Here is a 288358-nt window from a genome sequence, read left to right on the forward strand (position 1 = left end):
TCTGGTTAATGAAATGCCAAGGTGATTTGGATAAAGTGCAGGAAGGTCTCATGAAGTTGCATTAGTGGACGGAAAATTGACATATCCGCCTCAGAAAGAACAAAGATAAGAAAATGAGATGAGCCAATGTATTATGGAAGAAAATAATCCAAACCAAACTTGGCAGTGGTCATGGGGCTGTCCATTACAATGCAGAGATTATTGTAGACTTTTCTCTGACGACAGTTATGAATGTATGAAAGGTTGATAAAATTCTGACAATCATCAGGAAGAGAAGGGAAGCAAAGTGAAACTCAGAACCCTTTCTTAATGGAAAATCATGATGGAGATGTGCCTGATACTTATAGTACTGCTGATGATATTCAAGAACATAGTGAAAAAGAAAGTACTACAGGGCAAGACATTTGAAACAACCAAGAAGAATGGCAATGCTACCATGTGCACGTAGACTATAAAGATACAACCCCCAATGGAGAGTAGCAAAGTTTGAGGGAAAATTGAGTCCAAACCTTCAATGTCTCAAGGATCTTGCTGTGTAAGTATTCAATTTTGTAATTGATAGACTCAACACAAAATAGATTTATGAAATTCATTTCGTGGAAAAAGAGTACCTGATGAGTACTAAAAGATAATGAGAATTACTTTTTTTTCCAAAAAGTAATTAAACACTTGTGATATACATTTAAATTGTTATTTAAGAGGGGCTGGGATGATTTTGGATCTATTTCTAACATTTAAAACTGGGTATTAGTGAATATGGCCATATATATAACACATATGTAACACACACACATATATATGTGTCTGTGTGCATATATATTTATTCTTAGTAATTATTCTTTGGTGTCCATCAGAGGCAATAAAAAATAAAAAGCAGCTCCTCAGGGCCAATAGTTCCATGAGTTGAGCAGTTAAAAATGGAGAATTATAATTAGTGCATGAGTTTCTCAAACATCTGCCACATCATATTGTTTAGTTACTATTGAGACAAGGCAGTGAACATCTAACAGATTTAATCTTTATAAAACACGGAAACATTTCTCAACATTTTTCTTAAGTAAACCAATGAAATGTCATCTTGGAGGGTGGGGGATGGAGGAGATGAGCCAATATTAACAAAATCCCTACTGAAATCTGGAAATTTAGGAATTTCTTTATGATTTTTGTGTTCAAAATAACTGGACCACAGCCTTGGTTGTTTCTGTTCTGTTGCTTTTCAATAACTAATTAAGAGTCCCTTGGGGGAAAAAGCAATCAACTGTAGCGTGACTAGTACTTGATGTTATTCAAAAACAATTTTAGAATGGTGAATTTGACTACCACATATAGACACAAAATACTTCTAAGAAACTTACACTTTGCTGGCTACAACTATTTTCATTTGTCTACTGGATGACCAATAGTAAAAATGATCTAAGACAGGTCTTAGCAAACAATTTTTGAAAAGGTACAGATAATGAACATTTTTAGACTCTCTGGACCATCTTGTCTCTGTTACAACTACTTAACTTTGCCACTGTGACTCAACAGCAATCTTAGATGATATGTGAACAAATAGTTGAGGCTATTTGTTGTAATAAAACTTTATTTCCAAAAAAAAAAAAAAAAGGGCACCAGACCTGATGTGATTTGAAGGTCAGCTGACAGGTAAACTAAGGGGAAGCTGATATTAATGAAACATAAATTATAAAAACTTTCCAAAATAAAGACATTAAATTAAAATATGTATCTCACAGAATCCCCTTTAGCAACTTGTATATAAGGTTGGACTTTACTTTTAAATCCTTTTGTGTTCTTCCCCTGGGGTTTATGTTGAGAGACTATGGAATTTGCATTCAGAGGGCCTGGACTCCAGGTCTTGTACTTCCATTTACTACCTGGAGGACCTTGAACAGGGGGCTTAACTTGTCTAAGTCTTGGTTCTTTCTTCATAAAATATAACAATATTCATGCTTAGTTTGAGAATTTAATGAGATAATATTAATGAGAAGGATTTTGTAAAAATAACCTATAAATACTTAAATACAGTAATGAATATTTATTGCTATCATTGTCCTGGATTGTTGGTTAACGAGTGCCTTTTTCCATTCTGTGAATACCTTCCCAGGCTAATTAGCTTCTCCTGAGTTAACAATTAGAGTTTACAGGTGAAAAGAATAAAAAATTCAAAGTTAATGATAGTAAGTCTAATTCTATCACTTTCTCCAAATGAGAAATAGGTTAATCCACGGCAAATATGACCATAAAATCTTTTTACTAAAATTATTTTACCCATTAATCATAAGGTTTCAAGAAATACATTTTTACAAAGAAAAGAAAATCTAAAAATTTGTCAAAAGGAAAAATAAGAGAAGTTGTAGTAGCTGACATAAATGACAATAAGGATTTAAGAAGAAAAGATTGCTAGAGGGTGAGAAATCAGAGGAAATTAAGGAAGTAGAATGTATTAGCTAAGTCAAAGGGCAAAACCCAAACCAAGCCAACAATGGTGTTTATGGGAAGAATAAAATATTCAAAGTTAATGACAGTAGGTCTAGTTCAAGGTAAGCATCTAAGCCTGCAGGCAAGAACCAAACAAGAGGGCCTCCGCCTGTGGCACAGGCAGTTGAGCGCAGCACTGTGAAGCTGTCCGCAGCCTCTGAAGCACCAGTTTGATCCCCACTGGTGGGTGAGGGTCCCACATGGCAAAGCAGACCTCTCCTGTCTCACCCGCTGCTCCCCTCAGCAGTGTACTTTGTCACTCTGCCTGTTCTGTTCCCCACTCTGTCTCTAGTGAATCCTCTCACCCTCCCACACAACCCGTACCCTGGTTCTTGTATAAATAAATAAATCAATCTTAAAAAAAAAAAAGAACCAAACAGCTCTGGGTTTATCTGTCCCCATTACCAGTGTCACCGTTTTATTGTTCCTTTACCACTTTGTTTTGGTTATTGTGCTTGAGACCTTCTAGTTTTTTTCTGTATTTACTGAAAAGCATCCAAAGAAAAGGACCAGGACACATTTCACATAACAGCCTACAGTTGTATTGGTTCTGCATTTCTAATCACAGAAAGTTTCCTTGGGGGAAAAAAAAAAAAAAAAAAAAAAAACCATGCCCGTGTGCCCTGACTGCAAAATGAGTTAAGATAAATGAAGACTAAATAACAGACTTGTTAATCAGGATTTGGGGTAGACTTAAATTTTCACAGTCCATTTTCTCGCTCTCACTTTCTCGCTCTCTCAAGCCTGTATTCCTGCTTTATACATTCTCACAACACACATCTACACCCACGCACGCCTGTCATACTTTCTCTACCCAGATGGATAAAATGGACTGAAGTTGGGTGCACCAATGTGTCTTTTATAATCAGTATTCACTGTCTCAGAGTCAGACAAATGAGAAAAAAATAAAAAGCATACTTTTTTTTGAAAGCTTAAAGAAATGGCATTCTTCTTTTTCCTATTGTGACTCAAACTAACCTATCTAGGTACCACATTTATATAAAGTGGATATTCAGTTTCACCATCTGCCAAACAGAAGGTTAAAAGTATGACTGTTTAAGGGGAAACAAACAATTGAAGAGGGTTTTATTTTCATCTCAAAAAAGATTTGAAATATGTCATCTCATCCCTAAACAGAGTTATTTCAGTCACTGGATTATATGTAGACTTGGCTATACCAGCAAAAATATAAAAACACAGTGAAGAATTGTATCTTTGTTAATCTGGAGTTTTAGTGGATTTAGAAGTTTCAGTTTTTTGGGAAAAGAAGAATAATCAGATATCAGGAATAAGAAGAATGGAGTGGTTTATATGTGAGAGAGAGGTATTTATATTTTAAGGAGAAACACTTAGAAATTTCTATGAAACACTATCTAGAACCCTAAAGATAGAACATTCTTCTCAGAAAAAAAAAAATTAAGGTCAAAATATTAATGCTACTTTCACTCCCTCGATCCACCTCTGAACTTTAAGAATGGAGGAGGCTATGTCTAGGATACTTACTAAATATTTCAGGGGAAATACTTGTTCTGGTGATAGTACCCTCTCTTTGTTTATCTCTAGTAATTTAAGTAATATTCTATAATGAAAAGCAGAAATTAATAGGACTTTTCTTCAGGTTCCCAACCCCTCCATTTAGGAAAGATTTTTGTGTTCTATATTCTGTATTTTACTAGTAGAGAACTTCTTTCTTCTGATACCAAACTTACTTAGGCCCCTTCCAGTCAAAGGAAAGAATTCCTAGGATTATAATGTCAGCATATGTTCCTCCAAAAGGACTGAAATAGTCCGTCTAAATTATTTTATTTTTAAACCAATGGTAGAGAAAGTCAGGAGACATAAATGTTGTAGATACCCCCCCCAACTCCTCTCTCTCTACTTCATTTATGCTTACTACTACTAAAAAGAAGTAGAATGCACAGCAGGTATGTGCTCTGACATTTAAATTTTAAATCTTATTGTTATCTTATTATAATTTAAATCTTATTGTTATCACTGCAACTCAGTCTTAGGAAAGTAGTTTCTAAACAAAACAAGGCTATTATTTTTACCAGTAACAAGGCAAAAAGACGTGGAGGAATGACTTGAATTGGATTAAAATGGTTTATCTCTAGATTGCTTTTTAGACAGTTATAGATACCTGAAACAATCAAAAGCATTCATTTGCGCTTTGCAGAGCAGCTTGTCAAAGTCTGTTTGCCTAAGAACACCCTGTCTCTTCAGTCTTTTTCTAAAAAATGCATTATAGAAGTACTCCACTTTGGTAATATGTGATGAAAGTGACACTGATATGAAATGTAAATATATGCAGGGTGGTTTAAATCTACAGCATTTTATATGTAAAAATTCTTTAAAATATACATATGTGTACATTATACTTGAAATTCAATTGACAGCATCAAATAATAATTGTTCTATTTTTATTTTTAAAGTGTACATTGGAAGAGGATATACACTCAAAGATACACTTTTTTTTCACTTTCTACGAAAACACTGGCTATCTTAATTATTTTTAAACATTTGGCTATGAAGTTAAAATTGAAAAACAGGCTATTCATTAGGTAGAATCATATGAAATTGCAGGTATTCAAATGTTTTTAACCAACAAAAAGGATAATTTTACATGGTTCATACAAAAATGGGATTCCCTGGGCCTCCCTGGTGGCGCACAGGGAGGTGGTGCACAGCATTGTGAAGCTGTTTGCAGCCTCTGCCATATAAGTTTGAGCCCCAGCATGCCAGGGAGCTACCCACATGGCACAGCAGACCTCTTCTGTCTCACTGCTGCTCTCCTCAGCAGTGTATTTCAGTCAGTCAGCTTGTTCTTTTCCCCACTCTGTCTCTGGTGAATCCTCTCACCAACATGCCCCCCCAACACCTCTGGCCTGTACCCCAGTTCTTGTATGAATAAATAAATAAATCTTAAAAAAATGGGCTTCCATAAAGGAAAAACATCTTTCCAAAGAAGGAATACTTTTCAAAAACTCTTTCATTTTTAAAATATTTTGAATATTACCTTAAGTTTTTCAATTACTTGCAATTTACTAGATTAGCCATTGTTCATATAATTTCCCAATGCTATTTTCTAGAAATCAGGTGGAAAGATTACAATACACATGAATTTAAATTTCTTGTCTAGACACATTTTTAAAGTCCTGAGTATAGCCATTGGATTTAATGAGTTTTGTCACACTTATGCACCCACATATCCACCACCATATCAAAATGTAACACATTTACCTCACTTCACCTTATGCTCCTTTACAGGTAATGCCCCCACACCTCTAGGCCACCCTAGATCTGATTTCTTTGTATAGATGAATTTACTTTTTATAGAATTTATAAAAGCATAATTACATAGTATATACTTTTTGTTCCTGGTTTATGTCAACAAAATATAGAGACTCATCTACTTTGTTATATCAGTAGATCATTTATTTTTAAAAATTTTAAAGACTTGTTTTTATTTACTTATGCATACAAGAACTGGGGTGTAGGCCAGAGGTGTGTGTGGGGGAGAAGATTAACCAGAGACAGAATGAGGAGCAGAACAACAGGTGGATCTACTGAAATACACTGCTTAGGAGAGCAGTAGGCGAGACTGGAGAGGTCTGTTGTGCTATGTGGGTCAGATCCCTGGCTGGGGATGGAACTTAGGCCTCAGTGGCTATTGATAGCTTGATAGCATAGAGACTTTAACCTTTGTGCCACCCGGGAGTGGTGTTTATTTTTATTGCTATGCTGTAGTTTTCCGTCATATGAATACATCATAATTTTGTCTTTTCATTCACCTGTTGATGGACATGTGGGATGTTATCAGTTTTTGCCTATTATGAATTAGGATGCTGTGAATACTATACTATAGTATACTATACTATACTATACTATACTATACTATACTATACTATACTATACTATACTACTGTTATATACTATATAAAGACTCTATGCTTTCATTTCTCTTGGTGAGTACTGGGAGTGGAATTACTGAATCATATATTAACTATATGTTCAGCTTTACAATACCTTATCAAGATGATTTTCAAAATGGTCATACCTTAATTTTTGTGACACTAGGCTAGTCATCTCAAAGGTGGCTTGTGGCTTAATGAATGACAACTATGACAAGACAGGTGCGGCTTCCACCAGTATAGGCATCAAAAGCCAAAGTGGAACCCAGAGGCAGAGTGAATAGAAACACCCAGCACTGGACAGTGAGACCAATGATGGCATGCTTCACAGCATGCCTGGCCTGATAGTTGACATAGGAGTGCCACAGAACTCATATTATCTTTGTGGAGAGGAGAAAAGAGAAAAGCATGAAATGGTAGATTTTTTTTTTTTTTAAATTGAAGCACCTTTGGCAAAGATTTGATCCAATTAAGTGTCATGGAATGTCTGAGTCTCATGAAATGGTAGATTCTTAAATCAAAAGAGATTGCAGCATATCTGGAAGAGACTAAACCACCTTGAATTAGGAAGATTAAGTTTTATAATTAGAGCAAACTTGAGAAACAAGTGAAAATAATTTATAGAAAACCAGAAAAGGGTACATTTTAGCCAACTTGACTTTTATTACCTGAGAGTTTCATATTCCTCATATATAGAGAAGGTATATAAAAATATTATAGCAAAGTTAATGAAATTACCAGGTTTGATGAAAACTACTTGGTCACAATTACTTGTTCCTTGAGATTTCAGGTTCCTTATCCTTAGGATGCTTAGTGGCAAAACCAACCTCTCCTAGCTGTGATTTGATTCCTTCTCTGCAATATCAGGCTAGCCTTCCATTTCATGAATGTATAATATCATATTGTCTTACATTTAATAAATCTTCCTTTCCTGTGCCAAACACCCTAATATGACAGTATCAGACAATGGTGATAAGGAAGTGCTTGGTTTCCTCAGCCTTCAAGTCACATAAAACAAGACATATTAAACGTTTGACTAGTTGTTAACAACAGTTTGAAATTGTGAGTGTCACTGGGATATGAGTATTTTCTGCAGTTCATTATTTCAACAATTTAATGTGAGATATTGTACAGGGAAGGGGTAGGTGGAAGATACAGGTCTAGCTTCCATTTCCTGTTGCTTGTGATCACGTTTGTCACTCACCTGCTTGAACTGCTAAAACCCTTTAGGCGTCTGCTTGTAGATGCCTCCTGTTAAGTGGAAAAAAGTTTCCCTTGCTTCTTAGAAAATCATGATAAACATGTCAACACATTAGGGGATGTAGTAAACTTTTAAATATGTAAACAGAAAAAAGGGGCAGAGCAACATGGTGGCAAGGAGACACTGCGAGTAAGATCTCCCATTAAAAAAAGTTAATAGGGAGGAAAAGCGGCAGGTCCCAGTGAGAACTGGGACACGGAAGATAAACGGGTGACTCCAGCAAACTACCCGAAGAAGAAAGTGGCCATAAAAGAGGACTAGAAGGGAGGGAAGCGCAGAACCCTGCTCCCCTCCCCCGCCCACAGAGGCGGCACTCTCCGACCAGCAGAGAGGAGGAAAACAACAAACCAAAGCGGCCACCAAGAACAAACGACGCAGCAAGTGGGACTGTGAGTGGAAAGGAACTATTGCAGCCACCACACCCCGTGAACGGGAGCTGAGGCGAACCCTGCAGGATTTGCCGCGGCGGTGAGCGAACGGCTCCGGGCGCCATTAGAGAAGAACAAAGACCCCGGGAGACGCGCACACAGCCCAGGCTGCCTGTAAGCTTGCGCGCTTGAAAAGCAAGTGCAGACCAGGATCGTGGCTGCCCAGGTCCCCACGCCTGCGACCTAGGCTTGCGGGGAGACCACCTAGGCTTGCGGGGAGACGCGCGGAGGTCCTCACTGAGGTGAAGGTCCCTCCCTGAGTAAGCAGGAACCAGGCACCCAGGCACGGGAGCAGTGCAAAAGGCGCCATTCCCGCGCCACTGAACTGGGCTACAGCCCGCGTCCTGGAACTGAGGGCTTTGAACTGAGACCCGGGGCACGAAAATTCGGGGCGTGGGTTCTCCACGACGGTGGGGCACAAGGCAGACACAGCACCCCAAAGCTGTTGAGGTGTACCCTACCATTCCCGCTCTGTTCCCTGTCCCACGGGGTGGGGGGAGGCGAAAAACAGCGCCCCAAGGACAATAGGAGAGATCTCTGGCGCCACCTAGCGACCAGGAAAAAAAAAGTCACTAACACCCCATAGAACAGGAAATTTCTTAAGACTGCTTGAAAAGGGCAGAAGGCTTCTGGAGGACCCAGTGGCCAGCCAGGAAGTTAGCCCACGCCAGGCCCCTTCCGACCAGCAGTCTGAGCCCACAGAGGGAGCAGGCACCAACGTCCAGGGCAGACCGGGTGCGCAGAAGAGTGTGCCTGAAACCGGAGGCGCAGGGACTGCATCCCGCTTCGCCATTTGAGAATAGGGACATTTCTTCAGTAAAAACTGCCTAAAACCAGCAGAAAGCTCCCCCAGAAGACAGAGATGGCTCCTGGAAGAGCCAGAGGGGAGCGGAGAAGTTCACCCAAGATGCCAGTCAGTCCGAGCAACACAGTGTCCCAACGCATACGACAAATTAGAAAACAGACAGTAGGGAGTAGAAGAACCACACGAAACCTAACAACTCCTCAGGAAAGAAGCACACCACAAAAAGAAAACCACTCCCCAGATTGCAACGACAGCAACATGGAAGATCTTCTGAGCCTTCCAGAAAGAGAATTTAAAATTGCCATGATTAAAAAAGTGATAGATCAGAAGAAGGAAATTGAGTCCCTAAAGAGGGAAAACAATGGTCAGAAGAATGAAATTGAGTCCCTAAAGAGGGAAGTAAAAGAAATGCAGGAGATCAAAGAATTAATGGAGGAACTAAAGAACTCCGGGAAAAGCAAGGAAAGCAGAATAGATGAAATGGAAGAACGAATAAGTTCTCTTGAAGACACAGAAATAAAAAGAACCAAAACAGAAAAGGAAAGAGATGTACGAAGGAAAAAGAATGAAGAAAGACTTCGGGAACTATCTGACTCCATGAGGAAAGGAAATATAAGAGTTATAGGAATTCCAGAAGGAGAGGAGAGAGATGTAGGAACAGAGAAAATATTCCAGGAGATAATTGAAGAGAACTTCCCAAATGCGAAGAAGGAGCTGAAAATTAATATACAAGAAGCAAGAAGAACACCAAACTTCCACGACGAAAGGAAAAACACAGCAAGACACATAATAGTAAAGCTCCCAAGAATCCAGGACAAGGAAAAAATAATGAAGGTGACAAGAGGGAAGAAACAGATAACATTCAAAGGAAAACCAATCAGGCTGACATCAGACTTCTCTGAAGAAACACTACGGGCAAGGAGAGAGTGGAGGGACATAGTCAACAGACTCCAAGAAAACAGATGCCAACCAAGAATACTCTATCCCTCAAGGCTCTCTTTCCTCCATGAAGAAAGAATATGGACCTTCCCAGACAAAGAGAAACTCCGGAATTTCATTATGAATAAACCCCCACTCCAAAAAATACTACAAGGAATCCTAAAACCAGAACCTCAGAGGGACGAATAACAACGAAAGAAGAACAAAAAAAAAAAAGTTATTAAAAGAATAAATAAAATCAAAGGAAAGACAAACATAATGGCAAATACAGATGCTAACATATCAATATTAACTCTAAATGTAAATGGACTAAACTCTTCAATAAAAAGACACAGAGTTTCAGCCTGGATTAAGAAACAAAACCCAACCTTTTGCTGTCTCCAGGAAACACATTTAGCTACAAAAGATAAAAATAGGCTCAAAGTCAAAGGATGGAAAACAATCCTATAAGCAAATGGGCCAAAAAAGAAAGCAGGAACAGCTATACTTATATCAGATAAAAGAGACTTCAAACTCAAAAAAATAAAAAGAGACCCCAATGGTCACTACATTATGATTAAGGGGACAATATTTCAAGAAGAAATAACACTCATTAACATATACTCACCAAACGAAAGAGCACCAAAATATATCAGACAACTGTTGTCCTCTCTGAAAACAGACATCAGAGAAAACACATACGTAGTGGGAGACTTCAACACACCACTATCAACAATGGATAGATCAACAAGACAAAAAATAAGTAAAGAAACTAAAGCTCTAAATAAGGACCTAGAGCATTTGGGCTTAACAGACATCTATAGAACACTAAACCCAAAAAAAAATGGAGTACACCATTTTCTCAAGCGCACACGGATCATTCTCCAGGATCGATCACATACTGGGGCACAAGACAAACATCAACAGATACACCAAGATTGAAATCATACCAACCATCTTTTCTGACCACGAAGGCATCAAACTAGAAATAAATCATAAAAAGAAGGCAAGGAACTATCCTACCTCATGGAGATTAAAAGCCACACTACTGGAAGACCACTGGGCTAACGAGGAGATCAAAGAAGAAATTAAAAAATTCTTTGAATTGAATGACAAGGAGGACACCAATATCCTAAATGTATGGGATGCAGCAAAAACAGTAATAAGAGGAAAATATATAGCAATAGAAGCTCACATCAAAAAACAAGAAAGAACTCAAAGAAACAACCTAATCTCGAAGCTCAAAGATCTAGAAAAAGAACAACAAAAAAACCCCAAAACCAGTAGAAGAAAAGAAATAATAAAAACCAAAGCAGAAATAAATGAAATTGAAACTAAAAAAACAATCCAAAAGATCAATGAAACCAAGAGCTGTTTCTTTGAAAAAATAAATAAAATAGACAAACCCCTAGCCAGGCTCACAAAGGAAAAAAGGGAGAAAGCACAAATACACAGGATCATAAATGAAAGAGGAGAAATCACAACGGACACAGCAGAAATCAAAAGAATAATCAGTAACTACTATGAACAGTTATATGGAAACAAGTTCAACAATCTAGAGGAGATGGACAAATTCCTACAACTCTACAATCACCCAAAGCTAGATAAAGAAGAAATAGAACACCTAAACAGACCAATTACAAGCAGTGAAATTGAAATGGTAATCAAAAACCTCCCCAAAAACAAAAGCCCAGGACCTGATGGATTTCCAAATGAATTCTACCAAACATTCAGAGATGAATTAGTGCCTATCCTTCACAAACTCTTCCAAAAAATTGAGAAGGAAGGGACAATACCAAACACATTCTATGAAGCCAATATTACACTAATACCAAAACCGAATAAGGACAACACAAAAAAGGAAAACTATAGGCCAATCTCCCTAATGAACACTGATGCAAAAATCCTCAATAAAATTTTAGCTATCAGAATCCAACAATGTATCCATAAGATAATTCACCACGACCAAGTTGGATTCATTCCAGGGGCACAAGGATGGTTTAACATCCGAAAATCAATCAACGTTATCCAACACATCAACAAAAAGAAATATAAAAACCATATGATAATATCAATAGATGCTGAGAAAGCTTTCGACAAAGTGCAACACTCATTCATGATAAAAGCCCCTGAAATTCTTGGGATACAAGGAACATACCTCAACATCATAAAGACCATCTATGACAAGCCAACAGCCAGTATCATTCTCAATGGTGAAAAGCTGAAAGCAATTCCATTAAGATCTGGAACAAGACAAGGATGTCCGCTCTCACCACTGCTTTTCAATATAATACTGGAAGTCCTAGCCAGAGCAATAAGACAAGAGAAAGACATCCAAGGAATCCAAATAGGAAAAGAAGAAGTCAAACTATCACTATTTGCAGATGATATGATAATATACATAGAGAACCCCAAAATCTCCACAGAAAAACTAATTCAACTCATCAATCAGTTCAGTAAAGTGGCAGGATACAAAATCAACACGCAAAAGTCAGTAGCCTTCCTATACACAAACAATAAATCTGAAGAAGAAGAAATCAAAAAAAACCACCCCTTTTATTATCGAAACAAAAAAATCAAATATTTGGGAATAAATCTAACAAAAGAGGTAAAGGACTTATACAAAGAAAACTATAAAACACTGTTAAAAGAAATAGAAGAAGACACAAAGAAATGGAAAGACATCCCCTGCTCATGGATTGGAAGAATAAACATTATTAAAATGGCCATCCTACCAAAAGCAATATACAGATACAATGCTATTCCAATCAAAATCTCAATGGCATTCTTCAAAGAAATAGAACAATTATTCATGAAATTCATTTGGAATCACCAAAAACCCCGAATAGCCAAAAAAAAGAAGGAAATGGAGGCATCACACTCCCAGACTTCAAACTATACTGCAAAGCCATAATCATCAAAACTGCATGGTATTGGAACAAGAACAGATATACAGACCAATGGAATCGAACAGAAAATCCAGAAATAAACCCACAGATTTATGGTCAACTAATCTTTGACAAAGGAGCAAAGACTATGCATTGGAGCAAAGAAAGTTTGTTCAATAAATGGTGCTGGGAAAACTGGGTCGCTACATGCAAAAGAATGAAGCTTGACCACTACCTCACACCATACACAAAAATCAACTCAAAATGGATTAAAGAACTAGACATAAGACCTGAAACCATAAAATACATAGAAGGAAATATAGGCGAAACACTATGTGATTTGCACATCAAAGACATCTTTACAGACACATCACCCAAAGCAGTGATAGTGAAGACAAAGATAAACAGCTGGGACTACATCAAATTAAAGAGCTTCTGCACAGCAAAAGAGACAATAACAAAAACAAAGAGAAACCCCACCAACTGGGGGAACATTTTTGCACACAACACTAATGATAAAGGACTGATCACAAAAATCTGCAAAGAGCTGATGAGACTCAGCAACAACAAACAAAATAGTCCAGTCAAAAATGGGCAGAAGAGCTAAAAAGAAACTTCTCTGAAGAGGAAATGCAAATGGCCAACAGACATATGAAAAAATGTTCAACATCACTTGTAATCAGGGAAATGCAAATCAAAACTACCATGAGATACCATCTCACACCAGTGAGAATGGCACATATTAAAAAAACTAGCAACAGGGCCTCCCCGGTGGCGCAGCGGTTGAGCGCTGGGTTGCGAAACTGCGCGCGGCCTCTGCGGCGCCGGTTCGATCCCCGGCTGCTCCCCGGCCACCAGAGAAGGGTCCCACATGGCGTGCAGACCTCTCCTGCCGCCCGCTGCTCCCCTCAGCAGTGTACTTCGGTCCTTCTGCCTGCTCTGCTCCCCACTCTGGCTCTGGTGAATTCTCTCACCCTCCCGCGCTTCTGACTGTACCCAGTGCATGTATAAACAAAACAAACAAACAAACCAGCAAACAAATAAATAAAGCATGCCTCTATAAAAAAAAAAAAAAAACTAGCAACAACAAATGTTGGCGAGGTGTGGAGAAAAAAGAACTCTTCTGCACTGTTGGTGGGAGTGCAAACTGGTCCAACCACTATGGAGAGCTGTGTGGAGATTTCTGGACCTACTAAACATAGAGCTTCCATATGATCCAGCAATTCCACTCCTAGGTATTTACCCAAAGGACACAGAAACATCAATTCCAAAGAGCACCTGCACCCCTGTGTTTATAGCAGCACTGTTTACAATAGCTAAGCTTTGGAAACAGCCCAAATGCCCAAAAATAGATGACTGGATCAAGAAGATGTGGTACATATATACCATGGAATATTACTCAGCATTCAAAAAAGATAAACACATGCAATTTGCAGCAACATGGATGGCGCTGGAAGGGATCATGCTCAGCGAAATAAGCCAAAAAGAAAAAGAAAAATACCGGATGGTCTCACTCATAGCAGGAATCTAGAAAACTTAAATAAGGTACCAGGAAAATGAATATAAGAAAGTGAAAATCAAAATCAACAAAAAACTATGAACCAGAGACACTTTTTGGGGGGTGGGGGGCGGGAGGGGAAGGATTGGGGTCAGAATGGGGCGTTTGCAATTGTATGGGGGAATATAAAAATAAAATTTAATATTAAAAAAAATAAATAAATATGTAAATATCTGATGAGGTGATCTTTTTGATTGGAACTTTTATGTTGGTTCAATAGGTAGGACTAGTTTACTATTAGGTATCTGAGACAGTCATACACACATGCTGGGATCTGGGGGCAGCTCTTTCTGAAATGTATGGAAATGTGTTTAATGCATAGGTTCTGAGTCTCCTCCTGGAACCCCCTTCATATTTTAAAATGGGTGGTCCTGTCTTTCTTATAGTGTTGAGATAGTCTAAATTAGATACACTAAATCCAGTACAAAATGCACTTAGATTTTTTTTCTGGGTGTTTGCAGCACATTTGTACAAGTTGTTAAAAGACTTGTTTTGCTGAATTTTCATTAGCACTTTCTTAGTGAGATAGTAACATTTAATATCACTGACAAATATATAGTAAGAACTTTTCTAATTATTGGATTTGTAGATATTCAAGAGTTGGCAGAAATTCTAAAATCTGACAATTCAAGGAATCCAACAATTGCTATGATGACCCTAATATTCTTACTAATAATAACCACAGCAACACTTACTGAGCACATATTTTCCAGGCATTGTTCACACGGTGTTATATTATTAATCACAACAGCCCCTTGAGGTAAGTACTATTACCTTCACTTTAAGGATGGAGGAACTGAGACTCTGAGAAGTTAATTACTTTGCTCTATGTTACATAGGTACCAAGTGGTAAAACTACAATGTAGATGGAGTCAATCCGGCTCTAGATGCTGTATTCTTAATTACCATAATAATTATATTCCACTTTCTTCAGTCTTTATTTTTCAAAATTTTATTTTTATTACAACTTTAATCTCTAGAGCAGTTTTAGATTCAAAATGAAATTGAAGGGAATACAGAGATTTTCCACATGCCATGCCCCTACATGTGCACAGCCTCCCCTCCCCCAATTTTCAACATACCCCCTAGAGTGGTGTATTTGTTACAATCAATTAACCTTTGTTGACACATCATAATAACCTGAAGATCATAGTTTAATTTAGGTTTCACTCTTGGTGTTGTACCTTTTATGGATTTGGACACAAGGGTATTAACTATCCATAATGATATCATTCAGAGTACTTCCTTTACCTTACAAATTCTTGATACTACAGTTATTTATCCTTCCCACCTTCCCCAATTCCTGGCAACCACTGATTGTTTACTGTCGTTGTAGTTTTGCCTTTTCCTGAATACCACATAGTTGGAATCATATAGTATGTAATCTTTTTATTTATTTAATTTTTTTATAAATAGAAATTATTTTTTAAAAAGATTTACTTATTTATGCATACAAGAACTGGGGTACAGGCCACAAGTGGAGGGGTGATTGGATTTACCAGAGACAGAGGGGGGAACAGAACAGGCAGATCGACCAAAGTACACTGCTGAGGGAAGCAGCAGGTGAGTCAGGAGAGGTCTGCTGCACCATATAGATTAGCTCCCTGGAGGCCAGAGATTGAACCCTGTCGTGGATAGCTTGATCGTGCTGCAGCTCAACCCCTTGAGCCACCAGGGATGCCCTACATCAACTATAACTTTTTTATAGTTTTCTTAGTACATCAACTATAACTTTTTTGAAAAAACATATTTAGCCCTACATTTATAGCTAATCCATGTCTACTTTCAAATGACACTACACCACATTCACAGGTAGTGTGAGTACCTTATAATAACAAAATATTCCTAATTTCTCTCTCTTGTCCCTTGATTTTTATTTCATTTGTTTCATTGATTTATAAGCATAGACATATATGTAGTATATAAACATGAACTTACATACTTAAATCTATTGTTGGCAGTATTTTGAACAAATTGTGATCTGTTAGGAGGGTAGAGCAGAAAAGTCTGATATCAGAAATCATCTTCTAGACTAAGGCTTATCTATTAGAAGAACAGTAACTCTAGTACAAATTTCTGATTTCTTGAAGAAGTTTGGGTCATATGGAATGGCTTGTTTGTGGAATGATTGACTACTCAGGATCCCAATTACAATGACTTCAGAAATTAATTAATGTCAGCAACATTAATTCATTCTCCAAAGAAACATGCATTGTTGCACTAGTTTTAATAAGATAGAGAGGTAAACTGGAGAAGGTAAGACCAGGAACAAGAGGACCAAATGTGAGTTTAAAAATGTGAAGATGGAGATCTTTCTTTTTGTCAACATTATAAGCCACTTAAAGATAAATCATTTAACCCCAATTTTCTATTTTTTTACTGTCTTCCAAATTTGTGATTTATTCATAAAGAACCAACTTTTAACTTGGCTGAACCTCTTTATTGTATGTTTCTTTCCCAGTTCATTATTTTTTTTCTCTTTTTTTTTCTATCTTCTTTAGGCTATTTCTTTTCTTGATTTAAATGGATGCTTAGTTATATTTTATGTTTTTTTTTTCTTTCTATACTTTGAATTTTTCCTCTGACTCATGTTCAAATTCATTAATTCTATCTTCAGTTTACTAATCTGCTCATAAGCGCCTGCACTTAGTTGCTAACTTTGGTTATTACATTTTTCCTCTCTAAGATGTATTTTGTTAAAAATTAATTTTAGTTCTCTGTCAAAATTTTCTTTTATTTCTACAATATATCAAACATAGTTATTTTAAAGTTACTTTTGACATCCCTGAGACTCTTCAATTTTTCATGGTTTTATTGGATTTCATCCAGTTATTGTTTTCTCTTTTTCAGTCCTCTTTAATTTGGATTGCATGCCTGTCATTGCATATGCAAGATCAGAGATAATTTGAAGCTTAAAAGACAACTTCTTATTCCAGGGAGATTTTACATAGATATCTTGAATTTAGAAACATTCTCATATGACTTTATCAGAAACTCTAAGCCTTCTATCAGAGATTGGGATAATTTGAAACTAGACTATGAAAGATCTATTCTCCCTTCAGCCATTACTGACTTCCTTCCAGTATTCTGCAAAGAATGCCTTAATCTTCATCTCACCGCTGCAGCAAATTTCTTTTTTTTTTATAGATTTATTTATGTATGCATACAAGAATTGGGGTGTAGGCCAGAGGTATGGGGGGGAGGTGAAAGGATTCACCAGAGACAGAGTGGGGAGCAGAACAGGCAGATTGACTGAAATACACTGCTGAGGGGAGCAGTGGGCGAGTCAAGAGAGGTCTGCTGCACCATGTGGGTTGCTCTCTGGCCAGCGAACTCATGCTGCAGTGGTTGTGGAGAGCGTGATAGTGCTGCATGGTAATCCCTTGGGCCACTAGGCAGGCCCCCTGCAGCAAATTTCTAATGGCTATATTTTATCCAGAGCCTAACATTTCAGATTAGAGTGTTGCTACAAACAAGTCTCTCAAATACAACCCCTATGTCCTTCCAATTTTATCTTTCATTATTCCTCAAAATGCGCCCAATCTGTGAAAATAATTTATCTACCACAACAGGGATAGATGCTTCTGCTTACTCGATTCTGTGCCATCATCTTCCTGCCTGGAAAACATCACTTTGTCCTCTAAATCCTCATCCTTTTCACCTTCAAGGCCTACTCTCAATTTCATCTTGTTTTTGAAGTTACTTTTAACAATCAAACTCATAACATTGACTGCCTTCTATGGATTACTCTCCCAGCTTTTATTTAGCAAGTGTAGCAATTGGCTACAGTGTTAGCTAAGACAGCAGTTGATTTATTTTCTTCAACAAGTGTAGGTTTCCTTACAGAAGGTACTTTGGCTGTATCACCTCTTTATTTCTGCAGCATCAAAAATTATTATATATGGTAAGTTATGCATATATAAGTTGCTTAAACAACACAAATAGGTTCTAAATCTCCTGTCTTCTTAAAATCTAGTAGGGTGTTGATTGCTAGCCTAAGTCAATCTTTCTCAGATTTAAATAATGTGGGACATTTTTTGTATGTGTTCTTATGAGCCCTGAGAGATGAATTGATTTATTTTATTTCAATGATTCTTAACTAAAACCAAAGTGTTGGGAATAAGTTCTGTATGTTCATAATTATTATATTAAAAAGCAATTTTGCCCATCAAATATGAACAAAATTGGAAACCAATAGCTAATATAACAACACTGTCTCGCTAAGATTGAATCACTTTTTGGTACAGATTTCTGAAAATTAGATTTCTTAGAATTCAGAGTGCTTATACTACTATGCATTTGCAATGGCTCTTTCCCATCACTTCCCTCTCTTCAAATACCAGACACTTTATTTACATTTAAAACATCCTGTTTAGTTTTTCACAACATAGGATTTCTCTCCTCATAGTTTTCCCATCACCAAAGTGCCCACAGTTCTCCACCAAACTCCATTGCACTCTCCTCCCTCCCTGCACTGCTATTCTCCTCTCCCTGTCGCTCTCCCTCCCCTCCTGAGTGTGTCAGGTCTATGTTGCTTTCTTGGGTCAGTCTTACAGTTTGTTTTTGCACAGATACTTTGTATTTTATTTAAAGATTTTTTTTATTTATGCATACAAGAACTGGGGTACAGGCCAGAGGTGCAGGGTGTGGGAGGATACATCAGAGACAGAGTGGGGAACAGAACAGGCAGACTGACTGAAACACACTGCTGAAGGGAGTAGTGGGTGAGTCAGGAGAGGTCTGCTGCACCATGTGGGTTGTTCCCTGGCTGGCCAGGAATCGAACTCATGCTGCAGTGGCTGCAGATAGCTTCATAGACCAGAGGCTTAACCCCTTGCACTACCAGGGAGGCCCCTGCACAGATGCTTTCTAGAATATGCCATGATAGAGAATGACTTTCCCTGTCAAAAATATTAAGGATTCTATTTTATTTTTTTGTTAACCTAATATTTATTATTTGAATAGGATTTATGCAAAGTCAACTCTAAATATGAAGGAAAAATTGTGTGTTTTGAACATTTCTATCAGAGTGGTCATTAACATGATCCAAGATTTATTTGCTTACATTAATTACCTCAAATATATATGTTCTACAAATATATATGACTATATGTATTATTCAAATATAAATATATTCTGCATCTGTGAAAGCTCCCCTCCTACCTGGGACCATGTCATCAGACTTTGACAAGTGAAGTCTATTGATTCAACTTCAGAAACATGTCTCTATTACTTCAGAGAAAAAATGTCACAGTCTCAATCTTTTATGAAAGGTACAGTTGGTTGCATGCTCACAAAGCATTATGTTAGATTTAACATCTTGATAATTCCTAAATCATTGTTTTAATCTTCAGGTGGAAGTTAATTTAAAAATATGCTCGGGATTTCCCTATCTCAGTAAATAGTGTAAGAATTCTATCATAAAACTTGTAGTATCTCTATATCTCTCAGTGATTTCAGGTGCTTTTCAACTTCATTGAATCACTGAAAAATGAAGTAGCAATGCTTGAGACATTTGATTAATTCAGTTATAAGAAGATGATCTTGGGGCCTCCCTGGTGGTGCAAGGGTTAAGACGCAGCCTGTGAAGCTGTCTGAAGCCTCTGCAGCATGAGTTCTATTCCTGGCTGGCTAGGGAGCAATCCACATGGCGAAATAGACCTCTCCTGACTCACCCGCTGCTCCCCTCAGCAGTGTACTTTGGTCCATCTGCCTGTTCTGTTCCCCACTCTGTCTCTGGTGAATCCTCTCACCCACCCACACCTCTGGCCGGTACTCCATCTCTTGTATGCATAATAAATAAATCTTAAAAAAAAGAAGATAATCTTTATGAATTTCCAGAATTCCAGAAATTTTTCTAGTTGCAGTACCTCAAAGAATAAATAACACTTAGGTATCTTAATTAATTAATTAATTAATTATGATTATAAGAACTGGGGTACAGGCCAGAAGTGTGGGAGGTGAGAGGATTTGCCAGAGACAGAGCAGGGAACAAAACAGGCAGATAGACAGAAGTACACCGCTGAAGGAAGTAGCGGGTGAGCCAGGAGAGGTCTGCTGTGCCATGTGAGCACCTCCCTGGCTGAGGATGGAATTTGCGCTGCACAGGCTGAGGATAGCTTCACAGCACTCCGCTCAACCTCCTGTGCCACCAGGGACACCCACACTTAGGTATCTTGATTTTCTTTTGTTTTGGTGGAGCCGATGCCCCTTGGTTCTTTGTTTTCCATCCTCTCTGCTCACATGTAATTTTAGCTGCTGCTATGTTTCGTAGTTTGCCCATTAACTCAGACTCAACTCCCATTGATAGCATCTACTATTCAGTGTCTGTTTTCTTCAGGGCCATCTCTATAGTTAGGAGAACCTACTTATGCTTCTTGGAGGAATGGAGATATTAACCTACCAGTGTGGTTCTCAATCAAATAAGGCCCACAGATAATTGCTCCAGCCTCCTCCTTCTCAAATGGACAGTTCTGTGATGTGCTCTGCACATAGCTAAGAGATTGTGCAGGGGACAAACTCTTATCACCTGAGTAACCACTTTGATTATGAAACCTTAGATTGACTTTTTCTCTGTCCCTGATTATTTACATACTCTCCCTCATTCCTTTTTCCTGAAAGTACTTTGTGTATTAACTATCTCTATCTAGGTCATTCTCTAATGCTCTATCTAGGTCGCTAATGTTGGATAACTCCAATTAAGACAGTTTCATTATGAGTTTAATTATGAACTACAACTACATCCATTTACCAAACAAGCCCAACAGTGCTCCAGGCACTACTCAAGTTTCTGCTAGAGATTCAAGATGAAGAAACAGACATATATAATCTCTATTCATCAGGCATACATTGTAGTGCAAATCACAATCAAGTCTTCAAAGTTTTCCAAAGTGATTGAATATGGGTTTTATTTAATATTTTAATTATTTTATTTTTTTAAATTGAGGTAACACTGGTTTACAGAATTGTTTGTGTTTTGTAGGTATAGCACCTACCCTTTCAAATATTGTTACCACTTCACATCCACCACCAAGGTACCCTTAGTGCTCCTTCCAGTTCATTGCACACCCTCCCTACTTTCTTCTCTCCCAACCGTCTACCCTCTGGTAGCCTCAGTTTTACAGACAGAGTTCTAAGGTTTGTTATTGGTTTGGTTTTACCTGACCTCTGTTTTGTTTCTTTAAATTCCACATAAAAGTGACACCATCTGGCATTTTTCTTTCTCCTTATATATATATTTTTTTTAATAATAAATTTTATTTTTATATTCCCCATACAATTTCAACCCCACCATTCTGACCCCAATCCCTCTCCCCTCCCCCCACCCCTCAAAAAGTGTCTCTGGTTCATAATTTTTGTTGATTTTCACTTTCTTATATTTATTCAATTTCCTGGTCCCTTATTTAAGTTTTCTAGATTCCTGCTATGAGTGAGACCATCCGGTATTTTTCTTTTTTTTCTGGCTTATTTCGCTGAGCATGATCCCTTCCAGCGCCATCCATGTTGCTGCAAATTGCATGTGTTTATCTTTTTTAAATGCTGAGTAATATTCTATGGTGTATATGTACCACATCTTCTTGATCCAGTCATCTATTTTTGGGCATTTGGGTTGTTTCCAAAGCTTAGCTATTGTAAATAGTGCTGCTCTAAACATAGGGGTGCAGGTGCTCTTTGGAATTGATGTTTCTGTGTCCTTTGGGTAAATACCTAGGAGTGGAATTGCTGGATCATATGGAAGCTCTATGTTTAGTAGGTCCAGAAATCTCCACACAGCTCTCCATAGTGGTTGGACCAGTTTGCACTCCCACCAACAGTGCAGAAGAGTTCCTTTTTCTCCACACCCTCGCCAACATTTGTTGTTGCTAGTTTTTTTTAATATGTGCCATTCTCACTGGGGTAACATGGTATCTCATGGTAGTTTTGATTTGCATTTCCCTGATTACAAGTGATGTTGAACATTTTTTCATATGCCTGTTGGCCATTTACATTTCCTCTTCAGAGAAGTTTCTTTTTAGCTCTTCTGCCCATTTTTTGACTGGATTATTTTCTTTGTTTGTGTTGAGTCTCATCAGCTCTTTGCAGATTTTTGTGATCAGTCCTTTATCATTAGTGCTGGGTGCAAAAATGTTCTCCCAGTCGGTGGGGTTTCTCTTTGTTTTTGTTATTGTCTCTTTTGCTGTGCAGAAGCTCTTTAATTTGATGTAGTCCCAGCTGTTTATCTTTGCCTTCACTATCACTGCTTTGGGTGATGTGTCTGTAAAGATGTCTTTGATGTGCAAATCACATAGTGTTTCGCCTATATTTCCTTCTATGTATTTTATGGTTTCAGGTCTTATGTCTAGTTCTTTAATCCATTTTGAGTTGATTTTTGTGTATGGTGTGAGGTAGTGGTCAAGCTTCATTCTTTTGCATGTAGCGACCCAGTTTTCCCAGCACCATTTATTGAACAAACTTTCTTTGCTCCAATGCATAGTCTTTGCTCCTTTGTCAAAGATTAGTTGATCATAAATCTGTGGGTTTATTTCTGGATTTTCTATTAGAGTCCATTGGTCTGTATGTCTGTTCTTGTTCCAATACCATGCAGTTTTGATGATTATGGCTTTGTAGTATAGTTTGAAGTCTGGGAGTGTGATACCTCCATTCGTTTCTTTTTTTTTCAGGAGAGCTTTGGCTATTCGGGGTTTTTTGTGATTCCATATGAATTTCATCAATAATTGTTCTATTTCTTTGAAGAATGACATTGAAATTTTGATTGGAATAGCATTGAATCTGTAGATTGCTTTTGGTAGGATGGCCATTTTAATAATGTTTATTCTTTCAATCCATGAGCAGGGGATGTCTTTCCATTTCTTTGTGTCGTCTTCTATTTCTTTTAACAGTGTTTTATAGTTTTCTTTGTATAGGTCCTTTACCTCTTTTGTTAGATTTATTCCCAAATATTTGATTTTTTTTGTTTCGATAATAAAAGGGATGGTTTTTTTGATTTCTTCTTCTTTAGATTTATTTTTTGTGTATAGGAAGGCTACTGACTTTTGCGTGTTGATTTTGTATCCTGCCACTTTACTGAACTTATTGATGAGTTGAATTAATTTTTCTGTGGAGTTTTTGGGGTTCTCTATGTATATTATCATATCATCTGCAAATAGTGATAGTTTGACTTCTTCTTTTCCTATTTGGATTCCTTGTATGTCTTTTCCTATTTGGATTCCTTGTATGTCTTTCTTTTGTCTTATTGCTCTGGCTAGGACTTCCAGTATTATATTGAAAAGCAGTGGTGAGAGTGGACATCCTTGTCTTGTTCCAGATCTTAATGGGAATGCTTTCAGCTTTTCACCATTGAGAATAATACTGGCTGTTGGCTTGTCATATATGGCCTTTATGATGTTGACGTATGTTCCTTGTATCCCAAGAATTTCGAGGACTTTTATCATGAATGGGTGTTGCACTTTGTCAAAAGCTTTCTCAGCATCTATTAATATTATCATATGGTTTTTATATTTCTTTTTGTTCATGTGTTGGATAACGTTGATTGATTTTCGGATGTTGAACCATTCTTGTGTCCCTGGAATGAATCCTACTTGGTCGTGGTGAATTATCTTATGGATACATTGTTGGATTCTGATAGCTGAAATTTTATTGAGGATTTTTGGATCAGTGTTCATTAGGGAGATTGGCCTGTAGTTTTCCTTTTTTGTGTTGTCTTTGTTCGGTTTTGGTATTAGTGTAATGTTGGTTTTATAGAACGTGTTTGGTATTATCCCTTCCATTTTTTTTGGAAGAGTTTGTGAAGGATAGGCACTAATTCATTTCTGAACATTTGGTAGAATTCATTTGGAAATCCATCAGGTCCTGGGCTTTTGTTTTTGGGGAGGTTTTTGATTACCAGTTCAATTTAGCTGCCTGTAATTGATCTGCTTTGGTGTTCTATTTCTTTTTTATCTAGCTTTGGGTGATTGTAGAGTTGTAGGAATTTGTCCATCTCCTCTAGATTGTTGAACTTATTTCCATGTAACTGTTCATAGTAGTTACTGATTATTCTTTTGATTTCTGCTGTGTCCATTGTGATTTCTCCTCTTTCATTTATGATCCTGTTTATTTGTGCTTTCTCCTTTTTTTCCTTTATGAGCCTGGCTAGGGGTTTGTCTATTTTATTGATTTTTTTCGAAGAACCAGCTCTTGGTTTCATTGATCTTTTGGATTGCCTTTTTAATTTCGATTTCATTTATTTCTGCTTTGGTTTTTATTATTTCTTTTCTTCTACTGGTTTTGGGTTTTTTTTTGTTGTTCTTTTTCTAGATCTTTGAGCTTCAAGATTAGGTTGTTTCTTTGAGTTCTTTGTTGTTTCTTGATGTGAGCCTCTATTGCTATATATTTTCCTCTTATTACTGCTTTTGCTGCATCCCGTACATTTTTTAATTTCTTCTTTGATCTTCTCGTTAGTTCAGTGGTCTTCCAGTAGTGTGGGTTTCAATCTCCATGAGGTAGGAGAGTACCTTGCCTTCTTTTTATGTTTTATTTCTAGTTTGATGCCTTCATGGTCAGAAAAGATGGTTGGTATGATTTCAATCTTGGTGTATCTGTTGATGTTTGTCTTGGGTCCCAGTATGTGATTGATCCTGGAGAATGATCCATGTGTGCTTGAGAAAAATGTGTACTCAGATTTTTTTGGGTTTACTGTTCTGTAGATGTCTGTTAAGCCCAAGCTCTCTAGATCCTTATTTAGAGCTTTAGTGTCTTTACTTATTTTTTGTCTCGTTGATCTATCCATTGTTCGTAGTGGTGTGTTGAAGTCTCCCACTACCTGTGTGTTTTCTCTGATGTCTGTTTTCAAAGATTACAATTGTTGTCTGATATACTTTGGTGCGTCTTCATTTGGTGAATATATGTTAATGAGTGTTATTTCTTCTTGAAGTATTGTCCCCTTGATCATAATGTAGTGACCATTGGGGTCTCTTTTTATCTTTTTGAGTTTGAAATCTGTTTTATCTGATATAAGTATCGCTTTCCCTGATTTCTTTTTTGGTCCATTTGCTTGTAGGATTGTTTTCCATCCTTTAACTTTGAGACTATTTTTATCTTTTGTAGCTAAATATGTTTCCTGGAGACAGCAAAAGGTTGGGTTTTGTTTCTTAATCCAGCCTGCGACTCTGTGTCTTTTTATTGAAGAGTTTAGTCCATTTACATTTAGAGTTAATATTGATATGTTAGCATCTGTATTTGCCATTGTGTTTGTCTTTCCTTTGATTTTATTTATTTATTCTTTTAATAACTTTTTTTTGGCCTTCTTTTGTTGTTATTCATCCCTCTGAGGTTCTGGCTTTAGGACTCCTTGTAGTATTTTTTGGAGTGGGGGTTTAATCGTAATGAAATTCCAGAGTACCTGTTTGTCTGGGAAGGTCCTTATTCTTTCTTCATAGAGGAAGGAGAGTTTTGCAGGATAGAGTATTCTTGGTTGGCATCTGTTTTCTTGGAGTGTGTCGACTATGTCCCTCCACTCTCTCCTTGCCTGTAGTGTTTCTTAGGAGAAGTCTGATATCAGTCTGATTGGTTTTCCTTTGAATGTTATCTGTTTCTTCCCTCTTGTCAGCTTCATTATTTTTCCCCTGTCTTGGATTCTTGGGAGCTTTACTATTATGTGTCTTGCTGTATTTTTCCTTTCGTCATGGAAGTTTGGTGTTCTTCTTGCTTCTTGTGTATCAATTTTCAGCTCCTTCTTCATGTTTGGGAAGTTGTCTTCAATTATTTCCTTGAATATGTTCTCTGTTCGTACACCTCTCTCCTCTCCTTCTGGGATTCTTATAACTCTTATATTTCCTTTCCTCATGGAGTCAACTAGTTCCTGAAGTCTGTCTTTGGTCTTTTTCCTTCATACTTCTCTTTCCTTTTTTTGTTTTAATTCTTTTTATTTCTGTGTCTTCAAAAGTATTTATTCGTTCTTCCATTTCATCTATTCTGCTTTCATTGCTTTTCCCAGAGTTCTTTAGCGCCTCCTTTAATTCTTTGATCTCCTGCATTTCTTTTACTTCCCTCTTTAGTGACTCAATTTCATTCTTCTGATCGTTAATTATTTTTCCCTATCATTGTTTTCCTTTATGAGTTCTGTCATTTTTTTAATCACGGCAATTTTAAATTCTCTTTCTGGAAGGCTCAGAAGTTCTTCCAAGTTACTGTCGTTGTAATCTGGGGGGTGGTTTTCTTTTTGTGGTGTGCTTTTTTTCCTGAGGAGTAGTTGGGTTGCATGTGGTTTTTCTACTCCCTACTGCCTGTTTTCTAATTTACCATATTCCTTGGGACACTGTGTTGCTGGTACTGGCCGGCATCTTTGGCAAACTTCCCAGCTCAACTCTGGCTCCTCTGTCAGTTTCAAGCAGTCTTTTTTTTTTTAATAATAAATTTTATTTTTGTATTCCCCATACAATTGCAGCCCCCCCATTCTGACCCCAATCCCTCCCCTCCCACCCCTCACCTCCCAAAAAGTGTCTCTGGTTCATAGTTTTTTGTTGATTTTGATTTTCACTTTCTTATAGTTATTCATTTTCCTGGTCCCTTATTTAAGTTTTCTAGATTCCTGCTATGAGTGAGACCATCCGGTATTTTTCTTTTTCTTTTTGGCTTATTTCGCTGATCCCTTCCAGCTCCATCCATGTTGCTGCAAATTGCATGTGTTTATCTTTTTTGAATGCTGAGTAATATTCCTGGTATATATATGTACCACATCTTCTTGATCCAGTCATCTATTTTTGGGCATTTGGGCTGTTTCCAAAGCTTAGCTATTGTAAATAGTGCTGCTATAAACATAGGGGTGCAGGTGTTCTTTGGAATGGATGTTTCTGTGTCCTTTGGGTAAAGACCTAGGAGTGGAATTGCTGGATCATATGGAAGCTCTATGTTTAGTAGGTCCAGAAATCTCCACACAGCTCTCCATAGTGGTTGGACCAGTTTGCACTCCCACCAGCAGTGCAGAAGAGTTCCTTTTTCTCCACACCCTCGCCAACATTTGTTGTTGCTAGTTTTTTTAATATGTGCCATTCTCACTGGGGTAAGATGGTATCTATGGTAGTTTTGATTTGCATTTCCCTGATTACAAGTGATGTTGAACATTTTTTCATATGCCTGTAGGCCATTTACATTTCCTCTTCAGAGAAGTTTCTTTTTAGCTCTTCTGCCCATTTTTTGACTGGGTTATTTTCTTTGTTGTTGCTGAGTCTAATCAGCTCTTTGCAGATTTTTGTGATCAGTCCTTTATCATTAGTGTTGGGTGCAAAAATGTTCTCCCAGTTGGTCGGGTTTCTCTTTGTTTTTGTTATTGTCTCTTTTGCTGTGCAGAAGCTCTTTAATTTGATGTAGTCCCAGCTGTTTATCTTTGCCTTCACTATCACTGCTTTGGGTGATGTGTCTGTAAAGATGTCTTTGATGTGCAAATCACATAGTGTTTCGCCTATATTTCCTTCTATGTATTTTATGGTTTCAGGTCTTATGTCTAGTTCTTTAATCCATTTTGAGTTGATTTTTGTGTATGGTGTGAGGTAGTGGTCAAGCTTCATTCTTTTGCATGTAGCGACCCAGTTTTCCCAGCACCATTTATTGAACAAACTTTCAATCCATGAGCAGGGGATGTCTTTCCATTTCTTTGTATCTTCTTCTATTTCTTTTAACAGTGTTTTATAGTTTTCTTTGTATAGGTCCTTTACCTCTTTTGTTAGATTTATTCCCAATATTTGATTTTTTTTTGTTTCAATAATAAAAGGGATGTTTTTTTTTTTTTTGATTTCTTCTTCTTCAGATTTATTGTTTGTGTATAGGAAGGCTACTGACTTTTGCGTGTTGATTTTGTATCCTGCCACTTTACTGAACTGATTGATGAGTTGAATTAATTTTTCTGTGGAGTTTTTGGGGTTCTCCATGTATATTATTATATCATCTGCAAATAGTGATAGTTTGACTTCTTCTTTTCCTATTTGGATTCCTTGGATGTCTTTCTCTTGTCTTATTGCTCTGGCTAGGACTTCCAGTATTATATTGAAGAGCAGTGGTGAGAGTGGACATCCTTGTCTTGTTCCAGATCTTAATGGAATTGCTTTCAGCTTTTCACCATTGAGAATGATACTGGCTGTTGGCTTGTCATAGATGGCCTTTATGATGTTGAGGTATGTTCCTGTATCCCTAGAATTTCAAGGGCTTTTATCATGAATGCGTGTTGCACTTTGTTGAAAGCCCTCTCAGCATCTATTGATATTATCATATGGTTTTTATATTTCGTTTTGTTGATGTGTTGGATAACGTTGATTGATTTTCGGATGTTGAACCATCCTTGTGTCCCTGGAATGAATCCTACTTGGTCGTGGTGAATTATCTTATGGGTACATTGTTGGATTCTGATACCTAAAATTTTATTGAGGATTTTTGCATCAGTGTTCATTAGGGAGATTGGCCTATAGTTTTCCTTTTTTGTGTTGTCCTTGTTTGGTTTTGGTATTAGTGTAATGTTGGCTTCATAGAACGTGTTTGGTATTGTCCCTTCCTTCTCAATTTTTTGAAAGAGTTTGTGAAGGATAGGCACTAATTCATCTCTGAATGTTTGGTAGAATTCATTTGGAAATCCATCAGGTCCTGGGCTTTTGTTTTTGGGGAGGTTTTTGATTATCATTTCAATTTCGCTAATTGTAATTGGTCTGTTTAAGTGTTCTATTTCATCTTTATCTAGCTTTGGGTGATTGTAGAGTTGTAGGAATTTTTCTATCTCCTCTAGATTGTTGAACTTGTTTCCATACAACTGTTCATAGTAGTTACTGATTATTCTTTTGATTTCTGCTGTGTCTGTTGTGATTTCTCCTCTTTCATTTGTGATCCTGTTTATTTGTGCTTTCTCCCTTTTTTCCTTTGTGAGCCTGGCTAGGGGTTTGTCTATTTTATTTATTTTTTCAAAGAACCAACTCTTGGTTTCATTGATCTTTTGGATTGTTTTTTTTAGTTTCAATTTCATTTATTTCTGCTTTGGTTTTTATTATTTCTTTTCTTCTACTGGTTTTGGTTTTTTTTTTTTTGTTGTTCTTTTTCTAGATCTTTGAGCTTCGAGATTAGGTTGTTTCTTTGAGTTCTTTCTTGTTTCTTGATGTGAGCTTCTATTGCTATATATTTTCCTCTTATTACTGCTTTTTCTGCATCCCATACATTTAGGATATTGGTGTCCTCCTTGTCATTCAATTCAAAGAATTTTTTAATTTCTTCTTTGATCTCCTCATTAGTCCAGTGGTCTTTCCATAGTGTGGTTTTTAATCTCCATGAGGTAGGGAAGTTCCTTGCCTTCTTTTTATGGTTTATTTCTAGTTTGATGCCTTCATGGTCAGAAAAGATGGTTGATATGATTTCAATCTTGGTGTATCTGTTGATGTTTGTCTTGTGCCCCAGTATGTGATCGATCCTGGAGAATGATCCGTGTGCGCTTGAGAAAAATGTGTACTCCATTTTTTTCGGGTTTAGTGTTCTATAGATGTCTATTAAGCCCAAATGCTCTAGGTCCTTATTTAGAGCTTTAGTTTCTTTACTTATTTTTTGTCTTGTTGATCTATCCATTGTTGATAGTGGTGTGTTGAAGTCTCCCACTACGTATGTGTTTTCTCTGATGTCTGCTTTCAGAGAGGACAACAGTTGTCTGATATATTTTGGTGCTCCTTCGTTAGGTGAGTATATGTTAATGAGTGTTATTTCTTCTTGAAATATTGTCCCCTTGATCATAATGTAGTGACCATTGGGGTCTCTTTTTATTTTTTTGAGTTTGAAGTCTGTTTTATCTGATATAAGTATAGCTGTTCCTGCTTTCTTTTTTGGTCCATTTGCTTGTAGGATTGTTTTCCATCCTTTAACTTTGAGACTATTTTTATCTTTTGTAGCTAAATGTGTTTCCTGGAGACAGCCAAAGGTTGTGTTTTGTTTCTTAATCCAGGCTGCAACTCTGTGTCTTTTTATTGAAGAGTTTAGTCCATTTACATTTAGAGTTAATATTGATATGTTAGCATTTGTATTTGCCATTGTGTTTGTCTTTCCTTTGATTTTATTTATTCTTTTAATAACTTTTTTTTTTGGCCTTCTTTCATTGTTATTCATCCCTCTGAGGTTCTGGCTTTAGGATTCCTTGTAGTATTTTTTGGAGTGTGGGTTTAGTCGTAATGAAATTCCAGAGTTTCTCTTTGTCTGGGAAGGTCCTTATTCTTTCTTCATAGAGGAAGGAGAGCTTTGCGGGATAGAGTATTCTTGGTTGGCATCTGTTTTCTTGGAGTCTGTTGACTATGTCCCTCCACTCTCTCCTTGCCTGTAGTGTTTCTTCAGTGAAGTCTGATGTCAACCTGATTGGTTTTCCTTTGAATGTTATCTGTTTCTTCCCTCTTGTCAGCTTCATTATTTTTTCCTTGTCCTGGATTCTTGGGAGCTTTACTATTATGTGTCTTGCTGTGTTTTTCCTTTCGTCATGGAAGTTTGGTGTTCTTCTTGCTCCTTGCATATCAATTTTCAGCTCCTTCTTCGCGTTTGGGAAGTTCTCTTCAATTATCTCCTGGAATATTTTCTCTGTTCCTACATCTCTCTCCTCTCCTTCCGGAATTCCTATAACTCTTATATTTCATTTCCTCATGGAGTCACATAATTCCCGAAATCTTTCTTCATTCTTTTTCCTTCGTACTTCTCTTTCCTTTTCTGTTTTGGTTCTTTTTATTTCTGTGTCTTCAAGAGTACTTATTCGTTCTTCCATTTCATCTATTCTGCTTTCATTGCTTTTCCCAGAGTTCTTTAGTTCCTCCATTAATTCTATGATCTCCTGCATTTCTTTTGCTTCCCTCTTTAGGGACTCAATTTCCTTCTTCCTGTCATTGTTTTCCTTTATGAGTTCTGTCATTTTTTTAATCACGGCAATTTTAAATTCTCTTTCTGGAAGGCTCAGAATTTCTTCCAAGTTACTGTCGTTGCAATCTGGGGGGTAGTTTTCTTTTTGTGGTGTGCTTTTTTCCTGAGGAGTTGTTAGGTTGCGTGTGGTTCTTCTACTCCCTATTTTCTGTTTTCTAATTTGTCGTATGCATTGGGACACTGTGTTGCTCAGACTGGCCAGCATCTTGGGTGAACTTCTCCGCTCCCCTCTGGCTCCTCCAGGAGCCTTCTCTGGCTTCTGAGGGAGCTTTCTGCTGGTTTCAGGAAGTCTTTACTGAAGAAATGTCCCTGTTCTAAAATGGCAACTCGGGACTCAGTCCCTGAGCATCCGGTCTCAGGCACACTCTTCTGCACGCCCGGTCTGCCCCGGCCTGCCCCGGCCGTGGGTGCCTGTTCCCTCTGTGGGCTCAGACTGCTGGTCGGAAGGGGCCTGGCGTGGGCTAACTTCCCAGCTGGCCACTGGGTCCTCCAGAAGCCTTCTGCCCTTTTTAAGAAGTCTTTTCTTAAGAAATTTCCCTGTTCTATGGGGTGTTAGTGACTTTTTTTCCTGGTCACTAGGTGGCGCCAGAGATCTCTCCTATTGTCCTTGGGGGGCTGTTTTTCAACCCACCCACCCCCGTGGGCCAGGGAACAGAGCGAGAATGGTAGGGTAAACCTCAACGTCTTTGGGGTGCTGTGTCTGCCTTGTACCCTACCATTGTGGAGAAACCACACCCCAAATTTCGTGACCCGGGTCTCAGTTCCAAAGCCCTCATGTCCAGGACGCGGGCTGTAGCCCAGTTCAGTGGCGCGGGAATGGCGCCTTTTGCACCCCACTCCCGTGCCTGGGCACCTGGTTCCTGATTATCAGTGAGGGACTTTCACCTCAGTGAGGGCCCCAGCGCGTCTCCCTGCAAGCCTAGGTCGCAGGTGCGGGGACCTGGGCAGCCGCGACCCTGATCCACGTTTGCTTTTCAAGCGCGCCAAGCGCACCGCTTTTCCGCGCAAGCTTACCGCTGGCCCGGGGCTGTGTGCAGGTCTCCTCCAGAGTCTCTTTGTTCTCTAATGGCGCCGGGAGTCGTTCGCTCACCGCTGCGGCGAATCCTGCAGGGTTCTCCACAGCTCCCGTTCACGGGGTGTGGTGGCTGCAATAGTTCCTTTCCACTCACAGTCCCGCTTGCTGCGTAGTTTGTTCTTGTTGGTCGTTTTAGTTTGTTGTTTTCCTCCTCTCTGTTGGTTGGAGAGTGCCGACTCTGTGGGTGGGGGAGGGGAGCAGGGTTCTGCGCTTTCCTCCCTTCTAGTCCTCTTTTATGGCAACTTTCTTCTTCGGGTAGTTTGCTGGAGTCGTCCATTTATCTTCCCTGTCCCAGTTCTCACTGGGACCTGCCGCTTTTCCTCCCTATTAACTTTTTTTTAATGTGAGATCTAACTTGCAGTGTCTCCTCGCCGCCATGTTGCTCCGCCCTCCTCTCAAGCAGTCTTTACTGAAGAAAGTTCCCTGTTCTACAATGCCAATGCGGGGACGTGCTCCCCTGCACGCCCAGTCTGCCCTGGTGGTGGGTGCTGCTCCCCTCTGGGCTCAGACTGCAGGCCAGAAGGGGCCTGGCATGGGCTAGCCTCCCAGCTCACCTCTGGCTCCTCCGGGAGCCTTCTGCCAGATTCAAGCAGTCTCTACTGAAGAAAGGTCCCTGTTCCAAAATGGCGATGCGGGGGGACGTGCTGCCCTGCACGCCCTGTCTGCCCCGGCAGTGGGTGCCACTTCCCTCTGGGCTGGGACTGCAGGCCAGCTAAAACGTGTACATCTTTTAAGTCCAGATTTACAAATGTCCTTTCAGCAATGCCAGAGAAGTTCAAGTTCATATGGAAGTTTCCATGATTCTATTGACGCAATCCTATCTTGTTATTTAAAAAACAAATTATTACATTTATTTATTTTCTTAAATCCTATCTTGTTTTTCCCCTTCAATTATGCTACAAAAAAGATAAAGCACCTCATGTCCTCCCCTGGTGGCACAGGCAGTTGAGCGCAGCTCTGTAAGCTGTCTGCAACCTCTGCAGTGCCAGTTCAATCCCAGATGGCTGGCGAGGGTCCCACATGGCAAGGCACACCTTCCTGTCTCGCCTGCTGCTCCCCTCAGCAGTGTATTTCTTCAGTCTGCCTGCTCTGTTACCTGCTCTGTCTCCGGTGGATCCTCTCACCCTCCCGTGCATCTGGCCTGTACCCCAGTTCTTATATAAATAAGTAAATAAATCTTTAAAAAAAAATAAAGCACCTGAATTATCAAGCTATTTGTTAATTTTGACATATGATATAGGTTTTATCAGTTAGGTGTGGTTTATAGTTTATAGTACCTCACAAATGGTGCTGAGGTTTTTGCTGATAATCACACTTTAAAAGTAAATGCATGCAAAACAAAAAAACTACCCATTCAAGAATAATTATATAATGTTAGTCTCTGGGGTGGAAGCCCACACCACACTGATGTTAAGCAACATGACTCTATCACTATGTATATTTTATTTCTTTCCCTCTCCCCACTCAGTGCTTGGGAACACCAAATTCTAAAAGTAAAAAAAGCATCCACATGAGCCATTGTCCTCAGAATTACTAGCCAAACAATGAGTATTTTATAGACTTAACGTGACAATGAATTACTCCTCTAAAACAGGTTGTGTGTGTGGGGTTTAGCAAAACAAAATTAAGAGTCATTCTAGGGAAGGACATTGCCACAGCTTTGGCGTAATTAGGAATCATCATAATCAAATACAGGAAATTGGCACATCTGCTTTTCAGGCTGTTGATCCAACTGTGAGGCTGCCTGTGCGCACTGGCACAAGCGGTTCTGATGCAACTCGATGTGTTCTGCAAAGCTGTCTTTGCATAAATATTTACATAATTTTCTCCAAACACCACTATAAGCAGTTGTTTTTTATCACTTTTCTCCCTAGGGTTATTATTTCTTCCCATCCTTACTCCTGGTAAGGGAGTGATCTCTTGTTATTCTAAGGTTTTGTTTCCTAAAGAGAAGTTTAGAGGACAATCTTACAACATGAGGGTTTTATAAAATGATAGTGAAGTGGGAGAAGTTGCTTTCATTTGCTTAAATATACAAAAAGAAAAACTAGGTTCAAGTCAGTTGTAGAAATACAAGGCAGAGCCCAGACTGGAGAGAACTTGGAGAGTTGGAAATTGATAAAATACAGAAAGTCAAATTAAGTGAGGAGGAAAAACATGGCTTTAAAGAAGTGACCCCCCCCTCATTTCTTTTAGTCATTAAGGATAAAAAAATTTTCTACAGAAGAATTGATTGAAGAGTTCTTTCATTTTAATCACTTACCAATTTTGATAGTTTCTCTTTCCTTAAAATGATCTGACTTATCTCTCCCGTCTCTCCATTTTAATGTTCTATTTTACGTTTTTGAAACTGCACCTATTTTTAAATGACATATTTTATACTTTCAAAAACCCAATGATAAAAAGTACCATCTTTTTAATTTCCAACCATGTCTTGCTTACCAATGTGTGTAAGTGTCCTAATTTTAAAGTTAGTTTTATTAATCACATCTGAATTGTGACAGATAAAATATTTTATAATATTCTGAATATGTATAAGGAACAGGCCATATGAAGGGCATATTTCTTCGTTGGCTTTGATGCAGACTTTTGGTGATATAACCCACTGGGCATGGGATATGTACATTCAAAGGTGATATTGGATGCATTTTTGCATCAAAATAATTGGAAGGTTTAAATTGGAAATTTGTACTAATTTTTCCTTCTAAAAACCAATAAATGGAGGTAAATTTTCAGCTATTTTCAAGAGGAGAGAGAGGACGTTAAGTAGCAATAGGTATAAAATCTCCCTTAATCATGCCCCCACCTCTAATTTATATTAATATTACAAATTATGAACTATTAACAGTCATCATTGTGTTGTTAGTTATGTGTATATAATGCTAGATTGTGTGTATGACTTCTTTTATATTAATATATTGAATCATAAGACTATCTTCAAGTAATATTAGAAAGGCTTTTTCTTCTTTTCACGTGTCATCTTTAGAGCAATGTTTTTCTCATGCTTGTTTCCTCATGAGATCAGGAAACTCCTAGGACACCAAGAAACAGGAGGAAAGTAAAAGTTGAGGAAAGGCTGTTAGATGCTCTCTCCTACAGAGAAGGAAGGCATTTTGGCTCTCTTTGACTTTTTTTTCCTGATATCTGTCTCCCTGTCTCACACCTCAACTCCAGACTTGTTTTCCCTTAGTTTTCTGAATGAACTGATGTTTCCACGTTAATAAATGGAACTATCGGATGTCTTCATTTTGCTCACAAAAGACGGAAGTACTCTAAGTCATCCAAAGAGGCAGATAAGATTTAGGAATAAAATTCATGTGCCTCCCTGATGGCGCAGGGGTTAAAGACAGCATTATTAAGCTATCGCCAACCACTGCAGCACAAGTTCAATTCCTGGCTGGCCAGGGAGGTGACCCACGTGGCACAGAAGACCTCTCCTGCCTTCCCAGCTTCTCCCCTCAGCACTGTATCTCAGTAGATCTGGCTGTTCTGCTCCCCACTCTGTTTCTGGAGAATCCTCTCACATCCTCCCCTCCACCCGCACCTCTGGTCTATACCCAGTTCTTGTATGCATAAATAAATAAATCTTCCCACAGCCAGAGATGAGCTGAAGGCCCACACAAGCCAGGCCCTGCCTGGCAATGAGTTGGAGCCCAGAGGGGGATCCAGCGATTTGGAGCCCAGCGGGCCATCCAGCCACTATCAGAGCAGTCTGTGGGATCTCAAGACCAACCTCTGGAATTAAACAAATACAGAAGAAGGAGATTTTCTGTGACAGCAACCGTTAAAATTTTAGAACAGGGATCTTGGTGTCCAGAACCCACCTAGACTGCATGGAACTGGGAAAGGGCTGCACCCACAACCAGAGGTGAGCTGAAAAGCCCCCACAAGCCAGGCCCTGTCAGGTCTCCAGTTGGAGCCCAATGGGGCATCCAGCCACCACCGAGGCAGACTGCACAGGGAAGTGCCCTCCTGACTCGCCATTTTAGCACAGTGTTTTTGCGTCTGTAACACACCTAGACTGTGTGGAACTGGGAAAGGGCTGCCCCCACAGCCAGAGGTGAGCTGAATGCCCTCATAAGCCAGGCCCCGCCTGGCAGTGAGTTGGAACCCAGAGGGGGATCCAGTGATTTGGAGCCCAGCTGGCGATCCAGCCACTGCCAGGGCAGTCTGTGGGAGTTATTGCCACTGTATTTACGTATTTGAGAGAACATAATCACCTATCTTTTAAAAATATGGATCTGTGGCCTCCGCCGTGGTGCAGAGTGTTGAGCCCCCCGCGGTGAAGCTGTCTGCAGCCTCTGCAACACAGGTTCTATTCAAGGCCAGCCAGGGAGAAACCCACATGGTGGAACAGACCTCTCCTGCCTCCCCTGCTGGTCCCCTCAGCATTTTCTTTGGTCAGTCTGTCTTTTCTGCTGCCTGCTCTGTCTCTGGTGAAATCTCTCACCCTCCCGCGCCTCTGACCTTTACTCCAGTTCTTGTATAAATAAATAAAATCTTTAAAAAAAAATATAGATCTGTAATGATGGATCCTTAATTATTTAAAAGTTTATTTTATATTTTTCTTTTTCAAGAGCTCTCTCTGGGTTTACTAGTTCAGAAAAGGAATTTTCAAAATTTGTGCTACTTAGTTGAACTAAAACAATTTTCAAGCTGGAAAGATGTCACAAGTTTACTGAGTTCAGTCCTCAGAATGTTGGTTTAGGGCAGATGTTTTAAACATGTCTACTCAGTTCTCACAGCTAGTTGTTGAATTGTCACTAAATGTAGTTTGATTCCTGGCTTAGTGGTAGTTCAACTGTCTCAAGCTGTATTTTCTTTACATGAGGATAATCAAATGTAAATTTCCATAGTATTTTGTCTTTGAACCAGGAAAAGAAAATTATAAAAGGAAACAGACAGAAATGGACCTGAAGAGGTTTTTTTTTTTGTTTGCTTGTTTTGCTTTGTTTTTGTTCTCTGGTTAGTGGTTCCAGCATTGTGATAGTTATGAATCTGTTTATAAAGTTTAAAAATATATACCTAATCACTCCTGCTTTCTTTAGGATTTGTTTTTGTGTTAAATATTATCTGTGCTGGTATTTTAATTGAGATGCATAGTATTTTAATTTAGAACGACTAATATGAATCTGAATTTCTCTTCTTCCTAAGGACATTAAAATTTCTGGTATTATCTTTTAAGTTAGAGATTATTTTAAAATTCTTTTTAAAAAAAAAAGATTTATTTATTCATGCATACAAGAACCATGGTACAGGCCAGATATGCGGGGGAGTGAGAGGATTCACCAGAGACAGAATGGGGAACAGCTCAGGCAGACTGACAAAATACACTGCTGAGGGGAGCAGCGGGTGCGACAGGAGAGGTCTGCCACACCGTGTGGGACCCTTGCCCGCTGGCCAGTATCAAACCAGTTCTGCAGAGGTTCTTATTTAGTTAGCCAAAGATAATAGGGATTAAGAGTTCAGGTTCTGATAAAGTTCTTGGTTAATTCAGGGTTTAGCATTTGCAACTTAAATGACCTTAGGCAAATAATGTAACTGCTCTGTATAATCCTATTTATCTGTAAAACTGAGAGAAGGTCATGATGAGGATTTAGCGAAATATTTTGAATAAGACATTAAGCCTAAGTTTAGAACAGTGTTCACTGTCTGCCTCTTGTTACTATTTTTATGATTCATAAAAAATCAAAATCTCAGTGAAAATAATGTTTGAGAGTCTCCCAACATGCAACATACAGGAATACTTATCAAAGCAAATAAAAAAACAACAAAAACAGTTTCTACATTTGTGGAATGGACCAAACCCGTTTTGACACTGATGTCACTACTGTTGTTGCTGGAAATGAAATTTCGTTTATGGGTCTTGGCTGCCAGATGAATGAAGTGAAGAGCCAATTTTGTGTAAGTGGGCCCTGCATGATTCCTGGGAGTGTCCGGAATGCTAGGAAGGCTCAGTGTGTGTTACTGCTGCAAATCTCTCTTCCTGCCAGGAGTGACATTATCCGGATAGCTGGGCCCAGCCTGGTCATCTCACTCTACTGGCAGCAGGACAACTGTGAGACAGAAACAAACATGCTGAGCCAGGCGAAATAAATCCTCAGGGACTATGGACAGAGGGTGTAGAGAGCTTGTGGAAAGATAATAACAAAAAAAAAGTTTGGACAAGGATGTGATAAAATAAAAACTGGAATTGATCAGCCTTTGGAATTCCAGTTGGAAACGGTGGGATAATACTTTTGAGGTATTAATCAAGTTTTTCTTGGCATGTCCTGTTCCTACTGTCTTTTCTTCATAATTCACCACACACCCCTTCTCCCTTTGCAGACTGAAGCTGGTTGGCACATTTATGTGGACAGATGACACTGAGAACCAGGTTCTACCTGTCCTTCGTCTACTCCATTTACATAAACACTTTGATACTAATGCGTTACTGATTATAGATGTACCCTGAAGAAGAAAAGGGGATTCACAAAGATTGACTGAAATTGTTAAATTATTTCACAAACTTTCTACCCCAGTTAGAAATTTGATAGAGCTAATGAAATAATAGTAAATTCTTAAACATCCAAGTTCAAAGAGGAGATTCAAATGTGAAACATATATATCATTTTCTCTTGAATTTCCAGTTTTTTCCAAAGTAGACTTTAGCTAGAAAATCTTAAGAAAGATTCATGTTCTTAACACACTTGTAAAAAGACAGTATGAGGAAGGTTCTCATGAGGATTTCCTTGCTGTTCTCTATGAACATGAATCTGATATCAAAGAAATATAGCTGCGTTTGAAAACAATGACAATAAAACCTAAAATTTTCCTGCTGAGCTAAACTAAACCTTTAGCTGAGGGATAGATTTTTGTAGTCACTCATTCAACAAACATTTACTGAGCACCAATTATAGATTGGACAGCACCTTTGGCTGTGAAAATACACTTACATGAAACATATATGGTCCAAGGAGAGGGTTTGTTTACAAACTGAGATTCTTTGTGAAACAGTAGAGATGGGAGCACAGATTTTACAAGTAATTTTTACATCAGGTTATGTAATCATAGAGCTAAATGGAAATTTTGTAATCTCTAATTTCTTTTCTCAACCAACATTCCCATTCCCTAAATAGCTTTGAAGAAGCCCAGGATACTGAGAACATTGTAGGCAAGTGTGCTTTCATTGGTTGATCTGACTTGTTAATTCAAAGTGTAAGACCTCTCCTCTCAATTACTCACTTAACATTCTAGAATATTTTTGCAACAACAGATAAGTTTGGAATCTGACAAGCAGATGGATGAATAGTAACTGACTTAGCAGATTTAGGAAAGCTGAAACCTAAACCTACCCATAAGCTAATTAAAATTGCTGAACCCTGAAATTGTTTCCAAATTGAAACTACCAGGTGCTTCTGAAGGTGAGAATGCAAGGTGGGCCAGAAAGCAGGTGAATAAGTTGAATAAGTTGACAGTGTTATAAGGAGGAGTTTCCATTCTTCCTATTTCTACTTCTCCCCAGACAGACGCCTGAAGGCTAACTGATTGAATCAAACATGTTCTGCTTTTCCAGATACAAGACACAGATATAGAGGGGAGATGACATAATATAAAATGAAAAATGTGGAAGTCTACAATCTGAAAGAGACCCTTGAAACACCCTTGATGGGCTTCTTAATATACATGTAACTATTTTTATAGACACAAATTTATATTTCTCAAGTAGGAGACTATAAGACTCTACTGTGGGAAAACAGAACCCACAAAACAAGATCTAGAAATATTGTCCATAATATTCTCAGCTCAGCTGAGACTATGGAGGGAGGGAAATATCTGTTTGGGAAGTGGTGGTATGAAGGAGGCGAAGCCCATGTTTTATAGCCCATAGTTGTTAGTGGAAAATCAAGGCATTTCACAAAATTTATTTGCTATTGTATATTGTTAGAAATATAGGGGCCTCCCTGGTGGCCTCAGGGTTAAGTTTCAGTGCTATCACCACCAAGGCTTAAGCTCTATCCCTGGTGAGGGAGCTAACCTACATATGGTGCGGCAGACCTCCCATGTCTCACCAGCTGCTCCCCTTAGCAGTGTAATTCAGTAAATCCACCTGTTCTGCTCCCCACTCTGTCTCTGGTGAATCCTCTCACCCCCTGCAACTCTGGTTTACACCCCAGTTCTTCTTTGCAGGAAAAAAAAATAGCAATAATGCCAGAAGATACTACCAACGTATTTGACCACTTCCCCCTCCTATCAAGGATTAGAATGGGGTAAGAAAATAAGAAACATGCTACTTTATAAGGGCTAAAATATAAAAACAATAAGTAGAATGCCATGGAGTCAGACATAACTGGATTCAAATTTCAGCTTCTCTCCTGTGAACTCTATGACCTTGTCCACGTTGCTTATAGTTTTTTAAACTTCACTTTGCTGTTTGGAAAATGGAAAAATAGGATTGAGGACACAATAAATAATAGTTTTACCTTAGAGTTATTTTGAATATTCAATGCTGCATTGAAATAATATAGCACTTAATAAAGCTTAACTGATAACTATTATGACAATGAGTAAGGAGTGAATATTTGTATAAGCTTGTGTGCATACAGTTTATAAAATGGAAGGGGAAGTGAGCGGGGGAGACACTAAAGCCTTTAAAGGACAGTTATATTTGTCATTTATGTTTAAGTTAGAAGAATCAGATTAAAAGAAACTGTTAAGGGCCTCTCCGGTGGCGCAGCGGTTGAGCGCTGGGTTGTGAAGCTGCCCGAGGCCTCTGCGGCGCCGGTTCGATCCCCGGCTGCTCCCCGGCCTCCAGAGGAGGGTCCCACATGGCGCGCAGACCTCTCCTGCCGCCCGCTGCTCCCCTCAGCAGTGTACTTCGGTCCTTCTGCCTGCTCTGCTCCCTGCTCTGGCTCTGGTGAATTCTCTCACCCTCCCGCGCTTCTGACTGTACCCAGTGCATGTATAAAACAAACAAACAAACAAACAAATAAATAAATGAATAAAAAACATGCCTCTATTAAAAAAAAACTGTTAATACTAATAAGAAAGAAAAAGAAATATACATTCCTAAATAATTTTTTGTTCATCCACCTTAACTCCTTTGTGCGACAAAGTGGCATATATGTAAATGTAAATGATTCACTAGACAAGATACTAATTACAATTGTAAAATTGCATAGTTAGTATACTTAATAAAAATACTTTCATTTTATTTTCATAATTGCCCTGTCAACAAGTAAGCTATCACTTCCCACTTGGTTCTATTACAAATGGGGAAAACTGTTAAAAAGAAAGTTTAAATACTAGCATAGCTAGGGAAGAGAGAGAGATAATAATTTTGTTATAGAAACCTATTTTTATTTCTCAGCATGACAACTTGTTTATTTATTTTTAGTGAGAAGTACAACTGCCACTAACATACTGATATCACCTGGTTTGCACATTCCTTCTCCTGTCAAGAAAAATGTTTCCATGGAAATTCAAATTGGTTTGTAGAAATGCAATCAGAGCACGGTTTATGGGATGATCTTAGTGGCTGATGTCATCAAATTATGACATATGATGTTCCCCCAAACACTCAAAAGCTCTATTTGCCAAGTGACCAGAGTGTCCACATCAGTGGGCCAGAGCACCATCCTCCTGGGTGATGTGGAAACCACACTGAAAGAATTATGTTCTTTGATTTCATGTAGACCATCTGGTGACACGTATTCTTTGGCTATATTTCAGTACAGTTGGTTAGGTTAAATTCTTCTCTTATATCAAGTCACATTCCAGGCATGGCTTCTAAATGAGTATTTCATATTTTAAATGACAAAGGGAAAACTCAATTTCTGTAGGGATGAAAAATGAGTAATGTTTCCATATGGTTTTCTAATATTCTCATAAGTGCATTAAAAGAAAGCCAAGTAATTAACTAAAATAAACTTGAGTTCATTTTGATAAGAAAGAAGCTAAAGATGATTAATCTATTGGATTAAACAAATATGGTATTAGAAGCAGAGGTGCTAGTGTCAGAATATAGAAAGCACAGTCTGTGGTATTCTTTATATCATATGTACACTTAAGATACTATCAAACTTTTAATCGTTATCCTTATGTTAGAAGCTTTGTTTGTCTTAGCTAGTGAAATGTCACTTCAACAAAACCAAAAGAATTTTAAGAAATACCCACATGCTTAGGAAGCAGAAAATAGCAAAATGTGGGGAAAAAAGTAATCTTTGCAAGGAAAGGTCGGCAGAAACATATGGATCCCAAGTGAAATTAAAATAAGGTTTCTGTACAGACTAGATACTGTGGCAGATAACGGTGCCACAGGCCAGACAGAAGGTTCCCAAGGCCCCAGGCTGCTTTCTTACTTCTGTTCGGCTGAAGACTTTATCCAACATTATTTTGGTGATAACACTTGTTATACATCCTCTGGATCCTCAGATGCTAAATCATCCTGTAATAGACTTCATCCAGGAAACCTAAAGGCCAGCCATATTTCATCATTTCTTAAGTTGCAGTGATTATAAAACAGCCATCTGTACATGTCTGGAAGCATATTTTTATTTGGGTTATTATTTAATAATGTACAGACAATCCAATCTTCAATCCTCTCTACTGTGTCTATTTTTAAAGAGTCATAGGAAATCTTCAAATGGTTATGTTTTTAAAATTTATATTTTATTTACTTCAAATGTACATGATTTCTTCCATCCATATTAGATAGGAAGAAAATAATTTTATGCAATAGCAAACAGTATGTTCATTGAAAAATATTTGACTTTACAATTATGATTATTATATCTTTTAATTGAAGTAGCAATGCATTATAACATTATATGTTTCAGGTGTGCTTCACCGAGCACTACTAAAGGTCCAATTGACTATATTATTATAATTTTTTTTTATTAAGCAAGCTGCCTGTGTGCTTAAATTTGGAGGCCATACATAAACACGCTTATATATGCTAGAAAGCTTTCCTATTTATATATTGACTAGAAAGTCTTTTTGAAACTTTCCATTCAGTGCACATTCTTTTGCTCTTTTTTGATATGAATGCATTATCTATCAATTTTTGTTTAGTGTATGCTTTTAATCTATACCAGATTCAGGTGAGTGAATTAGATGCCCTAAAATTAGCTTGGAAACTCACCTTTAGCCCTCAGTCCTCTCCTTACCTACAGACCTTTGACTTCAGGGTCAAAAAACACCTCACCCTAAGCCACCTGCAAGGGTGAGCTGCTAGTTATAGCATAGAATACCTAGAATTCTATGCTATACCTGGTATTCTACTATTAGATATTTTTCCTTTGTGATTAAGGCAAACATGCATATATTTTTAGTTTACTTGGAGATGGGGTAGAAAGAAAATCAATACATTAAATGTTTATTAGTAATGCATGTATTAGTGTGATTTCCCCCCTATTTTCTGCCCTTTCTGAGGAAGGCTTAAAGAGTTCTCTTAGTCTAGAACAAGAATTGCAGGAATGGTACTTTAATGGGAGCAGGGGAAGAGTAGTTGAGAAGGAACAGGCCAGAAATGGGAGGTGGAATGGAAGCCAGTAGAGATTGGAGAAAACTTTGTAGCAGAAAGTTGTGCTAACCAGGTTGCCACCAGGAAACAGATGGAAAACCCTCAAATTGAATAATCTAATGGAGAGGTGATTCATAAAGGATGAGCAGGAATAGATCAGGCAAAAGTAGAATATAGGAACAGAGAGCTGTAAAGAGAAGGCTATGTGGTAGAAGCTATGTCCTTTGACAAGAAGAACTTGCATGCTGAGTACTAAGGCATAATGGCAAGAAAAGCACATGTGGGATCCATTAAAAGATTTGAGCTTAAATCTCTGCTTTGCAGCCAAATGACTGATGAATGGATTAAGATGTGGATATTTACATAATGGAATATTACTCAGCTGTAAAAAAAAAAGATGAAATCTTGCCATTTGTAACAACGTGGATGGAACTGGAAGTGGTTATGCTGAGTAAATAAATCAGGAGAAAGATAAATACAAGATGATTTCACTCATAGTGAAGTATAAAGAAACAAAAACAAAGAAGCAGAAAAAAATAGATCAAAACAAACCCTAAAAATTTGACTGCAGAAATGAAACTACCAGAGGGGTACGGGTGGTGGGTGGAGAGCAAAGCAGGGAGGGTTTCCATGTACTGTGGTAGAAAATTATGGATGACATGGTGTGGTAACATACACCAATGTTATCTAAACAAAAAGTAATACAAATTTTAAAAACATGAACAACTTTTTTAAAAAAGATTTATTTCTTTATACAAACACTGGGTACAGTCAGAAGCACGGGAGGGTGAGAGAATTCACCAGAGACAGAGTGGGGAACAGAACAGGTAGACTGACGAAATACACCACTGAGGGGAGCAGCAATCGTGACAGGAGAGGTCTGCCGAACCATGTGGGACCCTCAGGAGTTGGCAGGGATGGAACTGGCGCTGCAGAGGCTGTGTACAGCTTCACAGCGTTGAGCTCAACCGCCTGTGCCACCAGGGGAGGCCCAAAAATATGAAAAACTTATTCAATAATAAATACCTCAGGTATTAACAATCTCTTAAAAGGAAAAGACAGTATGATGTAATCTGTTGTATAGTGCCATTTCATTAAATAATTCCAATGCAATCTTTGTTTTGTTTGTTTTTTTTTAAAGATTTATTTATTTATGCATACAAGAGTTGGGGTATGAGAGGATTCACCAGAGACAGAGTGGGGGACAGAACAGGCAGACTGACTGAAATACACTGCTGAGGGGAGCAGCGGGTGAGATAGGAGAGGTATGCTTTGCCCTGTGGGTTGCTCCATGGCCAGCCAGGGATGGAACTGGTGCTGCAGAGGCTGCAGACTGCTTCATAGTGCAGTGCTTAACCCCTTGTGCCACCAGGCAGGCCACCCAATGCAGTCTTTAAATAAAATATTTGAATTTATAAAGTTTCTGCTCTACAATGTACCAGCTAAGTCTTGATTTTCTGTGCCTCAGTTTCATATAGAAAGTAATTGTGAGAGTCAAATGATATCACTTACACAGAAGTTCCAAACACAGAGCCCTATAGAGAAGAAAGGTTGAATGAAATGAATGTTTAATCTCATGCAAAAATTAAAGGTTCAAGAAAAAATATAAGGAAGATCTTCTTTTCCTGAAATTGGACTTAAGGTTGATGAATGGGAGATGATTAATTTACTGTATATGCTTGTGGTATTTTAGAGAAATATGGTATCAAGAAGTTGGTAAAGTTAGGAAGATGGAGAGGGAAGGGAAATACAAATAGAAAATATCCAAAACTTTTCCCAGAATCATTAAGATCAAGAATATTAAATACCTATTTTGCTAGTTGAGTTCTGAGGCAATAACGCAGACGCAATCACAGGGTCCATTCCCCACATACTGAGAATGGAGTACTTGTACCTTTCAGCCAAAAGGTACAAGTATTTTGTCATATTTCTTGGGAATATTTTATATACTAACATAGACATTTTTATTCTGCCCTGTTCACTTATAAAATCATAGCACGACTTCAAAAAAACACTATTTTTTGCCTTGTTTCCCTTTGGAACTAGCTTTCAGTCTCAATCCCAGCATATAGTAATGTATGAAGAATGTCAATGCATTTTATTGCCTACAAGATATTCTTGTAAGAAAAATTGCTAGATAAAAGGGACAATACACTTCTTAAGTCTGCATCAGGGAAAAGAGAAATTATTTGTTTGATCTCATGAGTTTTGTATTGTGTTATGATACCATTTAACATGAATGCAGTTTAAAATTCTATGTGAAGTCCCTCTGTTTTGACTGTCAATTCAGGGTAGAAAACCATTTTGTTAGAAGTGTCAAGGATATGATGAATGGTGAAGATATCAACTTTGCTGGCTTATTTTTTTTGACTGCCACATGATTCTTCTTGTACTATATCATGTATGAACAAAAAAGGCATTAATTCAAAGACTAGACATTCAATGAGTTTTAAACTAATCATCTCAAGGTGCAATGAATTTATCTGCAATACCCTTTACATATTGATGTCTGCTTACTTGGCTCCCTTGGTTTATATTCAGTATTTGTGCCACAGAAGGGAACTCATTAATGAATACCTTTAAAATGCAAATTTGCCAAGGTCAGCGATTCAAAAACAGAAACTTGTTGGTTGAACAGTGCAATACATTCTAGTTCTCTTTAATAGTAGGCAATCAATCAAAATGTTGACTATAATTGTTTAAAAATTAATTTATAAAAGCCATCTCTAACCTTTTCTTTATCTAATTGCACTTCATGTGAGAGAAAAATCTTTTAGAGAGGAAATGGGAATATGAACAATGCAGATATTGCTATCTCTGGAACTAAAGTATATACCAAAGAACATCACTGTTATGTAGAATTTTTGTAGTCAACCTTGATCATTCAGCGACTCTCTTTGTAAAACAAGGGCTCCACTTCTTGTAGAGAATGTCTTTTGAGGTTCCTTCCTAACATCCTGTCTCTAGGAAAACTCCTGTTACTAGGGTTGGAACCCTCTCTGCCACTTTTTGGTGACACGTTTGTGTCTCTGAACTTCAGCTGTCATCAAGGGTGGACACCTGATCCAGACTGGAGCACTACAACAAAATCTTGGGAATTTGAAATTGGGACCTGGACTTTCCAGGTTAGGTTCTAGTGCCATCTATTAATGCCATTACAGTCCTCTCCTTAGTTTCTATGAGACACTGTGGCTTATTAACGCTCTTTTTTATCTTTACCTAGTTCACATGATATTTAATAGTATAACCAAATTTAGTTCTTCTTTGGGGTGAAACCTATTGATTGAATTGAAGATTTTGGTTTAGAAATGGCGGGATTACTATTTATTGGGAAGATCTTCTGGAACCCTATTCCAACAATGAGATTTCCATGTACTGTTTCCTCTGGGCCTTCCCACCCACAGTCTTATGCAGAGCTACTAGGCCTCCAACTTTTTTCCAGACATAACTTACCTCCAGATTACATGTACTTCTGAGTCATGAAAGTTCTCTTTATGTGTTATGATTTTGCTGTTAAATAAATCTAAGTTTTGGTATTTTATTGAACATAAGATAAAAAAATACTGAATTTTATCTATTTTGAAAACAGTCTGAAATGCTCTCAGCTTATGTCTTTCCTCTAATTTGTCTTACCACAACACCCTGATTGCCCATCTAAAAGCTTAGCACTGTTCAATACCCTCTGATGTTTAAAATTTATTATTGTCTTCAGTTTGTTTACTTGAAAATATTCAGACACTAACAGGTTTTTTCTAATTAAGTTTATTCATTTATTTTCTCACATCATTGTTCATTTTTGGACAGTATTTGATTTCTCCCCTCCGGTGTAGTCTCTGTAGTTCTCCAACCACCCCAACACCTGTGATCCAACACCACTGTCCCTGGTACAGTTCCCTCTCCCTGGCCCTCCCCTGCAGTTTGCCTCAGATCTATGGTCAGCTTGCAAGTTTTATCTTTTGCCTGACACTTTGTTCAGTTTTTCTATATTCCACATATAAATGAAGTCATTTGATATTTATCCTTTTCCTTCTGACTTGTTTCACATAGCATAATCCCTTCCAGCTCCATCATTATTGCCACAAATGACATGAGTTTATCTTTTTTAAAAGGATTTATTTTTATTTATTTATGCATACAGGAACTAGGGAATAGGCCAGAGGTGCAGTGGTTGAGAGGATTCACCAGAGACAGAGTGAGGAGCAGAACAGGCGGATCTACTGGAATATACTGCTGAGGGGATCAGTGGGTGAAACAGGAGAAGTCTGCTGTGCTATGTGGGTCACCTCCCTGACCAGGGATCCAACTTATGTTGTAGTGGCTAGCGATAGCTTCATAGCACTGAGACTTTGACTCCTGTGCCACCAGGGAGGCCCTGAGTTTATCTTTTTTGATCACTAAGTAATATTCCATCATGTACACTAACAAGTTGGCACCCTTGTTCATTGAAGGTCAGATAGCTTGTATTTTAGACCTGAGGATCACATGGGTTTTCTGAGGATCATATGGGCTTCTGTGTCAATTACTTAATTCTGCTGTTGTAGCACAAAAGTAGCCACAGAAAATATGTAAGAAAACAAATATGACTGTGTTCAGCAAAAGCCTATTTACCAAAAAAAAAAAAATGCTGCATATTGGGACCTCACCCAACTCTCAACTTTACATTCTACTCTATCCTTTCACACATGCAGTGTTCTACTGACTAAAGTTTGTTTCCCTGCCGGTTAGGGACTCTGTACATCACTAGTCTATGCTTCTATTTCCTTGGATGGGGGAGACATGGGGAGCTCATTGTTCCTCAAGCTCATTTTCCACAAGAGGTGACTTTGTATCAACTTAAAGGTAAAATTTAGTCAGACTACTTTTGAAGAGTATACTGACAATATTCTTGAGAAAGAATTAACAAATGGCTAGAACATAATGTTAATACTACCATACAGGTATTATTATTATGAGATGGGTAAAAAAGGATTGCCCCTTTTATAGTACTTGCCTTTTAACTATGTGAATTCATGGTGTACTTTTTCACTAGTCAATAACATCCAATAGAATCTGGTTATGCCTCTCCTTTCTGTAGTTTTCTTCCCTTCATCTGTGCTAATCTTAAAAGCACTGGCCCATCTTTCAAGATACAGATTAAATAATCTGTCCTTTATCAACCCTGATTTCCCCAGCTAGGTGTAATTTCATTCTTTTTGGAGTTGCTGTTGCTCTTCATCACATCATTTAAAAAATATTATTATTATTATGGCAATGTTGGTTTATATTATAGTTTTCAGGATCCGCCCTTTTCAAGTGTTGTTACCATAGTGCACTCACCACCAAAGTACCCACAGTCCATTGTGCTCTTCCCCACTTGGTGCTTGCCCCTCCCCTTCTGCATCTCTAAGCTCTATAGTCAATTTTTCAGGGCTTGTTTTTCAATATGACTTTGAATTGTTTGTCTGGTTTCTCTGTATCCCACATATAAGTGATATCACCCAATATTTGTCTTTCTCCTTTTAATTTATTTCACCTAGCATAATTCTTTCCATCTCCATTCAAGTTGCTGCAAATGGCTTGTGTTTATCTTTTTTGATCACCAGTGGTATCCTGTTGTATATGTGTAACACATCTTCTTGATCTACTTGGCAGTGTGGGAGTAGTTTGGTTATTTGTAACTAGTGTTGCAATAAACTTGGGAGTGCAAGTTTCCCTTCAAATTATTCTATTTGTATTCTTTGGGTCAGTATCTAAGAGTGGAATTGCTGGATCATATGGTAGATTCATTTTTAATCTTTTGAGAAACCTCCATCCTACCTTCCATAGGGCTGGATCAGTTTACATTCCCACCAATAGAATCACATCATTTTCTTTTTTTTTTTTTTAGAATCACATCATTTTAATCCTCGTATTATAGTCATTTGCTTAAGTATCTTAGTTCTATAACTAGAATATCTAAGTAGAGTATCTCTGTTAGTAGACTATGTTCTGAAGGTCACCAATTAGTGCTATGCAGAGAGTGGGCATTAAATAGTTATTTGATTAATACATTAAAAAATTGTATAGGGCCTCCCATGGTGGCGCAGCTGTTGAGCGCTGGGTTTCAAGGCTGCCCGCAGCCTCTGCAGCGCCAGTTAGATCCCCGGCCACTGGCGAGGGTCCCACACACACAAAAAAAATTGTATAGAAGGATTTCTTCAAATTGAAGTGTGAACTCTGTAAGGTCAGGGTCAAAAGCTAACTCCTGGTTTACTGATTTTTAAAAGCTGCCCATAAGCCCTATGGGCCAGTATTCTTTAACTTACGTTCGTAACTGGTGCTTTTGCTAGCCAAACATGCTGCATATGAAACCCATTGGCCATTTGGGGATTGACAACTTTCCTACTGCTCCGTTCAAAGAATTTACCAAAAAAAAAAAAAAAAAAGGGATAGATAATCTATGTGCCATATGTGCTGTTAAAATAAAGTTGGATATGCAGTAATCAAGCAGTTTCCATGAGAAACACAAGACCTCCAAAATGTGAAAAAACTTTTTAATTGTAGTACGTATGGTAGGCACTCCAAATAGCAAAATTAGATTTCAAACTTTTTCTTATAAAAAAATGGTTTATACCAAAGCTTAAATATCTTGGCGCAGAAACACACTGTGGTTGTTAAAAATGTTACATAAACAAGCCTGAAATAAGCAAAAGGTTTTTTTCTTTAATAGTGCCTACAAAATCTTTAAATTAGTGCTTATCTTAAAAGATATATATATTGCTTTCTGTAAATTATAGAGACACATGTGGTTGTGAGTATGTATATATATGTGTGTGTGTGTCTGTATGTATATATTTATAAATCCAAGAACAGATTGTAGGCACAAGAACAAGAACAGTGAAACTTGAGTTCCTATAGTTGAATGGATTGGCTTAGAACATCCTCACTTATGTATTTTGCCTGCATATTATCCCCAGGATAATCAATCTTTTCCATTGTTTCTGTTAAAGAAGATAATGGGGGAAATTATGATTGAATATCATTAAATCTTAGTATACTCAGAATCAAAAGTTAGCTGGTCAAAAACTGGAAGTTTATTAAAAAGATAACATAGATATAAGTACATTTAAAACTTTAAATTGTTTTTTAAATTTCTAGTCTATTGTTTATATTTTTGAAGTTAACAATTCTCATTGATTTGTCATCTGTTTGGATAACCCTGTAAGTTGGTTGTGCAGTTTCACAAGTCAACATGTGCACATGGTTGGGTGCCCTCCACCAAAGCTCCAGTGTGAATAAACTATTTCATTGTCTCCCACATTCCCTCTTCTCTCCTTATCTCTCATAACTACCATATTTTTCAGAGTCTAATAATTAATTTTCCTGTGTTTTACCAGTTTGCTTTCTTTGGTTATTTATATTCTGCAAATGAGTGAAAACTTCAAGTAGTTGTCTTACCTTCTGACTTATTTCACTTGGCATAATAATCTCAAGATCCATACATTTTGTTCCAAAGGCACAATTTGATCTTTTAATTGCTGTATAGTATTCCCCAAGCTGTAAATTGCCATACAAATGTGTTCCTATTATTTGTTTCTGTTTCATAATTCCCATTACTGGTTCCTATTTCATAACATTACAACATATATTAAAATAAATTATACAATGATACTTTAAATTATTCTAGTTATTCTTCATTGTAACCTGTTGGAATAGGTATAAATATGTAATTTGTTTGTTTAAAGTAATTTGGGAGTGGCAGATTGAAAGACTACTTATGTCCATAGCAATTTTAATCATTCTTGACTGTTACTTGTTTTGTCTTCCTTCTGAGTTGTTTTTAGCCTATAGAAACATCTATAATTACTCCCACTCTTTGAGTTTTGTATTTTAAAAATCCTCCTTCTATGTCCAAAGGTAGCTAAAAAGATTTGTACTTTTTCTATATTTGTCTTTCAATATTCTCAAAGAAGAGTGGATTATTTTCTTCTTCTTCTTTTTATATCTAATTCCTCTTTTTCTCCAGGATGACTGATTTACCAAGAAGAGGAATAATGTAACTGTAAAGGATAATTTAAAAATCAAAATGTCGGGCCTCCCCGGTGGTGCAGTGGTTGAGCGCTGGGTTGCGAAGCAGCCAGGCCTCCGCGGCGCAGGTTCGATCTCCGGCTGCTCCGCGGCCACCAGAGGAGGGTCCCACATGGCGCGCAGACCCCTCCTGCTGCCCTCTGCTCCCCTCAGCAGTGTACTTCGGTCCTTCTGCCTGCTCTGCTCCCCGCTCTGGCTCTGGTGAATTCTCTCACCCTCCCGCGCTTCTGACAGTACCCAGTGCATGTATAAACAAAAAACAAACAAACAAATAAATAAATAAAACATGCCTCTATAAAAAAAAAAAAAATGTCTTATCTTTTTTCCATTTATAACCTTTTATGGTAATTAAAAGTACCGGCAAAATGACTAATTTAAGATTTATAAGCATTATATTGAATGTTATCACTTGTCAATATCTTTGAAAATAGAATCTACTTTAGTTACTTTATTTTATTTTTTTAATTAAAAAAATTATTTATTTATAAAAGCACTGGGTACAGTCAGAAGTGCGGGAGGGTGAGAGAATTCACCAGAGCCAGAGCAGGGAGCAGAACAGACAGAAGGACCGAGGTACACTGCTGAGGGTAGCTGCAGGAGGCAGGAGAGGTCTGTGTGCCATGTGGGACCCTCGCCCAGCGGCGGGGGATCGAACCAGCGCTGCAGAGGCTGCGGGCAGCTTCGCAACCCAGCTCTCAACCGCCACGCCACCAGGGAGGCACCAGGGAGGCCCCTACTCTAGTTACTTTAAATGAAAAGGACTTATTGAAGAATGTAGATATCTCATGGAGTTATTTGAATTGGCAAAGAAGGAGAGTGAAGGCTGAGCTTTCAGATCAACTCCCTCCTACATTCTGAGCACTGATTGCAAGCGTGCTGTCAGGGAGGAAGTTGACCAGGAATCCATGGCCTTCTGCACACTGCCTCTGTCATGACTTGCATCCAAGTCCATCTCTCTCCTTCTGTGACTTGATTCAGATTCAAAATGACATAAGTATATATGAGTGGATTCTAAATCACTAGGAAATCTACCTATATGGGAGTATAAGAAATTTTAATCTTTTTCTGACACACAGAAAGACAAGCTAAAGGGGGGATCAATGATGAATGTGTTCATCCATGATATCTAGCATTTTAAGCAACTTTCATTTTCTATTTCCTCGAGTCCCAACTTTTCCCAAGTTGGGATGCTGGTAGACAGCATCAACTTAAAAAAAGAGGTAAACCAAGGCAAGCTTGAATTACAAAATTTATGAGTTTACTCAGGAATAGCCAGGTATTACACTTTGGGACCCCTGAGCTATAATGGGCCACTGATGGACTGGCAGAGGCTGTATTCATGGTAAGGGGTGCAAAAAAGAGCAGAGTCCAGTTAGAGTCCAATTCAATAGCTTGAAAATGGGAAGAGACTCTCTCAGCAGATTCTTGGTCAGGGGATAATTTTGATAATTTTGATTTCCATAAATCAGGCATTTATGGAACAAATAAATAAATAAAACATGCATTTATGGAAAAATAAATAAAAATAAATAAATAAATCAGGCATTTATGGAAATCAGTTTCTCAGTCTTTAGATTTCCCTATCCTGAGGGTGTGTGAGTGAGAGTATCGATTTCATATCCTGCCATTCCACTTTAGATTTGAAATCTTGCACAGCTGCAAAGTGACTAGAATTTGAAATTGTCTTACAAATCAAGTTGTGTCAAGATGTATCAAGGAGCTACAAGAAGAATAATTACTTTCCTGTTTCTTTATTTGTAACTTCTTTCTGTGACAGTGAAAGATGTGACTCCCATGATCTATATTTACTAAATTTATCCATTTCCCTGTATGTTATAAACTGCTCGTCTCTCCCACACTGATTTCCTCATCCTGCAGGAATCTGACACTATCACCACCCTGCTTGCCCATTCAGACCCTGACACTGTATTTTACTAGCTCCCTGCCAGGGCACTTTTCTACAACCCATTTGATCTGGAATGTCCTCTGGAACAGTGTTTTAATACCTCATGCCTGTTCTGCAGCTCTCCTTACCCTACCCTTTGCCCTACCCATGCTGGCTCCCTTATGCAGAATTCCTATTCATACTACTGCAGCTGTAAACGCTGCACTGTGCTGCCCCACCCCCTCTCACCCAACTCCTGCTCGAAAACTGGGGTGATCTCCACCTCCATTAAGCCCTCCTCCACTCCATATAAAAGTAGACCTCACCTTAGGTTTATACTGGTCGGCACTTTCTTCTCTCTCTCTCTCTCTCTCCACATACACACACACACACATTAACTCACACACACTCACACACACACATGCACACATGCATGCACACAGTTATCCTCCTTACCTGACTCATTCTTTGATTCCCCATGTTGGAACATGACCTTCCAATGTGGACACCTCTTTTACCCTTTGTAGGGAAAGGAAAAATGTCAGGCTTTTCTGCCCTCCCGCCATCAGGACAGATGATGGATCCTTGCGGTCCTGAATGCATGCCTGATGGCGGGCCCCTGGAGTAGGGTGTGGGCATAGGTAGATGGGATTCACTTGGGCTAAGACTGGGCTTTTAAGGGCGGCGTCACGGGGACACCAGCAGAAGCCGAGAAGCAACAGAATGAACAGAAGAGCAGCAGAAAGAGAGAGAGAGAGAGTTCTGGGATGGGGGGAGGAAGAGAGAGAGAGAGAGAGAGAGAGAGAGAGAGAGAGAGAGAGAGAGAGAGATAAAGCTGAGTAGCCCAGATAGAGTGAAGACTTGCTGGGGGCTGGAGGCTGGCAGGCCTTGCCTTCTGTGTACCTGGTAAACCCCAATAAAAGCCTGCAAAAGCCACTGAGGATTCTGACTCCTCCTTTACCCGGTCTGCTGGATCATAGAAAACCTGAACCATGTCCATTCCTAACCTTACACCCTTCTTGGCTTCCAATACCCCATGTCAGACTGTTGCCTCCTCTACCAAGGAGATATTTCCTCACTCTCCTTGGTCTCTGGCACCCTGCTCTGGACAACTTCAGCTACTCAGTACCCTGATGCCATTTACCTGACTCCACCTAATGGTTTTTGACCTGAATTGTTCAATAAATAAATGGAAGGGAGAGCAAGAGGAGCTAGAATTTGACTTGGAGTATGGTGTAAGGGAAATGGGTACATAATGAGATAAGACCCAAAGATGTGTATGAGGGAAACAGCAATTATCATGATTTCTCTGGAATATGGAGAGCATGACAAAACTTAACTTGTTAGAGCTGAGGATATAGAGCTTTTTGTGATGTTATTGTGAAGGGCATTCAATTGTTAGGAAATGATACCTCATCAGCAGTTTTTAGGTCAATGAGTAAATAGGATTGGTTTTATACTTCAGAAAAGTAAATAACATCGGAGTGTGTAGGAGATATGGGAAGACAGAATTCTATTGGAATAATCCCACTGAGAACTGAGAAATGGATCTGGAACAGTTCTGTGACAGAGGACATGAGAGGAAGGGATGCAGGCACATGATTTTGTCTTCCAGGATCTCTATATGGGCCTGAGCTAGTTTGTAAAGGTCTGACATTGCATAAGAGATAAGACTTTCATCAGAGCAGTTCTTAGGAGTCTTGGCTTTTGGGTAATGTTCTGAATGCATCATATAGATATTTCTTTAGGTCAGAGGCACCCATTCCCTGCAGTCAGGAGTTTGTCTGCTGAGTGCTCACAGCTGACTTCCTCCTTACAATTGCCTAAGCGAAAAGAAAACTACCTTGTCCAAGGTTATGCTTCTCTAAAGGCCCAGCCTACATGAGGGAACACAAACCTTGGCTCCATTACCTTGCTTCACTCAGGGCAACCATGGAAGACCCTTTCAACTCCAGTGCTACAACCATAGGCAGCTGAGGCCTCTTTTGAGCCTCTCATGGCTCAACTCTCCCTCTCATTGTTCCTTTCCTAACCCCTTCCACATGGGTTTTGCTCCCGAGAGTGTGCCCCAGTATACCTTCTCTATGCAAATCTCAGAGCCTGAGTCTTTTTCTGGGAAACTAGATGTAAAATGCATCCAATTCCCAATGCAGATGGTGATCATCAGTCACTGTTATCAATTGACATCTTCTCTTGTCATACATAGGGATCTTAATTTAGAGGTGATTGTGTTTTCCAAAAGTATTTCTTTCACTCAGGAACTATTCAGACATTGGGGAAATTTAGTTGTTTAACTACAGCTAGATAACCTTGGTAAAAGTTTAAACAAGCTTTATTACCAAAAGTTGATTTCTTCCTGTGAATCACTGGACATACATATCATGAATCACTCCATATGTAATGTGACTGTGAATCACTCATGGTGTGGTTAAGGTTTTTCTCTGTGGGTGTCATACAAAGATATTTACTTGTAAATAATATAGATTATATGATTTCTCTGCATGTAATGAATATATTGATTTCATTTTGTTTTCCTCTGTTTATTATTGTGATGTATTTGTTCCTTCTACTTATTGTTCACAAGGATAGGAGGAGAGAAAAATAAATTAGAAATTGGATATCTCCTTCTTGAGAACAGGGAGTATAATATCTGTGCTTAGAAATTTGCTACATACATAATAGATCTCAATACATATTTGTTAAGTAAAAAATAAATACTTAAATAAAATTGAACATGTGCCCCTAGGAACTCTGCAGGTAGGAGAGGCCTAGTGAACATTCTTAATCACTGGGTATGCCAGTCTCAAGCCATTCTAACTGCATTTAACTGACTTTAAAATGTTTTTGGATTTATTACCATATTTTCTACAAAAAAATATACATTTTAACATTGAATGGGAAGTGTAATTTAAAACAAAGAATGATTTTAAAAGATAAGGGCTTGGATTAATGTGAAGTAAAATACTTCAGCAGAAATCCAGATAATTGATAGAATATTATAGAAATATTATAGATTTATTTATCTGAATGATTCAACCTGAACTCCCTCCTCTTTCTCTGCTTAAATATCTGCATTCCCTATTCCATTCTTCATATAAATATGAAGGTTAAGATGCATCCCAGCAAGTCTTGCTAATTTCTAGCTGATGCAATGTCAAATTTCTCTCACCTAACACTGGTGGGGAGATAGTGTTGCTTGCTATTGTTATTGTACCTCTTTCATGACTTGATGAGATTCCCATATCTGTCTTTGCTTTCATTTTCCTTTATTACTGCTTGGAAATAGGATGACCAACAGCTTCCATTGCAAGTGACCTCCTAGGGACTGCCTACTTCTAGCACCAAAAGTCCTGTGTCTCTGAGCCCCTCTCAGACCAGGGACAGTTGGTTGCTCTGGGAATTAATGACCTATATTGCCATAGATCTTAGATGGACAAGTACATGAAATGTAAAATGAAAAAAACTTCCAGAGCTGAGCCGATTGAATTACCCAAACAAACAAAAGACTAGAAACATGATTTTGTGTGTCAGTCACCTCTGCTGCTCTTATAATCAAGAAAGAATGAATAGGAAGACATGGCAAGAGCTGGGGAATTTTGAAATTTAAGTTTAAGGTAATTTTGCTTCAGTTTGGGCCTCAGACAAGGTGGATTCTTAGACCAGTTTGTGGAGTCCTAGCAAATGAGCAGTCAAGGAGTCAATAAATTAGGAGTAAAGAAAGCCAATATGTATGAGATTAAAATTATTTATTATAGAGTACATATTTACCACTGTATCTCATAGTTCTACATCTTATATCCTCTACTTACTTGAAACTAGTTGTCACTACATTTTGAGTGATTTTTTTCCCATAGATTTTATTCAGTCATATGTTTTACTTTAGCAATTTATTGCTACCCTTATTGCTAAAGGTATGTTGTATTTGATTCTGTCTTGATTAGAGCTGAAGTGAAAAATGGAGTTCAATTTTAACTAATAGCAAATAATAAAAACCTTGAAAAAAATCGTGTCAAACAAGTTTCTTGAAAATTTCAGCCTGTTTCAGTTCTGTGATGGAAAGTCAAGGATATCCATGGTTGGGCCTGAATGTGAAATGAGATGTGGCAGCATATAAGGGAGGCCTGATGGTGTCAGAAGAATCAGAATTTCAGAACCTCAAGAAGATATGAGACCAAGAGATTGTAGCGCTTATAATGCAGCCATCCCTCTCCTTGGACTTTCCTACAATCCCCCTCCTTGGATTTTCCTGCTTGAAAAGAATGGAAGGTTTGTGTTTCTAACAAGAATAAATACTATCTTCTATTCAATCAACCGTTACTTTAATTCTTTATCACAGTGCACAAAACAATCATATAATCTGGCTTTAGCTGAACTCTCTTACTTCATTTTATCCATAGAGCCTCAGTAACACTGTTTTTCTTTCTATTTCTTAAGTATGTTAAGCTAATGCCTGTGAAGAGTTGTAGCAAGGAAAGTTTTCCTCTCTAGGTCTTGGAATGATAGGCTTCTTTTTGTAATCACCGAGGCAGTCATTCTTTATCATATTAAACATTTTGAATTTCTGCAAATCTTCTGAAATTAACATGTAGTTACTTATTTTTCCTCCTCAATCAGACTTCAAGCTGCATGAAAATGAACTTGTCATCTTGCTATGTGCATTGTCCCAAAATAGTGTGCAACACTATTAGGAACTAGTAGGAACTCAATAAACCTCTTAAAGTCACTGGTCTCTATCCTCAAAGAGTTTACAAATCTGTTTGTATATGGAAGATTGCAAATAAAAAGTTTAATATGCATGCCAAATAATGGAAGAGATACTATAAAGTGATATGTAATGAAGTACTAGATGAACTTTTATCATAAAGCATCGTTTTACTTAAAATGAAAAGGAGATCACAACTCATATTACCCTTAATTACTGGTATGTGTAACAGTGAGGTTGTAAATCCTAAATGTTCATTTTGACAAGGATGAATCTGTTGGCGGGAGTAGAGAAGAGGAAAGGAGTGCAGAACAGGTATGTAGAGAATTTACATGCAGGCAAACTTCAGCTTCTGCACAGGGCAGCCTAGCTTGCCTCAAGATGAAATTCCTAACATCTGAAGCTCGGGGTGAATGACAGTGGGATGAAATATTTTGAGGTACAACTTTCCACTGCCAAAAAACGATCTGACCTTCACTTGCCTTTCTCCCATTTCTAGGCTTTCTAGATGAAAGGAGGAAGGTTTTTTTTATATTAATTTTTAAATTTTTTTTAGGTCATTGTTCATTTTTAACAATATTTAAGAAGAGGGGCCTCCCTGATGGCATAAAGGGTTAAGTACAGCACCGTGAAGCTATCTGCAGCCTCTGCAGCATGAGTTCCAACCTGGCGGGACAGGAAGCCACCCACATGGCGCAGCAGACCTCTCCTATCTCGCCCTCTGCTCCCCTCAGCAGTGTATTTCAGTCATTCTGCCCTGTTCTGTTCCCCACTCTGTCTCTGGTGAATCCTCTCACCCCCCACACCTCGGGCCTGTACCCCAGTTCTTGTATGCATAAATAAATAAACCTTAAAAAAAAAAGTAAAAAGGAGGAAGTTGCCTAAAGAAGGCAACTTTAAAGTTGGCAACTTCTTCTAGGCCAGACAGCTAGTAAAGTTGTGTGTGCTGCTCATAGTGAGGGTGGGGCGTAGTGCAGCCGCCAGCACCTCTTTGGAATTGCCCCTTCGGCCTCCCAACCACACAGAGGGCTAGTCTTGTACAACTGCTTAAACTGGTCAGGCCTGCGGGATAGATGGGTATGTTTATTTTGTAGAGCACATTTGTTTCTTTAAACTCCCTCTCTTTCAAAATCTGTCAAGGCCCTGGTCCACTTGTGCTCGCAGGAGCCCACAAGTGTGCGTGGTGGCTCAGCCACTATCAGGCCCCGCCCCGCGGCGCCCAGGGACTCTCAGAAAGCCCCGCCAGATCTCGCTCTTGGCTTAGGGTGGAGTGTTTTTCTTTTTTGAGCCTGCAGCCCCAGAGTCTGGTCAGCTTTCTTCGCCAAAGGGTGCAGCCCCGCTGCTCACGCCTGAACTGGGCACCAGGAAGAAAGTTTGGAGCGCCGGGGGCAGTTGGGCGGCCCAGGAAGGGGCCACAAGCGGGGGCTCCACGCCCTGTGGCGTCGCGGCGCCGCCGGTCTCAGTCCTCCGGGCGGAATGGGACTCTCGGGCCGGCTTTGGAGCTCGCGCTAGACGCTCAGTTGCAGGCCCGGGAGGAACTTGTCTGGCCAACTCTCGCCCCGGGCGCTCCGTGTTGCAGGACCTCTCCGGAATCCGGAGGGGGAAGACCGGGTCGCGCTTCCAAGGGGATTCGTCAAGAGTTCCGGCGGCAGCTCCGGCGGCAGCTGAGAGTCCCTTTGTCCTGCTAGGACCTCCCTTCCTCCGTCCCTCCCTCCCTGTCAGTTCTTGGGGCCAGCTGCCCCAGGCGCCGGCGCGCTGCTGCTTGCTGCTCCCACCCCAGGGTGCGTCCCTGGTGACACTGACCACCTAAGTGCACCCTCTGACTCGAGCCGAGGGGGCTGCGAGCAGGAGGGAGTCCCAGGCCCCTGGCCACAGGATGGTGGCGGGGCTGACCCTGGCCCGCAGTCCCGGGAGCTGGCTGGTCCCCGGGCTGTGGCTCCTGGCGCTGAGCGGCTCTGGAGGTCTGGTGAGCGCGGAGGAGCAGCCCTCCTGCAGAGGAGCCTTTGATCTCTACTTCGTCTTGGACAAGTGAGTGCAGAGGGAGGTCCAGGGTCTTCTGGTGGGGGAGGCAGTGGTTGAGCTGTGGCTGGAGAAGCTGAGGATGTGGGTTCACCCTGGGGAAGGGGGTTAGAAACCTGATGGTGGGTGTGATGGGTGTCCTGTTGCTATCTCCTTCTGCAGGGCAAATGCTTTCTGGTCTGTGGAGGTTGGGGGATGATGATTGGAAGGGTACCTAGCAGCGTGTTTCTCTGAGCGGGATGGGGTCCGTGCTTGCCAGTCTACGGACCCCTTGGGAAATCGCAGTGCTGCTGCTTATGGTAGTTTAGTTTCTTTGCATCCCTGAAACCCAGATACAACTCCTGGACACCTCTGCCCTCAGCCTCTTCAGGTTGGCAGAAGTTTGCCTGTTTTGAGCCTAATCACAGCACTTTCATTGTAGCCAGGAAAAACCTAGTGTTAACATACCCAGTGTAGTTTGCATTTCCTGTGAAACAAGGCTGTGTTTATTTTGAAGAGCCAGGGTCCCACTCCAAACAATTTGCAGACAGGTGGTCACCTAAGGTGGGCTCACTTTTTGATTTTGGTACCTAAGTTTCAGCTACTGATACCTGTTACTTTGCTTGAAGTTTACTCAGGGAAATGTTTTGTTTTACTAATAATTGAATTTGATTTCTCAGGTCTGGGAGCGTGGCAAATAACTGGATTGAAATTTATGATTTTGTCCAGAAACTTACAGAGAGATTTGTAAGGTAATTCTCCTGCTTTATTTTTCTACACAGGGGAGTTTGAGATGGAGGAATTAGAACTAATTATAAGGACTTCCTTTTTTTGGAAACCTTTCTAATGGGAAAACCTTTACTGAAATTTTGATTTTTAAGTGCCTCAAGTTCTGTAGTACACAAATACTGCTAGTAGGATAACCCTTGAGTGGAGAGGGCTTATTTCATCTGGCTCCCAGAAACTTGGCTCAGGCTCTGGGGAAGCATCTTCAAATATTATTCCAAATGTCTTTTCCTTTCTGTTTTTTCTTCTGTTCTGAATTTCAGTTATGCTTTCTCATAATTTATCACATTAAAATATTTATGCTAATAGTATCCATAACATAGTTTCCTTTCCACACAATTCTTAGCATTGTAGAGGTCCTCATTAAAAAAAAAATAAAAAGTGTTGGTAAACTTCAACTGAACATGTGTTAATAACCCACTACCAGAAAAGGCACTTGTTTGTGTGTTTAAAGAAACGACTTGTGTTTACACAATGTGTGGGTGTGTGGCTGGTTTAAAATTTAACTGTTCTATATATGAAATAAGGCTTACTAGCAAAGACTGGTTTCCTCTCCTATAAAAAGCATAACTGCTATGAAATCCAGCTTACTCTGTTATTTAGAGGTAACTAGGAATTAGTAGCCTTTCCTATGTAAAAATAACCGCAGGACACCAGACTTTTGAGCCTTTTTTTTTTCCTCCTTTTTTTTTTTTTTAAGAGAAAAATGCAATGAGCAAATGCAAGTTTATCAAGATAATGGAAAGGACACAAAAAGGAGCTGTATCATTAAATATTGCTTCTTTCAGTCTTGTTAGCCCAAATGTTTTCTGCAAAACAGGCTTGGATGATCAAAACATTTTGAAAGTCATGTTGCAAGTAACTTCAAACAATCTGTAGAGGCCTAGGCAATCCTTGCTTACAGTTATTGGCAGCAGTAAAACTTATCCCTATAAAAATGTATGCTTGTCCATGTTCAATCATCAGGCTCCTGCTTAAGAAGCCAAGTATGACACTGTCATTTCTGGACAGGGTCTGAGTTAAAACTGTCTAGGAAAGAAAAAAAACAACAAAGCCCTGTATCCTTAAATGTCAAAGGCTAAAGAGACTGATATAATCTATCAGTGTTCTGAGAATACTACATTGATTTTGATCAAAAGAAATGAATCATTTCAAGCCAGCATTTTCAGGAAGTGGGGCTCTTACTTCTTTCTTTTACCTTAACTTAACATCTGTAAGACAGTTCCCTGCCTGTAGTTTTGTTGCTCAGTGACTAATGGTGCATTTTAGGAAGTGAATAATGGGTGACTACTAAAGAGAAGAGCTTTTAAAATATGTATATGTCTTTGAGATCATTGTGATCTTCAGTTTATAGATCTTAGTTTCACATCTTCACTTTTAGATCTAGTAATAGTTTCACAGTGAGTGCCATAGAACCTAGGGCCACCCTGTGAGGTAAACACCTAATGCTTCAAGCATGTCGCTAACTGGCACAGTTGTTGTCAGTATGGAAATATGCTTGAGTGTGATGTTTGAGACTTGGAAAGTTGAACATGCCTAGCCAAATCGTAATTTGTTAGGTTCTGTTACACAATCCATGACACTCTTAAGGTATTCTTACCTCAGGATGACTTTGTATGGACACATATCATGGCTGTCATAATTAACGAAATTGACTATTCTCTAGCCCTAAATACTGCTCAGGATGTTGGAACACCAGAAAAGAAGTGTTCGCTACAAAAGCATTTTACAGTCACCTAGAATTTATCTTTCTAGTGAGTCTCTTCCTAAGTTTAAGGCCCTGTGGGTCATGGAGGAGTGCTTAAGGGCAGAGAAACACTGACTAAATCCAAAATGGCTCATGCAATAATGTAAACAGAGTTAGTGTACCTGCTTAGGGGTACTATTTAAAAGAAGCCTGAGAGACCAATTGGTTTCAGTGAGACCAATTTTAAATGAAACTCTGTTGCTATACATCTGTATTATATCAATATTTCTTCTAAAAATGTTTTAACTGCCTCTTTTCTTGTTTTGCAGCCCTCAAATGAGATTATCTTTCATTGTGTTTTCTTCTCAAGCAAACATTATTTTGCCATTAACTGGAGACAGGTTAGTGCATTATCATTTCACTGCAGGCTTTTAGTAGAGACTGATCTTAAAGGAATGATTGATATCTCAAGTGGTGAATCAGACCTCTCAGTGGAATCAAGCAAATGCACAGACAATTCAGGTCTGTTCCTAATAGAAGGCAAAGGAGGTTTGAGTAATACAAAAGAGCAGATAATCTGAAAATCAATGTCATTTATATAGACTGTGGAATGTGCAATGAAGCCCAGATCTCTGACAGAGTTGTTTATTTACTACTTTCCACCTATTCCCCTCTATTACCATAAGTAGTTCTACATCTCTGTTGTTTAGATGTAATTTATTAATCAACTAGGAGTTTGAAGAACATTAGGGAAGAAAGATATGGTTCTATTTGGATAATTTACTAGACTTAATAGACATCCTCGATCATCATCCAGTTTTTCTCTAAGATCCACTGATACTGAATATATTTACCTTCATAAAGGAACTTGCTTCCTTTCTGTCTGTATCTCTCTATCTATCTCTCTATCTCTCTCTCTATCTATCTATCTATCAATCAATGATCCATCCATCCATCCATCCATCCATCCATCCATCCATCCATCCATCATATCTATCTTTTAAAAGATGTAGCCTTTCCCAAGCCACAATTAAATACCACAGTATTTAATGTCATTTGAATCCCTTGTAACAAGTTCTAGTCACTAATTTATCTTAGAGAATGGCTGCTTCCTGGCATCTGTTTTGCTTAGTAGACCATGAGGTGCATAGAAGGGAGATTACTTTACTTCTTCATTTTTGTATCTATTACATCTAATACAAAGTATGCAAGATAGACCTTGTACAGTTCTTGTAGAATGAATGAATGGATTAGCATTATTTGAAATCAAATTTCTCCAACCTGTACTTTTACCAAGGGAATCTGGAACTCTTCATTTAGTTTAGGGGCTGAAATACTTTGTTTTGATCAATATGTGGATTTCTGAAAAGTTATGTGTGAATAAGTTTTTTTTATAAATTATTTTTCTTTCGAAAATATCAAGAAAGAATAATATTTAAAGGGGCTCAGGAGAGAACTTATTTATAACATACAGACTCTCCTTGGAATATATATATATTCATGAATATATGTATGTTCCTGTGTGTGTGTGTGTGTGTGTGTGTACGTGAATTTTAAAGTTATTTATCCTTTAAGTTTTACTTTTCTTGGAAAGGAAGCATTTATAGGTGGGGTCAGGTTTACGGCCTCAGTTTCGATAGCTACCTTTTATACTATCTTGTATGCATCTGGGTTAAATGAAGGACCAGAGCAGTAGTAATCCCCTATAACCCATTTGCAACAGACTTATGTCCACCGATGTAGTAGCCCTTGATTTTTTGAGAAGAAAATTTTTCCATATTCAGCTAAATTTCTAAAGAAACAGCTTTAGAACAAGCTATCCATTAAGAGAAAAAGAGAACAACGTTAATGTTTACGAGGTACATATACATAGAAAGGCATAACATCAGACATAGCAGACTCTCAGTAATTGTCACCTGTATACATTGTGCCAGATTCTGAGCACTTTGGAGATGAAGTGAAGTCACTGCTTGACCAGGTCATTGTTGCTTTGATATCCATGGGAAGAGTTTGGATTGTTAGCCTCAGTTAGAGATTTTACCCTTATCATCAGTTGAATCTAATGAAGAGAAATCAGAATGGGATAAAAAGGCTTGTATTTCAAAAAACAATCTAATTTTGTAGTTATGAGTCTCTGGATCACATTACTAACCAAGATCATGGATCAGTTACTCTGCCTCTTTGTGCCTCAGTTTTTTCCCATTAATATGATATGATGGTATTAATACCCACTGCCTAGGACTGTAAGAGTTGAAATTGAATGTGGAGACTCCAGAATAGAGTCTGTCACGTGAATTCAAGACATGAAAGCTGCTTTATCATCATCATCATCATCATCATCACCATCATCATTTGCAGCTAGATGACAGATATTAATGTAATGACCAGGGAAAAATAAGCTCATATAGAGAGGTTATTGTTCTGCTTGAAAGAATTTATAATATTCCAGAAAGAATTTTAATAACATGCAACTTAATTTATCTTTTTAAATACAAATTCACTTCTAACAAATTGCACTATTTGTGGCAAGTTCAATTTGTTTGAGGTGGCAGAAAATACTCTATGAAGGCCTGAGTTAGAGTTCCAATTTTGCCACTTACTAACTTAGAGACTACTCAGTGTGTCAGTACTTATGTCCATAAAATGCAGATAAAATCCGTCATGTTTTCTTAAGATAGTTGTGAAGATCAAAATAAGGCAGTGCATAGTACTTTGTAAATCACAGAGCAGTCTCTACTAAAGGATGTTATTTTCTTTTCCTATATTGTTCTTTTATTAATTTTATTTAATTAAATTGACAGCTTCTGTAATTTCTATGATCTTCTATATTTGGGCATACAGTAATTTTTTAATGCATTTCACAATTTGCATATTTAGATGCAAGATCACATAACAAGTGTTTCTAGAACTACTATGGATCTCTGTTTTAAAGCCAGCCTAGAAGTCAAATTTTACCCATAAGCCTTCTCTATATGATATGTCACACTCATGGATAGATCCAAGTGCTTGAGAAATGCAAGGATAAGTACAGCAGGTTGCAGAGTTTTGGTTCTGTTACTTATAATCCTTTATTCAGTACCTTGATAAATAGGAGAAGTACTTCTTTTGTGTTTCTCAGAGTGTTGCTAAATAATTTCAGTAGAGGTGAAGCAAGATTAGAAGGCACTAAGTCCTTCCAGTAAGATCCTGTCTCCTGTTTGGATTTCATCCTGGTGCCTGACACTATGTAAATGCATGAATAGAATGATCAATATGCTGAGAAATGATCAGGTATACATTGCATATACTCATCATTTAAAAACTATATTCTTTTAAACATTCCAGTTTGAAATGTCTTTGTTTTCTTTTGACCCCTCTGGAAAAATGATTATTATCCTCCATATATCTGCAAGTCTATCCATTCACTAATCAATCCCCAGTGTGTGCACATGTACATACACAGCTCAGGAATGTATTATAGGATCAGGTGAGAGGAAGGTGCAGAGTGTTGATTTAATGTGGAATTTGAATCAGGACTCATTTTAGAGTCTATTTTTAGTTATGCTGCATAGTTAGGAGAAGGAATTATGCTTTTTTGTTTATGTGGTTTTGCTTATGTGGTTTTGTTTATGCGGTTTTGTTTATGTGTTTTTTTTTTAAAGATTTATTTATATATGCATACAAGGCCAGAGTTGTGGGGGGTGAGAGGATTCACCAGAGACAGAGTGGGGAACAGAACAGGCAGACTGACTGAAATACACTGCTGAGGGGAGCAGTGGGATAGTCAGGAGAGGCCTATTGCATCATGTGGGTAGCTCCCTGGCTGAGGATAGAACTCATGCTGCAGTGGCTACAGATAGCTTCATAGGTTGCATCTTAACCCCTTGCACCACCAGGGAGGCCCCTTGTTCAATGTGGTATTAATGATGTAATAGTGATGTAGTTGAAAACGTTTAGTAAGCCATTATTATGTACCAGGCAGTATGCAAAATACTTTCCATTCATTACCTCATTTAATCCTCATATCAACTCCATGTAACAGATACTATTATCTCAGCTTTATCAATGAGGAAAGTGAAGCTAAGAAAGGTAATGTAGCTTGTCCAAGGACCTATGGTTAATAAGTGGTGAACAGTATATTAGCCAAAATTGTCTCATAAAGTATAAAGTAGATTGTGCCAGTCTCCTGCTTAAGATAGTCTAGTGACTTAGAATAGAAAAAGCCAGACCTTATTGCCTCACTCTGGCCTCTCCTGTAACCCTGTGAGCCACAGTCTAGCCCAGCTCACCTTCTTTCCATGTTCTGAACTTGTTTCTGCATTAGGAACTTTTCCCTTTCTCTGCTCCAGATCTTCCCTGGTTGCTCATTCTTGTCATTTAGGCCTATTCCCATATGTTCCCTCCTCTGAGAGACCTTGCCTGATACAGATCTGAAGGATCCCTTCCCTCCCTTCCCAATAATTTCTCACAATACTCTGGTTATCCCTTTTGAAATGGTTCTGTTGAATCCATTTATTTTTATCTCTATAACTCTAATATAAATTGCATGAGAGCAGATGGGTCTTCTTTGTCATGTTCATCCATATAGCCCAACACCAAGAATTGAGCCTGCCACACAGTAGATGCTCGATAAATATTTTCTGAATAAATGATTGAATTGGCCTGATTCTAGATCCCAAGTTATTAACTAGTATTGTATATTGCTTTTCTTTGTAATTATGCCATATGATAAATGATAAATTATATTGTTATATATTAGTTATAAGCATTTTCCAGCTCTCTTTTAAATATACTTGATACCAAATTGAAAGTTATATAATTGTCATGAACACAATGATCAAAATTACTTAGGAAAAAATATCCCGTAGGCAAACTTTTAGGATATTAAAAGAGATATCACTTGATTAAATTTACATAATACATACACTTTCTATTTCTTGATAGAATTCCTTCTAATTCCCTAAAATCTGAATTAAAATTTACTTGTGATATAATTGCCCTTTATATAGAGTTGGTAACACAAATTGGTGCATTCATTTTGCTGGGAAATTTGTCAGTAGTTATACAAATTTAGAAAGTTTCTATCATTAAATCTACTTTTTAGGGCTATGTGCTACTGAAAGATTAGCACTAGTATACAAAGATAAGTATGTGCAAAATTAGACACTGTAACATTGCTCATGATATTTAAAATTGTATTGAGTCTAAATTCTCAACTGATGATACTATAATTAAATTAGAATATATATAGGCTGGATACTATGCAGTAATTAAAGGAATGTAAAATCCATATATATTTACATAGCATTATATCTTATGAGATATATGAAAAGATATAATCTAAGATTGCTTGAGAAAAAGTAAGTTGCAGAACATTATATTAAGTATGATTTTATTTTTGTAAAATGAAAACAAAAACTCTTTGACTATTTTTCTGGTGTGTGTGTGTATGTGTTGGTGTGTGATCATAAATGAATGGAAAAATGAAATGGTCTTAGCAGTAAGATCCAAGGTAGAGAGTACCTTCATATTTTTAATTTTCATAAATTTAGGTCATTCATTTTGGTTTTTACCTTAATTATTATTTGTTTTAAAAAGTTAAGTAAATGCTTAAAAAAAGAGAAAATTTCTTCTGTGGCAATCTTGGAATCAGAATGGAATTCAGGGGTTAAACAGAAAAAGCAGTCAGGAATAGAACATATCCAACTATTACTTTGGAGTGTTCTGAAGACTCTGTTAAAATGAAAACACCAAGATTGGGTCTTAGGTCAAAGAGACAAAGGAGCTATATATATCCACCTCCCAATTCTCCTGTGGAGGAAAAGAGCTAATCACTTCTATCATATAGCAGTGTTGAGATCAAATGCTATAATGCACGAGAAGGCCTAGTTGATGACTGGGAGGGAGGAGCTTAAGAGTGAAATGGGATTTGGAAGCTATCATGTCCTCTGTCATCATCATTTTCATGGTGACGTGCCAGGATTCTAGCAGAAGTTTGTACAAGTCAAGTGACTTTGTTTGTGGTTACATAGTTAGGTAGTTAGAGCAGTTTTCTCACCCAGAGTGAACTCCACTGAATGAACTGTGCACCCCTGCACTGCCTCGGCCCCTCTCCAGTTTTCCCAATTAGTCAGAATTTGTCATAATCCAAAGACATAATTCATCCTCTATTTTTATTCTTTTGTTTTATAAGCCAGGGATGTGGTGAGAGGAAGTGACCATAGTTTTGTTTTTGTTTGTTTTTCTTTTAAAATTTTACTGGGCGATTAGCATTTCTGTTTAGCAAAATCTGTTTAGGCCACACACTGTGCGAATCCTGAGAGGTCTGGGTGTGGCAGCAGCTCAGTTTCTACTTAAGTGAAGTCCCACATCTGTTTTATGCGTATGTGCTGAAAAATTAAATACATTGCTACTCATTCCTGAGGGACACAGCTGACACATTTAAGTGTTAAAATGCAGAGGTAATTTATCCTGTCTCAGTTACGTTGTGAATGGGAAATGTAATAAAAATTTGTGAAATGCAGCTGATGTGGGCTTCAGGTGTGATCTGATTACCATACCTAAATGGAGACTAAAGTGGAGACCATTTTTTCATAAAACAGACAGTGAAGAGCACTTTGTAAGTGGATATTTTTGAATCAAGGACTGATGGATTGATGAGGACTCTGGACTATACAGACCTTAGCACATGTTGATCTTAGAATGACGATCTGAATAAACACTCAGCAAGTTTTTCTGTGAAGTACAATCAGTGATAGCTAAACCTGTCAGTTCAAGGAGAATAGAATGTATTAGAAGTATTTTCTTTAGAAAATAGTCTTGCACCTTTTTTAAACTTTCAAAAACTTGAGGAGCTAGGAGCTCAGCCGGGACTGTTTATCCTCATGCAATATGTAGTGTAGCAGTGTATGATAACACTACTAAGTAGGGCAGGAATATTTCAGTGAACAAGCATACTTCTCAAATTTTTTTTCTAGCTTTGTCAGTCTCATTAATATTGTGGTTTATTAAAGGAAGAAGACAATAAAAGTAGTAAATAAACCTCATTGAATACCTATATATCCATATATATATATATTGCTAATTGTTTTATATGCAAGAGCTGAGGTAAAGGACATGGCTAAATGAATTATAAATCATTAACAGTTTTGCATAGACCTGAATAACATTTTTGTACAGGCCTTTAAAAAGAAACGTTTATGTACATTATTACTAATTATGCAATGATTGTGTATTGCTGAATTTTATTTGCAGTTATTATTTATTTTAATGACTGATATTTCTGGCTAATAATCTACTGAGGATAAAGAACAGAGTTGACCTATGATATAATACCTATAACATTTATATTTGTGCAATTATATGAATTGGTATTTGGTAGCACAGGTATATAAAGCTTTTAGTTTGGGGGTAGGGTAGTTTGTTCGTCTGTGGTCTCCCATGAAGTACAGAATGCACATATATATACATACATACATACCTATGTATATATAGTAATATAGATGAAATGTATAATATATACATGTATAAATACATTGATTTAAACATAACTTAAGAAGTCTGGACTGGCTTATGATTTACTTTAACCACAGACTTACATATGAAACTGTACTAATTTCAGGCTTCAGTCTTAGTAAGGTATGGCATTTCCTTTTTTGTGATCTTGGGAGCCAGCTGTCATAAAAAAAAAATCTTTGGCTACCCTGATTCCATCATGCTATGGAGAAGGATGACACTATGCACAGTCTCAGCTGATTTCCTAGGCAGTAACCAGCATCAGCACCAACTTGCCAACCATGTGAGTGAGCTCATTTCAACAATTCTAGCCACTCCAGCTTCCCAGGTGACAGCATGTGAAGCATATGAACAGCCACTCGTTGCTCAGTATCATGAAAAGTAATAAATTGTGTTGCAGGCACTAATTTTGGGGTGAATTATTATCCAGCGCTAGATAGCCAAATAGAAATTGTGACTGAGTGAAAATTAAATCAATTAATGAGAATGATAATAAAGACTGAAAGGGTAGGGACCTAGTAGTTACGGGAGGCTAAAGCACAGATGACCCTTGTATGTAGTGATGGAAAGTTAACATGGGAAATAGAAATGTACACATTCTACTGGTGGATAGAGCTAAAGAGATTCTCAGGAAGAATATTGAAGTTGTCATATGACTTTTTTTTTAAAGATTTATTTATTTATTTATTTGTTTGTTTGTTTGTTTATTTATTTATTTATTCAAGCACTGGGTAAAGTCAGAAGAGCAGGAGGGTGAGAGAATTCACCAGAGCCAGAGCGGGGAGCAGAGCAGGCAGAAGGACCGAAGTACACTGCTGAGGGGAGCAGTGGGCGGCAGGAGAGGTCTGCGCACCTCATATGACTTCTTTTGGCTACTTTGATGATATATAAGGGGAGTAAAATGAGTTAAAGAAGGAACTTTTCAGTTTTCAATCAGAATTTAGAGGAAATGTAAAGAGCCAGGATCTGGTGGATTTGAAAATGAAATTCTTTCTCATCCCCGGTCTCCCTTGGCAAAATACTCCCCCAATTTAAGAAATAATATTTGGTCAATCATCAAACCATGATTGTGCCTATAAAAATGTGGCATCAGATGAAAAATCAAATTAAGGATGTAGTTGAGAAACCTACATTATGACTTAAGAAGTATTTAAGATGATGTCTAAAAAAATGCGCTCATCTAAACAAAAATTCTTATAATAATCTTAAAATGTGCATCATAAACATACTCAGGTAAGCGATAGTGCTTCTAAGAGTCTTTTGAGTGTGTTTCTCATTTGACTTGTAGCCTAAAGTAGAGAGGGCCTCTTTTGAAGAAAATTTGATATATATATGGCTCTTGTCTAATAGAGTAGGGAATAATTTAATTAATAGGAATATTACAAAAATTTTGAAGGACTTATATTATATCAACTTGGATTAAAGATACAGAGATACTTCAAAAATGAAAGAAGTGAGTTGGACCCGCAACTTCCTATGGCAGAAATAAATTACAAAGATAGGCTATTTTTTATTATTATTTTTTAAGATTTATTTATTATGTATACAAGAACTGGGGTATAGGCTAGAGGTGTGGGGGGTGAGAGGATTCACCAGAGACAGAGTGAGGAACAGAGCAGGCACATCTACCGAAGCACACTGCTGAGGGGAGCAACAGTCCAGGGTCCAGTCGGGAGAGGTCTGCTGTGCCATGTGCATTGCTCCCTGGCCTGTGGGGATCTGGATTGAATAAGTGCTTTGGAGGCTGCAGACAGCTTCACTGGCTGTGTCTTAACCCTTGCACTGCCAGGGAGGCCCTACGCTATTTTTTTATGAAAAAGGAAAAATAACTCAGAAAGTGGAGTTAAAGTTCAGAGGGTGGATTGAAAAACCACAAAGATAGCATTCTGAGAAAGTGGAATTGAACTTTATCAAAGCACTGGAAACATAGGCAGCACTATGCTATCAGTTTCATTTTTTGTTATTTAGTAATACATGAAAAGCATCTCAAACTTAGTGACTAGTAACACTACATTTTTTGTTATCACAATTCAACTGGAAGGTTTCTCTGCACATTGATGTTATTTGGTCTGCAGGCACAAGGGCTGATTGTTGATTCCAGAATTCAGCCAAGGCTGTTCTGCAGAGTAACTTGGTTTTCCACCATGTAACCTTTGCATTTGGCATAAACTTTTCATAGCATGTAGCATGTAGCTTTGGGTTCTAAGAGGGAGTATTCCAAGAACAAGTATTAAAATAAGATGACAGAAGCAAAATCTTCAGTTCTCTTCAGGTGTGGACTGAGATGTCCCAGAACATCACTTTTGCCAGTCAATGACAGGGCTAGGCTAGCTTCAAGGGGAGAAGAGATAAATTTTATCTTTTCGTGTAATATAGGCACAAAGGACTCGGAAGGAATTGATAGAGGTCATATTTGGAGATCATTTACCATAGTTTATATGGAAGTTAATAATAAAATTATAAGATGAATCTTTTTTAAATAAACATACCAACTTAGAGAAAAAATACAAGCTTTGTATGTAACCAATAATTTTTTTTATGTTTTTATTTTACATCCCTGTTTGTTTATTTCACAATATAGGATTTCTCCCCTCATGTGTGGTTACCATAGTTTTTCTATCACCAAAGCACCCATAAGACCTCTACTATAGTCCATTGGGCTCTCTCCCCTCCTGTTTTCTACTCATCCCCTCACCCTTTTCTCCCCCTTCCTTCCTGACTGAATCAGATCTGTGGTCATCTTTCAGGGATTGGTCTTAAAGTTTGTCTTTGTCTGATCCTTTGTTTGGTTTCTCCATATTTCACATATAAGTGAAACCATCTGGTTTTTATCTTTCTCCTTCTGGGTCACTTCACTTAGAATAAGAGCTTCTGCTTCCATTCATGTTTTCACAAATGGCATGGTTTTCTTTTTTGATTGCTGAATAGTATTCCATTGTGTGTCTATACATATCACATCTTCTTGATCTACTCATCAGTTCTGGGGCATTTAGGTTGCAAAACAATAAATTAGATTATTAATTTTGGCATGAGTATTTATATTCTAATATAAACAATAGCCTCAGCAAATTTTGAATAAATGTCCCTTACGTTTGCTATTTATTATTAATTTCTCCTCATTCTTTTGTATAAATTAAAAGTATTAACAACATTAATACATTCTTCTTGACTTTAATCATTTTAACATTGCAACTATTTCCATTTTGAGTTAGGTTTGACTAGATTGGCACATTTAGCTTTACATACACGATCTGTTTAATGAATAGCATTGTTAAAATCACTTTTGAATTAGCAATATGAACAAATACTGTGCTGCAGTGTGAGGATAGAACTTTTATTTATTAGAGATGACTATAGATTTCCTTAAATATTTTTAAATAAATGTGCTATAAAAGAAGCATATTTTGATATTATTGGTATTCAATTATTCAAGAGCAATACTAAACACTCATGCATATGATTTGTAGTTCATCTAACTTAAAGTTCTAAATTCTATGTTTTTTATGAATGACTGGTAAAATGACAATTTTCAAATGATGTTTACAAACTGTAACTGGTAAGACTGATCTTTCATACTTACCTTCTCTACTATGGGTAAAAAGACAGAAGTAGAATAAACACTTCATATTGATTGCTAACCACTTGTATGGCCTTCTATATACCTTTTTTAAATGTAATACTCCCTTTAACTTTCATAACAACTGTACTACATAAGTATTATCATCCTCAATTTTCAGATGGGAGAAGTGGAGGACCAAGAATCTACATAACTTTACTTAAAGTCCCAAAACTACTAAGTGTTAAAGATGGGAAGTGAGGCCAAGGCCTCATGCTTGACCTGTATGTTGTATTTATTGTTTGATGCAGACTGGTATAATGAAAGAATTTGGGTTAACTGATAAATGATCTTGCTTGGTCCCCTGAGACATGTGATGAAAGAATAGTAACTAATATCTATGGAAAATTCTCTTTGTACAGGAACTTTATATGTATTAGCTCATTTAATTTTCACACCAGCCTTATGGAGCTCGTATTAATATTACCTTTATTTCTACATAAAACAACTGATGGATGCAGATTTACTACAATTCCTGGGTGTTTCCACCTCATTGTGTAGTTTTCCATATAATTTCTTTCCAGGACCTTCTTCTCACATGGACTTCAATATGACTCTGTCCTCTCTTCTGTTTACTTTTCTTCCTCCTTACTGGTCTCTATATCAACATCTTTCAATCTTTAGTCTGCTGAATGAGCTCTCCTGAGCCAAGAATAAAGTAAACTGGATGAACAAAATATTAACAGAGAAGAACTAATACCAATAATCATAGCTAGAACATACTCAGTACTGTGTGCCACTAATTTTCACAATGACCCCTTAGGTTAGATAATTTGATCCCCATTTTAATGTTGAGGAAACAAGATGGTGCTTGGAATTAATACATGTTCTTTCAGGCTATAAACCATCCCATTTATAAACTGTATTTTACCATTTAAAATATTACACTATGGTCCTCCCTGGTGGCGCAAGGGGTTAAGGCCCAACTTATGAAGCTATCCACAGCCTCTGCAGCATGAGTTCGATCTCCAGTCAGGGAGGTACCCACATAGCACAGCAGACCTCTCCCAACTTGCCCACTGCTCCCCTCAGCAGTGTATTTCAGTCAGTCTGCCTGTTCTGTTCCCCACTCTGTCTCTGGTGAATCCTCTCACCCTCCACACCTCTGGCCTGTACCCCAGTTCTTGTATACATAAATAAATAAATCTTAAAAAAAAAATTGCACTAGTCTGTCTAAAACTACCAGAAAAAAAAGGACTGAGGCCTTGGCTTCACCTGACAAAATAGGTAAGGAAAAGCATATTTTAATAACATGGAAAGGTTTTAAAATTAGATTTGGTCAGAGTTTCTTAATTATGACTATATTTTAGAACATTCTGAGGATTTCCCAAAAAATACACTGACCCATCACAAACCAATTAAAATGTTTTCAATTAGAGCCCAAAAGAGACTTTTAAAAATGAATGCAGTATACAACCACGGTGGAGAATTACTCTGCATCTGTAGAGATGTGAGTGCAAATCACCATTGGCTGTGTGTGAGTCATTCTGTTGGCATCATCTAGAATGACAGTGTATAAATGCTCAAAAAATGTATGTGAATTGATTGAATAAAATCTGGAAAGAGTTTTAACATCTTGAAAGTTCAAATGATATGGCATGAGAAAGTTCAAGTTCTATAGAAATATATTGTATTATTGTTACATCTTTAGTCACTAGTAGAAGGTATTTAGAATAAAGCTTTATCTTATTTGTGTTACTTGGGCAAGTAAGAATTCTTTGTCAACCATTTCATTATGCAACTATTATAAAAAGTACCTTTATATTAGCTCTGATATTATACACACTTTCCACAATCAAATATTCTTTGCATGGAGAAAAAATGCAGAGTGCACAGTGCATGGCTTTTGTAGTTACTATATCCCCATCCCTTGCTGTTCCTTCTTTCTTTTTAAAGATTTATTTATTTATGCATACAAGAACTGGGGTACAGGCCAGAGGTGCGGGGGAGGGGGCAGTGAGAGGATTCACCAGAGACAGAGTGGGGAGCAGAACAAGCAGATGGACTGAAGACACTGGTGAGGGGAGGTAAGAGAGGTCTGTCACGCCATGTGGGTATCTCCCTGGCTGGCCAACCCGAATCTAACCTATGCTACAGAGGCTACCTACGCTACAGAGTCTACTGACCGGGAGGCCTTGCTATTCCTTCTTGGCAATTCCTTTCCCTCCTCAGCAAGGGTGGAGGGGGAGGGGGGGATTGTAACAGATGCTAAAGAACTGACAGTGTTAATTTTATAGATAAAAAATGAGACATTGTATTTTTGCCTCCTCCCTTCCTCTTTTATTTAATCAATAAGTAAAGAAGAAAGTGATTAGAGTTTGGTTCCTTGATTCTCAATTAAAAAAAGCTAAGAGCTTAATATCCCATTTTATTTACTTAAATTTTGCCTCTTTCTAAGAAGTATTTGCAACTACATGGAAATATTAACATTGTAGAAAATTAGTAGTTAAGGTCTTGGGGGGAGGGATTTGTTGGCCAGAGGAACTTAGCGTAAATTTGTAAATGAGTAAGATATTTACTGGGAAGTTTCCCCACAGTCAGGGGAAGAAACAGTTTATTTAGTTGTAGTTGGCAGAAAGGAGGAAGTGTATACAGGCCTCGCTGGTTGCCCAAGGGGTTAAACCTCAGCACTATGAAGCAGTCTGCAGCCACTGCAGCATGAGTTTGATCCCCTTTAGGGACCTACCCACATGGCACAGCAGACCTCTCCTGTCTCACTGCTGCTCCCCTCAGCAGTGTATTTCAATCTGTCTGTTCTGCTCCTCACTCTGTCTCTGGTGAATCCACTCACCACCCCCTACCTTTGGCCTGTACCCCCGTTCTTGTATGCATAAATAAATAAATATTTTTTTTAAAAAAGGAGGAAGTGTATAGGGCTTACTCCGGAATGGCAAAAAAAGTTTTGCCTTGAGACTGTTATAAGGGACAGTATCTGTGAAGATAAGCAGTATCCTTGACTACAGCTTCACAACAAATACTGAGGGACTTTCAGTAAGTTTCACTATTGCTATGCCTGCAGTTGAAGACATATTGTTAAAGTCAGACTCAGTGAAGCTATTCTTCAAAGATGATGTTGGATTGAAACTGTTCTTTATAATATATCTATTTTTTTACTGTTTGTTTTTATCATTTCCTCTCTTGCTTTTCTTTAGAGTTCTTTTTTTTTTTAAATTGGTTGTGATGTATTCTTTATTTCTTTCTTTCTTTATTTATTTATACAAGCACTGGGTAAAGTCAGAAGTGTGGGAGGGTGAGAGAATTCACCAGAGCCAGAGCGGGGAGCAGAGCAGGCAGAAGGACCGAAGTACACTGCTGAGGGGAGCAGCGTGCGGCAGGAGAGGTCTGCGTGCCATGTGGGACCCTCCTCCGGTGGCTGGGGAGCTGCCGGGGATCGAACCAGCGCTGCAGAGGCTTCAGGCAGCTTCACAGCCCAGCGCTCAACCGCTGCGCCACCAGGGGAGGCCCTAGAGTTCTCTTTTTAAGTCACAATCTAGACCACATGAATTCTGTTTTAATTTGCTACCTCATTTTGTTTCCCAGCAATTATTTAGTAATAGAGAAATTTAGGGGCCTCCCCTTGTGGTGCAGCGGTTGAGCGCTGGGCTTTGATGCTGCCGGCAGCCTCTGCAGTGCCGGTTTGATCACCAGCCACCCACGAGGGTCCCACAGGCACGCAAACCTGTCCTGCTGCACCCGCTGCTCCCCTCAGTAGTGTATTTCATCAGTCTGCCTGTTCTGTTCCCCGCTCTGGCTCTGGTGAATTCTCTCACCCTCCTGCACTTCTGACTGTACCCATTGCTTATATAAATAAATAAATAAATCTTAAAGAAAAAAAAAAAATTAGAGAAATTTAGGACACGTTTTTCGTTTCTTGGGCTCCTTCAAAGACCTGAGATCTATATTCCCATATTTTAGGTTTCATTTTTTCTTAAATGACGTTCAGGAGGCTGACAGGCTGTGTTTACAGTGGAAGAAGACAAGATCAGGAATCACATGCTTTGTTGCTACTGGCTGTGGGCATGGGGCACTTTTCCTCCTATGATTATGCAGCTGCAAAGGCATTGGAATTCTGGGCAGACAGAACATTATGGAGTCAGGTTTGGATATGGCTTGAAACTTAAAAAATGCTGTGCATCTTTTAGTGAATAAGCTAGCAGAGATCTACCTTTCCAAAAGTTACCAAATTCCTCATTTGAAAAATTTTTTGAACTTAGGTTTTTCTGCCAGTTTTGTCTGGTTCTGGAGGTAATGGGGAGCTGAATCTGACCTGAATGGTGAAGGCTGTTTTTACCATGCAAATCTGTCACGTAAACTGAAATTTCAGTTGTCTCTTTCATTTCCCTCTTGGCAGCAGACATTAATGCTTGAGGACACTCTGCCACTCATTTCTGGGAAGCACCAAATATTTGGGTTTTATCTGCATTCAGGGGGAATCAGTTTCAAGTTGTTTCTATAGATACTTAGCATAAATATTTAGATAAAACAAGCTTTTAAATTATGTAATTCACTCAATCATCTGTGGAATTATGAGTTTTTTTTTCTATGATAGATTTGAAAAATTTATTGAATACTTACTTTGCAAAGATGTTCTAAGTTATAAGTGCAGCCTAGGAAGTTACATTAAAATCAATGAACTGTCAAGCTGACCATAGATCTAAGACCAACAACAGGAGAGGGGAAGAGAGTGGAGTCAAAGGACCGTAGTGATGGTTCACAGGTATTATGGTGTGGGAGATCTATGGGGACTACACCTGAGGGGAGTAACCAATTACTGTACAGAAAAATGAACAACAATGTAAGAAAAAAATGGATGTGGTGATAGTCAGCTATAAACTTTCAGTCTATTTGAGAAGTAAAATATTAAATTGAATTAAATTATTTTAAAATAGAATTTTGTAAGAGGAAAAATAGTTCATTGTAGTGCAAGTTGAATATGGGTATAATATTTGGAGCTTTTTAGAAAAAAAGTATGTCATGAATTTAGGGAAAGGCTCAGCATAGGTAGATTTTAAACTCATTATGAAAAGAGATAACATCTATATGTGTGTGTGTGTGTATACATACATACACATGTTTTGTTTATCATCCCAGTAAGTTACTTGATGTTCAGATAATATGTTTTTTATAATCTCTTTTCATCTATTGTCCTCATTAGTGTGAGTGCTTTTCATGTTTTGCTTGAAGCTTTATACTTCCATTTACCATTTCAAGTCTTAAGTTGAAAGACACTTTCTTTGCTTCCTTTTAAAAATTAAAATTCTGAAAATAATGTATTAGAAAGATTTCTATTGATCTTTTAAATTTAAAAGAAACTTTGCATTTATTGTGGATTGTTTTACATTATTATAGTTCACTCATTATATTCTGTGGTTTCTTTAGTTTAAATATTCTGTGGGTCTTTGGCTCTGTATTTAAAATATCCGAAAAAAATCTTTTCTTACTTATACACACAAAATAGCTTAGTGTTGTCATACTTCATTTAAACATACTTCAGTGGGACAACTAGTTGTGATAAAAAAATGTTATTCTATGGTTTTTTATCTTTTTTCATTCATATTACCTATCCCAAGAATCTAGTATCAGACATTTCTCCTTTCCTTCATCCTGCCATCTAGCCAGTCTTTGTTATTGAAATATTTATTAAGTCTCTATAATATTCAAGAGAATGAACTAGTGTCTGGATGGGTGAGAAGATGAGATGCTACATAAGTGACTGGGACATGAGACTTGTGACTCAGGGGCAAAGTCCCAAATGTTAGTTTCCACAAGTATTGGTTAAATAATATGTTTTAGGAATCTTCAGGTAACAAAGAAAACTTTCAATTTGTAGGGAACTTGAGTGAGTGCTTCAAAAATACCTTTTCACTTAAGCTGACCTACTCAATTCTTGTTTCTTTTTGACTGAAGGAAAATGTCTTTATTACTTATGATGAGATATCTCTTCTCAGATCAAAATATCTAAAATATACCTAGATTTTTCAAGGCAGTTCTCTTTGATAGTGCTTTGATTATTTTTTTTAAAGATTTATTTATTTATACAAACAAGAACTGGGGTACAGGCCAGAGTTTGGGGGGATGAGAGGATTCACCAGAGACAGAGTGGGGAGCAGAACAGGCAGATCAACTGAAATACACTGCTGAGGGGAGCAGCGGGCAAGTCAGGAGAGGTCTGCTGTGTCATGTGGGTTACCTGCCTGGCTGGGGATAGAACTAGTGCTGTAGAGGGTGCGGTGAGCTTCATAGGTTGTGTCTTAACCCCTTATGCCACCAGGGAGGCCCCAGTGCTCTGATATTTTGTAGTTAAAATTCAGATGCTCTTTGGAGAAAGGAGAAAAGTATGACCAACAAACTGCCCTCAAAACTCATGTTCTTTTCTTTCCTTTTTACTGAAGAAAACTTAGTATCAATTACTGCTGTGTTTTTGAGAAGTGCTTAGTGTGATCTTTGCTTATTTTTCTTTCATTTAATATTATAATACCTATTTTCAGATACAATATTGGCATAGGCTTGGAGAATTTAAAAAATGTGAAGCCTTCAGGAGAGACATACATCCATGAAGGACTAAAGCTCGTAAGTTCCTTCATGTATTTGGGAGAGAATGTTTTCTTATTGTGTATTGGAATAAATTATTTTTCTAGGAAAATCCAGTCCACTTATGTATTTATCTTAAAGTTTTTTTTTTTTTAATTTTAAGTTCTGGGGATAAGAATGATAGAAAACATTGTGTACCCCGTGGTGATAAGAAACATTTGGATAGCATTTTGCCTTTTAAGGAATTTTCCACTTTCTCCGTGGTTACATTCAGATTGTTCAATCAAAGCTAAAATGTTTATCATTTCAACCAAAAACAATACTCTGTAACATGAACATATGCATATTTCTAATAAAATAAGCACATAACAATGTTTTATAAGCCTATCTCTAATATTTTGATTTTGTTAGACTTACAAGTTCAGCTTGCTGGGACATGTTGTTTAAAAGTTAAGATTAAATTGTGGGTTGGATAATTATTCTTCGTTTTCAGGCAAATGAACAAATTCAGAAATCAGGAGCTTTTAAAACCTCCAGTATCATAATTGCTCTGACAGATGGTAAGCTGGATGGTCTGGTGCCACAATATGCAGAAAAAGAGGTGAGTATTGAACTGAAACTGTTCTTTACACCCCACTGTACTTTGTTGTATGGGTAGCTTGATATTTGAATAATTAACCTTTTTCTTTCTTTTTGCACATTTCCTCTATCTTCCCTCTTTCAAGGCAAAGATATCCAGGTCACTTGGAGCTAGAGTATATTGTGTTGGTGTCCTTGATTTTGAACAAGCTCAGGTGAGTACATCAACCCTTCAAACTTTAATTATGTCACATAATTATCTTAAGGATAGCTCATCAAGTTATTTCACTGATGACTTACTATGACACATTTAATTACTTATTAAGGATTTTAAACGAAAATCCCATATGTCTTGCTTGAGTCTTGTGTTAGTAATATTTGTTTTTGTTAGGTTTCATGACTGAAAACAAAACCCTAAATTTCTTGACCATTTATTAAGGAAGAATCACTTTCAATTCTTTCCAGGCCATATTATCCTATAGTATAATTTTTCAGAAGAGCATAACTAAGACAAAATGAATGAAGTGTATGAAGTGCTGTGTATCTCACCCACCTCTTTATTATATTTTCCTCCTTTTTCTAAAGCTCGAAAGAATTGCTGATTCCAGGGAACAAGTTTTTCCTGTTACAGGCGGATTTCAAGCTCTAAAAGGAATAATTAATTCTGTGAGTATTTCTTTGGGGCAGTAGGAAAACATCATAATTTTAGATATATTTTGTACTTTAAGAAGTAATCTTGATACCCAGTTTAGTAGGTCATTATCTTGAAGAACACAGTGTAATCCTAAAGATCTGTATTTTTTGCAAATGAGATTTGGTATTAATTCTGATAAATTGAACACTGTGAGCCTGGGTTTGTGATTTCAAATTGAAGATTTTCATTAACTTTCTTAGCCACGCTTCCACTTTCAAGCATGGACTTCCTTACTGGCTTGCTATCTTGAATGTTTTATAGGCTTTATAAGCAAAGTGTAAAATAAAAATTTGGATTGGCATTTGTGATTCCTCCCTCTTCCAAATATGGTATTTCTTAGCTATCACTGTGTTGGGTATTTGACTGTTCTTGTTTTTTCCATTATAATGATTAATAGTTTCATTGACGCTCACAGTTTTTCTGTTTGGAATTCAGTTGAGATTCGTTAGAATCTGGGCTAGCCTAAACAGGGGGTGGGGAAATGGAGTGATGAAGTGCAAAGGAAAACTCTTGGGCTTTCACAGCTGAGGTTTATGTTTCATTTTACTGCTTTTTGCTAGAAGCAGTAGGAACAGTTGCTATTAAGTATTTATGATATTTTGGTAAACACCATCTTAAAATGAAAGTGAATAATATATATATATGTGTGTGTATTCTCCCTCTCTCTCTCTCTCACACACACACACACACACACACACACACACACACACACGTATTTCCCCTAAACCAATGCTTTCTCTTAATCAGGTATTTATTGGAAAGGAAAGAAATCTCATTTTCTTCTGACATTTGGTATTTAAAATTTCTCTTTAAAGATCATGTTTTTCAGAAACACAGAATGAGAGTTACTGAATTTGTTTTTAGTAGCATATAGGCTTGTTTCCTAATTAATGGAGCTTTTCAAAGAAAGTATACAATTTGGTTCTATCACCGCATATCAGTACTTCTAGTGGAAAGGCCAAATGTAAGTACAGAATGTAACAGATTCAATTATATCAGGAATTTACATATATTATCATGTCTAGTTTTTAGAAAAATCGTAATGTAAAAAATAGTAAATTTTTAATCTTTTTCTAAAGATTTATTTATTTATGCATACAAGAGCTGGGGTACAGGCCAGATGTGTGTGTGTGGGGCGGGGAGGGGGTAGTGAGAGGATTCACCAGAGACAGAGCGGGGGAACAGAACAGGCAGATCTACCCAAGTACACTGTTGAGGGGAGCAGCAGGCGAGTCAGGAGAGGTCTGCTGCACCATGTGGGTTGCTCCCTGGCCGGGAGCAGAGTCTGCGGAAAATTTATAGGCTGCGTCTTATAACCTCTTGTGCCACCAGGGAGGCTCCCCAAATTTTTTACAACTAGATTCAACATGTGCTGCAAATATGATTTTAGTCTTAAAATATAGGAAAATGGATGGACAATGAAAATGGAGGGTAACTTGACACTTTGTAAACAAATCAGTATTAATGTATTTTAAATAGAATGTTATTGTTTAAGAATGTTCAGCTATTCTTATAATTATATTGGTAAGGAGAAAAGACTTCTCTGGGTTATTCCTTTTGATTTTTTTTTTCTCTATAGTAACAGGTTTATTTAAACATTTTCCAGGTGACTAATTGGTTTTTGGAAATTCTCTTTTTGTGGGATACAAATAAGTACAGATTTCCCTTTCAAAAAATGAGTAGTTGACTACCAGAGCTGATAAAGTTGTTTTGTTTAAAAGAACATTTCATTGTTAAATTTTATTTTTCTATTTAGGTTAGGTAGACCTCAGAATGCAATTTCTAACTACAGTCTTTTTTGCCTGAAACTCTTAATTGACTTGAGTAAGTTATGTTGATACATTTAGCATGAATTGTAAAGATTTGTGTTATTTTAATTACACTTTGCCAACAAAGTCTCTCTTGAGTTTTATCTGGAGGGTTTGATGGATAGAGCTTTCATCTCCATATAGTTAAACTTCAGCTATTTTGTCTCAAAAGAGGAGTAAATTAGCCCCAGGGAAACCAGCCTCTGGGGAAACCCTGGCAACAAAAAGGCAGAGTAGGCAGGTAGATAAACAGTCACTACAATCAGAGTTGATCTCAGTAATGGTTGAGATTTTTAATCAATGTGAATATAACTTGGGAATTTCATTTATTTTATAGAAGTTTAAGGTAATTCAATCACTTTATCTTTCTTCAAGGCAGATTGCACCATTCCTGATAATTCACAAAAGCTCTCACTCTGTCTCAAATTTGAATTGCACTTTAAAATTAAAAAGTACCATATTAAAAAAATATTTAGTATTTAAAATAAATATAGTATAGTATATCTATTCCAAGCTGATTTACTAAGCTAATAGATAAAATTATACTATGGATTTTTTTTATATAAAACTTAGCAAATGGAAGAAATCAGAAAATTTAAATCTTTCAGATATATGGTACTATGAAAGCAAAATATTTATAAAATGATAGGTAATTGTTTTTTCCTGATAAAAGTTATTTAAATATACCTGGTCTTATAGATTTTCAGTGTATTTATTTCTTGGCAGTTAATCTTTAATTGAGAAAAATTTATAACAAATTGTGAGGATTTGGAGGAGGGAAATTTTATTGATTTAGTCTGTGTGGTAAAGAGGATAATTTTTGTTAAAATGCCAGTATGGCTAGAGTAAAAGTAGATTGTCAGAATAAGTTCTGTTCATTGAAGTCATAGGAGCCTGTTTGTGGTAGGGTTTGAACTGGGCTCTGACAATTGGAAAGATTTAATTAAAAACAGGAACACAAAACTTTAGAAACAGGCTAAACTGGCCTGACTGACTAATGTATTTTAGGGAGTACAGTTGACTTGAATTATGAAGTGGTATGGGGAGTAAATACTGACAGGTAATTAGGATCCAGATTATAGAGACCTTCAAATGCGTGTGTGGAGATTGGCGATTATTTTATAAACAAACAGAGATCATTGGAGATTAATTTAAAGCATGAGATTAATAAAATGGAAGTGAGCCTTTAAGAATATTCTTGGTTGGGGCCTCCCCGGTGGCGAAGCGGTTGAGCGCTGGGTTGCGAAGCTGCCCGCGGCCTCTGCGGCGCCGGTTCAATCCCCGGCTGCTCCCCGGCCACCGGAGGAGGGTCCCACATGGCGCGCAGACCTCTCCTGCCGCCCGCTGCTCCCCTCAGCAGTGTCCTTCGGTCCTTCTGCCTGCTCTGCTCCCCGCTCTGGCTCTGGTGAATTCTCTCACCCTCCCGCGCTTCTGACTGTACCCAGTGCATGTATAAACAAAAACAAAACAAACAAACCAGCAAACAAATAAATAAAGCATGCCTCTATAAAAAAAAAAAAAAAGAAAAGAATATTCTTGGTAATATATATGATGATTTAGAAGATGGAGAGGTGTGTTATACATCTCTTGCAATAGTCCTTATGAACAGTGACAAAAGGCAACTGAATGTAGTGTAGACAACATGAAATTGGGAATCGAAAGACCTGTGTCTGGATTCCAACTCTGCCACTGCCTAGCCATGAGACCTTGTGTACATACTACAATGCAATATCTCTGAGTTTAAAACATCTCCTTAGTCAAATGTAGATAATGATAACCTATTTCATTGGGTTTTATGAATGAGATGGCATAATAAAGAATTATTAAAAAAAAACATTTCATGGGAATTTAGAAATGGAAGGAAGCTAGGCCCATATAGAACAAGGTTATTGACCCTTTGTAGAACCAGCAATTGAAATGATCAATGACATTAGTCTAACTGGACATGCCACTGACAGTGTGAGAGGCTCAGAATAACAAGTATTAGTAGATAGTGTTTAAAGTCAATTATTTGGCTGTGCCTTAGTTCCAAATTAGTCAGTGGGGTGGGACCCAGCCAATAATTAAGAAGTTCAACAAGAATTGGGATTCAGTATCCCATCAACAAATAATGGAGAGTAACAGAACACTGCATCCAGAAAATGGATACAATTCTCACCGGGGGAACTTGTAGTACTAATTAGTGGAGTGGAATCCTCATTGTCAAAGGGGGGACAGCATCCCTGATTGACCATAGTTTCTTAGGATTTATTTCAGGTTGTGGGATTCTAGGTCTGTCACAATAGAACTAAGTCAAGTGTAACACTGCTCTGGTTACAAGCATATCAGGACAGACTAAGGTTGAACCTCTACGTATAAAATTCTTTTCTAATTGTTGAATGAACTCTGATGCTCTGACAAATATTAGGTAGCAAATATTAGTTGTAAACATTAATATGATGGCAATGGGACTGGAAATAAAAAGCCAACTTTGGAAAACATTAACAAATTAATAGATCCTAAGAGATGGGATTAAAGGATAGCAAGGAGAGTAGAATGTAACTGGGTATCCCTCCCTCACCCCTGAACTAATAGGAATAATTAGAAGCCTGAGAGGTGAGAGTAAAAGCTGTTGTTACTGAAGGTGCTCCAGCATTAGCTGGAGGAGGTACAGAAGGTACAGAGGAGTTGATTGGGCCCAGGAAGAAACCCCCTTTAGGGACGTCCCTTGGGGAACAAGAACACTGCAAAATTGAGTTACCGTCCCCCCTTTTGTTTTTTCCTCTTTTCATTGCCCGCAGACACTGGGATAGAACACTTCAGTTTTTCACTTTATATTATTTTTAAGATCATAGGTGTTAATTATTTTTGGTTTCTAGTCAGGACTTTTCTTCAAGAATGTAGTTTTATTTGAAGTAGTATTAGGTCAGACTCTCATGTGAGTGCACGAGGGTTTTAGTTTAGTGTTTCATTATGCAAAACATGAAAAATAAAACCACAGTTGGTGAATAACAGGGAAAGAATAAAGCTCAGAATGCTTGGTGGAAAACCCCCCTCTGTCCTTTTTTTCTAAAAATAAGACCATGGGATGTTTACTCTTTGGGATTATTTCCATAGTTTTTCCTTTTCAGACAGAGTGCTTCAGAAAACACTAAGCAGAAGAGATGAAACAATTGTGAAGCTGGTTTAATAAATAACCCTGTTCCAGAAGCATTAAGAACACCACATTTTGGGTGATGGCAGCTAGTGCCAGAGTTTCTAAGTACCTAAATAGAAAGGGAGTGATCACCCATATAGGTGGGAAATTTAAATAAACAAAGATGTGTTTATAAAGTTGAAAAATAGGATATATATTTCAAAAAGTAACTTTCATAGTGTTGAAACTATAAGCTTCATTTGACCTTTGGAACCAAAATGTTTTTCTCAGTAATGTCTATTGTTTTAGAAAATATCTAAGAAAAGTGTCTAAATTATGTTTAATGGAATGAAAAGACATTACAAAGTCATTTTCTCTGTTGACAAATCATTTCATAGCAAAGAATATGTAATAAACATTCTAATAAGACCTTAGACTAAGTGATTTTTTTTTAACATCTGCTTTGAATATCAACTTAAGTTGTAGAAATTTCTATTTATAAAATCATGGTTTGATTAAAAAAAAACTGAAACTGAGATAACTATAAAGATACATTCATTGGGGGAAAAAAACAACTGGTAGAACTTACTCAAAATTGGAACTCCTTTTAACAGGATTAGTTATAATGTGAGGTTTACTATAAGTCAGATTAAGCTGAGTTTCTGTTTATACATGGATCTTGAGTATTGAATATAGATGAGGTAGCTCATGATAACATCTTTCATATTAATGGTAGGAACATTTGGATCATATTTCCCCCTCCTTTTTTGCCTAGTGGCTAATACAATGTTGGGTAAGTAGTAGTTAATTCATACTTATCAATGAATGAGTCAATAAATAACATCCATGCAAATTCTTCAAAATAGCTTTGTAATATAGCTGATGTAGTTGAGCATTAAAACAATCAACTACTTTTTTGTTAACCAGAAAATATTTTGAATTGACTTCTAATTGCGTATAACTTTGATTTCATTCACTTATTTATATTCCACTGTTAGAACTTTTGGTTACAAGTGAGAAGAATAGTTTCATACTGGCTTTAAAAAAGAGAAAACTATTGGCTTATTTAACTGAGTAGTTCAGAAGGGAAATTCCCACTGGTGCTGCTGGATCCAAGGAATCAATCCATGTTCTAGGGGTCTCCTATCTTAGTACATTTTCCAGATGGTTCTGTCTGCCTCATTGTCTCCTTGTTCAGAACAGTGTCAGATGAAGGTAATTGTCAAAGGTTTCTGGCTTACCTAGTCCTCAGTTAGCAAGCCTACTCTAAAGAGAGTTATTGTTTCTGGGCATCCATATATTTGGTACCAGTTGAGGACTCCGATCGACTCAGTTGGGTCAAGTACTCATTCCTGTATCAGTGACATTGTCAGCATTATCTGGACAAGCCTGAGTAAAATGCCTACTTCCAGACAAAGGATTGAGAGCAAGGTGGAGAGGAAGATGACATCATGATCGACAGCTTCACTAGTACCACATGAAGTGGAGAACAATTTCTCCAATAGAGAGAGAAGACTGTTCATAGATGTGTGAGGATGAATAAGTGTAGGGAAGAAGGGTAGGAAAAGGAATTGATAGCTACTATATTCAACTATATTTAACATATTTTTGACTTTTTTTTTTTTGAAGACCCATTTATTCAGTGTCATGATCAGACTATTACATTTAGCAATCAACAGCATGGGTGCAAAAAAAAAAAAAACACATTAAAACCCTTTGTTGGAATGCTTTACACTTTCCACAGAACAGAAACTAAAATAAACTGCTATACAACTAGTCACAAATACAGCCCTCATTTTTTTTTTGGGTCATACACATGAGTATTGTCTGAAACCTCTTTTTGTAGCAGTGAGACCCTGCTACCACTGTGCTTGACTGATTTCACAAATTTGTTATAACCTGTGTCTCCCCATCTCTTCTCTGGCTCTCCTTTTCTGATAAGCTGTGTTTCTTGCCAGTTAATCAAAGCCTTCTGCCACTGCCATATATACTGCTGCTGCTGGAGTCACCAGCCTCCTTGGTTTTGTGACTTGCTGAAGTGTTGGCCTTTTCTGTCACAGCAGCCAGAGCATCTGCCTCCAAAGTTTCCTCCTTTCATTTATGGTTCCAAAAACTGAAGATTGGTTGTGTAGTTGCCAAAACTTCTACCACCTCCAAATAATGTTTATTAGCACAACATTATTCTTCCTTTTTCTTTATTTGATTGGAATTGTAGTTTAAGGAACTCAATCCATGTTGAATAAATAATTATAGTGTTGGGATATTGCTTTCATCATTACCAAATCCACTGTAGCCATCCCCACTGCCACCATATCCACCACCACTCTGGCTGCCACCAAAGCCACCTTGACCACTGAAGTGTCCTCCATGACTAAAGTTGTCGTTTCACCAAACCATTTCCACAAGTACCACCAAAGTTTTGAGAACCTCTTTGGCTGGATGAAGCACTGGCCATCTCTTGCTCAGAGAGAGCTTTCCTTCTTTCAGTTGTGCTCATTCACCACATGATCTCTTAGGCGATGTTCTTCAGTGTCTTCTTTAATGCCACCAGCAAAAATCTTTTATAAAGTTAAGTGAGCACCAGGTCTTTGAGAATCTTCTCTTGACACAGCCCTCTTTGGCTCCGCAATTCTTCAATCTACCTTGTGTGGCCTTGTATTCATGGCTGCATCCACATCTTCCACTGTGGCGTAAATGGCAACCCCAAAGCCTCTGGATCACTTGGTGTTTGGATCTGTCATTACCACACAGTCTATGATCTGTCATGATCATTTGGATCTCTCATTATCACACAGCCCATTGCACAAATGGGCATGTCATTGGTTATTTCAAAGCTTAATACTTCAATGTAGAACATCTGCAACTGTTCTGGCTCCTTGGGAGACTCTGACTTAGACATGATGGCAGTGGAAGGGGAGACTTTTCCAATGCTTACTCGGGGAGTCCACAGGCAGAACATTTGACATACATTCTCGTAACAGACTTTATTCCTTCCAAATTACAATTGACTCAAAAATATAAAGAGAAAAATTGCTTAAAATTGTTCATTTTATTTACTGAAATTCTGTAACCTTGTGCTCACATTCGCTGTCCAATGCTGCTATATTTTATTTGCACAACATTATTCTTTCCTTTTTCTTTATTTGATTGGAATTGTAGTTTAAGGAACTCAATCCATGTTGAATAAATAATTATAGAGTTGGGATATTTTGTGTGAAAACTAAACTGGTGGCATTGGATTATGTAGACAAAATTAAGTGTGAAATATTTATTGCTGAATGTTAATCTGTTGCACTACAAAAGATGACTTATTTTTTTGCATTTAAATTTTTAATTTTAAGTGTCCTTTTATTAGTAATTTATTACAGAAAAATGTAAATATCTTTATTTTTTTCTTTTTAAAAATTTATTTATTTTTAATTGAGGTAATATTGTGATACTCCCATCAGGTATTACCACTATAGTGTACCCATAACCAACTCACACATATTTCACCACCAGAGACCATTGTGCTTCCTTTCCTCTTTGTTCTTACCCCTTCCCCACCGGTACTTCAGTTCTGTAGTCAGCTATCAAGGATTAGTTTTTCAGCTTGTCTTCATTTAACTATTAATTTATTTACTTTATATTCCACATATTAGTAACACCATCTGATATTTATCTTTCTCCTTCTGACTTATTTCACTTAGCATTATCCCTTCCAGCTGCATCCATGTTGCCACAAATGGCATGAGTTTATCTTATTTTGATTGTAAGTACTATTCCATTGTGTATATATATACTATATCATCTTGATACCTTCATTTTTTTGGAGCACTTAGTTGTTTCCATAGTTTAACTTTAGTAAAAAGTGCTGCAGTAAACATGGGAGTCCAAGTTTCCAATAGGAGATGACTTTTAGCGATTCCTTTGCTTTTGAAAACAAATTCAGTCAAGTAGAAAGAAATTAAAAAGAAGGATAAAATGGTTAAGATTTATGAGTGAATGTATCATTGGTGTAAATTATAATGGGTAAATGCATAATTTCACAGTAATACCTCATTTTTCCTCAAGTAGAGTAATTTCAAATTTATTCAGAAGCATTTATTGAATATATATTGTGTTCAAGACACTTTTCTGAATATTGGGTTATAAGAAAGGGTATGAAACTCCTGACTTTTCTGAACCCACCTTTTTTAAATTTTTTTTACAGCATTATTCATTTTTAAACAATATTGCTTCTCCCCACCCCCTCAGGTGTAGTCCCCATAGAGTTTCCTTCACCAACGGACCCGTGCACCATCACCTCAGTCCCCTGTGCTCCTCCCTCCCTCCCTCCCTCTGATGTCTCTCCCTCCTCATCCCCTGCAGGATGTATCTGATTTATAATTGTCTGTTTTTGTTTTGTTGTGTTTTATGTTATTATTTTTTAACACTGATGTCTTATTTGGTTCCCCTATATTGCTGCTATAAATGAAACCATCTGATATTTTTCTTTTTCCTTCTGACATTTCACTGAGCATAATCCCTTCTAGCTCTATCCACGTTGCTGTGAATGTGAGCCCACTTTTTTTTTTAGGTGTGTGTGTTGGACTATAAAATTAATAGTCTAATACAATAAAATATTTTTCTGTTTTTGTTACATAGGGAAATATTTGTCTGTAACTGTAGATTTTTAAAAAATCAAGTTGAACAAATAAACACTTAGAATGCTTGGCAGATCCATTTCATGTTTCAGTGAATAAAACAAGAGAGTGGACAAATAGGACTAATATAAAATAATATGTGCATCAGAGTGGAAAGCATGCTGGGATTCAATATTTTAAAATTCCGAAACAAATAGGACATTATCATGATCCTGCAATTTCAATGCACTTCTTTTTTTTTTAAAGATCTATTTATTTGTTTGTTTGTTTGTTTATTTATTTATACAAGCATTGGGTACAGTCAGAAGCGCAGGAGGGTGAGAGAATTCACCAGAGCCAGAGCGGGGAGCAGAGCAGGCAGAAGGACCGAAGTACACTGCTGAGGGGAGCAGCGGGCGGCAGGAGAGGTCTGTGCGCCATGTGGGACCCTCCTCTGGTGGCCGGGGAGCAACTGGGGATTGAACCGGCGCTGCAGAGGCTGCGGGCAGCTTCACAACCCAGCACTCAACCGCTGCGCCACCGGGGAGGCCCTCAATGCACTTCTTATGGAAAATCTATTCATCCTTTCAGAAAGCATTTTTGTTTATTCTGAATGTGAGCTGACTGAAAGAAAAGAAAAAGAATGAAAGGCAGATAAACTTTTGTTTCAAATCACAATCTCCTTTTGGCATATTTCTGGGTTGTAGTGAGAAAAGACGGCTTGTTAATATGATTTGTCAGGAGCTCTGCAATTGTGAGATGTGGAGGAACTTAAATGTCATTTGGTAGTTTTGTTTCACCATTTGTAATATGGATATATCTTCACCGATAGTATGTTCAGTACTGTGCATCTATTATGTTTGGAGCTGAGGGGAGTAAAAAGCAGTAATTATAACATATTCTTCCCTAGACTTCTAGACTTCTTAGAGTAAAAATTTTTTTAGAAAATTTGTCACTGTGTTTACACTACTTGCTTACTTGCAAAATAATAGAAAAATCCATATTTAGAAATGGGTCAGTGCAGTGCACACTCTATTGAGTAACTGATATTTTGAAGCTCCAAGCACTTTTTAAAAATGAACTCAGCTAAAACACGTGATTACAATTACACTTGTTTTTCACTGAAGTATTACCTCTTACAGAGAAATATATTTCACAGAGAGGTTTGGCAGCTACAATGGGAAGAATCACTTATTTGAATTTTGAACTATAAAAAGGAAACAAGAAAAGATTATTAAAGGATCTTGTCCATAGTTTTGGCAGCTTATTTTATGCACATGTATAGCTAATTACTAAAGCTTCAGTTTGTTGGGACCTTTAGAATGAATGTTGTCTAGTTATTTTGTTCATTATGAAGTTTATTTATTTATTTTTTAAAGATTTGTTTATTTTATACAAGAACTGGGGTACAGGTCAGAAGCGCGGGAGGGTGAGAAAATTCACCAGAGACAGAGTGGGGAGCAGAACAGGCAGATGGACCAAAGACATTGCCGAGGAGAGCAGGGGGCGAGGCATGGGAGATCTGCTGCACCATGTGGGGTTCTCCCTGGCTGGCCGGGAATCGAACTGGTGCTGCAGAGGCTGCAGACAGCTTCGCAGCATGGCGCTCAACCGCTGCACCACTGGGGAGGCCTGTCCTTATGAAGTTTAAACTTGGAATTGTTCATATTTGGAATGAACTCCTGTTGTTCTTAAAGCTGCTCATTAAAACAGGAAAAAAGGATTTTTTTTAGATGTTATCTTACTGATATTTTGTGATATGTTGTATGTCAAAGAAATTAGTTGTTTCTATCTGTTAAGGATAAACCTATGGAATCTGTAAGTTATTTGTAGTATTCTGTTGTAGAGATGTTATACACCCAAAACCAGTAGGAGAAAGTTGTTGGTAGGGTGAATATTTTGAATTTCTAATGGAATTTTAAAGGTATTGGTGATATTTGAATAGCATATGGAATTTAAATGTAAGGAAATAATTTATTTTGGGGAAAATCATTATTTAAATTGACTTTAGAAATTTAGATCACAAAGGAAACTGTTTAATAGGATTTAATATCCTTTTTCTCTTTTCACATATTCTATCAGGTATAAGCCTCCCTCTTTTAAGATGATGCATACCTTAAACTTGTATTTTTTTTTAAAGATTTATTTATTTATACAAGAACTGGGGTACAGGCCAGATGTGCAGGAGGGTGAGAGGATCCACCAGAGACAGAGCGGGGAACAGAACAGGCAGACTGACTGAAATACACTGCTGAGGGGAGCAGCAGGAGAGACAGGAGAGGTCTGCTGCGCCATGTGGGTTGCTCCGTGGCCAGTGGGGATGGAACTAGCACTGCAGAGGCTGCAGACAGCTTCATAGTGCTGCACTCAACCGCCTGCGCCACCTGGGAGGCCCAATCTTGATTTTCTTTTCACGTTATTTTATTGTTTCTTTTGCTTTTCTTAAAAAAAAAATTAGCATCTGTTCAATGACCCATAGGTGTCATTAGTTACCAAAAACTTGAACTATCCAAGCAAGTTTTCCTTTCACTGTGAATAACAGAAGTCATGTGTGGTTTGATTAATTCAAGTAACCCCTCATTCAATTCTGTACTTTTTCAAAATCTGCTTAACTGCTTATTTTCATATATTTGTCTTTTTTTTTAAAAGATATATTTATTTATTTATACAAGCACTGAGTACAGTCAGAAGCATGGGAGGGTGAGAGAATTCACCAGAGCCAGAGGGGGGAACAGAACAGGCAGACTGACGAAATACACTGCTGAGGAGAGCAGCGGGCGCATCAGGAGAGGTCTGTGCGCCATGTGGGACCCTCACCGGTGGCCGGGGATTGAACCGGTGTTGCAGAGGCTGCGTGCAGCTTTGCAGCCCAGTGCTCAACTGCTGCGCCACTGAGAAGCCCCCCTTTTATTTGTCTTAAAGTTAAAATGCTCATGCTTCTTATTAGAAAGTTTGACATTTGCTTTTCAACTAATTTCATAAACATTAATTGATCTACTACTATTATAATATATTGTGCTAGATGTTTAATTATTAGGTTGGTTTTGAATTTGTTGTATTATAGGGAGGTCCTGTATTATTATCATTCATTAATACGCCCCTCTAGCATGAGCTCTATTCTATTTTCCAAATCGAGTATTCTTCCCATTATCATTTAGAAATTGGGAAAAAAAATGAAGTATTAAACCTGTCTTGACAAAGCAGTTGTAGGAAGTGATGATTTTCTTTAAACTGGATTCTCAATATTTAAATAAGGTCTAGATATTTCTCCCAAATACAGCATAAACTTCATACAATCATATGTAAGGCCTATGTTAATATTTTAACTTCATTTCTCTAAATTAATTCCTTGCTAAATTTTATGTTGGGTGTATCTCAACTAAATTCCCTTTATCTAAATGACAGAAGAAAATGGTCATAACTGTATTTATTGTATGCCTTTTCCATGCCTTAACACCACTTACGTGTCCTATATTTGTTATTATAGCACGTGTCCATTATGTAAATGTTTCAAGAACTTATAAGATCTCAAATTATGGTTTCATGTATGTCTTAAAATCTCTAAGAAAGAAGAAATGAAGTCAGGGTTCTCACAAAACTGATACCTTTCATTGCTTTCTGCTTATTTCTGCTACAGATGTTTCCTTGATAATACTGTCGCCTGGCTAATACTTAGTAATTACGAAGATTTGATTGTAACCCTACAGATAAACAAATAAGACATTACTGTGTAAACCAATGGGATTCTTGTGACACTTGTATTTCTGACAAAGCAGTATTTTTCATACCCCCATGGACCTTTCCAGTTCTGGCTCCAGAGTGCATGTCTGCCAGTTATTATCTCAAATGCAGATTTGACTTGAAATCCTACAACCTGATCACATGCCACAGGATGCAGACTCAATCCAATTAATTAGGAACTCACCTGGAGTACACAGGGTGGAAATGTCTGCATGATATTTCATTCAAGTCTGGTTTTGGAGAAGGGACAGCACAGTGGGGTCTGTTTTCATCTCCAGCCAAACATCTGTAACCTCAGAGAAGAGCAAACAGTGTGGTCATAACTGATAAGATCTTTTGCTAACCAACAACTAACCCAGAGAGTTGCATAAACAACTTTGTATCATTCTACCTTCCTTCCCTGTTAGAGAAATTCAGTGAAATTAGTGTTGGTGGTGTTTGTCAAGCTATTCAGAGTGTTCAGATTATATGAATAATACAAACAATGCACGGATCTTTCACAGCCAGTTAGAAGCAACAGAAAATAATTATAATTTGGAAGAGTAAGTATTGCTCTACCTGTAGTTTTATCCCAAACAATTCAAAAGATAGGAACTACTTGCATTTTGACTTTCTTAATGTATATATGTTTATGGCAGACTTTTTGCCATGCGGTTTAAAAGTGACATTCAATGCAAATTATTTCATTTGAATTTTTTTTTTATTGAAGTAACTTTGATTTATAAAGTGAAGGAGCCTCCCTTAGGACCCTTCCTCTTTTTATTTGGTAGCTTCCATCTACTAAAATACGGTTGATCTCTTCACCTATTTCACCCACCCCCCAACTTCCTTCCCGTCAGGGAACTACCAAACTGATTTCTGTATCTAGAGTATGCTTTTGTTTCATTTTGCTTGTTCATTTGCTTTATTTCTTTATCTTCACATAAGAGTGATATCATATGGTAAAGACTAATACATTTTATTTATTTATTTTTTAAAGATTTTATTTATTATGCTCACAAGAGCTGGGGTGTAGGCCAGAGGCATGTGTGTGTGTGGGGAGGGGTGAGAGGATTCATTAGAGACTGGGTGGGAAACAGAACAGGCAGACTGACTGAAATGCACTGCTGAAGGGAGCAGCAGGGAGACAGGAGAGGTCTGCTGTGCCATGCGTCAGTTCCCTGGCCCAGATGGACTCATGCTGCAGTGGCTGAGGATAGCTTCATAGTGCTGACACTTAATCCTTTGCACCACCAGAGAGGCCCAACAAATAACATTTTAAATAGAACAGAGTATCCATAATAGGAAAAGACAGTGAGTGTTATTATAGAAAGTAAATACATAAAACCATCTTTAGACATTTGATTCACTTTGAGACAACAAGGAATTATAAAGATGGTTTCTATTTCAGATAGATTCAGTTTTTATACTCTTTCATGATTTTTCCTTGATGTCTGAAATATTTTTAAGTAGTGCCAATAGAAATGAAGCTCAGAACAACTAATAAGTAGACTGTAAATGTAAAGATATAGTCAGTCTTTTTGCTAGGCTCTGTTTTAAAATAAATTCTTTCAGAAGTGCTGGCAGACAACATAAATTTAGGGGCTTTGTGTCTTTCTTGGCCTGTCCTCATGGCTCACTGTACTCACTTTTATCTTAGTTCACCTAAGCTAAAGCTATAACGACCCATTTTTGTTAGTTGAAATATTTGGCTCCCTGTTCCTTTGGCAAAACTTCTATGTTTTTCCTTTCAGACTCTTATTATTTGAATTATGTCAACATATTTAAAGATGTTAGTGACTTAAGGCACTGTGCCTCCAAGAGGTCACATTGACCTTTGGCAATGGACCTCAGTTCTTAACTGAACTGTGATACTCAGTTCAGTGAGGAGGGAGTGTTGATTATACAAAACAAAATAGCAGGCAAAGGGGAAGTGTTTGGGAACTGGACAGTTTTTGGGTGCGTGTGGAATCTTTTTGGTTATTTCTGAATTTAAATAGACTTCACCTGTATCTCTCAGATAAGAAATCTTATTAGCTTTGTTTCCTAGTCACTAAAGCCTAAATCATTACATGAAAAGTGAACTCACTGGAAAATGATTTAAAAAAACTGCTACTGATACCTCCTTACAAAAGTGCATATTCAGCACCAAAAATCCGATGATTTGTCACAGTGGATGATAGGGTCTGAGAATTTTTATTTTCAGTAATATTCATGAAAGCACAGAAAGCTTTACCATTTCTTGCTGTTGTCCCCTTTCTTCCTGTTCTAGTGATGAGCAGGAGATACTAGAAACCACTGTACATCATCTGTCTTCAACTTCCGTCAAGAAGGAATGTCTTTCAAAGATCATCTGGAATTTGTCTAACTTTGATTATGTAGTGCAGAGTAGTTCTGAAAATAAAGATGGAATTGTTGTGTCCATTAGGAGCAGCTTATTTCGTCATTGTTGTTTTTCACTTGTAGCCTTGTGCCTTGTATGATGTTTTCTGTTTCTCAGAACAAGCTAAGAAGAACTGTTCTGTTCCTGGGCTCTGGGAATGCTGGAACACAGAGACTGCGTTTATAGAATAATATTAGACTCTTACAAGGGGCCTGTGTTCTGCAAGTGTAATTTTTGATGCATGCAAGGAGTTTTAGCATCCACGAGAATTGAGGCTGAGAAATGCAATAGAAATGCCACAGTCAAATAAAGAAGTGTTTATTCATTGATATATTGAGCCTCTTAGTAAAAAACCTTAAATTAGCATAATTAAACAAGAGGTCTGATTTGCTATCTTGTTTTTGCCTAATAGAGAAAGTCAACATTGATTTTATGGCTATCAGGACCTTTCAATTATCTTTTCATATCTTAGATTACCAGACTTTGAGGATTATACCCACTTTATGTGTTGTCATCTGCATTAATTCTAATCAAATAAATGTTCCTAGAGAATACAATCTTAGAATATTTATTGAAAGATAACAGAGAAATTTCCTTGGACCATAATAGCTGTATATGTTATAGTTAGCAGATTTTCTCTGCCGTCCCCCTACTGAAGTTAAAGGGAGGATATCAAGATTTTTAATAATGCTGTAATTCAATTTACATGTTAAAAATTTTAGTTCTTTATCTTGCTCTTCTTTTTTCCTTTTTAGATACTAGCTCAGTCATGCACTGAAATCCTGGAATTGCGGCCCTCAAGTGTCTGTGTAGGGGGTAAGTGGTTAGAATTTAAAAATACCATGTAAGAAATTGCAGGTTTTTTCCTGGTTAAAATATATGATTTGAAGATTTGAAGAACTCATGTTGGAAAGAGAATAGCAAAATTAACTTTTTTGGCATCATTTTCTGTAAGAATTTTTAAATAATTCCTTGAAATATTTCTATTTTAAATTCAAATTTTTAAGATTGGAGTGTTATTTTAAATAATGAACATATTGTGTGACAGGCTTTTAGAATCGTCTGTATATTTAGTTCATGTTTGAAACCTCTCCTATAACAAGTAAAATAAAATATGAAAAATTTTTTCATCTTATTATATTCACCGTCATGTGTCTGTGGACACTGAACTCTGTGCTTTGATGACCTGGCTATCTACTAGCTAATCCACTATCTGCTAGCTCAGTGCTCATAAGGAAATCACTTAAGAGTGAATGACAGGAAGGAAGCAGGTGGCTTCCTCAGCTGGGCTAAGAACATTTCAGGTTTTACCAGTTGCCAGATATCCTTACCCAATGAGAGTGTGATTCTCTTTGATATATTTTATTCCTTTTTTAATTAATATTTTATTTTATATATTTCTTACATCATTTTTCATTTTTGCACAATATGCGTTTTCATTTTGGCTATATTCCCATACAATTGCACCCCCACCTTATTTTGACCCTAGTCCTTCCAATATATTTTATTTCTTCTTCAAGTTTGATCTGGAGTTCATTTTAACCTGAATTTACTTAGAAAAGGAAAAACATTGAATCTGGTGGGGAGGGAAATTGCTGTGTAATTTACCACAGAGCCTTCCAATTGCTGAATTAAACTCTGCATCTTTTAGATTCTCTAATGTTTATTGAGATGTTTAAGAGGAATATCCTGGAGGATTATCTTTTCTAAAATTATATTAATAACTATCTAAGCATATCAAGAAAAATAAAAGAATATTAAAATGGTAACTATTATTTATTAAAATCCTTTTATGTGCTGGGTACATGCATTTATAATTTAACTGTTTCTTATAACTACAGTGGTCGACACTTTTATAATCCCTATCTTGCAGGCTGGGAAATTGAGGCAAAGAAATGTTTGGGACTTGCTATTAACAATTCTTCTTTTTAGAACATTTTCTGTTTAACTCTAAAGCCCATGCTTGTTTTTTTCCCTGAGTTACACTTTAAATTTTACCAGGACTTTATTTTTACTGTAAGTAAAATTCCTTTCATAACGCTTTTAATTGCAATCACATAGCAGTAGTTTGTTCCATAGTTGATGACTACTGTGTGTTGGATTGTGTTAGAGAGGGGATGTTTGAGAGTATTAGGAATTAATCACTGTTAGTTAATATACCATCTTGCAGCTTAGCAACAAACATTTAGTTGTCAATCAAGATATTTGCTATGCTAACATTTTTTCTATTATATCATTGGTGACTGATCCTACTATACGGATAGAATACAGTGAGTTTAATCAACTTCTTTTAGTGACTGACTATAGATTATTAGTGGTCACAATAATTGAGACTTGTGATAGGTAATAAGATTGTCTGCAACAGAGAATGAAACTAGGATTTATGATTTGAAGAGCTGTTAAAGAAGAACACTGAATGGAGTGGCATAGATTAAAGAAAATATAACACATGACTGTGCTAGAACAAAAGACCATGAAAAATTAATTCTCTTAACATTTCTATATCTCAATTCCTATAAGTAGAGAAACACAAAGAGGTTTCTTTCCTGCCCATATTTTTCTGAGACTAAAATTTGGGAAAGTTTTTATGATATTTCTCTGGGAATGACTTATGTTTCAACTCTAATATCTTGGCCACTATTAGAAAAAAGATTACCCCAAATTCTGAGTTTAGGATTGAGGCTATCAGAGGAGAGGGGGAAAGGTGAAGATTGGGGTGAGGAGGTGGCCCAATAGACTAGGAGGACTGTGAGTACTTGGCGGTGGGTGTGGTGTGCTAACATATACCTGAAGAGCTGTGATCCTATGCTGCTGAATCATACACAATTTTATAACCAAAGCTACCTCAATAAATATAAATAAATAGAAAAAGAAAATAATAATCCCTATGTGATTTTGATTGATAGTTTCATTGGGTTTCTTAGTGGGCTAAGAGAGCAAGTAGAGTTGAAAATGGTGCTTTGTCTTTATTATTAGTTGGCTTAATAGTATGAAAATAATTAATTCTGTGTACCTTGTTACTTTTAAGTTATGTCTTAATTTGTTTTTTTCTGTAAATCTGTGATTAAAATTTTTAATGTTTACTTTTCCTTTTGCTTCCAGAGGAATTTCATATTGTTTTAAATGGAAGAGGCTTTGTCTTGGGGAGTCGGAGTGGCAGCGTCCTCTGTACTTACACTGTTAATGAAACATACACAAAGAGTAAGTCCCCCCCAGTCTCGATATTGCTTTATATCTGCATCACATATCAGCATCAAATGCTATCCCAAAGGTAACCAACTCTGCTATATATTTTTTATACAAAATGATTTTTATTTTTTGCCCTTGTGATGGATTCCTTCTAATTATTTCTAAATTTTGTTTATTACAAATTTTAATCTTATTAAAGCTTTATTTTTAATTTATAAGTTTTAGCTTAAAATTGAATCATACCTTAAGGTTGTGATCCTATACCTCTAAATCACACACAATGATGTAAACCAATGCTCTTTCTCTATATATGTATATATATATATAATTTATCCTTAAAAATCTAAATGTTTGCACAATTAAAGGGAAAATAATTTTACAAGTATCTACAAAAGTTATGTCAACTTAGTGTATGTCAAAAGAATCATAAATTAAAGGATGGTATAGACAATGATATTTATAGTCTCTACTTCTATTCATATAGTAAAAATACATTTCTATTTTCTATTCCTTCTTTCTTCAGATGAATATCTTTTTGGTTTTTAATGCTAATATATGTAATGTTCCAAACTTCAACTCTGTCATATCCTTTCATTCTATAAATGAAATTGTGTGAGTTATATAAAATCCTTTATTAACTCAATGGTATTTTACTTTCTAGGTGTACAGCCAGTCAGTGTGGAGCTTAATTCTATGCTTTGTCCGGCGCCTGCCCTTAATAAAGCAGGAGAGTAAGTACTTCATTAAAAATATTTCTCAAACATTTTAGCTACAAATTAAAATGGTAGCAGATACACAGTAGTTGTTTTATTGTACTTTTTCTTGATCAGTAGATTGAACATGAACATGAACATAGTAAGTCCTATGTTAATCACTCTGGTTCATACTTTATGCTCTTAGTAAGTTGAAAATATTAAAGTCTGTTTTATTTAATTTTTTAAATATTGATTAAAAAACTATATTTATCTGGATGGCTTTGAGGTACATTGCTAGAAACTTTAATCAGAGCCAAAGTCACTGTTTTGACTCTACAGTATAGATTTAGTGCAGAGACACACACACATGCGTGCACACGTGCCTTCCAAAGTGAGATTTAGACTGAGTAATTACTATAGAATTTACATATTAAAATTAAAGAACAAAAGGAACGTGGTTCACTAATGAACACCTTAGAAATTTTTTTTGGTAAGATTTATTTATTTATTTATACAAGAACCAGGGTACAGGCCAGATGGGCAGGAGGGTGAGAAGATTCACCAGAGATAGAGCAGGGAGCAAAACAGGCAGATTGACGAAATACACTGCGGAGGGGAGAGCGGGCAAGTCAGGAGAGGTCTGGCGTGCCATGTGGGACCCTTGCCATCCGGCCAGGATCCAACTGGCGCTGTAGAGGCTGCGGACAGCTTCACAGTGTGGCGCTCAACCACCTGTGCCACCAGGGGAGGCCCTAATGAACACCTTAGACTTGGAAATATTTGTGCTTTAATTTGTCTTCTTACCTCTTAAGGCCAGTATTCTTATTTTGATGTGGCCGTAAACCATTTCAATAGCTGGTTAAAAGGAGGGATATTTAATTTAGAAGAGCTTTTATTTGAATTGTCTATACACAAATAATTTCAATACTCACTTATTATTTTCATTTGTGATTTCTTCAATACTCTCTATTATGAAGGAAATGATTGCTAACAGCTCAAATGTTCCCTTGCTCAACAGTGGTGGATGTAATATATTTAATATAATAAATAGGATATGGTTTTCTAAGCCCACTTTATACTGACCTTGCACTCAGAACATTGAAAAACAAAATATACAAGGTTCCAGTCCAAAACTGGATTAGTGTTCAGAGAGCGAAGATTTTATTTTTCTCCAGGAAGCCCAAGGGAATAATTTTAATAGTTTGAAGTTGAGGTGAGCAGTTTAACTTTTGTGCAAGATTAAATATTCAGGATACCTATGGGACATCACTTGTAGTCATCAAAGTAAATTGGAGGGGTATCAGCTTTCAATTTCAAATTGCTTGAAAGGAGCTGCATAATGAACCTTGCTTATAAAAGCAAGACTCTCAGAATCTTTTCTTTTTACAGTATTCATTCTGTGTGTCATGTAATAAGCTAGTGTTATTGGCAACATGCTTGTGGCTAAGACCGATCTTGGAATTTGAGACAGGTCTATTTTGCATGGAGCCATTTTAACCCAAGTGTACAGTGTGACTCAATAGCTTTCTGAATAATCATATCTTATATTAGCCCTGAGAAGTCTGTTAACTAAAAGTTTCATCCTGTTTTTCAAATCTCTAACTCCATACTGATTTTCTTATTGTGCTCCCCAGCACGATCCCTGAGCTGGTTTCTCTGGGCAGTCATTGGCAGCAACATTTTTTTTTTTTGTTTTCTAAGTAAATAGCCTTTTTGAGGCATTGATTTGTCTTTCATACAGTCCACCAACAAATCTTCTCAACTTTAATTTCAAAACATATTCAGAATCCAGTGTGTCTTTTACCATCCCAACGATGCCTACCATACTAGACCAAGTTACTGCCATCTCTTGCTTGGTTTATTAACCTCTCAGCTAGTCTGTCTGTTCCTGTCCTCAGCAGAAATGATCATGATAAATCAGACTGGTTTATGTCAGCCCTTCACTTAAAATCCTTTATGACGAGGTCCCCATTCTACCTCAGTAAATGTCTTATCATTGCTTTGTTCTGGTAGGTTTTACAGAATTTAGTTCCTCACTGTGTCTCAGATTTCATCTTATTTTTGCCCCTTATGTTATGGTCACACCACCCTTTTTTGCTTTTCCTAAACCACAGCAACTTACTCCCATGTAAACACTTTTATATTTGCTGTTCCTTCTGCTTGAAATGCTCGTCCCTTCATGGCTCATTGTCTCACCATTAAGTCTCGTTCAAGTGACACCTTCTTGGTAAGTCTCTTCTGGGCACCCTATTTACTCATGCAGTCTTTCTCCTTCCTTGAGTTTTGTACTCTCTATTTCCTTTTCATGTGTTTTTCCCCCCAAAGCATTTATTGCTTGTCATTTTGTCTCTTTCTCTTACATGGAATTTCTTTTGTCTTCTTTCTTGCTATAGCTCTCAAACCTGACACAATGTCTGGCATATAGTAGGTACACTAAATGTTAATGAAAGAATGAATACTTTTTTATAGTATATAGTATCAAAAGTGATTTTTGATTTCTGGGGTGTAGGTAGGAGACAAATGATCAGAATCCTATTATGGGGTACTTGTCAATTAAGAGAGCTGACAACTGCCTTCCTTTTATTCCTTTTGTAAAGATAGCTGTTTACTGAGGTAATGGTGATTTATATCACATTATATTTAGGGGTGTAGGTTTATATCTAGTGAATAGTTACGTCATTTCACTACTCTCCATACCAAAGCCCCAGTGTCCTCCTTTGGACTTTTAGTGACCAGTTAAGGAACACAGCTTACTTTCCATTTCAAAGAAGTTATAAAGTGCATTATGCCTTTTTTACTCCAGACACTGAATTTGTTTTCTTTGGATTTTGCTTTTGGGCATAGTCTCATTTTGAAGAGACTACCACAGAGATTGCTGATATCTTTAAATTATTTATAGATGTGCTAAATGCTCGAGAGATGTGATTTTTAAAAATCATATAGAGCATAATAATTATGAGAGATAAGTAGTCATCATTTGTTTGGTTTTTGATGTTAACATTTCACCTATAATGACAAATTTCTGAGGAATTGTGACCTCCATGCCTTTGAAACACATAGTATTGTAAATCAATGTTAACTAAATAAAAATTAAATTAAAAATTCATCTATAAGCAAACTGGGGATGTTTGGGAAACTATCTGTCTAAAATAATTACTTTTGCCTTCCTTTATATTTTGTATCGAGTACATGATCCACTGAGGCAAAACTTGTGAAGATTTTATTGGCTAATGTATTGGGTATTTGGGGGCATCATTATTTGTTCTCCTATGTATGCTGCAAGTAATTTGGAGCTTTCCTTTGCTCTGAATTTTCTTCAGATACTTTTGTAGGTGATGAGTTCTCTTATGAGACTAGATTAAAATCAACACAATTGAAACAGTTTAGCCTTGTAAGGTGACTGATGCTTAATATGTTTGCCTAATTAGCTTTTGGCTAAAGATTGAAACCCATTAAGTAGCTAGTTAGTCTATGTTTCAAATAAACACATCTGGCCAACAATGAAGGAAGATTTTATTCCTGCGTGAGGGTGACAGATGTGATAGTTCCCCCGTTCTCTCACTTAAATAATTAACAACACACTGGTGAAGTAACCCTAGACAGACAGCTTCAAAGCCAGATGCGTAGTCTCAGAGCTGGAGCAGTGGACATGTGCCTCAACTCATTAGCCTGCTCCATCGGTTCCTTTCTCATCTTTGTATTATTTCCAGAATTATGTTTTGTTTGAGGATTATTTTCTAAAATACTTAAGACTTATGAAGAAGGTTAAAATGAAATTGTTTATTTCTAGATAGAGATTAAAAATGTTGCGGGGTAGCTGGGACAGAGATTTGCATTCAGAAATGGATGTCATGATATAAAAGAAGTTAAAGCTACCTGAGCAAATCATACCCAGGGATACAATTGTTTAGCATTGTTGAAATGGGTTTTTGAAGTACTCTCTTTGACAGAGATATCTGTTTATTAAATTTCCCTATGTGATATGGAATTTTAGACTAAGATAAACAAATTCCTAATATTGAAAGAGAAAGAACAAAAAGGTGTGGTAATGAGCTTGTTTTCTATTGCTTTTATTGGACACAATTTAATTTTAAAATGCCATGTGATTCAACCAAATGTCTTACCAAGAAAAAAAATCTGTAGATTGTTTGGGAGTTTATTTCTGCCGGTGGTTCTTTGTAGCAAAATGTCTTCTTTAAGCTTTCATAGGACGAACTCTAAAGTTCTTTGAATCCTTCATGTTTTGGGGCTATCGCCTGGTGTTCAATGTGCAAATGTCACAGTGCTTGCAGTGTGGGCTTATTCTCTGACCCTTGTTTAGTGAGACAGCAACAATAGCACAGCTGCTCTGCACTAGTTGAGATCTCAAACCTGTAATTTGGCAAGAAGAACAGGACAAATTGGGTAAATATACATAAACACATTGTGAAGAAAGAAAAACAGAACAGAATGAACCAGAGTCTTATCCTACAGCTTGTTTGATAGAGATGATTTAAGGAGGCATATGGTATAGTTAAATGTGCTTTCAAAAACATTGGCCAGAATCTTCTGGCAAATATGAAATAAATATCTAAATCAGATGAAGCTGATAGTATTAGTTCTCTTAAAAGGCAGTGTGGGAACACACTTGACAGAGTGTTTTGAGTAAGAAGTGGTGGGATATCAGCGTATGTGGAAAATTTGAAGCATCTGATACTGAGGGCTTAGCAAGATAAGTGGTGTGACCGACTTGAAGTGAGAGCCTTACTTGAAAATAGAAAATTTTTATTTTCCTTGATGTTATTTTTTTTAATATCACCCATTTTGCCTGAATAAAACTGATTATTTCTCTTTCTGGGTTGGGCAAATTCTGCCTTTAATATGACTTCTCAAATAAACACTTCCTTTCAAAAATATGCCTGTGTATGTATGTGTGAGCATCTGCACACACCTAATTCCAGTAAAACAACCAAAACTTCATTCTTTCTTCTGTTTCTTGTAATTTCTTGTCAGAAATGAAACAACTTATTTTTATTTAACATGTATGCTAGGACATTAGTATATCTTTATTTTGAATATATACATTAGAATTTTGGTGATTTAGGACAGAAAACCTCTTCTTTTTCTCTACCTACCCCACACTTCTCAAATGGTGGAACATTTATCTGTTCTTTTACATGGCATGTTGTTTTCTGATTGTATTAATAAATGTAACTGATTCACCTATTCTGTATTGCATCTCCATGCTAAGTGTTACATTCATTTCTGGAAATTGGTTTTAGGGAACAACAGTTAGTTTGAACATCCAGGGTGGCCAACAGGATGTTGCCAAGTATGTGAATGTTAAATAGTATACAATTTAAAGTACTGAGAAATATATGATTCAGCTATTGTTACAGGGCAGGGAGGATACCCCAGAACCCCCAAACCTGCCCACTCTAAATAGGTTCTGCCATCTGCCTCATCAAGACAAACATATAAGACCTTTAATGAAAAGGAGCTTTAATACAATTAGTAAGCAATAAAGAAAAAACAAAGAATATAGTTTCTAAATCAAGCACTCAAAGTTACCCATCCCCTTGTGGGTAAAAGTCTACCCAAACGGGATTGGTCCAGGGCACGGCCCAAAAGCCTGGCATGAGTCTAAAGCACCTTCTGTCAGGGACCCGTAGAAGAAGGTCAAAAACAGCCAGACAAGTCTGGGAGGAAAAGAGCAAAATCAAAATCAAGATAAAAGCTGCCATTGTTAACCGCTCCAAGGGTTTCTCACCCACATCTGTTTCAACCAGTCTAGGACCAATAAGCAAGTGCACCTTCTTCACATGTCTCTCTGCTCCTTTGCCTCCTCCAGGTCTCCTTCTTACTTCCTTCCTTCCTTCCCCAGTCTCCTCTCTAGCTTCTCCTCCTCTCTGCTCAGCTCTACCCTCCTTTAGGTGGGGCAGGGAACCTGGAACTTCCCCTTTTCCTGGGGGCCACCCTGTTACACTATGACATCTTAGCTCTCTTCAAACGTTAGGTCTCTCATGTGAAAGACAGGACAAATTCTTTATTGCTCAGAGGACAGGAGAAAGAAAGAATGGGAGATAAAAGGACACACATTTAAAATTAATATAAAGACCTTTCTAACTTTGGAATTATTTAGTGAGTGGTAGTGGAAAATCAGTTGTATGATGGGGTGGCTTGTATTTCTTACATATATATTTAAACCCTCTTATGTATTGACTCCTAAAGTTTTTACAATTACTAAGGCATTTGAAAGCATTAAAAGAAATGAAAGGTATTGAAAGTTAAGCTGTTATTTCCAAGTGTCTTTCTAGAATTTTATGAAAGTACGAAAACCAGTTAAAAAGGGGTATTTGCAGTGCAACACTGAAAACATTCACAATACAACATTAGGTGTAATATCCAGTATATTTTATGGGTTTTTTTTCTTTCTTAGACCTAGCAATCATCCTAAAAGCAATGATTATTTAAATTGTACATATATATTGAGAGATATCAACAAGAAATAACTGTATTCAAAAATCCTCTAAACATTCTGAAGAGAATATCCTTATATCAAACATTATTTTATATAAATTCATAATTAGAAGTGGAATCTTTATAAACTAAATGATTCACAAATATGAAACTATTTTCAACTCCTTATTTTTCAACTTTTTGTTATTAATAAAGCTAACTTGTGAAAACCTCTACAGAGTATTACATAGTAGCACTTCATTTTAAAATATCTTGTCTCCATAATTTTAATAATGGAGTTTTAATAAAAACTACTTTTTGAGTAGTTGCCAGTTTAATTTTCAGTATGTGCAATTAGTGGTAAATTATTTATTATTTCCAGAAAATGTCTTTCACAATTTTATTTCGTTTTTCATCTTTTTAAATGGGTCATAAAATAACAAGCTTATATTAGAAATGTAAAACATCAGTAGGAAATTAATATTTTGCAAATAGGTTCTGTGGATTGAAATGTCAACTGTATTTCTTGGAGTATGGCATTTCTTATATAAGAGTATTTCTAGCAAGTGACACTAAGCTACTCTTTTCTGAAATTGTTATATACCTTTAAACAATAAAAGGACCATAACTGTTATGAACTATTGAATTTTATTTACTTAATTAGATGTCACAATGCTATTTTATTTTTCATGTGGAATGAATTTAACTATCACTATTGAAAACCAATTGACATTGAAATGTGCTTCAAGGAATCATTTTGTTATGCTAAGATATTTAGGTATCTTCTATCCTTTCACTCTGAAATAAATATTCTAAGGATGAAATAAATAGTGGATTAAGACATTTGTAAGTAATTTTAAAATATGTAGAAGCAATTTGTAGAACAGGAAATTCAAAGAAGTACCATTTCCGTCTTTGTCTTCCCTAAGTACCCTGCATTATCTGCTTTATTCTCAGTGCTGTATCAAAAGGTTCTTCCTTGTTTTCCTTGACTTCATATATTCACCTCCTTTATTTATTCTCAGATGTCACCTCAGATGCCTCATCTTATAGTCAGATGAAAGGTTCATTTTTGTTTGATCCTTTGTTTTGTTTTTATAATCCACATGACTGAAATAATCTGATATTTGTCTCTCTACTTCTGACTTATTTCACTTAGCATAATCCCAGTTCCATTCTTCATTCATGTTGTCACAAATGACAGGACTTTGTTTTTATTTTTTCTTTTAAATATTTGCATAATGTTCTGTTGTATATATGTAGCAGGCCTTTCTAATCTACTCATCTGTCTTTGGCCACTTAGGTTTTTTCCGTAACTTGGTATAGTAAAGAGTGCTGCAGCAAACACCGGAGTGTGTATGTGTGTGTAAATATATATATCCCCTCAAATTAGTGTTTTTGCATTCTCCAGATTGATAGTATGAGTGGAGTTGCTAGACCTATTTGATTTATCAATTTTTAATATTTTGAGAAATCTCCATACTATTTTCCATAGGATTGTACCAGTCTTCATTCCCACCAATAGTATCTGAGGGTTCCTTTCCTCCACATCCTCACCAACACTTGTTGATTATGTTTTGTTGTTGTTATTGTTGCTTATTTGCTTGATATGGACAATGCTCACAGGTGGTATCTTGTGATTTTGATTTGCATTTCCCTGAATTTTCATTTGTCTGTTGGCCCACTAGCTATATGTCTTCTTTGGAGAGTATCTGTTTAGTTCTTCCATCCATTTTTGTTTTGATTGGGTTATTTATTTTCTTTCTTTTTTTTTTTAAAGATTTATTTATTTATGCATACAAGAACTGGGGTATAGGCCAGAGTTGCCAGGGGTGAGAAGATTCACCAGAGACAGAGTGGGGAGCAGAACAGTCACACTGAGTGAAATACACTGCTGAGGGGCGCAGCAGGACAGTCAGGAGAGGTCTGCTGTGCCATGCGGGCTGCTTCTTGGACGGCCGGGGATGGAACTAGTGCTGCAGTGGCTTTGGGTAGCTTCCGTAGGTTGGTCTCAACCCCTTATACCATCAGGGAGGCCCCCTGATTATTTATTTTCTTTTGGTTGAGTTCTTTTGGTTGAGTTCTTTGTAGATCCTGGCTGTTAGTCCTTTGTCACATGCATGATGTGAAATATATCTTCTCCCATTCAGTAGGGATTTTTTGATTCCTTTCTGATCTTTTTTCCTAACTAACTCTTGCTCATTCTCTTGGATTCATCTTAGAGATGACTTTCCCCAGGAAATCTTTGTTACTTCTCCGTGGCAAGGTGGAGTCATTTGTGTCTCCACAGGTCTGCTAGTACATACTGCTGGTATACACTCTAATTGTTTGTTTATGTGGCATCCTTTCAGGTACATTGCAATGCTGTGTTTTATTTCTTATTATGGCACTCTTACCATGCACAATCTAACATGAACTATTGTAGGCAACTTCTAAGTATTTGTTTAATTAAGTAGTAATGGATACATTAAGAGACTGATTGAATAAGCTTATTGGCAATCATTAGTCACCCAATTTTGATTTGTTTGTAGGGTTCAGGTTGAAACATATAATTTAACACAGCTATTAGGTTTACTCAAAGGAGTATTTTGTTACAGGAAGGAAATAACATTGAAAAATTTCTTTGCAAGAACTTGCATTATGTTTTTTACACATTTTTTGAACAATTTTTAGTTCTTTATATTTTTTGTATGATTCTAGTGTAATAGAATCATATAAAGTTAAGAGTTAGATGATTATTTCATTGCTGCTATACAGTCTTCTATAATATATTATTTGTGTTGTTTATTTCAATGTGTATCTAAAAGGTTTATAACAATGTACTTTGATATTCTGTATAATTTGCTAGACAGGTGTTATAATTTACATACTACCTGCTATGTTCTAGTCACTGTTTTACATTTTATGTACATTATACTATCAAATTCTTAGATAATATGTATTTACATAACTCTTTGATAGGTGATGTCCCCATTTTACAAATTGAGGAATGCTAGATGGAGATTGTAGCGATTAAGATTTCAATCCACGAGTTCTTATACCCCAACATGTAGGTCAGATCTGTACCCTTTGAAATTTTATTTCATTTGTGGGAAAACTAATCATGAATCCTCCCCACACTTAGGTATGGAGTAAATAAAAACACCATAGCTTTTTAAAATTTGTGTTCATAATTAACTCTCTGTAACTGAGAGTATGGGTGTTACTAACACTAACACACTAACCAGAATTAGCAGTTTCATAGAAATAGGCATAAGTAATCCATAGATACTTATACAAACAACGTATGCCAGAAGATATTAATTACATATATATATTGGAGTCTTGGGGCAAGAAAAAGTGAAGACATTGGGTTTATTTAGAGGATGGGGTGGCTTTTTCAATCCTTCTGCCGCAGAGGAGTAGCGTAGCTTTGGCAAAGGTATCAGCTACAGGATGGTGCCAATAGCTTACCAATAATTAAAAAATGTTTTTCTAAAATAATGACAAAATTTAAAAACAAAAGTAACTTTTTAGAGTGTGTTTTTCATGTTTGCAACATATCTGAAAATAATTTCCCAGCAAATACATACACACACACACACATATTTATATAATCTTGTTATGTAGTAAATGCCATCCTAGTTAACCATGAGAAATATTTGAATATAGTAAAAACTGGAGGAGAGATACTAAGTTCTTGCCAATGAGAGAAACTTAAATATAAGAACCTAAAATATTGATCCAGATTAAAGTAGAATGGGGTAGAAATAAAAACACTTCGAATAGTCAGAGAAGTCCAACATTTGGGCAAGCTACTTTGTAAGCTTCAGATTCCTCTTGGAAAACAAAGACAGGGCCTCCCCCAGTGGCGCAGCAGTTGAGTGCTGGGTTGCGAAGCTGCTCGCAGCCTCTGCAGCACCGGTTCGATCCCCAGCCACCAGGTGAGGGTCTCACATGGTGTGCAGACCTCTCCTGCTGCCCTGTGCTCCCCTCAGCAGTGTACTTCGTCAGTCGGCCTGCTCTGCTCTCTGCTCAGACTGGTGAATTCTTTCACCCTCCCCGTTTACAAAGACAATGTTGCTATTTATGTCAATGGCTGCTTCTCTGGGAGAATTGAATAAGAAGGTGCTTGTAATGTGTCTGACCCATAGTAAGGAACTGAAAATGCAATTATTTTAGTACTGTTGTTGATGGAAATGGTTTGGTTATTCCGCTGCTACACTCAGCAAGGTGAAGATTATATTGTTTCAATTGGGTCCATATTATCAGGTAGCTCTGGAGGCTAGTTCCTTCTTTTTGGTACATTTATTTTGGTTGACTACGTGATCTCATAAGCCTACATTTCTACTACAGAAAAAGTGAACTTCAGTGTCAAAGTATATCTTCTATTTTTATTCTTTTTTGGGTAACTAACTAAAACTGGCTAAGGACACTACCCAAATAGTTTACTGGTCACTGTCTGAATTCTTCCCCACGTGCACAATTGCAAGACTACTCAGGCTCCGGGAACAACAACAATGGAATTTATTTAACAAACCAGGGAAAAACAAAGAGATACTGAGGCCAAAAATGGCCTTTACCACACCAGTGTTTTTCAATCCTAAAACAAAAGCAGTTAGGATGGTGTCTTCCCACCACTGTGGATGTGGAGCTCCTCTCCTAAATAGGCTATGTGTCCAACCTGGAGCGCGTGGAAACCAGGCCAGGTTCCACCTCAGGAAGACAACAGGAGATGCCCCTGGAGCTCCTGGGATGCCCCAGTGCAGCACCAGACAAGCCACACTCAAGATAGCAGCTGCAGTGGCTGAACAACCTCACAAATGGCCACACTCATGCAGCTCAGTGAGGTGCCCAGCCAGACTGTAACAGCAGCAAAACCAGAAACAGTTTCACTTTCTCAGGTACTTGCAAAGCTCTGTACTTTTCCTCTCTGAGGTTGGCTGCAGGTGGCCTCTCCACATTCAGAGGCCCACAAAAGCCTTCTGGAAGATCTGCGCAGTGGGGGCCAAAATCTACTGACCCCAAATGCTGAAGATCTGAAAAAGGCTGAATCCCAAAGTCTGAATAAATCTGTGCCGCCTTCTGCAGTCCCTTATATTACTTAGGGGTAACTCCACCCCCAAAATTCAATACTTTTTAGCATTTTCCCTGGGTCTTTCTAATCTCACCAGCAACCCCCTCCAGGGGCCACCACCTGTAACAGTCTTTTGGCTTCAGCTACCAGTTACAAGATTATAAACAACTTCAGTCCATATCTACTAATCCCTTAAAAGTTGAATTAAAACGATAACAACCTCATATGTTATTATGAATCAAATATTCTTCCCTCAAACTAAAACCATGCCTCCCATGTCATGTACTTTCTGGTACAAGCTTTCAAATAAAGGAAAGTAGAACTAGAAAAGATTATTTTGGATTCAACTTTGCTTAGTCTTCAAAAACCAACAACAACAACAACAACAAAAAGGTACTCAGTTCTTCAGAGTAAGCAATTAAGGTTAAGTTGTTTTCTTTCTTAAATAAGCCACCAGATATTCTGTGCTGAATTAGTTCAGAAGTTCAGTTGACATAAACACCCCAATTTCTCATTTTTTCCTAGATTTAGCTAGTCCTTTAAAAGGAAAATGTTATGAAGGGACAATATTATAGGAAATACTTTTTTTTTTTTTAATAAAATTACTCCTGAATGTGGAAGAAGAGTTGAGTTAGAAGTTTGCTAATAATATTTTTCCTGGTGGCTCTATTCCTGTATGAATTCAAACTAAATATCACATTGAAAAAAATAAACATTTTAAGAACTTTTATTTCATCAAACCTCTGAGGTCTGATGGAAAGAGTTCAAAATTAGTTAGAATCCTAACTTTACCACTTTGGGCAAGGTAATTAGGCTTTCTGAGCCTTAAGTACCCCATCTGTAAAATTGTGAAACTACTGTAAGGGCTATTGCAAGAATTAAATGAGATAATGTCCATAAAATGCCTAGGATAGCATCTGGCATATATCAGGGACTGCATAACACATCTCATCCTTCTTCTCTGGCATCATTATTGAAATTTTACTAGCTGTTTGAGATTACTTGTTTTATCCTAATTCTATAACTAGTAGTATTTGGCACTCAATTCATGATATAGAGAAGATATCTAAATATAACAAAGTTCTTCTAATTCAGAGTACTTCAGGCAAGTTTCTGTTTTTGAAATTTAGAATATTTATGTGAATTGAAACATGGACTGTACAGAAGACAGGTTAATAAAATATTGCTATTTTTGCTCTAATGAATGGATAGTTTTGATTTATTGGCACACTCATATGATAATGTAATTTGTAAACTATTTTAGAAAAGAACATTTTACTCAATACTTTAAAATCTCTTTGTCCATTTTTTTCCCTTTGATATGCTTTTTTTAAAAAAGTTACTCCTGGCTGACCTAAATATAATAAATAATAAATTTCTAGAATCTGAATTAATGAGTAATAGTTATTGTTTTATAATTTAAAATCATATTTTCACATTGAGAACTGTATTTTAAGTATGATATTTCTTAGCCATGGGTAAAAAATATTCTACATTTGTTAGGATATTTTAATGTTCTGGGACCATGTGCAACAAATGCCTACAAATAAACTGAATGATTTTTTTCCCCCCTCAATTTATCTCTGTCTTTCATTGTTACTTTCTCTATATTTTATTCCTGAATGGTTTGTTACTGCCAATTTATATTCTTAAACAATGTTCTTGTGATGATAGTAATGTCTGGAGACAGAAAAAATTAAATGAGATCTAGATTTCCCCCCTTTATATGTTTATGAACCTGAAACAATCTCAACAAGTCCCTGGATTAAGGAATTTTATATTGTTTTGATTTATGATAATGCTTCTATTAGTAATTTCAGAATTTGCCTACTGGCTTACTTAGTAAGGACAGAAACTAAAAAATGAAAACCCTGGGATAACTGAAAACTATCAGTTTTCAAGTCGATTTCTGGCTGTTTTTGAATGTTATGAGGAAGTAAAGTTCTCTTACAATCCTTTAGTTTTTAATTTATTTAATTATTGTTTCTTCATTGTCTTTTAGAACTCTCGATGTTTCAGTGAGCTTTAATGGAGGAAAATCTGTACTTTCCAGCTCATTAATAGTCACAGCTACGGAATGTGTAAGTAAAAAGTTTGTGTGGAATTATCTTTAAAAATTAACATTGTCCAGGGCCTCCCTGGTGGCGCAGTGCTGTGAAGCTGTCCGCAGTCTCTGCGGTGCCAGTTTGATCCCCACTGGCTGCAGAGATACCCACATGGTGTGGCAGACCTCTCCTGTCTTGCCCGCTTCTCCCTACAGCAGTGTATTTCATTCAGTCTGCCTGCTCTGTTTCCCGCTCTGTCTCTGGCGAATCTTCTCACCCTCCCATACATCTGGCCTGTACCCCGGTTCTTGTGTAAATAAATAATTCTTTAAAAAAAATAACACCTTAATTCTTTAAAAAAAGTTAACATTGTCCAGAAATTATATATGGACCTTCAGTATTGTTGCATGCTAGAATAAAGAAGGTACAGACAATTATGCTGGAGACTGTTACAAAAAAAATTTCATCTAAAATTTATTTTAGATTGTTTTGTTCTTTTCTTCAGTCTCCTTTAAAAGGGATTTTAAGAGAGCATACTATTTTATTGGCTATTTATAAAATTCAAGTCATGTTTACATCAACATAAGGCAAGAGAATGATTTCCAAGTGATGTATTCTTTCTTAAAACATAAAATATGTAGATGAATGTTTTCTTATTATGTGTGTTGGATTATGGATCCCAAACATTTATGTTTTTGAAATTATTATTAATCTTAGTGGATGATTCATTTTGTCCATGTTGGTGTGAGTAAGGGATGGGATATTGATATTTAGATTAAAAGTATATTTTAATTCAGATGGATGATCTGCATTACTTAAGATGCAGTATTTGAAAGTGTAAACACTGATGATGAGTGTTTTCCTTATAGTTAATATTTTGAATTTATGGAAAGTTTTGGTAATAAAGATTTTTTCCACAAAGACACGAAGCACTAAAAGGGACTGACTGTATGACTGTTATTTTCATGAGTATAATTTCTTTGTAAATATATATATATATATATATATATAAATCAAAGGAAAAAAAAATTCTTGTCCTTCAAAAGAACAAAATCCCAGTTTACCATTTCCTCACATTTCATGGCTTCATGGTTTTATATTTTGATCCATTAATTTGAGTTATTCCTTCCTCCCCAAAAGAAAAACACCCCATATTGTCTGAATAGTGACAGTTGTGTTTCTCATTCTTGATTATTTGCATTGCAGGAAAATCAAGCATCCATGTGGATGTTTGGGTCATTCTTGAATTCCCTAGATAACTCTTTATCAATACTGGCTTCTATTTTGAAAATAGCTAGGTGTTCCCCAACCCCCTTTTTGTCTCTAACACGTTGCAATTTGTAAGTTTTGTGGATGTTGCAATCTGTAGTTTTCTTGGCTTCAGGATGTGGTCATGATTACAAACATTTGTGGTATATAGTTTCTTGGTGTTAAACTCACAGAAATTGCATTCTTCTATTCTTCTTTCTTTTCTGCACTTCCAACCCCTCTTTTTTCACTTTTTCTACACAAGCAAGAACTCGAGTCTTTGCCTGAGTTTAAATAACTCATTTGGAATTTACAGGTTGCATATTAGAAGATGTGATCCTAGGTCTTGCTAGTTCTCAGAAAAGCATAATGTGCCTCGAGGAGTTTTAATAAAGTGATCTCAGAAAAAGGGGTATTAGTTGTCTCTGAGGTACAAAGAGAATGAAAGCACAGTTGTAATATTAGATAAGGGAACAAAGTAATTGTCATTGAGAAAGGTATATTTGAACAAATATTTGAGGAAAGGTGGCCCTGAAGGCCTCCCCCAGGAAAGTGTGCTACACGCAGGGACAGCAGCTAGAACAAGGCCTAAGTTGGGACTGTGTTAAAGAAAAGCAAGGCAAGGCCTCCCCTGGTGGCGCAGCAGTTGAGCGCTGGGCTGTGAAGCTGCCGCAGCCTCTGCAGTGCCGGTTCAATCCCCGGCTGCCACCAGCAAGGGTCCCACATGCTGCAGACCTCTCCTGCCACCTGCTGCTCCCCTCAGCAGTGTACTTCGTCGGTCTGCCTGTTCTGCTCTCCGCTCTGGCTCTGGTGAATTCTCTCACCCTCCCGTGCTTCTGACTGTACCCAGTGCTTTTATAAATAAATAAATAAATCTTAAAAAAAAAAAAAAAAAAAGAACAGCAAGGCAGCCAGTGTGCTGGAGTGGAAATAGCAGGGAGGGGAAAAAAGTGGGAGGCAACTCGGGGTGAGTAAAACAGAGTGGCGGGAGGCAGATAAATCAGTTAGGGTTTTGTAAATGATTGTGTGACTGGAGCTTTTCTTCTGAGCGAAATGAAAGGTGACAGGACATGCCTTAATATTTTAAAAGGACCATTCTGGCTGCTGTGTAAAAATAAACTTTGTAGGTAGGGCCGAAGTGGAAAGATGGAGATGAATTCTGTGGGTGTTTCAGTAATTTAGGAGAGGGTTGGGTAGCTCCGCCAGGGAGATAGCAATGGAGATGTTGAGATGTGTTGGATTTGACTATATTGCAAAGGTGCAGCCTCTGGAATACCTGGACAGGTTAAAAGTGGATATAAGAAGAAAACATTAAGGTTCCAGCCTTTTTACCTGAGCAACTAGAAAGATGAGTTGGCATGAGGTAGAGAAGTTTTTGAAGATAAGATGTTGTGTTTGAGAAATTTTGAGCAAAAGGTGTTTGTTGACCATCACAGTGGCAGTGGCAGAAAGGCAGTTGAATGTACAAGTCTGGAGTTCTAGAGAGAGTTCTGGATGGGAGGTACACATCTGAGAAGTGTTGTGTGGAGTGAAGTTGTTGACTAAATGCCTTATGATTTGTACTGAAAAAGTGGCTTTCTGGAGGTAGAGTAAGCAGTGAAAGAGTATGAGAAAGAGGTTTGGTATTTATGGAAACTGGGTTTCCATAAATATTTATAAACAGGAGGGACAAACACTTTATAGAGATCTATAGCAAACAGGTACTGAGAGTAGGTACACTCACTCAAAGTGAAAATATTGAAGGGAAAGCTTAGAAATTGAGTAATTTAAACCTGATTACCAATAGTCAAAAAGAAGAGATGAGTTTAGGTTGCATCCTGCAGGTGGGTTTGTGGCTCCTCAATTTCAGTGCAGAGAAGTCAGTGCAGAAATAAAAGAAAGGGAGGAGAACAAAATGGATTACATTTTTCATAATGCTGGATTGATCTAACTTGAAAGAAATACTTAATTCTGAAATTGTACTTTTTGACATTTTAATTTTAAATACCCTTTGATTGAAGGAAGGATAACTATGAATTTGTCAGATCTGTTTCTTCCTTCCTTTCCTGCTTCTCCCTCCCTCCCCTGCTACTCTCTCCTTCTGTCGTCCTCCTTCCGTCCTTCTATCCCTCTTTCCTTCCTTCCTGTTTTCTCCCTTTTCCTCCTTCCAAAGAAAAATACCTTGGGAAATATTAAACAGGAAAGGAAGACCATATTCAAGATGAATACAATAGGGGAGGTAAGCGGAACTCTGCTGAGACACAGGGCTAGACAGTTTTAAAGATCTGAGGTGGAGGCAGTACAGACCATCTGCATCTGCTAATTGACTCTATCTGAAGGAAAAGTAAATGTTCTCCTCGTCTCCTGGTAGGAGTTAGTGTTGAAATTCAGAGCAAGGGACTCTTGGAAATTAGACTCCAAATTGCCACAGGGACTGGCAATTGGCAGCATTTTCTTTAATGATTATAATCAAAGGGATGATGCTCAGGTCAAGAAAGATAGTCTACTTTGGAATCTATAAAACTGAAAAAACACATTAAATGAGAGTTCTATACATTTCAAAGAAGAAGAGAATTATTTTGCAATTATAAGCTTTCTCAAGTAGATTCTCTAAAAAAAAGTTGCTCAGGGACCAGGCATGTATAGTCAGGAAGAAACCTGTTTCATGTTTAATCCAGCTGAGGGAAATTGTAAGGCTGTCTTGGTCAATAGAAAAAGTGAAGTGATTAAGAGAGGGAACAGTTCAAGAAGTGGGAAAACGAGGACACTTATATAAAGAAGCCAAAGGTCGATGAAATATTTGTAAAGAAAAGGTCAGAGGAGTCTTAGTGTCCTTGATGCCTCTGCCCAGGTTGATGATTGGTAGTCTTCTGTGTGAATTTGAAAATTCCACTAATTATTACAGGATAATAAATACTATAATTCACTTTATCATTGTGGTAATAATCATAGGATAATTCTTTTTGCTCATTAACTTTAACCATTGTTTTTGTATTTGAACTCAATTACCTTTGGTATGTGGCAGTAATATTTCCATCTTGTAGATAGGAACACTGAGACTGGAGCTGGCAAGATATACCTGTTGATGTGTGCATTAAATTTTTATTCAAAATAGAAGAGGATAGTGAACAATATTTTGATACACGCCAGGCACTGTATTTTTGTGATACTCAGTCTTGCAGACATATTCAGATAAGGTGATCAGGTCAGATGCAGTTAGTAATATTACTCATTCCAGGACGATGCTTTTGAATTTCATGTGCGTTTGAAATCTAACGAAAATAGAAAACCTGGGCCTCCCTGGTGGTGCAGGCGGTTGAACGCCCAAATATGAAGCTGTCCGCAGCCTCTGCAGCATGGGTTTGATCCCGGCCAGCCGGTGAGAATCCCACATGGCGAAGCAGACCTCTCCTGCCTTGCCCGCTGCTCCCCTCTGTGTATTTCGTCAGTCTGCCTGTTCTGTTCCCCACACTGTCTCTGGAGAATCCTCTCACCCTCCCATGCATCTGGTCTGTACCCCAGTTCTTGTATAAAAAATAAATTTAAAAAAATCTTAAAAAAAAAGAAAATAGAAAACCTATAGTTTAGCAAGTGTTTAAATTGTGTGACAATCCCACAAAGAAGTTTTCTATGTGCACCATGAAGACTCAGTCCTGTGAAGACACTTTTGTCAGAGAGCTCTCATTTCCTGTTTACTCTGTACCTTTCTCAGCTGCCTTGAGAGGTTAATGGCAGGGCATGTAATTTCTCATTGATCTCCTCCCAATGTACTGGGAGGAGGCAGGTGCTCCAAAATGATTTGTTAAATGAATGAAAGTATCTGTATATCTGGCTTAAAAGTGGGGAAACTAAGTTTAAATTTAAGAGATTTAGGATTAAAATCTGGGGAGGGTCTGTATTTAGCCAGGCCTTTATCTTTTTTCAGATGATATCTGCTTTAAAAGATAAAGTGAGGGCCTCCCTGGTGGTGCAGGGGTTAAAGTTCAGCACTATCAAGCGATAGCCAGCCATTGCAGCATGAGTTCAATCCCCAGCCAGGGAGCTAACCCACATGGCATAGCAGACTTCTGTCTCACCTGCTGCTCCCCTCAGCAGTGTATTTCAGTCAATCTGCATGTTCTGTTCCTCACTATGTCTCTGGTGAATCTGTTACAGGGCAGGGAGAGGGGCAGCCCAGACCCCGCAAACCTGCCTACTCTAAATGGGTTCTGCCATGTGCCGCATCAACACAAAACATATGAGACTTTAATGGGAAGGAAATATAATACTATTAGTAAACAATACAGGAAAGGCAAAGAATATAGTTTCTAAATCAAGCACCTAAAGTTACTCTTCCCCTCATGGGTAAAACTCCATCCAAATGGGATTGGCCCAGAGCAAGGCCCCAAAGCCTGTCACAAGTCTAAAGCATCTTCCAGTGGGGACCCACAGAAAAGTATCAGAAACCAGACATGTCTGGAAGGAAAAGAGCAAAATCAAAATCAAGACAAAACCCGCCATTGTCACCTCCCCACAGGTCTCTCACCCACATCTGTGTCACCCAGTCCACGACCAAAAGGCAACTGCAGCTTCTTCACGTGTCTCTCAGTTCCATGTGCCTCCTCCAGGTTTCCTTTTCTGGCTCTCCATCCTGCTTCCTTTCTTCCTCCCTCTCCTCTGCAGCTTCTTCTCTCCCTCCCTGCTCAGCTCCACCCTCCCTTGGGTGGAGCAGGAAACCTGGAACCTCCCCCTTTCCTGGGGACCACCCTGTTACAAATCCTCTCTTACTCCTGGCACCTCTGGCCTACACCCCAGTTCTTATATGCATAAACAAATAACATAAATCTTTAAAAAATAAAGTGAAAGATGCCTCCCCCTCCCCTTGGAACCACTTATTTTTTTTTCTGATTCTTTTGGAATAATAATGCCATAAACATATTTTCTGAGCTTGTGTTAAGTGCTGGGCACTGTGCTAATTATATATGTGTGCAAAGTACTTTGTAACTTCTGCTCACAATTTAAAAGAAAGCTATTCCTGATACCCTCATTTTAAAAAAAATACATATTTAAAAAGATTTATTTATTTATGCATACAAGAACTGGAGTATAAGCCAGAGGTGAGAGGGGTGAGAAGATTCACTAGAGAGAGTGGGGAGCAGAACAGGCCGATCTACTGAAATACACTGCTGAGGGGAGCAGCAGCCAGGCAGGAGAGGTCTATTGCCCCTTGTGGTTCTCTCCCTGGCCGCAGGGGATGGAACTCATGCTGCAGTGGCTGCAGATAGCGTGATAGAGCTGTCTTTAACCTCTGCACCACCAGGGACGCCCTGTTACCCTCACTTTATAGATGAGAAAACTGAGGAGCTAAGACCCACTTCCAGTCTTTCATGCACATTTGTGCAATGTGCATAAATAGACTTGTCGTGGCAGGATGGGCACAAAGCAGGTTTTCTAAGAGTCGAGCAGACTAGGTAAAGAAGAGTCCTGGAGCCCTAGGTGGCTTTCTCAGGTTTTTATTGAGCTTTTACATGTAGTGCAGCAATCAAGTACACAGCAGGCAGGGGTGCCAGGGGCCCAGGAGGACAATAGGCCTCCAAGTCCGTGGCAAGTCTTCACTCTGGGCTTCTCTGGCCTTCTTTCTCCCCTTCTCTCTCCTGCCTCTTCTGCTTCTGTCTCCTGCCTCTGCTTCTCTTGGGGAGTATCTCAATACTACTCCCACCGCCCACAGAAGTAAACAACATAACTTATAACAACTGCAGGTGCCCCTTGCGCAGTGCAATCCTAATGGCAGGAGTGCAGAAAAGCCTGAAAATCATTTACCTACAGGACTCTGTCCTCAGGAGATTGCATGGCTGGATGAGCAGATTTGGAGCGATTTCTGTACCCACTGCCTTCCAGATTAAGGCTCTTTGAGCCTGAATGCTCTGGAGGGTAAACTACTTGCCCTAGAACAAATGCTAGAATTAGATTTTAACTCAGCCTGTCTTCCTCTTAATCTGAATATTTGCACAATCTGCCATTTCAACAGATCTTAATTTGATTTACGTAACATAAGGTTTGGCAAATATTTTCTGTAAGATGTCAGATAGTAAGTGTTTGGGGTTTTTTGGAGGGCTATCTGATTTCTGTTGCAAGTATTTAATTCTGCCATTGTAGCACAAAAGCAACTACATGTATGTACACAAATGGCCATTGTTGTTTTCAACAAAACTATGTACCCTGAAACTTGAATTTATGTAACATATTCTTTTGATTTTTTTCAGCTATATAATAGTGTTGTAGGAGTTTCTTACTAAATAGATGAGCTGCATTTGGTCTTTGGCCATAGTTTTTTAATTCCTGTCATGAAATATTACAAAAGAATTAGTAAATGAAATAAGCATTTATTTCACTACTATCTCTTTCTTCTCCTAGCTTTAAATTCACAGAAACAAAATTATGAAGACCTATTTCTCTTTTCTTGTGTCTGCTTTTTTTCTAATGTGTTTGCTGTGGTTATTTTCTAGATAGATTACAACATGTTACCTCGCAGTTTTGAAATTTTTGAATGACTCCTATTTCCCATATTGTTTTGCAAAATCTCATTGTGACTTTGATTTATTTTTATTTGTTTTTATTTTATTTTATGTTTTTAAAGATTTATTTATTAATGCATACAAGAGCTAGGTTACAGGCCAGAAGTATGTGGGGGGGGAGAGATGAGTCACCAGAGACAAGTAGGGAACAAAACAGGTAGATTGACTGAACCGCACTGCTGAGGGGAGCAGTGGGCGAGACAGGAGAGGTCTGCTGCACCAATGTGGGTAACTCCTTGGCTGGGGATTGAATTTGTGCTGCAGTGGCTGTGGAAAACTTCATAGGTTGCGTCTTAATCCCTTGCACCACCAGGGAGTCTCAAAGCCAAGTTTTTGATTTTATCTTATAACTTGTTTTTGATGAAGAAAAGGAAATTAGATGCAGCGAAGTTCCAAATTTAGTGCTCAGGATGAATAGAAAATATTTTCTCTCTACCCTAATATTCAAGGTCTGGTATGTCCCCAAAACCTTAAAAGAGTTTTGCCCTAAGTGCCTTCACCAATGTCTGGTAGTAAGTCTCCATGTGGACTCCTCAGTCACATTTTACATCCTAGTCTTCATGAATATTTGAAAATACTTGCTCAGAACTGTAATTAGAAAAAAGTGATCCAGCAAATGACCAATTAAAGGTCATCCGACAAATAGACTTTAATTCAACAAATGGCCACTTCTTAGCAGGCACATGAAAAAATGTTCATAATCACTTATTATTAGAAAAATGAAAATCAAGACTACAATGAGATACCATCTCACACCTTGGAGAATGGCCCATATTAAAAAGACCAAAAACAAGTGGCTAAAAGGAAAGCCTCCTACACAGCTGGGGGAATGCAGACCAGACCAGCCCTTAAGGAAAGCAGTGTGGAAGGGTCTCAACACATTAAATATGGATCTGCCATTCAACCCAGTAATTCCACTCCTAAGCATCTAGCCCCCAAATTCTAAAACACTAATTCAAAAGGAAACCTGCACTCCCATGTTTATTGTAGCTCTTTTTACTATAGCTAAACTATGGAAACAACCTAAATGTCCCAGAACAGATGAGAGGATCAAGAAGATGTGGTATATATACACAATGAAATACTACTCAGTAATCAAAAAAGATAAACTCATGCCATTTGTTGGAGTATGGATGGAGCTGGAAGGGATAAAGATGAGTGAAATAAGTCAGAAGGAAAAGCTAAATAAAGGATGATGTCATTAATATGTGGAATATAAAGTTACTAAATTAATAGCTAAATAAAGACAGTCTGAAAAACTAACCCTTGATAACTGACTATAGAACTGAAGGTGGTGGAGAGGTTGGAGAGAGGGGAAAGAAAAAAGAGGGAAGGAAGCACAGTGGTCTATAATGGTGGGAAATCGGTGAGTTGGTTGTGGGTACACTATGGTAGTAATACCTGAGGGGTACCCCAATATTACTTCAGTTAAAAATAAATAAGCAAATAAAATGCTGCCCTCTCTGTAAGAAAGAGAATCACTGATTTTCAGAATTTTGTGTTTTGTATCTTTTCTTCAGCTTCTTCAGGTGCTGCCAAGTCCCCTAAACTCAGTGCTTCAGCCAAAGTTGTCTTTTCTTTTTTTCAGGCTTTTTTTTTTTTTTTTTTTTTTGAGAAGGCTTAAATGTCTTCCTCTTCTTTCTTAGTCTTTTTTAGACTTCCTCAAAGAGGTTGACTCAGAACCCTTGGACCCTAGATCAGCTCCCACTTTGACAGCTTTCTGTTGAATTTCCTTCCATCTTTCTCACACTTTAATGATGTGTTCAAAGCCTGTCTCTCCACCTAACCTGTGGATTCCACGAAGACTTGTACAACATCATGACTTTGGCACCTTTTTAACTGCCTGGTATTTGAAGAGAGCGTTGCCTAATGGAAGTGAGAAGGTTTTACTCTCTGCCTTTGATAAAGATCTGTGCGTAATCTTACTTCATTTCAGCTGACTCTTAAGTCTGTAGTTTGCAGTGTGGTATCTTACACTTCTATGTGTTTGATATGTGCTTAATTTGTTTATACTGTTAGTGAACAATGAAATCATTTCCCTTTGATGGCTGAAGTCCTTTGTTCTCTGACAATGGCTGAGGCAAATAAAAACAAAGGAAGTGGAAAGCCAGAATTTGCTATGCAGTAACTGAGCTAATGTCTGGCATGTGGTATGTTGGGCTATGTCTCACACATTGATGACAAATTCGAGTTTCATTGCATTATTTTCTTTCTCTACCCTGTTTCTCTTATGCTTACCTTAGATTTGATAAAGATTAGATCTGTAGTTATTAAGAAAGTATATGTTTTTGTGTAGGTGTTATTAGAGAGCAATCTTTGGAGTCAGTTGAGATAATAGTGTCACAATAAGTGTATATTTGCACCTGGATGTGCACAGTGCTTTGTCAGTGTTCCAAACAGAGAATTTTTTTGGAAGGTAAATCAAGATTTTTAACGACTTATCAAGGTTAGCCCATCTACTTTATATTCTGTTAGCACAATTTTCTGAATTTCCCACTCATGGCACATTCTCCAAAAGGAAAAAACCAACTATGCATTTAGCAGCTTCACATCTTCAGGTAGCATGTCCTTATTTCTGAACACAGGGTTTGAATTCTAAGAAAAGGGAAAGCCAAGTGTTCATAGAACCCTTTTGGAAGTGGTATAGCACAGCCAGATGGTGAATCATTTCCATGAATGCTGTGGCTCAATCTTCTGGGAAACGGAGAAGGTCCAATGGGGAATTCTGTTGTGCTCATCCTCCCCCACCATAAATTGGGGATATGTTAATTAACACATTACATAATGCATTTAAACATTAGACAGCATTTCTCCCACAAGAGTCACATTTTTCTATGTATTTCTATGCTATTCTTTTCCTGTTATGTCCCTATTTACCTAGCTATTAGAGCTTAATGTACTCAAGTCTTTAGAGAGTTGCTTGATTTGATCATGAATGCTTAGAATTCTGTGTAGAAAGATGCACTTTGAGTAATTTTCTAAGTAGGAAGGGCGTGTTCTGATATACTTCCAGAACTTTGTATCTGTAAGACACTGATGTAGGTGTTTAGGATATATCAGTGACTAAGTGTTGAGCTTACATTTTCATTCTCTACATCAAGACTTTGTTAGATGACTGCATTTTTAAAAATTTCTTATGTTTTAAATTAATTCTTTTGGGTAAATGTCTTGTAACATGGCAACTTCTAGTGTCATAGGGATGTTCTAATAGTGAATAGTAGAGTTCTATGAAGGTTTTGTGTGTGTGTGTGTGTGTGTGTGCACAAAGTTTCTGTTGCCATTGTAATTACTGAGGGATAAATAAAATGAAATGGTCAAAGATTCTAAGTGATACTTTGGTGATGGTTAGTTTTGGTTAATTTGTAAACTGACATCAACAACATCAATAGCTTGTATGGTTATTCCCTCTTACGTCCAGATGAAAAATTAGAAATCAACGAATAGCTTTAATTGTTCATGTATGGTTAATGCTTGATCTTCTAAAAATTAATATTTTGTTTTATACTGCTCTGAGAATTATTTTAAAAGTTATAGTTTAAATGGAGTTACTAAATCAAAGACTGATTGTAATCAATATCTTTGAAAATGGATTTGTTTTGGAATAATTGCAAAGTCACTACATGGTAATCTTTTTCCATTCTGATAATAACAGATGCTAAGGGAAATGGCACACACTTAAAATTTTTTCTGATTAGCTAAACCAAATATATTTTGCTAACACTTCCTTGCTGATATTTATTTTTAATATTTTTTTTATTGAAGTAATGTTAGTTTGTAACATTTTATAGGTCTCCAGTATGTTTGTAACATTTTATAGTGCTGTAAATATCAATATCTTTACATACCACACAATGTCCACCACCAAAAGTCTCATGGGCCTCCTCCATACAATTGATGCCATTTATCTGATTACCACCCCTTCTCCCTTCTGGCAGTCATTATTTTGTTCTTGCTGTCTAAAAGTTTGTTGTTGTTTTACTTAACCATTTGTTTGTTTTTTTCTATGTACCACATGTGAGTGAACTCATATGGTGCTATTTTCCCTCCATCTGACTTATTCCACTCAGCATAATGCCATCGAGGTCCATCTATGTTGTTGCAAATTTTCCAATATTACAAAAAAACCACTTCTACTTCTTTTTTCAATTATTTACAAAAACTGTTTACAAAAAGATTATTGTCTCTTATTGTGCATAGATCATTATGTATTATATGTCATATTCCATTACAAAATGTTCTGTTTAATTGCTGTTGTCATTGTTGCTTAGTATTGGAAAGACTCTTAACTTTGATCTATCCTAATATTTCCCAAAGTTGATTCTTGGAATCCTAGTTCTATAGAATATTGAAAATATAATGAGGGGGAAAAAAGAAAAGATATTGATTACAGTCAGCCTTCCAGTTTTAATAAATCTATTTAAAATATACCTCAAAATAATTTTCAGAGCAGCATAAACCATAAGATATATTGGACTTGTTTTTTATTGCAAAACCATTTAGAGCTTCAGGAATGTTAATGTGTACAGTGATTTTCTGAGACAGATAGAATAATAATGCCTTTTCCATAGAGTTTCAAGCTTTGGGAACTTTTATTATTTTGAGGATTAGAAAACAGAGGTCCAGAGAAATCAAACAACCTGTTGAAAATTAAACTTGTAGACTGACTCATTTAATAAAATGCTATCTAAGATTGATACTGGTACCTTCCGCTCTTCTCTTTCTATCAGTTTTTGTAATAAATATGGCTCTCTTTCTGACATCTGAGATTTTATGTATTTGTTTTGAATGAGAGAAAATGTATCTTTACAAAGTTGCCCTATACAGTCCCAAGTTTTCATCCAGAGAGTGTGTTGATTTATTTAGTTGTTTTCTTCCCTGAATTCTTTCCTTTAAAACACACACACACACACACACACACACACATTAGGAATCCCAGAAGGTAGAGTGTGGGAGAAGCTCCTCTCTCTTGGAAACTTTATCTTCAAGCTACAATTCAGGAAACACTTCTTTTGTGCTTGTGGCTTTTGGAGTCTTATTTCTTTGGTGTTCATTCTCTTGGTAAATAGTTTTAAAAGGTCAAACATGGAGCATATGTTGGTAAGTAGGTTGGATATTGACCCTGCCTTCCTAGAGTTCGCAATAAATAGTGGCAGAAAAGAGAAATTAAAATAAACATAAACAAGTTTATCAGAAATAAGCAAGGGAACAAACAAATTGTGATAAGTGCTAGATATTAATGTGTAGAAAACAATTTATTGTATAGCAAAGGTGGGGCATTCTAATGTCCAAGCTAGGCTTTTAAGAAGTGACTTAAACTGAACCCCATAGTTTGACAAAATGGCTTCTAGAAGGGGTATGGGAGCAAAGCTAGAACAGATAACAGGACTGGTTGAGTTCTTCATTTAATAAGAGAAAAAACACCAGTGTGGTTCTTGTAAGGATAGTGCTTGAACTGTAAAAAGAGATCTGCTGGTAAGGAAGACATGAGATTACATCCTTGCATTAAGATGATATATTTATCATGATTACTTTGGCTATTCAGGATCTTCTGAGTTTCTGTATGAATTTCAGTCATGCTTGTTCTATTTTCCTGAAGAATACCATGATAGGGATTGTGTTGCATCTGTATATCACTTTGGATAAGATGGCTACTTTAACAATCTTAATTCTCCCAGTCTATGAGCAGGGAATATCTTTCCCTTTTTAGTGTGTTCTGTTTCTTTTAATAATGTCTTATAGTTTTTATTGTATAGGTCCTTCACTTCCTGTTAACTTTACTCTTTGTTAAGTTTAATTCTATTTGATGCAGTTATAAATGGGATTGTTTTCTTGATTTCGTCCTGTTCTAGCTCATTTTTGCATATAGAAATAAAGCTGATTTTTGTATATTGATTTTGTAACCTGCTACTTCCGAATTGATTTATTGTTTCACATAGTTTTTACTGGAGTTTTAGGGTTTTCTATGTATATTATCATGTTTTCTACAAACAATAAAAGAGACAAATATCATATGGCACCACTTTATGTGGAATATAGAGAAACAAAACAAAGGGTCAGATAAAACTAAACCAATAACAAACACTAGAAATCTGACTCAGGAATTAAGGTCTCAAAATGGTAGTAAGAGGAGGAACAGCAAAGTGGGGAGGGGGCATATTGGATGACGGTGGAGAATGTTGGGTACTTCCTTGATGGGTGTGGCATGGTAACATACATCTAGAGAGATGTCAGCCTATACCTTTGAATCATAAGTAGTTTATAAAACAGTGTTAGTTCAATAAAGAAGCCATTATTGTTCGTTTAATCATTTGTTTGGTGATTTTTTATATTCATCTTGTCTTAATATTTTAATATATAAAGTAATGTTCCATCATCAAAAAGTCCGGAAAAATTCTGCATAAATTCTGCTTAGAGGTAATCATGTTTGTAACTAAAATAATCCTTTCCCAGAGATTTAAAAAATAAGGACTATCTCTCTATCATCTACCTCTCTCTCTCACTCTATCTATCTGATTCCCTATAGATTTCCCCTATTTTCTTTAAGACCTAATTTCAAGCAGACTGTGACACTTTGGAAGATTTTATATTCATTATCACCTGTTTTTACATATGTGAAATTGAATATAAAATAATTTATAGAGCTTAGAGAAATGTAATAGAAATCTTGTTTGACATTATCATGCCTTTTGTTTTATTTTTCCTTTATCTCCTTAGAAAACAAGCATTTAGGATTTGTTGTTTAGCTTTGCTGACCATCTTACTTTTCTCTTCTCTTTAGTCAAATGGGACTGGAGCACTCATCGCTATTTTGGTGCTGTTGCTGCTGTTGGGCATTGGTTTGATGTGGTGGTTCTGGCCCCTTTTCTGCAAAGTGGTGAGTAAGAAGGACTGGCAACTCTACTCTTTTTTTTTTTTTTTAAAGATTTATTTATTTACACAAGAACCGGGGTACAGGTCAGATGCGGGGGAGGGTGAGAGGATTCACCAGAGACAGAGTGGGGAACAGAACAGGTAGACTGATGAAATACTCTGCTGAGGGGAGCAGCAGATGAGACAGAGAGGTCTTCTGCACCATGTGGGATCCTCGCTGGCCGGCTGTTATCAAACCCGTGCTGCAGAGGCTGCAGACAGCTTTACAGTGCTGCGCTCAACTGCCTGCACCACCACCAGGAAGGCCCTCTTTTTTTTTTTTTTTTTTTTTTTTTAATCAGTGAGCTGTAAATTGAGACCTGAAGTGTAAATCAGCGCCCTGTTGTTCAATAACAGCAAAGTTTCAATTAGCAAATTAAATTTTAAATTAGCAAATTAAATTTAAAAATTTTAAATTTTATAAAACTGCATCTAAATAATACCTCAAAGTCAGTTTTGGGGGAAGAAGGGGAAGGAAATTAGGAAATGTAGCAGGGAAAAAGGTTTTCTACTCTTGCACAATATACTTTGAAGTAAATTGATGTTTTCTGCTGAATTCATTGGGAGTTGATAATTTGTCAAGATTTTTTTTTTTTCTGTCAGTGTTCACTAAGTCTTTCATTATCTCTTTGAAATTTGCTCTATTTCTGGACCTTTTCTGCCTCTAGATAAAACAGTTTAGAAATAAGTCATGCACAAATATTAGGGTATCCACCCATTGAGTGGTCAATTTTGAGTTTATGACAGGTCGTTTCAGTTTGTATCATTTTTCCTGTTTCAGTAAAACCTCTGAAAGAGTATGGATGTGTATTATTTTTCTGTTGCAACTAATCACATTGCTATGTGTTTACTGCCTTAAAACAACATAATTTTGTTATCTATCAGTTATTGTACTCACAGGTCCAACATGAATCTCACCAGGCTAAATTGAGGTAACAAGTACCTGCAGGGATGCATTCCTCTCCCATTGCTCTAGAGGAGAATCTTTTCCCTTCTCTTTTCCAGTTTCTAAAGGCCTTCTATCTTACTTGTCTTGTGTACTATTTCCACCATCTTTAAGGTTGACAACATTACATCTCTCTGATCACTTTTCCAGAGCCACATGTCCCTCTGATTCTGTACCCATCTGGGAAAAAATCTCCATTGCTATTGTGTGGGACTTCCTGGGTCATCCAGAATAATCTCCCAATTCAAGGTCCTTAATTGTAATCACATCTGCAAGTCCCTTCTGCGATGTAAAGTAACATATCCACAGTTCCAGGAAAATAGGTGTAGATAGCTTTGTGGGGCCATTATTTTGCCTATCATAGGATGATGTGTGGAGGAACATAGTTAGGCACATTTTCAAGCAATCCAATTTGGATTGTCCAGGTTTCACAGGATAGTTTATCCTGAAGAAGCAAAAAGCACTCCTTCAAAGTATACCAGCTACTTATTCTGATAGTCTTTCTTTTGTTATCTTCAGTTTATATAGATCACAGTGGTATCTTGCACCATATTACTTGACTGCCTCTCCTTATCCCCACCCCCCACCTTTGCTAACTGATTCAGCTTCCTTATAACTTCAGGCAGTGCTTTGTATTATTCCTGCACTTATTTTTTTTTAAGATTTATTTATGTATGCATCCAAGAACTGGGGTATAAGCCAGAGGTGCAGGGGGATGAGAGGATTCATCAGAAAGAGTGGGAACAGAACAGGTAGATCTACTGAAATACACTGTGGAGGGGAGCAGTGGACAAAGTAGGAGAGGTCTGCTGTGCCATGTGGGTTACTCCCTGACTGGTCAGGGGAATTGAACTAGTGTTGCAGTGACTGGTGATAGCTTGATAGTGCTGTCTTTAACCCCTGCACCACCAGGGAGGCCCAATTCCTGCACTAATTAATTGTTCTTAAGTCTACTTTCACGAGGCAACTTTGTAGTCCTTTATCTTAGAGCAGTTGACCATTGGAGAAGCCAAAGAATTAACTCTGTCAACAGTACAGACAAAAAACATACCATCTCTTTGATGAACTAATCAGTTTCCTGCCGTGGTAATTTATGCTCAGTTTCCTGTTTTAATCTTGATAATTCTAGATATGTATGTTTTAAAGTAGCTAGCATTCTTGAGTCTCAAATTAAAAAGTAAAAGGTGCTCCCCACCCCAGTGTGATTTGTGCACCTTGGTTTTTAATCTAAACCTAGCAATGATGCATATCTTCCCTTAGTTATTTTGCAATTAGATTTATTATTGACCAGAAGGCTCAAAAGTGTCAAAATGCATCATTTTTTAAAAGACGCATGTGAGAACTGAAATGGACTTCTTGGGAGTTTGCTACATGTGCTCAAATATTGGTCTTGCCCCTGCTTTTTAGGTGTTATAAAGATAATTCAGTCATCAGCTGGTGAGCATAGATCCAGTCTGACCCTGGAACTCTGCAGACTGTGCATCACACATTATATTGCTTTCTGTAAGGTAGAGAGGGACACTTTGAGGTGTGTTTTCAATATGTCAGGAGGGTTTCTATGCTTAGACACATCATGAAAACTTTACTAGTGTGCTGCATCTGGTACTTAACTTAATAGGGAGAGTTACATTTATTTTACATTTAGGACTACAGATTAAAGAGTGGCTAGTCCTGAGTATGAACTTTTATGTATGTATGTATGTGTGTGTAGACACACACACACACACACACACACACACACATGCACCTAGGTATAAATGAATCATAGCAAGTGTTTCCTGAAGTAGGTTTATAAGGAGGGAGAGGGTAGAAGCAAATTTCTGCATTTAGTCCTTGGAAATCTAATAATATGTAATGGAATTGTGCTATGAAGTGACAGTATGTAAATGACTGTAGTGTAATATGGAAACTCACTTTATTTTTTTAATTTATTTACTTTTGATTAATTTATTTTTTTATATCATTGTAGTCCCCATAGTTTTCCCACCACCCTATTCCCCCATGAACCATCACCATATTCATCCCTCCCCAATTTGCCCCCCCACCCCCACTCCCTTATTTGCTTTATGTCTCAGTTCTATAGTCAGCTTGCTGGGGAAACTCACATTTTAATAAGCAAACAGAAATGCGAACAAAGTGTAAGTGGAGGGTCAGGAGTTCCCAAAAAGCAATGTGTGTAAAAAACAGTAAAAACATATAAGAGGAGGGATTTTCCAGAGTCAAAGTACTGTTTCAGAGAAGCCTGACTGAGCTTCTGATTCCAAATGCAGTTTTTAATAATGATAAATAAAATGCTGCACTTGATGAGAGACATTTCTGACAAGCTTTGGGAAGTGCTCGGCTGAGAATTCCAGTACCCCAAAAGGGAGCCGTGAAACATGGCTTGGGAGTTAGGCATGTACCCCAGTAGAAGGGCCTCCACTGTCTTTTAGGAAGCTTGAACTCCTCTCAGGAATGATGAGGAGCCACTGGACAGGTTTGATCAATAAAATCTCTTAAAAGAACCTTTGCTTACTCTACAGCAGTGCTGAGATCTAGTCCTGGTGGCGAGTAAGTCTAGAACCCAGTTCACTGATTTTCATCAACAGTTGAGTTGGGAAGCCAACGACAGAGCACTCTGGATATGAGCAGAGCAAAGAATCCCCAACAATGTGCAGAGTGTGCATATAATATGATAGCTAATTGAGGTAGAGAAAACTGAAGAATTAGTGTGACAAGAAGGGGCAAGGGAAACCAAAATCTTGTGGAAAAACAAAGTTGTGAGCATATTAGAGGGTGTTGTACAGTTGCAGGGTATTTATTTTGTTTTATTCCTTTTTGCAAAATATATTTGTGCTGGGATTAGAATATGGTTAGTTAATTCTTAGCAGGATTAAATTATTAGGAATCAATTTCACTTTATCACTACCAATAATATTTTATAATGACTAATGAAATGCATTTGATTTCAGCTTAGTGTTATACGAATTTCCTGTTTTTGAGCATGTTTTAAGTGCTAGTGGCACGTATTTACATCTGATCTTTTATCTGAAACATGAACTAAGTGGCTAAAATGTATGTTCTCAGGTACATTTGGATTATGGCATGTGCTCAGGAACTCTTGTCAAGACAGAAAACCTAGGGGGAAAATAACCCCTGAACAGAAGCCACAGTATCTGTTGCACATTATTCATTCAATCATTTCATATTTTATGAAATGACTTATTATTCAGATATTAAAATTTCACAGATATTTAATCAATGACCAGAGATGATAGTGTACTTATATCTCAGGCAGTGATTCTTAGTTGTTTTTTCCTATTCCAAATGTCAAATAGAGGCTCAGGTCAGTGGCCTTCAGATTTCCAATGGTGACAATTCTCTATGAGGGGAAGGGGTAGGTGAGACAGCTCCAGGGATCAATGTAGTTTGGAAACCCCCTGCCCTGTGGTAGGATGAGCAGTGGTCTCTAAAAATATCCAGGTCTTAATTCCTAGAAACTGAATATTATATCATGTGGCAAAAGGAGCTTTGCAGATGTGACTAAGTCAAGGATTCTGAGATAGAAAAACTGTCCAAACTGACTTTGGTCAGCTCTAAATGCAATCACAAGTGTCCAATAAGAGGGAAACAGAGGTAGGTTAGGCAACAGAAGGAGAAAGGCATGATCATGGAAGCAGAGATTGGAGTAATGTGACCACTAACCAGGGAATGCTGATAATCACAAGACACTGGAAGAAACCAGGAACAGATATAACCCTGGAGCCTGCAGAAGAACCAGGTCTGACAACACCCGATTTTAGCCTTATAAGAGTCAGTTTGGATTCTTAGCCTCCAGATCTATAATAAAATTAATTTCTGTTGTTTTAAGCCAATAAGCTTGTGGTAATTTGTTATAGCTGCATTAAGAAACCAATATATTCCCAAAATGATTCTGAAATTCCCCAGGATTGAGAATCATGGCATAGGGCTATTAATTTTGGGAACTCTTATGTAATGTATTCAGATCAGCTCATTATAAACATTGTTTGTTTTTTTTTAAAAAATATTTATTTATTTATGCATATAGGAGCTGGGGTACAGGCCAGAGGTGTGGGGGTGAGAGGATTCACCAGAGAGAGCCAGGAACAGAACAGGCAGATTGACTGAAATACACTGTTGAGGGGAGCAGCGGGTGAGACAGGAGAGGTCTGCTGCGCCATGTGGGTAACTCCCTGGCCGGGGATCAAACTTGTTCTGCAGTGGCTGCGGATTGCTACATAGGTTGTGTCTTAACCCTTGTGCCACGAGGGAGGCCCCTACAAACATTGTTTGTGGAGACCAAAAGGCTTTAAGATGAAAGACAAGGAAATATCCTTCAAAATGTTAACAATGAGTTCTTGCAAATGTTCCAAGGCTTTAAAATAAGAATTATCATACTGCCTTTTTTTGGGTATTTATAAAGTTTATATATATGATGCTTTATATACTGAATTTACTTACTGTTTCAGAGTGACAAAGAATTTTTGTAAGAAACAGACTTCTAATTTTCAGAAGTATCCAGAATGTAGATATATGTGTGTGTTGATATGTATTAGAACCAGTTGGCAACAGGGATCCATGAACAGCTTTCACAAGATGCTTGTTATTCACAAGAAAAGGGCAATACAATCTCGTTCATATTTAGATATTGAACCATTGAATCTCATGAAAATTAGAGATTGACCTTTAGCTCTATGGGGAAAGGCAAAGAACTAAAACATTTAACTAAATAATGTGCTTGTGAAACTCCCACATATACCTTATTAGCTGTACTAATTTGATAGTAGGAATAAGACACAAAACAAAGGCATAAATATCCCCTCTGGAATATTTTATATTAAAATCTTACCCCAAATTCTTAAAAACTTACCTTGGTAAGTTAGAAAATGTTACATTTTTTGTGATACTTAGATGAAATTACAATAAAAAATTATTCATGTGTTTATTTGTTAAACATTTTTCTCACTGTATGGTTAACACTTTCATGAACACAAGTATCATGTATTTTACTCATCATTGTAAACCACACATGTTGCACAGTGAACACTAATCTTAAACTATTTCAATTTTTAAAAATGAGATACTTGATTTTTTAATTTTTTATAATTTTATTTATATATTTTTTACATAGTTCTTCATTTTTTTTTTACAATGTTTGCTTTCTCATCTCAGTTATAGTCCCCATGATATTCCCACCACCAATTCACCTGTGTATCATTACCATAGTCCATTGTGCTCTTCCCGCCCATTTTGATCCTACTCCTTTCTCCCCTCTCCCCTGAGGAATGTCTCTAGTTTTTAGTTGCTTTTTGATTTTTATTTTCACTTTATTATAATAACCTTTTTTCCCCTGATCCTTTATTTGGATCCGCTACATTCCTCTTATAAGGGAAACTATCCAGTATTTTTCTTTTTCTTTCTGGCTTATTTCACTGAGCATGATCTTTTCTAGCTCCATCCATTTTGCTGCGAATGGCATGAGTTTATCTTTTTTGAATGCTCAGTAATATTCCATGGTATATATGTACCACATCTTCTTGATCCAGTCATCTATTTTGGGGCATTTGGGTTGTTTCCATAGCTTCTTATTGTAAATATTACTACAATAAGCATAGGTGTGCAGGTGAGAGTTGATATTTCGTTTCTTGGAAGTAAACTTTTATATGTATTTTGTTGATAGTTGCGATCAAAATTCTGTCAACTATGGGGAAGTATTGTGAATGAGGGGATTTGTGGTCAATTTGAATTTTTGTATGATTTTCATTGACTTTAAAATCTGTCCTCATAGAGTATACATAATAGGAAATGCACCCTTTGTGCATCTATAAATAGGTACTAGATACCTTTATGTAAAAATTTTTAATTATAATAAACCTCTGAAGTAGAATCAATTTCACTTTTGTCTAGTGCCCTGTGGGGATTTCTAATGTGAGGATTGTAAATTTTGATGACAAAAATCTTTATTTTCTTCTAAATTCAGTTATTTCAAACTGAAATTTATCATTTATTTTATGATGGAGGCCACTGTCCATTAAGTATTAGTAGTTATGAAGGTTTTTGCCACAAATAGTAATCCCACAGATACCTGATATCATATTTATAGTAGTTCAGGCATTTTTTAAAATATCATTTAAATGTGTCACTACTTCAAATCATGATAGTTACCAGATGTACTATTATATCTTCTGAATTAATGGATTTGTAAAGAACCACACATATTTTTATAGCATAGATTTGGGTTTGTGATTTTTTTTTTTGTTTTTTACAGATTTGATAGTTATATTTCAATATAATTGAGTTCTTTTAATTCTTCTGTATTTTAATTTGGCTTAATTATGCTAGGAAGGGGTCCATAGACTCACTAGATTCCAAATCAGGCCATAAAATAAGAAAAGGTTAAGGAAAAACTTGACCTTCAATAGAGTATCTGACCACCCAAGATACTTTTAATATGAGATTATTTTAAAATTTTACTTTTTCAGTTCACTTTAATAAGTATTTTCAAGGATGAAAGGGAAAGATACCATTTAAAATGTTGCAAAATAGTGCCCTCTGTGTGCTGAACTTTCCATAAAAATAAATAAATATATCTCTATATATATTTTAAAAGATTTATTTATTTTTATAGAAGAGCTGGGGTTGAGGCCAGAGGCACAGGAGGGTGTGAGGATTCACCAGAGATGGAGCTGGATGCAGAACAGGGAGATGACCAAAATACATTGCTGAGGGGAGCAGCGGGCAAGACAGGAGAGGTCTGCCTGACCATGTGGGAATCTCCCTGGCCGGCAGGAATCGAACCCATGCTGCAGAGGCTGAGGACAGCCTCATAGCGCTTGCGCTCAACGGCTGCACCACCGGGGAGGCCCTAAGATTATATTTTTGAAAAATCTTAATTAGCAATAAGCACAATCAAAGAGTCCTCATATAAAGTTGAAATTCTTAGGTATTAACATTAGTGAATTATAGAGTGTGTTGAGTTTGCCTACTGTCCCATTAGGGGAAAGTTCTCATTTTTGTGCGAAGTTATTTCTCACCATCTGTTGAAGAGGTGCTGTCAAGCTCCCCAAGTAGCCTCACTCCATCCTTTTCATGAACAAAGATGTCAGTAACATTCTTCCTTTCTCCTGAACTTAAAAAAAAAAAAAAAAAAGCTAAGAGAGTGGTGACACAAGCTTATCATGTATTGAATCAGAAGTGAAATATCAGAAAATATGGATGTTTTCATCATTGTTTAGCTTAGATGATATGTTGAGTTTACAGCAGATTTGTTTTACTATCAGGATGGCAGAAATGACAGTCCTATCTTTGCATCATTTGGAATAACCAGACACTCTGCAGAATTACAGATGTAAGGCTAATGAGGTGGCAAACAAAGGCTTTCTGGAGTGTTGTCAATTAGAGTGTGTTATACAGCTGCAAATAAATATCAGAATATGCTGGAAATGATAAATGTTCACTTTGCTCTAGTGTCCTTGGCCAAAGTTCTCCATCCTCAAGGGAAAATTGCAAGCTCATTTTTCCTTAGTGTGTTTAAGACATTACATAAAGAGCTAATAAATCTTAATTTTAAAAACTATTTCAAAAGTTATCTTTTTAAAGCCCAATTTGCTTATAAGTAAGTTCAGTATTCATGATGAAAATATATCTGATTGGAAGTCTATAGAAGAATTTTCTTAGCTTGCAACAGCTGTGCTGCTCTTTCTAAATAGTAATAATGCTTCTACATTGCACTTCACTTTTATTGTTGAGGAGGGCTCTTGGTACCTTTATTGAGTTACTTTGAGAGCAGCCTGATTTTTTCTGGAATGCACAATGAAACAGAAGTAATTTAAATTTTAATATGCCTTCCTTGTACCATTAATTAAAATGATTTATGTTTGGTTGCCTCCTTGAAATAGAGTGTGATGCTAGTACTTATTGCTTCCATGGTGATGTTTTTCAACAGAGCATCATTTACAAAACAGGGTACCAAATTCTTCCTGGTCTTCATTTATTTGCTTCAAAAGCAGAACCTTTATTTAACTCTTGGCAGAATGCTCTCTCACATTGCTCTTCCCAGGCCCCATTAGGCATTTTAAATTATATTTATCGTCCAGATTTTCCACCAGTTATCTATTTGTTCAAAGTCTGAATCTTTGGACCTGGATGTATATGTCAAAAAGGAAAGGCAAGGGAGGAGGAGATAATGCAGGCCATTATCTGGATGTTGAAAGCATTTAACTTTGTGGGATTCAGAAAATGACTTCCAAAATATTATTGTAAAGAACTTTGTGTTTATGCACATCAGAGGAAAGGCACACTTGCTCTCTGATATTATCTAAAAGAAAGGGATAATGAAAGGAAGAGCCACGTCTATTTTAAACAATTTTTTGTAAACACTAGCAATGATTTTTCTATTGTCTGGGACGCTTAAGTACTAGATGCCGTTACTGATAAACTGGGCATTTGTTTTTGTCACTCCAAGAAAGAGTTCTGAAATACTACTTCATCTACTGTCGTTGTACAGTATCTTTTCTTCTTTTTTTTTTAATCCCAAGCAGTTCACTGTTGACAGTTCTTTTCACTCTTTGCTGAATATCGGAACATATGATTGCATCAAGCTGGCTGCAGGCTCCGGTGCTGACATTTTCTAGCGCAAAGAATGCCCACATCACTCGAACATTTGAAAAGTGTTAATGAGCAGATCAAAAGGACTGTTGCCTGAAGCAGCTAACTTTTTTTTTTTTTAAAGAAATCGGCTCTCCTCCAAACTGAAATCTTCATTCTAGCAGCTAAGTAGATGAGATGTAATCCTCCCTGATGATGATAATAACAAACGAGAAAAAAAAAAAGTTGGAGGAGAATCAAACTCTGCATATGGTTCATAAAGTGGTGAAAGTGTTTTCCAGAATCTTCAACACAGAGCTGAAGGATGCTAAGTGGAAAAAATTCTGGCAACTAGGCAATATTATGCCTTTTAAAATCTGCAAATTCTCATAAAATATGGTGCATATGAATACATCCTTTTCTGAAATGAATGTGTTCTTGCACTATTAATACAATTATGGGATTCTCATGACTGTTATTTATAAAGTATTTGGACTAACAGTAAGGTTCTTCTGCACTAGTTTTACTGAAATAAAGAGATATCATTTGGACACAGATTTTTGCTATGTTTGGCTTTTAGGCCAAATGCCGTCAGATTATTTTTACCCTCTTTTGTACTTAAGAGGCTATGTGGTAGAGTGGAAAAAGGGAGCATTTCCATATGTCACAGAAGACCCATTTTATTTCCTGTTCCGGTGTTTCTAGGACAGTGATGTTAGTTATTATGAATCAATGTTATGTTGCCATAAAATGGGGGTGATAACTTCAGTCTTTCACAGTTACCATAAGGTTTAGTACCTTTCTCTCTCCCTCCCTCTCTCTTTCTCTCTCTCTCTCCTTCTCCTAATCCATCCATCCATCCATCCATCCATCCATCCATCCATCCATCCATCCATCTATCCATCCATCCATCCATCATAACAAGTAATGTAACAACTACTCAACAAATCCTTGGTCTTTTCTTCTGCACCTTTCCATTGGCAATCCAAACCTTGATTTAAGGGACATTGTTAAAGAAGTTCAACTCATAGATTGGAAGTAGATGAAGCTTGGACGTGGGTTTTAATCCTAATTCTAATTTTTCACTTTATTATCCTTAGCAAGTTGTTGAAGATACAGCCTCCCTCTCTGTATAGCTAAAATGAAGCATAGTGACTGCTCAGGAATATTTAGAGTGTGTGGCATATGTCAGCACCAATAAAAGGTGGTTATTGTGAATAGTAATTACGGCACAGACAGGAACCTTAGCTCTGGTTCAGTTTCTAAAGGTGCAGTTATTTTTGAGGTGTTGATTGTGTCTTTTAATTTATGCAATCAGTATTTGAGTTAGTGGGCTTTTTTCCCCACTATTAATAGTACAGAAAAATATTTGCCAGAATTTCAAAATCAATTTAAATTTATAATAAGTCATACATAAGATTAATTACACATTATTGGAAAAACAAACCCTAATGTTCTTTTCTGGAATAAGGTGAATATAAATGCATCTAGACATATGGCCTACTTAATTATGGAAAGGCACAGAAGCAAAAGAAGGAAATATTGTGATGTATTTTTTTAACATTCTATTATAATTTTCACATTGGAAAGCACTACAATTAATTCTAGATGAAGAACTTAGGGTGGTCTTCCATTTCCCCTTCTGCTGTTGCGTTCATTAGGTCTTTGAATTTATTGGTTGAAAGAGAAATTTAATTTTCTTTGGAACTAACAATATTTTAGTGTCATGGAAATCTATCTCTGTTTATCATATATATATATATATATATGGCATTCAAACAGGATATGTGTGTGTGTATATATCTCCACTCAATATTTCCCCTCAATATTTTCCTTATAAATATAGAGGTTGGCCTTAGTGAACATTCTCATCTAGTCCCCGAATCTTCCTTTTCCTGAATTTTAATCATATTTTTAGTACCTCCTGTTTTCAGAGCTTTACTAGGCACTGGCAGTATTTATAAAGCTTTACTAGGCACTGGCAGTATTTATAAAGGAGGAGAAATGATTTTTGTCCTTAAGAAATCTATACTCTTAAGGGGTAATTGAAAAATTCCAAAATAAATTTATAAATCTAAGTAATGAAGCATGAATAGTTCAGCTGCAACAACATACACTTTTAGAACTAGAAAGCTTCCAGATTGAGCAATAGAAATTTCGTGGACTAGTCTTTGAAGTTGGATGGAACTTGATATGGAAATGACACTTATTAGGGGGAAGCAAAGAGATCTTTGTTGGCCTAGAATGGAAATAGGTGTTTGCAGCTAGAATGTTAGAACAGAGTTACACCATGCTGAGGCATATAAAGTGTGAGAACAGAAGAGCTGGTTCATGTAGATACTTGGAAAAGGAGTTTTGGTTTTCCAGGTTGTGGCTGATGATATTAAAAAAAAGGGTCTCCAACAAAGATAAAGCATGCAAAATGCCACTCATTATTCTGTTACGAGTTTGTCTGTTCTGGTCATAGGAGGATTTTAAAGTGAACCACAATTTGTCCATATCCAAGTTAAAACCAGATGCAATGCAAATGTGACATCAGAGAGGGGAGGTGCATGCTTCGTAATTCTTATGAGGATGTAATATAGAATGGAGTTGGGCATATGACTTATGTCCTCAGAAATGTATGTAACAGTGCAAAATATACAGGTAATAAGCAGAGTGAACTTGAAATCCTCACAAGGAAATGAAAATGAGTAAAGATACATTATTGTCTCACAGAAATAATCATATAAAATTTCATAAAAGAATGTGTTGTGTAATGATTCCCAAGAAAGAATCTTGACTAAAAAGTTGGTTTATCTCGAGGAAAGGGTAGGGAAAGAGTTATGTTAGTCATGTCATTCAGAGGAGGTTAACTTTTGTATTGTCAATTTTTGAAAAAGTCAATGAGTCATACATAGCAAGAAGAGTTTGCTGGTAAATTCCTTCTCTATTTGAGGGGACATACCCTAATCTAATAGAAAATGTTTGCATTTTGACATTATAAGAACCACTTAGTGCAACTTTATGCAAGTGTTTGACAATTTCTGTTCTTGATGAATGAAGATAATAATTATCCATATATCTATGTGTAGATAATAGATATATAATGCAGATAAAGTGAATGAATGTGTGCAAAGGGGATTTGTGAATTGTGAGGTGCTGTTATGCTAACAATCAACTTACAATCTAGTATTTTTTAACAATAATTTACTGTCCTCTTAGTTCTGTGACTAGACTGGCTCAGCTAGAAGATTTGTACTCCGAGGTTTCCTCATGTAATTGCAGCACCTGGCTGCTGGCTGGAGTTATCTGAAAGTTCAACAGATCTCAATATCCAGGAGCAAATCTTTTCTCACCTGTCTGGAACCTTTGCTGGGAAGGTTGACACATCTGGGAGATGGCCAGGCACCCTTTCTGTAAGGTTATCCTGGGTTTTTTCAGGTTTCTTTTTTTTTTTTTGCTATTTTTTTAAATATTTTATTTTATTTTATATAATTCTTACATCATTTTTCATTTTTGCACAATGTATGCATTTTCATTTTGGTTATATTCCCCATACAGTTCCCACCCCCCATATTTTGGCCCTAATCCCTCCTCTCCACCCCTACCCCCCGGAGTGTGTCTCTGGTTTATAGTTACTTATTGATTTTGATTTTTTCTTTACTATAATTTGTCTTTTTCCTGGTCCCTTATTTAGGTTTTCTAAATTCCTGCTATGAGTGAGACCGTCCAGTATTTTTCCTTTCTGGCTTATTTTTCTGAGCATGATCCCTTCCAGCTCTATCCATGTTGCAGCAAATGGCATGAGTTTATCTTTTTTGATTGCTGAGTAATATTCCATTGTGTATATGTACCACATCTTCTTGATCCAGTCATCTATTTTTGGGCATTTGGGTTGTTTCCAAAGCTTAGCTATTGTAAATAGTGCTGCTATAAACATTGGGGTGCAGGTGCCCTTTGGAATTAATGTTTCTGTGTCCTTTGGGTAAATACCTAGGAGTGGTATTACTGGATCATATGGAAGCTCTATCTTTAGTAGCTTAAGGAATCTCCACACAGCTTTCCATAGTAGTTGGGCCAGTTTGCACTCCCACCAGCAGTGCAGGAGAGTTCCTTTTTCTCCACAACCTCGCCAACATTTGTTAATAGTTTTTTTAATATGTGCCATTCTCACTGGTGTAAGGTAGTATCTCATTGTAGTTTTGATTTGCATTTCCCCAATTACAATTGACAGTGAACATTTTTTCATATGCCTGTTGGCCATTTGCATTTCCTCTTTGGAGAAGTTTCTTTTTAGCTCCTCTGCCCATTTTTTGACTGGATTATTTTCTTTGTTTTTGTTGAGTCTCCTCAGCTCTTTGTAGATTTTTGTGATCAGTCCTTTATCATTAGTGTTGTGTGCAAAAATTTTCTCCCGGTCAGTGGGGTTTCTCTTTGTTTTGGTTATTGTCTCTTTTGCTGTACAAAAGCTCCTTAATTTGATGTTTCTTCAGTTGTTAATGGTCTCAGGGTAGCCCACTGACAGGACAGCAGACTTCTCCCACCCAGTGAGTGTTTCTAAGAGCATTAGGGAGGAAGAAGCCTCTTTTTGACTTGGCAGCTGAGGCAGTCACATGGTGCCATTTCCATCTCTGGCTAGTTAGTCAGAAGCTAGTTATAGGCAAGCACGTATTCAAAGGGGGGGGGGCTTATGTATGTCTCTATCTTATGCAACTGGAATTTACATTTGATTTTGGCTTTTTTTTTGGACAGGTTATCAAGGATCCTCCTCCACCTCCACCCCCTGCACCAAAAGAGGTAAATGAGTATCTAATAAGTGATGTGGTTATTTTTCCTATATGTAGAGATTATTTCCAAATTTAATCAGCTACTTGTATTATATCATATATTATATAATGTGATATATGATAAATTTTTTCAATTATAATACTTATGTATTGATTTTTGAATTTGAAAAAGAGCAGATTTTTTTTTAATTGTATGATTTTTTTTCATGTGGCAGAGGAATGGGACCTTTACACCTTGATAAACATATATAGGCCATCAGGATCTTTGCACACAGTGATTTAATTGGCCATTTATATCAATTGTTCTGATGTCACTATTTTATTTTTTGAAAGTTGGAAGACATAAGCTGACAATTGAAACATAAATTGTTGAATTTGAAAGGATCATTACTTCTATATGATTCTCCTTGTTAGTCAAAATTGTGTTAGGGACAAAAAATATAGAATGTACCGGTATTGTGTATTTTTGAAGCGTCTCAACTGCATGGGTTTTTAGTACAAATTTTTCAGTGTTCAAACTTATACATGCATTGGTGCTTTAAATGAATATTGAAATGATATCATAATTTTAATTTTTTATCTTTTAAAATATGAAGTGCTGAATAAGTTTGGAATACAATGATATAGAGAGTTATGGAGAAGTATCTGGTAGCTTAGTGAAAGAAAGGAGATCACTAAAATTGTAAAAGGGAAGGAGTCCTCCTATTCTGTAGAATTCCACTTGAAATGTATGTTCGTAAGCTTAAAAATGTTCACATACTCTGCGTATAATTATCATGACATTTCTTCTATATCAACTGCATTCTTCAGAAAAATGTTTAAATGAGTGCAAGCTAAGACTAAGCAACATTTTGAAATTTTAATTATACTCATGAAAAAATTATATCTACCTAGGAGGAAGAAGAACCTTTGCCTAACAAGAAATGGCCAACTGTGGATGCTTCCTATTATGGTGGTCGCGGAGTTGGAGGAATTAAAAGAATGGAGGTTGGTAAAGAAAAAATAGAAGCTGCTAATGTGCAATATTTATTTCTGAAACTATAAAACCATGGAAACTCTACTTTTCACAATTCAATATCATTCTTTTCACTTAGCACTGGGTCTTTTCTGGATAACTCACTTTTCTATGGGATCATCCAGCTGCTTCAGAAAAGTTCAAGAATTGATTTAATTAGTCAGAGAATTGCATTGGTAAGATGCCTGAATTCAAAGGAACAAAACAAAGTTAGATTTTCTCACTATTTTTGGAAAAAATTACTGCAGAGAACATCAATTTTAAAGAAGCCAGTCACTTAAAGTTGCCACAATGCTTGTCTTTAAAAGATCAATGTACTATTTGAGGAGAAAAATGTTAAGCTATTCAAAGGTATGGAAATGACTTTATCACAAATGTGAGGCTTCTTTTTTGTAACTCTCGTTACCACTTTGTGAATGATCATAATTAATAGCAAATATCATTTATAGAATGTATTGAATTTTTAAACTGGCACACAGTGTATATTAAAATTGATCTTCATTTTATCTTAAAATTCAAATGAGGATTTATTTATAACCACAGAAATGTTTTTCAAAGTGATGGATTGATTAATAATAACTAATCATTGTCAGCATGAAAGCCTTATCAGTAGTATAAACAAGCTCTCCCCAAAAGGCATTGTAGGAATTTTCTCATTGAGCTTTTGAACCCATATCCTGGCATTTCCTCTTTGTTAAGTTATCATTTAATTTTACTTCTTGATAAGAAGGAGTTTTGATGTGTTTTGCAATCATTGCACAGTCTCCTACTGTCATGTCTGCTTTGTCCCATTACTGCCAGCAAAAATCAATAAGCTAATTAACAACCTCACAACTGTTGAGATTTTCTCTTTTTATACATTTCAATAAAAATTCAGACTCCCAAGGAGAGTTTCCTTTCTTACAGTAAATTTCAGTGTTCTTCAAAGGAAGGCCAGACCTACTTAACATGATTATCCTTAGCAAAATGATGATTCAAGTCATCTTATACTGATTCTCACTATGTTGACCACATTAAATGTTAAAATTATTCACATTTTCTCTAAGAACTTCCCACTTGGCTCATGAAATATCCTCAGAGATAGGTATCTCTTTGCCAATAAACCATGGAAAAGGCAGGTGCTAAAGACTATTAAGTTTGCCTTTTCGAGAAGGTAATTCATATGCCTTTGCATGTGGGTTATGGTGATCACACAGTACACAGGAACACAGCCAGGATAACTCTTTTTGTTTGACACAGAAGGAAGTTTCATTCAGTTTGCCTTTGCTGTGTCATTCAAGGCTTGAATGTGTGGATTAGATGTTCCTATGAATGAAAAAAAATAACATTTGTAAATAAAATTGTTATATATGAATATCTAAACATGATCTGCTATAATTTAAGTTTTGTTTGTTTAGCCTCCTTCCAATATGTTTGCATAAAAATGCATGTAAGGGAAAAAGCCATTTGACAAGATTTACAAAATGCTAGTAGTGTTCTCTTAATGGAGGGATTTTCAATGCTGTGCATTTATCTGTTTCCCCCCCCCCCAATTTATTTGCCAATGAGCATATACTACTTATATTTAGAATAATAAATCTAATTCCATTTTGAAATCCATATATGTAACATATCACATGCCATCAGTAAGATAAGAATATGCTAGTATGTGAGCCTTAAATGAATAAATAATATTTTCACAGAAAGCACTAGGAATCATGCCAGGTTTTTGTTAGTTCAATATTCCAGCATCAGAAGAGGAAGATCTCTTTCTAAAGCAAAGAAAAACATATGTATGAACTCCTGGATCTTGAGTTAAAAGAAACATTAGTGGTTCATTCTCAGGAAAATCAAGGACTCGTGTGTATTCTTAAGTAACTCACATTTCAAGTTCAAAAGTTATTGACTCAATATGTTAAATTACATTGCCAATTAAAGAAATTTTATGAAAAACACTCACCAACTTTTAAAAAATTGGGGTTCATTTTAGCCTTGGATAATTTTGGGATGGGAATGAGAAAATAAAAAGAGAAATTTAGTGTGGGTGTTACAAAAGAGAAACACAATACATAAAAATATACAATAAAAGTTAGACTGGGAATTAAGCATTGTTAAATTTTCCCAAACATGAATTTATTTAAACTTGGAGAAGAAAAATAGGAAACAAAATCTGTTTTAAAACCATGCCTATTCAAACCTGGAAAGTACTTCCCTCAAAAAAATACCTTCAACTGGGGAAAGGAAAAGGAATATAGAAAAGATGAGCTCATTTGAATTACAGAGCAATTTTCATAACTAATGTTATTGTTAGCCAGCACAGCGATTGTACCTGGAATTATCTTCTTACTCCCCCTTTAAGTTAAATATTTAAGCACTATGGTAATGGCAATTTCACAAAACTGGAACTGAGTTGATGTTAATAACAGCTGTTAGCACAACTGATCCACAATACCTAATGATTTCAAATGGGTGTTTCTGCCAATTCAGTGTAAAACTGTTTTTTGTTTCTTTTCTTAACTCTGAAATTGCTCCTTGATGATACAACCTCCTAGTCATCCAAATACACTTCGGAAATTATGGATTTCCTCATTTATCATGAAATCCAAGTAGAGTTGGAAGAATGTAGCTCTTAAGCTTGTGCAGATTTTTATTTTTTACGGTAAAAAATCCAGGTGTGTTACTTCTGTGAAGCTTTCTTTTAGTAATGTATTCTTGTTACCCTTTCACCCTTTTTGAATATCTCAGTGAGGTCAACCTGAAGTATGAATATGCATATATGTATGTTTAATTGTTTTTAAGAGGGGTAGGAAAACTATATGGTATCTCCTAGTTTTAAGCCTTTTTTTCCTGGACTGTAGAAGAGTTTATTTTCTCATTCATATTAATTAATTTAATTTTTTTTCTGACATTATTCTACTCCTCATAGTTCTCCTACCACTAAGCACCGGTGAACCATCACCATATTCCTTTGTGTTTGTCCCTCCCCTGTTTTCCTACTTTTAAACTTTGAGATTAAGTGACAGTTTTTGTTATGTAGTTTGTGGTGATGGTGATGATGATGAAACAACTACTTCATGAACTAACATTAATGGATTTATTGAATGAATTTCCTTTAGAACCAGCAACAATATTTGGGGTCCCCAAAATGTTACATTGGGTCAGCATCCTGTTTCAACTAGTTCTGAGTCTTTTATCTGGGAATGGTGCCAGTGATAATTAGAGGAAGGATATGCTTACTAATACTGCTAAGGCATCAACTGGGAAGGCTAGGTAGAAAGTTTTATATGCATATGTATATATATATATATACACATACATATAGCTGTATACATATATATATAAATCATAGGGTCAAGTTTTTAAAATTTATATATATATTTTATATCATTGTTCATTTTTGTACAATGTATGCTTGTATGATTTCTCCTTTCGGATGTAGTCCCTGTAAAATTCCCACCACAAATTCACCCCGTGCAGCATCACCACAGTCCCTTGTGCTCTCCTCTCCCCTGTTTTGATGCCTCTACATCTCCCTTCCTTGCAGAAGTCTCTGATTTATAGTTGCCTGCTAATTTTGTTTTTATTTATTTATTATTATTGCTACTTTTTTCTGATCCCTTATTTGGTTCCCTTACATTTTTCCTATTAGTGAAACCATTCTATATTTTTCTTTTTCCTTCTGGCTTCTTTCTTTCTTTTTTTAAAAAAGATTTATTTGTTTGTTTGTTTGTTTGTTTATACAAGCACTGGGTACAGTCAGAAGTATGGGAGGGTGAGAGAATTCACCAGAGCCAGAGCACGCCATGTGGGACCCTTGCCATTGGCCGGAGATCAAACTAGCGCTGCAGAGGCTGCGGGCAGCTTTGCAGCCCAGCGTTCAACCGCCGCGCCCCCAGGGGAGGCCCACCTTCTGGCTTATTTCACTGAACATAATACCTTCCAGCTCCATCCATGTTGCTGTGAATGGCATGAGTTTATCTTTTTTGATTGCTGAATAGTATTCCATTATATATATATACCACATCTTCTTGATCCAGTCATCTATTTTGGGGCATTTGGGTTGTTTCCATATCTTACGTATTTCAAATAGTGCTGCAGTAAACATAGGGTGCAGGTATCCTTTTGAATTACTGTTTTTGTATCTCTTGGGTAGATTCTTAGGAGTGGAATTGCTGGGTCATATGGTATCTCCATTTTCAGTAGTTTGAGGAACCTCCAGACAGCTTTTCATAGTGGTTAGCATGCACCAGTTTGCATTCCCACCAGCAGTGTAGGAGAGGTCCTTTTTTTATAGGGTCAAGTTTTATATAAATACACACACACACATCCCTTCAATTCTGATACACACATACACACACATACACACAGAGAGAGACAAATATATCTTCAATTTTAACTTCTGAATGTTCTACATTTTATCTATTGATTTTTTCTATTCTGAATTCTATGAGTTTTGACATTCATTTGTTTACTGTGAGGGGGCTGAGTCTTTTGTTTTTCTTCATTCAGATTTTCCCTTTAACTGAGACTTTAGGACTGCAAGAATGCTTTTAGAGTTTTCAGTTCAATTTAGCTGCATCTGAAGATTATATAATTTTAGTTTACCTAGGTGATGGCACTGTGATTTGAAAGAGAAGGTCATTTCTCTGGAATGAAAGCCAGCTCTCTAACTCTAAAGGTTTAATGGTTTTTGAAACAATTTTAATAACCCCATAAAAAACATTCTAATACCACTGATCACATTGAAAGGCACAGATACATTTTAATTACTCAACAGGGTCCACTTGAAATTGAAAACCTATTCTAAAATAGTAGAAAAAAAGGTAAAAACATCTAAGTAAGCCTTAACAAAAAGCTGTGACTAGTTCTTCTTTCTATGAACACTAATCATCTGCTCTCTTATATACTAACTTAGGGCATTAAAATGCTTTAAAGTGTTTTTATTTTTTTTTCTTTCATAAAAGGCATTTAACTTTGGTGAGTCATAGTATGCTCTGGTTGGACCTTCATATTTCTTTCTAGAGATTCTCTTATTTTTCTTGTCCTTGGTAATGTCCTTGATTTTTCTACAACTTTTCTACTGCTTCCTAGTTGGACACAGCCTTTCTTCAGGGGCCACATCCTACTCACATGCCCACACATTATAATTTGGCTTAGATTTGGATATTAGTTCTTGTTTATTGAAAAGTAAACAATCATTTGACATTATGATTTTCAATGTCCATGGTTTCCCAGGAGGGAATTCCCTAAAGTTTGTAGAATTCCCTCTTGATGCTGAATTTTTCTCTTCAAAGCAGACTGTTCAGATTTGCCTTCCTCAACGAAAAATTGATAAGTCAAATAACCATACTCAAATGAGAATAGGAACTAAAGATTGAAAGCTTCTTTACAAAGTCAAGCTTTACAAAAGTATTTTTTTTTTTACTTCCAAAGGGTAAATATTTACATCATGCTTTTTGCCTTAGTCAAACTTAATGAAAAGATTGGAATGAAGATTTAACTCTTTGTGTAAAATACATCTGTAAAATTCAAATTCAAGCCTACTTATTAACCTATTCCAGACTGCCTATCTTTAAATCCCCATCCTGCTACTTACTGTGTGGTTTTTGCTTGCCATGTATTGTCTCTGTGCCTCAATCATCTGAAAGGAAAAATATCTCTCATTTTGTTTTTGTATAGGTTTTGAAATGATAGTAATCATTTAGTAAATAATTATATTCTCTCTCTCCTAGAAGCATCAGTGTCTAGAGGTATGTAGTCATATAGAAGGTTAACATCTTAGAGAGTAGAATGACATACTGTTATGCATTTCATGTGTAAACCAAAAATTAATCCCATTTGAAATGAGAACTAGTTGCTTCCAATTTCATTGGGATCTTAGTATTTAAAATATAAGTAAGGGTGAGAAATCTATTAACACTCAGAAAAGAAGCACTTGGTAATCCCTGCTCATCCTACTTTTATTCTGCAATGGTGAACTAAAAGATCATTGTCTAATAATTAGTGATGAGGAACATTTTCTCATATGTCAGCAGACCATATGCATGTGTTCTTTGGAGAAATGCCTGTTAGTTCTTCTACCTATTTTTTGATTGGGTTCTTTTCTTTTTATTGAGTTGTATAAGTTCATTGTACATCTTTGATATCAATTTCTTATCAGATATCTGGTGTGCATATATTTTCTTCCATTCAGTAGAGTTACTCTTTGTTTTGGTTAGTGTCTCTTTTGCTGCACATAAGCTTTTCAGTTTAATACAGGCAAATCAAAACCACCAGGAGATACCTCCTCACACCTGTGAGAATGGCCCATATCAAAAAACCAGAAACAAGTGCTGGTGAGGGTGTGGAGAAAAAGGAACTTTATTACACTGTTGGTGGGAATGTAAACTTGTCCAGCCCCTATGGAAAGAAGTGTAGTGATTCCTCCAATGACCAAAAATGGATCTACCATACCACTCATACACATCTGTCCAAAGAGCACAAAAATACTAATTCAGAAGGAAACCTACAGTCCTATGTTTATAGCAGCACTGTTTACAGTAGCCAAGATTTAGGAACAGATGCCCCAGAGCAGATGAGTGGATCAAGAAGATGTGGTATACATGCACAATGGAATACTGCTCAGCAACCAAAAAAGACAAGCTCATGCCATTTGCAGCAACTTGGATAGAACTAGAAGGGATTATTCTAAGTGAAGTGAGCCAGAAAGAGAAAGATAAATACTGATATTTTCACTTATATGTGGAAATTAGAGAAGCCAAGGAATCAGACAGAGACAAACTTTAAGACTGACCCTTGAAAGCTGACCATAGATCCAAGACATTCAGGAGGGTAGGGGTTGTCGGAGGGATATGAGGAGAATAGAAAACAGGGACCACAATAGACTATGATGGAGGACTGTGGGTGCTTTGGTGGTGAGAAAACTGTGGTGACCACAAGTGAGGGGGAAAAAATCCTGTATTGTGAAAAAATAAACAATGATTTTTTTTTTTTTTAAAAGGACCATTGTCTAAATGTCTAAATGACAGCTTGTTCATCTAGGACACTATTCAACAGTATTTCCACTTTGTTTTAAAGGTTCGTTGGGGTGATAAAGGATCTACTGAGGAAGGTGCAAGACTGGAGAAAGCGAAAAATGCTGTTGTAACAATTCCTGAAGAAGAAGAGGTACCTGTCAGGCCTAAACCACCTCGACCCAGACCCATACAGCCTCCTCAGACGAAGTGGTACACACCAATTAAGGTAATTGTCCAAATTGTGTGATTTGACTGAAACTTCCTAGAGAAACTGTGACTTTTTTAGTATACTCTCCCCCCAACTATCTAAGGAGGAACAAGATACATCATAGCTGACATTCATTTTATTCTAACAAATGGATACTTTCTTGGCAACAATAGCCTCATTTTTATGATTTGTGTATTTGTTTAATTTATGAAAGAAATGAGAGTAGAGTAAGACTTTAACTTCTTCAGTTTAACTCACTTATTCAGCAAATAGAGTGTGGGCTACGTTACCCCAGAAACTGACCAGTCTCCTTTCTCTGCAGGGTCGTCTTGATGCACTCTGGGCTTTGTTGCGGCGACAGTACGACCGGGTTTCCTTGATGAGGCCTCAGGAAGGAGATGAGGTTTGTATGTGGGGATGTGTTGGGAAAGAGCTGACTATTTGGATCAGCATAATAAGGGTGGTGAAATAATGAAGGAAAATTTAAGGGGCTCACTATACTTGAGGTGTATTATTATTGTCTCATGAAAATTTCTTATTACTCAGGGTGATTCATAAATTATTAGCTATTATTAATACATCTTCAAGTTGTGACTTGACACAAGTCCCTTTTTAAATAATGCATAAAAATTTTTTTGTATACATACTTAAATAAGGACAATTGCTTGCTTCATCCTTGGACTTGGGGACATCATGTTCTGAGAATTTCCACAGTGGTGAGGACAGACTGGGTATTAGAAGTAAAATCTTTCTAGCATTTAGTAACAATGAGATGTGGGAACATGTTTCAGAACCTCCATTTCTTTAGGTGTAAATTACCATTGTCTTGCCTCTAACAGCTTTTCTCATTTGACTATATGAAAGTATCTTGAAAGTTATAAAGCATTGTTGAACTTTGCAATGGTGAGATAAACATACACAAACACATAGGTATGTATAAAAATATGTACATAAACATATATATTGTATAGGTTTTCACTACCAAGGAAGCCTATTTTGAGACAGTTTTATATTTGGAAATTTGAATAGTACTTTAAACCCTAATACTATAGTTTTATGATTTCTTTAATATATTTTCACTATTTCTTATTGTATTAATATAAAAAATGGTTTAAAACCTTTTCATATGTAACAATGGGCAGGTTTGCTTCAGAGACACATACTGTTGTTAATAACAAAATTGTTTCATTGTATGTCAGTGGCATCATCGTTCTGTTTTGACAAGCATGTGAACTACATTCACTTCTGGTTCAGAGGACATTAGGTGTGTTTAGAGTTGACACTTATTTTTATAAAAGGATGAAGTAGTTGATGAAATCAATGTTTATTTTAAAGTGCCAAGCTAAGTTATAATTAATGTTATATGATTCGAAGTTTGTTTTTCAAACATAACAACTTTTACATTCTAGGATTTTACTCCTATGAGATAGATATAATTTTAAAAACATCTGAGTTTCATTAACCACTTAGGAAATCCACCTTGAGAAAATATTCCCAGTAGATCATTTACCCTTTGGTAAGACCATAAGTAGAGAGAACAAGGTGGTTCATGAAACAACCTCTTATCACCAAACCTCTAGAAAGTTCTTGTATTTAATGAAACTTGTACCTCTTTAAATTCATGATCTGGAATTCTGTTTCTGGAACAATACATAACAGATGTACTTGAATTTTACTTTACATGTTTTAAAAGTTTTTCATGTATCATCTTAGTTTTTCTTTCCTCCCAGTTAGGCATTATGTCACTTGTTTAATCATTATCACCCTTTAAAGTGCTGTACCAGTATAATGCTAGGGCTAATGATTCATTAGCCAGCCAAATCAGACAGTGGTCCCATTACTGTTGCCAATATTGTAAATATTCTTTTAACTCTCATGATTAAAAATTAGCTTTTAGACTTGCATTTCCTGCTGCTGAGCTGAAAACACAGATTAGGAAACAGGCAAAATTTTTTATAATTTTATTTTCAGGTGTATAGATAATCATTTTGCTTTTTCCAAGTGTGATCAGAGTCATTTTGATATCTAGCAAGACAAATAAATATATAATTTACTTTTCAAGGCAAAAAAAAAATTAGCTTTTAATCTTTAATCACTCCTACTAATTTTGATTTAATTTGATAATTTTTGTATTATAAATATACAAAAGTTATTTATCAGGTAATACTAAGTAGTGGTTACAGATTATCCCTTAAGATGTCTAAAATTTGTTTGGGCACCAAGATACACAAAAATACTATTTATTCCAGATGTCATCTGGGCCATTCTATAGGTAGGTATTGGGTACTCTTGACTATATAGAGGAAGAGAGATGAATTCTTTCTGTAGGAATTTGGGAATATTCCTTCAAAATTTATAGGCCTTTTATATTAGAAAATGGCGAGGATTTTATCAGGTACAATTAGTTTGAATGAGTATTTCCAGTGATGAAGCATCATGAACAAAGTGAGGTAGCCAAGAGTAGTGATTTGTGAATTGTTGGGTGGTCTACAGTTTGAGGGTTAAAACCAGTATGATAGGTTGGGAGTAGAAGAAATCTTTGAGTTTGGATAAACTTATATATATATATATATATATATATATATATTTAATGATGTATTATACTCATTCATTCATTTATTCAACAAATATCTATCTAGTATCTAATGTGTACCAAATACTGTGTTAGATACCAAATGAATTTAACATTCTCCCTAAATTGTACTACTAGAATATTCCACATGCTGTCATGTCAGGTTAATCATTATTTATTTTTCCATGACTGAAAAGTAATGCTTCCATTATTTTGCCCAAGATTTCCTTTGTATTTTAGTGATTTGGTTACACTTTTGTCTAACAGGGTCCCAAAGCCTTTTATTCTAATTCTTGAAGTTAAATTGTTCCAAAATTCAAAATTTTCAGATTTTAAGAATCTGATATAGTTTATATATCATCTATTACATAAAATAGTACTTCATAATCTCATAATTGAGGCATTCTGCTGCAGAAACATTAAAATTACTACAAGTGGATAAATGTAGATGACATACTAGAACACATCAGGTCAGTCTTTGCTTCTACATAAGTTTTGGTGAAATATTTAGTACAAAGCTTTCAGTTTTCAAATATTTTTTATTTCAAAGATATAGATAAAATACAACAGATCTTGATATTGTGTGATTCACTGAAACTCCAGTTTATCCATTCTACCCCTATCGATGCTATTTGTGATTTCTTTGTTTTTGCTCAAATGCAGGCCTTTAGGTTTATTAAATATCAATTGTTGGCTCAATTAATTGATATGCTTTTCCATCAAATATTCAGTATGGTTCTATGTATGCCCGATTAAGTCCGATTTAGTCTTTCTCTATCATGTCTATTCTTGATAGCTTTACTTTTTTAACATTTTGTCACCAGCAATTTTTTGCCTGTTATTTAATGCCACTGTAAAGACCTCATTGTGGCAATCCATGAGAGCCTTTCCCCAGGACTGGCATTCCACAGTTAACTAACAATAGTGTGGTAAAGCTAGGAACCCATCCAAGTATACAATGTCAGTTTATCAGCTCAATAAATTTAATAAGTTTTGTTAAATTATTTCCAGAATTTAAGGTATGAGCATATATACTGCACCATCCAAACAAACCAGTGATGCAAAAGTATTTGATTATGGAAATCAGAGAGGTGTGGTTTGCTCTTCTATTTCTGTTTCTTACTCGTGATCCTTTATAATATTTATTATTTTTTTAAACTGGTGTTTGATGTTAAGTCAATAGTTATCAACATATAGCCCTTTTCCTTTAGATAACTTGAAAAATCTTTGCCCTTCCTTTTTTTAAATTTTTTTTTAAAAAAATTTTATTTATACAAGCACCGGGGTACAGGCCAGAGAGAGGCACAGGAGGGTGAGAGAATTCACTGGAGACAGAGCAGGAAGCAGAGCAGGCAGAAGGACCAAAATACACTGCTGAGAGGAGCAGCAGGCAAGACAGGAGAGGTCTGCCATGCCATGTACGAATCTCCCTGACTGGCCGGGAATCGAACTGGCATTGTACAGCTTCACAGCGCTGCACTCAACCTGTTGTGCCACCGGGAAGGCCTTGTTCTTTTTTTTTTTATTTTCCATCTTTCCCATTTTCACAGTTTCACAGACTATTAAGAATACTTGAGTTTCTGTCAACTCCTCATCAACCTGGTCTCTGTACTGAAAGAATTTCAATATAAGTTTCCTACATCACACACACATACATAATTATAACTGGTATTTTTCCCAACATTAAATTACAGACTCACAGGGCCTCCCTGGTGGCGCAGGGGGTTAAGACACAACCATTGAAGCTATCCACAGTCTCTGCAGTACGAGTTTGATCCCCCGGCTGGCCAGGGAGCTATCCACATGGCGCAGTAGACCTCTCCTGTCTCACCCATTGCTCCCCTCAGCAGTGTATTTCAGTCAGTCTGTTTGTTCTTTTCCACATTCTGTTTTATCCTCTCACCCCCCCTACCCCCACATCTCTGGCCTGTACCCCAGCTCTTGTATGCATAAATAAATAAATCTTGAAAAAAAATTATAGACATACACAGCAAGAATCATTCCAGCATTTTAGCAGAATTAGTGTTCTGTGTATTATTAGGACAACTGCAGAGTCCCTATGTTTTTTAAATGTAAACAAATGTTTACATTATGTTTTAGGAAATCATCATACTTCCTAAAGTATGCTACATGGTCTCTATAGTGTTTTCCTTCCATATCCCCTCCCCTTTTCTCTCCTTTCCTTTTTCCCCTTTCTCTTTTTCTTTCCTTCTATCCACCCTATTTTCCTCTTTATTTATTCTCAAACACACTTAGCCCCCCACTATGCTTTCACTTTTAGGTTTGCAACTTTCTTATACCAGTTTATATATTCTAATAATACCACAATACTACGCAACCTTTCTTTTTTGCTTCTTTTGCGTGAATGAAGCCTTTAAATTGTTCTATTTTACCCTCCTGAGCACAATAAATATTGTTATTGACAAGGTTAACCATGTGACTCTGTGATACTTGTGCCAAAAAAGAATCTGTACCAATCCTGGGATACTTAATCATAGCGAATATTTTGTTGGGTTTTATTTAGAAGTCTTTACAATAACTGATATAAACTATGCCCTATTATTTTAAAAAGTAATATTTAATTATTTATCTAAGTAAAACCACAATTGCATGTTGCAGTAGCATAATTAGTATTGAGATCCTAATATCCCATAAATTTTATTTCTATTTTATATAAAAAAGAACACAATATTTCTTAGAATCCAATACCTTTTGCTTTAGAGTATCTTTTATTTGAGAAACTTAAAATAATTTACCAAGTAAGAAAATGAGGTCCCAGAGGCAAAAAGAGAATCAGGGATTTAGAACCTATTTGGCAGACCTAATTTTAATGTAGGATATTAAAATTGAATCATTTGATTTAAAAATGCTTTATATATGGGTAGAAGACCATGGCTCACTGTTACCATCTACTTATTGTCAATCATTAAGTCCTCAAAAATTAAACTGCTTTAACTATTATTTTCACCAATTTAGTTTATATGGGTATGGTTTGTTTCATAAGATTATATAGAGAAGAATTTAGATGTAGGAGACTTCAGTGTCCTCTGCTTCTCTAGCTATTCTTTTAGTTAAGTTTTCGAGATAAGCCAGGGAATAATCACTGAATGAGAAAAGCAGCCTTGGAGTTCTTTTGATAGATTTAGGTAACCACACTCATTTGTGATTGGGCTCCATAGCTAGGAATCCTGTCTACCAACTTACCCCTTGGAACCAGTCAGTGCTTGGTTAAACCAAGTTAAGCATAGAACTCAGACTACTCATGAAAGATTTATTATATGTGTGTATTCTTTTATATCACAAATTACCTTTTCCATTAAATATTAGGAAATTTATAAATGGTATTATATCAGCATAGATTAGATGCACTGATTCCTGCTAAAAAAGATCTCTGCATGTCAAATGTTTCATTAGAATATATATTATTAGCCATTCTAGGCCAGTTCTTTTTAAATGCAACTTTGTCATCAGTATATAAATTGGTGAATATATTTTGCAAATAATTTTATTATTTTCCGGTGCTGAGCAAGGCTTGTATGTGTTTACTATTGATTATACTCTTTATGAAGTATTTGTATAATGGTATGGAGCGTGTGTGTTTGTGTGTGTGTATGTGTGAGAAACAGTTTGTATATTGTCCAAATTAGGAAAAATTTTCTAGTTTTTGGAAATGGATGTTGTTGGATTTCCATTGTCAAGAAATAAACAGGAATGTGTTCTCGTCTCAGATTTTTAAAGGAAGCAACAATCACTTTCTTTCCTTAAAAGCAACAACAATAAAACCAAAAAGGCAGAACAAACTTTATACTGCTTGAAAAGAAAAATACAATTGCTTTTAGGTTATGGCTGTTGGTTCCAAAACAGCAGAACCTCTGTCTACTCAATGACATGTTTCTACCTTGAAAACAATCTTGCCATTTATTTATAAGTTGTTTACTGCAGCTTCTGCCATTTGAGGGTTAGTTAAGAAACAAATCAGCGTACTGAGAACTTAACCCGGAGTCACGCACATTTACTCTGCGAGTCCCGTCACGCTGAATTTCAAGCCAAATGTTCTCCTTTTATGGCCCAGAGGCCTCACCGGGCTCATTTGCAGCAGAATTCACTGCTGAATTGAAGTCCTTGATCAAGTAACTGAAGTTCTGGAATAAAGTATCAAAGCGACGCCAGCAATCGCTCTGTCCCTCAATCCCGCCACCTTTCCTTGCCGCCAGCTCCCGCCGAGGTGGCGGGGTCGGCGGGCTGCGCGAGGACCAGACGCGGGCTTTGATTGCGGCTGCAACTCCTTGGAGTCATGAATGTTTCAGCGCACCGCGCGCGAGGTGAGGGCCCCGCGTCCAGGTGTAAGCTAGCAGGTTGTCGCCGACATCTGCTGGCAGCAGCGGCAGCAGCCTCCCCAGCCCGCAGCGAGGGGCCGGATTGTCAGCGGAGGTAGTTGAGAGCGGCAGAACCGTTTTGGTCTCACACTCGCTGCCTGGAGGCCTGAAACACCAAAGGTAGGAGAGGGGGTGGACACAGCTGCGCTCCCAAACTTGCCTTAGGCACAAATAAAGAGATCTAATGCTGTTTGACTCCGTTGCGGTGGGGAGACGAGGACAGAAAGCCACTTCAGAGACAACTTAGCCTGCAACATCTGCCGCCAAGTTTCCAGGGAGTGACGGGGGACAGCAGGTACAGATCGAAGTCTCCACATAAACAACCGCTATTAAGCCGTGGACTCTTTTGAAGGATCTCCATCAAACATGCTGGAGTCCGCAGCAGGAGTTTGTTTGGTTTTCAAAGCAGTGTTTTGTTTTTTTGCAATAACAAGGTAATTTATAAATGATGCATTACCATGCGTCCTCCCTTTTTATTTGAAAAGAGAGCTAGAGAGGCAGAAAGGCAAAGAAAAAAGAAAGCGCAGCACTACTTTTGGAGTTGTTCCACAAACCAATTAAATCTCTGAGGAGCTTCTTGGCTGTAATAGAGGTTATGTTAACCTTCAGACCGCAGCACCTCCATCGCCAGGCAGCAGACATCCATTTATATGCTGTGATTGGAGAATCCTCCTTAAGAGTAACACCCCCGAAGTAACTCCACTACTCGTTTGTTTTTAAACTTACACCCTAAGATTTCTTGTAATGGAATGAGATTTTTTTTCAGATTTAACTTTTTCGTAAAACAAAACTTAGAAAATTGCATTGACTTTAATATTCTTTCTAGTTATAAAGGCTTCATACCTACAAATGAATATTAAAAATTTAAAGTCAAAAGTGAGCATTATTTGTTAAAGAAAGCATTTTCTTTTTTGAGGGGGATTCCCCTTCTATCTCCTAGATTCAGTCAGGAAAAAAAAAATTGAGAATTTGTATACTGCACCGGGAATAATGCAAAAACTCCTAATTGTGCACACACAATAGATGACATAAAACATTAGCTAAAAAAAAAAAAATACTGCATGTCGGATAAGTCATGGCATATTTTTTCTGTTTCCTGTGCAAAAGTGTGTTAGGACTTTTCCTATAACCCAGTATTAGCTTGACAAGTAAAACTCCAGTGTATGGTAAGATAATAAAGATGTTGTGGAATGTAAACTGTTAACACTAATAAAATTCAGGCCTCCTGAGGAAATACTTGGTTCAGGGGTGTCCTTTGGAATAGGAGTAATCAAGGAGCACTGGTCTAAGGACAGAAATCAGTATATGGCAAAAATTTGATGAGTTGGTTGTGAAATAAGCAACATAAAGCATAGTAAGTTTCCAATTTAGCTAAGTTTTTATGTTGAGACAACTTTTGTTAATTGTGCAGATACAATTTTCATTTTTTGCAATGACTGATGGTACCTGCTTTTTTTAAAAGTCAATTCAGACAAGACATAATGTCAGTCCTCTGATTTAAAAACAAAACATCTACAAAAAGAAAAATATGAGAACATAGCACAGGTTCATTTAAACTACACCAGACAGCCTGATAACCTCAGTAGCAAGAGATTCAGGCTACATATCTGTTTGCATCTCTAGTTCTAGATATTTTGTGTTCCCTTCTGTCCATCGTTCTTCTGAATTCTCTTGCTCAGGATAAATTGGCCTGGTACTCTTTACTTGCAGCTTTTTCAATGATCCCAGGCCTTCCAAGGATCACTCTGAAGTCTGTCCTGCTTACAAATCACCCAGGGCTTAGCACGGTTAAACCACTTCATTTTCAGATGGAGTAAACATCTTGAGAGCAGAGATTTTCTGCCACACTCTCTTTAGTTCCCCATCACATTTGCAAAATGTAAACCACTTGTGGGTGTTTCTGAGCAGATTGAAAGCTTCACTCAAATGATTTGATATTTCAAATGTGTTTAATGCTTGGAAATAGGCTGCTAATGATTGCATTCTTAAATTTAGCTTTTAGGTTCCACCTAAATATTTTGAGTTATATAGCTGAACTTTTGTAATAATTCTTACGGATTGTAAGAAAACCCTTTATTTTAGCTTAATCGAGGCAGTTCTATTGTACACAAAGTGCCTGTGCTGCTTATATCTGTCCTTTTCTTACATTTAAATGAAAGTATTGAGAAAAGATCAAAATGTTTTAAAACTATAAAAATGTAATTGCTTACCTTTTATTTCTGTAAGATCTGAAATTTTTTATGTCCCTTTTGGCCAATTATGATGTGACAGCCCTAGAAAGACAACTACTAGACTTTACCTTTGTGTTATTACTAATATCTTTCATTCTTATTCTCTGTTGTCTCTATAATGAGCATCCTTAAAATGCTCAAGTGTTCTGTTTAATTTAGTAGAAGTACTTCACTTTGGTTTATACACAACCAAAGATAATTTTTTTTTACTAGGGTAGCCCACATTATGAACATGTCATTCCCTTTGATTGATTTATGACTGTGTATGTATGTATGTGTGTGATATGTTTAATGTAAATGTTTTTGTGTATTCCTACAGATCACATTTTCTCAATGTGTATGTCATCAACTAATGCCTATTTCAGTGGAAAATAACATGATTATGTAATAGAGTGATTTTTAATACTGTTTCTTAGCTTAAGAAAAACCATCTCTTACGTATATAAACTGGCAAAAGTATTGGCCCAATATGGTTTCCTAAAGCAAAATATAAGGCTATGTGATATTTAATGATTTAAATTACAAAAATAGATTTTTTTCTTTCTTTGAAAGTAGAAACAGAACTTGGACGTTTAATTGGCTTTTAATCTTTCTGATCCAGACATAATTTTATATTTTTTAGTATCATTAATATTTTCTGTATTAACTCATAAGCTTAGCTAGATATTTCCAGTTTAAAATTGATCAGTATCTTTTTGACAATACATGAAAATTATATTATTGTAAATACTCTTTTCTCAAATTAATGCACTTTTTGTAGAAATAAACATTTTATTCCTCATCAGTGGACTTTGGCACACTAAAAATTTTTTAAAAAAATATCAAGAGTTAAAGCTTATTTGTCTAGTGCACAGCACATTCTTTTCTTATGCCGAAATATGGCTTTGACAGTGAGCATCCTCGCTTTAATTAAATCATCCAATTAGGAGCAAATATGTCGGAGATACAATTTTCAATTTTTTTCTATTTTTGCGTACTTTATAGTCTTTACATAATTTTAATCCCGGAGGTCTAAATTTATATTTGTTTAAACAAATCATTTTACAGTTTTTAAAAATTTGTAAAAATCTGTGTTATTCCACATATGTTAAATATTCAGTTTTCAATTAGAGCTCAAGGGACCTAGACCACAGGGGGAAAAAAGTACAGCTTTTATAGACAGTTCAGTATGTTAACAAAGTGCATTGTGATGGTGCCTTAATGTCTGCCAGACCTCTCTTAGAAGTTTAAGGAAAACTTCATAATTTAGTTAAGGAAATTAGCTTGACTAGGAAGCTTTCATTGCTTCCTTTTTTAAAAAATTGAGTTTATATTAACACAGATATATCTGATATATATTTAAATATATAAATTAATACAAACATATATCTGCATATATTTATATTATACAGATATATACTCTTAAGTAAAAACAGATGTTTTTTCCTACTAAATGTTGTCTTTTTCATTTTTATTTCTAAATAAATCACTAGGTTTTTTTATAGTACACACCTCTGATCACCTGTAAATCCATTTCAAAATTGCATCACAAAATCTTTATTTATATTCTCTATTAATTCTGAATCAAATAGCAACCTCTCACATTTGAGAAATTTGAAACTCATATAATTTTGAAGTATAAAATATAAATGATTTACTATGTAGACTTTGCAAGAAATTATGTTTAAGAATACTAGCAGACATTTCATTACCAATTTTGTTTTTCTCAACTTAGATCAATAATTAGCATTTTATAAGTGTTACAGGGACTTTCTTGATTATTTTCTTTTTATGCTTTTTAAAAAAGTTAATAAGGTTGCAATTGTTTGTAATAAACTGTCTATATTTTAAAATCATTTTATTCATTGATATACACCAGAGAGCACTTTTTACTTTGAAAATGTGGAAAAGTAGAGCTTCTGATTCTAAACTTTAGATTCCCATAATGCTTCTTAGCAAACAGGTCAGTGTACTGAAATTAATGCCTATCGTACATGTAAAAATATATATGTATTTTTCATATATATATATATTCATAATCGTGTCCTAAAAATAAAGTACTAAACACATTTTTGTTTGAATCAAAATGAGAGATTTCTTACTTTTAATCAAATATTGTTTCCTGTTTACACTATATTTTTTATTAGAACCATTTCCTGATACTAATGATTTCTTAACAAAGACTTTACTATGATTTTGATATTACATTTTATTCAAATAACTTTATGGCCTGCCTCAATGAGAACTGCTAACAGTCAAATAAATATCCAGGATTATATGGATTTGCAATTACATATACATGTACATCATATTATCTAGCTTATCACCTCATGTCATACCTTAGGTGCCTAGGGAGTTGCAAATCAATAAAAATTCAAGCAGCATATTTATGTGCATAACCTATAGATAAAAATTCTAGAGTAAATAGAGATTACTCTCTGATTATTTTCTCTAAATTTTTATCTCTCTTCTTTCTCATGTTTCCTAACATTGATTGATTCTCAGGGTTTAACCCTTAATTTGTTTTTTTGTTTGTATGTTTTCACATCTCACTTTTCTGTAGAGAGCATATCAACTTTCATAACTTTGCTATCATCACTAGACACATTATTTTTTATCATTTTTAAAATTTTATATATTTTTACATCATTTTTCATTTTTGCACAATGTATGCATTTTCATCTTGGTTACAGTCCCCATATAATTCCCGCCCCCCTTTGTGTTTTGATCCTAGACACATTATTTTTAGACAATTCTCTCCTTCCTCCTAAATTCTGTTTGCATGTCTCTGAAAACATTTTTCTTCTTGGATGTCTTGTTGTCAATACAAAATTGTATTTAACTAGACTTACACCATATTCTCTATTTATTACTTTTAAACTTTAGTTATACAACTTTTCTCTCAATTTTTCTCTCTACCATTCACCGGTGTATGTAAGTTGAGGCCCAGAAGACCTCATCATTCACATAGCTGTGTGAGTAGGGTCAAGACTTTAACTAGATTTCTAGTCCTGGGTATGATGTCCTGTGCTAACAAATCACTTTATTTCTTTCCACTGTGCACATGCTGTTGATTCAAGGAACAGAATTATGTATATTAATGGCCCATCTTAGTTTGATTATAATTGATTGAAAATAAAAGAGCTATTGAATATGAATAGATGTATTAGACTCTAGAAATTCTTAAAAGATACATCATTTTCCCTTTGTACAAATCAAGTATTTGTTATCATGACCTATGAATTTACCTTTGTTACTTTTCCCTGGGACTAAACACCTGAGAAAATTGAGACATCAGAACAGTTTTGAAGTTTGGCAAATTTGAATCATTTCTTTAAAAGATTTGACTGAGGTTATGCTGATATATAAAAATGTTATTTATATGAAAGTCAGATTCATTATTTTGGATGATGATTAATTTTTAACTTATAATTAAATCTATTAAACATTTTCTAAGTAGAAAAGCATGACACAATCATTTTTCCTTCAGTTGGCTTCTGACTAGATGAAGGCTCATAATTTTTATTAATTCCCTTTATCAGGAAATGTTTATTAGTTTGTGGCTTTCAGTTGTTTTCTTCTCATTTTGTTCTGAAACAGATTTCCTCTTTGTTAATTCATATGTGATCCAAGGAGAGTTTTCAGTGATTGGAATTCTTGTGAGATTTGTATTTGTCTCAGCAAGATCATACTTTATAATATCAGTATTGTCTAATCATCTATTGTGCAGGCTGGTGTGTAGCTTCTGCAAGCTCTGAATATCTCATTAGCCCAGTTTACAGAAACATTAGTTCTTCTGTCCACAGAGAGAAGAGAGCTAAGGATGAAAATTATTTCCTACTCTTCGGAAGAGGTGGGATGGCTTTATCTGTCCTCTGTATTCAGATTTATAACTAGTCTTATGCTGCTATCTAGATTAGTTCCCTTTTCATTAACTACTCAAAGCAGGGCAGCTGTCTGAGCTGTTGGTGTAAATTTGCTAATGTCTATTTTGTTAATCTCAGATACAAAAGACAGCAGATAACAGGATCAAAGTTTTAGGACCTCAGTTTTTCACATCCTGAAATAATCGTGAAAGAGTGGGTCATTGAAGAGATGGGAGGAAGTTTTACATTGGGGGTAGAGGGATGACTGCTTTTAATTTTAATTAATTGCCAAGAGTTTTAAATCTGAGTTATTAATGCTGAAGTTAAGCTCTCAGTACGGTTCATCCTCTAGCATCACATGTTCTTTTATGCAATGAGGTCTAGGAGGAAAAAGTGTGTGTGTGTGTGTGTGTGTGTGTGTGTGTGTATGTGGTCTCTCTCTGTGTGTGTATCTTACATAAATATTTTCATTTACATCTTTCAAATATTCCCTGGGTTAATATTTAGGCCTTCACCTTTTGACAGTTACTGTAGGGCGGTTAGGAATTATAGATAAGTAACAATAAATCCAGATAAAATCCCCAGGCATAGCAACAGCAGTAAATCTGAATAATGTTACTTTCATGCTTACCAGCATGCAAAATACTTCGCTGAAGAGGAAATGTCAGATTATGGGGTGAAATAGAAGAAGGGAGGAACAAGAGCTAGAATTGTGGAAAGTAGGGGAGGAAAAGGGAATGAATAATGGAAGAGAATCATCTCTCTGAAAAACTTGTAGGTAATAGGAGAATGCAGTATTTACTATTTACTGAAATAATCAACTGCAAATTATATATTTGTAAGGTTGCATATTGAACCATTGTGGCAGGGATCATTTGGAAGTAAACAGATTGCACCTTGAAATGACTGAGCAGTCTTCTCTTTTTTCCCCTCCTATGGCTTTACCACTCATGTTTGTCTAGTTAATCTCCCTTCACTTTTAAATCTATGATTATTCTGTGACATTTTTCCATGTGAAATTGCAACCAACTCCATTAATTATGATTATTTCAGTGATGGAAAAATGACTTGAATTGTTCAAGTGGGAAATGTTTAAAAACCAGCTAAGGGTGAAAACTTCAAACTTCAGAAATATGATTTCAGGAGTATAGCTCATGTGCTCCATGCATCTGGACAAAATAAAAAGTTCTGTAATGAAAATACAACACATTAAATTATATTAGATTTTACATGTATTATTATTTCTGATGACTGAACTGAATTTCAATAGCAAGTTATAGTCAGTGATAAGAGTATATATTATTGTCCACAAATTTAAAATTGGAAATTTGGCTTTGAGTTACATGTTTCTTCTTCACAGCAATGTTTTCTTCCTCTTATGTTTAGCTTTAAATGTGACTAGGAAAAACATGAGTGTTTTAAAATTTTATTTGTCCACCTATTGTTTTGCACATAGCCATGAATTATAGGAGAGAAAACACAAAAAAACAGCAGTTATTAAGAGTTTAAGTTTTCGGCGCGTAGAACCTCTCCTACCGCCCGCTGCTCCCCTCAGCAGTGTACTTCGGTCCTTCTGCCTGCTCTGCTCCCCGCTCTGGCTCTGGTGAATTCTCTCACCCTCCTGCGCTTCTGACTGTACCCAGTGCTTGTATAAATAAATAAATCTTTAAAAATAAATAAATAAAATAAAATTTATATGAAACTTAAAAAAAAAGTTTAAGTTTTAATTTATAGGCAGTAGAAACCAGTAAAATGTTACAGCTTAACAGTAACATGATCAAATGAAATTAGAATTGGACTTTGGAAGGTTTTCCAATGAACTGTTGCAAGAGTGGAGATAATATGTGCTTTTCTGTATTGTTTAGTCTTGTATCAATGTTTTTATTTTTTGGATAAAGTTTTCATCATGAGTAACAAATAGGATTACATCAAAATATGATGCAGCAGGTCTTATGGGTTGTCAAGTGCTCTAGTGGTTTTTTCCTCCAAAGTAGAGATAATATTTTTTAGAACATCAATTTAGGTTCCTAAGTTAAAAAAAGTTAGAGATTCATGCCTTCAGATACTTTTCTTGCATTTCAGGAATCTTCTTCCTTGCTTCTTCCATTATTAGGAATGCCTGAATAGCTAAGTGAATCTTGGGCTTGCAATACAGATACTCATGATACATGGGTTTGTTCCTATGTTCATGCATGTATATGTGGGGGTGTTTATGTGTCTAATGGGGGTGACTGGCCATTGTGCTTGTTGAGGGCACTCATAATTTCAGACAAGAGGAAACCCTTTTCATAAGAAAGATTTAGAACTGAAATTTAGATAAAATCACTAAGCATCTATTAAGTCTTAGGGAGGTTCAGTTAGGTATGATCAACTCTTAACAGTGCTAAGAGTTAGTTTTCATATTATTACCATTTTTTTAACTGAAGAACATGTAACTCAGATATTTAGTGAATTTTCCAAGCTTACATTGTGAAAAATAGTATAGCCTAGATTCAAACACAGGTTTTGTGATTTCCAATTCAATGACTGCTCCACTATAACATGCCATCATTTTGTAGTGCAACACTTAATTTTCTCCTGGTTCACTCAATACCTGACTGAATTGGAATAATTATACAGCCGGGGAACTAATTGCAAAATCTGTTTTGAATCTGCTTCTTCTGTTGAGGAAATTATCAATTTTGTATCAGAAAAATGCTGAATTACTCTTAATCACAAATTATCAATTTTTTACACTTGATCTTAGCCAAAAGGCTGAGAAGTGATAAAAATTATCAATTTTTATGGGTAAATTATTTCAAGTTTTATTCAGAACACATGCATATATAAGTATATGTGAATATATATCAGACATTTCATGAGACTATCAATAATCAATACATAGAAACATTTTATAAATTACTGTTAGAATTAAAAACAGGCAGAAATTTCATACAATGTTCTGAAACAGGTTTGAATAGCCATATCAAATAGCCATATCAAATATCAGTATTGTAATTTTAGATCCATAATGGATCTTTTGCTACTTTTATACTTTAATAAGTTGACCATAACAAACGAAAAAAGGTACAGATTTAAAAAGACAGTATATTTAAGTTTTACGCTAATTTTCTTTTTATGACTTGTGTTGTTCTCGCTGCTTTTCTTTTTTCAAAAAAGGAAGATAATAATGTATGATATTGGATTATCTCCACTGTAATTTTCATATGTTGTAATTTGCTGCCTTGTCCCACAACTGCAAAATAATTTAAACAAAGTTTCTTTTATTTAATGTTATCATAAGCCATGCAGTACTAATGTGTGTGTGTGTGTGTGTGTGTAAATATAACTATTCCCATTGGGTCACTCTGAAATTGATTTTCCAACTGAAGCTAATAATAGTTGCCAAATGTTAAATGAAAATCAATCAATTTGATTTAAAACATCTAAATACACTACTTTTATTAAGTGATCTTTTCTCCAACAGCTGCTGGATGACAAATAACACTTGTGGTGACCTCTAACCTTTGAATGCTCTTAATATAAACCTTTTTTTTTAAAGATTTATTTATTTATGCATACAAGAGCTGGGGTATAGGCCAGAGGTATGGGTGAGAGGATTCAACAGACAGAGTGGGAAACAGAACAGGCAGATTGAGTAAAATACACTGCTGAGGGGAGCAGCGGGCGAGACAGGAGAGGACTGCTGCGCCGTGTAGATAGCTCCCTGGCTGGGGATTGAACTCATGCTGCAGTGGCTGGGGATAGCTTCATAAGTTGCATCTTAACCCCTTGCACCACCAGGGAGGCTCTCTTAACACAAACCTTTAAAGACAGTGGGTGATCATCATTTTATTTGTATATTAGTATTATCTTACTTTTGATCAGTTAGATAAAAAGTTGTTTTAGATATTATTTATAATTAGAAAAATCTTGAATTACAATCAGTCAATTCTTTGCTCTTTAGTATTTCAAATGTGTACCAGGAATATTTCACTAATCATACAGTGTGGATAGAAACAGATATGTGCTATTGGGAAATACAGAAATATAACAACCTCTAGCTTCATTTTTAAGACAAGAAAAACCCAAAAATCAGGAAAAACCCCAGAGAACACATATCTTAGGTAATTCTAGTGGATTCTGAAAATATCAGGATCCAAACTTAGAACCAGCCTAGATAGTCAAAACTTGAAGAATTTACTTAAGATATTGTTTAAGAATATGGATCTATGAAGTCAGTTGCCACTATTATTAATATCATCAACAGCAAAATACCAGCATAATCTACAGAGCAGCAACTATGTTCCCAATGTGGTGCAAGTGATCTTATATATGTTACTCTACGTCTCAAAATAAATCACTGCAAAGTACGTTTATCCCCATTTTATGGATAGAGAAACTGAGGCTCAAAAGGTTCACATTTGTTGCAGGGTCACACAGGTAGGTGGTAAGTGATAGTAACTCTTTTTGATCGTTAAATAAATTATTGAAAAATTTTGTTTAACTTTAATATTGTTCAAAATTAATTTTAACAATTATCAAAATTACCCCGCACTTTAGAATTCATTGTTTTAGTTGTGATTTATAAGCTTGTGCATCACAGAGAAAGTGTTAACAATGAAACTAATTTGAAAAGGCCAATGTAGAAATGAGAATTACAAATGAACTATTTAATATAGGATAGTTAACATAGCAATCACTAGTTACATTTAAATATAAAAGAGCTAAAACATGTATTTAAGTGTTTTAATCAGCCATATTATTGAAGCTATTCAGCTCAGAAAATTGTGAGTTTAGTTATAGCCACCTACAGATACTATGCAGGAGCCAAAGCTTAGGAAGAGTTATAAAACACATTTTTCCCTTTAAAAAAGGAGTGAAATATAAATGGTAGAAAATAAGTAACAGTTTTTTTTTTTAATATTAAGCTTTTGAAATTGATCTCCCCTCTACCCCCTATTTTCTTTCTTTATTGAATGCTTTGTATATGTCATGCAGGTCTTAAAGTTGTATTGTTCAATAATTACGTTTAAAAACCCAGGAATAAGGTCCTTGCACAGTACTCCAAACCAGAAACAGAAAGGAATGGAGGAGGTGGTCTGTGGATGTATTTATCCAGGATCACCAAACTGATTATCTTTCTAACCTATAAAATCAAACTAAAAAGTAAAGTTCCAGTGAAGGCTAAGATTAACCAAATTATTTTTTCCAAATGTGCTTCTTATCAGTATTCATATTAAATCTAGAAAAGCCACAATTTTTAGTTTAGTGTACTCTTGGCACAATCATAATTTATTGTTTATAATCCCTCTTAAAATCTAACTTATAGAATATTTCATCATCATTTTAGACATCAGTTAAATTTATATTGAATTTACTGTTTATTTCCCCAATCATTCTCTTTTGCTTCAGCTTTCATTTTGATCTATGGTGCAACTGATTCTACTTGTCAAGCTGGAAATAGTGCACCCAAAATTATTAAAAAAAAAAAAAAGTCATACTGAATGGTTTTTAAAGTGTGTCCTCAGATATTTTAGTGAAAACTGAGACAAACAGGCTGGCATCCATTACTTTTAAGACAAATCCCCAAGGATTTGTAAGGAGTGGCGCTGAAGATTGAACATTTGAAGGCCTGTTTCTTCCTCAGTGTGCCATGAGCACAATGGCCATCACGGAGGAGCACCTTGCCCTTGTGGACTTTCTTTTCACAAAGGTGACCTGTTCCCTTATGATAAAGCCATATTTGAGCCTGTTACTTTGATGAGGCATCTTGAAAGACTTTTGTGTAATGGCTTCGTGACATTATCACATTATAGTTGTTGTTTTGTTATAACACAGGGAGAGGGGCAGCCCAATCTGTTATAACACAGGGAGAGGGGCAGCCCAAACCCTGCAAACCTGCCTATTCTAAATGGGTTCTGCCATCCGCCGCATCAACACAAAACATATGAGACTTAAATGGGAAGGAACTTTAATACAATTAGGAAACAATACAGGAAAGGCAAAGAGTCCAGTTTCTAAATGAAGCTCCCAAAGTTAACCGTCCCCTCGGGGGTAAAAGTCCATCCAAATGGGATTGGCCCAGAGCAAGGCCCCAAGGCCTGCCACAAGTCTAAAGCATCTTTCAGTGGGAACCCACAGAAAAGGGTCAAAAACAACCAGACAAGCCCGAAAGAAAAAGAGCAAAATCAACATCAAAATAAAAACTGCCATTGTCACCTCCCCATGGGTCTCACCCACATCTGTGTCACCCAGTCCACGACCAAAAAACAAGCGCAGTTTCTTTACTTGTCTCTCGGCTCCATGTGCCTCCTCCAGGTCTCCTTCTGGCTCCATCCTGCTTCCTTCCTCAGTCTCTTCTGCAGCTTCTCCTCTTCCTGCTCAGCTCCACCCTCCCTTGGGTGGGGCAGGGAACCTCCCCCTTTCCTGGGGACCACCCTGTTACAGTTTTGCTGAAAAAAAATTTTTTTTAAACCAAATCATAGGAAATATAGTCTTCCTTATTCCTAGGGTATCATTATGTATACTTCCTCTCATATAAAAATACTAGTATTCATACTATAAAGGAGCTTTATATAACTGAAGGCAGAAGAACAATTTTTAAAGATTTATTTTTATTTATTTATGCATAAAAGAACTGGGGTCTAGGCCAGAGGTGTGGGTGGACTAGAGGATTCACCAGAGACAAGAGTGGGGAGCACGACAGGCGGATCTACTGAAATACACTGCTGAGGGGAACAGGGGGCTAGATGGGAGAGATGTGCATGGTTAGTTGCCTGGTCGGGATCAAACTCAGTGGCAATAGAGTGATAGTGCTTAGACTTAACCCCTGTGCCACCAGAGAGGTCCCTAAACTATGTTTGTTTGTTTGTTTTAAAGATTTGTTTATCTATTTATACAAGAACCGGGGTACAGGATAGATGGACGGGAGGGTGAGAGGATTCACCAGAGACAGAACGGAAAAAAGAACAGGCAGACTGATGAAATACACTGCTGAGGGGAGCAGTGGGCGAGACAGGAGAGGTCTGCCGCGCCATGTGGGGCCCTTGCCAGCCGGCCGGGATCGAAACGACGCTGCAGAGGCTGCGGACAGCTTCACAGTGCGGCGCTCAACTGCCTGCGCCACCCGAGGAGGCCCACCCCTACACTATGTTTTAAGGCTTGGTTTTAATATTTATAGTAAGCACTTTTCCTAATCACCTATAAACATTTACTGCTTTGCTTCTGAAATCTTTTTAGGATTAAGGAACAGAGAAAATACTGGAATAATTCATGGTGTATAGAGTCACTTGTAATCCCCTGTAATATAATATCCATAGGATTACAGGTGAATTTCTATTCAATTTTTTAAGTTATATATACCAAATTTTTTCTTTTTCGTATGTTTGAAAACATCAACATTTATACACATTTCTGACCATTATTTTTTCTAAATTTTTGTTAAAACATTTTTTAGTAAAATTAGACACAGGCAAATGAACTGTAACCATGTCAATAGACTCATCTTAATTTAGAGAAATCAAATTTAAAAAATTTATATAATTTATATTATATATTATATAGTATATATATTATATTATATTATAATTGTATTTCTATAAATGCTGACTAGAAAGTTCCTACCTGCTAGGAATTTATAATTTAGTTGGGGCAATGGATAAAATAAAACTTCAAAAATTATCACTCAAAACAAGCAAGCAAAATTGACATATAAAAACAAAAACAGGGGCCTCCCTTGGTGGCACAGGCGGTTGAGTGCAGCTCTGTGAAGCTGTCGGAAGCCTCTGCAGTACAAGTTCAATCCTGGCCGGCTGGCGAGGGTCCCACATGGCGCAGCAGACCTCTCCTGTCTCGCTCACTGCTCCCCTCAGCAGTGTATTTCATCAGTCTGCCTGTTCTGTTTCCCGCTCTGTCTCTGTTGAATCCTCTCACCCTCCCTCGGAATCTGTCCTGTACCCTGGTTCTTGTATAAATAAATAAATAAATCTTTAAAACAAAAACAAACAAAAAAGATAAAGTCAGTTGACTATATAAATTCCAATTCCTTATCCAGTTTTCTACCATTGTATAGCCTTGAAATCTGATAGTGCTGCTATTGATAAATACTACATTTTGAAGAATTAAAATAATATTTTTGCTTTAGTTTCTTAGTAATACATACATGAATGTATTACTGATTATCTGTAATTTGTATTATAAGATTATGTATACATTTATAGATCTCCACAATTACAATTCTGTATTAAACATTGATAGTTTAACAAAATAAACCATATTTAGGATATGAGAGAAATTAAAATAAAATTAACTATTTCTTTCCTGAGCACTTCTGTTTTTAAGCAGTCTTTGAGACCCTCAAATATTTACTACACAGGGCCTCCCTGGTGGTGTAGGCAGTTGAGCGCAGCGCTGTGAAGCTGTCTGTAGCCTCTGCAGTACAGGTTCAATCCCTGCTGGCTGGGGAGATACCCACCTGGTGTGGCAGATCTCTCCTGCCTCGCCCGCTGCTCCCCTCAGCAGTGTACTTTGCTCAGTCTGCCTATTCTGTTTTCCGTTCGGTCTCTGGTGAATCCTCTCACCCTCCTGCACATCTGGCCTATACACCAGTCTTGTATGTATAAATAAATAATTCTTTAAAAAAATATTTAGTACATAGCCTCAGTAAGCTCATAATCCACTCAAAGAATCAAGAATACACAACTAGAAAATAAAAAAATGAAATAATATATTACCTGGGCCCCCCCTGGTGGCGCAGCAGTTGAGCTCTGGGCTGGAGGCTGCCTGCATCCTCTGCAGTGCCGGTTCATCCCTGGCCGCTGGCGAGGGTCCCACATGGTGTGACAGACCTCTCCTGTCTTGCCTGCTTCTCCCCTCAGCAGTGTGTTTTGTCAGTCTGCCTGTTCTGTTCCCTGCTCTGGCTCTGGTGAGTTCTCTCACCCTCCCGCTCTTATGACTGTACCTGGTGCTTGTATAAATAAAATATATAAATCTTAAAAAATAAAAAGAAACAATATATTACCTCAATTAAGAAAAACACCAATTCAAGGCAATAACAAAAGAGATGTTACAAACATGTTGTCTAATTAGTTTTCAAGTGAATGGTCTAGATATTAATGTTATTTGAGTTATTAGGGAAAAACGCTTCAGACTACAAGGTGACAATTTGTAAAGAAAAATTTGAGTTAACCTTGATGGATTTGTGCAAACAGAGAAGGTATGAAAGTTCACATTCATTCCCAAACAGTAGTTCAACTGTTTTCTTTGGCAACTTCCAAGCTATATGTAGGAAAATAATAGGGAACAAATTTAAGTTATAACCAATTCTGTAGGGTCTAGTATATTAGACTAACACATAGCAGTAACTATTAATTGCAGTGTTTATCAAGCTTTTTAAACTTTTGCCCCACGAGACCAAAAAAAAAAATTACTGAATTTAGTTTCCTAGTTCTATATTTCATGATTTTTTTTCTAAGTATTAGTAATGGGCAGTATGCTCTTGGATAGCCTGAATGAAAGAGCAGAAGTCTGGAGTAACACAGGCTCTACCCTGTGAACACTCCAATGAGGGCAAAGGCAGATGGATTCCATCAGAATGGAAGACAGAAGTTGAGAGGGGACTCCTGACAAGCCTTGATTACTGGGTGGAGCTATATGTGTATCAGGGAGGATACAGAAAGATGGTAGCCACTGAGGACAGTACCTAGGAATGGAGCTTAACAAACAAAAAATAGGAAATGTTCATTAGAAAGTTAGAAATATTGAATTTGTCAGAAAAATCAGACCTGAATACGGAAGCTATAGCTACTCCTTCGATAATTGAAAATGTGAAAGTGTTTAAGAGACTGAGGATGTTGTTCTGCTTTAATATTGGAGGTATCCTCTCTTGTGGTCAAAATCACCATATGTTTTGATTTTTTTTTAAAATTGAAAATAGCATCCTGACCTCTCCTTGGAATAATGTTTTTATTTTACAATTCTTCACAATTTCGATTGCATGAAATATGCAAAAATGGAAGTAATTGAATAATCCATAATGGATGGCAGGAAGAGAGAAGGAGTGAAGAAGGGAAAAGAAAGAAAAAAATAGTATATTTGGTTTATAAAATCTGAAGCTGTCATCCTGGGACAGCTATTTTTAGCAGCTTAATTCTTTCAGGAGATGTAGATTTATAATGACCGGAGATGTGGCTTTTTTCCTTCTAAGCCCATTGGAGTTTCCTAAATCAGCAAGGGTAATCTGAGAAATCAGAATCTATAAGGTCCTGTTAATCATTGTATCTGAAAGAGCAATGTTAAAGAATTAAAGGGAATAATGCTAATAGCAACTATCAAAGTCTTAAATAGACTGGAGAAAGAGTATGAATGAAGACTGATAAAGTAATTTTTGGCTATATTTTACAACTGTTTCTAAGATTGATGATTCAGCAAAGAGTCTTAGAATGACTCTTTAGTTAAAAAGAATGTGAAAAGATACTGAATAAAATGACTAGTGAGTAGGAATTTTTTATAAAATGGAAGTTTTCTAGTAGTTATGTAGACTTAATTGGCACCAGGAGTAATTGCAGAGGTTACTGATATGATAGTTGTTCCAATCCTTTCTTAATTATGAAATTTTGAATATAGTCATCAGTTGTGTTCCTTCTTTTTAAAAGATTGGACCATAGTTTAAAAATTATAGTATTTTTAAATTGATGTATTTTCAGCAAAATTTTGTTAGAATGGTCAATCACAGAAAGCAATTTTAGTCTAGATTTGACCACCTTGTTTTGTGGCTTAGAAGGTAAATAAAGCTCATCCTATACCTTTTATGTGCCAACTATAATACATTCAATTTTTTTATGTAATCCTCATGAAAAGTAGGTTTTCCATTATGCATCTAGGGGCCTAACAAAGGTCAAACAGCTTGTGAATGGTGAAGTTTAAACACAGAGTTTGATGACATCAACACTGGAGTAGTGACTTGTTAAGATAGAATCTACCAAGAGGTGGATTCTTGGGATTAAGGACACTTTGATATTATGCACATGCTGGCATATATATACATGTGTGTATACACACACACACACACATATATATACACATATTTATATATATATATAAAATTATTATTATTATTACCGACATTTTAAAATCTTGCTATACTGGGCTGCATTTTCTTGGAAGACCTCCATAGAGATAAGGATTATGGTAGTGTGGTCACCCACCTGGGACAGTGACAGCTGCTGCAGCTGAATCCAGCCCTTGTCATCATTAATGACCTGCATTTGACACTTTATCCCAGCCATCCTTGTTTAGTGTACAATGTATTGCATTAGAATAATTACTACCTGTCATCCTCTATTTAACAGACAGCTCTTAGTCATCCCAGACATGTAGGTGTCAGGTGATAATGTATCAAACCCATGTTGGCTCCTGAGCTCTTATTCAGTTTGTGGGTACCTGTGCCCTCTGTCTTTTTTCTTGAGATATTTAAATACATTTTATACTTAAGTTAAGGTGTTCTGTCATTCAGATTGAAAGAATTTATCTCCTTAGTTTTTAAATAATAACCAGACATTTATTAAAGGATAACATTTGTGTGCTTTATGTAAAGTGCAACTAGTAGATTTAGAGTTTTTATTTATCCTGCTAAAATTACTGAAGAGCTAAAGTGGAAATAGGAGAGAAGAATAATAGTGCTGATTCAAGGAAAGGATGAGGACCAAGTTCAAAAGTTATGAATCATGTCAAGACAGTACTATAATGCCTATATTAAAAACTATTTGAATTTAAAAGTTATTTCATTTTCGAGGATAATTTTATTGTCCTTTATTTTTTTCTTCCTTTCTTCCTTTTATTTTGCATTGTGTTTGGGGGAACACAGGGGATTCACTAAATTACTGAAGTGGAAGGGACCTCCTTCATAATTTTAAGTCATCATAATATTCTAATTGCACATTTATTGAGTGGGTTTTAAAATTCATTTGTTCCAGATATTGAAGAGTCTAATTTTTTTTTAACTTGCATTATCTTTGATTTGCTCAAGACTCCACTCATAGGCATCTGTTATGGTTTATTTTACTTAGGATAGTTAATCTAAAATGTGCTTCTGAATTTTTGTGTATCTCAATTTGACAATTTAAGTAAACAGAATAAGACATGCCTGAAATTTAGAATAACACATGCCTTGTATTCATTATGGGATTTACCCTACCTTTTTTGTAAGAAGTCCAAGTTTAAATACCAGTCTTTTAATTTATCAGTGGATTGGCCTTCAACAAGTTATATAACCTCTCTGAACCTATTTTAACAAGTTTTCAACTGAAATTTAGTCTTTAAAAATACTTGTTTATTTATATTTTACATCATTGGTCATTTTTGTACAATGTATGTTTTCTACTCTCAGGTGTAGTCCCCATAGAATTCCCAGCACCAATTCACTCATGTACCATTGCCATAGTCCCATAGACACTTTTTCTCAGTTCTCCCCAGGATGCTACACTCCTGGCATAAGACTCAGGTGAGAGGACATATTATCATATACAAGAAGTGTCTTTGTCAATCAGTCTTAATGCATTCTTGAAAACCTGGTTAAGAAAGACTAATGAAGATTTAAAAAAAAAAAATCACTTTATATATTTTTGCCAGCATTTTCTCAGTAGAGAAAAAGCTTTGGTTTTGTAAGTTAGAGGTGAATGCAGTCAACTAGTAATATAATTTTTTAACAAAAAGAATAGAAAAGATGGAAATCTATCTTTAGATGTGATTATTCAAATCTGTATTTGTGACATTAAGTTTCTGTATATGTTGTGTTTGAAAATCAACCTTTATTTTCAAAAAGCGACCTTTATTAATATTTACTGGCAAGATACTTCACCATAGATAATAATTATTGTGCATGCCTATACGTTTTTACAATAAGTTGTTTCATCACTCAAAAGTGACCTTGTTAGGTGAGGGGGACGGCCTCTTGAGAACAAGTGGAGTGATGCGTATCTGTAGAAGACACTAAAGATTTATTGTCTGTGGCAAAGGAAACACAGAGCTCTGCTTGTGCAATAAGTGTTTTTGACATCACCCACAGTAAAGGGTGATTGGAAGCTGTAGGTTAGAAAATATTCTGCTGGAGCAAAATAATAAACATTTTTATGTTGTTTGTATTATGAACTTGTCTTACTCTTTAGTCTTTGTAACACTTAAAACATAAATGACAGTCATGCTAAACCAAATCCTATTATAATAGGACCTTTCTACCCAAATTATCAGATTTACCAATTAGAGACAATGTGCAAACATAGATTTGGTATTAGGAGATAGCAATGCAGAGGAGTATTTTTTTCTTCTAATTTTTTAATGCTGCTGATAAAAATGTTGTACTTGTTCATATAAGCTAGTTTATAAATGACACAAAAGTGAATGATCTACTTACCTGAAATTTGAAGGAAGAAGAAACAGTTCTTCTACCACACACATTAGGGTAGCTGTTCTGAATGGTCTTAAAACAGTCCCATTAGGCTGAGAAATAGGGATTGTGATTCAATTATGGTAGCTGAGTTCCTATTTGGTTTTGGACAGAAGAAGCACATCTTATGCACAGAAGAGAGCATAGCAATTTGGAATATTGTCTACCCGAGTATCCAGATCTTTACTTTAGTGTGAAAAGCAATAAAACACTGTCATTTTTTTAAGTAGTATCTAGAGTCTAAGATTGTAGGACTAGAACTTTATCTTATAATATGTAAACTCTTCGTATATATCTTTAGGTAGCATTAACCATCCTAAAGAAAAGAAATGCTATCAATTAAAAAACAAAGCATCGCTGCTCTCCTTTTCTTTTTTTGGTAAGTTGGGAAGCTTATGAGAACTTAAGAAAATGGATGGTCCGACAGAAACAGACAAGAGCATCTCACATTCAGTGATTGGTGTGGGAACCCATAGGCTAGGTGCTCTGCGACAATTCAGGGCAACTGGAAGACCCTGTCTGGCTTCAGAGCTCCCATGGCATTGGTTGAGGCCTCTGTTCATCTGCAATGCAATGCGAATTCTTGCTTTGCCCAACCCTGCCACCTTCACAGAAATGAGTTGTTTCTGAAAGCACTCAGTTAATTTCTGTATATATTCACCTGAGAGTTTGTTTGCAAGGTCACATGGCCTAACTTAGTAACTGTCTTATCATTCTTGGGTTCCATTTCTAACTACTCTTACTAACTCTGTATTCATGAGCATTTTTTTTTAAGATTTATTTTTGTTTATGCATACAAGAGCTGGGGCACAGGCCAGATGTGTGGGGTGGGGCTGGTGGGTTGGTGGTGAGAGGATTCACCAGAGACAGAGTGGGGAACAGAACAGGCAGATTGACTGAAATACACTGCTGAGGGGAGCAGCAAGTGAGTCAGGAGAGGTCTCTTGTGCCATGTGAGCTATTCCCTGGCCAGCCGGGGATCAAACTCATGCTGCAGAGCCTGTGGACTGCTTCATAGTGCAGTCCTCAACCCCTTGCACCACCAGGGAGGCCCCTCATGAGCTTTTTTGTAGTCTTTCTCCTTCTCTCCTTCCTTCCCTGCCACCTTTCCTCTCTCTCTCTCATTTCATATTTAAGATGGAAATTGTTATAAAATAGTACTTACCACTGAGTTGTTTCAAAATTAAGTGAGCTAATGAAGCACATAGCCCTGTGATTGAAATTCAGAAAGTTCGTAATAATATTGACTACCATTATTTTTACCATGTTTATTTATATACTTCCAAAACTGGTAATCTCCCTTACTCAGTTTCTTACTGCTTTATATATTCCATATTGGAATATGTAAATACTGAATACTGTCAGCTTTTTTATTTTTAAAATATTTATTTATTTATGCATGCAAGAACTGGGGTACAGGCCACAGGTGCGGGGGTGGGGGTGGTAAGAGGATTCACCAGCGGCAGAGTGGGGAACAGAACAGGCAGACTAACTGAAATACACTGCTGAGGGGAGCAGCAGGTGAGACAGAAGAGGTCTGCCATGCTATGTGGGTCACCCCCTGGCGGGGGATTGAACTAGTGCTGCAGTGGCTGCCCATAGGTCCATAGTGCTGCGACTTAACCCCTTGTGCCACCGAGAAGGCCCCTCAGCTTCTTCATTTTTATTTTTTAAATTTTAGGTGGCTGTGTATTTGGCAAAGCTGGGGTGTGTATACTTAACGTATAGGTACAGATATATTAAAGGAGGGCCTAATCGTGATGATCCAAATACATTTAACATATTGGTGATTTCTGGGGCTTCTCAACCATTCTCATTATATCAGAAGTGGGATAGTTAAATCTGGGGAAGTTCAAGTGAATTCCACAATATGAGTCCAAATAGCTATGATGCAAAGACATCTAATGAAAACTGGTTGTTTTGTTTTCAACTTGATTTTAAATCTCACATCAGTACCTAGTGGGTTTAATAAAGCAAAAAGAATAATATTGTTTTATGTTTATTGCTTTGTGTTTATTTTATGTCATATAAATATCCAGCTTCATTTCTGTAATATTTTATTAATACATGTGAAATATTTAGAACATTGGATGTCATAGAAATAAACACTCAATAAATGTTAACAAGTATGTTAGCAACTAAAACATATATATGGTCAGGTAAAACCAAAATAAAGGGTCAGGTAAAACCAAACCAATAACAAACCCTAGAAATCTGAGGAAGGTATTGAGTCAGCCAACCAGGGAAGAGAGCCAGGTGGGTAGGGGCAAAATGAACTGTAGTAGAGGACTATGGGTATCTTGGTGGTGGGTATGGAGTGCTTAACATACATCTGAAGGGTGTGATCCAATACTTCTAAATCATGTACAGTGTTGTAAAACAATGTTGCCTCAATAAAAAGTAAATTCAAAAAGGAATGTACATATAAAATCAGTGCATTTCTTCCACTAAAATGATGAAAGATACATGATGATTGACATAAAAGCCAGATACTGAAATTGTAATGAAAATTTTGAGGAATAAAGTTATTCTATATTTAGCTAAACTACTGTGATATAAAGAAACTTTGGAACATGTTCCTAAAAAAGAAATTTGCATGTAGAACCTTTGTACATGGTACTTAGCTTGCCAAATTGCCCTGTGGTTGACAAAAAATCTCCACATCTTTGCATTTCATTCTTACCTTCAGTGCTCTATGCAAGAGAAGTGACAAGGTGGCAGGAAAATCTCATCTCATTATGTCAGTAACGCTAATGTGGAGGGGACTATCTTCAACAGCTACATGAAACTGAGGCTACATTTATGAGTTAAATAACTCAAGTATTGTTTTAAAAAATAAGAATTATGTATTTCAAAAGCATTTAGGCTTGATTTTTGGAAGCTTAAGACTAGAAAATTGTGGTGTCATTAGCCAATTACATAACAACTCTATCATTTAAATTGAATTTCTTTATCTTTCTGTTGGCAGAAGTTACTCTGCTAAAATCTCCAACTCCAGGGAGATAACACAGGCTGGAAGGAGAAGAATCAAAGGGCAGAGAGTCTGCCAGCAGTGGTGGACATGCTTAATGTATTTAAAAGATTAATAAGCTATTGAAATTAAAATTGCCAACACAAAGCATGTTACACCAAACTCACAAATGTATGTGTAACAACCATATGGGCTATAGCTTAGGCCAATGGCTTGCTTTTATATTGTGACAGGCGTAGAGCAGGCCTTTTTTTTTTTTCGCTGTCATGACTGAAAAAAAAGCTTTTTATTTGTCACACAAATTAAAAATACACTCTTAAGTATAAGAACTCATGTTCATATTTTCCCCCCCAAGCACTGCAGAACATCAATTTTTTGGTGTGGTGCCAGAATAGGATACTGTAAAAATCTGAATGGCTTTCTCCTACTGAAGCAGTTTAAAATGGTCTTGTAATTTAGTAGCTTTTAATGACTGTAACAGTAATAATTATTTCTACATATAATGCAATATATTAACCACCATGGATAACAAAGTAGCAATACTTAAGATAATGAAGTACTTTTTCAGCATTATTTAAAATTTCCTGTAGGACTGAGTTGATTATAGGGAGCTTGGCTTAAAAATGCAGAAGCATTTTGGGTACATTTGATGGGCTTTACATTTCAGAGTTCTTTTCTCTTTCCTGCTTTTCCGTTACCCTTCTGCAGTTCACAAAGATATCCTCTAGAGCAAAATATTTTGTAATTTGTATGAGTTGCACTACCAATGATGTTAGGCTCTGCAAAGCCTCTGGCAGGTTTTAATTAGCTTATTTCAGACTCAGAAATGAATGAACTCTGCCTTCTAACTGCAAGAAAACTTCCCATTTTGTTTAGTGTTCTTTCCTCCTGACCATTTTTGTCTAAATGAGAAATAGTAATCTTTATAATCAACCTCATGAAAGCTTTTGCAAGGATTGAAACAACAAATTTGTTAAATGAGGAATGTATGAGTAAAAACTAGAGTGGAGTAGGTACCAGATGTCAAAAATATTATTTCTTACTTTTACTAAAAGCAGTAAATTATTCAGTAGTATTAAGGGTTTTCCAAAATACTAACACAGTGTTATATACATGGTAGATGCTCAAAATAATACTTGGTTTAATAGATATTTAATAGTTGAAGGTATACTTTGTTAGTGACACAGCATTTTATTTCTTTTTAATTATTTTTATTTTAAATATTCATTTTATTTATTTATGCATGTAAGAATTGGGGTGCATGCTAGATGTGGGGGTAGTGAGAGGATTCACCAGAGAACAGAATGGGGAGCAGAACAGGAGGACTGACTGAAATATGCTGCTAAGGGGAGCAGCAGGGGAGATAGGAGAGGTCTCCTGCTCCATGTGAGTTAGCTCCCTGGCCAGGGATCGAACTAGTGATAGATACAGTGGCTGCGGAGAGCTTCATAGTGCTGAGATTTAACCCCTTGAGCCACCAGAGAGACCCCACATCATTTTATTTCTAGCTTATATAACAAAATTGAAACCTGCTGTTTGAGAATGGCATAATCTAGGCAGCAGATATAAGTTGACAAATAGAGTTGGGAAAAAAGTGGCCCAGGTAAGTGGCAGAAAAAGTCACCTGTAAAGAGGCAGTTTTCTATGGATATGGTACAGTGAGAAATTCAAACAAGACGTCCAAATGTAGATGAACAGAAACCAGCACATAGCCTAAAGTTTTATGAAGATTAGAACAGTTTTCCAGGGAATTTCTTCTTCTGTTATTTTAGATGGTTACTTGCTTTCAAGGAACTTAATTGAGCTAAATCTAGATCTTTTGAGGTTTTCTATTATGGGTAATTGCCTCATTAAGAAACTGTAATGGGTACCTTGTTTTCTTAATGCTACTGTTGAGACTATAGTGATTGATTCCTTTTCTTTATAACTGAATTAGAAGCTTAATTAAGTTCATGGGTGTTTTTAAACTGTTTAAAATAGAGCTACTTCATTATTAATTTCTTAAGAGTGAAGCAAAAAGGGATATCAATACATTTTTCTTCTTTGATTAAAATGAGAAATGCTTTTAAATGGTTGAGTTAATGCACAGTCAAATTATTCATTACTTTGACTTTGTGTCTCAAATTGCACATTAGATAGAAAAAATATGAAAATACAAGTGTAGTTCTTACCCTTGTGTACTATTAGATAGGCATGGTTTTAAGTTCAAAGGTCATTATAGCCATAGAGCAATAAATAACTAGAGTTAAAGTGAATTATTTTAAATGTTGTACAATAATTTTTAAATTAATTGCTTTCTAATTATTTCATGTGATAGTTTTTTGCTTCTTCACTCTCTTTTAGGTTTAATAAAGCTTTTTTATTTCTTTTGCATCATTCTCCAATCTCTAAGGCCAACTTGTGTAGTGAAATATCTCACTATTTCCTTCCATCAGCAATTAAACCTGAACTTTTATGAGGAAATAAATTATCTTAAAATGAAAAGAAACTTTGATAGAATTGGAAAAATGTGAGAACATTTGACTGCTCATTTAGATTTTGGATGTGAGCTTAGAGGGAAAATATCTTGTATGGGAAGTCCTTAAGCAGAGTCCTAAAGTAGTGCTACCAATTATGGTGTGGATTTAGGAAAGAGAATCCTAATAGTTTTGAAAGAGATTAATCAAATTTTGATGACAGGAGATCTGAAAATAGCATAGTTGACTAGCATTGTTTCATTTTAAAATGCACCAGAATAGAGATTGATTAAAAACCCAGCAAAAAATAATGCACTGAATACTAAATAATTATGACACTTGTAGTACATGTTTAAGAGTGATGATTGAAATAACTGAACCACTTTTGAAAAATAGCATTGTAATAATATTGGAAATGAAGTATTGTTAATCCCTACATTTAGAACTATGATTAATATCTTAGTATTAGAGATATGTGATCTGTAATCAGGCTGAATATAAGTCAAATCCTAATTAATTCCATATTCATACAGCTCTAGAATAGGATCACAGTTGGTCCTTTTTTTCTTTTTTCTTTTTATAGTTGAAGAAGATAGATTGAACTGGTAGTTAAGTCATCTCCTGAAAGTCAGTTATCTCAAGTGTCATTCTCTAATATAGCTATACAACAGGTAGACTACAATAGAAATGGGCTATCTAGTAGTGGCAAAATAGCAAATATTCCATCCAAAAACAGGTAGCCAATTTATACACAAATGGGCACCACTTACTCATCCCTAATTCACCTTAGATTTCTTGCTCCTTTGATTGAATTGTAAATGTGTCTTAAAATTTCTTCACATTAAAAAATCTGTAGCCCAAAGAGATGGCTTTCTTTCCACCTCATTCCACATAGCTTAGGCACCTAAGCATAAATATCAATGCCCTTTAGTTTTTACTTTGCTTCCTCACATTATTGTGCCCCCCACAAGTTCTATGCACCTTTTTTTTTTCCCTGTCTGTTTGGCCTCTGAGCGTCTGTCTTTATGTTCAATATTTCTTCCAAAACAGTCTGCCCGCCAATTTTTTGTACTCCCTTTACACATTTGTGGTTCATGATATATTAGCACAAGTTATGTAAAATTTCAGGAAAGTTGTTTCTTGCTGAACAAATTGGTTTGACATAAAAGTGGAAACCAAGGGTTAATGAGGGGAGGAGTTATTAAAATTCAGTCCACTTAGTGCTGGTTAAGCAGGACCAAATTTGAGGAAAGGTGCTTGTTCTAATTGGCAAAGGTGTGGTGTATTTTTTTATATAAAAAGCAACATATAATCCCTTCCAACTCCATGCATGTTACTGCAAATGGCACAAGTTCATCCTTTTTGGTCACGGAGTAGTGTTCCATTGTGCTAAGAAAAATGGGTCAGAGGAAAAACGTCCAATAGTTGATAGTGTCAAATATATGTGGAATATAGATAAAGTAGACACAAAGGGTCAGGTAAACACAGCCAAACCCAAAAAGTAGCAGACTTTACAACTGAGACATTCAGAAGAGAAGGGGTGAGAATAAAGTGGGGAAGAAGCATGATGAACTGTGTTGGTGGACTATGATTGCTTTGGTTGTGGGAGCAGTATAGTAACAGCACCAGAAAGGAGGATCCTGTACTTCCGAAATACAAACATCAGTATAAACCAAGGGTACCTGAATATAAATTTATAAATAAATAAAAAGGAACATACAATTTTTAAACTTTCTTCATTAGTAGAGGGCATGCACTTTAACTTTTTTTGTTTGTTTTTAAAAGATCCATTTATTTATGCACACAGAGTGAGGGTACAGGCCAGAGATGCAGAGGGTGCGAGGACTCACCAGAGACAGAGTAGGGAAGAGAACAGGCAGACTAACTGAAATACACTGCTGAGGGGAGGAGTGGGCGAGCCAAGAGATGTCTGCTGCGCCATGTGGGTTTCTCCCTGGCCAGCCAGGGATCGAACTCATGCCGCAGAGGCTGTGGACAGCTTCAGAGTGTGGTGCTTAACCCCTTGCGCCACCAGGGAAGCCCTGCACTTTAACTTTAGAAGCATGTTCCAAGCTTGTCTATTGCAAACAATGGCCAGCACTTTTCAGTTTTTTCTAAATAGGCAGATGCACAGAAGATCTCTTTCCACCACCAGTGTGTATCCTTTGTGGAACAGGTGCTGAAAGTTATTTCTTTGGTTTGAAGCATGATGAATGGAAGTTTTTAGTTTTTATTCTGGTAGCTACTTTGAAGTTTTATTTTAAACATTGCTATTCTTCAAACTATATATCAGTTCATCTATTTAGACAGAAATAATAGTAAGAATACCTGGCACATGTTAGTGTTTATCATGCACCAGGCATTGAGCTTCATGAGCAAGCACACAAGTCTCCTTGTAACAATATGAGCAGTGCTGTTGTTTTACAGATTTTATAAATTAGAAAAGTACAGTGAAAAAAGATAAAATGCTGCAAATCAAATGACTCCCAAATGGCAGATTTAGTTTCCAAAGATCAAGAGCCCACATTCCTGACTGTTGCTTTCATCTTATTCAAAAGCATTGCAAATACTTACTGACATTCTTGATGGACACTCTACTCTTTTACCAAACACATTTTTTAATGGGTCACACTTTATATGTGAGGAAAAAAAAACCCAAAATTATAGAAACTATTTAGTTTCTTCCAGTAATTTGATTCATTGGTAAGATCACAACTGAGAAAAAATAGCTTCAATTTTTTTTTCTTTTTGTGGAAGAGTTGAGGTAAAAGAGGTCACTTATATAGTAACAACATATAATGAACAATTTGGCAAGTTTTCTTTTGATTTCTCATTGCAAAACAAATATGGACTTGTTAAGGAAAAATTGCAAGAGTTTCAGAACAAAGGAAAAAAAGAGTTTATTCTCACATCACACAAACCAAAATTATTAAAGAAAGTATTACGTCCAAATTTTTTTTTTTTTTTTTTTTTTTTTTTTTTAAAAACTCCTTTATATAGAGGCATGCTTTATTTATTTGTTTGCTGGTTTGTTTGTTTGTTTTGTTTATACATGCACTGGGTACAGTCAGAAGCGCGGGAGGGTGAGAGAATTCACCAGAGCCAGAGCGGGGAGCAGAGCAGGCAGAAGGACCGAAGTACACTGCTGAGGGGAGCAGCGGGCGGCAGGAGAGGTCTGCACGCCATGTGGGACCCTCCTCTGGTGGCCGGGGAGCAGCCGGGGATCGAACCGGCGCCGCAGAGGCCGCGCGCAGTTTCGCAACCCAGCGCTCAACCGCTGCGCCACCGGGGAGGCCCCAACGTCCAAATTTTTTCTGAATCTGTTTTTAAATGTTGTTGGAATTATACTATACAAATACTAATTTCTATCATTCTTTAAAATTACAGCATTATTGTTTTTTGATGTTATTGTATAGCTTTTGTAACAGCCACATAACATTTTACCAAGCCCTTTTTTTTTTTTGAAAGTCTATTCAATCTAGGAATCTACTGGATATTTTATAATTTTCAAAGATGGGCAGAGTACCCTTATAACTAATGCAAGACTAATTACTTTTATTGCACACTTGGTATTTTTTTTTTTTTTGAAAATTTATGTTTAAGTTTTTTTTTAAGATTTATTTATTTATTTATACAAGCACTAGGTACAGTCAGAAGTGCGGGAAGGTGAGGGAATTCACCAGAGCCAGAGCGGGGAACAGAACAGGCAGACAGTGTCTGCCAGACGGAGGACACTGCTGAGGGGAGCAGCGGGCGTGACAGGGGAGGCCTGGGTGCCATGTGGGACCCTCGCCGCAGCCTGGGATCGAACTGGGGATCTAGCCGGCACTGCAGAGGCTGCGGACAGCTTTGCAGCCCAGCGCTCAACTAACTGCTGCTCCACCGGGGAGACCCAACACACATTTCGTATTTTTGAAGGGAAAATAAGTAATTAAATAAATAGAATTAAGAAAGAATATATTTTTCCAAAGAAAATGCATCTTCCTTTATGTCATTAAGAGTTGTGTGAAACCATTTAAATAATTATACAAGTAAATTATTTCTGCACCACTGTTGTCACCCTCCTGGAATGCCTTTCTCTAATTGTCCTTCTCTCTCTAGACTGAATCATATATTAACTTTCTTAAACCTTTTCTCTTTTTGGTACCTTGCTTCATGAAACAAATTTAACTATGGGGTAGGAAACAGTAGGATTTTCTAACAAAGTTAATTTCATCAATTCTTCCTTGCATTTAAAATGTAGCTAAATATTAATATTAACGTTTTTATAATTGAACTATATGATGGCTATTTTGTGAAAATATATCCAAATTTAGAGTGTGGTGATATGATTTGGTTTAAAAAAAAGCTAGGAAAAAATAATCCTCCAAGTAACATCATGTCAACAGTTTGCAATAAAACTGAATGTATATCAGCATACCATTGATTACCCTGGAAGCATATCTCAAGTATGAGTGCTTTAATTCATTCCTTCATTTTTCTTTAACGTTAATTCAATCAGCAGTTCATTACTAGGCACCAAGAGACATCAGTGAATAAGACAGATCCAGTCTCTCTTTTGGTGGAATTTACCTTTAGGCTCAGGAGGCAGATAGCAAATATTACAAGTGATATGGAGAGAATAACTTAAGGAGACACATGTTAGTATATCAATAGGCAAATAATGATAATTTCAGGTAATGGGCAATAAAGAAAACAAAATGAAGTAAGGAAATAGTGAATGGATGGAAAAGAGTCTAGAGATACTCAGATACATGTGAATATGTGAATGCCTCCAGAGAGCTGCACAAATTGGATTATCCTCATTTGGTTTTATTTCTAAGGGTATATCATTTATCTAAATACCATCTAAATTAATACATTGTGGTGAATTAAACAAATTAAATATGCTCATTTGCTCGAGAATTTCTATTGTTGATCTGGGAACAAATAGTAAGCTCTCGCAGTTGCAGCTCTAACCTTGCCAATCACAGACTTCCTGTAAGTGCACTGCAGTTATTTGGAACCTTTTCTCGGTTGGCGTTGGCATGCTTTTGCTAGATTACATTTATGCATTAGTACCATCTGTGCCTGCTGTACCTTCTGTGAGTTAGCCCTGGCCAAATGACTGGCATTTATCTAGAAGTGAAGAGAGAGAGAGAGAGAGAGAAAGAGAGAGAGAGAGAGAGAGAGAGAGAGGGGTGAGGAGTGGGGAAGGGGGGAGGAGAGAAAGGAAGGGAGATCCATCCTAGATCCTAAAGCATTTATTTTATTCTGTTGACACAAGTGAAATTTAAGAAAAGAGACACATCTTTGATCAGTAAACATAAAATATTTACTACTAGTATCTCTACAAAAAAAAAAAACAACCCTCTTCATTTGCTTTATATGTGTGTGTGTAGCTATTTACTTTTTTTTTAGATTTTTTAAAAACTTATTTTTAAAAACTTATTTATTCATACAAGTACAAGAACTGGGTTACAAGGCCAAATGTGCAGGGATTCACCAGAGACAGAGTGGGGAGCAGAACAGGCAGACTGAATGAAATACACTGCTGAGGGGAGCAGCGGGTGAGTCAGGAGAGGTCTGCAGCAGCATGTGGGTAGCTCTCTGGCCCCTGGCTGGGGAAGGAACTTGTGCTGCAGTGGCTGCAGCTAGCTTCACAGGTTGTGTCCTAACTCCTTCTCCACAAAGAAGGCCCTGTAGCTATTTACTTTTAACCTGTGATATGCAAAAGAAGTAAAAATCAGGCATTTAAACAAGTAAATATAACTAAATATATCTGTAGAAATTTTAAATTGAGAAAAATCGTGTACAACCTGAATATTTGTATACCTTTTTTGTAGTGGTAGATATACATAATGTGAGTCTGGTTTCATTGATTAGATTTGGTAGATTGCTTGAATTGTACTGAATTTTGGTAAATGTGTTAAAATGTAAGCAAACATTTACAATCACACTTGGGAAAAAAATGACTTGATATTCAACATATAATCAGGGCACTTAATTTATTCTGTTGGTTCTTTGTGAGATTATATTATTTTAAATTATATGGTATTGCAAATATGCCAGCATCTTTCATACCTGTACATTCCTAGCTATTGTAAATAATGTTGCAATAAACACTGTAGAACATACTTTTTTTTTTTTTTTCAGTTGATGGTTTCATGTTCTTCAGATAGATGTTCAAAAGTGGAATTACTAGGTCATATGGTATTACCAGTTTTAGTTTAAGGTAACTCCAGATTGCTTTCCAAAATGTCTACACTGGTTTACATTCCCACCAGCAATATAATGGCATTTCACATCCTCTCCAGCACTTGTTGTTGGGATATTTTTGATATATAGTTTTCTCCTGGGTGTGAGGTGATTTCTCATTGTGGATTTGACCTGCATCTCCCTCATTCAAAGTGACAATGAATATTTTTTAGTGTATCTGTTTGCCTTCTGGAATTCCTCTTTGGTGTGTTTGTTCTGTCTTCTGCCCAATTATCAATTGGGTTGTTTGTTTCTTTATTACTAAATTGAGTAAGATTTTTTATACCTTGGATATTAACTACTTGTTTTGTTATGTGTAAATATCTTATCCCATTCAGTGGGATGTCTTTTTAATTTTTTTGTATTTTCTTCCTCTGTGTCAAAGTTTTTTTTTTAATTTATGGTAATCCCAATTGCTTATTTTTGCTCTTATTTCCCTTACCATAGGGTTGAGGCTCCAAAAACATCTTTATCACTAATGTCATGAAAATTATCTCCAATGTTTTCTTCTACATATTTTATTGTTGCAGGTCTTATATCTAAGTCTTTAATCCATTTTTAATTTACTTTTGTGCATAAAGCTTGAGAGTGATCCAACTTCATTCTTGTAGATGTGGCTGTCCAGTTTTCCCAGCACCGTTTGTTAAAGAGAGTCTCATTCCCCATTGTATAGTTGTGGCTCCTTTATCATGAATTAAGTATTGATATATATGTGGATTCAACTCTGTTCCATTTACCCATGTGTCTGTTTAATTACTGTTTCTCATGCAAACTTTTACATATAAATTATAATTTTCCTTCCGAACCTCAGAGTCAGATCTCTTTATGTGCTTCAATATGGCATCTGTCTTTCTCCTCTTTCTACCGACTTCTCTATATGGGAAGTCGACAAGTGGTTTGTAGTATGGTGAGGGTGAAACTGAAGCTTGTGAATCAAGTTAGACACATATCCTACTTCACTAATTACTGATTTATAGGCAGAATTGTGATTGTGATGTTTTGGTGAGTTAAAGATGCTGGTTTGCTAAATTCTCTCAAAAAATGTATGCAATAACTTATGAATCTCATATAGATTATTAAGTCTTAAAGAAATTGGGTTCAAACTCCAACTCAAAAACATTAGTTGATTTATTGAAAGTTTTCCAAAGCCATCATTTTGATCAATTTTAGGTATAAAGTTTTCACAAAGTGAAGAACATAGAACACTGCAGTCATTATTCAAGAACCTACTGATTGGTAGTACTTTCTAAGATCACTTTTTTATGCATTCCCGTTTTTGCCATAAAAGTGAAAGCAACAACAAAAAATGCTTCAAAAGTTCTTCTTGTCTAAAGAGCAGCTAAATTATGTTGTATTTTGTTTTGTCAGACTTTGGTTGCAAAAACTTACTTGCTCAGAGATATCACCTCTTTTAATGCATAGATGGAAGTTACTACACTGATAGTATCCACTGGTTATTGATTATTAATTTATTCACTAGCTGCTTATAAAGGTACAATTCTTAATATTACATAATAAGAAATAACCCCAAGTTACATAAAAAAAAAGATTCTCTTGATATAATCCTTTTAATATCTGAAATGGATTTTGTACAACCTGACCAATGAGCTACCAACTTTGGAAATTTTAAGTCCTAAAGGTCAGGACTCTCTCTACAGAGAGACTAGGTTTCTTCTACAGTTCTGAGTCTCAATAATCTGCATGATTTGATATTACTATAAAGTAACTTTTGAACCAGTATTTGTGCCTGGAATTCAGATTTGCTGCTTCTTATTTCCATATGCTCTGTTTTAAACATATGTTAAGTTGTATATTTAAAGCTAGAAGTACAAAAAACCCACATAAAAATATGTTTTCTTCATTATCAAAGGCTTCAATGCCATCATCATTTAGGAAAAAAAAGAAACATTGAATATAATTTAAGTCTGTAAAACAGACTTTTAATGGCACCAAATAGAATGAACATCTGGCTTTCTTTTTACAAGGTGCATTGGTGGTGTCAGAAGAAATTGAATAAAAATGCTGATACAGTTGAGGTTTGAGGTTTACCAATACAAGAATATTTTATTCATTCATTCTTCTCTAAGTTCCAGAGGTAGGTGTTGACTTTGATGAAAAAGCACAATGATGTATATTTAGAATGACCAGTCTTTCAAAAACATGCTGCCACATTTCATTGTGATCTCTTGTAGCCTTTCTGTGGTTTGCTAGGATGCTCAGAGAGCTACAGCTCAGCACAGCTCTATCAGGGCTTTGTGTTGGGGCATGACTACGTGCACCTTTGTTTTGTTTCAGTCAGTTATTTTCAGATGGCAATGTTATAAAATTGAATTTTCATAATCACGTTATTTATTTATTTATTTATTTTTAAAATAAATTTTATTTTTATATTCCCCATACAATTGCAACCCCCTTGTTTTGACCCCAATCCCTCCCCTCCCCGCCCCCCACCCCACATAGAGTGTCTCTGGTTCATAGTTGTTTGTTGATTTTGATTTTCACTTATAGTTATTCATTTTCCTGGTCCCTTATTTAAGTTTTCTAGATTCCTGCTATGAGTGAGACCATCCGGTACTTTTCTTTTTCTTTCTGGCTTATTTCGCTGAGCATGATCCTTTCCAGTGCCATCCATGTTGCTGCAAATTGCATGTGTTTTATCTTTTTTGAATGCTGAGTAATATTCCAAGGTGTATATGTACCATATCTTCTTGATCCAGTCATCTATTTTTGGGCATTTGGGTTGTTTCCAAAGCTTAGCTATTGTAAATAGTGCTGCTCTAAACATAGGGGTGCAGGTGCTCTTTGGAATTGATGTTTCTGTGTCCTTTGGGTAAATACCTAGGAGTGGAATTGCTGGATCCTATGGAAGCTCTATGCTTAGTAGGTCCAGAAATCTCCACACAGCTCTCCATAGTGGTTGGACCAGTTTGCACTTCCACCAACAGTGCAGGACAGTTCCTTTTTCTCCACATCCTCACCAACATTTGTTGTTACTAGTTTTTTTAATATGTGCCATTCTCACTGGTGTAAGATGGTATCTCATGGTAGTTTTGATTTGCATTTCCCTGATTACAAGTGATATTGAGCATTTTTTCATATGCCTGTTGGCCATTTGCATTTCCTCTTCAGAGAAGTTTCTTTTTAGCTCATCTGCCCATTTTTTGACTGGATTATTTTCTTTGTTGTTGTTGAGTCTCATCAGCTCTTTGCAGATTTTTGTGATCAGTCCTTTATCATTAGTGTTGTGTGCAAAAATGTTCTCCCAGTAGGTGGGGTTACTCTTTGTTTTTGTTATTGTCTCTTTTGCTGTGCAGAAGCTCTTTAATTTGATGTAGTTCTAGCTGTTTATCTTTGCCTTCACTATCACTGCTTTGGGTGATGTGTCCGTAAAGATGTCTTTGATGTGCAAATCACGTAGTGTTTCACCTATATTTCCTTCTATGTATTTTATGGTTTCAGGTCTTATGTCTAGTTCTTTAATCCATTTTGAGTTGGTTTTTGTGTATGGTGTGAGGTAGTGGTCAAGCTTCATTCTTTTGCATGTAGCTACCCAGTTTTCCTAGCACCATTTATTGAACAAACTTTCTTTGCTCCAATGCATAGTCTTTGCTCCTTTGTCAAAGATTAGTTGACCATAAATATGTGGGTTTATTTCTGGATTTTCTATTCGATTCCATTGTTCTGTGTGTCTGTTCTTGTTCCAATACCATGCAGTTTTGATTCGAAATAGAACACCTAAACAGACCAATTACAATTAGCGAAATTGAAATGGTAATCAAAAACCTCCCCAAAAACAAAAGCCCAGGACCTGATGGATTTACAAATGAATTCTACCAAACATTCAGAGACGAATTAGTGCCTATCCTTCACAAACTCTTCCAAAAAATTGAGAAGGAAGGGACAATACCAAACACGTTCTATGAAGCCAACATTACACTAATACCAAAACCGAACAAGGACAACACAAAAAAAGAAAACTACAGGCCAATCTCCCTAATGAACACTGATGCAAAAATCCTCAATAAAATTTTAGCTATCAGAATCCAACAATGTATCCATAAGATAATTCACCACGACCAAGTTGGATTCATTCCAGGGGCACAAGGATGGTTTAACATCCGAAAATCAATCAACGTTATCCAACACATCAACAAAAAGAAATATAAAAACCATATGATAATATCAATAGATGCTGAGAAAGCTTTCGACAAAGTGCAACACCCATTCATGATAAAAGCCCTTGAAATTCTTGGGATACAAGGAACATACCTCAACATCATAAAGGCCATCTATGACAAGCCAACAGCCAGTATCATTCTCAATGGTGAAAAGCTGAAAGCAATTCCATTAAGATCTGGAACAAGACAAGGATGTCCACTCTCACCATTGCTTTTCAATATAATACTGGAAGTCCTAGCCAGGGCAATAAGACAAGAGAAAGACATCCAAGGAATCCAAATAGGAAAAGAAGAAGTCAAACTATCACTATTTGCAGACGATATGATATTATACATAGAGAACCCCAAAAACTCCACAGAAAAGCTAATTCAACTCATCAATCAGTTCAGTAAAGTGGCAGGATACAAAATCAACACGCAAAAGTCAGTAGCCTTCCTATACACAAACAATAAATCTGAAGAAGAAGAAATCAAAAAGACCATCCCTTTTGTTATTGAAACAAAAAAAATCAAATATTTGGGAATAAATCTAACAAAAGAGGTAAAGGACCTATACAAAGAAAACTATAAAACACTGTTAAAAGAAATAGAAGAAGATACAAAGAAATGGAGAGACATCCCCTGCTCATGGATTGGAAGAATAAACATTATTAAAATGGCCATCCTTCCAAAAGCAATATACAGATTCAATGCTATTCCAATCAAAATTTCAATGTCATTCTTCAAAGAAATAGAACAATTATTGATGAAATTCATATGGAATCACAAAAAACCCCGAATAGCCAAAGCTCTCCTGAAAAAAAAAGAAGGGAATGGAGGCATCAGACTCCCAGACTTCAAACTATACTACAAAGCCATAATCATCAACACTGCATGGTATTGGAACAAGAACAGACATACAGACCAATGGAATCGAATAGAAAATCCAGAAATAAACCCACAGATTTATGGTCAACTAATCTTTGACAAAGGAGCAAAGACTATGCATTGGAGCAAAGAAAGTTTGTTCAATAAATGGTGCTGGGAAAACTGGGTCGCTACATGCAAAAGAATGAAGCTTGACCACCACCTCACACCATACACAAAAATCAACTCAAAATGGATTAAAGAACTAGACATAAGACCTGAAACCATAAAATATATAGAAGGAAATATAGGCGAAACACTACGTGATTTGCACATCAAAGACATCTTTACAGACACATCACCCAAAGCAGTGATAGTGAAGGCAAAGATAAACAGCTGGGACTATATCAAATTAAAGAGCTTTTGCACAGCAAAAGAGACAATAACAAAAACAAAGAGAAACCCCACCAACTGGGAGAACATTTTTGCACCCAACACTAATGATAAAGGACTGATCACAAAAATCTGCAAAGAGCTGATGAGACTCAACAACAACAAAGAAAATAATCCAGTCAAAAAATGGGCAGAAGAGCTAAAAAGAAACTTCTCTGAAGAGGAAATGCAAATGGCCAACAGGCATATGAAAAAATGTTCAACATCACTTGTCATCAGGGAAATGCAAATCAAAACTACCATGAGATACCATCTTACACCAGTGAGAATGGCACATATTAAAAAAACTAGCAACAACAAATGTTGGCGAGGGTGTGGAGAAAAAGGAACTCTTCTGCACTGTTGGTGGGAGTGCAAACTGGTCCAACCACTGTGGAAAGCTGTGTGGAGATTTCTGGACCTACTAAACATAGAGCTTCCATATGACCCAGCAATTCCACTCCTAGGTATTTACCCAAAGGACACAGAAACATCAATTCCAAAGAACACCTGCACCCCTATGTTTATAGCAGCACTGTTTACAATAGCTAAGCTTTGGAAACCACCCAAATGCCCAAAAATAGATGACTGGATCAAGAAGATGTGGTACATATATACCATGGAATATTACTCAGCATTCAAAAAAGATAAACACATGCAATTTGCTGCAACATGGATGGCGCTGGAAGGGATCATGCTCAGCGAAATAAGCCAAAAAGAAAAAGAAAAATACCGGATGGTCTCACTCATAGCAGGAATCTAGAAAACTTAAATAAGGGACCAGGAAAATGAATAACTATAAGAAAGTGAAAATCAAAATCAACAAAAAACTATGAACCAGAGACACTTTTAGGGGGGCGGGGGCGGGAGGGGAGGGATTGGGGTCAGAATGGGGGGCTGCAATTGTATGGGGAATATAACAATAAAATTTATTAAAAAAAAAAAAAACTCAGTACAATAACACACAAAAAAAAAAAGTATAGCAGAGACTAAATTTAAAGAAAGTAAGCTTTTGTGGACACCAGACTTTTTTTTACTATTATGAAAGGCCCTTTCTTGTCTTTTTCTTTCATGTTGCTGGCCCTGAGGAATGTTCTGCGCTCCTGTTTTGCCCTAGGAGTAATAAATTTTCTAGTAATCTTTCACCAGAGGAAGAAAACTCAAACCATGCCTTGCAGATTAAGAACTTTTTGTTAATTTTAAATAAGATTTAGTAATTAGAATTGATTTATCAAGTTATGTTTCATTCATTTTGAGAAAGTTTTCATCTTTTTAACAACCCAAATCTTTATTGTTGAGAGTCCAGTATCAACTAAATCTTCAACTTTCACATTTGTTCACAAATGCCATAAACTTTAAAAAAAAGACGTATTTGGGGAAATCTGCAAGAATTGTGCTATATTGCTTTCCATTTAACGGTGTTAAAATGAATAAATATAGAATAATTCCTCCTTGATAGTTTACTGGGTTTTTGGAATTTTACTGAAACATATAGAGATAGTCAGTGGGTGTGGTATACTACTTTTGTGAAGAAACATCGTGTTTCTTAAATATTGATTTCCTAGCAGGGAATAGCAAAGGTATAAAGAAAAATAAATGACCTGGAAATCAATTAATTAATGGGGTATTAATTTAATGTTTTACTGCTTCATATGAATAGATGTAGTTAGGTTGCTATTAATGTCCTCTTCCTGCTTGTCAAAACATGTGTAGTATTTAGATTTAAGAATCATAGTGGAACTAGGAACTTTTATCTCTATTTTCTCTTCCTGTTGATGGTTTCAAGCACGAAACGCATCTCACTTCCTACCATCTGTTCTCTATTTAAAATTGACATCAAGTTCAGTTCCTCTCTGATGCCTACTTGTTCCCAGCTTAGAACACTTTTATCCACCAACTCAGCTATTTCCCAATTAGCCTACAATTGGGCCAACACATAAGAAATAAGACCTCTAGGACTACTTGAATATGGTACGTGTAACCAAATAAACTTTGGTTTATTCGTTATTTGGCTTAAGGAAGACTTTTTATCCAAGGAATGATTGCTGCTATTGCTTAGTTGCAAGTCAGTTAATAAACACTAAAATGCAGTTATGTAGTTTTGTATTTGTATGCTTAGGTAAATAAACCCTTGTATTTTATTTTATTACTTGCTAACAATTATGTTGTTAGATAAGACTATTTCAATGTTCAAATGAAAATTGATATTGATATCAATTATATGTCTCAGAGCTATAGCTGCATAGATAAAATTTAATTTCAAACCCAATAGTTATTAAGTCAGCAAATAATTTTAAACACTTCAAACTGCTGGGTGAATACTGTCTTAGACATTTGCAAAATGGTAATAAAAGAAAACAACATGAAGCTTACAGTCTAAGAAAGAGGATGCACTTTAACCAAATACTTAGATTTGTCTGTTAAGAAAGTTAGTAATAGAAGGGTTGTTATAATGCTGAATACATTTTGATGTATTCATTCTAATTAATTATTATTTATTATTAATATATTATTAATTATTCTAGCACACATTCTAATACATTAGAATTATATTTTCTTCTGCTTAAAAAAGATTTATTTTAGTTGTTCATCCAAGAACTAGGATATAGGCCAGAGGTTGGGGGGGGTTGAGAGGATTAACCAGAGAGAGTAGGGAGCAGAACAGGCAGATTTACTGAAATACACCACTGAGGGGAGCAGCAAGTGAGACAGGAGAGGTTTGCTGTGCCATGTGGGTTATCTCCCTGGCCAGGGATTGAACTCGCGCTACAGACGCTTCATTGTGCTGAGCTTTAGCCCCTAGCACCACCAGGGAGGCCCAGAATTTATATTTTCTGTAGCAGGATAAATTATTAGGCAAATTGCATTATTTTTGCTTTAGAAAACCATTTTATTTTTTAAATTTTCTGTGTGGTACATATACACCATGGAATATTACTCAGCATTCAAAAAAGATAAACAAATGCAATTTGTAGCAACATGGATGGCACTGGAAGGGATCATGCTCAGTGAAATAAGCCAGAAAGAAAAAGAAAAATATCGGATGGTCTCACTCATAGCAGGAATCTAGAAAACTTAAATAAGGGACCAGGAAAAAGAATAATTTAAGAAAGAAAATATCAAAATCAACAAACAACTATGAACCAGAGACATTCTATGGGGGGTGGGGGGCGGGGAGGGGAGGGATTTGGGTCAAAATAAGGGGGTTATAATCATATGGGGAATATAAAAATAAAATTTAAATTAAAAAAATAACATTTTTTTAGATTAAGATAATAACTATGGTTTGCAATACTGTATATGATTTAAGGGTGTGGGTCCCAGCTGTTCAGATGTGTGTTGCCATGGCGACCACTAAGGCACCCCTAGTGCTGCAGCACAGTCCCCTGGGTCTCCTTTTCAGATTGTGTCCCACTTTTCTCCTCCTGCTTAGTGGTCTCAGTTCTGCAGTCAGACTTCTAAGGTATGTTTTAGTTTAGTTTTGTCTGTTCTTTGTTTTGTTTCTTTAAATTCCACAGGATTGGAATCATGTGGTGTTTGTCTTTCTCCTGCTGACTTATTTCACTTATAACCCACTCCAGTTCCATCCAAGTTGAAATGATCTCTTTATATTCACATCTATTTACTGGACATAGATCTGTTTTTCTCCATCTATCCATCCATCCATCCTTCAGTCCTTCCATCCATTCATTCATCCATTTTGCACTAACACTAGACCCAAAATTTGACTTGTAGTTAGACCTGTACTGTACTTTGCAGTTCTGTGATTTATGTAGAGTGAATTACATATGTAAAATCAAATGGAGATTAAATAACCAAATCCAGGCACTTTTTGGTTTTTGACTGTGAAATGTATATCTTTCACATATATGAGATCCTTGCACCAGGAAACAATCTGTCCTTGGTATACAGAGGTAATTTTATACAGATGAATAAATAGTATTTTAAACACTGTCATGATAATTTTTGTTTGGTTATGTAAATATATCTATATGTTTGTGCATATGTATAGATGTTTAAACCTTGAAAGTTTATTCTTTCCATTTTGAGGAGGTTAATTGTATCTCTAGAAATGGTTTAATATTTCTACAGTTATTTTAAGATGCAGTCATTAGCTGATATGCATTTAGACTAGGAATACCTGTATTGATTATGTAACAAAATTAATACATGTTTATTTTCATTTCAAAGTATGGGCAAGGAATTCCCATTAAAAGCTGTTGTATATCCATTGACCAGTGAAGTAATATCTGGGTCACAGTGAAGTGGCCTGGGTCACAGTGGCATTCTGTCTTTGCAGTGTAAATCCCTGTGAAGATACACTACAGGAATATTCAGAGTTGTTTCTGTACATAAAAGCTGGGGCAGTTTTCATGCTGTTATCTGCCTAAATTTAGTATATATGATTTAAGATGCTGCTTGAAGCTTTGTTCCCCATGGTATAAATTTAGAAATAAATGTAGTCATTAGATTGCTGCTCTAGCAGTTTAGAATGTAGAAGTATAAAGTGTAAGTATAATGTTCTAATCCACATTACTTATGTGTTATAGGTAAGTATGTATCATTTCATATCTAATTAGATCTAAATCTAATTAACATATAAATATTAATCTGTAATAAATATTCAAAATTGAATCCTAACTTTTAGGATTTAAATGTCCTTTTATTAGATTTTATTTTAGAATAAGAATGTCTGTTTATTAGTTTAGACAATTGTTTAAATTTTTATACAAATATTTAAAGAAAATGACTTAAGCATAAATTTCTTCTCTAGAAGTTGAATACACACATATGTCTTCTATTAGGATGGAATATCTGGAATGAAATCACTGAACACTTGCTGTGTTGAAAGAAAATAACATCACAATAACTAATTTTCCAAGAAAGCTTTAGGCAGATTTCAATAAAACACTATTATTTAGGGCCTCCCCGGTGGTGCAGCTGTTGAGCACTGGGTTGCGAAGCTGCCCAAAGCCTCTGCAGCGCTGGTTCCATCCCCAGCTGCTCCCCAGCCACCTGAGGAGGGTCCCACATGGCGCGCAGACCTCTCCTGCCCCCCGCTGCTCCCCTCAGCAGTGTACTTCGGTCCTTCTGCCTGCTCCGCTCCCTGCTCTGGCTCTGGTGAATTCTCTCACCTTCCCGCGCTTCTGACTGTACCCAGTGCTTGTATAAATAAATAAATCTTAAAAAAAAAAAACCCTATTATTTATAATAAAAAAAACAATTCCTAATTGCTTTTCAAAGTGAAGTTTTAAAAACTGAACATTTCTTAAGTATTTTAATTGACAATATAAAGTATCAATTTTAAAACTTAAGAAATTGTCAACACTTGTTTATCTTTGAAAGACCATATTAGATATTTGCTCTTAGTCTCAAGTTAGCTGTGAATTTAGTTGTCTGCCAAAGAACCCAAAGAAATGTAGATACTTTTAAGTAGAAACAGCTAATGAAAATCTGTGTTTATCAAGTAGAAGCTGACTTTATCAACATATTTTTAGTCATTAGTATTTTGACTGGCACAATATACACTGTTTTAGGGTCCCTAAAGTGAGGGTTTAATTCTTAGAAATTTAGTTGGGGATAAGTTGTTGTGTCCCTAGGATCATATATATTAGGAAATATCTTTCAATAAATATTTTTAGTGCTGATTATGTATTAGTATTCAGGATTTTTCTTTAAATGTGCCTAAAACAGATGATAAATGAATTATCTCAATGTCTAATTTTCTAAGAAAAATTAATGAATTGCATCTAAAATTTTTCTCTCTGTGGTATTAATTATTGAGGTTAAAAGTTTATGTCTAGAATCACTCTAGTGAAAATTAGTATGTTTATGTAAATTAATTTATTCTTACCTGATTAGACATTAGTAATATAATGTGCCCTTAATTTGAATTTTCTGATATTTTCTAGAATAGATTATTCAAATATAGATGACTACTCAGCCATTGACATATGTTTGAGTTCTTAATTCTGATATTGTCTGTTGAGTATGCACTTTTGTGTGTGTGTTTGTGTGTGTGTGTGTGTGTGTGTGTGTGGTGGATGTTGGTACATGTGATTCTTAAGAAATTTGCAAAGTAAGTTACCATCTTCCCTCAGTCTGCTCTAAAGTCATGAGAGGGCCTCCCCGGTGGCGCAGCGGTTGAGCGCTGGGTTGCGAAGCTGCCTGCGGCCTCTGCTGCGCCAGTTTGATCCCCGGCTGCTCCCCGGCCACTGGAGGAGGGTCCCACATGGCGCGCAGAACTCTCCTGCCTCCCGCTGCTCCCCTCAGCAGTGTACTTCGGTCCTTCTGCCTGCTCTGCTCCCCGCTTTGGCTCTGGTGAATCCTCTCACCCTCCCGTGCTTCTGACTGTACCCAGTGCATGTATAAATGAAACAAACAAACAAATAAATAAATAAAAACATGCCTCTATAAAAAAAAAAATAAAAAAAAAATAAAGTCATGAGAAAGGAGCCAGATGTTAACATTGTATAAGTGGCAACTTAACTTTTTGAAAAGAGGATTTATCACAATTATCACTACAAGACTTTGTATGATAGAGTCTCTTTGCTCTCTTACCTTATCTTCTGCTTTTTCCATAGTGTAACCTATTCCTGCCACACTATCGGTATTATTTCCTACAAATTCCCCAAAGATTTCTCTGCACCGCCTTTGTATTGATGGCTTATCTACCATAGTCTTCCCCAGATAGTCTCATTTCATTGATTTCCTTTGAATCTCTGCCCAAGTGCTACCTGAAAACGTTTTTATACAATTGCATTTCTTCCAACACTGTTCCCCAACACACACTCATATATACTGGTATTCTACACCCCTTACCCTGAATAAGGTTCACCTTTTTTCTTTTGGCAAGCATTATTTGTCCGTGGTGCTGTGCACTTTTTAATGCAGTGCAGCAGTTGTTATATTAGTGATGCTAAGATAAGAGAAAGTAGGTGCTATAAGCTTATTTTGTCATTCTGATTATATTTTGTCATTCTGATTATATTTTTTACATTATTCAAAAACATTATTCCATTTTTTCCTGTCTAATTTTCCATTTTGTTCTTATTTATAGTTTACATATTTCTACTGAAATTCACCATATTTTCATACATGCTATCTACCATTCATACTAACACTTTTAATATTTGTGTCAATTACTTTAAAGTCCGTGTCTACTAACTATGGACTTGTGTTTTCTTTTGATTATGAGTCATATTTTCTTGCTTCTCTATGTATACCATAGTTTATGCTTTAATGCTGAACTTTATGCATTAAGAGATAAGACTAACCTAGATAATATTTTTCTCTAGAAGAGTACATACCACTTCTTCTGTTATGTTGCTAATCTGTAGTTCAGCTGGGCCCCTGTTTGTTTTAGTTGTTCTTTATTACCTACTGACTTCAACAGTTTTGAAAGTGGGATCAGAGATTTTCTTTAGATGTGCTTTCTATCTCTTTCTGCTTTACAGCCCACCTGTGACCATCTTATGTTTTAGGCAGGTTTCTTGTTCTCCACCTACCATCTGCCACCACCACTTTCTGTACCTTGAGAAACAGGTTTCCATATAAATCTACCATCTACAAATTTAAGGACCATGGCTTCTGAGAAGACATGATGAGTCTTCAAGGGATTTTTTCCTCTGTTCTGTTCCCAGGTTTCAACAGGTTGCTGTTGTATGGTTCAGGAAAGCCCTGTGTCTCATACAACTATTTTTCTCATTCCTTTTGCAATGCCCAAAATCTTCAGTGGGCTGCTGCTGTTTTCTTTTTTTTTTTTTAATAGAGGCATGTTTTATTTATTTATTTGTTTGTTTGTTTGTTTTGTTTATACATGCACTGGGTACAGTCAGAAGCGCGGGAGGGTGAGAGAATTCACCAGAGCCAAAGCGGGGAGCAGAGCAGGCAGAAGGACCGAAGTACACTGCTGAGGGGAGCAGCGGGGGGCAGGAGAGGTCTGAGCGCCATGTGGGATTCTCCTCCGGTGGCCGGGGAGCAGCCGGGGATCGAACTGGCGCCGCAGAGGCTGCGGGCAGCTTCGCAACCCAGCGCTCAACCACTGGCTGCTGCTGTTTTCTTAGGGAAGTCCCTTCATGCATTTCGAGGAGAAAAAAATTTCTCTACCCTCCTGCTTTTCTCCCAGCCTTCCATTGACTAATCCTTTGCTCTCAAGGAAAACCTCACGTAATGTGGATAGTCTCACTCATATTTTCCACCATGTCCTAGTTTTAGACAGGGTTCTACTTTACACTTGGTGAAGGTTATTTTAGTTTGTAGTGATTTCTTTTTATTTCGTGACTTTTTGGGAAAGTGGTAAGTATCTACATGGTTGCATTTGATGTTATATAATAAAAATACTGATCAAAAATATCTCATTTATATCCTTAGCCACTCTACTATGCACACTCCTTCTACCTATCTGTAACTAATTCTATTTTAAAGTTTATTTTATTTTCTTAAAAATAAAAGTATACATTGATCCCAGTATATTTTTCTTCTTTGTAACATGAAATATAGTGTGCATTCTTTATGCACTTTGATGTTTTCTCTTAAATAAATCCGGATCATCATTCCACAATGGTGTATATAGAGTCTCCTTTCTTTCTGATGTTGCATTTTATTTATCATGTTCCATCATCTATCTTTATAATTTAATCATCTTGTCCATAATGATGGATCTGACTTGTTTCCAGTATTTAATACCAATAATCCTACAATGTGCATTTGCAAAATTTATTTTCTATAGCTTTGAGTTTCATATTTAAATGGTCAATTTTTTTCTATTGGTTGAAGACCTAAGATTTAATCAGCACTCTAATTGAGGTTAAAAAGATGAAAATAATTCTTATACTACCTATGTTGTGCCCAATGACAAAATACCAATTAAAAAGTCATCCAATATTCTGTTCTGGTTGCTCTGATTTTATGTATTTATCTCTTCTGGGCATATACTTCCAGTTTAACTTATCATGAGACCCAAGAAAAGATATTGGTAGTAATGATTTCTGAAGTAATGATTTCTTTCTTATAAGTACCAAGGTGTTTATTTCATATCTTACTTGAATGAAACATTTCATTAACTGCCAACTATATGAAATCTCAAGAAAAACTGAGTTATGGATGTTTGCAAAAATAAATATTAACTAAAGAGTCACTAGAATTTTGCAGATACCTTAACAGAATAGAGAGAAAAAAATTGAAGGTAAATTTGTCAGACAAACTCAGAACTTTCCTTATGATATGCACTGACTATCTATGCACTGAAATTCCATATGGTATGTGGTCTCCACTTTAAAATTGGACATTTATAAGTTGGGCTTCCACTAGAAAAGAATGTATGAAATGTTTATTTCAGATCAAAATCTTGCAGTTTTATTTTGAGTAGAGGGTATCATAGAGTCTCATATATCCCTAGATCTACATAGATAGACATATAGAGAGAACAATATTTATTTCAATTTCTAGCTAGATCTCTATGCATATATACATATCTCTTCTCTTTACCTGCCTCTATCTTCTTGTGTGTGTGTGTGTAGTATGTATCTTCTCTTCTGTCGTTCTTCCAGAGAACTATTGTGTCTGAAGTCAGCATTCTTTCCTGATAATTCATGTTTTTAGGACCTCTCGAATTGTCTTTTGTCTATTTCTATGTGTACCTGTGCTTTGTGTACAATTTAAAATTTGAATCACGGTTTGCTGTTGCACAAAGCATGAAGGTTTGTAAACTCTTTTTAGAAGTGGAGATATAAATAAATCAGCTATCTGTGTTTGAAAAGTCTAAACTAAAGTACAGTTGTATGCTTCAGCTTGTCAATGGATATTTATGAGGTGAGCATAATGCACTAACAGTTATAGCAGTGAAATATATCCTGTGCAGATAGCTAGTAAAGGAGCTCACAAATGTTAATGCCAGCAGAATTTTAATGCTCAAGAGATGGGAATCATGGCACTTGGCTCTGGTTAATGTTGCTCTCACCGGTCATAGTGAAAACGAATGGGTAAAATCAGTTTTCAGATATTGTAACCGAGTCAGGGGTCTAGATACTTAACCAGCAGAAACTACCATTGTGTTATTTTCATCTCTTGGCTTAGTTAACTGAAGAGAATTAATATGGTACCAGACATTTTAATTTTGGTTGTCAGCTTATTATGGGCCCTAAGCAAAGGTATTGCCAACAATAATTTCAAGAAAAATGCTGGTGAACTTCTTACTCAATAGATACGTGTTATTGCCTAAAAATCATTTAAGTAAAGTTAAAGTTGATAGATTCTCATTGTGAATTGAGCCTTTATTATGCCAATATTTTATTGTTGATTATCTTTTGTACATTCTGTTTTTTCTAATACTGAGGGAGAGTGAAATAGTAAAGCTTTCACTCAGAATTCTGCTCTGAGAGATGAATTGGGCTGTTAATACATTTATAATTTATTTAGAATGATACTGTGTTTTTTTTTCACCTAGCAAAGAAATTTTCAGTATTTAGACCTCTTGAATTTATACTCTTAGAAAAACTTTTTTAGATTATATGAAAAAAGTATAGTTTCAAAATGCTTGTATGTACAGTCCTCATGTTACTCTTAATCAAACAATGTGTTTTGTTCCTTTTCAATATTACCATATATTGGATATTTAAGACAAACTTATTGTTCACATTTAGAGTTAAATAATAGGTTTGAAAATGTGAAATTAGAAATCAGATATTATAAGAAACAGAAAAATCTCAGTAGGGTGTTTATCCTGAACCTACACTAGAAAGTAGTACTCTAGCTTCTGGCCTATGGAGGAACTTGGATGTGATTTGTGTAGAAGTAGTGCCAACAAAGGACAAGGGAGGGATTCTTTACCACTAATTGGAAACTTTGTTTTCAGATAATTCGTACATTATTTACAATTATATATGAAACAATTTGACTCCAACCTTCTTTGAACTGCTAAGGAATTGGAATGGAAAGTCTCTTTAGAAATATGCAATGCAAATATATAGTCGCTGTGTGGAGAGAACACATGGTGGTATGCAGTTATGAGGAGTAGTCAACAATAGTAAATAAGATGGTTACTAAATCTCTTGCAAAGCCTTTTGTAAAATAGAATCACAAGAGGAGGGTATCTCTTCTCTACCTCACCAATTCCTTATCTTCAAATTCTTACCACCTCTTAAATGCATTTCTCACATGAACATTTTTGAAGCATCAGTTTTATAACAGTTTTAGAAGCATCGGATTGTGTCAAGGAGTACTTTAACTTCAATTCATTATAGAAAGAAACATATAGTGCATCTCTGATACCTTACTGCTAGGATAGTAATGCTGTATTTTAAATACAAATACTATTTCTATCTTCCATACTGTTTTTTCACACAAAATTTCCATACCATTTTGTGGGTGAACTTTATTCAGTCTTTACAGAATGAGCCATCATGCTTTGACCCAAGAGCAAAAGATCTTATGACTTCATGTTTCATCTTAACATTGAACTCTCCCTGGGTATTCACTTACTAGATCATGGTAGACAATAAGATGTTCTGATGCTTTTTAATAATTGTTTTAGTATTTAAATATGGATTTGTTTCTTTTCTAGGGCCGGTGCATAAACTTCTCCCGAGTTCCATCTCAGTAAAGGAAACCAAGAAGATCAAGAAAGTGTCAAGATTGTCCATCTTCACACTGCTGATTTCCAACCCAACAGAAAAACAAGTGTATTTCAGAAGTTTTGGGAAGAGCAGCTTTATTCCTTCCAGTCAGGAAATGTTTTCTCTGCCTTCTGCTTTGCTTACACCAAACATTTTCAAACACTTGTTCTGCCATCTACATGGGTGTTTATGAAACCCAGTGGTAACTCATGATTCATGACACTGAAAAGAAAGAGGGTTAATCTACATGCTATAGTTTATACAGAAAGTTAGTTTGAATGTGTAGAAAAGACAAAAGCATGAAGATGGAGAGCATGGAGATGACATAAAAATGGAGCCCACAAAACAACTAGCTGTGGTTGATTGTTCACGGAGAAAGGAGTGTTTACCATGGAAACATGGCACTCGTGTTTTCACATGGCAAGATTGCTAGCCACAGGCTGAGTATGAGATTTCCCACCAGGCTAAGCAGATAAAGGAATCCATTGCCTTATAACTTTGTCAAATCGCAAAATCTTCCACAGTGTACCTTATGGGAAGCTTCTGACTGGAAAATCTTGTCATTAAAACACTGAAAAGTGCACCCACATGTCAAAATGTAGACATGATGCCTCAAGGTATTGGTAGCAAGCACAATTTTGCCCTTTAGTTTTTGAAGACACCTTTCTTTCATTATGCACTCGGGAAAAGAAGAAAATTAATAGAGCGTTATTCCACTGGAAGATAGCCTCTAACTTGAGTGGAGCTAAAGGGACTCATGATTTGAGAACTTATCCCTGTGATTGGTAGATTTACCCTTCTTTCTATGTTTATGGTTTAGTAGTGCATAAAGCATTGATACCTGTAAACATACCTAGGAGTTTGTTTGGCTTTTAATTTAAAGGAAGCAGTAACCACAAAGCTTCCGCTCAGGGTTTTTTCTTGCTCCAAGTCTCCAAGGGCTCTTCAGCGTCACAAGCCAGCAACTCTCTTTGCATGAAAATTTCAAAGTTTAATTAATATAATTAAAGGCAACAGCAAGCAGCAGCCTGTGAAGATTTTGCTCATCTTTTTTATGCCTTTTGACATTGAATGACCTATTGCTGTATGCGCATTACTTGGATTTTGAGGGGCACTCTACCTTGGTTAAGATTTGGTAGAGAAAAAAATACTTCTGTCATCAATTTATAAATTAAATTTTCAGTAGGCTTGGCCACCTCAAAACATCAAAATTGTATGTATTATCATTTTTTAGAAAAACCACCATGTCACGTCGACGATGCCAAATTATGTTAGCGTGAGCAGAAACACTGTGGGGGAGGAAGAAGGCAGCAGCTGAAGAAAAAGGCTCAAATGATCTAGTCACTTTCGATACTGTACTTCAGATGCGAAATGGATATTCGTCTCGAAACCTGACAAAGCACGAGTGCTTTGATGTGAACTGGTATAGACAATGACCAGTGGCTGGGTCAGTGGAATGTCTCTCTGCGAGCACAAAAGCTTATCAAATGACACTAAAAATAAGTTCAACAACCATCACATTGGAAGGGAGAAGGCGAACATTTCATGTTTGGCGGGCATATGAGTGCACAAGATGGAAAGAGCGATTTGGAGCATCCCAGTATAATTACCCCCATTGTGCTCTTAATGGAAATTTCAAAGAACAGGAGTGATTCTGTTGGTTGGTATCCAGATTTGTGGCACTGCTCCAAGAAGGTTTACTCATAAACAAGTACACACACACACACACACACACACATACACACTCCTCTAGCTCAGATCTTTTGCCGAAGTTTATTTATGTCACTGGCTGGCTGGATCCAAAGTCATGTGTCTGTATATTCATAAATAAAATTTTACCTGTGTCTATGCTACCATTTTCTTTATTACCACATAAACTCAAGACTTGTTTGGTTGAATGTATAATTGTCCTGGCTAGTTATAGCATTAGAATTATATTTAGTTCCACAAATCAGTTATGTTCACAAATGATGCTATTGGCAGTAATGATCCAAGTGTGTGCACGTGTGATGTGAAAGCCTGGTATACACCTAGTGTGCTTTGTATACCCACCTTTGCATCTAGGGTAGGTCCTATTGCTATTTTCTTAAATTGATAATTCATTTCTGATCAGTGCATATTGATAAATGGTATTTGAAAACTTACCTTGAATTTGCTAGTATCACATGGCATTTGTATGGCACTTATATTTTTGTCTTATGAGCAGTGTAAGTAGACCTTTGCCTTTATATACCAAAATAACTTTCTTTGGATTATAATGGAAATGGTATCCTATTCTTAGACCACTATCAAGAGCTCTCAATGAAGAGGGTGAAGAAGTGATCTATATATAGCCTAAAACCTGTCATCCATACAGTTCAAAGACAGATGGAATTTCATTGCACTTAAAGATATGAACCAGATCTGTTTTATGATTTTATTCAATTTTGTTAACTAGCAAATGAGAAGAATTTGTCTTAATGAATATTGTTTTCTCACAAAAGGATTAAATTAAAAAACTCTACACCATTCAGTCAGAAAGAGAGAAGGTTAGAATAAAGACACTTCTGTAAATGTAATGCCATTTTATTTTTTAAGGGAAATAGTTCTTGTTTCATTTTCTGGACATGCCAGTCAAGATCTACTTTCTGTGTATAATAAGTCTATTGCAACACATAATCCATTTGTGTTGCATAAGGTTGCAAAAACAATTAAGTGGGAAATGACTCCTAACTTATGTGTCTACTCTGCTTAGAAAGAAAGTTTTGAAGGCATCTATATATATTTCATAACAATGTCTGTTCTTTATGGATTTGATCCATAAATATTTATCTATCTGAAAACTTTGATACTTGGAATGTTTTCCTTAAAGCATTTGGTGCTCCAAGAAAAAACATTTGGTGCTAAGAGTTGCAGCACTGATGCCTTCCCCAAGTTAATTCTATTTTAAAAATTTATATTTCTTTCCCAATGAGATGCAGAGTAAAATTTGAGACCCTCCATTAACAAGGGAGCAGCATCTGTCATCTATGGATAATTACTATTTTGACAAAAATATATAAGGTTTAAATCTCCTATATTTCCAATTATAGGGAAAGAAGTGGCTTGTTTATATTTCCTTTAAATTTTATTCTACCCCATTTAAAATCATAAATTATCCAGTATTTGTTTTTCTAATAAATCCTACTGTATATAAAATCCGGGTGTCTATGTGAACTTAACTTTATAATCTAACACCATTAACTATTGTCTACTGCTCAGAGGCAATTTATTAGATTATTTTTTTTAAATTAAAACAATCTACATTGTGACCAACAAGATGTCTAAATTGTTTTTTGATTTATAAGTTTATATATATATTATCTTTTTAATTTTAAGAGGGGGAATATAATTTGATCACACAAATATAGAGTGTTATAACTTTCTCCATTGCAAAGCCTTTGGTTAACTTTTACTAGAATTTGTACAGCAGTACATAATTATAGAAGTTTATTTGTGCTTTATTGCACAAATAAAGAAAATCTGTGTGTGTAGGTGTATGCAGGGGAGAAATAGAAACATTCCGATTTTAATGTGAAAGGAAATATATAATGTAGAATCAGAAGAATTCTGGTACATCTGTTGTATGTGTAAGAAAGAAAACTGCAGGTGAAGCTAGAGAGGGTTGTCTATTTGCAGGTAATGAGGGAAGTGCAGCTGTAGATTCTCTTAGAGTTAGATAAATTTTTTGCTTATGAATTTCTATGGCCTATTTCTGAGAATACTTTAATTTTGGTTTATTTCTATACTTACTAGGATCTAATTCAGTCAATTTGATAAAAGAAAGAAAAAAGTTTGAGCTCATAATGTAGCAGCCCTATGCTGTTTTTTAAAATGTGCTTTATTTTTGTGCTTGTCTGCCAAAAGAAAATGCTGATAAGAGAGTACACAGTATAATATGCAAATTTATCTTAAAATGTGCTTGTTCAGAATGCTTTGCAAGAACTATATTAAGGTAAAGTAGATGGGGTGTGTGTATGTGAGAGAGAGGAGACAGAGACAGAGAGAAAGAGAGAGAGACACACACAGAGAAACTCTGTGCAAAGGACTACAAATTTACTTGATTTCAGAACCAGTTGATTGAGTACCTGGCCCATAGACACAGCCACAACCAGTTTGCCAACACTGAACAGATCACTTTCTCAATCACACACTGGAGATATCTATTGTTCCTGCCATCTCAGGCAACATTTCTGTAATGTAATCATATTGGATGTTTTTGACTTTATGTATTTCATAATTCTAATGACTGGCTTTATTTGTAGAAGATGGTAATATTAGTTCTGTAAACTGCCACCTAATTACAAAGAAAAAAAAATCAAACCATAGCACCTGATTTGATAGTCAACATAGAGTTTCTCAGTAATTTCTTATAATTAGAATTTATCGAACAGGCAAGTGACAATAAAGTTTATATCTGATGAAACTTCTCGAAAGATGAGTAAAATATTGGGAAAGATACCCATGTATTTCACTCTGACTTTACAATCTTACCAAGTATCTCAAAGGTCTATAAAAGATGTACAGAAATTGTTATGGAATTTATGCAACCAGTCTTAATGGTTGAGGTACTTTGCATACTGTGGAAAGTTAAATAATTAAATTCCTTCTTTCTTAGTCATAATTGGGGGGAAAATCTTAATTGACAACAACTATACCTGTTTCCCATAGCAACTATTCAGTGGGAAACATTTTATTGAATAATTTGAACACAGCCTAGTCAGTATATGTAGTATGTTAGAATGCTAGGCCTTTACAAATTATTTTATTATAGAAGAAAACTAAAAATAAGAATTCAAAAAAGTACCCTTAACATTACCTACTAATTACTGTAAAGTTATTTGTCTCATAGATGAATTATATTTGTGCAAGTGTAAATGTCAATGGGTAATCCAAAGTGAATTAAAAAGTTTTCTAAATGAACATTTAAGATTTCACTTTCATTAGAAACACTGAGTTAATCTACTGGAATGTAGACTATCATTGCCTTTTATGAATTAAAAGGTAATATGATTTTTAAGCAATTTAGATGCAAGACAAAGTAACTGAGATGATAGAAAAAGAAATTGTTACAGCATTGCTAAATTAGAAGCAAATCTAAGCCTCTCAGCATGCTTTTGTATTCTACCATCTGATTTGTATAAGTAATTGGGAAAAGAAAAACTCACAATATAAAATTAAGATTGACTAGTTCTACCAGATGACACCTGTAAATAGAATTTTTACTAGTTAAAATTCTGATGTGAAATGAGACTATTATCACACTGAAGTTTTCCTTTGAGTTCTTTTTTTAACATCCTCTAATTCTAAAAGTCTCTGTTAATTAAACAGAGCAATGACAGACCTTCATCTTCTTTAAATACTTTGTGTGAGGTTGTCACATGGGAAGAAAGATTATATTTAAACAATATGTTCAAGTGTAAAAAATTTTCAACAAATTCTTAATGTTTTAAAAAGTGGAAATTTTTAAGACTTTTATAATTCATATTTTGGGATTTTTCAAACATATCAAAGAATATATTATAACCTGGAATATTTAATATACTTCATCTCATTTCAAGATATATTGGTAATATTAGAATATCACACAACACTAAAAACAAAAAAATATAATTGCATTAACCATTGTTCAGAATATTACTGACACTACCTAGAAAGACCTGAAATGATATTTTAATATTAATGATTTTAAAAGTTCTAATTAAAAATTATGGAGAGAGTGATTTCAAAATTATAATCTATTGAGATAGCAGAGTATCTAGTGAGATAACACTAGAATATTCGAATTATTCCTTTAAGATTATGGGTAAAAATTAGACCTCCCTGATGGTGCAAGAGGTTAAGACACAGCACTATAAAGCTATTTGCAGCCACTGCAACACGAGTTCAATTCCCAGCCAGGGAGGTGACCCACATGGCACAGCAGACCTCTTCTGTCTTGCCCACTGCTCCCCTCAGCATTATATTTCATTCAATCTCCTGTTCTGTTCCCCACTCCATCTCTGGTAAATCCTCTAATCTTCCACACCTCTGGCCTGCATCCCAGTTTTCATATGCATAAAGAAATAAATCTTCAAAAAAAAAATCATGGGTAAAAATGGAAGGTACAACTTTGCTTTAAAACTATCTCCCTCAACTTTTAAAAAGTCAATAAATCTCAATCCAAGGTTATTACTGTATATGCTTATAATTTCTATCACTGAAAAAATACTATAGTATCAATTAACATGAGAAGAGAGTAGTTATTATTGTTCTATTACTACTATAACGTAGTACTACAATAGATGACTTGAAACAACACAAATTTATTGTTTTACAGGTCTGGAGATTAAAAGACAAAAATTAATTTCATTGAGCTAAAAAGTTATAGTTTAAGCAGGGTTATTTCCTTCTGGAAGCTCGAGAAGATCTTCTAGTGGCTGCCTGCATTCCTTGGCTTCTGGGCCCTTCTTCCATCTTCCAAGTGCATCACCACAACCTTAGCTTTAGTCACCTCATCATCTTTTATCTTTCTGATCTCTTTCTTCCTTCTTAGAAAGACCACTGTGATTATACCTGAGCCACCTGGATAATCCCAGCTAACCTCATCTCAAAACCCTTAACATAAGCACATCTCTGGGCCTCCCCGGTGGCACGCCGGGTTGAGCACAGAGCTGTGAAGCTGTCCGCAGCCTCTGCAGCACTAGTTGGATTCCCGGCCAGCCAGGGAGCAACCCACATGGTGCAGCAGCAATGCTTTCGGTCTGTCTGCCTGTTCTGTTCCCTACTCTGTCTCTGGTGAATCCTCTCACCCTCCCGCGCCTCTGGCCTGTACTCCAGTTCTTGTATAAACAAATCTTAAAAAAAAAAATATATAAGCACATCTAAAATCCCTTTTGCCATATAAGGTAACAATCATAGATTCTAGAGATTAGGACATGAACATCTTGAGGTGGGGGAAGCAACCATACAGTTTATAATAATTTTCCTTTCATTAACTATTGTCCTTATATTTGATAACATATAAAAGGTGCACCATATAGAAATACACAAGTTTCTCCATTAGATTCTTCCCTGTCCAAACAATTTAGATCTTGTCATCACACAAGTGATTTTGTTTTTGGAGGAATTCCATTTGTCCCTACTCTACAGTTTCATATTTTATTTGAGATTTTTGTCAGAAAAGGAAAACTGCCAGGGGACAAATTCTTGGAAGATTTTTACCAGATGATAAGCCTTGCACAATGCTGAGAAACATATGGGCAGTTGCCTCTGGAGCATTTACCTGGCCCATCTGTATCAGCCCAGAAGTTAACTTAAATACTTCTGCTGTCACACTGAAGATATATTTAGAAGGAATTGAAACATCATTAGGGATAAAGGACAAATAAGTTGATGTACTAATGCTTATATCAGCAAAAATCATATAAAGAATCTTTATAAACATTTCTTATATTGTCGTCTTGACTATTGTGTGCTAAATCATGTAGGATCCATGCCAGACACACTGTATTTACACCTTATTGATTTCAGTCTTATTTCTCATACATGAGGTTATATATTTATAGTCTAAGTCATACTGCCTGAATCCATATACAATGTGGCTCCAGAACATATATTCCACAACAGAAAATGCAACAAACAATCATTGAATGACCACTGCAGGCGAGGCCATGTGTGGATCTCAGTGATTGACGTATTAATCACTGAATGAGTTGAGGCTGCATTCTAGTGGAGAAAATTATACCTTAAGTAAATAGATAAGTGCCGTGTTTGCATATAACAAGGGAATTTTACCAGGTCTTGGATTTCAGAGAAGAAATGGAAGAAGCAAAGGCTTTGAAGGATAAATCACACAGGGAAAAGGGAAGAAGACTATTACAGGCATTGGAAAGGGATTCCCCAGGAATAACTGAAGATCTAGAGATTTGAAAGGTCTAGAAATATGAACGAAATATCTAGAGACAGGAAGATCTAGAGAATGAAAGGTCAGGAAGAGTGGGAAACAGATGGGACAGGATGGTTTAGGAAGGGACCAGAATGTAGAGCCATGTTTACTACTTTTGATTGTATCTTTAGGATGAAAAGAAGTTGTTCAACAAATGTTTGGAGGGCTAAAGGTGGAAAGTAATATTATTAGATTTAAATTCTGAAGCATAGATAAGAGAAAAAATCACAAGGGAAGGAATATAACACAGATTACTCAACATCTTTCCTTAAACATCATATCTTTATCCTTTGTATTTTGGAGGTTGTCATAATCAAATTCCTTTTGAATAATGAGAACATTGTTTTCTACTACCTAATTTAAGATCTAACCCCCTTCAGTTGTAAATAGGTGTTAAATGTTTACAGTTACTTGTCATTCTTGCTTCATGCTGTTAAAGATTTGAAAGGAGTACTAGTTTGAATAATTTGGTCAGATACAACCCTTCCCTTATCTCACATAAGCTAGAGGTGACCACTAGTGCCAGTAAACCAGTTTTACAGTATCAGCATATTCTGCCCCGAATAACTGAGAAATGTACCTCAATTAAATGCCATTCAGTTAGATTTAACAGATGTCACCTCTGTTAAATTATTCTTGACTTTAGGGGCTTCTATTGCAACTGAGAGGAAAAGTACCATTTTGATGTTATTTTTCTAATTTATTAAAATGATAATATTCTGGACGCTGGGCAAATGGTAATGATGAAGGACAAAGTCTTCGCTTTCTTGGGTTTCACCTTCAAGCGAATAAACAATGAGACTTCCAGAAACTCTCATAAGGTATCAAATATAATATATAATATGTGCAATATACAAAGTGAAGAAAATAAAGCAAGATGAGATTTAAAAATAACACTGAGTAGAGAAGGTTTATAGTTGAAGTGGTTGGGCTAGGTCTCTCTGAAAGGATAAGAATTCCAGGGAGAGGGAAGAGCACATCCCAAGGTCCTGAGAAACAAAAGAGAACATCAAGTTAAATGAAGGGTAGAGGGGATGGAGGAGGAGGAAGGAAGCAGAGGGGGAATAGGAGCCAGAGCACACAGGCTTGAAGACCACCTAAGGAGGTAAGATTATCCCCTGTGATGGGAAGCCAGCTTTGGGAGGATTTAAGCAGGAGAATGACATATTCTTATCCTTGAGGGTGGGGGACAGGGGTAAAGGGGGGATGGAAATGATTCTAGTTTCTGAGTTTTAAGGAGGGTTTAGGTGGCAAACCTGAAATAAGGAGAGACACATGAAGTACTGAAATAGCCTCTGTTCTTTAACATTCTGTGTAAATGGAAATTGTGTTTATATTTTTCAAGGAATAGTGATTACCACAGAGGAAGTTTATTTTAATTTGATTGTAAGATTATTAAAAAGAAATATAAGGAAATTAAAAATATCCTGTAATTTTATTGCTTTTGTACTTGGGAAACTGGAAAAGTAAACTGCCTTCCCTCTTCCCCTCTATAGCGAACAAAAGACCATGACTCCTTTTGTCAAAGAACTTGACTTACAAGTCATATATTCACATCAGCTGAGCTCCCCATGTGAAGGGAATCTCAAATCTGAGGTCTGTAATAGTGGCTGTAAACCACTGAAGTTCTCTGCATGAAACAAAACTTGCAGGGATTTTGTTCTTATTGAAATGGCAGTGAAAAAAATGGAGGGGAGAAAAGGGAGAGATGAGGACTAAGCAACATCCTAGAAGGTTAAGATGTAAATTGAGAGAATGACAGAGGAAGGTTTTGTGTTTTTAAGAATGGACGTGCCAATGGAGAATATCCTATTCTAAACTGCAGGTGTGCCTGCAATGTAAGTCCTTCTATCTCAGAGTTTCAATTGTCTGCTGAATAAGTTTTGTATGTCACTTCACAAATTTGAGTGAGGGCCTCCCTGGTGGTGCAGGCAGTTGAGGCCCGCACTGTGAAGCTGTCTGCAGCCTCCGCAGCACGGGTTCGATCGCAGCCAGCCGGCGAGAATCCCACATGGCGAAACAGACCTCTCCTGTCGTGCCCACTGCTCCCCTCAGCAGTGTATTTCATCAGTCTGCCTGTTCTGTTTCCCACTCTGTCTCTGGTGAATCCTCTCACCCTCCTGTGCATCTGGCCGTACCCCGGTTCTTGTATAAAAATAAATAAAATCGTTAAAAAAAAACAACAGAAAAAACAAAAAACAAATATGAGTGAATTCAGGAAAAGCAGTCAAGTGATGATAAAATGATCCTTAAAATTCATATTGAAAAAGCATTTTGGAAATATGCAGAAATATTGATTATTGGTCAATCCAAAACTGATAAAAGGACTTCAAAGAATATGGCAATAGTTGATGGCTCCTAAATTGTAAATTGTTTCCAGCTGTTAATTATTTGTCCTGGCATGAAAAAAATATTTTGAAAGAGTGGTTAGTGATTTTATTTTATTTTATTATTATTTTTTTAAGATTTATTTATTTATTTATTTATACAAGCACTGGGTACAGTCAGAAGCGTGGGAGGGTGAGAGAAACCACCAGAGCCAGAGCGGGGAGCAGAGCAGGCAGAAGGACTGAAGTACACTGCTGAGTGGAGCAGCGGGCGGCAGGAGAGGTCTGCGTGCCATGTGGGACCCTCCTCGGGCAGCCGGGGATGGAACCAGCGCTGCAGAGACTGCGGGCAGCTTCGCAACCCAGCGCTCAACCGCTGTGCCACCAGGGAGGCCTGATAGTGATTTTAAAGTCAATGAAATTAATATCTACTTCCAGTAGTGTTCAAACAGAAATATAGAGCAAGACATCACTAGAACTGATAAACTAAAATGATAAAAATTAAAGGAATCAGATTTTTCAGCTATATTTCCCCTAAAAGAGAGTATTATGTGTTAGTGGACCTTGAGTTGTTAGGGAAAAATTAATAAATTCTGTACAGTAGGAACAGTGCTCATATCCCTCATATTTTTGTCAGTTTATTCTTTAACTTATTTTAATTATGTTATTTTTATTGAGGTAATGTTGATATACAATAGGGTTTTTTGTTACTTTACACACACTCATTTCTAGGAAAAAAATACTATGTCTGATTCTCAATATGAACTTCCATGTGCTCCACAATCCTAAAGATAGTCTTGACTATTCCTGTGAAGCAATTTGATATCTGAAAATAATGATTCTTAAGCATGCTTAAAGAGAACTGAATCAGTCACCTGATAACATCAATAACTTACATTTATTTAACATTTTATATTTTTCCCAAATACTTCCACATATTTTATTCATTGTTTTTATTTAATAAATATGTACTGGCTGTATAGTATGTTTTAAAATGCTAATTTGTTCCAAACCTAAACAAATCTAGTGTGAAATTGTGTTATAAGGGTGAAAGGTAGATGAGGTGCCTCCTGATACTCATAAAATAGTCTTACAGCATGAATCCTGAGTGGCCCATTTGAAAACAAACCCTGATCACATAAAATGAGATTTAATGCTAAATGAGGCCTGTTTTATATGGGCAACCCTAGATAAATTTCTATACAGCTGAAAGTATCTCATTTTGCCACCATGTACATTTCTGTGCACATTAACAGCCTTCCTGGGGAAGCAAAATACTTTTAAACCATTCTATTTGTTGCAAAACATTACTTTGGTCTAACTCACAGATAAAACTTGAGTCACATAAAAATTTAATACCCTCTGAGGATAAACAAAACAAAACAAAACAAAACAAAACAAAATACCATAAAAATTATGAGTTTAAGAAGGTTAACATGATTCCTAAGAAAAAGGGATGTTGCTGCAGGAAATTGTTTTTAGGGCCAGCTGAAGGACATTATGATAGAGATCATTGCTTTAACATAATTTCAGAGGCAGTTACTGTTGAACAAGAAAGGAAAGAAAACCCAAGACAGTGAAAGGATAATTAATTCAGAGTCTTAACTTCAATTTCCAAAGATCATATGGTGAAGTGACCCTTCCAATGGAAAATTGAACTCGGTTTATATTTTGCTGCTTTACCTTGTGTTAATTATTACAGGTGTTCATTCTATTTTGCATCAGTCTTTTCCCTCTATTTCACCAGCTGACCTACACAAAGAGGGTAAGGAACACTTAGGGTGAAACTAGGCACCACAAACTTTCAGCCATTCACAGCATCCTGATTTTCTGACTGCCTCTAGAGAATGGTGGTCTTCACAGACCTCCCCACATGTTCAGAACAAGTCTTCCCCAAGACTTGCTCCTTTGGTGTGTACATTATTTCGAGTTAAGGTTGGTTGCAGTCCTCACACTCACAAAAAAAGAAACATTCACCATTCATAGAAACCTATCTGTCTGGTGGGGCAATCATCTAACTACAAAGCATTTGGTCTTCATCATAGGAGTCAGGTCTTTATCCTATTCCTTCTCTTTCCCTGAAGCCCCAGGTTCTTATCTCATTGCAAAACTCATATTTCCCCATTTGCTTTAAAATCTATATCCAAGTAGATTCTCCATGTGTATGTAATTAACTTTTTTTTTCTTTTATCCTATCAATCTATCTGATGTTAATTTGATTGCTTTACTAGACTTGGTAGAATCGAGAGAGGTAGACAAATTTTTCTCACCTCCCATACAGTAGGAAGGACATGTCTGAGCTGGAGTCTTGGAGAAAGAGCAGATTAGTTGTGCTAGTAGCCAGAAGTGTAAAACCACCAAATGAATGCAACCATGCCTAGGGTCAGGGAGTTGGTTCCATTGCCAGGAGAATGGAACCAAAATCTGACCAAGAAGCTCAGAAGCCTTGCAGCAATTGTAGAAGATATCAGAAGCAATGATAAGAACACCCAAAGAGATCCATTGACTAACTTGGTTAACAAATATCAGTGGATGCCAACCTTGTACTAGTTTCTGCACTAGACAATAGAATACTGCATTGAGAAAGACAAGCTAGTCTCAGCAATCTTATAGCTAATGGGGGGCAATTACTGAACCAGAAGATACAAGGTTACGTGGGGAAGGAAATACAATTTTCCTTCCCCCCGTCTATGTTCTTGACTAAAACACACCCTATAATAAAAGATGGATTAATTGGAAGAAAAACAAACAAAATTTAACATGTATATCTCTAGCACACATGGGAACGACATAAGAAAACTGAGTAATTCCCCCAAACGACTCAGCCTACCTCCTTAAACACTCCATTCAGCTAAAGACAAAAGATGTTTGGTGGAATGGAGGATCCAAGATGCACTGGAAATGAGAGTGAACTGTTAGTTTTCTCCATTGATAGGAATTTCCAAAATTTGTCATGCTTCACTTCCTGGCGCAGAGAGGGAGACCCTTTTACAATGGCACTCTCCTTTATAAATCTCTTTTACAAAAAAGTATCTTAGTTTTCAGAGCTTTTCCTATGTTTGAGATTCTTAAAAATATCCAACTCAAAATAATATCATATAGAAAGAGGCATATTTTGGGATGGTGTATTTTGCTTTCCTTCGGTTATGAGTTCCATAAAGCAGAATTACAAAGTGTTCTAAGACATGTAATGCGAAGGAGCTAACTTAGTCTCAGCCACTAGAGAAGGCAATAAAATATTTGCTGAGACTGGGAAGATGAGTATTTTCTTCCTTAGTTCCTTCCTGCCTCTTTCTGTCCTATTCACTTAGGAATATCAGTATAATATACAATCACAGAGTGGCTGAGACACATTCTAGGCTCTCAATAAATCTTTGCTCATGAGTTAAAATTATTATCCATGTTTCTAGCTCCTCCAAGACTGAGTGGTCTCATCCCTGCTATGTCTTCCCTATCACAACTCAAAGTTCCTGGACATACATCAAAAAAGGAAATCTCTGAAATACAGATATGAGAAACAACATGCAGGTGAGTCCCCTGTGTTTCCTTATTGCTTTATCCCTGGAGAGTGTTTCTGAGAAATCAAGTCATCTACCAGATGTACCCAAATGCCAAAGATATACCACTTGAGGTATGGAGAAAAATAAAGGACTTTAATGTGGAGCCAGATACAGTAGGAAGTAAGAGCTTCAATTCAGATCTACCCCCTAACAATATGGGGGACTGTAGGCTTATCTCACATTTGGGATGTGGGGCTTTGGAGAACAAAAGTATGAATTCTATTGCCTGGGGAATGGTCTGGATGCATAGGAATGTGGATTTGGTAGGAGATCATTGGGCAAATTGGACACAGGACAGAGGACTGCAGAGTTGACTGAAGGTCTTTGGTAGGAATGGACTCTTATCCACATATGAAGTGATATGCATACACCTCTGATGTGTGGACACTTCGTGGATGACTTCAGTCTTCAGGAGAATACTACATCATGGAAAGAGAACAAATCTCTAGAACACAATCACAAAAATATGGAAGATCTTTTCTTCCCCATCATATATAGAGCTCAAAATTGTTATGATTATAACATTCAAAGAAATGGAGGAAAACACAGAGACTCATCAAAGATATACAAGCAAACTCAGAAAAATAAACGAATGTCCTGAAAAATAAAATTAATGAAGATCAAAATTTAAGCTTTAAATAAGAAATTAACATGGTAAGGTCAGGATGTCTATTTCAGGAATCAGATACTAACAAAGGCTTTATCTCCTAGAATAAGTGTTTATCAGGTATCAATACTTACGAAAGAATGGAAATCATCTAATGATTTTTGGTGAGATACTGGATGAAACTATAGTGGACCATTCATATAAGGAAGGTAAATGTATCTATATGCATATATTCCATGGTATAACTCTGAGTGGAAAGAAAAGTATCACGTCAAAGGATCTCTCATGAAATTTATGCAAATTTTTAAAGAAACAAACCATAAATTTTAGGTTATGGATAAATATAGAGAGAGTAAAAATTCAAAAACATCTATGCAAATGATACAGAACAAGTTGGTTCCTTTGGTAGATGTGAAATGGGAAGGTATGGGAGGTTCTGCAAGGCAGATATATTACACATCATGCTTGACACATAATAAACACTATAGGTGTTAGCTAATAAAATAACAAAACATGTTCACATATGTTTGTTCTCACTGGTGTATATACAGGTGTCTGATAGATTATTTTCTGTATGTTTGAAAGCATTTGTACTTAATGATTAAAGAGAAGGAAACAAACACCATCAGGGACCCTCTCCTAACTATACAAGGCCAATACACAACTTCCAATATGATATATGACTTTGACTTTGACTTTCTGAGGACCAAAGCTTTATGAATTGGTGGCCAAATAGATAGTCAAACCAGTGACATACTATTTGACCATATACATACTCACACACTCATAAACACACACACACACAAGATCTTTCTGGTGAAACATAAACACCAATAACCTCATTAAAGTCTAAAGCTGAGTACTTTCATCTTTTCTCTTTATGTGATGAATTCTTCAAGGGCAAGGACTGTGTCCCTTTATGCTCTGCCAGTCGTCCCTGGCATATTGTGAGCACTCAATAAATAATAATTAATTCAGTCCCTTCATAAATAATTATGCATTAACTCAAATAATAATTAATTGTAACAAAATGACTGAAAGGAATAGCAAAATTCGACAAAAAAGTTATAAATGAGTTATAGTTGTTTGAACCTAAGAAAAATCAGTTTTTGTGGAAGATATACTTAGAACTTGAGTTGTTTGAACTTGATATACAATTTATACCTTCAATTTTAGGACACTTGTTCTTTTAGTTAATATTATCCTTTATGTCTTAGTTATATTCACACACATTTATATAAGCCTATGTTATGCACATGTGTGCATATATATATGTGTGTATATCCATATCCCTCTATATAAATATATATGTATTTGTATATGCAGCAATGCATTTTTTCCATCTCAGTCTATATATCATTGCTCCTTGGCACGCCTATGAGGCATTGCATTTACTTTCTTATGTGTAGATATGTGGGAAGAAATTCCTCTACCTGTAACATAATTAACACTAGTGGCTTATTTGTGCCACAGATCTTTTATGGGCCATGTCCTCAACTGTCATAAGCGTTAGTTAATAATATTAATATAGGATCACGATCTAATCTCATAGATTAATTTGTAAAGAGGCATTAGAAGCTCACTTTCTTATTTTAATAAGAATCATTGATACTTTCCTCTGAAAAAGTGACTGACTATGTAAATGCAAGACATACCTGTGTTAGACAATTAAACAGGGATCCTTTTGGTGTTACCCAAATTATGATGTATTTATATATAATTGCTTCTCAATTCAAATGGGAATAAAAAATAAATTCACCCAGTCAATTGTTTTCAGATAACTAGCCTTTCCACCGAATACTTGAAGCAATGAATATAATGACTTTGTATTATTTTTACTTTTAGGTTATATACAGGCATAGTCTTATTAAGATTTATTGTTTTTCACTTTAACATGTATTTTTATTTTTTGTTGTTGTTATACATTTTTGTGAATATTTTGACAGTGTAGGATTTCTTCCCTCAAGTATGGTTCTTATAAAAATTTAAACCAACTTTCAGAAATTCATTTAGTAAACAGAGCAGAATATTAAAACTCATACAACAGGTTGTAAAGCATGCTACATGTAAAGATTACATTGTCCATAATCTACTGAATTTCCAGTTTGTTTTTCTCTTGGATCTCTTATATAAGACTCTTATTCATTTACTCTTCTGTTTTCCATAGGAAAATTGAAATTAAAAGCTGTTCATCTCATTCAGGATCTAGCACAAGCCTCTCAGTAAAATGAAGGAAGGTGTGCCCCTTCTAATTTAGTTCCTTAGAGCAAAGATAAAGAGTTAACATTACATTTCAAGAACCTCGTAATACAGGCTATGTTTTCTTTTTTTCTGATAAGCGCAACTTTGCTAAAGTGTGAAGTCTTTTCAAAGAGAGAATAAGGTAAGAAATAGATATCAAAAAAGTAATGAGGCCTTTAGATGACAATGGGGTAATAATAGGCCCTTGATGCTATGTTTATGAGTTATTTTGCTATTGTAGTCTAATGGCCTGAAAGGTCTTTTAAAACATCATCCAGGAAGACACACACACACACACACACACAGAGTTATATGGAGACAATAGTGTAGGTGCTTATTCCCATTTCACTTTATTTTTTAATTTATTTTTTACATCGTTAATTTTTGGACAGTATTTTTATTTTTTTAATTTTTATATAATTTACATATATATATATTACATCATTGTTCATTTTTGTACAATGTATGCTTTCTCCTCTCAGGTGAGTCCCCAAACAATTCCCACCACCAATTCACCCGTGCATCATCACCATAGTCCCTTGTGCTCTTCCCTCCCCCGTTTTGATCCTTCTCTCTCCCCCTTCTCTGCAGCATGTCTCTGGTTTATAGTTGTCTGCTAATTTTTTATTTATTGTTATTATTTTTTCCTGATCCCTTATTTGCTTCCCCTATATCCCTCCTGTAAGTGAAATCATCTGTTTTAAACTTCAAAGTCAGATATCTTTCTCTCTTATGTTGAATTGCTACATTATGTACTTTGAAAACGTTGTCGTTTTTATATGCAAAATATCTTCCCACTGTAGGAGCATTGAAAAGGATTTCCTTACTTGAAGCGTAAAAACACAAAAATGCCTTAACTCAACCAAAGAAATTGATGAGTTCTCTCCTATAATAATGAAATCAGCTCTGCCCCTTTAAGACTCACCTTTGCTCCTAATGCCTGAGCCACCACTGAAGATTAAAGACAGGATTCAAGGAGGGCTATTTCTCATACTTTACCTGCTCATTAAATACCGAGATAGTTTTTTACTCAATTACGTATCTGCCACTGAAAATGGTGAGCAAAGACAACATCAAGGCCATGTTTTCATTTCAATCATTGTTCCTTAGTGATTCAGAAGGTTGTGAGCTCTCCTACAGCAATTTATATTGACCCAGGCTTCATAAATCTGGTCCAGTAGACTGAGTTGCTGAGCTATATGTTGTGATCATGTCTTTCTACTAACAACATTAATCACTTGCTTGCGAGGTAGGACCAGTTCAAGAGCATTCTATCTCATACTCTTGTCAGAAAGGACATCTCAGCAGAGGGTTTTACAGTTTCCCTTAGAGGTTTCTATATTAATTCTTCTCGATGGTTTGTAAGTTCTAACCTATCATGCTCACTTCACTGGACAATGTCAAAATGAAAGGGAAAAGGCACAAAGAATTACATACTCATTAGAATATTGTTATATTTGTAAGCCACATTTTCTAAAGATGGAGGTGAAATTAAAATGATACTAAATGAATGTGCATATGAAGAAATAATCTTCCATATCTAGATTCATGTGAAGTTAGAGATGTGTATTTGAGATAAAATGATTTTTATTTTTGCCCTTGTAATGGATAGCTTCTAATTCTTTTTTAAATTAATATTTTTTCCTTAAGTAAACATTAAAATTAGCTGGAAACCAACCAACACATCTGTCTCTGAAATTTTCCAGAGCAAAAATATTAACAATGAATCTGGTAGGTTATGCGTCTGAGCACAATATTTTATGTGGAAAAAGGAGAGCTATGACTAATAAATAAGAAATTATGTTATCTGACACTATGTTACAATAGAGAAAAAAACAAAACAAGAAATTCCAGTAACATGAATGAGATGAAATAAATGAGTCATCACATACTGTAATTATACCATATTTTGTCATTTTTTAGCGTATACACAGAAGCGTTTAATATTTTTTGCTAAATAATAACTAATAGCAAATGCATCTTATGAAACTTTTACAATCTGACTTTTCAGATTGTAACTCTTATTAGGTAACATAGAAGATTTAATTTATTTTATATACAAAGTAATTTGTAATCAGGCAGATTGTTTTTAAAAAGTTATATAAAATTTGTTGAACTCTTCTCTCTGACACTACAGGCTAATCCATAGAACATTTCTTTCTTTCCTTTGCCCTCCTATTATTAAAAATATTGAAAATTTTCATTTGAATATGAAGCACAAATAGTACAGGGACACTTAGTTTCTTAAGACAATATGTAGGCATTTATTGTAGAGGGACAAAGAGTTCTCAGAATTTATTTTTATTCTCAATAGTGTATAGTAAATATTTCATTTTCAAAAAATGTTCCCATCCTTCTTTTCATTGTTTGTAATAATACTAGAAAACCATTTAATAAGAATTTAATTATATGTAATTTATCAAACTAACTTTTTTCATATTCCCGGCAGCTTTAATTACTCAGAAATATTGATTTGCAAATTATACTAAGTCTGGAAATAGGGAGGTCAGTTGAGTTGACTTTTTAGAATATATAGTATGGCAATAATTTTCCCCAACCCTTTGCGCAAAGTGCTGAAGTTCTAGTATCATTTCTTCCACGAACTGGATGTTTGTAAAGCCATAGATTCACTCAGATTTATATGTCTGATAAAGCTCCTATTTAATGCTACAGTCTCATGATGGATACAGAATCATATTGCTGAAAGATTTGTTCATTACTTATTTAGTCATATTTAAGCCATCTGTGCCTGAACTACATTTTACTTATGATAAAATTAAAATGAGTCTGCAGGTAATAAACACATTTAAAGGAATGTTAAATAATACAATTCAAAACACTGAAAATACCACTAATATTAACATTATTTTATATAAACACAATGCTATATATTATTAAAATCACTATCACCAGCAACATTTTTATCAATTTTATGATGTAAAATAATGTTTATACATCATAAAGACCTTGTCACTGTAGAATGCTTACTTTCAATTTTTTTCTATTCATATATTACTTTCTATTGAATGCAAACTTACAAATTAGGATGCTTTTAGAAACTTATATTGTAGAAAAACTCTTTCCATGCTAAAGGAACTCTTCTTGTAAACATGAAGATAATTTAAATAACACAAAATAATATTTTAAAAGAGATCTCAAAGAGCAGATCTTTGACAGTATCTCTACTCCTCAACTGTAAACTTAATTTTTTTCACAAAGTTAAGATCAAAGTCCTTTCAATATTGAAGTATTAATCCATTTCTAAGACTATTCAGAGAGAAATTAAACAGGTGGAAATGTTGAAATTGTTTAGACATTTTGAGATTTCATGTAGAAATTATTTTAGATTTTTTTTTCTATGTAGAGGACTTAAGTGACAAGAAATAAAAGTGACTGCTTCAGGCCAATGCATGAAAATTACCACACTATCAAGAAAATGGAGTTAATCCATCACCAGGTTTTAGAAACACACACCAGGTCATGTATCTCTATCTTGATGTCACACTCCCTAGCATACCTTCTCTTCCTGCCCCCTTGAAATTCAACAGTCCTTTTCCTGATTCACTCCTTAGAAATTTTAAATATCAGGGCCTCCAGGAAGACTTCTTAAACCTGCCCACCATAATCTGACTTCCCCCTACTCTCCTTTTCTTGTGTATTTCCTCAGCATTTTATTTATAATATTTAATTGTAGATATACATCTAGTGTGAATATATGGATTCTTGCTTTGTAGGGACTGACTGTGTATGGGTGTGGAGGGTAGGGCACAATGTGTAACAGACAGTAAGTAAGCAGGTAAATAAATAAATCAGCAAATGATTACAGATGATTAAACATGCTGGAAGAATATACACTGAGTGGTACAGTAGAGAGGATCTGGGGAAATTTACAGTAGAGCAGGTAACATATGAATCGAGATGGTAACATATGAATTGAAATCTAAAGGACAGCAAGAGCAAGAGAATTCTGGACAGAGGGAAGAGCAAGTCCTGAGACAGTGAGGGATGTGATGATCTTGTGGAACAAAAAGTAGCCTTGTGTGGCCAGATCATGGTGAATAGGGTAGGGGGTTGTCTTAGCCGACTCAGGCTGTCATAAAAAAATACATAGGCAAGCAGGTAAAGCGGGAGGGGTAGAGGGAGCAGGGCTTCCCATTCTTTATCTTTGTAAAAGAACACCAATGGACTAGGACCCCAACCCTAGGATCTCATTTACACTTAATTACTTGCTAAGAACCTTATCTCCAAATATGATCACCCTGGGGGTTAGAATTTCAATATATCAAATTTAGGGTTACATTAATAGCAGGATATTACAAAATAAGCTTAGAAAGAAGAGTGGGCTATATCATTGTGCCTGGTGAGAAATTTGGATTTTATTTAAAGGGCAAAGGAAAAATCTCTATAAATGGGAAAATCTTAAGTTCACCTCAGTTTTCATTCAGCTTCTAGAAAATATATTTATTCAGTGGAGATTTATTAAACTCCTATATAAGAGAGAAATTATGCTAAGAATTATGCTCTAGAATTACAAGGAGAAATCAATTATGCTGTACGATTGCGGAGCTCACAACTGAGGGAACAGATAGGTAGAAAATGAACTCATGGGAGAGCCTTTTCAACAAAGGGCTTGGGAGTAACTTTCACTCTTCTCTTCATAGCATCCCAAAATCAATTTGAAATAGTTCAGAGACCTCAATGTAAAAGCTAAAAGTACAAAAGTTATAGAATTAAACTTAGAAGGCTATCTTTATAAACTTGGAGTAGGCAAAGACTTCTGAATTTTTAATCCAAACAAATACCCCAATAACTACTAAGAGACTATGACCTTAAGAAGGTTTATTGAAATATGAGAACAAGTGTGATCCTCCCATTAACAGAATTCATTGCTTTGTCAGCTTCAGAGTTTGAACTTTGCTAGAAGGGTGGGGAATCTTCAAAATTGGAGCTGACTTCTGTTGTTATTCTCTTGTAGCCTAGGAAAGTTAATCCAATGTTGAACTTCTCCAGGCCACAGGGCAGGCCTCATCTGTTTAGTGTCGTTATTAAGGGAAGGGTGGTTCAGCTTCAATCTCTTTGGGAAGGGTGGGAATGCAATTCCTTTTTATGCTTTGTTTGTTGATTTTAAATACATGAAAAATGTCAGTGGTTGAATACTAGCTTTAAGTTCAAAATCAAAATGAGACAAATTGAAATTAATAAATCCAAGATAGCACATATAAAGATGTAACTTTTTTGAGAGGCGCAGGAAAATAAACAAACACAAAGGCACAGAAAAGGCCAAGAACTTGACCAAAATTCACGGCCTGTAAGACAGTCAAGATTTTAACTCAATCAAGCTAAGCTAATTGCTCTCTTCTGTGCTTCTTCCTCATCCTCAAGTACAACATTGTGCTTTTGTATCTAGCATATAATTTTATTCTTGCAATGACTTTGAAATGTAGAATTTAATATCTTTTGTTTTTACCAATTAAATTACAAACCCCCAAACACAAAGTTTCTAAAGGTTGATTAATTTGCCCAAGATGGTAGGCAAGAAAGTGTTACTGACACCTAGATTGGAACCCTTATCTAATCTATGTTCACAGCTGAGAGTCTTTCTGCATAAAAGACAAACATTTAACATAAAACTTCTCCCAGGCCTATTTGAGTTTTGGTAAGCTGGTAATTCACAAACTATGAGGTTTCAGGTAAGTTATTTGGGAAGATGGCTTGGTGCAAAGGCTCCATAAGTGAGGCTCCATTGATTGTTCTTCTACTAGTACCCCAAAGCTGGGTCCACAGAGCCTGTGCAATGGAGAATCGGAGCTACTTCTGGCTTCTTGTGCTTACTGCCTGGTTCAGTGCCTGCTAAAATGAAATAATGTGTCCATATTATTTAGGTTTCTTTATATTTTTATAACCCAAAATATATAGTCATAAAAGACTACAATATAAACAAGATAAAATGTTTTGTAGGGCATACAGTGATTATCTAAAGTTGGTATTTTACATTTGATTGCTGTGCCACTTTACAGTGTCAACACTTGATCCAATTGGAACTACTCTGCATATGGTTTTTCCTTCAATCTGACCTGGTCATTGCAATCAGTCTTCAGAAGGTGGTGTCGGGAAGGGATTTTGAGCTATTGAAATTTTTGGAATACATTTCAGTATTTGGTTTATCTAGTTAGCTTTTACTTAATTTTAAAATAATCCACATTCTTGGGCCCCCCCAGTGGTGCAGTGGTTGAGCGCTGGGTTGCAAAGATGCCCGCAGCCTCTGCAGCGCCAGTTCGATCCCCGGCCGCTGGGCGAGGGTCCCACATGGCGTGCAAACCTTTCCTGCCGCCCGCTGCTCCCCTAGGCAGTGTACTTCGTCAGCCTGCCTGTCTGCTCTCTGCTCTGACTTGGGTGAATTCTCTCACCCTCCCGCACTTCTGTCTGTACCCAGTACTTGTATAAATAAAATAAACAAATCTTTAAAAAAAAAATCCACATTCTTTAGTCATATATGTATAATGGAATCCTAGAACTGAGTTGGAGGTCAAGAGAGTACCCGGTATTGTGCATATAATTGAAAGAGGATGTCATTTACATATTCTGTATTTGTATTTTTCAAAATCTTGAGCCTCACTGTTCTTCTAATAAATATAATATTTCAAATTCCTCTCAGCTTTATGTTCTATATCTTTAAAGTGAAGACATTAAACCTGTTGATTTTTTTTTTTAAAGATTTATTTATTTATACAAGCACTGGTGTACAGGCCAGAGGCAAGGGAGGGCGAGAGAATTCACCAGCAGGGAGCAGAACAGGCAGAAGGAACGAAGTACACTGCTGAGGGGAGCAGCGGGCAAGACAGGAAAGGTCTGCCTTGCCATGTGGAAATCTCCTTGGCTGGTCGGGAATCGAACCGGTGCTGCAGAGGCTACGAACAGCTTCACAGCACTGTGCTTAACCTGCTGCGCCACCGGGAAGGCCCTAAACCAGTTGATTTTAAAGATCTTTTCCTACAAAACATTTTATCTTTTCTATGTTATAATCTTCTATGACTATATAATTTTGTGTTTCAAAAACATATAGAAATCTAAATAAGATGGACTAATTTCATTTATTTATCTGCATTTTTCATTCCACAAATCTTTATTGAGAACCTTTTAAATGCCTGGCACTTTGTTGACTTGGGTACAATGAAGATAAGACATAGTCCATGCCAAAGAAATCTGTGCATAGAATGGAGTAAAGTTATTGTGAAGGCTAGTAAAATTCTCACTGGTGACAACTTTCTAGAGGCAGAAGATGACAACTACTCTTCCTTTGATCATGAACTGTACACAAGATCTCCTTCATAAGCCAACAGGTATAGGTGACTCTAGTAGTGTTTCTACCTTTTGTGTTAGATTCTTCATCACCAGGAAGTTCTCTTTTTCTTTTCCTTTTTGATATATAAAGGCATCTACAACGGGTAGCCAGTTTACACTCCCTGCTGTCCTTCTAAAGATTTATAGCCGAAAATAAAGGTGCTGCGGAGGTGGAGAACCCAATTTCCATTCTAAATTTCACACAGTGGATTTCAGTCAATTAAAATTTCTGTTCCTAAGATACAGTTGCTTATGGAGGCAAGTAGCACCCACATTTTTGAAGACAATGATTTGGCCTGGAAGAATTTTCTTCCCCCAATACCCACTGAAATCCTGGTCCAGGGATCCTGTTCATTTGATGTAAGTGGGTCATAAAACTGATTCTTATTTCCTTTCTAGTCATCAACTTTCTATTAACTGGGTTTTGACTTCTTTAAACAACATTACAAACATCTTGGGGGGGGGACAACATGTTTGTCGTTCTTTTTATCCTCACTAATGCATTGGAACTAGGCCATCTGGCTGCCTTTTTGGTAAATCCATTTTATAACAAGATTTTTTTTTGTGTGTGTGATTCAGTAATTAAACCCCTTTGGATAGAGTTCAAGATGGACCTGCCTTATGCTGAATTTTGCTTTACAGCAAACTGTTAGTTGCAGGTGCCAGTGAATTTATAAATTAAGATGAGAAAGCTCATAGATTTCAGAAAATTAGCCATCCTTTAACCTTAAGTCCTGTCTTCTTCAGAGGTGAGCAAGGTGGAAATATGTTTATAATTGTCCCCAATCAAGCATTGCTAAGATTGTTGCCTTCCATCCTTATCCTAAATCTATGCTTTATAAAGGCTGAAATATTGAAATTAAGATAGAAGAGTCTTAATATTTCTTTTCCTTTGCTAAAATTTAGTCACCAGACTAGACTTATCTATTTAGTTTATTTATTCAATAAATGTACTACCTGCTAGGGTGGGATTCAGAAATAGAGAAACTTGTGAGCTCAGCTTCATTACACATGATTCATTTGAGAGCCAATATTCCTAATCACAAAAGTATCAATCAATAAAAAAAAAATTATGTGGCTAAAGGGCAAATGATCAGTTATTTTTTTTTTAATCTTCTAGGAAACTGTTCAACTTTTTGCTTCATTGTGCTCCCAATTTCTTTTCCTATGAGTTATGGAAATTTAATGTTCATTTTCAGAATTGGACTCTAACTCTTCACTTTTCTTATTTTTCTCTCCTTTGTACCCACTTTTTGATGAGAGAGATAAGCCAACTCTCAACAGGTAGCTGTGTTTTCTTGGTTATGATTTAGTTTTACTGGAAATTCCTAAAAATAAATGTACCACAAGACTTTTAAAGTATTTTTGTTTTGGTTGATTTCTATTCTCTAAGAGAGAATTTTATAAGTAGAAGCCAAGACAGTTGCCATCCAGCCATGTTTTTAAAGACATAAATCACTAGAGGTGAAAAACCTCTTAAGAGACCACTGAGCTTAGATAAAAATTAAAAATAGTTAATTGAAATATTATGAAATGTGTTTGGTCACACATTCCTGTGAGTACTATGGCATGATGATCTCAAAGGATTATCAAGCTGATCTTGCATATGCAAGTATGTGGAATATTTTCAGGATAATGTATGGATCGTAGATGGAACTGAAAGGCATATTGATGAGGGTTACAGCTTGCTAGCTGAAAAGTTCCCCTGCTGAGGGTAAAATCCTGAAGATATGTGCAAGAGAGGTCTTGCAAACTAAGGCATGTAGGGTTAATGATCTGGGTTTGCATCAGAGAGTCTGAGCTGATGAAGCCCAACATGGACAGGGATAAAAGGCACATGAATATTTGGAACTGGAAAAAGACCATGTGCGTTAATATTGACTGGGCTGTTCCAATTATCAAGTTATCAGAGGAATAGACTGTGTCACTCTATAAATGCATTACCTGTTTTTCTAAGAGTCAAATCTGTGATTAAGTACTATAAGGGGAATAGCAGGTGGAATTCCAGGTAAAGGACGAAAGAAAACAATTTTACTCTAGTAGAGTCAGCAGAAATTATTGGACAAAAACATTATTAGATGAAGAGGTCAGAAGTCTTTGAGTGTTATTTGATCTTTAGTTTTTGTATTTCTTCTTAGATACTTTAAACCATACATAAAATGTATTTGAATTAAACAACAAACAGATGTTCACATCACATCAGATCCACTTCCCAGTGTGAACCCCTTTAGTTGTTTCTCCTGTTACTTCTTTCCAATTGTCTAAGTAGCACATTAAATTTATTTATTAATTAAAAATATGAGAGATCATTGTTTGATTTCTTTCTATAGACAACAAATATTTACACCTGTTTCCCCACTCAAGCATCCCTATCTATAGGCATGCATGCTTCTCTCCTTTATGATTATAACATAGTTGTTTTATCTCTTTTGGTTAAGTCAGTATCCACTATTTACTATATTACATAAATATTATTACTGTTCCACCACTTTGTGTAAGCAAGTGTCTTCCATTCTTGTTTCTTTTTCCTAGAGAATAACTATATTTTCATTTATTTACTTGTGAATTAATAATTTATGAAATCTATGAAAGAACTGACTGAACACATCAAAATTAACTATCAGTTAAAGTATTCCTTTCTTTGAGTTTTCTATATTTCTCCTGGGACTTTTAATTTTCTTCCAGTTTCAACTGTCAGTCATTAGATCTTCTGTGATTTTTAACCCCCATCCTGACTCTTCCCTTCCTGTCTTGGACTTCACATTGTTGCCTTTCTTGTTACCTGCATTATTGATTCATTCTCTAATTCTCTTGAAGTACATCTTCCAGCAGGCTTCTGTGAAAGCTGCATGAAAGATTGATGTTCTGAAACATTACATATCTGCAAAAGGATTCATTCAATTTTCTCAATCTTTCACATTTTGGCTATTGGATTCTAGATTGTACAATATTTTTTCCACTGTCTTCTATTTTAAGTCTCAGTGGTACTATTGAGAGGTCTGATGCTGCTCTGATTACTGATTTTTCGTGCAGGACTTGCTCTCGTCTCTTTGGAAGAGTTTCAATCTTTTATTTATTTCTTTTTTGTTTTCATTCCTGATATTCCTCTTGGGAACTTTAAATCTGAAATCACAAACACAAGTTATTAAGCTCTAGAAAGTAGGATACTTTTGTATTCTGCCTTCAACAATTTCTTGACTTAAAATATTTTTCTAGAATCCTTGTATGAAAGATGTTGACCTCCTGGATTGATCATTTTTTCCCTGATTTCCCCACCTCCATTTTTTCTCTTTTAGCTTTACTTTCTAAGCCAATTCCTCAACAATATGCTTATTACTTGTATTTCTTTGCTCACATTTTTTAATTTTAAATGCACATTCCCATTATCTGAACTTTCTCCATTTTTGTTTACATTGTTCTCACTGCATGGCTACAGACTCTTTTTGTGCTTCTGTGAGGATATTTATTATAGGGCTTTCTTTTTGTCTGTTACTTTTTGGCCTCTCTCTCATGTGTTAATCTTTCCTCAAATGTCTTTTGCTTCATATTAAAGAGATACAATGTATATCTGTCTTGGCATTATGGAATGTTAGATATTATACATTTTCTTCTTAGTTGAAATAAAAATATTATGGATAAAATTTCTATAAATCTTCAATTAAATGTATTTGGGGTTTACACATACACACAAGAGTCTACAAAGACCTCCCTCCCCCAAAAAAAACCCCTGAAGGAATTCTCGAAGTTAAAGCATACCTGAGCTTCTTTTATCCCTGTTTCTAAAGATGGAAAAGAAGACTGAGCCATCACTGGTTTGGATGGAAGGATGGAGTACTAATTGCAACCATATCACTCTTTGGGGATAACTTTAATTAGTGTCATTTTTCATTACTTCAAATTTGACTTCACAACATATAGTTTTTTTCCATCCAATATCATACCATTGTATAAGGCTATGAAAAGCATGTGCATGAATGAAGGTTATGGAAGAGGGGGAAATATCAGCAGAATTCTTGGTAGATAGAGTTTCAGAGACTCAGTCAAATGGGAGAAGGGGAATACTTTCTATTCCTAATAAACAGAAACTGAGTAGACTAAGTCATATTTCTTTTTTCCCCCTTCCATTCAAAACTTTTCTTAAAGGTAGATTGAGTAAGGTTTTCCTTAAGTGATAATTTCTCTCATTTTTCAATATTAACATCATTTTTCAATATGGATTTTTTTTATTGTTGTAAGGTTATAATTATGAAACACTTCTTTATTCAATGTTGAATCAAATCTCCTCTCTGATGCTTGTTTAAACCTTTCTTAGCAACTAACCATTTCATCCTTTCCAGTTGGGATGAAATGACTGATGCAGGAAGCTTTTCCCCTGTTTTAATTATAGATTAAATCACTTAATCATATATCTTGCTTAGTTATAGCTATATATTGAATTTGTCTTTCAATGCTTTCCTTCTGAACAAAGTTTTAAATATTTTATTTTACAAATGGGCTAAGAAAAAAAATTATTTCTCATTTTTTTCAGTGCAAGTTAATAGTGATAATGTAATACTGAGAGTCTTTAGAATAATGTCTCTAATTAAACTGTACATTATTTTTAAAGTATTTCAGAAACACAAGTGTTAGAAGAGAAGGAAGCATATGTCTCGACAAGCAGGTGGTTGTGCAACAAAAGGAGCTCAAACATGACTGGTCTGCATTTCTGGAAGCTTGAAATAATACTGCACAAGCACAGCTTTAATATACCATAATAGATAGCAGGATGTGACTTAATGATCAAATAATAAATAACAAAAAATTAAGCTACAGGTGTTATGTGATGAAGCATGAAATGGAAGTCATGAACCATGCAACAGGAATTAGCCAAGTAATTTTAGCACTTCTACAGGATCTTTAAATATCTGGATTAACTAGCATCTTTTAAAGAAGAGAAATGTCATTGCTTTTTTAAAAAATGTTTTATTCAGATATATTATGGTTGAAATTATTTGAATTGGCTGATAACAAACACTCTCTATCCTGTGCCAGGATTCACGCTAGCCATAATAAATGTAAATATGGCCTAAGTTGATTGTCTTGTAGTGGAGACAAACAGAAACTTTACAACTGCAATATAGGGTGATGAGTTCTGTGATAAAAATAAACAAAGATCTTTGTAAGAGGGCGACCTAACCCAGCCTAGAAGTCATGTCAAGGAGTTTATGTTGAGGCCAACAAATTTGGAAGAGTGCTTAAAGGGTGTTTCCAGGGAAAGGAAGGAACATGTACAAAAACATGAGGCAATTGGCTCAAATCTGTCATTTTCCAGTTGCATGTACTAGCATATGGGGTGCAAGAACTGGGCAATAAATTTAGATAAGAATATGAAGGGCCTTGCCTAAAATCACTGTGAAGCCACCATAAGATTTGGAAAAAGATCAAAACTGTAGTAGTATGTCATGAAGTGGATTACGTAAGTCATAAGTGGATTACAAATGGATGTAGAGAGACCAGACAAAAGACTGTTATAGCAAAAACAACAAAAAAATAAAAATAAAAAAGTATTAACAAAGCCCTAAATGAAGTTAATCACAGTTGATATAGTCAGATGTGTCAAAATTTAAGAAATATTACAAAAAATAAAATTAATTGAAGTTGATGACAAATTTCATGTGAGATAGGGGAGTAAGAGACAGTGTTGTGTCAAAAATGATTTGAACAATGGGTATGGGTCCTGCTAGTCAACTAGAGAGGCTAGTCTGTGAAGAGAAACAGATCTGAGAGAAATTGATGGCTATATTTTGAGGTAGGTTCAGTTTAGTGTCTTTTGGAGCACCCAAGTGGAAAATCCCTCGAGTTTGTGCATGAAAGTTCAGTGGCCAGGAAAAAGATCCTGGTTTAGAAATATACAATTGGGAATTATTGCATAGTGACAATAGTTAATACCATTAATGTTAGCCCAGGGCAACTGATCAAAGGATAAACTTAGGTAACTGTTGATTCTTAAGGAACAGAGAGAGAAAGAGGAGTTTATAAAAGACATTGAGAAAGAACAGCTGGTTAAGTAGGAGAACAGCCATGTGAGAGTGGTCTGGCAGCATCAAAGGAATTCCAAGAAAGAGCCAAGGTTACAGAGGTGATTGCTACAGTACAAACAAGTTAAGGATTGAAAAGCAGAAAGAATGATGATATAAATTACCATCCAAAATAGAATATACTTGACACTGAAAGGGGTTTTGGTGGTTGAGTGTATGTGTCAACTTGACCGATCCATGGAGTGTCCCAGATATTTGGCTACACATTATTTTTGGATGTGTCAACGAGGGTGTTTCTGATGAGATTAGTGTTTAAATCAGTAGGTTGAGGAAAGCAGGTTGCCCTCCCCCATAAGATTTGAGGGTCTAAGAGAAAAACAAAAGGCATAGGAAGGGAGAATTTACTCTTTCCCTACCTGACTGCTTAAGTTGGAACATTACTTACTCCAGCCTTCAGATTGGGTTGATATTGTCAGCACTCCTGGTTCTCAGGACTTAACTTTGAATTGGAATTTATATCTTTGGCTCTCCTGGTTCTTGGGCTTTTGGACTTGGGCTGGAAGTGTACCATTAGCTTTCCTGGGTCTGCAGCTTGCAAATGGCAGACCTTCTCAGTCACTATAATCATGTGGGCTAAACATTTACAACTAAATCTATCTATCTATCTATCTATCTATCTATCTATCTATCTATCATCTATCTATCTATCTTTGACACAATTATTGGTTCTGTTTCTCTGGGGAGCCATGACTAAGACAGATATTTTTATTAGTAATGATCATAGAACAACAAATATAAATCAGAAGTCCTTCAGGCAAACTAGGATGTATGTCATCGTACATTTGGAAGAATTACTTAAGAGAAGTGGTAAGAGAGGTGACTGTCGATGGCAACAATTGAGGAGTGAACTCAATAATAAAGTATCTCTGTAGACTTTTTTTTGAACTAGGTTTTATTTAAAGAAGAGAGACTGAATAGGAGTTAGAGATGAAGAGAAGGTTAAACAGAATGTTTCCCCGACTTGAGCAATCTTCTATGCAAAAGTGAAGTGTCAGGAAAAAAAAAGTGTCAGTGAAAAGAAAGAAGCCAGAGAATTTGCTGTAAGAGAAAACAAATGGTTGAACAACTTCTGCATAGAAATTGGAGGACATGGCAAGATTAGTTTCAGAAAGGAAGTTGGAGTGACTTTTCTAATTGGAAATATAGAAAATTGTAAATATAGCAAATACGTGTGTGTATGAGTGTGAAATTGAACAATTTTTTACCTGATTGTCTTGTTTTCTCTGAAAATATGAAAGGAGGACCTATCCTGTGAGTGAAAGAGGAAATTATGGGATAGGGAGCTTGTAAAAAGCAGGCAAGATTAGCATGGTTATTCCAGTTGGTGAGAGATAAACTGATTAGAAACATACTACAGGATTTTCAGGCAATGTTAAGGCCCAAATGGATATGATTAATTTACAATGACACAGATCTGTACAGTTCTATGTTTTATTTCTCTGTCCCCCCGTTCATTTTTGGTAGTAGGCATTGTAGTATTTGTCACATTAAAGTTATGATAAACAGCTGCAGTAGCAGGGAGTAAAGAATCATGGCAAAAGGGAATGATTCAGGTGCAGGATTATTGTCTGCATAAGAAATGGGAATAAGAGGAAGCTGATTAATGAGTAACAATGGAAGAATCAATATATTTCAAGTCTTACTGAGGTTAACAAAGTTATTAATACTAAAAGCAAGGTAACTAAAAGGATAGGAAAATGAGTTCAGATAGTGGATATAGAACTTTAAGATTTCAGAGATACGTAAGCTCTGGGTGCTGATAAAGTCCTGGCTGGGACTATGGTGAATGTCTGTTGTGAAAGAAGATGCTGTCTGGGGTTGATACTGACTGACTCAGAAATCATGAAGACTTATAAAACTTAGAGCAGAACTCAAACACAAAGCTAGATGATTGATGTGAAGAAAAATATTGTAATGATGTAGTTGGTACAACCAGATATATATATGTGCAGATGTGCAGGAGGGTGAGAGGATTCACCAGAGTGGGGAACAGAACAGGCAGAAGACAGAAATACACTGCTGAGGGGAGCATCGGGCAAGACAGGAGAGGTCTGCTGTGCCTTCCAATAGAGTCACACCCATGAACTTCTCCTGTCTACTCTATGTCAGTTTGTAGCACTAGTGGTTACCCTCTTCAAGCCCAGACAGTGCAGATGTCTTCACATGATGTTGCTATGGTGATTCTACAGCTGGCCTCATGGTCATTGGTTGGTTTACCCAGCAGGAGATTTTGCAAAAATTGCTTTGATGAGAGTACAATAAAACTCTATTTTTTCTCCTTCGTATCTGTAGTAAAGATGGATCCACGAGTAGCCGGCCGGCTGGGATGAAACCCGCGCTGCAGAGGCTGCGGACAGCTTCAGAGTGTGGCGCTCAACCACCTGCACCACTGGGGAGACCCAAGCAGATATATTTTTATAAGAATTTAGAGAAACAAAGGTTTTGTGAGGCCACAGAGTTGAAACTGCTAATGCTGACTTTGAGCTTAATTCTCAAAAGAGCTCCAAAGGGTATGGTATCTTCATAGTCAGATTTCACAAAGAATCTAGAATCTAGGGAACATTTGGGAAGAGAGGAGTGTAAGGGTTGACTAAAGTAAGAGGACTGGTGAAGAGAAAAGAAAAAAAGACCAACGTGAAGGTATTATGTATGTATATCCAAGAGGTCCGCTAGCGTTTGGGCGAGGGTGAAGAAGAATTTTATGTGACATTGTACCCTATTCTATTTTGCATAGCACTTAATAGCACCTGTATGTGTATACACAATGTAGGATATAATTTTCAAGAGAGCAGGAGCTGCAGTATTTGTGTAATGCTATAGTTCAAACACGCTTGGCACATAATGAGTAAGGCACAAATATCTGTGGAAAGAAAAAACGGATCATGAAAGAGGGACAGTTTGGGACAATTAGGACCATGAACTCTGGAATCAGAGTTTCAGTCAGGATCCTGACTATAATCTCTTGGTAAAGTTATTTAACTTCTTTATGTTTTAACTTCTTCCATCTATAAAAAATCGGTTATAGGGGCCTCCCTGGTGGTCCAGGGAGTTAAGTGTCAGCACTACGATGCTATCTGCAACTATCGCAGCATGAGTTCAATCCCCGGCCAGGGAATTAACCCACATGGTGCAGCAGACCACTCCCGTCTAGCTTGCTGCTCCCCTCAGCAGTGTATTTCAGTCAGTCGGCATGTTCTGTTCCCTGCTCTGTCTCTGGTGAATCCTCTCATCCCCATATACCTCTGGACTGTGCCCAGTTCTTGTATGCATAAATAAATAAAAATAAATCTTAAAAAAAATATCTAGCCAGTTATCGAACTTGTGCCCAGTGGCTGTGGATAGCTTCATAGTGCTGAGGCTTAACCCCTTGCACCACTGTGGAGGCCCACCCTGTCTTTCTTTTCGTTGGAATCTTGGCAGTTTGATTCTATGCTTTGCCTCAATTTCCTTTCCTATCAGCCTAGAAACATCTTTGTTGGGGGGATAAGTAACTCACTGCTTCTACAAAACTCACTCTAATACTCTTAGAATGTGCATGACTCACAAGGAATCCACCAAAATCACTTCCAACCATTTTATATGGATTCTGGTCCTACAGTTTCCTTATTCTATGACCTTTTGCTCTAAAAATTCAAATTGCCAAATAGCTCTTATCCATCCTTCCACCTTTCCATTCAATTCATGAAAATCCACTCTGATCTTACCAAAAATGGAGGAGTTAGTTTGATGCCTTTTAATGTTGGGAACTATCTTCATATCACTAATTCTCTCATTCTCCCCTCTCAATTCCTCATCTATTAGTGAACGTGGACTCTTTTAAAGATTTTGCCCCAAAATTAAGAATCAAACTCATGCTTCCCTGATTTATGGTTGTGGGGTTTTCCAAATAATATCAGTACTCAACATGAATATGTGAAATTAGAACTTGAGACATTTTTTCCAATAGAGTCACACCCATGAACTTCTCCTGTCTACTCTATGTCAGTTTGTAGCACTAGTGGTTACCCTCTTCAAGCCCAGACAGTGCAGATGTCTTCACATGATGTTGCTATGGTGATTCTACAGCTGGCCTCATGGTCATTGGTTGGTTTACCCAGCAGGAGATTTTGCAAAAATTGCTTTGATGAGAGTACAATAAAACTCTATTTTTTCTCCTTCGTATCTGTAGTAAAGATGGATCCACGAGTATATTTTAATTAATTAGTCCTGAAAAGAAAATGAGAGAAAAGGAGGGGAGGTCATGGATAAGGGAAGTAGCCAGATTTTTACTGAAACAAGTGCTGATATTGTTTGCAAGATCAAAGAATAAAAGAAACGAAGTTCAAACCTGGCTTGTCTCTCATACAGTATATGTGGAGAGAAGAGTTTCAGAAAATGTCATCTCTTTTATACACAGATGGAATTATGTGATCATGAATTTCTAGTGTCCTAATTAGCTTTACTCCAATGATAAATAACTGATAGAGTAAGGACATAATGCCCAAAACAACCAGAAAAAAATTGTTTACGTATGATGTGGTTCTAAGAAACATTAATAGTAAGCAGAAAGAGATTAAAACCTTTCCATCTTTACTCTTAGCTACTCCAGTTTTTTTCCATATCCTTATAGTCATAAGGCTTAAATAATCTGTGAGGGAATCAGAATCCAAATTAGATTTATATGACCATACCTGTTATTGCTAAATTAGGTTGGACATGGATAATATCTAGCATTAAGGATTCTTTAAAAAAAAAAAAGTGTTTTTTTTAACCTATTAAAACATAAACTCTCATATATAAAAACACACACACATGTCCTAATTGAAAATAGATAAATATTTGGATATAGTTATTAATGAAATATCCCCCCCATCTCTGTATAAGCTCAATTTTCCAGAAAAAAAAAATGTTCAGTTTTTATCTTACAGTATAAAGTATTGCTAGGCACACCATAATGTTGTTCTAATCAATGGGTATTAGCTTTGTCTGAAGTAGAAATATTACTTTAACCTTTTTTAAAATGCCAATGTCTGGGCCTCAGTGACAGACAATTAAATCTGAATTTTGGGGATAGATTTTTATCCTCGGTATTTTAGACAATCTCACCGCCCCAGATGAATCTAGTCTGCACTGCATGGTGAGAACTACTGCTGTAGCTATAGACTCACCCGAGTCTGAGAAATATGGGAAATGGTGTATAATATCCCATACCTATCATCATAATTGTCTGCACATCAGCGCTTTCTTTGAAATTGTTTCTTTCATCACTGGGACTTTGAATAGCAGTAACAGTGTAACTGATTGCAGAGGTGTGGAAACTTGGTTCTTATTGAAACCCTGATGTAGAGTATAGTCCCCGGGACCCTAAAGTTCAGCATACAAACTACTTCTATAGAAGAAAAAAAGCATGACTGCTTAACAATTTGTGCGTCATTTATTTTTTAACTGCATGGTAACTTCTTACACTTAAGAAAATTTAAATTTGACAAAACCAAATTGCCGATTGTTGGAAGTATTTAATAATTATAATTTTATCAGCTTGACTTTTTTAAAGCTCCACCAAATATTCCCGCAGTATTTTCAGTATTTGCTGAAGGATGACATCCCCCTGCCTTAATCATGTGCCAGATTACTCGTAAACCTGGACCATATGCCACTGCAATTTGCTGATGGGCCCAAGCTGTTTTGGTAGATAAAAAATCCAAGGGGATTAGAATGGCTCAATCCTCACTGCGAACAGAGCAACGGCAGTAGGGCAGCTGCACGCTCTCCTTTCTCTCCTGTCTGTTCAATATCTCCAGTTTTTCCTTTAAGGTCATTGGTAACCCCAAATCCAAAGATCACATCAATGCCTTCAAAAATGTATTTCACTTTAATAAGGTCTTTCTCTAGACACTTAGGCAAAAACCAAATTTCAGAGATACACAAGCCATTCAAGGGAAGGACTACAGATTGTTATGTGCAAAAGTAGGGAAAAATTTTGACTTAAAAATGGTCATGGAGGAGGGGGGCTCTGAAATAATGAGGGACACAAAGTGTCTTTCTCCTTTATTTGGATCCTGTTATCTGCTGAACATAGTTATGGTGTATTCACGGTCATCAATGTTTGAATGACTACAAGTTCTTGTTTATGATGAAATGAATCTCTTTGACTTGACTTGATTCAGAATCAGATGATCAGTTAAATTATTAAAATATAAAATGTCCTTTGGGAAAACACAATTTTCTGAAAGACACTTTCTCACACTCCCACTTTTCCTTTCTATTACAAATAAGAGAATAGGGGAAACAAAAGAACATTTATCTCTAAATAAGGAAATTATTGACAATTCATTCTTGGTTTGAGAGGCATTTTCTTGATAATAGCAACTTGTTTTAAATATCTTCAAAATGTTTTTAAAGATAAAGCAATAAAACATTGATTTGAGGTATAGCAGCTATTCATACTACTAAAAGTATTTTATGAAAGTGTATAGCAGTGGGAATGTACTGGTTATTCAAATTTCTAGGTTGACTTTAAATAATTCACAGATACAACAGTTCCGTGTGGATTTTGGAAGATAGGTGGGTGGTGGGGTTAATATCTTAAGCTTCTGAACATGGTTTGGTCTTTTGGTGACCAGTTTCCCTTTAAGAGTCCATGCAGAGTCACCTCATTAGAACAAAAGATGCTCTTCATGAAATTCTAAGGAATTCATGAGCTCTGTGTCAGATACTTCTATCTTTCAGGAAATTAAAAAGGTTTTAGGCATCTGTGTGAGGAATCAAGATCAAAGACTAGATAGATAGATAGAAGATAGATAGGATAGACCGATAGACACATATTTTTATTATCTTATACTTCCCTTTGCTGGTTTTATTCTTTCCTACTCTGGAGAGCAATACCAAACTGTATAAAGAGGTATTTAGTTTAATTTTAAGTGTTAAATAAACTACCATTTCATTTTTTTTAAAACTTAAAATGTCTTAAGTAATTCTTATAAACAGAGTACAAAATGTGGGAAGTGTGAAATCAAAAATGTTTTCACTCATTAGTTATGACCTTACATAGTTTCACCACTTATGAGTTATCAGGACATCTGTAACTTGAGAAAATGGTTTTTATATTTTATTCGCAAATATTATGAATTTTCTTTTTGTTTCTGAAAACATGTAAACATGCAATTGCAAATATTGGGATATAGTTTTCATACTTCATAGTTATACCAACTTGTTAAAACAGGAGTTAAAAAATTCATTTGTTAAATCATCCCAACAAAGGTATAACTAAATGTACTACCAATCTTTGCTTCTTCACATAAAAGGTCACTTTTCCAGAGGCATAACAAATTGGTTCACTGGGATATAGAGAAACATTAATAGCATCAAGTGCATTTTTCATTTTTGTACTGAAGATACAATAAAGTGAGCATATATTTTTAAAAAGGGAATAGTGAATGCATGACCAATGGGTTAGATAAAAGGGTTAAACAGATGAAGAAACAGAAATCTATGTCTACATAGTCCTTCAAAGAAAGGCATGGAAGGCAGTTTTTAAACAGACAGGTTGGAAAATCCAGGCTGACTTTTTGGTATGATCATGTCAATTGGCACCTGTGTGGAGAGTATCATATGCCCTGCCTCACTTTCATTTTTTACCACCTTTACTCGAGCCATTGCAGTGGCATCCAGTGGTGTGCAGTTGTTAGGTGACAAGTCCTCACAAAAGCTGTGTGGCCACACCAGTGTCTCCATGTCTAGAGCGAGGCTGCAGGGAAGTCAGCTGCAGGGAAGTGCTGCGTTGGAAAGGAAAACCAGGAAGCAGAAAGGAGCATCAGGGTGTGGGGAGGGGTGGTTTGCAATTTTATAAAAGGACATCAGTAAAGGCTTCAAGGGGAAAATACAGTCACGTGCTGCATAAATATGTTTGGTCAACTAGAGGATGTTCCCCAAATTCCCATTGCCTTCTTAGCTCACCTAAGATAATGGCATTTTACTCCAGCAACAGCCTGCACAACTCTGGCTTACTCTGGCTCTTGATAACGTTGTCTCCTCTTGTGCTTGTTTTGATCTCTTGTGGTTTTGTTCATTATGCCCCTAAGCATACAGAATCAACTCCGAATGTTGCCAGTAAGAGGTCATATCTAGTGATTGAACTGAAAATGAAAATAAAACTGATTAAGGACAAATGGAAGTAGAAAATCAATGACGGCCATCGTTTGTCAGTCAGGCATTTCCTATTCTACCATACCTTCTATCTGGGAGAATAGGAAAAAAGCTATGGGAGCTCTTAAAGGGTCTGCTTCATTGAAAACAACGAGACGAGGGCCTCCCTGGTGGCGCAGCGGTTGAGCGCTGGGTTGCGAAACTGCCCGCAGCTTCCACAGTGCCAGTTCGATCCCCGGCTGCTCCCCGGCCACCGGAGGAGGGTCCCGCATGGCACGCAGACCTCTCCTGCCTCCCGCTGCTCCCCTCAGCAGTGTACCTGAATCCTTCTGCCTGCTCTGCTCCCCGCTCTGGCTCTGGTGAATTCTCTCACCCTCCTGCTCTTCTGACTGTACCCAGTGCTTGTATAAATAAATAAATCAATCTTAAAAAAAAAAGCCTTAAAAAAAAGAAAATAACGAGACTAAAACAAATGAGACTAAAATAAACAGAGAAACTTCTGTGACCTGTTTTGAAGACTATATCCCTCTTAGTAAGTACCCAATTGAAGCTAAACGTTTGTGATTTTATGAGAAAAAAATGAACCTGACTCCTCTGTTAAATTTACTGCTGTCTTTGGATGACTTAAATGATTCAAAAATTGTTATTTGTTACATAATGTGAAAGCAGGGAGAACAAGTCTAGGTGACTCCAATGTAGAGGCAGGGGGAACTAAAGAGAGGTTGGCAAAGGAAATGGAGAAGGAGTGGGCACTGAATTAGTGGGTACTGGGGAGAGTGTGAAAAATTGGGGAGCCAGATAAAAATATTGTCCATGGTGACAAACACGGAAGGGAGTTGTGTGAGATGAAGACTAGCAAATAAGCATTGGATTTAGCAATGTGGAGCTCATGGGTCACTCTGCAGAGCAGTTTTAGTAGAATGGAGGGGCGAAAATCAAATGGAGCTCAAGAAGTGAATATATACGACTTCTGCAGGGGAGACCTGAGTAGTAGCAATAGGGGGCTCTGTGAAATCAAAAGAAGTATTGTAAGCTATCATTAATATGGGAGAGATAATCACCATTTTATAAGCTGTTAAAAGCATTTGCTAGAGACAGAAAATGGTTGATGCAAGAAAGGAGAAAGAATCACTGGAGCGATGGCATTTAGTTGACTAGAGGTCACGTGATCTAGCAAGCCTGAACCTCTGATGGGAACACAGTTTGTACAAAGTACAGGATGACAGGAAGAAAGTTAGCGTAATAGATGGGCACAGATGCAGGGTGGTGGTTAGATGTGGTGATGCAAGCTTGTGGGTTTTTATTTTGTTTCTCTTTTTCAGTTAAATAGGGAAGTGAGGTTAATAGCTGACATGGGCGAGGAGGGGTTGAATGTATGAGGATAGAGGAAATTGAAGTGTTGCTCTGGGAGGGTGGGAGAGTGCATGGGCAAGGCAAACACACGTGCGCAACACTGGGGGCCCATCTGACAGGGCAGCACGTACATTTAAAGTTGTGTGCTTTTCCTATTTACAATAGCTAAGCTTTGGAAACAACCCAAATGCCCAAAAATAGATGACTGGATCAAGAAGATGTGGGACATATACACCATGGAATATTACTCAGCATTCAAAAAAGATAAACACATGCAATTTGCAGCAACATGGATGGAGCTGGAAGGGATCATGCTCAGCGAGATAAGCCAGAAAGAAAAAGAAAAATACCGGATGGTCTCACTCATAGCAGGAATCTAGAAAACTTAAATAAGGGACCAGGAAAATGAATAACTATAAGAAAGTGAAAATCAAAATCAACAAAAAACTATGAACCAGAGACACTCTATGGGGGTTAGGGGGTGGGAGGGGAGGGATTGGGGTCAAAATAAGGGGGTTGCAATTCTATGGGGAATATAAAAATAAAATTTATTATTTAAAAAAAAACCTGAAAAAAAAATAAATAAAGTTGTGTGCTTTTCCCAGCCATGTTCAGCTGGGGAGAGGAGCAGAACAATCAGAGGCTTGGACTTTGCCAGAATGGGGCTTCTTGCTTATCTTTAATGTTATAAAGAGAAAGTGCAAAGAAACAGAGGGTGGACATGGGAGGAGTTTCGTAATAGCAATGGTTTTCCCCTCAATTAATTTGTCTTTTTTCAAATCAATTTTCTCAACAGATATTAGCCTTTCTATTTGCTCATCCAACTTTGAATTGCAGAATCGTTTTTGTATCTTCTTTCCTCTCACTATTCAAATACGTCTCATCACCAAATGGCAGAGGTCACTCCATTCCCACCCCACCCCCCCAACCGGAGTCACTGTCACAGAAGGTAAGAGTAGGAGCTGATGATGCATGGAGGGGGCCAAGCATGTTAAGAGGAAAAAGGCAGTCTTCTGTCAATATCCTGAGTTCTAGAAATTTGAACTAAATAATTAAATAGGGAGTGTGGGCTTATTAGTCAGTGCAGGTTTCCCCACATGAGCAACTCAGGAGAACCAGGATGAACTGTCACGGTTCTGACCTAACCTGAGAAATTCGAGTTAGTGAGTAACTGTCTTTGTAAGTAAATTTATTGGTGTACTGTCATGTACATTTCTTTACATATCATTTATGGCTGTTTCTGCATGTTAGCGGAGCTGATGATTACAAGAGAAGCAACGTAACCCACAAAACTTAAAATAGTTATAATCTGGCCTCTTACTCGAAGTTTGCTAACTTCTCTTTAAAACAGAGAAGTGGGAGCTTTCAAACTAACCAGGAATGGCTTTTGTTGTATAACTGAACATTATAACATGCAATGAAAATCTATAATACTTATAGGGCAATATCTACAAAAAGATCAAATTTCTCAGTGAGATTAGAGGGCAATTCCTACACCTCATTTCCTATCTCCAGAGATGTTCCCTAAGACAAGACAAAATACATGAACTGCACCCAGATTTAAACATTAATTTTGGGATGCTTGCCAGACCAGATGGTTAGAAAAGCTAAATACCATTGATTTATTTCTTACCCTTTATGAAGAAACATTAGAGACAATGGACCTTATCAGAACAAATGAGAATAAACAACAGAATGCAGATCAGAGGAGAATTAAGAACAAATGCTTCTGGACTTTATTATGCTATAATTAATTTTGTATGTAGAAAAGTACCAATTAATAGCAAATTATAAACTGTGCCCACTGAGCTTTAGCTCAGGGCAGCTGGACAAGGATGAACTTTTCTGTTTCCTGAATGTCACATTTCCTGTGTGATATTGTGACCATAATTTTCAGTATAACAAGAATGCTCTCTTGCAAATGCAACTAATCACCCATTAAATACCTTTTGGGCACTTAGTAAACATCACAGGCTAGGAAAACAGAGATTAATAAGACTTGATCCTTGCTAACAATATCTAAGTCAGAGCTGATTTGTACTCACAACTGCAAAATCTTCTTCCATTGTTTTGGATCACAGACAGACCCTAGTGAGAATGTGATAAAACACGTAAAGCCTATTTTTAGGGGAAAAAAGTACAAGACACATATAAGCAAAAATTTCCATGTAACTTCAAGAGTTTTTTATTTCCTGAAGGTTATTTATGGAAATGCAGTTGGTTGAGGTATGAATCTATGCTCCTAAAACTTGTACTGTCCTGTGAACCAATATTAACTCAACAAACATAGCCAAAAAATTTTTTAAATAAAAAATAAGAAAGTGCAACAGGGGCCTAACACTATTTTTAATAGTAGATGTGGGCACTTCTGGAAGAGTGATGTGGTGTGTGTAGACTTGTTAGTGCATCCATAGCTGTGTGGATATGTTTGCATATGTGTATGCTTGTGTGTGTGTATGTGTGTGTGTGTGTCTTTGTTTCTTTAGGGGATTAATATGTGATGTCATTTTTGAAGTTAATGGTTTTGGAGTGCATGTCCTTGGGTTTGTTGTAGAGCAACCCCGATACAAAACGGGGTGCCTGACTGTGGGTCCTCACCCGCGCGCTTAAAAGGACTTATCAATGCTCTACTGCAGGCACACGTGAAAGGTTAATAAAAGGTTTATTTACAAGGGAAGGGGAAATGAGGAAATGTACAGCTTTGGGAGAAAAGTGGGAGACAAAGTTTTAAATGAGTCCTACCCGATCCACCGATCAGGAATCCCAAAATGGCGCTCTGAGAGCTGGCCGCCAGCCAGGAGCAGTGAAGCCAGGAGGCGAGCGATCCCGAGCCAGAGAGAGCCCAAGGCCCACGTGTTTGGTTTTTTATATCCAACCTGGCTGCCCAACTCCACCCTCAGGTCCCAGCCACCCTCCCTTGGTGGTGATGGGATTTGTCTTTCCCAGAGTCTTGATGGCTTTAGTCTGGAGTGGGGGTGGAGTCCACAAAGCCTGTATAGGATTAACTCAGGACATCACTTCCCCCTAACAGGTTCACTCTGGGAAAGGTTTCACCAGAGCTCCTGTTTCAGTGGCACACAGCGAGTTTCCCAGGTGAGTTTCTCCACGAGACAGAGATGTTGGTGATATTTAAAGAGCAGGTTTATTACGGAAAAGGACAGAAGAGTAAAAGACACTTGCATAGACACAGGCGGGCAAGAGAAGCTGCCCCTATTAGGGGGAAATGGTGTCCTGAGCTAATCCCATACAGGCTTTGTGGACCCCACCCCCACTCCAGACTAAAGCCATCAAGACATTGGGAAAGACAAATCCCATCACCACCAAAGGGAGGGTGGCTGGGACCTGAGGGTGGAGTTGGGCAGCCAGGTGGGATATAAAAACCAAACACGTGGGCCTTGGGCTGGCTCGCTATCGATTGCCTCCTGGCTACGCAGCTCCTGGCTTGCAGCTAGCTCTCAGAGCACCATTTTGGGATTCCTGATCGGCGGACCGGGTAGGACTCATTTAAAACTTTGTCTCCCACTTTTCTTCCTGAGCTGTACATTTCCTCTTTTCCCCTTCCCTTGTAAATAAACCTTTTATTAACCTTTCGCGTGTGCCTGCAGTAGAGCATTGATAAGTCCTTTTAAGCGCGCGGGTGAGGACCCACAGTCAGGCACTCCGTTTTGTATTGGGGTTGCTCTACAACACCCCGAAAGGGACAGGTTTGCTAGGAAAGGCCTACAGGGTTGCAGGCGGGCAGCCTTGAGGAGAGCTGCCTCTGCTGAGGGATGTCAGTGAAGAGAAGTCCCGGCATGCTACAGGCCACACGGGCAGGCAGGAAGGCTGCTGCCCTGCAGAGGGACAGAGAGAGTTGATAAAAAGCACCTGCATAGTCACAGGTGGGCAGAGGGACTGCTGCCCTGAGCCCATGCAAAGACTGCACTGATATGGTCTCCTTCTTTTTGGGAGGGGTTCACTCTTTGTAAGCCTTTAGTTAGTTGCTTATTTTGGATAACTATGCAGAAACTGAAAGGGACCAGAGATTTTACTGTGGGCTCAATCTCCATATCTTTACCCTTGGGCCTGTGCTCTAGACACTCCCTACAGCAGTCTGATACCTGCTTGGGTCTTATGCTTTGTAATCTTGGAGTTGGCATATAAGGATCTTGGTTTCTATAGCTGGGTCAATGGCTATGCTACTCGCTTCTAACCCCACCTTCATCTTTTGACATTGTTTGAGCAAGATTTCAGGTCTTGTGGCATCTCCTTTCCAGTTTTTCTATTCTTGTCCTCCATCATGGAAAAACTTTTCTAGTCAGGGGACTCTGAAAATGAAGGCTTACCTCATAGTCTGACTCATTCTTAAGAGTAGGAGAGCAAAGGCCTTGGGAAAGAGGTTCAAAAGAGACTAGCATCTTGATCACAGCAGGTTTTGCACATAGTATGAATAAATACACCTTTTTTCCTTAAGAGTATACATCCCTGGGGGGACAAGCATCAGGGGGCATAGTATCTATCCTAAAGCACTTAGAAACACATATTTGTTTGCTTTTGGTGGGCTGCTTATTGTTGATTTTTCTCTTTCCTTGATTTTTCTTTTTTTGAATTAAAATAATGTGCTACTAAACAAAGATATTTTTTATATATCACATAATTTAATTATATTTGGTAGCAATCCTGCTAGGTAGATTTGATTTTAAGCACATAAAAAGCGATAATGCCTAAAGACAAATAACTGAAGCCAGCAGGGCCACCCAGCAAAAAGTTGGGAACTGAGTGTTCTTTTGTTGTGAGGTTGCATACTTTTTCCTCTGTACTTAAGCTACTTAAGACAGATAAGATTTTTTTGATGATAACTGATTATTTCTGGCTGATGTAGAATATTCCCTTAAAGTAAGTAAGGCTATTAATTATGCCCATACTTTTTATTTAATAATTTTTTAAGCCAAATATTTTGGAAAGAATAGGACTTCTTTCTATTGTTTAGTGGTCCTTCTCTCTTATCTACTTTCCTTTCCTTTTTTTTTTTTTTTGATAAAGAGAATGTGGAAGGAAGGCAGATAATGGGTTGAATTGAGAAAACTAGACAGATTGGAAGAGGATTAGAAGGAATAAGTAAAGTCTTGGATAAAAAGGCACAGGGAATTCTTCCAAACACAAATTCTGAAAAATTAACAAAATAAATACACATCACCAATTAAGAGTTGTTTTCTTGTTTCTCCAGGGGTGGGGTGGTAAAAATATATAATTATATAATCACAACATGGAGAAGGCAATGATATTTGAGGGACAGGAGAAACTCCACATAGTCACAAATTTATGCCTTTCCTGTGTGAAATATGTCTTAAATTTCTGTTAGCTTTGCTCTTTGGGATAATAGGTTATTTCTAGAAGACTTCCAGACTTTAAATCCTATTAATACATTAAATTCTAGTGAGAACTATTTGCCATTAAAGACTATAGATTTTGGGCCTTCCTGGTGGTGCAAGTTAAGCCTTAGTACTATAAAGCAGTCCACAGCCACTGCAGCATGAGTTCAATCCCCTTTAGGGACCTACCCACATGGCACAGCAGACATCTCCTGTCTTGCCCACTGCTCCCCACAGGAGTGTATTTCAGTAGATCTGCCTGTTCTGCTTCCCACTCTGTGTCTGGTGAATCCTTTCACACCCTCCACACCTCTGGTCTTCACCCCAGCTCTTGTATGCATAAATAAATAAATCTTTAAAAAATAAATCTTTTTAAAAAAATAAAGACTATAGATTTTGAGGTAATAAAATATGAGACAATACCAAGTCAATTTTTTTTTAAGATTTATTTATTTATTTATATAAGCGCTGGGTACAGTCAGAAGCACGGGAGGGTGAGAAAATTCACCAGAGCCAGAGTGGGGAGCAGAACAGGCAGACTGACGATATACACTGCTGAGGGGAGCAGCGGGCGCGCCAGGAGAGGTCTGTTACGCTGTGCGGGACCCTTGCCCGTGGCCGGGCATCGAACCGGCGCTGCAGAGGCTGCAGGCAGCTTCGCAACCCGGCGTTCAACCGCTGCGCCACCAGGGGAGGCCCACCAAGTCAATTTTGGTTGTGATGAGATTTAGATCACTTAGGCCACTTAGGACATCAGACTCAGTTTCGCACTGTAAACATCAGAGTTGACACTTTAACAACAGACTTGATCTTTTAACATCAGAGGAGTACGGTTTAAAGATATTCACAATTCAAGAGAAAAAACAAAACTAATAGTGATGGAATGTAAATCAGTCACTATTGAGGGGGGAGATTTCTGTTGACTAATGTGGATTGCTTCATAGTTATGCTTGTTGTGAATACAATACAATAAGATCCATCATGTGGTGAAATAGTTTTGAATGAGACTGAATCCTGTTCTGCCAGAAAGGGGAAAATGTCAAAGGCACCTCCTGACATTGCATCAATGAGGTGGAAGCACATCTGGAACAGAACATGTTGGATGCTGTTTGTGCGTTCCCCTCAGAAGAACAACCTCCAACCCCACGAGCCAGTTGAGTCACAGCTCTGTTTATGTGGAAGTTTCTGTGACCTTTCTGGCATGCTTTCCCTTCAGCTGGATCCCAAGCACAGTCCCATTTCACAACCTTGCATCATCTCCTCGGAACCTGGCCAGGTGGAGAGGGAACAGCTGGGAAGGGATGATTGTAAGCCCCAAGGATTCCACAGAGGATCCAGAAATCCCTGTACTAAGTAAACTTAAGGAAACTGAGGGAGCTTTCATCAAACACAAGGACAATGTGAGAAGAGAGAAATGAGATGCAAGTTCCATGGCATGATCACATTGCATGGCAAAAGACATTTGTGACAAAAGTGAGTTTTTGTATATTTTTAGTATGTGGCAATATGATGACAGACATGTTTATTAAAGCTTAAGAACAGATGCTCTTGATATAACAATAGGCCATAAAATCCTGCAGCAAATATATATTTGCTGTATTGTTATAATTAAAACACACATTTTAAAAACCCTTTCAATTCATCATTGCCACTAGTCACATCATTACTCTTTTAAAAAAAAATCTCAGTTTGTAAAGTGATTCTAGAAATGTTGATAGAGCCATAATATGAACTGAAATTATTTTGAGACAGTATCAGTTACTATTTAATCTTACCTCAGACCTCTGTGTTGAAAAACACTATACTAATGCATGTCTTAGAGAGATATGAAGCAATCCTTTTTTTTTTAAAGATTTATTTATTTATTTATCTATCTATCTATCTATCTATCTATTTATTTATTTATTTATTTATGCAAGCACTGGGTACAGTCAGAAGCGCAGGAGGGTGGGAGAATTCACCGAGGCAGAGCTGGGAGCAGAGCAGGCAGAAGGACCAAAGTATACTGCTGAGGGGAGCAGCGGGCGGCAGGAGAGGTTATCATCACCATCATTATTCATTTAAATTCAGGTTAGTCAAGAATAATAATTTTAAATGATAAATTTTATGTTTGAAGATAGATATAACTTCTGACTATTAACTTCATGTAATTATCACTACTGCCTAATTTGAAATGTACAAAAAAAAATATTTAACATCCTTCAAATTTGCTTGGTAAGGAAGTCATCTATACACAGTTTTCAAAAAAAAATTTCACCTTCTGAAAATATCAGGTTATTTTGCAGGCATGATAATGTTTGCTTTGTGACAAATCTGAAAATCTCAATGATCAAAGTTTGTTGGTAATCATATTTGCATTCTATGTTTCATTTAATTGTTAGATTCAATATATCAATATAGTTTTTGAGTTTTTAAATTTGTTTATTCGAAGAAAACATGGAAACATTTGTATGTCCTTGTGGCAAGCTGAGGACTTTGGAAACAATGTTTGTGAACTCAAACTCATATGTTTGCTGTGTTTTAGGGCGCCAGATTTACTGAGAAATATCCAGCTATGAGTGGAATGTGTTTTGAAATCAGAAAAGATGTACGTCAGTGCCTATCTGTCACTGCACAGAGGCTTCCCTTTGTTAAAGGCCAGACAGACATAGTCTTTGGACTTACATGTTTGCATCTCGATGACATAAATGGGAGTGTCATGTTGGAATCCTTCCTAACTTGGATACATCATCTGCTGGACTTTTTAGATCTAGATAAAACAATAGTTTCTAGGTTTAGAATCAGCTAGAATGAGAATTAAATGTTCCAATAAATTAGTTTTCTAGAAGTTTCAAATATAATTTAATAGGGTTAAGTCCTGATGTAACAAACAAATAAGTTTTCCCAGGTCACTATGTGGAAATTTAATGCCTTGAAATGGTTAATGCTTTCATGTTTCAGAAGTTTTTGCATCTGGCTAACCATGACTTTAGGTTACATAATAGTTATTTGTGGATATTGTCTGAAGGCAGATTTTAAGACCAACACTTTTGCATAATTATTTTGTTTATGAAAAACAAAGGGTAAGACACACTGAAAAGGAAGTAGTAGAGGATTAAAAGAGGAGGAGGAAAAATCAATATCAAGATGTGTTGCTGAATTGGTCACACCAGCAGTGTTCAGTTCTGTGTCTCCTTCTGAAGAATCTTGTGGCATGTGCTTCAGAATTGGACAACTGGGTATCAAAAGGATTCAAACCTGTTCTTTAGCTTTCATCTCCTGTTGGTCAAGAGAAGCCATACTAACATTTACTCCCTTGCACATCCTAATGATGCTTAAGTTCTTACAGACTTCCCATGGAGATGCATCAAAGCCAAAATATGAAAAGTGAAAATCCAGGTAGGAACTGAAAGTCATTTAATACAGATTTGTGTCAAGTACTGTCAAGTTACACCTGTAGATAGCTGGTTAAACCCTTCCAAGAACAGGTCACCATACCAGTCTTTGAGTAGGGTATGAAGAGGAAGTAAGGTAGAATCCAATATGTATCTGCTACAGTTCATCCCTTTTACCTCTCAGTTTTTCTTATTCCCATTCCAGAGTTCTTCTCAACCTATTCAACAAATTTGAAAGGACTGCTAACCCTAAGTCACAATCATTATTTTCTCCTCACCATACATTTTGATTTTTCCATATATTTGTCTAGCATGGCAGTCTAACTGAGTGCCTATGGAGTGACCCCAACCTTTATTCTTAGGAGTCTGAACCCTTAGTTGTGCTGTACTTATTGGGATATGGTTGCTGCAACTGCTGACTTTCAGTTGTCATTCAGTGTGGAAGCACAAAAGACATGCCTGCCAGACTCCTTTTTCAGCTATTTTCATTCTTGACCCTAATATGGATCTTGCAATTCTAACTCCCTAAGGAATTGTTATCCCCAGTGTAGTTAACCAGCAACTTGCTGATCCTCTGGCATGATGAGCCCAACATGACCAGATGGTAGTTGCAGTTTAAGTATAATCGTACCGTTCCAGGATGTCCTAATGGGTGTGGTCCATCCTGGCAATGGAACTTCTGATATGATCTACAGTGATGGTGGCAGGAAACATACATTCTGAAAGTGGGTCACTAGGAGAGGTGGCAAGGAGCACCAACCCTACTTCTATCTTTGTTTCCCAAACCTGTATTTTCTAAGGGCCACTGGTTCAGAATATAAACCATATTCTGGTATATTGCACACCAGTCCCATAGAATGGTGTACCAACGGTGCCTCTGCCAAGACTTTCTACATTCTATTCGTATAGTTAGATATTTTTCTCATGTTAACTGCATCTAAATGATAAGCTGTGTGATAAATGTAATGGATTCTGTGGCTATATACCCATTCTTTTTTCTCTTTTGCTGTAAAATTGGTCTGTTGTTAAGATGAAACCTCCAGAAAAGGGAAAGTGTATGATAAATTCCCTGAAACTTTCTCAACTTGAATAATGATTTGTAAGAGGTGGAACCACAAAGGCAACAACATTTGTTTTGCAAATCATTAGATAAATCCAAACTGCTATGTAAAGATGATTATGCTAAGTGAAAAAAATCAGGAAGTGAAAGACAATTACCAGATGATTTGACTTGTTGACAAAATATAAATAACTAAAGAAATCAAACCAACAAAATACAACAAAGATAATTCTTAGACTATGACAACAATGATGACTAACAATGGAGTAGAGGAAGGGAGGAGGGCTCAGAGGGAGTAAAGGGACAGCATACTGGCACCAGAGTTTTGATAAGGGCAAGTGATGCATGTGCATTTGTTGAGGTGTGAAGTAGTACTCCCAAACTTCTGTATTTTTGCAAACAAATAGCAAATTGATAAAATTTTGATGGAAAAGATAAGAGATGAAGAAATGGAGAAAAAAATGTAATGATGGTTAATAGTATCTCAGGATAAGGACTCTTGCTAAGAGAGTAATCCAAGCTATTGCAGAGCTGTTTTTTTTCATTGTAGATACAGCCAGACTGATGTCCTATAAGACAAATGAAAATCCCTTGATATCTATGATGTCGTTTTCCTGCTCTCCTTCCTCCTTATAATAGCTGCCTTAGCTTCAGGAAACTTGAATACTATGGGCCATTCAGAAAAAGAAACTGAATTTGCGAATTTTATTTTCTTCCCATTTTTAATTTTTATTTTATTTATTTATTTATCTCCCCCTTTCCCCATACACATACTTGGCATTCTGATTTTAGTACTTTTTCTTACATCATTGTTAATTGTTGGACATTGTATGAATTTTCTTTCAGATGTGGTCATCATAGTTCTTCCATCACCAAAAGTATTGTAAGAAAAATTTATAATAAAGGATTTTAAAGTCAACTTTTTTGTTTTCTTCTCACCAGCAGCAAAGGGTATTGGACTAGTAAGTTTTTGGAATAATGCAGTATGGGACATTTTTCAACACTGAATAAAGAATACTCTATTTCAAAAGAGAAAGTGAAAGGAAGAGAAATATGTGTATAGCACACATCTGAGGAAGTGAAGGAACTAGGTATGTGCCATTCCCTGAGCTCAGAGAGGGAGGATTGTAATTACTGACCAAGAACCCAGAGCAATAACTGGACTGCAAGGTCAGGGAGCAGATGAATTAAACAACAAGGTGTTGTTTGGATTAAAGGACATTAACTTTAGGAGGCCGGAATTAGTATGATAGATCCTGACTTCTGTTCTGATTCACATCCAGCTTATCAGGAGAGTGTCTTGGATTTTGAGGGCATCTTCAGAGTGACAGGAGTCTACCTGGATACCACTTGCTGTACTCAATTTTTTGCAGGTATGTCTCCATCACTGACAGAATGAGATAAGTGAATCTGATGGTTTTAATGACATTAATGAAACTGAAGAGGATGAAACTGTGGCATTAGCTCAAGAAGAGAAAACATGTCACCCAGTTCCCAATCATAGAGAGACTTCTACAGATTCCTCAGAAGACAAGGGTGCCTAATACTAGCCCCAGTGAAACAGAAGATCCATCTACCCACTGGACTGCAACTGCTTATTATGTAGAGCTGGAGACTTCAATGCCATAAAGTGCATGCTCAATGTTTCCTTTTATCTGTGAGTTGTAATAAACATGTACGACATTTTAAAATGTAAAAAAAAAAATAAAAACCAGAAAACAATATGTTACTCTAAGGAATGTTGTATAAGGTACATGTCAATGGCTTAGGCATTAGGTAAATGATCTAATAGCAGAGCTAAAGGAGGCTCTCAGCTGTCACTTCTGTAAGGATGATACAGGGTGAATAAGGTCCAGTGTAATGAAATGGAAATCAGACTCTTGGATGCTTTCCTCAAAAATGCCACCACATTCTGCTTATGGTAAAACATTGGGTATTGTCAATAGCTTAATCATTATTGATAAGGTCCATCTTATACAACATGCAGAGTGCCTTTATCCTTGACACAGTGGGTGTAGCATTCCTAACACATCATGTCAGCACTATTGGGTTGAGTAAGATGATTGATACTCACAGGATCAATTATCTGTTCATTTGTTGTTGAATGCTTCTTTGGTGGTGAATGTTCTTCAGTGGGCATTAATGTGAGACTTAAATATCTGCAATACTATCTGTCCATTTCCATTGCCTCATCTACTTTCCCCATCTCCAAATTTCCTTGCCTCTGGTTACTGATTCCTGCTTCTCCAGAAACAGGAGTAAATGTATGTTTGTAACTCAAACACCTATCCTTCCATAGAAGATAAATGATAATCTGTACTGTTTACAATTTTGAACACTGAGAGAATTTTCATCCACTTTAGTCTTTTGAGGCTACATCCTGAGTAAAGCTGTAGTCCCAGTACATTACATCTTCCCATCTGTGAGCACACTTGAGTTTTTCTTCTGCTGTCATTTGGTCAAAATTGTTTCAGATTGGGTTTCCCAGGAAGCAGGGTGTAAAGAGATTTAACATGCAAGTGGTTTATTAGAGTCAGAACAATATCAGTGGACGTGGAGAAAATGGAGGCAGATTTGGGGTGAGAGAAGCATTTTGATGCAATATCTGTGGAATGTCTAAACCAGTCTTGCAGAGAAGTCTGAAGATCAGAAGATTCTTGAAAGTTGACCTGAGGGCCTCCCTGGTGGCGCAAGTGGTTGAGCACAGTGCTGTGGGGCTGTCCGCAGCCTCTGCAGCACCGGTTCGATCTCCAACTGCCTTAGAGCAATCCACATGGTGAGCAGACCTCTCCTGTCTCACCCGCTGCTCCCCTCAGCAGTGTATTTCATTAGTCTGCCTGTTCTGTTCCCCGCTCCGTCTCTGGTGAATCCTCTCACCCTCCCACACATCTGGCCTGTACCCCGGCTCTTGTATAAATAAAATAAATCTTTAAAAAAAAAATTAAAAAAAAAAAGTTGACCTGAGTTGGTACAAGAGGGATGGATCTTTGTATGCTTGCATCAATGGTCACTGGTTGTAGGCTGGCAAGGAAAGAATGATCTTAGTTAGGCAATGAGGGTCTTCTTGACTAAGGCAATACCCTCCCAAAGCTAACAGCTGAAGATTAGTGATTACAGCAAGTGGGGTAATGAATTCTTTATTCCTGAACACAGAATCTCCACATTTCCAGACTAGTCAACCTTTAAAGGTATGGCCTGAGGTCAATAGAGATAGTTTTCATGGGAGTTAGTTGATTTATTTGCTTGTTCTTTCTGACTTTTCTCAGTCTGAACCCAAGTGAAAGATTGTCCCCACTCATACTCAGGATTGCAGCTATGATGACTAGTCTTTATGGCTTGATTGATTATATAATACCCATCTCATGAATGATATCTCTGGCCCCATAGCCATATGATATTCCAGATAGGCTCCCATATTTTTTGACTTATTTGAGAAAAGAGAGTGTAAAGAGATTTGACATACAGTTCTTATCTAGAAATTCATCTCAGAATGAAGAAGTTATCCTCAAGAAATTTATCTAGCTTTGTTTTTGATCTGTATGGTTTATTGGTGGCTTTAGCAATTTCATGGAGAATTAGTATAGTAGAACACTAGGTCCCAAATCAAAGGTAAAAATATACATATGAGCTCACTTTTTAAAAAAGAAATATTTCATGGAGGTAACACAATGAAATGATTTAGCTAAAAAAATATATGATATGTGAATACGTACAAAATATTTTTAATTATATCTTTCAATATCCAATATCTGAATAGCAAGAGTCATAATTGAAATTTATTATGCTTTTCTTCAGAATATAAATATTCACAAAACCTTTAGATTGCTACAGATCTCAAAATATATTCAAGTTATTGCTTTTTCCTGTAATTAAGAAACTAGGTTAAAAAAATTTAATCCTCTGGAGGAAATGCCAATCTTTTAATTATAATCTATTTTAATATTTGATAACTGTAGGTGTATTCTCCTAAAATCTATATCTATCTATTGATGGATGGAGATGTTAGGAGAATTTATAGATTGCATATATACATACATATATTTCACAAAAGAGAAAAAATTAAAATACATAAAAAATGATAAATCTAATATATATTCAAGGTATAAAAATATGAAAACTTGGGCCTCCCCTGGTGGCACAGCGGTTGAGCTTTGGGTTGCGAAGATGCCTGCAGCCTCTGCAGAGCCGGTTCGATCCCTCACCATCGGGGTAGGGTCCCACATGGCGCGCAGACCTCTTCCTGCCACCCACTGCTCCTCTCAGCAGTGTACTTCGGTCCTTCTGCCTCTTCTGCTCCCCGCTCTGGCTCTGATGAATTCTCTCACCTCCCACACTTCTGACTGTACCCAGTGCTTGTATAAATAAATAAATAAATAAATCTTAAAAAAAAAAACCCAAAAACTTGAGAGAGAAACTGAAACTAAATTACATGGATTTGGCATATCTCAAATTTGCAGGATCAACAAAAGAAGATGCTGAACATCTCATCAAGATTTGGGGCCTAAAGTTTTTTCCATTTGGACTGACTTTTGACTCTCTTGCAGTGAACAGATTCTAGTTCATGTGAGCTATGTAGCTTCAAGACCAGAGCAGAAATAGACCGCAAAGCATTCACCTGAGGTTCTTGACAAGCTTGCTCTGGGAGAAATGAATAGTAAGTCTGATCATCTTGATATTTCTATGCTGGAGAAGATACAAGTGAACATTCCAGTTAACAAACTTACTGAGCTACCAGCTGCCAATCAACACCAAGTGTCAGCCCTGGAGCGAGGCACCTGTGGCATCCAGTCCATTAGGAAATGTTCTGATGACTACAGCAAAGCCAACATCTGGATGCAACCTTATCAGCATTGCTGAGAGTGAGTGGTCTTGTTAAGCCTTCCTCAAATTCCTAACCTATGAGATGAGGAGCAAGTGTCTCGTCCCATAGTTTTGGGGTAAAGTGTTAGGCAACAGTAACTATTCTGGTTAGTATGCACCAGTTCTATGTATTAGCTCAAGCAACACTTAGTCTTGACAAAACACAAAATGTATTTCATTTTAGAGATGAGGAAAATCAGTTCCAAAGAAGCTAACACTCTTCTGATGACATGCAACTAGTAAAAAGGCAGAGTTGGAATGCAAACTCAAGTCTGCCTGATTAATCGTCACCTGAAAAACAAGAGAAAAAGGATCTTAAATTTGTAGAGGAAGGCCCACTCTTCAAGGAGTGAAAACCTGGCAATGGAGCTGATATTAATTGATTCTGAAATGCCCATATTCAAATAAAATAATTAAAACACTTTCTAGAGTTCAACATGTGCAGGCTGAAAATGAAAAATTTGGATGAGAGGGCCCTCGTGAAAAACAAATTTAACTATTACCATATGAACATTGTTGCCTGAATAGTGATGATGCCAAATGGCTGAGCAAAAGGTATTGGAAATAATCTGTAACAACTTTTGTAAAGATGTTTTGGCATAAAAAATGAAGAGCAATTTCATTTTGAAATACTGAAAAGCATGAGTGAAAATATAATTAGTATCTGTAAAAAGTGAATAATTATAGTGCTTTGCTTTAAATGACCTATGATGAAATTCTAGTTCTTCAATATGGCATTACTCATTTAACATACATTAAAAAAGGAGAAATCTTTTTTTTTCTTTTATCCCTTTTCTAAGTCTATTATTGAATCAGACATATGATATTGAAATAAATGCATCATATGCTGATTGAGGGACTATAATTATACTTGTTCACACACAAGGCTAAATATCTTTTTAAATTTGTTCTGATTGTGTTCTGTATGTGGTTTGTAATTTATACCGAATGAAAAACACTTTCCATTTCTATTCTGTTTGACTGACAGATTTTTACATATGAACTCTAAATACTGGCAGAGAAACTTGTCATGGCTGATTGCTCCTGCATGTCTCTGATTGATCTTCAAAGATTCTTTGCTCTATCTTTGCATAATATATGATATTTTGGGAATAAGTTGGATAATTAGGGTACACTTATTAAGATTTGATTTGTTTGATCCATGCTTCTCAAGTATCGGTGTGTCAAAAATTCACCTGGGAAAAACATGCTAGACAACTGCAGATTCTTAAACTACATTGTCAGAGATCCTGATTGGAGGGCTATGGGGTGGGCCTTGAGATCTATGTTCCTAAGAAGGATTCTAGGACTATGTATTGCAGAGTATTACATTTGGACAAACACTGTCGTAAATATCATCATGCCAGTAATTTTAGTAACTGCCATCTAATTATTGGATATTTTTACTGTAAGAGGCTAAATGGTAGCTTTAATCTATGTAAAGGTATGTATGTTCAGAAAAATACATTAAAAAAATCTTATAGATTTTAAAAATATTGCTCAAAATAAGTTAAACTCAAAGTGAAATAAAAATATTTATTATTTGGAATTACTTAAAATACAGTTGTATCAAAACTTAAAATACATAACAAATTTGGCACTGTTTATAACATTCATCATAATTACAGATACTATGTCATAATTATATATGAAACATACAATTGTACATTAAGTAAAATAATTTAATTTTATCTTTAAACTAATTAAAATTTTAATGCAAATTCGTAAATAATAAAAAGAAGCCGAGGTTTAAGCGGTTACATGGTGGTCACACTGGTTGCTTATTTGTTTGCTCACTATTGTCTTGAAGGGTCAGGCTCTTATTAAGCCTATAAATGAACTTAAGTACTTAATTGCTCTTGGACTTGATTTATCTTTATATATATATTATTAATTTTCAGGCTATTTACCTCCAGTGTTACTACATAGAATTTCCCCTCATGATCTATAAAATTGTCATATCTTACCTCAAAATTATCAACTAAAATTAAAATGGAAAGGACAAGGCCATAAAAATTTCTTTCACCATAATTTATTTCTGTATTAATTCAGCAACAAGTTTATTAAATCATTCATTCTATCAGACACTTCCTAGATACTCAGAATAAAATAAAACATAGTACCTGCTTTCTGAGGTATGTTTTAATAAGTCTTTGTTGATCAAAATTTCAAGTAAATTATTTCAATGTTCATACTCTTTGTTTTTAGTGTAATATATTAAGAGAAAGAGCATTCATGTCTGCATTTTGAGGAAGGTCTCTGTTCAAATCGTTTCCAGTGAATTGTGATATGGAATAGAACAATTTTTTTTAACTATATAGTGAGGATAAACTTTGACAAAGGATGTTTTTACAAAGTGTTTCAAAATATTCAAACAAAAAAATAATATGGATGCTCAACTTCTGGTCTGACAGTATGAGATCCATGGTTCTCAAGAGATGTAAGGGAAAATATTTTTTAAGAACTGCCATTTAAGTCTTCCCTGGTGGCACAGGGATTAAAGACACAGCGCTATCAATCTGCTGCCAGGCACTGCAGCATGAGTTTGATCCCAGGCCAGGGAACTGACACACAAGGTGCAGCAGACCTCTCCTGTCTCACCCTCTGCTCCCCTCAGCAGTGTATTTCAGTAGATCTGCCTATTCTGTTCCCCACTCTGTCTCTGGTGAGTCCTCTTGCCCCCTACCCCCATACCTCTGGCCTACACACCAGTTGTTTTATGTATAAATAAATAAATCTTAAACAGTTGAAAGTCAGGGGTATTTGAACAAAAACCCAATTTCCTCCTTTGCTCTTTTCACTGAGAAGGGAAACTGTGAAGCCAAGAACACAGCATCCCTCTTATCCTAATTCTGAACCAGGGGTCTATTTTCTCAGAAGGAGCAGGTCATCAACAATTTCTCATCCTGCTCCTACTTACCTGTTGCTGAGGCTAAGTTCCAGACAAGTATCACTGCTGGGGAGTTGGAAGGACAGTTCTTTCTTCCTCTCAGCCCCACTCATGGAATAGAGACCCTGCCTAGGTACAGAACACTTGAGACTATTGAGACTTGCCTTTGCTTTCATGTTGGAGGTTTCAGGTTGAGAAAGGCAAGCTGAGAAGACTTGAAGCTATGGTCTGTCCCTTTCTACTCTGTCCTTAGTCCTTAAAGCAGTTAATTTGCCACTCAGAAAGAAGCATTCTTTTGTCCTCACACCTAGCTCTCAAACTGTAGCTCATAAATTTTGCCAAGGGGAAGAATCAGGCAGTATATTAGAGAGCTCTAAATCTCTTCCCAAAGGAACTGAATTCATTTGCAACAGAGTGTGGAAAAATATAAATCTGAGGGTTCTTTCAAAACATAGTGGGGGCTATAGTGACAAACAATTAGTAGATTCATTGGGAATATAGTCAGCACTGTTGACTAGCTAGTTTTCCAGAGAGAGCCAGGAAACGAGTTGGGAGGAGCACTCCTTGGCCAGAACAAATTTCAAACCCTGGTCTTAGTAGCTATCCCTTTAAAAGGGCCTAAATTTGATTGGATCAGTCTGTTGAACAATTCATGTCCTTGGGTCATTGGTGAAAATAATAAAGCAATTATCTGGCAACTAGTTTAACAGCAGGATGTGGCTAGGAAAAGACACAGTTAAATGAGAGTCCTGCCAAACACTGTCATCCCAGAGAGCTATCCAAGCTGTGGTCCTTGAGGAACAGCATCAGAGATTTCACAAGTGAAGTTAGGGGGTGATACACTTCACTAAAACAGTCTATTCAATCATTAAACAAATAAAAAGCAATAATAACAACAAGCTCTGGATGTGAGGAACCAGTACCGGAATACATCAACATGCACAGAATGTGACTATCAGAAGGAGAGCAGAAAAAGAGCAAAAAAGAGCATTTGAAGAAATAACAGCTGAAAATTTGCCAAATTTATTGGGGACCATTAATCTACATATCCAAGAAGCTCAACAAACTCCATAGGATAAGTGCAAAGCAATCCACAAACAGACAAGTCATAATAAAATGCTGAAGCCCAAGGCAAAGAGAAAAATCATAAAAGCAAGAAGATAGAAATAATTCATCATATACAAGGAAACCCACAAAAGATTATCAGGTAAATTCTCATCAGAAACAAAGGAGGCCAGAAGGCAGCAGGATAACGTATCGAAAATGCTCAAAGGAAAAAACTGTCAGCCATGAATCTATTTCTTACAAAGCTATCTTTCAAAAATGAAAGCAGAAAAGATACTAAAAGATCAACTAAAAGTGTGATATTTCATTAATCACAGCCTCACTTTCAAGAAACACTAAAGGAAGTTTTTCATGCTAAAAGCAAACAATCTCGTATTTTCTAATCATCAAACAAAAAGGCAATTAATTATGAAAGTATAAGTGCATATTTTTCTTCTCTTTACTGATTTAAAGATCAATTGTATAATATCTATGATGAACTGTTGAACCTATAACATAGAAATGTAATACATTTACCATTTACAGCACAAAGGAAGTGGTTGCAAACAAGCCAACCTGGGCAAAGAACATGACTATAAATAACTCAAATACCTAGAAACAAATTAATATATCCAGAAATCATAGGTGATAAATATTCTTGATCTTTCTCATAGTTCATCCTTGCTAGATGCGATAGCAACTTCTGGAACCCCAGAAGTAGTTCCAGTGGCTCTTGCATGAAACTGTGATGCAGGGAGAAGACAAGAGACGTGGTGTCAGATGTATGATGTGCAAATATTTTCTCCCATTCAGTAGGGTGTCTTTTTGTTTCACTGACAGTTCAAACAATGGAGCTTCTGCACAGCAAAAGAAATGATCAGGAAAATAAAAAGGCAACTTTGATTTCTAACAGCTAGCACCTGTGTCTTTTGGTAGGGTGATGCCCTTAAACTTTCAGATCCCATTTTCTACCACATAGAAATCTAAAAATGCCTGAAAATTTGTCCCTCTACCCTCACCACATTTTGTAAACAGTGTCTGGTCAGAGGGGGACTAATTCAGTCCTAGTGCTATTTGGTTTAGAATAACCACACTTTAGAAAAGACCACACTGTCTCAGAGCTCCCCTACAGAACTGAGCCAAAGAGCGCCATTGAACATGCTTCGCTCCCTTGCATGGCCTCCTCTTCTTCCTGATCCTACTTACTCTCCTAAACATTTTTCCTGGGACCTCTTCCTAACAAAACACCTAGGAGTCATTGTTTCAGAGCCTAAAGGCAGGCCAAGGTGTTTTACATTTTTACTTATTGCTGTGATAAATGAGTGACTTTAAAAAAAAAGGAATGTATTGTCTTTCAATTATTTAGGTCATAGGCTAAAATGGAGGGTTTGCAGATCTGCATTCCTTTTCCTTTGTTCTTTAAAGATTTATTTATTTATGCATACAGAACTGGGGTGTAAGCCAAAGGTATTGGGGGTGTCTGTGTGAGAGGATTTACTGGAGACAGAGTGGGGAGCAGAACAGGCGGATCTACTAAAATGCTGCTGAGGGGAGCAGCGGGCGAGACAGGCGAGGTCTGCTGTGCCATGTGGGTTAGATCCCTGGCCAGCCTGGGATGGCTGGCCGCAGATAGACAGTGTTGTGTCTTTAACCCCTGTGTCACCGGGGATGCCCTGCATTTCTTTTTCAAGATTCCCTTTTCCAGGGAAGAATCTGTATCCTTGCTCTTTACAGGTTCTAATGGCCACCTGTATTCTTTGGCTGATGATCTCTTCTCTCCGTCTTTAAGCCCAGAGAAGTTTTTCCATTCCTTCTCATATCACGTTACTCTGACCTCCTCTGTTGCCTCCTTCTGCCATTTTAAAGGTGCCTAGGGATTATGTGAGCCCACGTGAATGGTCCAGGATAATGGCATGTGAAGACCAGCTGTTTGGCAACCTTAGTTTATTTGCAATCTTAATTCCCATTTTTTCCAGGAAACTTAATATAGTCTCAGATTCTGGGGTGGGGGAGTGTTATTCCACCTATAGTAGACGGTGAACCCTGAATATAAGTCTCATGGTAAAAAAAATTAGAGTGTTTTCTGAGATCAGTTATTATGCTATGCAGTTGAAAATGTTATCAGTTTCTGCCTTTTTAGGGAACTGTCGGCCCAAGAAAAGTCACCTCAAGATAAATTACATTTGTTTTTAACGTGTGTGGTCCATTCTGCTTCTGTTAATTACTTGAGTCTATGGCTAATTAAATCCAGATTTTAGTCTAATCTGTGTGTATCTGGGTGGGGTAGGGTAGTCTGTTTTTGTTTATCCACAAACAGGAAAGATCAGAAGATTAAAAATGGTGAAGTCATAATTCAGTGTTTTTTCAACTTGGAATTTAAGAGCGAAAGTATGAACAATACCTCTTTGCTAGTAAATTCCCTTTCTATCCCAGGATTCAAGAAGACACTATGTCAACTGCTTAAGGATATTTCAATAGGAACTCAAAGTATGATGGAGGTTAGACTAGATCGTGTTTAAGAGATCTTCTATCATATGTTTTATTATTTTAATTTTGTCACACATGAAAATTAAGAATGAGTTGGGAACTGTCTTTATATAAACCAAGTCACCGTCAGCAGGGCTGAAAAGAAGAGTGGAGCTGCTGAAATCAGAAATTGTCTACATTCTGACCAATGATAGGAAGAAAAATAAACTGAAAAAGGACAGAATTCTGAGTCATGCTACAAAGGAAACTTTTAAGTTTCCAGGAAAGTTTGGAAAACTCTTCTTGGGAGAATCTAGTAAGGTGCATAGAGCCATGAATTAAGTCCTCATGTGAAAGAGGATGTTAGAAGCCAGAAGAGAGATGTTTCAATATGCTTATGCTGTTTGATTTGAAGCCACAAAAGGAGACACTAGAATTGTTTGTCATATCTGAACTGTTGCTGAGAAACTAGGAAAGGTATTTCCAAAGTAGGATGCCAGCAACGCTGAAAAACCTTGGGGGCTGCTTGCCAAGACTGTAAACTCCATTTGTCACAGAGCCTGTGTAGCACAGTTTCTTCTAAATTTATCTTCTCCATTTGTTTTTGTCATAGAATTATAAACAATGTGAGGTTAGACACATGAAATTGCTATATGTGTTGCTTCTTTTAGCTCTGTCAGTAGCAGCTTTGTTTAATATCAACTGCACTGTTAAAATCTATGAAGGCTCAGATTCATTAGATCCTAAAGCTTGGAGGGTTAGGGATTGGGTTTTGTTCTATTCTGTAGGCTCTAACTGCCCAGCTCAGTGACTAGTACCTGTGAGGTGTTACCTATTAGTCCAGACTTGTAAACAGTGGATGAATGAATGAGAGAAGAGAATGAATGCATTACTGCCTAAAAAAATCAATGTAGAAGTATTTCTTTAATATTTCTGAAATATGATACTGAGAAGATATGTAAATTTAACCAGATGAGATTGTTGATATATTATTTTTGATCTATCAAAATGATAACTTATGGTTAAACTGAGTAGATGACTAGTTAGTAGTTCACATGTCTTTCCTCTCCTCAAGTATCATATTCAGAATAAATCATGTTTTATTAGGTCACTCTGAGGGGCCAGATATTCGTATGTGTTCTCCTGTGTTATTGTATTTCATCTTTAAAACAACCCCACAGTAGGCAGAATTCTAAATTGGCCCCCAGGATCCCCATTCTTGGTGCACATTTTTGTGCATTATCTCTGGCACATGGTTTAAGAAAAGCAGATTATCTGGGTGGGCAGCCCTAATTACCTGAATCCTTTGAATCTGGGTCCAGAGGTCAGACACAGAAGTCAGAGATTAAAAGCAAAAGAGGGATTTGTTGGGAGGGCGATTCTCCATTACTGGCTCAGCAGGCGGAGGGACTGCATGGCAGGTAATGTGGGTGGCTTCTAGGTGTTAATAGTGGCCCCTCACCTATGACTCATAAGAAAATGAGGGCTTCCGTTCCACACTATGGTTGTTATTCTGCCCACAGGTGTATGTTTTGAGATGCACTGGAGCCACATATAAAAAGTGTAGAACCAACTGATATCTGAGTTTTAATTGGTGAGATCCTGAATAGAGAATCCAGTCATATGTGATCTATGGAAACTGAGATAGTAACAGTGTTGTGTTTAAATCTCCATGTTTGAGGAAGTCATCGATTATACAGCAATAGAAAATGAATACAAATCCCCTAAGTTCTTTTACTTCACTTGATAAAAGAGGAGTGAAAACTTAGTATTAATAATTAATTTTCTAAAGGACAGGAAGAAAGCAATTTAACACAAGACTTTTGACTGTGTTTAGTATTTCTAATGTGCCTTACTCTTCATAAGGAAAAGAGGTTTGAAAGAAGACATGAGAATTAGAGAATTAGGGTTAGGTCAATAGTGAATTCTGATGCAGATGAGAGGTCACATCAGAGTCATAAGAAGATCCTTACTTGTGGTTGTATTAAAATTTTACATTTCTGGATGTTATCATGAGGAACTTAAGAAGATACTCTGTCAACTCAATTTGAGAAGGATCAAAGGATATTTGGCAGGAATGAATCACATGGTGTCAGGAGTAAAAATGAACGGTCTGGGGTGAGAGATGCATTTGTGGTTTTTGGCAGCTTCCTGGTTCATGTGAATTCTGCTTATTCATTTCCTCATTGAGTACACAGCACACCAAGTCCAATTTCCGATGACCCATTCCTCATATAATTCATATTGCTATTCATCATATGTTGCTATGTTTCTTGTGGATCTACAGGATTAAGAAAAGCAGCATATAGAAGACTGACAAATAGGCTCCATAGATTACTACATTAAGCAATATGTGTGTGTTGTCATTCTAACATGAAATTATGTAATTTTTGTAGAAATGTAATTATTAAATAAATTAATTTTATTGTTTTGGGGATGTGGTAGTCATATTTTGTTTAACTCATTTGATAAGAAAAGTCCTAAGATTTTAATTAACTCAACCCAAAATCTATAAATAATTTTATCAGTTTTTTAAAGTTTAGTTTTATTAGCTTTATTTTAGAGATAGTTTTATGGATATATGCTGAGAAAAAAGGACAGTACACTAATGAGTATACAAATATGATCTTTTAAAAATAAATAGAATTTTACTTGTGACAAATAAAATTTAGAAAGGGCCTCCCTGGTGGCTCAAGGGATTAAGTCTCAGCACTATGAGGTTTTGGGCAGCTACTGCAGCACAAGTTTATTCCTCAGCCAGGAAGCTAACCCAGATTAGCGCAGCAGACCTTTCCTGTCTCACCTGCTGCTCCCCTCAGCATTGTATTTCAATAGATCTGCCTGTTCTACTCCCCTTTGTCACACTCTGTATGTGCAGAAGGAAGAGGAGTGTGTTTTACACTCTATTCTTATGGTGAATCCTCTCACTCCTCCACACCTCGGGCCTACACCCCAATGCTTGCATGCATAACCAAAAATAAATATTTAAAAGAAAGAAGAGCAGTATGCTGAAATTTAGAGAATTTCCTTGCCACATTATATATTATTCCTAGAAGAACCTTTGAAAGCAGAAGTGGAGAAACTTTTTCTGTAGAGGGTCAGGTAGTAAATATAGGTGACAGGACACACCCAGGCTTTGTCACATCCTGTATGTGCAGAAGGAAGAGGAGTGTTTTACAGCAACTTAGAAATCTAAAAACTGTTCCTAGTTCCAGGATTGAACAAATTGGACCCAAAATTGGTACGAGTAAGAGTAAAATATTATGCCAAACTTTAAGAGATTACTTTTTAGTAGGTTCTTTTATAAAAGTAAAATACACTATAGTTGATATACAAATTATGAGCACATAGACTCAAAAGTTTTTCACAAAGTGAACTCACTTGGGCCTCCCCTGGTGATGCAGAGGTTGAGCGCTGGGCTGCGAAGCTACCTGCAGCCTCTGCAGCGCAGGTTCAATCCCCAGCCGCCGCGAGGGTCCCACATGGCCCACAGACCTCTCCTGCCTAGCCCACTGCTCCCCTCAGCTGTGTATTTTGTCAGTCTGCCTGTTCTGTTACCCGCTCTGGCTCTGGTGAACTCTTTCGCCCTCCCGTGCTTCTGACTGTACTCAGTGCTTGTATAAATCAATAAATCTTTAAAAACAACAACAAAGTGAACTCACCTAAGTAATAAACTGAACTGAATAAAGAAAGTTACATTTTTAGCAGCTCAAACCCCCCCACCCCCACCCAGCCCTGTCCCCCTTCTGCTTGTGCAGCCATGGAAGTGTCCCTTCTCTTTTTGAGAAAAGTTATCTTCAGCTGCCAGGAACCAATGGGATGAATGCCCTAAGCTGCAGCTATTTCAGTATCTATGGCAACCCCCAGCCAATAACTGAGCACACTGGGCTTACTAGAGCATGACCGTTTCTGTCCAATTCACATCTCTATTTGGCAGTGTTTTTGTAGAACTTCCCACTGGATTGGCTGAGACTTTTTCAAATCTGCATTACACACTGAGATTTTTCTTGCTCAAGTCTGTTACCTTTCACAGGTGTCCGATCAGCCTAGAATATAAGGACTTTCACTTCCCAATCATGCTTTCATTCACTTTATTTCTCAGGTGTTACCTCTCAAACTTTTGGTGGCTCCTGATTCATTTTAGCATCTGTTTTCTGGAGGATTCAAATTGACACCTACCCCCTTCCGTTGCTCCACCACCCTATAAAGCATAACCACTACTCTAACTTCCATCAGCCCTCAGTAGTTCCTGCATTGAACTTGATATCAATGGAATCCTTTACACTATAAAGTCTCTTGTAACTGGCTTATTTTTACTCATTGTCTTTTTTGTGAAAATCATCTTACTTATAATTTCAGATTGTTTATTCTAGTTATTTAGCTTTTCATTGTATCAATATACCATGGTTTATTTATCCATCCTATTGATTGGATGGTTATTTTCAGTTTAAGTTTATTGTAAACAGAGTTGCCATAAAATGTTTTTATACATGTCTTTCTGTGGATAATTGGTCCACATTTCCTGCATGGATTTATGCTTAGCAGTGTAATTGGTAGGTTATATGGTATGCATATGCTCAGTTTTAGTAGATTTTGCTAAATTTCCAAATTTATTTCATGAACTTACACTCTCACTAGTAATGTAAGATAGTTTCAGTTGCCCCATAAAACTATATTTTATTTTAGTCATACTGCTATGTATAAAGATATATCACATTTAGTTACTATAGGACTATCACTGAAAAACAAATGGAGCTTCCTTCTGTATGTTTGTAGGCTATTTGAGTGTCTTTTATAAAGTGACTTCAGGTACTTTGCACATTCTCCATTGTATGCATTTTTCATATTGATTGCTTTGATGTTCTTTACATATTCTGGAAAGGAATCTTTTTTGAATATGTATAGCTCAGAAATATTCTACTTTTTTTTTTTTAAAGATTTATTTATTTATACAAGCACTGGGTACAGTCAGAAGCACGGGAGGGTGGGAGAATTCACCAGAGCCAGAGCGGGAAGCAGAGCAGGCAGAAGGACCGAAGTACACTGCTGAGGGGAGCAGCGGGCGGCAGGAGAGGTCTGCGCGCCATGTGGGACCCTCCTCCAGTGGCCGGGGAGCAGCCGGGGATCGAACCGGCACTGCAGAGGCTGCGGGCAGCTTCGCAACCCAGCGCTCAACTGCTGTGCCACCGGGGAGGCCCAGAAATATTCTACTTATTGAAATTGTTCTAATGGTATATTTTTCCTATTTATATTTATATCACATCGTTATTCATTTTTGTACAGTTTGCTTTCTCCTCTCAGATGTAGTCCCCATAAAATTCCTACATCCAAGTTACTTGTGAACCATTACCATTGACCCTTGTGCTCTTCCCACCCTTTTTTAAAATAAAACCCTCTCCCTCCCCCTTCTCCTGCTGAATGTCTCCGATTTATAGTTTGCCTGCTACTTTTGTCCCCCTCCCCACCCCTTATTTGGTGCCCCTATATTCCTGCTATAAGTGAAACCATCTAGTATTTTTTTTTCTGCCTTATTTCACCGAGCATCATTCCTTCTAGCTCCATCCATGTGGCTGCGAATAGAATGAGTTTAATGTTTTTGATTGCTGAATAGTATTCTATCAAATGGTATCTTCTGATGAAAAGAAATTATTTTCACTGAATTTCAAAGCAGATTTGGGCAGTTGTTTTGTTATAAAGTAGTTTGATTGATTATTTTTTTCTTTTTGTGGTATGTTTTCATATATTTTGTGTCCTGTTTAGGAAATATTTGCTTATACCACAATTGTAAAGATAATATAGTCATGACAATTTTCTTAGCTTACTATTTTTATGGTATATGCTTAATATTTATTCCAATTTATATCTAAAAGTGAATCTTTTTTTTTTTTTTAGTTTAGTCTTTTTCTCTAAGTGTATTTGCTCCTCTCAGTTTCTTTTAAAATTTTGTATTCCAGCTTAGTCTCTTGATTTTTGTGTAATTTCATCTTTGTAGAAACTTCGTAGTTTTTTTTTTTTTTTTTCTTCTCTTTTAAAAAACTCTAATGTGGGCCTCCCTGGTGGTGCAAGGGGTTAAGCAAGCACTGTGAAGCTATCCGCAGCCTCTGCAGCATGAGTTTGATCCCCTGGCCAGCCAGGGAGCAACCCACATGGCACAACAGACCTTTCCTGTCTCACCCAACTCCCCCCAGCGGTGTATTTCAGTCAGTCTGCCTGTTCTGTTCCCCACTCTGTCTCTGGTGAATCTTCTCACCCCCCACACCTCTGGCCTGTACCCCAGTTCTAGCATGCATAAATAAATAAATCTTTAAAAAAATAAAAACTAATGTATCTGCAAAGAATTATATTTGTGATTCCCTTATTTGTTTCCTTAGGTATTTACTCTAGTGATATATTTTCTGCATTTGACTTGTGTGTCTGTTTTGTATTTATATCCTTTTCCACCTAAGAGTTTCATAGTAATTCCATTGTTATTATTACTTTGCATGAAGCTAATTATTTGTTCAAGAAACATCTGGGGAGAAACCGATATAATGAAATAAGCCAGTCATCTCTTTTTATAATTACTGTTATACGTTCCCTCAATAAATGTATTATTTCTTTTGCCCTGGGGATAATTCTCTTTTCATTGTTTTGAGAAACTTGTTGAAGAAGTCACAGCTCTCTTTGTTGCTACCAGAAAATCACTTTATACTTTTTCTTCTTAATCCTATTTAGTCCTCTAGTAGCTCCCCAAGATAGCACTATGAGTATAGAAGTTTCTGATCCACGCAGGTCTCCTTCATTTCTACCTCTCTTGCAATCAATGTTCTCAAACAAGTTCTCTAACAGGGTCTGATTCATTGTCTTATGTGATGCACATATACCTTGAGTTCTTGTCTCAACAGGGATATTTGTATATGCCATTTAATACAATGTTCCTTAATATTAAGAAAATTCTGAGGGAAAAAAGATTAAATTTCATTTCTCTTGCATTTTGGTCCATATTTTGTACTATTATCTAAGTACACTTTGAGTTACAGGTTTTCTATATTTTTAATATTTACTATTTTCCATAAGTTTCAAAGAAAACAAATTAGAAAAAAAACTATTTTCTTCTTGATTTAACTGGGAATCCAGCTAGCACTTTTTGAAGCTTTCAGTTTATCATCTTTATCTAAAAAGATGGACTATAAAGTGGTGTCAGAGATTTATGATTCTTCCTTTGCACTTCAGGTGTTTAGGATTTCTTGAATCTTATAGTACGATTTTACTGCATATTGAATAAAACCTTCAGCTCAAGCAGCACTTATTAAAGGAGATAGGGTAGTAGAGAGATTAATATCATGGTCTCAAAGTTAGACAGGCCTGGGTTAAATTGTTATTATCTACCATACACTTGATGTATGATAATTGAGAAAATTGTTTAACTTCCCTAAAGCCTAATTTCTTTACATGTAGATAATCTGGTAAGGGCTAAACTAGGTAACATAGAAGAATTTGTATATAAATTTTGCTGATAAACAGGGACAATTAAGATTGTTATTCTAGATAGTTATTTGATTGAATCAAATTGTGATATTAACTTTAAAAATTTTATTGCAGAATTCTACCTTCTATAATCCTTGGGTAGAAAGATATATACAGGTAAAACTTTCTTGGTGGAGAAACAAACAAAAATGGTTAATAGTGATTCTTATGTCCTAGGACCTTGATATCTGAGGGTTGAACTTACTGGGAGAAAGATTTTTTTCATGGAAGTGTGCGCCAGCTGGTGGCATGTTATCTTTTGTCTTGTCTGTACCCTGACCTTTCAGCTTTATAACTTCCAAATGTTTATGTAATGAGAACTGCCCTTTTGAAATTGACACAGTGATTAAAATTGAAAATGAGTGCAAAGACTGTTCCCTAATAAATAGGCTGGATCTGAGCATACATCTGTCCAGCAAAAATCTTCTAAGCAAGCAGGCACACATTTCTTTGCTCGTATTGAAAGAATGAAGGTGACATTTATACCATTTAATAATTTTTCTCTCCATCTGTTTATTCAATGGTGGGATTTAAGTTGGCAAATGCTACACTCACATTGATACTATTCCTAAGCTATTTTTCAAATATTCAGCTTTTCGATGGATACATCTAGGCCTTGATGACACAAAAATATCTTATCAATTCAAATTTATAAGAAAGCACCATTCAAGAAGAGAACTATAATCAAAGCAAAATGCATCCTACTCTAGCATTTGACCTTGTTGATGGATCTGCCAGTTTATCAGAATTTCTAGAAATAACAGTAACAGGTGGCTTTACTTTCCTCACTTTCTCTACATATGCATGTATTTTTTCACATACACATATACATACACACACACACATATATATAATATATAAAATTGAAAGCTATATATATTTATTATAATCTATCATGTATCTAAATAATGTATTCTAATTTAGATTCTTACCTGTATAATGATGACTTGAAATTATGTAAAATCATCTTTCTCTGACTAACAGGGAATGAAATTCCAAACCATAACAGTATACACATAGTACTTCAACTTTTTGCTTTTCTTTTTTTTAAAGAAATATTTATTTATTTATCTATTTATCTATTTATTTATTTATTTATTTATTTATTTATTTATTTATGCATACAAGAACTAGGGTACAGGCCAGAGGTGTGGAGCATGAGAGGATTCACCAGAGACAGAGTGGGGAACAGAACAGGCAGACTGACTAAAATACACTGCTGAGGGGAGCAGCAGGCAAGTCAGGAGAGATCTGCTGCACCATGTGGGTAGCTTCCTGGCCAGGGATCAAACTTGTGCTACAGTGGCTCCGGATAGCTTCATAGGTTGTGTCTTAACCCCTTGTGCCATCAGGGAGGCCCTCAACTTTATACTTTTAAAAGAGCATAGAGATTCACAGGAAATATTTGGTGGCAATAGCAATACAATAATTTTATTTATGCATACCTGAAACAAAGTTACAGATTGGATTGGACAAAGAGATTTTGTTTTTTCCTCTTCTTTGCTTCTATTTACTTAAATTTTAGTTAGAGTGGACTTCTTATTCTTTGGGTATGCCAAATTGCATCCTTTTGACATGGCTTTAAGATTTTTATCATTAACTGACTTGTCTCTTTGGAATACTCATCTATATTTTTGTATGACTGACTCCTCAACTCAAGCCATGCCTTGGTTACAGAGCAAAGTGAGGGGAACTGGAGACCCCCAAACCTGCCTACTCTAAATAGGTTTTGCCATCCACCACATCAAGACAAAACATACTCCAGTGCATAAGATTCAATAGAAAATTACTTTAAAACAATTAGTGTGCAATAAAGAAAAGAAAAGAAAGGGAACAAAAGAAAAGAAAAGAAAACAGAAAAAAAAAGAAAAGAAAAGAAAAGAAAGAGAGAAAGAACATAGTTTACAAACCAAGAACCCAAAATTACCCATCTCCTCATGGGTAAATGCCCAGCCAAACAGAGTTGTGCCAAAGCAGGGCCACAGAAGCTGGAAGATTTGCCACAAGTCTAAGTCACCTTCTGGTGGGTCCTATGGAAAAGCGGCAGAAGAGGCAAGGCAGGTTTGGTAGGAAAATAGTAAAATCAAAATCAAGATAAAGTCTGCCACTATCAGCCTCCCCCATGAGTGTCTCACCCACATCTGTTTCAAGTGTCTCCTGTCATATCCCCCAAGTCTTTGGTACAAGTCCAAGACAAAGAAGCAAGTGCAACTTCTTCATATGTCTCTCTGCTCCATGTGCCTCCTCTTCTTGATCTCCATTTCTCTACACTTCCCCTCAGACTGTTTTTCTCAGTATTCTCCAGCTTCTCCTCCCTGCTTTGTTCCATCCTTCCTTAAGATGGGTCAGGGAAGCTGGAACCTCCCCTTTCCCTGGGGATTACCCTTTTACACCTTCAATAGGCTTTTCCTGACCACAACTCTTTAACCTGGTACTCTGCTTAATTTTCCTCAGAACTCTTAACACCACCTAAAATTATTTTATGTTTTTGAAGATATCTCCCCCTACTGCAATGTAATCTACCTGATGACAGAGACTTGTGTTTTTCACTATTTCCTCATGTGTAGAAAGATGCTTGGAATATAGTAGGTGCTCAAAATAGTTCTTGAACACATGAATGAATAAATAATACTTGAAAAGAAGATTCAGCTTTCTCCCAAATTTTATTTTAAGATAGGATCTAATGTGAATCACTTTTAGTTATGGTGCCCACCGATAGTTCATCTGAAACTGAATAGTTTCACTTACATGTGGTATATAGAGAAATCAAACAAAGGATCAGACAAAGACAGACTTTAAAACCAACACTTGAAAGCTGAGCTTAGATCTTGAGCCCTATGGCAAGTTAGGGACAAAATTAGGCAGCTTCAGGGCAGTACAGGCAGGGACTGCAGGAGAGTTAAGGAAGGCTCCAGAGATAAGGGCAACAAATTCCAAAGGGAACTAATCAAACACCCCAAGGACTAGTAGCTACAGGGCATTCTGATAAAGGATGATAAAGAAAAGCATGCCAAGATAAGGGCTGGGACACAGAGACTTAGTTCTGGGCGCAGAGACATTAGGGCAGAGTGAGTGAGACCACTGATAACTAACCAATCACAAAGACACTGGTGGAGCTTTACAATAATTAGGGAAAGAAGGTGTGTAGTCCCTGAGACATGACTCCACTTTGGCTTCCTTGCCCCTCCCTGACCTGGTTCCACCGGCCAGGGAGTCCCATCTTATTTCTGTCCCTTTTCTCCTCAATAAACTTTTTCTTTTCTCTAAACAAATCTCCCTTTTCCTGCTTGCATGCCTGAGCATTGGCGAAGTTCCTGCTACAGCTTCGTGAGACGCCAACCCTTAGTGGTCTAGTGGCTGGTACTCAGCACTGCCCCTGCAGCCTGGGATCCATTCCTGACTCGGAGACTAGGCCTGAAGACCTGAAATTACGTTATCAATCTGAGCCATCCAGGCAGGGCGAGGGGGAGGGGAGAAAATAGGGGGTGGAGGAGAGCACAGTGCACTATGGTGGAGGACAATGGGTGCTTTGGTGGTGAGAAAACTATGGTTACCCCACCTAATTTCTCCTAAATCCTCTCCAGGATTTGCAGCTGGCTATCTCCTCACCATGTCCTCACAGGACCTAGTCTCTGTACAAGCACATCCCTTGTGTCTCCTTATAAGGACACCAGTCTTAGAGTCCCTCCCTTATGATCTCATTGAATCTCAATTGCCTCTCCAAAGGTCCTACTCCAAATACATTCAAATTGGGGATTAGAACTTCAGCATATGAGTTCAACGCATATCGCATATCCGCATTATATTATCTGTAGGTGACTTTGAGTCACAGTCAAAAGTGGCTGCTACTGATTAGCTCTTCTTGTACACTAACAATCTGCTACTAGTAAGGCTCTCCCATCTCTGATTCCTCATTCTGTCTTTTTCCTGCTTTTGTATAATATGGAAAACACTGTCATGAACTTTCATGCTTTCCACTCGCTTCACACATACTTGTTTTAAACAGTCATAGTCTGAGCCTTCAGGCCTATTTGATTATGAGGAGACTGCAAGATGTAAAAGATTACCAATGTCCTCTGAGAAACCTTTCTTAATTTGGTACAATTTCCATGGGATTTGGCAGTTCTCATTCATAGCTTGTGGTTTTACTGTCCTTTCCTGGTTTTCTTGCAGATGGCGTTTCCACCCTCTGTTTTCCATTCTCTTAATTGTTTTTATTTGACTAAATTAAAAAAAAAGTAGGGGGGAGGTTGGCCCATTGTATTTAATAACAGATAAAATAAGCTATTCTGTTGTTATTATTAATATTATGAAAGCTCTAAAGAGAAAACTGTAGATTATAACAGAATTGTATATGGATAAACTTACTCCAAATATTTGTACTAAATGTAATAATAATTAAGAGTCACTAACATTTATTGAGCTCTTTCTTTATACCAGATATTGTGCTAAGGATCCATTAAGGAAAACCTAATTTATACTGTTACAAAGTCCTTCTGAATAAATTTAGAGATCTAATAGGTTTTGTTAAATGATTCATGAATTGGGCAGCATCCCTTCTAGCAAGCAGACAGGTGCTAAAAATGGGTTGTGCAAAATGGAAGGATCTTATAGTAAAAAAGAGGGTGGGACAAAGTTATTAGTGGAAAGAAGATTATTTCAGGCAAAGTCACCTTCCCTTAGGGGAAGGCAAGGAAGCCCTATCATGCAGATTACCCCACTAGTGCTGACCAGGCCAGATTGATTGCTATAAAATGCCACTTTTGGGAGATAGAAACTGCAATTAGGTTGTTACAGATACAGTTCCATCAAGGAGAGGTGCTGCTTTCCTGCCCTCACTTACAGACCAGCATGCCTGACTTCCTGAGCGGGAGAGCTACTGGAAACTACAGGCAGAACTGGGCGGCCAGGTGAAGCTATATAACATCAGGCTGCTGCTCTTTGACTTGCATGCAGGGACTTGGAAAAGAGACATGGAAGGAGACATGTAGAAGAAAGACATACACAGATACTTGGAAAAAACAAGTGGGTGAAACACACAGGAAGAGGCTGCCCCTTGTCTATGGCAATGACAATGGCAGCCATTATCTTGATGTGGTATCTCCTTCAGTCCCAGCTCTCCAAGACCTGCCTAAATGTCTTCGTCCTGTTCCCTTCCAGAAGTTGTCTGAGACTTGTGGCAAGCTTTTAGGCCTCTGTGGTCCCACTGCAGACTCACCCTATCTGGCTAGGCATTTTCACATACAGGGATGGGTAATTTGGAGGGTATCTTTTGGACAAAGCAGAAGCTTGGATTATGTTTATGGATCCAACTATATACTCAGTGTTTTTTAATTGGTGAGTTCAGACTACTTACATTTAGAGTGATTATTGATATATGAAAACCTGTTACTGCCATTTTTCCTTAATTTTTGTGGTTTAATCTCTTTTTTTTCAGTTCTTTGTGTCTGTTCCTCTATTCAGTTTGGAGGCAAGAGCTGCTTTCCATATTTCTTGGAATGGTGGTCTATTGTTATGCACACTAATTCTATTAAAGATCTATCATGCTAAGAATCTGTTTCCTTAGTCTTTGTGTGTGGAAGATGGCGGAATCTCCTTTAAAGCATGCACCCCTTAATAGTTTGGGGGTTCCTTGTACCACTCAGTCACATGCTAACAAGACTAGGTATTAACTCTTGGTGGGCCCAGCATGAATGCTTCCTTTTTGGCTCTGATGTTTTATTTTTTTAAATAGCTCTTCTAAACACTCTAAAACAGACATACCAGCATTAATTTTACAAGTGTGCATGTTTCTGAACACAAACCTTATGAATTAATTAATTTTGAAAAATTGCACCTATAATTTGTGCAAGGTTAACACTGTAACTATTAAAGCTGAGTAGTAAGTATTGGTATACTTGCCTAACATCAACCATATGTGATAGAGATTTCCTTTGGAAGAAAATTGACAAAACCAAAAAATATGAATACAAAAGAGCAAGAATAATAAAATGCATTTCAGTATTTCATACTATTTGCTGATTATTCTGACAACATCACTGCAATATATGTTAATGTTATAAAAGTACCCAGAAAATAAAATAAACACTTATATCATAAGGTTTTCTACTTTATAAAAGCAACATATTGCCTGTATGGTGTATAACCTATTTGTTTCATAGTTATTTACTTCTTTGTACACCAAATCTACAGAGGAAATGAAACCCTAGCATGGGTTACTTTACACTAATATATAGCCAGTACAGACTGACAGTTTTCTTTCCATGCCCAAATATCTATTAACATGGAGAAAATCTGAATTATCTGGTACTGAATGTGCAAAAACGAGTTTAGCTTTCTGTGCTAGATGATTGAATATATCTGTGGATCAGCTTATCAAGGTTTAATTGAACTACAAATCCTATAATAACTGGAATAATACAGTCCAAAGCAGGACACAAATATTTTAGGCTTTAGTTAATGAACACAAATAGAGACTTTTGGAGACTTCTGCTTATGTTCATGGAATCTTTAGAATGTATCAGTCATTCAAAAATATGTGGCATTACAATATTTAAAATGAACAATTTTTGTACAATAATTATATAGTCACTCAGTGCTTAATAAATGAAACTACAAAAATGAAGTGTAACAATACAATATTTTAAAATAATTAGTCCTCATCTATATTTTATTCTTTCCAAGTCTATATGTTTCTTCATATAATATCAAGGCAGTATTAGGCACAGTATTAGGCAGTATTAATAGTTGCTAAATACATGTTTTACCTGTATGTATGAGTGGTCAGTCTTTGAGGAAATAGAGTGGTAGATGAGGTAAAATAGATTGCATTCTTTATAAAAATCATGTTAGTAAATAAAAAGGGTCACTTACTGAATAAGAGTATTTATACTAGTTAGCAATGCAGTTGTCACACAACACTTTCATCTGGTATATTGAGTGAGCTCATTGGTTCAGAATTACCAAAATTAGTTGATAGATGTAGATTTACTTAACTTTGTCAGAACCTCATAATATTTGAAAGCTATGATGTTTATTTCTGAAATATTTTTGAAAGTGTGATTACTTTAAAAATTCACCATGACCAGTGCAAAAACCGAAGGTAAAAGTGATTGAGTAAATCAGAATGACAAAAATACAATGATGGAAAAGAGATTAACGGTTTTAGAGAGAAGAGGGAGAGGTCTGTGATCCACAGGGCTAGGATGAAGGAGATCTTTGGGTGATGGCATAGTTTTGACTTTGTTTGGTTGTTCTAGGACTCTACAGATGTAATAAAATGAGATCGAACTATACAGTCACACTGTGTCAACATGAGTTTTCTGGTCCTGCCATTGCTCTGTAGTTATATAAGACATAGTCTTTGGGAGGAACTAGTGTTTTATGAAACTATGAATATTTCAAATTAAAAAGTGTGAAAAATGACTGAACAGAATTAATCTTGACTTGTATAATAGTTTGTGTGCTTTTCCCTCACCGCTTACATTTAAATGTTTTCTACAATTCTAGTTTGAATGGTGCTATTTACAAGCTGTACATACTTGGGTTTTTGACAAGCAGTTGCAGGTGGCATATCAACTCATCAAATGCATCGTGTACTCTTGTTTTAAAGTGATGAACACATGGCATTCAAGCTGATATTTCTCTTTTGGAGGGCAGAATTTCTCAAGTGTTTTGGTAGAAAAACTGTTGTGACACTCGCTCGTTTTACCTTTGCTGCAAATATGGTTTTTTTTATATATATTTCACCAGTATAATAAAAAGTGTGAAATATTGGAGTTGTCCTGATTTTATAGTTTCTCTATGATGTCAAATGCACTTTGAAACAATGTATCAATATTCTGTTATTTGCAGCATCTTTCTTGTGTTCATACCTGTTATACTTAGGTGAATGTACTGTTCTTCCTCATAATGCATAAATAATGCTGCAAGACACATTGCGGACATCTTAGTACATATGTATTAAAAGTGGATAAGAAAAATACAGGAATCCTCATCCCTGCCTACCTCTGTCATTGCTAGGAATCCTCCCTAGGCAAATATAGCCTCTCATTGTTTCAATTTGAATTTCCTTAAAAACTGGTGAAGATGCATGTTTTAATATTTATTGCCAATTGTGTTTCCATTTATGAATTGTTGCTTTGTAGTGATTTGCCTATTTTTTGTATTTCCATAGTATTCTTTTAATTGATTTAAGGAGTTGTGTCTATTTAATTATATGGAGATTTTGCTATATATGTTACTAATAATCTTCCTTAATGTACCTTTAATGAGAAGAGAACAAATAGGGTATATTTAGGATTTAAAGTAAAAAGCAAATAAGCAAGAATTCCTTGTGTGACTGATGCACAAAGAGCAAAGGGGACTAGGATGAAAATCATTCAGAGCCATCGAAACATGTAATATGTATAAAGGATGGTAGTTTTTTCTCAAAACCATGAGACACCATTGATGTGTTTTAAGTTAGGGCTGTGAGTGGGATGAAGTATGAAGATGAATGAGGTTTTATAATTGAGATTCATTATAAAAATTCTAAGCTAATCTAAACTCTTAGCAAAGACATTGGAACATGTTAAGTATTTAACACATTTCTTTTGTTCCTTGTTAATATGAATGTAATCACTACTATTAACATTTGTGTCAGAAGGTGACTCTGATGTTTGGTGAAGCTAAATGATTATTCCAATGCAACAGTTATAAAGAATCGTGGAAGACAGTTTCTGAGTGAGATTTCATTTTCAGTATGATATCCAGAGCGTGAGTGTGTCTACAGCAATTTGTGAGCTCACAACGCAAATGTAGCCAAGGGAGTGATCCTGTTACAGATCAAAACATTAAGGGTATTAACAACTAAAATTCCATCTGCATTGGGTCACTCTCTTGGGAGTCATACCATGTGCATGCGATTAATGTTTTGGAGGCCAACAGGCTCAGTTACAATAGCATTTACAGAATAGGTTTTGGGAAACAATATTATCCTCATTACAGTGTTAGCCTTGCAGGATTTACAGGTGCCATTTTTCAAAATTAAGTAATCTACAAGATTCATGTTCAGAAACATGCACATACTCTGTGAGCCTTCAATAAATACTTGCTGACTGACTGACAGATAAACACCCCCATAAACAGATAAACACTTCTAAGTGAACTATACCCATATATTTAAAGTGGCAGTATCAGAGCTACGTGTATAGAGGTTACATATATGAAAGACATAGCACAAATGCAATTGTGAAAATGTCTCCAAATAGTGACTCCTGAATATCAAATGAAGATGAAGTCCAGCAATCGTTAAAGTATCACAGATGCAAGTTTTACAAAGTAAAATTTCTCCACAAATGGGTGCTCTTCAAAGATTACTAACAAATCCTTTTTTTTTTTTAAAGATTTATTTATTTATTTATACAAGCACTGGGTACAGTCAGAAGCGTGGGAGGGTGAGAGAATTCACCAGAGGCAGAGTGGAGAGCAGAGCAGGCAGACTGACGAAGTACACTGCCGAGGGGAGCAGCGGGCGGCAGGAGAGGTCTGCGCACCATGTGGGACCCTCGCCCAGTGGCCGGGGATCCAACCGGTGCTGCAGAGGCTGCGGGCAGCTTCGCAACCCAGCACTCAACTGCTGCGCCACCGGGGAGGCCCAACAAATCCATTTCTATAAAATTTCATAACTTCAAATCTTTACTCCACCTACCAATGAATTTTTAAATAAAATTGTGCCATAATATGTGCTTATAAATATCTTGTGCTATACATTTTTTAACTTTTTATTTGGAAGTCATACTAGATTAGAAGAGCCATGAAAACAGTATAGATAATGCCTTAACCCTGTACAGTACTTAACCCTGTTAGGCTTTTTCGTGAGAAAAAGTAGAGCAGGATCTTAAAAACTGTCAATTCATCTAATGTTGTTTTGTTAATGAAGTTGACCAGAAAAAAGACATCTATCGTGGCCTGGGTCACTGTCTGTGGAGAGAATTGTCCTGGTCTCCTGTTTCCTCCCACATACCAAAGATGTAAATTTTCATTGGTGTGTCAGAGTGTGTATGTGTGTGTGTGTGTGTGTGTGTATTGCAATGGAAGGGTATCCATACAGATTTGTGCATGACTAAGCTGCCAGGCTACCCTAGGTTGTGAGCTGGAATAGGTGGGTTGAGTGAATGGATACACATGATTATTTAATATTAGAAGTGTTCTAGATATTTGCTTAGAAGTTTGTTCATGTTTTGTAACCAGACATACACCATAGGTACTCAACACTTGTTTATCCCAATTAGCCTATGGTAATTGGTTTTGTCATATGTCATTTTGCTTAAATATTTTTGTCTCCTAAGAAGGTACTGACAATGTTAAGTGAAAACTTACTATATATGAGGAAGTCAAAACAAAAGATCAAGAAGTGAATAATCTGATTACAACCCTTCCTTTTAGTTTCCATTATGCTAAAGTCTCATTAAATATCCTTAACTATATCAATGAGGCAATTCCCAATAATTCAACTAAAATGTAGCAACATTTGGACTAATAATCTTAGGTCCAACAGTTACTAATTTTACAAACTTAGGCAAGATTTAATCTTTTTGAGTTCAATATTTTTGCATCTCAATACTGGGAATAGTTCACTACATAAATTTCTTTAAACAAAATATTCTTAAAACTATGTATTATTCGATACTGTGCATGAAACTAGGCATCAAATAAGTTTTATTTGCTGATATTATTTTTTCATTAATGATATGATAATTTACCAGGAATAAAACTCCACAATCACAATCTCTCTTGCTAACAGGACTCTAGTAGGGGGGTTAATTTCTTTTTCTTTTTTTTTAAATTAAATTTTCTTTTTATTTATACAGGAAGTTTAATTTCAAGCCCAACTTCCAAGATGAGACAGTAGGAAGCCTGTGCAGGATAGGAAAATTCAGACTGAAGGAGGGCCCTGGTCTAGGGTAGGCTGGATACCTAAAAATGTATGTTATTCTGGCCAGACCTAAAAGAGAAAGTGAAGGCCCACAACAGTGACAGCAATGGTCCTGTAGGAGAGGTTAGAGGAGTAAATAACTATGAGTTAAGAGGAAATCCAAACTCTGGAATGAAGACATAATCCAGCCTACTACATTAAAGGCCAAAGAAGGATATTTTGTTGCTGTTGTTAATTTTTTTAAGAACTTTGAAACTCTATTCTTTCATATTATGCTGAAAACAGATCTCAGTCATGCCCAAGAATAAATGAGATTTTTTTTTCAACAGTCAAAATCACTCCTTATACTACTTCATTTTCTCCAGAGGTTACAGATTCTTTGTAAGAAGGACTAAAAAATTTTAAAGGTTGACCCAAGTAGTACAATTTGTGAATGCCATTTTAATTGGGAATTAATTAATACTATTACTGGGGTAGAAAGAGGCTCATAAATGTCTAAATTTATGCTCTTTCTATATTAGTTCCTTCCTTTCTTTCACCAGAAATAAGTAAGATTGCATGGAAGACACAGGTCTTTGGTGGTAGGCATTAAATTTGCCTTCTAAAACTATGTAATAAAACTTTCAATAAAGCTACAGTGTAATATCACAGTGACATAAGAATAGGTAAATAAATGAATGGTTTTTTGTCATAAAATTCTAACTATATATGCAAAAATATATTGCCAAAGAACACCTCTTCCCTCCCTATCACTAGCTTTATATCTATTCTTAACACTTACTCCTACTTCCCTCCCCTCTTCTTCCCTTCCCTCCTCTCTCCCTCTCTCACACTTTCTCTTTCTCTCACTCCCCTATAGGTAGACCAGGGAAAACACATTATGCAAAATAACACACAAGATATATTGGAGAGAGACTGAGAGGTTTGATTACAGAGATTATTTTGAATGTCTTTAGAGGAAATACAGCAATGCCAGAATCAAAAAATGATATAATTCCAAACGTTTCCAACACATCCAATCAGGGGTTATTCTTTTTCTTTTTTTTTTTTTTTAACAAGGTGTTTCCTTTTTTCTTTTTTTAGATTTATTTATTTATTTATACGAGCACTGGGTACAGTCAGAAGCGTGGGAGGGTGAGAGAATTCACCAGAGGCAGAGCAGGGAACAGAACAGGCAGACTGACGAAGGAGCACACTGCTGAGGGGAGCAGCCGGCGGCAGGAGAGGTCTGCGCACCATGTGGGACCCTCGCCCAGTGGCCTGGGATGGAACCGGTGCTGCAGAGGCTGCGGGCAGCTTCGCAACCCAGCGCTCAACAGCTGCGCCACCAGGGGAGGCCCTCAGGGGTTATTCTTAATACGTAAAGAGCTTATCAGAATGAATAAGAACTCAATCAAGCAGATCAACTGCAAAAGCTTAAAGAAAACAAATAGGCAGATCAAAATTTATATGGAAGACTGCTGCCAGTACAATATCATCTGTTATTCATTGACACTATTAGAGCCTCTGTCAAAAATTGAACAGTCAAAATTATACCACCTGATTCCCCGCAATTTTCTTTTAGTTTTTCTTCTTAACCCATGATTACAGAATTTATTACTTCATATAATTTGTCATTTGCTAAAATTCTTCTCTAAATTTTATAGATCTTCCAATTAAAATCCACACTTGATTTAAGCTACTAATATCAGCCAGAAATTGATCTCAAATATACATACACTAAACTGAAAGAGGGCTTATACCTTCTCAGATGCCTGTATTTGCACAAGTGAAAGACACAAAAATTACTAATACCTTCTCATAGTTGAAGATGCAAATAAGTGATACTGATTGGTTGGTTACATAAGACTCTGGAGAAGGTTACATTAAAATTAGAATTCAAATTCAGGAATAACTATCTTCTGAAGAGTTTGAACTATATCTTCAAAGACATAATGTAAGTGCTCAAGATAAACATTCCAGCTTTTCTCTTAAAAACATGCACAAATTATCAAAGAGGCCCAAAACCCTGAGAGATTGTGTTACATATGGTATAGATCTTAAACTGTGACCTAGAGGAAAAACTCTGCAGTTTTGATTCCTGATATTGCAGACGATAAAAAAAAAAAAAAATTCAGTAAATAAAAGA

The 288358-nt window shown here is 36.6% G+C and overlaps 1 protein-coding gene across 2 annotated transcripts; it reads left to right on the forward strand.

The window, feature by feature from the left end:
- Positions 1-60233: 60233 nt before the first annotated feature.
- Positions 60234-207173, forward strand: ANTXR2 (ANTXR cell adhesion molecule 2; the record flags this gene model as incomplete). Of its 2 annotated transcripts, XM_084233284.1 has the most annotated exons (17): positions 60234-60385; positions 61036-61107; positions 63158-63229; positions 80427-80508; positions 80963-81070; positions 81195-81263; positions 81634-81714; positions 98128-98188; positions 100475-100573; positions 101223-101292; positions 114753-114831; positions 129355-129450; positions 143752-143796; positions 144681-144773; positions 151858-152022; positions 152327-152407; positions 207135-207173. In XM_084233284.1, the coding sequence occupies 17 exons, from the start codon at positions 60234-60236 to the stop codon at positions 207171-207173; spliced, it is 1464 nt and encodes a 487-aa protein (XP_084089410.1). The 2 variants fall into 2 exon arrangements, with proteins under 2 accessions (XP_084089410.1, XP_084089409.1); XM_084233283.1 differs by lacking the exon at positions 207135-207173 and having other exon boundaries at positions 152327-152476.
- Positions 207174-288358: the final 81185 nt, after the last annotated feature.

This window comes from Talpa europaea (assembly GCF_964194135.1).
Source record: "Talpa europaea genome assembly, chromosome: 5".
Lineage (NCBI taxonomy): Eukaryota > Metazoa > Chordata > Mammalia > Eulipotyphla > Talpidae > Talpa > Talpa europaea.